The sequence below is a fragment of the Xiphophorus maculatus genome, chromosome 11 (assembly GCF_002775205.1).
Source record: "Xiphophorus maculatus strain JP 163 A chromosome 11, X_maculatus-5.0-male, whole genome shotgun sequence".
In the NCBI taxonomy this organism is placed as follows: domain Eukaryota; kingdom Metazoa; phylum Chordata; class Actinopteri; order Cyprinodontiformes; family Poeciliidae; genus Xiphophorus; species Xiphophorus maculatus.
In genome coordinates, this window is record NC_036453.1 from 6,826,533 (window position 1) to 7,114,890 (window position 288,358).

Below are 288,358 nucleotides of genomic sequence, written 5' to 3' on the forward strand. Positions count from 1 at the left end.
ATGTAGGAATCTTTATCGGTAGCATCACTGGTTCTACTGCTGATTCTGGAGATGTCGCTCTGCAGGACAGCTGGGAAAATGATCACTTGGTGTGCAGATCGAGACAAACCAGGAAATAAAAAACATAGAAATAAAACTATTAAACATAAAACCAAGCAGACTTTAAAATACAACATATGAAAAAAGTTGAAAACCTTCATAGTTTGTAACCCTGTGATCATTTTGTAGTGCAAAATTAAAGACAGATAACATTAGTTATGAAAAACATCGGCAAAACCTGTACGAACCAAATGTATGAAGATAGTACCACTTCGTTTGGGACAGAGCAGCTTTTGTAAGAGGAAAACATCTATAAATACTCTGAGCACCTATTTGCATTTTGCATGTCAAGATAAAATATTGTCGCTGTGTTCTGACATTTAGCCCATTGTGTGTTGTTATTTATACATTTTAAGGAACATTATTCTGATTTGGTTACATTTGAGTTAATAATTAAATTGCTGAAAAGCCTTCAGTTTTAGTCCAAACTTTGATCCGACAGCTTCCAGGAAATGCCGTTTCCCCTCCTTTAGCCTCAATGAAAAGCTGCAATGAAGTCACATGACTTATAATAACTTGTGTTTATACAGAAAGCAATCCAAGAAAACCAACTTCCTGCTTTTCAGACATTTAGGGTTCAAAGCTGAGAAGACGAGTATGAAGACGCCGTCAAATGCAGCTGGCAGTCCTCCACAAACATCCAGACAAACTTGAAAAGTTCTTTAGCACAAATGAAAAGAATGTATCCTCTAGAAAAGGAAATATATCTGGCCCGGCATAATTGAGACATTTTTTTCAGCTGTCATTCATTCCCCTTAAATGTTGCATGTTTGTCACCTTATTATGCAACAGCAGTTTTTCTTCAACAGCCCCGGGTTTACAGGGGAACCCCAGAGGAGGAAGAGAAAACACATGGAGGAACTGTGTTTGTGCTGCATATTAGCTGATAAAGAGCAATTTCATTGTAACATACCAAGCTCTACTTGGTATTTAATTAGTAACAAATAGCAAAGCTGTCATTTTGAATGTGATTGAAGATTCCTCCACTGTTTTACAATACAGTCCGTCATCTGCATGCTGTGTATTTTTTACTTAAACAAATGCTACAATTATTATTTTGAGTGTTATTCTACATTATGTTCTTCATCAGTAAAACATACAAAGTAAACCAAAACACACTGTAAATCAGAGAAAATACAGTTAATTTTATGTTATATATAAAAACTCAATAGTCATTCATATTTTAAAACATTTTTTATTTTGTAAAAAAGAGACAAACACAAATATATACACTTTTTACAAATGGTTTAAGCAAACACGAAGAAGTGCTTTCACATGAAGTTATAGACTTGTCAAGAGCTGAGATGGAAAAATGTATTTACCCCATTAGCAACCGTTCACTTATAAGTCTAACGGAAAAAAATGTATGTGATCAAATAAAAAGGCACTTCTACCTAAATATTTAAATATTTATATCAGTGTGTAGTTTTCTTTTTGGAAGTATCTCCAAATTACTGACATTTTTGGTTTATGATGATATAATGCCCGGTCTTAAAATCTGTATAGTCAAAACTAAAAACACAAGTGCTTTGAACCAGCCAAAACCATATGCACACATCATCTGAGCTTCTGTAACACAGACGATTTCTTCATAACTTCACATCGGCGGATAGGAGAGATGCAGACAACTGTCCACACTGACAGAGTGGGTTGCATGATAGCTTAATGTGGCAGGGTTGTCTCTGATAGGGGTGGAGCTTGTGAACAGGAAGCACTTTAAAAACAGTCCAAAATTTTAAAGAGTCCTCCTGTCCAGTCATGGAGATCTCAAATCGAGGAAAAGCTGTTCCAGAATTCATACGAGTTGCTCTGGAAATCTGAGCCCAGTGTTGTGTACTGTGGTGTGTCTTCTAACTCTGCGAAACAAACACAACATTCCAGCATAAATGAGGGTGACAATAGGTATGCATTTTCAAATTTAGAGTCAATTTTTAATTATCTCTTCTCTTCTTCCAAGAGTTATCCACTGCTACATGCAAAATGTGTTGAATTTAAACTCCCAAATTGCAAATACACAATCTATTTCTACCTTTAAAGGTTTAAAACTGCTGCAGAGTAAATTTCCTCTTTGGTTGACAGTATTTACCTGAGGAAGACTCACTCCAATTACTCCCTGGACTGGTGCGTGCTTCATTGTGAAGGAATCCCCTGCTGTCTGTATTGACCATCCACTGTGATTCTTTCTCCAGTATCTTGCAAATCTGTAAGAGCAATACCAGACTGAGTACAAACTGGAGATTTCTCACATCGTTTTTTTAACAATTAGCTTTATTGTTGTATCATTAGTGATGCCAGACAGACAGAACAAGACAAGCAGGGGTATTCCTGCCAATGAAAAAATGCATGCAGTTAAGAGTGAGAGCTGAGAGTCATGCTTACCTCAATGACGTCTTGTTGATAGTCGTATTCTGGAAGAGCACAGCGAAGAAGCAGGGAGAGAAAAAGAAAATAGTATAAGTATGTTGATAGGATATATTTCTATCTAATTCTCCTGCAGTTTTTTTCCCCAGTTAGTAAAATTTGTCCTGCTGTCTTACCAAGGTTGTGTTCAGGAGAAACCTCAAATCTGTGGGAAAAGTGGTTCTGAAGAGGATCTGTCTCAATCTCAACTAAGAGGGACAACTCTGGAACTTCACCTGTACAGTCGAATCCTGCAACAAGGAAACCGCATTAACTCCCCTTGTTTAGAAAAACATTTATCACTTGCATACTGCATAGTTTGTTTGTTTGGGGGGTTTTTTGCAAAGTTTCTCACTCACCTCCATGTTCCATGTTTACTGTGCTGTCTACTGTGTTTTCCTGAGTGGAGATGGTTTCCTCAGGCGGACACATGTTTACAGGAGACTGAGTGTCGCTGTAGTCTGACTCCATCTCTTCCTTAACTGCTTGTCTCTGCAAAGATTTTTTAAAAAGTCAAAATCAGTTAATTTCTTTTCCAAAACAAAAGAAAATAAAAGCTTTGTGATTGCATTTACATAGCCTTATCTAAGTCTGTGTGAGTGGCATGATTTGAATAAAACTCTGACTAGATGGAAAAAAGTTCCACTATGCTGCAGCACATTGACAGTATTTACCTTCTTCCTTGACTTGGTGTCCCTCGATTTGCTCCTTTTCTCTGTGCAGAGAAAAGAAAACATTTAATCACTTTACAGCTCAATCTTTTAATATCATGCCAGCAACAAAAAACCTACTGTGAAAATCTTGAAATATGCCAAGAAATGTTTCTCACCTTTGTTTTTTGAGACAGCAGGCAGCATTCTGAAGACTCGCATGGCTTGGTGGCCTTTGTTGATGCTTTTGTCTTTCACCTCCTCAATGTCAGGCAGGGAGTTCATTGCACATCGGAAGTTGGCTTTCCAAGTTTTGGGATCGCTACTCTGTCCCTTCGTGTATTTACCTGTAAAAACCATTTAAACATGTAAGTTTTTCATAACAAAAGGTTACATTTTTATTACAAATACAGCTGAAATGCCTGTTCCTGCTTGCTCACCTGTATGGATGGCCCATTCTTTGAACAGACAGGCGTCTTTGTCGAGCTCCCAACCATGTCGAGCAGCGTGCTTCCATGGAATAGAGAACATTGTCTTGTCCTGCAACATGAATACAAAAGATGTTTTAGCTAAGCAGACATTTTATAGCATATGTACTTTAATTTCCATCTCAACAACTTACTGACCTTATCCACCCATTGCAGCCCGCTGATGGTGTTTGAATCGATCATCTTCTCCAGCCACGGCCTCATTCTCATTCTAGACACAGGCATGTTTGTGCCTAAAATACACAAAAAAAACAAGACAGTCGTTAGATAAAGGCGGAATCCGAGTTGATAGACAATAGAGAGAGCAACTGAAACCCCACATCCGCCTCGGCTTAAATTTATAGCTGCGGGTTGGCCGCGCTAAAAGGAGGTGAGGAGAAGTTCATCTGAAGGCTGCAGGGCGCGGAAGGAGGGGAGGCTTGGGGGCGTTTACATGCAGAAGTCAACCGAATTTGTTACATCCTTAAACCCAAAAAACACACACAGCTCTTCTGAAATTATTGTTTTCCAAATTGATTCGTTTAGAGGCCAAACAAAGTAAAAAATAAATCAAAATAAAACAAAAAAGTAGCACAACTCCTCCTGCAGGCGCACGGTGCGCAATATTCCCATCCATAAATTAGAGCCGATTTCAATTCAACGAGTTAAAAATGCACAAAGCTTGAAAAACGTGTTCTATACTGTAATCACAAAATATTTAAAATGTTGCTACTCAGGCGTAAATCCTTGACATAAATTCTTATTAAATATAAACCTCGAAGCCACTTACAGTGTTTGCTCCTTTTATAATCCGAGAGGGAAAAAATGGAGATGTGTGAAAATCCGTGGTGCGAAATTTCCGAGTTCGCTGTAGGTTAGTTTCTTCTCGTTCCTTAGTTATCCTTCTGGATAGCTTTCTTGGACTGAGGTGAACAGCGTGGTAAAGGTTCGCCTTTTATTGGTACCGGAGCTGGTATTCCCCCCCGTCAGCCCAGAGGGAGGAGCCAACTGTAAGAAACATCCACTATGAAAACACATGCAACTCTGGCTTTGACTCTGATGTCAGTTTTTATCAGATATTTGAGAAATGTTGCCGTTTCTTTATGTCGGACCTTTTTTCAGCTTTAACACAAAACATTTTTATCCAAGTCTTGTCAGTTTTCCCCTAAAATTCTTCATGCATAACTTTGTAATAGAGGAATGAAGGGATGTATGGTTGAGTCATTTTAAAATACATGTTTAATCAGCAAAGACATCTTTTATTAACATTTCATCACTAAGCATGTATTTATGCACATGTTGCAAACAAATGCATTAAGAAAATCAAAATACTACGTTTACTTGATCTGTTTGGAGATGTTTTTTACAGTGGCGCGCATGCGCTTTGAGAGCCTGTCGTCCAGCAGTGGAGTCGTTTCCGAGAAATCACGTTGTTGAGTGCAAGAGGGAAGTTAATAACAACAAGGGCTGATTACAGTAGCCCGCTGCACGTAGTCCGCTGCATAAAACTGCGACCTGACCTGGATGCAGTTTAGTAATCCAGCATGCAGAACAGCGCAGGGAACTTTGCAGAGTTTTCGGACGTTTAGCAACATATGAGCATGTATTTAAAACTGCAATAAAAATTACTAATACAGCAACTCCGTGTTGTATTAGTGTTCTTATGATTAAATAGAGTAAATTAACTTAACTTATGTTGTGCCTTTCTAGTCAGACCGACCACTCAAACTTATATTATTATCATTATCATTATCATTATCATTATTAAAAATAGCTTGCATTAAATGAGGTCAAACAATTCATTCCTTGCTCTGTTTTTCATCAGCCAGCCTGGAATACCGGCCCACACAGTGGCATGACAAACGTGCACATGATACCAGACCAGCCCTTTAGTATAAACAGCGGGCGCTGTGAGAAGTGGAGCATTTACAAGAAATGATGCAGTAATTTTTTTCTACCACTAGAGGCAGACTGGTACAAGCGTTCCTGCACTGAATCAGTTTAGAGAGAGAAGACATGAGGAAGCTGCTTTTTCACACACACACACACACACACACACACACACACACACACACACACACACACACACACACACACACACACACGCACTTTATCAAATATGTGAGAAAAGCACGCTTGGGAACAAAGAAAAAAGCGCTAAAAATTATAACAATAATAAATGAATAAAAGGGGATAAAAGAACGCTGATAACTCATATTAATCAAAATGTTTTGTTTTTAGTATGCTTTGATTATTACCAACGGTTAGGTGTGTGTGTGTGGGTGTGGGCGTGTGTGTGTGTGAGGGGGGGCGTGGGTATGTGTGTATCATTGAAAGGCTTGCTATTTAAAACCATGAGCGCACTGTTAAAACGCTTGGGAAGCCCCACAAATGCCTTATCACATCTCCCCCTCCTGCTGTCCTCACAGTGGGGCTTCCCGTGCGGCGCTGCTCGGAGCCGCGCGCATGCGCCGCAGCTGCGCATCTTCACTGCACACGCGACGCCCGCCGCCTGGCAGGGAACGGCAGGGAGTTTTCCTACGGAGTTTTTCACCGGCAATAAGTGTGTGGGATTTCCCAGTGAAGGCATAAAAACTGAATTCCATGCGGGGGGCGGGTCGGGGCGGGACGGGGCTGGATCCTCCAGAGTTTCCGCTCCTCTGGTCCTGGAAGGCTGTCAGCTGTCAGGCAGCGCGGTGGAGAGAAATAGGTGAATTATAGGAATTCACTCCAGCTGATATTCACTTTCAGTTTTTGTTTATTAGATTCTGTAGCTGTTCCACAAAAGCTACAAGAGTTTGTTGGAGAACATTAGTTAAGAAAAAGCATCAGAAATAATAAAAGTTATAAATATTTAATCTGTAGATGGAAATTGTCTGCAAAGCCCATGCATGGACAGTCATTTTCCAAGTTTTCCACGCAAATGGTGACATTTTATAGCACAATCAAGTTACTTTCAAATGATATCAAATATAACTTTTTACTTCCTGATTTAATGCCGTGAAATTGGGCTTCTGTCTTTTAAAAAAATTCCTGCTTGAGCTAAGTCACCACAACATCGTTCCTCTCTTGCTTTAACAATATTTTTACCAGCGTTGCACTGAGAAGTAGCTTATATGATGAGCTCAGCAGATGCAGTTCTACCAGCTGTTTGCTAATTGCTGTCAGCTAGTCTGAAGGAGCTGAATGGGGGAGTAGTCTGATCCAAGTAGAGGAAAACTGAACTTTCGGCCTGCATGCAGAAAGCTTTGTTAGCTGGAAAAGTAACACCCTGAGCATGGAGTTGGCAGCATGATGCTGTGTCAGGGAAGCTAAACATATTTGTGTTAAAACGGTCTAGTGAAAATCCAAATCCAAATGAGTGTGCAGCAAAAATTAGGCTTAAAGACAATATCCACTCAGTCTGACTAAACTTGAATAGGCCTCTTATAATAAGCAATAAATCAATAAATCACTTTATAAATTAAAATAAGTCAATCATTTCTATTTTCATGATTTATTGTTTTTCTTTTTCTTTCTTTCTACCAAAAACTGGATGATTGGATGATAAAAGTCTTCAGTCTGTTGCTTTGGTCTCAAAAGTCAATTTTGTTCACATAGACTTTATAATTCATTTTATTTGTTGTTTTTGTTGTTTTGTTTATTTATTTGGGATATTTAAAATGTCTTCCAGTTCCAGTGTTAAATATTCAATAGATTGTAAAGTTTACTGATCTTTGAGAATGTGTTTCTGTATTATTATTTTTGCTATTACCATTATATTACTGTGAAATGGTCTCAAAACAACATTATTGTTTATTGCAATAATGTCTTGGACAATTTATCATGCAGTAAAATTTTTAATCATGACAGACCTATTTTTAACTATTTTGCAACGTAGAATAAGTAAGATTCAGTCGTTTTTCTTACATTAACTACTAATCAGTCAGTTCTGAGTTTCCACCCATTATTTCTTAGCATGGTTCTGTCTTATTGGCAGTTTGCTGTGGTGCCACCTGAAGGGATAAAACAGTAATTTGAAGCTTTGGCATGAGACAAGCTGCTTGAGCATTTGGTCTCTATCCCCACTGGACCATCTGCTTTGACAGCTCAGTGACACTGGGTCAGGCCAAAGCCCTCATGCGTCAGACACACAATTACAGCACATTGTACAGGTGAGAGATTGCAAGCAGGGATTACAAAAAAAAACCACTTGAATTTTAGCATAGCTCTGCGCTATTTCGTGACAGCATTTGCGGAAAAGAATTCAAGTAATCTCGTTTGAAGACTGCATGCCAGTCCAGCGTGAATGCCATTCCTGTGCTGAGCTTCCTGATGCCAACATGTCAAATTCTGATCTTTTTAATTCACGCTGAGAGTTTAACTAGATGCTAATAGATAGAAGTAAATTCCAATCACTTATCAAAGTTCTCATTATCTCAATAATCAGAGTTTTTCTATTTGTATTAATGAAATCATGTCCATTATTCACCTTTTAAAGGAAATAGTAGTGGAAGATTTCATTTCCTTTAGCATCAGTAACTATTCCCAGGTCAAGAGGTCGCAGTATTAATGCAGGAAGATTCTTTATTATTTCTGAGATGTCAAACATGTCCAGTCCTGCATCAGGCTGGCTTACGAGGATTTTTATAGGCTTTGAAGTATCAGTCAAATATTTTACACCAAATGCTCGTTAATTAAGAACAGAAGCAAAAAGTATGAGACAATCTTGATGTTCTGTCACAACGAGACAGAGGGGCGGATCTCATGCAACCTGACTTTACAATAATCCAATAATGAATCATTTTAAATTGCATAAGTTGGTTTCTACTGTTTATTGAACACACTCAGGCAATTCCACACTTAATCCCTCCATCCAACTGTCTGTAATTCTCACTGTGCTTATTGTTATACAATCATCAAATAAATGCATTATTTTAGATATTAGGAGTTTGGAGTAAAAACTTCTTCTCCAAGTGCCTAATATTTTATTTTCTCATGCATTAAGAGTGTTTATTCTATGTTTTTAATATCTAAATCAAAACAACACCCACTTTATAACCATAGACAGTAAAGAGGACGAGAGGGAGCATCTGGATTAAAAACAGAATGAAATGTGTAAGGAAATGAAAAGGGAAACAGAATCAGTTTCCTTGGCTTCTTCCTATCAAAAGTCATGTGATGTTCTAGAAACTTCCTGAAAGTTTAGCACCCTCATCAGGTCACTCACTGTATTGTTTTAAAGAGCTGAAACATTACAAGTCTCACTGTTTTTGCAAGTTTAAACAGAAAAGTTTGATAACTTTCCTTATACTACAATGTTTTTGCTTCTAAAAATCTAAGATTCTTGTGTTTGTTAGTTTGTTTTTGTTTGATTTTCTAATAAGACTTGTAATTTTTGTGTGACCTGGAAATGGTTGCTTCTTGGTTGATTTGAGAAGAATACAGAATCATGACTAGAAAGTATGAAAAAATAAATAAAATAAATCATCCTGGCTGCTTCATTTGTCTTCCTTTGGCTGTTAAATTTTGTACTTTCACCGTTTGGCAGCAACATCTGCAGCTCAGGCTGTGGTTTGCTCTCTGCAAACTTCCTCCTCAATGTTAGATGTTAATGTAATGGACTGTAAATAATTCTTAAAAATGTCAATCTGAGGTGCAACACTTTTATGTCCTTTAATACATGTTAAATATAATTTTATTTCATTTGGACTTTAGGATGTGTTTAAGCTGGCATGTGGTTAATGGTTATAGAGAAGGTAATAACATAATAGTGCCACATGGAGGTCAAAGTAATTCTCTTTATAAGGTGATTTTATCTTCTGCATTGATTATACTAACAAGTGCCAACAAATTACATAAACAGAGACAGATCTGTCGTGTCATTCCTTCTGCACACATTATGATTTCATATTGTCTTGTATTTAATTGATAATTCCCTCTTGATAATTGATCATTTACTCTTCTGTAAAATATTTTTGACATCAAGAACATACAGGAAATATCAACTAAAATATTCTACAAGGGAAACTTTATTGCAAGGATTAACTTAGTTAGAAATAAGATTTTGAAGCATCAGTAATCATGTTTTACACACATCATGTATCAGTAATTTATATAAAATATGAGGATGTTATGATTTTCAGTTTAACAAGTTCTAAAACACCTGGAAGTAAATGAAATAATCCTTTAAATTGACCTCTGACCTCAGTTTTAGGGGCCTACAATGCCTGTCATAATTACAGTTATTAGGAAATATCACAATAAACTATAAAAATCAAATACTTGACACCTATTAGGGTGGGTTTGCCTTAATTAAAACCCATTAATTTCTGTTAAATTAATGGATTTGCAGGTAATTCAATGCAATGCTACTCACATTTAAAACAGAAGTACATTTTATAAATTGCGTTTAGGATATAAATGATGTGATCTGTAGTGAGAGTTTTCACACTTCATTTCAGAAGTCATGCAATAAAAATATATCTTTTTTTTAAGATTCTCACGCTGTATATAATAAGCTGTTGCTTTAAATATTTTTTAAAATGTTGTGTTTATGTTGGTCTGTTAGTTTGTGAGTTTAGAAGTGATCTCTTTTTCACCAGCTTGCAGGATTTTACCTGAAGCTTTTCTAAAATAATGGTTTTGCTTTCATTTTTGCACAGATTACAACATAGTAATTTTGGGGGGATTATTTTTCATTCTGATAGGGGAAACACAAAGCTTTTTTATTCCTTCTCATTGAATGTCACATTTCCTGAAGGGATTTTGTTCCAGAAAACTTTGATGAGGAAAAAAAAACCAGGAACTTACTTTACTTTTCTTCTGCCTTTTTTGTGTCGATCAGCTATTAAGTAAAATAAACTGGTTATAGAACAATGAGTGTGAGAATGTGCTGTACATATTTCTAGTCAGGAAATTCCCCGTTAGCTGGTCAGGGGTGGGAGTGTTGCATTAATTGATGGATTAATTAATGATTTATTAACTCAGGTCTTTTTCCAGGGTGGGATGTAAACACAGGGAACATGGTCAGTGTTTTTTTGTTTGTTTGTTGTTGTTGGTTTTTTTGTTTGTTTTTTTAAAGAGTTTGGTGCAAAAGTTTGATCTTATATCTAATTTTCTCTAAACAGATTCAGAATCATAGATTTAGTTTAGTTTAATACTTCAGGTTTTGTTCAGGTTGTAGTCTCTACTTCCTTTTTTTATTTGTAAACCTTAGTTCATGTCTTATTTCTGTCTTTTTCCTTTTATGTTTTATTTGCTTCCTGTTTTTCTTTTCTCTCATCTTTGCATCTCTTTGTCACATTTGGTTTTGCATTTCTGTTGTGTTTAATGTTGTTTTTAGTTTTCTGGGTTTTATGTTAGTTTCTCGTTTACCTCCAGGCCGCAGCTCATTGTCAGCTGCTCTGGTAATTAATCTCACCTGTTTCTGATCATTTTCCCCATAAGTTTCTTTCTGCTTCAGCAATAATTTCTTCCATCTTGTTCCATCTGAACTCAACTGGTTCAGTTTTTGCTGCCTTTGTTTTGGATTTTTATCTCTACATCTGACTGTTCAGGTGAGTTTTTGTTGCTACAATCCTTTAATATCTGCCTTTTCATGGCCTCAACATGCTAAAACTGGCATATACAGACTCAATGAATCACTATTCTCCATTAATATTTGTTTTAATGTCTCTGTGACATTTTCAGCTGGACACTATGTCTCTCTCTCTTCTTCTTCTTAAAACTGAGCTCATTTAAATTGTTTTAGATCATCAAATACATTTTAATATATGAAAAATTAGCATGAGTAAATATCAGTTTTGTTTTTAAAGGATAAAGGTGATCAAAAAAAAGAATTAATTTCCACCAGCCAGACCTATTTATTATTAGAAACTCCTATGGGATGGATGGATGGATGGATGGATGGATGGATGGATGGATGGATGGATGGATGGATGGATGGATGGATGGATGGATGGATGGATTGATTGATTGATTGATTGATTGATTGATTGATTGATTGATTGATTGATTGATTGATTGATTGATTGATTGATTGATTGATTGATTGATTGATTGATTGATTGATTGATTTTGGAAATGTTTGTCAGTTTGAACAAAATGCTGCTAATTGTCTGTTAAGGGGAACTAAAAAAAGGAACGTGTAACCAGAACGTTCCAGTTCCAGCTTCACTCCATCAACTTCCCGTTTGTTACAGGTTTGGTTTTAAATTGTTACTGGAATGCTACAGGTTTTTAGATTTTGACATCATATTTTAAAAAGGATCTTATAAAATGTCAAACATTCATAAAAACACTAAGGTTCCTGCTGTAGAATAATCTATTAATCCACATAAGAGAGCTCATAATCTGGAGGCTTAAGGAGTTATAAAGTCTCATCTCTCTTTAGCTTTTGAATTCAGTAACTATTTTTATTTTTGTATTATCTTTATTTTAGTGCGCTTTTTTTTAGTTGTTCTAATCAATTATTTTTGTTCTCACTGTGCTGCTCTTTGGTGCAACCTGTTTGTAAAATGATGTATAAATAAACTTGATCATAACTTTAAGTTTGACCTTCCTTCGGTTATCCAGGGCAAGAAACTGCAGTCACACATTCTCCTCTGAATGTCTAAAAAAATGTAAGTTTTGGAGTGGCTGACTTAAATCTGCTCAACATATCGTGACCTTAAACAGACGGTACTTTGTTAAAACAATATGGCTATTGTGGCTTAGTTAAGCAATTCTGTAAAGATGAATAATTTCAAAGATGGATTACATGATGCTACAAATTCTTAATGACTGTTGGCACAACCATCTCTGAAGCTGAGAGGGAAATTATCTTTAGACCAAGATGGTTTTAATTAACTTTTCCCTTTGAGTCAGAATTTGAAACCTGCTCTTTGTTTTTATATATTCTTTGGCCCATTGACTCTGGAGCTGAGGATCTGTGTGGCATTGCAGAAAAAAGTCTCACTGAACTTATTTTAGACAAGAAGTTGGAAAAAAGCTCTATTTTAAACAAAAAAAATGTAATCTTATACATGTTTGAGATAACAATGAGGAGAATTACATATTTTTTGCAACTTATAATGTTATTTCTTCATCCTGTTTCATTTTCACTCATGTAGAGTAAATGTTATAAGACAATGTGTTTATATATTAATAATGACATTTGTTAAATCAAGTGAATAAACCTATTTGATTTTTAATCAAAGGGAGTTAAAATGTCTCAGCTAAAATGCTCCTCTTTGTTGAAAAGTGTTTGTTTACTGAATAAAATCAGGTTTGCTGTTTTCCTGAATCAATTTATCAATAACAACTGAATATTCAACAGGATGTCCTGATTTTTCCTTTTTTTCTCCAGATGACAAGATGTTAGGAAACAATAATATGTCAGAATTCCTGTATGTTTTGTTCAAAATAGTGAGCAGGATTTTTTAAATGAAACTTTTAACCCAGAGATGTGTGTGTACTTTGATCCCAGTGCAAAATAAATAAACTCAGCCATTAAAATGTGACGTTACCTCGACCACTTTCATTCAGCTTTTCTCCTGACGTGAAATTGCAGGTAACCTGATAAACATTTAAAAACTTAATGAAGATAAAAAGAGGATTGCTTGTAACTTTATTGGCCACGCTGCTTGGGAATTTGCTTGACATTGTGCATGAATGAACAGCTTAACTCGCTCTCTCTTTTTTCATTGTGCTTTAAGTCTTTTTTCTGCCTGCAGATGTAAAATAACGGGTCTTTACCAGTGACCCATTTAATAAGGTGAGTCAGCAGAGGCAGAATAAGACAGAGGAAAATGTCTTCTACTGAGGGAAGACATCTCAGCAGATGTTTCATCTGGTTTATTTGACCAGGTGAAACTGGTCAAATAAACGCGCATCGTAACGCGTTGATACGCGTATTATGAGGTCGTGTAGTTATTTTATGTAATTCTTACTTCCTCCCCTCCATCTGTGTTTAACCCACCCTCTGTGTCTGTGTCAGCCTTTCTCAAGGTTACTTTAGTTCAATGGGCGTGTCTTTCTGAACCACGTGACCCGGATGCTAAGTTACTCCGTGTCACAGCGCGCTGAGCTGCGTGGATGGCGTGATGTGGCCGCGCATCCCCTTCAAACAAATCAATCAAATTAATTAAAATAAATCAACACTCAGATACAAAAAGTTGTATTCCTTAACATTTTCCTGATAAAAAATAAAATCATTTTCCAGGGTGAACCAGGGGTAACCAGTATCGGATGAGTTTTTAAATTTGTGGTTGATCATTAATTGACATGGAGAACAAACTTCATTAGAGGCTCAACCTGACCTACAAGCCGTTTAATGTCATCAGGAGTGTCAGCCATTGCGCAGCGTCCAACTAGGTGAAGGTGGACGGCGCTGGAGGAGGGATGCTGTCCTCTTCTTTCTCAGCTACACGTGTTGTCGTTTATTTTAAGGCAGATTCTGCACGCTGAGACCCCCTCCTGCCCGGAACGACCCCTTCCTTTCAATTGCCGGTCTCAGATACATCCCCCCCCCCCCTTCCAACCACGCAACCCCCTCCCCCTCTTCCCACCGTCCCTCCTTAATCTCCTAGATTGTCGGCGACTTGCTGCAGTCGATGCTGCAGTTGTGAGCCGCTCCCGACCCGCACCGGGACTCCAGACTCCATGAGAGAGACATGCTCGCATTCGTCCTGGTCTCTGGGTCACTCTGGATTATATTAGGTGAGTTTCATCTCTGCTGCTCTTTTTTTTAACATCTTGTTCTCCTTTAGCCGATAGCCGCTGCACCTGCTCCTTCCTGTGTCTCGCAGGGGCAGAGCCTCATTGTGTCCATTCATTGCCGGTGTTTCGGCTTTTGTGCTTCACAGATGTAGAGATCCGTCTGTTTTTAACCGGAGTTGATTTGATTTGTGTAAACCTTGACACGTTTTTGCTGCTGGCGCGTTGCCTGCGCTGTAATAACGCCATTATGCATTTTTTAAAATGATGCTCAGGAAACACGTGTAGCCTTCAAAAGCAGCATCGTTGCAAACCTTAAAGTAACAAAATCTAAAAACTTGCTTTATAATCCGAGAAATAAAGCTTCGGTCAGGTTGGCTACCTTTAATCAGGTATCGGTGCATGTTGGACATGATGCCTTGCGCCGTAAAACGAAACGCAGACATCCTTTCATTTAACCAGACAAAACAACGGAACCCTCCAGATATTAAATTATCGCTATTATTATGAGCGAAATGGGATAAACTCGTTCTTTTATGGCCTAACAGCTGCTATAAGGTCGAGTGACATTGTGCGTGGAAACCGGACACACGTCATTTTCAAACCTCCCCACCATCTCCAGCTCACGTCTCTTGTCTTTTGGGCTGATTTGCCGCAGTGAGCCTCATCCGAAATGAGGAAGCGTTCAGAGCCAGCCCCGCACCGTTTCCTCTATTTACACTCAGTGAGCCGTTTCACACATGTGCAGGCGGTGAAAGTCAGCATTTTGTCTGAGATGTCCTCCGCCATGCATGCTCCGATGATGGAGGGAGGGAGGATGAGGAGGATGAGGAAGAATGACGCGCTGCAGAAGAGCGCCGCTGATTGGCGGGAGCTGTCCAGGAGCGAGGTGGTGCTGAATCCTGCGGCCTACCGGCGAAAACATGGCGTGAGCGGCGTGCTCCTACCTATACCCCAACCCCCACCCCATCAGAGGCACACAGGCGTTTATTACAAGGTGCTATGAAGATAAGCTGCGGGAAATCTCTGATAACCCTGATGAGATTTGTTTTCTCCATCATTACACTTTAAGGTTGCTTTATGTCAGTGTAAAGAGTGGAAACAGAGGCTAGCTACTTTTAATGCTAATTCCTCCTAATCAGGAATGATTTTGGAGATTCTCCAATCAGGGAGGTCACCGGGGTTCAAAGGAGCATTATCCTCAAAGTCACATAATGCAGTGCACATAATGAGGAATATTGTATTTAATGTATTCCCAAACATGTTTTAGACATTTGTGCTCACCTGATTTAAATCATTAGCTCGTTTGCTGTAGTTAAACATTAAAGGAAGAACATTCAGTTTCCAGCTGAATGGAAACTTTATTCCTGTGGAATAAAGAGGACATGACCCAGATAGTTATAATAATTTTATACCATTTATTTAGATGAGCAGTCCTGCTTCTTCATCTAAACTGAAGGAAAAGATCTCCAGAATTCTTAGAATATGAATATTACTATAACTACATGTGGAGCTCAAATATTGTATTTTTAAGCTTTATGTTTAATGTAAATTGACTCAAATCATGATTTTTGGTATTTGATCTAACTGATATCTGTATTTAATTATTTGTCTGAAACAGAGCTCTACTACTTTAGTATCTAGTGCTTAGTTTGCCCAAACATTTGTCAAATTAATGGTGAATAATCCACATCCTTTCACTGCATTTATATTTGTAAGATTAGTAATTACACAGTAATTTTCTTGTTAGCTTTAGAGCAACAGAATCTGTTCCAGATCTGTGGATGTTTTGGTGCATGAAATTTTGGTAAAATGCTTCCTGCAAATGAGCTGGTAACAGTGAAATTTAACAAACTTTTCTACCTCTTGTGTTGTGGGAGAAAATCCTCCCAAAATAGCTAACTGAATTACAAGTGTATTATTTCACAGCAATTTTTTTATTAGCTGTTTTTAGTTGCCTTTTGTAAGTTATTATTGGTGGCACAATCCAGACTGTAAATATTTCTGCTTTGTGTCAAAGTCGTCCATGAAGCTGCCAACATTTTCAAACCTTACATGGCCGATAGATTTTAAAGGCTGCACTTGTTTCTCTTGCTGTTGAAGCTCCATGTTGTTCTTTGGTGAAACTCAAGAGTTTCTCTTTTGCTGTAACAGTTCAACAAAACTTCAGTTACTCTGAATGATAATACAAACCAGCCTACACCATTCATGCTGAACAGTCGCCCAATCAAAACAAACTTTCATTGCAGACTCCACTCATACATTTATTATTTTTAGCCCAAATTTTGATTTAAGTCTTTTTTTATTTTGTAGTGTTTTTGGATTAGAAGTAATATTATTTTGTAAGACATGCCTAGCATAAGTCCAGAAATGAGTCATATATAGAAACTGTGTGATTAGGGTGATGGCTTGGAGGCCTTCCAATGTCAAGGAATTGTGTCAGAGTGTGAGTGGAAACAGGCTAAAAGCTGGTCAGCAATAATTAAAAGGGTTGGATTGTTTTAATCACAATAAAAGTATTTCTACTGATTATTGTGATTGGTATAAATATATTTTGACATACCATTTTTAAAATATAAAATGTGATTTACAGTTTTGAACTGATTCCTTTCAGACTACCAAATTTAGAATGAGATGATTCCCTTTATGATTGCATTGGCTGGAGGCGTTCCTCAGGGAGAGGTTCTCATAGCATCTTTTACCTGCCTTCTCATCCAGACACCCTGCTGCTCCTCACTTTAAATAATTCAATGTAATCTTCATCCAGTGTAGCCCTGCGCAGCATGTAATCCAAGTCTTTTCCCTCCTCAATATTTCATTGAAGTAGTGAAGGTATCTTCACCACACCCATTAGACTGGAGGCAGCTAACACAACATCTTCTTGCTTTTAATTTGGCATCAGAAACTTTATGGCTCCTTTTGGGTGATTGCTTAAACAGCTTTCCTAGTGCAAAATATCTCGTTCGCTTCTGCAGTGGGTGAGAACTGCCAAGCAAATTTCTTTACATGTACATCTATAGAAAGGAATTGTAAAATCCCTTGTAATCAATCTTTTGCAATCAATCTTTTGCACCAGCTTAGTCAGGCAGGATGCTGGGATACGGCAGTGCTCCGTCTGAGAGCCTTACTGCTGTCTCAGCATTCAGGCTCGACTCTTTCCTGTGTGGGACGATGGGCACCAGCTCAGCCTAAAGTGTTAAAGCTGAAGACATAAAAATACTCGATTTAGATTTGATTGATTTATTTCTCGTAAAGTGGACAATGCATATTAATCAATATGAATATGTCATATAAAAATGGCAGGTTTAGCTAAAGAAGCTAATTTTCCACTAGCAAGTTGATGGAAGAGATTAAAAATAAAAACAAGTCACAAGCCTAAGAAAAAAATGTAAAAATTATTCATTTAAAAATTTATTTACCATTTAATATAACAAAACAAGTGTTTTGTTTCGCCACTGTGATTTAATTGTTCATCAGAACGACATAAAATTAGAGATACGTTCAGATTACATGGGAACTTTCAGATTTAAGATTTTAAAGATGTCGTTTGTTCTGATTTGGCAGTCAAATGAAAAAGAGAACCACCTCCCACTGATGTGAGTCTCTGCCCTTTGTTTGAATGTGCAGCTGTAGTTTGGACAGGAGGGTTTTATTTGCATGCTAGCTCTTTGTCACTATGTGCAACCTAGCATATGGCTGTGTATCATTTTCATGTAGTGAGGGAGAAGGTGAGCCTGTATTCAGTGTCAGAGATGGAGAGAGTGGTGAGAGGAGGGAGGCAGGAGGAGGGAGGGGTGTGGCAAGAGCATTCAGCGTCTGTCGAGCTCAGAGTGGTGTGATACGGAAGCCAGCGAGGGCCAAGCTGATCCGAAGCGCTCCTTCGCTGCCCTCTTGCTTGCCTCAGCTTAATCTAGCTGGTGCAGATTCGCAGGTAATCACCAGTCTGCAGAGCATGATGCGATGTCCGCCTGTTTCCCTTTGAGACATCACACACATTTATGCACTTACACACACACACACACACGCACCTACCAGGCACGCATTACACCTCAGTGGCTCCTGGACACTTCTGTAATTCCTGCTGCTTAGACCACAGCCTCTTTAAAACTTCTAGAAATCTTATTTCCTTGTCATCTTTTATACTTTCACTTGTTTTCCTTATTTAGAAATCCCTGCTGCTGCTTAATTTTCTGTTTGTTGTGTCATTGTTTTATTATTTCACTGCACATGGGATCATGGCAGTCACCAACTGTGTTGCATCGATGAAGCATGTGTGTGTGTGTGTGCGTGTGTGTGTGTGTGTATCTGGACGTTAGTGACTGACCTTCATAGAGATTGACAGGAACAAGTTGAGATCAGTATTACAGCAAAAGTAAATGGTGACAGAGCAGGCACTGAGTGTTAAAAAGGAAAAACACTGAGACAACACTACAGGTGAAGTAAAACCGTAAATCAAGGATGAATTGCATTTTAAAGGAGAAAGCTGAGACAGTTCTTTTAAGATGAATAATGTATAAATCGAGAACAGCAGTGAGGTTACTACTGGTCATCTGCCTTTGTGCTAATAGGCTGTAATCTCCCTACACTGGACTGTAATCATTGGTGATGGATCTCGGATGAGGCGATGGGGCGGGACTTAAGGACGAGAAGTCGACTTCCCTTCCCACTAAGCCTGATTCGCCGTAAGAAATGTGTCTGACCCTTTCACCAGCGCTGAACCATTGTGAAACTTCTGACATAGTTATGGTGCTAAAATTTTTTGCTAAGTCGAATCAACAAAAAGAGTGGATGTAAAAATAGCTGAACTTATTATTTTTAGCATCAGTTTCCGGTGCTCTAGCTTTAGACTGTGCTACAGCAACGCTTTATGTTATAAAAATGAGCAGCACAGCATGCGAGTCATTCTATGTGAAGATTTCTATCCTCTCTGAATGCAAACCCATTATATTCTACCATTTGTTTTATCCCAAATTAACGGTGGCTGAATTTGTTAATTTTTATAGTTTGATTCTGATTTTGGCAGCTGTATTTTCCATTGTTTAAATCCACTCCTGTATGTATGGAAAGGTCAAATATATATTTTTGTTTACTCAGCTGTTCATCCACAGCTTGTGTTCGAAACGTTTGTGCTTAAAGTCCACATCTGTTCGGTTTTTCAGCCAAACTTCCTCCTGACTGGAAATGTTGATGTCTACCTCCGGACATCTACTCAATATCAATCACAATTTATTAAATAAATCTGGCGTCTTGCTATATTGACAGTACATTTATCATTAAATTTTAAAGTTGGCCAACCACAACCATTTTCCACTCTTGTATTTCATTTAAATTGAACCCCATGTTTTTGCTAGCTGGCCGCATGTTTCAAGGACGTTTATGTCCTGATTCTGGTTTGTTTGGTGCTGAAGATGATAACTTCCTGAATCTATTTCTATATTAAACATTTGATATTGAGCAAGACAGAGTAATTCAAGAAGTTTCCTGTTACTTCACTTTGCTTACTTTTTCCCGATTTGAGAAATTTAAATCCCATCTGTAGCAAAAAGGTGTATTTCTCTGCTTATCTCCCCATTTGTCTATGCATCTGTGTGGGTGTAACATGTCCACACAACGTCTGAGTAGATGGGATGTAGAAGTTTGATTATGATGCAAAAATTGCATCATAAAAATTGCCTCATAAGCAAAGACATTATTCTTTGCAGTTCTGCTGCGTTTGCAGTCTAAGTTATTTCCGTCTTTCAGTCAACAATGACCAGCTTCCTCGTCTCTGTGGAAGAAACAAATTTACACAGCATGATACTGCCACCACCATTATTTTATAAGGAAGGTCTGTTCAGGGGGATGTGCAGTGTCTATTTCTGCCACATGAAGGCCAGAAACTTACATTGTGCTCCTTCCTACATCTTCCTCCTTATGTTTGCTGTGTGGAAAACTGCAGAATTTCTTTCTACTTCCTAATATTCTATAAAACCCAGATTTATGGGGAGTAAAGTTAATCATCTCAAAAGCCTGAGCGTAAGTTTGTTGCATCTCCTCTTGATTTTTTTTTAAAAACTGCAAACCATATACTAAATTTTTCATCTTCTTAATTTTTTGTGTCTTTTTAGAAGCAGAATATTTATTTTGACAAGCTTGCTAAATAGGTGTTCATAAGCCTGCATTTTAATTAAAGCCTCTGAATGTTTTGGTCCCTATTACTAATAAATGAAATTAAAAGTAAACTGGATGAATACTTTGTGTTGCACCTTATATTTTCCATTTTAAGTAAAACATCACCCCATCATCCATTTTAAATCTGCATCAACTGCATGAACTGTGATCAATGGCCGACCAGAATCATTCAGAGGGCCGTAAATGGCCCCTGGACCTCACTTTGGACACCCATCTGCATGTCCATCTGCATTAGAACAGGTGAACATACTTGCCCTCCTGTTAAATGTGATTGCGCACAACTTCTGTCAAACTTCTCTGTTTGCATATTTTCTTAAAGTCCTATTTTAATAAAAGCGTTGCTGTTATATTATATGAAGGATATTCCACCAGTTTTCAATTTTCTCAGGTTAATTTAACGTCAGTGTTTGTAAAGAGTGTGTACATTTGTTCTAAGCTAATTTCCGGTGAACAGCAGTGACAGCTTGTCAAGGCATGTCTCACTGACTCTCAATAGCCAAAGTCAACGGAAAAAGCAGCTTTTCAGCCACACAAGAATATGAGTGCAGGAAGAGAAGGGGCTATAAATAAATGGCACTATTCAGGTTATAGTTTGCTTAATTTATGAGTGGAGCGCCTCGCCACAGTTCCAGAGATGCAATGGCTCTCAGCAAACTTATGGTTTTTCATATGGGGTCACAATGAAAGCAAAGCCAGGTCTTAGGAATATAGTATTTAACTTTTTTTTTTTTTTTAAAGCAAGGTCTTAAAGTTCTCCTCCTTATGGAGGTCATTGATGTCAATGATGGGGATTCTGCAGGCCTGCTGTTACTTTGTCCCTCCAGCTGAAGCAACAGTCCTTGCAGAGGGCAGCAGGGACAGGTTTCAAACCCTGCGTGTGGATGTATTTATTTGGATGCGTGTGTGTCACTGGGGTGCCTTATTGAGGTTACTGCAGGACAAAAATGGCTTTCCGGTGTTTGAAGAAACTATTTTGTTTACTCAAATTAATTACATCTCCTGATTAAAGGCATTCTGTACATTTGCATGGTACATCAGTTTTATCTTGTCTCTTCATGTTTTTCTGTTTCAGAGATTGAGATGTTATAATTGTTTCCTTTTATGATTTGTATCTCTGCTGTAACTTCTGGTGGGTTTTAGCCTCTGATCCTTGCAGGATTCAGTTTCCTCATGAGATCTTCAGTTGTCCTTGGTCATTTCTGAGTCCTAGCTTCTTCCTGATCTGCGCTGAATGTGTTTAATTGTATTCCCTAAATTCCTGCATTTGTTGTATCATCACTTTGTTTATAGTCAAAGTTTTTTTTTTTTTTTTGTTCCTTCATCTGAGTTCTTTTTGAGTTTATGTTACCTGGATGTGGGTCGTCATTTCATTCAACACGTATGAATTATTATAAGAGACTTTGGCAAGCATTTTGGTTGTATCATAATAGATATAGTCTCAACCAATTAGCTATCATAGCGCCGCAGAAGCGACGTTTAATGTCTTCGGGGCGCCATCTCTATGGCAGATGTCGTAAAGCACTGGGTTGCTATGGTGATACAGTAATTCTATGGCGTCGACGGAAATGGAGGGACCGTTTAGACCGTGAATCCACAATGCAGAGGATTTTAAAGATATTCGGTAAGCTTCTGTTCCTCGGCGTGTTTTATTAATTTTCGTTTCCATATTTTTCTGTTCTTTTTTTATTGTTTTTCTGTTCAGCAGCTGCTATGATTTATTCTTTGCTGATAATTAGTCAAGAACGTCGCTCTGGTTAGCATAATGCTAATGCTACCCTTGGTAAATGTTAATATTTACTTTTTAAATTGTTTATTAATGAGTTTCTGCTGCTGTTAGGTTGATATCATAATGATTGCTGTGTCAGATGGCCATGTAGTGTTGGACAAGGAGGGACTGTAGTCCTGTTTGGTGACTCAGATCTACGAACATTTATATCTGGAAAATTTGTCATCAGTTTGTCAGATAAATCCAGGGATTATGCTTGTTGTAGTTTCAGTAGAAGCTGGAATATTTGGGGGTTAATGGATTGTAGTTGTGATTATTTCATTCGTGTGTTTTAGGTGTATCTTCAAAAGTTGTTATCGTTAGGCTGTGCAACACAGATTCTGCATCTTAGGAGACCAGAAACATTTTTGAAACCGGATCCAGAATGGATGATTCTCAGAATATCTATTCCACATGGCTTTACAAGCCGCACCTTTATTTTATTTTATTTTATTTTATTATTATTATTTTTTTAACGTTGATGTAAGCTCCATCTTTCTATCCACATTCTCCTAATGAGAACAAACATGGCGCCATTCTTAAATTTAAGAATGATTTAAATATTATTTTCTTCTTGCTTCAGTGCAGTTTGCATGTATGTCCAGTCAACAGTGGAGTTTATAAAAGAATGGAGGAAAGTAGAAATAATGAGGGCCAGTTAGAGGTCTGCATCGGCTGTGTCTCCTGCTGTTGTCAGGCTAATTCCAGGTAGGAATATGCGGAGCATTGGCATGTCTGTTGTGGATTATTTGTAGATTTATGTCCACACTGTGGGCTCTACATCAGATTTTGTGACTTGTTTAGACAGGTAAAATTTTTGGGTGTCCAAAAAATGATCAGCAGAGATTGGTGCCAATCAGTCAGATTTCCCATTTTAAAAAGTGGATGTCTGATGTCATGTGGATAAGTCCTCTTCACTGTGTCCAGTTTGAGATGAAGTATTTGTAAGCGTCTGTATTTGTGTGCAAGGATGCTTTTGTAACCAACCGCACTCTATTTTTTTCCGGCTATCTGCACAGTGGTGTCAGTGGGTTATAGAGTCTGTCTATATTTAGAGCAGGTCCATTTCTCTTCATCAGCTTCTCTCTTCAGCCACGCCACGCCACTCCACTGTCCAATCCTCGTTTAACTCAAATAAATAATCTGCATCTTGCAAGTTGCAAAATCAGCTAAATGCTGATTTAGCCAAGTTGTTTATTTGGTAAGGTAAGCTAAAACATTTTCACTCTCAAATTTAGGTGTTTGCCAATTAGGATGACTATTCTCATTAAAAAATGAAGAAATTAATAAATAATAAGGATGGGGAAAAAATAGGAAAAAAATGAAAATGTGATCGTAAATAAGAAAACACATTAATTAGAAACAAAAAATAATGTAATAAATAGGAAACTAAATAATGGTGCTGTTGAGGGATATTAATTTATTTTCCACTGGACAATTAAATAAGTTGGGAACATTCTTATTCATTTTTTATACACAATATTTGGCACATTACTTTATCAAGCCATTTATTTATATATTTGTTGTCAATTTTGACAAGATCTATCCTCAATATTGATTCTTCATTTTTCTGTGCTAATCCCGGTTAATTCTGAGAGTGCAGAAATGAATTTTCCAATAAATATAACTAAAATAACAATCAAACTAAAATAACAATAAAACAATAAATACGTACTTAAGAATGGAATAAGAGTTATTCCATTCGTTTTATTGTTATTTTAGAAGTATTCTGTTGATAAAGTGTATTTAGCTACATCTTTAAAAAAATTACATTTATCACCTAAAACTATAACTTTATAAATTTATTTGACTTTATAGTACATGATAATTAGTTTCAGAAGGGTATAAAAACAACATTTTAAAGGACTAACTCATGTTTTTTATGCATATTTTCACACTTTGTAGCTAACTTACTGGACTCAAGCTACTGGCTCAATTTTGGTTTGTAGCATAGTTGATATTTTATTCAAGGGATTGAACTTTAAACAATGTTTAGACATTTTAGATCTTCAGACTGCAATACAATGTACTCATCTCAAATGTTTTACTTCACTCAGTATTCCAAACTCTTGAAACTGTGCCAGTTTTTGGCTTCTTGTGATATTTCGTGGAACACACTCCAGCTGTAAACACCGGGACTCTTTGTATATTCATCAGAACAGTACATTATTTAACCAGAATAAACTCTGGCACATAGCTTTGTCTCTATCCTTACACATGTCAGCAAACTTTGTGAAGTTTACGTACTTCAGAAGGGAAAAGAAGTTGATAAAAAAAACATTCCTGCCTCTTAAGGAGCTCTTAATCCCTATTACTTTTACATTAATACATAGAAAAATTAACGACAAATATAGAAGGGATTTCTGCCCAGCTGTGCCGTTATGGTAAACATGCGTCTGGTGTTTATGGATCTGTTATCAGACATATTAGAGGGTTGTTGTGGTTTTCCAGGCACTTGTGTTTTCTGTCACAACACAGACTCAACTGAATTAAATGGACACATGCCATGTGTGTGTTAGGTCAATTAAATTTGAAGAATCTACAGCTGAACACTTGAAGGGAAAACATGATGAGTTATTGCTACAACATACAACATAATGTTAGTCCGGTAGCACGTTCTGTGTATTTGGTAACATAGAAGAAAGCTCGCTCTTTTCTTGTTTAAAAAATACGTTTTTCTCTGATTATCACTGGCATTTCTGTAAAAAAGAAATTTCAGATGGTGATAAATCATAGAAGTGATGTTTCTAAATATGTATAAGGAACATCATGCAATAGTCTGCAGAATTTTGTACAAATTTAACAAGCTATCAAAATATGTATTTAGGCTTTGCAGCTGTTTGGTTAAAAGGATCTCAAACTTTTAAAATGCCATCAAAATTATTATTAGGTGTGTTGCAATAAATCAATTAATTGCATGATAAATTAAAAGGTGCTCAGCAATTTCCATTTGCATGAGTTGTTTTTTTCTTTTCTCTCTTTCTACCAAAAACTGGATAAAAAAGTCTTCAGTCTGATGAGTGAAGACTTTGGTCTCAACTAAACTTTTTTTAAAGGATAATTTTGTTTACAGAGACATCATAATTAATTTTATTTGTTGTTTCTGTTGTTTTGTCTGTTTATTTGGATATTTAAAATGTCTTCCAATTCCAGTGTTAAATGTTCATTAGAATTTAAACTTATTGATATTTGATCATAATCATATTACCATTGTAATGCTTGAAAATGTTCTCAAACAACAATATTATCGTTTATCACAATAACCTTTTGGACTATTTATCATCCAGCAAAATGTGTTATGATTCAGCTTCCCTTATATGTAGTAGGTGTAAAAAATAAAAGTAACCTTTTGCCAAATATGTGACAGATTAAGCCAGCCAGCGCTTGCATAGCTTTGGATATTTTTATGTTATCTATCTGTAAAGTTTGAAAATAAGTGATTCTGTGTGGCTTTCTGTGTGTTGGAGTGAAAGAGGAAGTGACTCTGATTGCCTGTACTATTTCCTCAGCAATGCATGAGTGATCAGGTGATATTATCTCTGACTCATTTCAAGGGGATGGAAGGAAACCGTTTAGTCATTGTTGGAAACTGACTCCCCCTTGGCTAAATTATGCATGTTGCAGTGTGTGTGTTTCTCTGTACACGTGTATGTGGCAGAAACTGAACAATAAGAATGGTAGCTGTAGATATTACTGTAGTACTCTTGAGTTGTTTTATACAGTCAAAATAAAAATCTGTGGGAAGACCCCTTATTTGCTACCATTAGCTGTTGGCACAAAAGTCTGATTTTAGTGAATCAATTTAACACAATGTCTGAAAATGTGTTTGAAACCGTGTGTATGTACGGAATAAGGTTGGGTGATTGGACGAATTTATTGACCATCAGTCAATAGGCTGAGGACTTCACTGATTGTTTTTTAAAAACATTTTTTTATTTAAAAAAAAAAGGCTTTTTTACAAATACACATCTTACACAAATGACTTTTAGAAGTTGCTCACCTATCGTACTTCCTGTCTGAGTCGAAACGCTTTTATTTTGAAGGGATATTTTCCTGTTCAAATGTTAGTACAAACGCAGCTTAACGAAAAGATGTAACGTAGCTTATAAAATTAATTTTATTAGCCGCCTTGATAGAGGCACAAGTTATGTTTCTGATGTACTGATGTAATAAGTACACGTTTTAAACATTGTGCGACTTAAACTGTGCTTTTTATTATTAGTTATTTTAAGTTGCAAACACATTTTTAAGATAATTTTAAGTTGAGGATTTATTGTCATTAAACCTAAAAATTCCTCAGTAAATTGCCATCTTTCATTGAATAATACAATACATTCAATACAATAAGGCTTAAAACAACAGTAGTATTCAGAAACACAGTCAAGTAAGGCCTACATAGATGATTACGAAATTGATAATAGGCTACCATCGTAACGTTAAAATAATAATAAAACTGAAATGCCGAAATAATCTGCGGTTTGTTAATGCAGGCTGGTTCAAAAAGACCAAAAGAGAGATAAGAAAACGGAATGATTGGTAAAACAGGACTAGCTTAGCCTGGCTGTTAGCCTGCTCTGGAACAGGCTAGCTGTGCAGAATAAATCGCCATGGCAACTGCTTTTGTGAAATCGAGTCGATGCTTAATTCATCCAGAATATCTGAAAAATCCCTTCTTAATTCCGTTTTCTGGAGTTGGGTGAATAATTTTACCAGGCGGCTCCAAAAATGAGCTCCGAAGGTGTGCTTATGGCCGGTAGGTATATTTTTCTGTCATTTGTGACGTGAGTGGGAAACGGTTTCCCTGTATTTTTCTTCGAGTTTTATTTACGACCAACGTGCGCTGTCGCCATCTGGGTCTGTCCTTTTCGTGACCGTATTTCTGCTTGTGAAGAGCTTTGTCGGAGCTTGTTGGTGGAGTTACGTCTGGTGATTGGGTAGCGTAATCAACCAGAAGGTGAACATTTAAGTTTGTCATGATTGTCGTTTGCTGAAAATCAGTTGGGAGAAAGTTAAAAATCACCCAAACAGTAAGGAACTACCACTTCCTGGTCAATATTAAGTTTCAGTGCTTTCAAATTGATTTTTTTGTGTGTGCTTTTAATTATTATATATATATATATATACAAATAAGGAAGGTGAAGTGGGGGGGAAATTAGTACTTAATTGATTTGAGTTTTTGAAAAATAGCTGCAGCCGAAATTATATCTAGGTTTTTATTCATAGTAATGTTTTGTTTTTATTATTATTTTCTGCCAATTTTATAATTGATTTTATTTATTTATTTTTTATTAAATTTCTTTTTATTTTTAATTATGTTTGATCATCTACCCGTGATGTTTTGGTTGTTGTAAACATGCAATACAAATAAACCTGGACTTTCACTTAACTTGATTATAACTTATAAAATGACTTGTAATTTAACGTATTTATAAGATCTGAAGTAAAATATTGGTTATGAAGGAATTTCTTAAAGTTATGAGAATAACAAATTCTTATTTTGATTAGTACTGACAGCTCAAAACATCAGACTCAGTCAAAATTTATTGAACACTTTATTTTTTCTACTGTTGCCACATTTCTGTATATAAATTAGATTTTATGTGAAGTGCCTTAAGATGACATTTCCTGTCAATTGATGCAACATAACAAACTGTATTAATTTGAAAATTATTTTTAAACTTTTAGATTTGAAGCTAACATTAAAAAAAATTTAATTCTACAGATAGTTAAACAGAATCAACTTCTGCATATTTTTTGTAGTCTTTATGTCAAGATGGACATTGAAAGAAACATGTATTTGGCAAACAGGAGTAGGAACAATTTGTCACTTTTTTACATGATTTATTTTGTGCTTATGCCAGCTGCCCACTGTCAGTGTCAGTGGTTTTGTGTTTTAATCCCTTGTCTACTTCTACTTCTTCTTTTTCCATGGCTGCAAAGAAATAAACATTCATGTGTTGGAGCCTCATGTTTGGTTTTCCTGCTGCACAAGCAAGAAATTATCAAAATGATGCAATCTAAGCTCCAAAACCAGTTCAGTTTGTATTACAAACAATGTTTAAAATCTCTGATTCCTCTGCAGAGTTGAGTTCCACCCTAATGGAGAAGATGCAGGTCCAGGACATGATGAGTGGCCTGAGGATACCAGAGATGGACGAGCTGGGCCAGTTCTTTCGCTCCCTGCCGACCTCCACCTTGGTGGGCATTGGCGCCCTGACAGCTGTGTTGGCGTACTGGTTTGCCACCAGACCTCGACCCATCAAACCTCCCTGTAGTCTCCTTCACCAGTCCGAGGAAGTGCCGGTGAGAGATCCCACAAATGTGGAATATAAATTAAACAGATACAAGAGGTCCAGAACATTATTAAAGAAATGGGTTTGGAATGAAACATATAAGTAATTTTTAAACTAGAGGTGAACTCGTTAATGAATGAGATTAATCAGAAATTTTGAGGGCGTTAATATTACATAACACAGAGGGTTAGCTAGGTCACAGCAGCTCATTATGGACGACAAACAAAGTTTTATATCAGTTGCTTGTCTGGATAAGGACAAGCAACTGTTGCCTCATCGCACAAATTCCCTAAGAAATCAATGGAGAGAAACATTTTTAAATTAACATATAAAACAAAATGGCTTCCTTTAAAACTTCCTGGATATAAAAACCCATAATTTCTGGTATTTTAATTGTTTGAAGTGCTACAAAAGGCTAGCATAGAGAATCATTCCTGCAAGAACCAAAACTGCGTGCACATTTATATTTCAAGCTTACAAAGTTAGGCTTAGTGATTAATCTTAGCGCCAGAATGTGTTTAATATGATTCATATTTTTAATCGATTAATATCTCCTAGTTTTTCTACTCCTGCCTTTTATCACAAAAATGTTTCACTGTTATCACGTTGTAAACTAGTAGTGCTATTACCTTTCTCTGTAAAGCCACATACCTGGGCTGACTTGTTTTATGTCGATTGAAATAATTCCACCCACTCTTGGTTCACCAAGACCAACACCTCCACCCAACATCTGTTCTTACACCGACACACCACAGACCTCTCACTGGCTGAATTTCACCCTGATGGCAAAAACTGTCAACCTCACCTGTGGCTTCGAAGTGTTTTTCTAGTTCCTTTTGTTAAGGTGTTTGAAGCAGCAACACGGCACAGACTAGCAGGCCGACATGGGGCGGGGCAAAGCTACGTTTCAGATGTTGAGTTTAAGGGTGGTTGGAAGTTTCAGAACCTCCCATCCTCTGCAGTCTTATCAATCTGAATGAGTCATTTAAACATAAGATTTTTTTTCTATTTGTTCCTCATGAGAATGAAGTCTGAAAACGAATAAAGATGTGTCAGCAGTATGACTCTGGGTGTCACACACATCTCTGATAATATCAGGGACTTTTTAAAGATGAAGACATCAATAAACTTAAAGAGGATCTAAGTTTATTTTTATGTTTTTCTGCTTCTCCCTCTCTTTCTGTCAGCATGAAGATGGAGGTCGAAGATCCATGATGGGCGACCCGACCAGGTTGCTAACTCATTACCATGACGACGCCAGGACCATGTATGAGGTCTTTCAGAGAGGCCTGCATATATCCGGTGGGTGTTATGTAACTCAAAGGGTACAGAAAGCTGAAGTCTGGGTATTCTTCTTATCCACATGGAGACCCTTCATATTATTCAATGATGTAAACAGCAGAGCATTTATGTTTCTGCCTTTTTTAATGCCATAAAGTGAATTAAGCTGATGTCGTTTGGTGAAGGTCGAGGGAAAATAAAACAGATTAGCCATTAAACAAGTGATTTTTATCATTAATTTCCAATGTCACCAGATCATGGGAAGTGTGAGTCAGAAATTTTAATGGTGAAAATCAACTTTACCTCTCTGCAGGCGCAAAAAGAAAACACTAATTCACCAAAAATAGTGTTTTATCTTCTGAAAGAGATAGCTAAGATTTGATGGGGATGTTTTCTTTCTGGCCTACATAAAAATTACAAAAACAGGCAATGCAAAGAAAATCAAAATATTCGTTTGCTACATTTTATTTATTTACATTATTTATATATAGCTCAGCAATTCCAGCACCTGCAAATGTGCAGTTTGAACATCTAAAAGTGGATGTCAGGGACTGCACATACAAATTTAAAAAACATTTTAATTTATTTACAAAATGTTTAAATAATAAGTTGGTCCCAAAACAGAAGTGAACACAACAAACTTTAACTCATGTTATAACACAAGAAACTCAAGCACAAGCTGACCTGGCAAACAAGACATGAGGAAAACTTATGTCTGGTCAGGTTGATACAAACGGATTAATACCAACTAACAAAAACTTAACTGACAAACAAATACTGGTCAGAATTGTGGTAATAGTAAACTTATAAAAAACAGGTCAGAGCCATCTGCCTAAAGTAGAAATAAAACTAAACAATAATAAAAGGCAAATTCCCAATCAGAGTGGTATGAGCCAGGTGTGTGGTTATACTGTTTAAAGAGAACTGCTGCAGCTGAGACACATTAATCTATAGATTTTTATCAAATTTCAAAGTATAGCAGATTGATAAATAAAGTTAGCTAAATATGTGCACTCCAAATAGGCAACTAAAGAGTCAGGCTAATAAATAATGATAAAGGTTATGGTGAAAATGCAAACCTAAAATTTCCCGTGATCAGCTATCTGTTAAGGAATTAAAAATAAACAGTAAATAAAAACTAATAATTACTGTTCGGCCACTTGGCTGCTGTCATAGTGGAATTAAAAAATATTTAATTTTAATATTTGTGTTTATTCCTCAGGCGATGGACCCTGCCTGGGCTCTCGACTCCCAAACCAGCCCTACAAATGGATGTCCTACAAAGAGGTGAACAATTCTACAACTGCCTTCAGTAGATCATTTTTATTTACGGTATTAAATGATTTAAAATATGTTCAGACTGTCTGATGGGCTATAAACTGGGCTATCAAGTAGTTGTGAAAGTCATTTGTAGCTTAATCAGGGGGAATTACCTGGTGTGCCAGTCAGGATTCTTAAATTGAGGCCAAACATGTTTCAGGTGTGACTAAGCCAAGTCAGTTACTAATGACTTAGTAACCAGATTAGTACCTGGTTTTACTGATTTCACTCTGAATGTTGCTGCAAAGCCTCAGTGATGCTAGCGGTGAGAGGAGAGTTCAGTTCTTGGCTTTGGTTCAGCTGCTGCAGACTTCACCTACATAAAATATTTTAGTTCTGTTAAAAATATATATTACGTCTGCAGCCGCCTGGCTCCAGTCTGAGGAAGCAGAACCTGCCAACACTCATTTTTTCTTCCATTTTTGTGTTTAAATATGCAAAACAAAAGGTTTGAAAAGGTGCCACGAAGTTTCCTCCACATTTATTGACAACCCAATAAATTAGACGTTTAAAAGCCTTAAAATAGTCTCTGCATTTATTGTAGTAGCAGAAACTTTTTCACTTTGCTCCATTGGGTTTTCTTGTTGCCATTTTATGTCCAGATTAACACACATGTAGCTTACCTGACTGGGATGTTGTTCCTTCTTCCCGATTTTGAAGATTTGTGAAGAACAATGGGTCTCAATGTGGACCGTATTATTATTTCTACTTCAGTGTAAATCATATTTTATAGAAATTGTTAAACATGCTTCAAATACTGCAATTTGTTCTTCTTGAGACGGGACATTTTCTCAAATTAAAGGATAGAAGTTTATATATGTGTGTGTGTGTATGTGAAACTATTTTACTGAAATAAAACTAATTTATTTTAAAATCAGTTTCTGCACAAATATTGAGGTGCTATTTCTCATTTTATACGGATGTTTTGAGACAAAAAATCAAATCTAACTGCATAAAAGAAAATGAAGATATCTTTTGAATAACACCGAATAAAGAAAATTTTATTTCTATCTAGTTTGTTTGTGAGCTTACAGCTACTATTAAGCAGGATATTTGTCTGTTTTAAAGAAGGACTTTTTGTCTTTCTTTTTAACCAGAGTTTTATTTGAGTCAATCACTGCAGCTGGAAAAATGGAAAAGAAATATGATTTTTTTTATTCCCTATTTATTTGAAAGATTTAAATAGTCTGTAGATTCTTTTTCTTTTTTTATCAGCTGTTGATTTTTCCTGTATTGCCTTTGTGAAGTAAAGGACACATATTGCAGGGAATTTCACATGTGATCGCTAAACTTTCCTCAATTTCAAAAGTTGAAAATTGGTCTGGTTTTCATATTTTTCTATGACTGCTGTAAGTATCCCACATGATTTGTGTTTAGGTCATAGTACAGCTGAAAACTTTCAGCATCCTGTTAAATACCCTCAGGAGATTATCTCATGTTTTTTGAAAGTGGACATGATGATGACTTGAGGAAAATTTGATTTGGAGAAAGTAAGTAGAAATCTACAGTGAACATAAGAATTACGCCACCCCAACATTCATCTGTGACATCATGTTTCACAGGAGTATCGTGGGTGGAAATATATTTTCTTTCCCAGAAATTCCCAGAGCAGCAAAACAAATCCAGACTTGCCTGCGCACACATTTAGGAAGAAGCCACTCTGTAATGGAATCATTAAGTAATTAATTCAAGATGGAAAATAGCTTGTGGGGTTATGTCGAACAGTGATACGTCTGTTCTAATTTTGTAAGCCTTTCCCCCGCCCCCGAGTTTCAAAGTCATGGTTACTTTAGGACAGTCTATGTTTTTTACATAACAGACTAAATCTTGCTGAGTAGCACCATATTAAATAGCAGTTAATAAAGACGATATAATCCGTCACTTTTCAGGTTTCTGCCCGGGCCGAGCATCTGGGCTCAGGCCTTCTGCACCAGGGCTGCCAACCCAACCCCGACCAGTTCATTGGGGTGTTTGCACAGAACAGACCCGAGGTGAATACTCCTCTATATTTTTATTTTTTATATTTTCTGTGAAGAATCTCCTTTGGTTTGTTTGAGTTTAACTCTAAATGTTTGCTTTCAGTGGATCATCTCAGAGCTGGCTTGTTACACCTACTCCATGGTGGTGGTTCCCCTGTACGACACGCTTGGTGCAGACGCTATACGGTTCATCATTAACACTGGTAACAACACACACCTTTCAGTCATGGAAACACACTAGCATTGGTGCTGAACCTTCTGAGCTTTTAGTTATCAAATTCTGCTATTTCCCCATCAGATGGTGAATGAAATAACGTAATGGGAATCTCACAGATACAATATAGGTTCAGATTTTGAGACACCAACTGAAACCAAAGCAGGATTTACACTGAAGAGACATTTACACGCCATTGCAGCCGTTACACATAAAACATACAGGCGATAAGCTTCAAATCACAAAAGACTGAATAACTTGTTCATTTGATAAGATAAAATCTGATATGATCAAAGCATGTAGAAAAAAATCCCATATTTTTCCAACACAGAATTAACTTATGACTCTTGTAATATTTATTATAAGCCAGATTTAAATCAGTTTGGAAGCTGATAAAGATTTTTACTGTTAAAGTCATGCAACTTAAATCCGCTGATTTTCCTTTACACTCACTACATGCTCAATGAAAACAAACCACAACATGAACACAGTTACCACCACATTCCTGTCACTTTTTTCTGTTAAACAGTATCCTCACAACCCAGAGTTTTTACAACAACGTTGCTATAGATATATATCAGGTGAAGCCGTAATCTGCTGAAATATATTATTATTGACATTTGAAATATAATATCCTGCCAAATATTGTGTACAAGCAGTACTTTTCAATTTAGATACTGTACATACTGATATTGGAATGATTGCAATTTGATATATTATGCAACTCTATTCTAACAGATTAACAATGCAGAAGAAAAAAAACATAAATTTACTAGTGACTTCTAAGTTTATGTCCATTTAAGTCCATTGTTGTCTTGACTGGGACGCCACAACTGAAAGATTATCATAAACTGTAAACAAAGACGGAAGCAGTGAGATTGATGATTCATACTTTTAAAAAAAAGTTTTGTAGTGTCCCTCAAATTTAAAAGCATAAGCATTGAGCTCCTATGCTAAAACTTTCTAGCAACACACTTCTGATCAATTACCAACCAATTCTGCATGTATTTCTTGACCTTTTTTGTTTCTCATTTGGTTAAATTCACACAAGCCTTTGTTTGTACTTGTGTGCTTGTTTCGTTGTAGCTGACATCTCCACGGTAATCTGCGATAAAGTCAAAAAAGCTCAGGTTCTGTTGGCCAACGTGGAGCGAAAGGCAACACCAAAGCTGCAAAGAATCATTCTGATGGACGCCTTTGACTCTGAGCTCGAGACCCGTGGCAAAGCCTGTGGTGTCCATGTGCAGGGCCTGCAGGAAGTCGAGGTATGACAAACAGGAAGTAGCTCTAAACTGAGGCTCTGCAATGATAATTAGAGGCCTAGAACATTTTAGGTTCTTACAGGGAAATTCAACCAAGATAGAAAATTATCAGTGTTTGATTTACCCCTCTTCTAAAAACAGAAATCCTCTGGTGGCTTAGTGATACTTGATGTTTATCTATTTATCAACTTTAGTGAATATTTCACTGATTTGCCAAAAAGAAATCTATCCTCCAACAGCAGCTGATCCAGGAAGCTGCTGCTGGCGTTCTCACTGAAACCAGGAAGATAGAGCACATCACCCAGTTCTACAGTCCTTCCACTGAGAGAACAGACTTTAAACTACTGCTGGTAGTTTATAAATCACTGAATTAAAGACTCAGTTGTATCAACCTTCCAGACATCCCAGGTCTCATGGTTTAAGTCTACTTTGAATCCATCCCCAGTCAGAATCAAACACATTAGGAGGATTCAGGTTTTATGGTCCACTAATCTGGAACAAAGTTCCAGAAAATTGCGAAAATGCCGAAACCCTGAATTACGTCAACTTGAGGCTAAAAAACATTTCCTTAAAGTTGCTTTTGATTAATAACTGGAACATAGAATCAGTTTTAGTATTTATTACAGTGTTTCATGGTGATAAATGTTGATGGTGACATTTGAGAAAATGTAATATTTGTTTCTTGTTTGCTGGTTTATATTTTCATGTAAAGCACTTTGAATTCTCTGGTACTGAAATGTGCCTTGATTTACTGTACTACAGGTAATATATTAACTCTTCATAATGTCTCAGTACAAAGGTGAAAACATTTTTCTTTTTTTTTGACAAAGATCAAAACTCAGAAGCTCACGTTTTTTATGGCCAGACGCCTTAACCTTATTTACTTTTTACGCGTTTCATCTTGGCAAAAATAGCTGGTTTTCTTAAGTTTTTAATCACTCTTTTCAGAGAATGTCAGAATATTCTCTTGTTTATGTTCTGAATTGAAACGTCTCATTTAAATCTAAGTCACTTATTCAGTTGTTTCACATCACTGAGTCTGGTCTAATGTAGATGTGATGCTCTGGTGAGATAATGAGTTGTTCTTCCTGTTGAAAGAGTGCAGCTTTTTAAGGTCACAAAAAAACTTAAACTGCTAAATTTAACAGGGATAATGTTTGTAATCAGCTAAATTAACAGCAAAGTGTCTGAGCATATGTAGTTTTAAGAAGCCCTGATGTTTTCGGTCTGTCATTTAACATCGTGGGCCGAGTAAACATTTGGATGCCTTCCCACAATAATGCCTGCAGCTACAGTAGATCATACCTTTTATAGTCAAGTTACAGTCAAAAGTCTTTAGAAAACACAGAGACAAAGATACATGCCAAGAGAGGCAGACAAAACAATCAGATGTTAAGATTTTCTGCTGTTGGACATGAAAAAACAGGATAAGCTTCTGCTTTGAGGGGTTTATCAGCACCATTCCTTGCGCTACAGAATCTTATGAATGCAGGGCTCTTTCAGCACCGACCGAGTCAACAAATGCGTTGCCATGGTTGCTTGTTTATGGGACTTTGTCAGCTCTGTTCATTCCTAAGAGCTAAAACGATCCATTGGTTCAGATATAGCTGACTGGTCGGACTGGATGGAGTCAGAACATTTACATGTTTGACTCACATCGCATTCTCATGTTTTTGTAAGGAAAACCCTAGAAAACCAAATGTTCAGGTAACAATCAGCCTTCAACTTCATAAAAAATGCTTAGACAAAGGAGGCCTGCATGTTTGCTGACAATTTACCCACAAATGTTTGGCTCATACTTAGTAACAGAAGATAATAAAGTATATCCAAGTTATAGAATATTTTCTCTCACTTATAAAACTGATGTGTAGCCATCAGAGGAAACTACTCCAAAGCAATGTTTTTTTTTGTTTTGTTAGATAAATTTATGTTACTTTTTGCATTTTTTTTGTTTTGTGTAACTGTTTTTATTTATTTATTGTTTCCGACAGGCTCTGGGCAGGGAGTACTACAGAACACCTATAGTAAGTACAAATTGAAAGAGCTGCTAAACCCAACCCATCTTATCGGGGTTTGTATACATGTTGGCTTTCTTTTAGGTGAAGAAAAAAGAAAAATCTAACTTTGAGCGAGTTGTATAATATTTTATTTTACATTGTCCTGTATGATCTCCTTTAGGTAGTACTGATAGAAAGTTGTTGTACGTGTCTGTTTTGACAGCTGTTACACCTGCACAGGCAGGCTGTGTTGACAAGCGAACAATGAGCGGTTGGTACCGGCTGTGCCTCTACAGTTTTTGCTGCTGTTTTAAAATGAGACAAAAGAAAAAGCAATACATCCTGTATGTTCTTTCATAAATTTTTAACAATCTTGAACATGTAGCCTGAATGCTCTACTAACAGTATAATTTACAAAAAATGGAAAATAGACAACGTTTTATTGTTTTTTTTATCTCAACAGCCTCCGGCCCCTGATGATCTGTCCATTGTGTGTTTCACCAGTGGAACAACAGGTAATATTTGGTGCAGCATATGTTGTATGCCTTTTCTTTGCTATCCCAGGAGTATTTTTCTGTATATAATTGTTGCTATTTTAAAGTAACAGGTTAATTAGCAAAATAAGTAAGTACGTACAGCGCCACCAAATTGTCACCCCTACTGACTACATATAAAAATTTGTGTAAAATTCAACTTTTAGTCAAGTTTATCTATTCAGTAGGGGAGACAGAAAAGTCATATTTAATTTCATTTTATTAAAAGGTTTAAAAATCTACAGCGTTTTATTGCACTAAACCTCAAAAACCTTTTAAACTACTAGATATTCTATATTTGTGCTTCTGCATGTTGTAAAGTGTTCTGCCTCTGAACTTGTCTTGACAAACCAACAAGCTGTAAGATAAAACAAGCTGTAGAAACATGGAAGTGTCCAAAAAGTGTCTGCACATTTTTGTTCTTAAATAATTAGATTGGCTTATTGGCTCCAGTCGATTCCTGATCACTTATGTTTCTTTCTTCTGGGTGCCTTTGTGTTTATTTGCAATTTTTTGAAAAGTTTAACTAAGTAAACTATTTTGTTTTTCTTTTCACAAAACAGCTAAAGCTCAGAATAGAAAATGTCTCTGAAAATGAATTAGTTTGATTTAGATCTGGACTTTGACTGGGCCATTCTAGAATTAGATCTAATGAATTACAACTTTTAATTTTCCTTTGGGATCAATGAAGTATTTTTAAATTTTGAATTGAATTTGAACAATATATTTTGATGTAAGCATTTACCTTCTGCTTCACAATTTGACATACTGTGTGTGAGTGTATCATCTAAAATCCAAATAAAATACACAAAACCATTGTATTTTCTTGAATCAGAACAGAAATATTAAAGTTTGTAATAAAAAGTCCAGATAATATGTTAGTAAGCTTATGACTGGTGGTGCATGGGACAGAGAGGAGGAAGATGAACCAGCTGCCCTTTGTTTTCTATTTGTTGATCCTTTACTGAAAAGCGCATGTCCCCAGCCCTGCTGAACAACAGGCTGTGTGCATGAATAAATGACAGAAGAGAAAAGCGCTTATTTGCGTGATCACATGCAGTTTATGAAACATTTATGGTGCGTCTGTTAAATTAAGTTTTCATTGTTCATATCTGGTATCTTAGGTGGGGGTTTCCTGTGCCCTCAGGAGGTTTGAGAAACCGGAACACTGACTCAAATATTGCCATTTTTGGTGCATTTACTTAATGGCATTCCAGCAACAGAACTCTGAAATAATGACAAAATAATAAGATTTAAAGAGAAGAGAATCTCCTGCTTCATGTGGTAACTGTAACACTGGCATTTACTGTAAACCCGGCTTGTTCACAGCAGCAGAATGAGATAGTAATGACAGCACGATTTGCCCTCCCCTTTTAAACGAAACGTCGACTCTGGATCAACCGCCTACATGTTTCATCATGTCAGACGGCGGGAAAATCGTGTGAGAAAAAAAGCGCTGCTGCTTTTTAGGGAGGTCTTGGCCCGCAGCAGCACCTCCCACTCAAGCCAACAAAGAGGTCGTTTGAGGACTCACTGGTATCAGTTTACAACGGACCATCGCAAGCTTCCTCTGTTGTAAACGTCCCCATCTATTGGTAACGGCATAAAACTGCATCTGCCTCAGCCTTAAGTTTTGTTTTCCAGACATCATCCAGCGTTTCTCACAAATGCTTTCCTGCTGTGTTGCGACATCGCCTCTCTTCTTTGCAGGATATTTCGAGTGGTTACAGCTGCAGGGCACAGCTTTAGGAAAGGGCAACCATTTATTTAAAACTTTCTGCTTTCTTGAATGTGAGTCGGGATGAACTTTGGGATTACAGAATTAGGAGCAAATTTTTTTAAGGGTCTGTAAAAATGTCAGGAAGAAGTTTGTGGCATTTTCGAACTCCAATTTTAATGTGTCACTTAACTGTGAAGTGAAAAGAAGATAATACATGTTGGTTACATTTCTGTATAAAATCTTAAAAGTGTGGCATGCATTTATTTTCAAGCTCCTGAAATAAATTCCCCCAGAAACACGGAAACGGTGAAATGAATGTAATCAAATGAGCGATGGTCAGCTGCTCTAACCTTTAGGTGATATCAATGGAAGCATGGTTGCACTAAAGCATCCAGGTTGTTTCTGGAGACATGCTGCTGGTTGAATTCTGATCAATGATGATCTCTATCCAAAAGAAGCAACATTGATATTATATGAAAATTTGGCTGGTAGCTTTTAGATTTTATGTATTGTGGATGAAATCTTTCAATAATTTGCACCCTATTAAGCTCACCAATCATTTCTCCTGCTGCAGTAATTCTTCACAACATAGCTAAAGTGTCACATTTATTCAGTTTTATTACACTCTGCAGTTTGACATCATAAAAATTCAACACCTGAAACTGGTCCCAGAAAAACAAAGTCAGTATTAAGTTCCCACATCTTTGGAACGACTGTCATCCTCCTGAATGGCTCAGAAATGTTTTACCTCATATCATTTTTGCCTGGCGGCCACTACACATTGTGCTGCTATCAAATATTATAAGTTCAGATTACTGTAAAGTGTTTTCTGACATTAAATTTAGGTAAAACTCCAGTGAATTTCTTTGAATAGCTTATTGTTCTCTTATACACCATGTTCTTTTTTACTCAGGAAACCCCAAGGGAGTTATGCTCACCCATGGAAACGTGGTGGCAGATTTTGCAGGATTTCTTAAAGTCACAGATGTGAGTTATTCTCTTTCCTCTTTCTTTTGGTGTCAGTCCAGTCTAATGAGTCCAAAGTGTGTTTGTTAAATACAGGTGAATCATTTTCATTTAAAAAAAATCTTTTTTTTTTTACTTGAGATTTCTTGGGAGTATCATAGGAAAATCATCTAAGCGCTTCCTTTCTTCCTTGTGTGTCCTGCAGACAGTCATTTTTCCAAACCAAGACGATTGCCTCATCTCCTTCCTGCCGCTGGCTCACATGTTTGAGAGACTAATTGAGGTAAATGGGCCGACCCGAGGGCTGTGGGAGCAGGAATGTAATGGTTGTGTGTAGGAGTTTCAGGATGTTAGCGTGGGCGTAGGAAGAATGTTTTTATGGAAGGTGGGTGTCAGTAACTGCATGCTGGGGTGAGACTAAGAAGCTACACGCCCCTTTCCTTTCCTCCTTCTCAAGTTTCGCTTTCCAGCTTCCAAAATAAATCCCACAGGAATGACCTTTCCTGTAGTTTGAACCCACTGGAGGGCAGGTTACATTATTTTGATGTCTGCAGAAGAGCATACACACACCACCAGTTAGTTTTCAGTTTCAGATTTACTCACTGTTTTTGCCAAACTATTGTGACTTGAAAAAAGGAGAACATTTTCCAATGCTTTCTCTGTCTGGAGATTTGTCATACTCATGGCATCCAAGAAGTGAGCAATGGATGTCTTTTATTCTCTAGTACACTTCAAAGGACAACATGCCTGAAAAACGTGTCATAAACGTATCATATCACGTTTCATATCAGTCGATATTAGTTATTTGTTTCTGGTGACGTGACCTTTCCTGTTTTATCCAGCATCCTCTCAAGCTGTTGATCTTATGTTCTCTCTTCACTTCACCGTTGTTTATTTTTAAGCAGTTATGAGAAACATTAAACTGCTGCTGCGCAAGTTATGATGCGTTCACCTCCAACACGTTTTGCGCGCCAGGCTTGTCTGGTTCACCTTCATCGTCTGTATGGAGGCACGCCGAGGGCCCGTTGCGGCACGTCTAGCGTGGCGCGATTTGTTGGACGCATCAGGCGCATCCAACATGTCCGACAAATAGGCAGGCAACGAAAAACAACGGCTAGAGCGATTTTGACACGCCTCCACATAGACTTTAAATATAAACCAGATGCGCAAAATGCGTTTGGTGTGAACGCAGCGTCGGGTGTGTTTTTGACGTGTGTAGAATCTTACACCTCTTCACCCAGTCCTCCAGTTTTGCCATAAATAATGTGACCATGAACACAATGTTGCCATCCCAGTCTTAAGTTTTTTGCAGCTTCCTAACAGGTTTTTGTTGTTGTATTGCTTTGCATTTAACTCCATCCACACATAACCAGGTTTTACAAGTTTGATGAAAAGTTCCACTTTGTTTTCACTTGATATGAACTTATGAGTCAAAGTATCTTCTTCCATGTGTTTGGTAATTTTTCTACATGGTGTATGAGACTTATAGTTTTGGTCTTGCTAATTTTAAATAAAAGAAAGATGTTAGGAGTAGTTTTCTACAGATTTTCCCACCTGATCTGTGGATTTCTGCTGCTTCTCCAGAGTTTATTCGACTTGGTAAATTCAGTTGTGCCATCCTCTTTACATTTTTGTCTGGTGAATTAAAAGGATCTCTGTGGGATATCAAAAGCTTGAACAAGCTTGTTATGTAAACTAACTCTCCTTAACACTTCTCCACAACTTTACTCCTCACCAGTCTGCTGTGTTCCTCTGTCTTCATTATGTTATTTGTTTAAAATGTTTCCCAACAAACCTCTGAGGTTTTCACTGAACCGTTTTCATAGATTGCTGTGGTTTTAGCTGGGTTAAGAAGGCTGACATGCATTTTCTGAGGCATGAAATCAGTTTGAGATCTTGCTCTCTTACAATAAGACCTTAACAAATGACCCACATGTACAGCATGTACAGAGCACATGTTGCGGCTTTGTTCAGCTGCCATCACACTTAATGCATAGTTATTAGCTGTTAGAACAAAACTATCTGGTTTAGCAGAGTTGTTTTGAAAAGCTCTGCTGATTACAGTAAGCCGACCCGTTCTAGACAAAAAATGTCTTTTACTTATTGCTGTTTAGTTTTGACGTTTTTATCTCAGATGTTGACATGACTGCTGACGGCAAACAGACAGACCTCAAAAACAGACAAACAGGCTTTAAGAGACATCTGAGGCTGCTTGCCAGTCCACATTTCTGAATTTGCATATGGACCGTGTTTGTTGCTTCACATTTCAGAAACCGGTTGCACACCCAGACATGAACCATTTACATTGACAGCTTAAAACCGTGTTGCATTACCTTTCCTGTTATCAGTTTTTAATTTTGTCTGGAGATTAAGGGAATTTGTTTTTATCCTGTGTCAATCCAAGATGCCATTTTTGTTAGAAATATAAAGGTGTGAGTGTGTGTGTGTGTGTGTTTTTTTTTATGATTATGTCAATTTGTGTAGCATGTGGCTGAGGTTAGTATGCAGGCAGGCTGCACAGGAGTGTTGTCAGAGGCGTGAGACCCAGACACAGGAAACCACCTAACTTCCCCAGAGATCTGTATTTCGGGTCACACGATAAAGCGACTTCAGCAATGTCGCACAAACATGCAGCGTTACGCAGTTCTATGCCCTCAGACGTCCTGAGAAACCGAATGAAAGCCTTTTTATTATAATCATTTGACAGAAACCAAAGTTTAAATAGTTAATAAATAGAATTAGCATTTCAAATACACCTATATTCCTGTGTTAGAGGTTAGCTTTGTGTGCATGAAGTTGGAAATAAAAAGCATCAGCTGGAAATGTGCTCAGCTGATACTGACTGACTTCCTACGCTGCTAATTTGAGTTGCTGCCGGTCAGAGTTCGTTTCCCATATTATTTTAAAATGGCTTGAGAACTTATGCAACACAACAGTGTTGTTGAATTGTTGCAAAGAAAAGTGTATTATTTCATGTCCAGCAAAACAAAGGGAAAATCCCCTTTGTTTGGTTGCATGATGCCAGGTTGTCCCGGCAGGTCGGCAGTTCTTAAAGGTTACAATGACAATGACTAACACACCTGAATTAAAGGGGCGGGGCATAGTGCCATTCTGTAGCACAATCAAATAACTGTGCTGTAAAAATGCTATAGATATCCAACATCATAATTTGACACCTTGAAATTAAGCCTGTCTCTTTAAGAAGCTCATGCGCTTTCATAATTAGTGACTGCGTAATGTCTTTGTATTGTAAATCACTTTGAATTGCATTGTTGCTGAAATGTGCTGTAAATAAACTTAAAGTTGTAACTTATAACTTTTATTAAAAAAAATATTTATTACATATTTGTTGAAACGGTCACTATGTGGTGACAGAATGGCATGAGACAGATAAACTGAAAACAGATCTCCACTGCCTTCTCCCAGTGCTCCCAGTGCTAGCTAGAAGCAACTAATCAGAGCCAGGAGGCGGGTCTTAGCACTGTCAGTCACAATCTTATGTAGCACTGCTCATCCCCCACAGTAGCAGCTAATGTTCTGATGCTCAGGCTAGTTAGCTTAGCAACCAATGTCGGTGGATAAACGGTTCTCAGCACTTTTAGCAGTGAGTACATGAGAATGATTGACAGCTCTAAGACCCTCCTCCTGCCTTTCATTGGTGGTTTTTGGTGCATTTCTTCAGAAGGTAACACTAGCTCAGGGAGGAAGTGGAGTAAACAGATTTTTTTCACAGATTATCACGACATGTTAGCAGTTTCAACAAATATGTAAAAAGCATATTCTTTTTAAAAGTTACATACTGCAGCTTTAGCATCACAACAATTTTTGTCCATTAAGCAGTTTAAACCACATTGGACTGAGAAGTAGTTCTTACGATGAGACACGCTAACACCTGGTGTTTGCTAATTGCTGCTGCCGCTAGTCTTGAGGAGCTGAGTGGTGCCAGGCGCAGTGGATGGGTTCTCTGTGAGGCTGGAGGCGCTTTGTGGGAACAAGCATTTAGAAAACCCTGAATGGTTGCAATAAGAGATTCAGTGATTCCTCAAACATGCATGACGAAGTCACAGCGACTCTCCGGGTTTGGTTTTGAGGAGGGAATAACATAACAACATGATGTGAGCTAAAACAATCCTTGATTTTACATAATAAATAGTGGGCTCTGAGAACTAGGGCACTTGGTTTTCAGTAAAGAGTACTCATAAAAATTCCAAGTATACAAAAGTTCCTCACTGTGACTTAGATTTACAATAATAATTACATTAACGCAGCAGCGTCCTTTACCCACATAAAGTGATAACACAACTGAAACAGCATGTTTAGCTTCCTCTTTTGACAAAATGCCATGAAACTTGTGAGTGTGGTAATCAAAGCCATGACATTTACAATGAACGTGATGACATTAGCACCAACTGGCATCCGTGTGAATGTCCAAGTAGGTTTATCAGAAGTAGTGAGGTCCCTTTTGGGTTTTCTTAAAGTTACAGACACAAAATAAAAGCTTTTATTGTTATATTATGCGATATAACCAACACAAAGAAGCAAATTATTTTAAATTGGAAGGGAAAATACTTTTTTTTACTTTTTACTAAATTTATAGTTTTACATGGTTTTACTGCTAAATGAAATCCAATACAAATGAAAATCCAAACCTAAAATAAAAACTTTAAAGTAATTTAGTGTTATTTTATGTGATATAATAAACACAAAGAAGATAATTGTACTATACTGCTAAATGAAATCCATTGCAGCTAAGATTTTTCAGAAGTAACTTAACCAGTAAATATTGGGAATACTCTAAATGTATTTGATCTTCTTTTTCTGTGGTATTTGTTTTACACTTCTTGCACTATAGGATTTGAATAACAGACACCTGAACTTTAGGATAACTGTGTTTGTCTTGCCCACCGGTGCAGAACGTGGTCTACTGCCACGGAGGTCGGATCGGCTTCTACCAGGGAGACATCCGGCTTCTGCCCGACGACATGAAGGCCCTGCGGCCAACCATTTTCCCCGTGGTGCCTCGGCTGCTCAACCGCATGTACGACAAGGTGAGGTGAACAAACACGGAAAGGCTTTTTTTAAAGCTGCGGGCAAACAAATAAGTTCACACAGTTCTATGCAAATCTTTTTTTTTCAAACTGTTATATTTTAATTCAATTCTGTCGCCATGCTTTATCTGTTCAGTTTAGTAAGTTGGAAAATATTTAAGTAGTTAATTAACCCTCTGGGATCCACGGTCGTTTTTGACAAATGTTTATTTTATCTTTATATATTTCTCAGTAGAAACTATTAATATTGCCTTGTGTAATATAATGTTGTTTTTTTTTAGCACGATCTGAACTTTGTGAATTTCCACTTTATTTTTTCCTTTTAGCTATATTGTGATTGCATATCGCATGTCCTTGAGTTGCATAAAAACATAAAATACGAGTTGGAACATTTTTTTCATTTTTTTATTGTGAAACCTACAAACATTCACAACAAATGGTTTTTGTTATTTAGAATGACAATGTAAACTTCTTAAACTGACGTAAAATATTTCAAGGAAAACAATTTTATAATATTATTAGCATGAAAATTAAGGCAATTTGTTTGCTCCAATGCCATCACAAATCAGACATGTTAAAAAAAGTCCAGGGACTCCTAAGGGTTAAAAACCTAAACGTATACGTAGAGGGATGAAAAAAAGCCTAAAAGCTTGTATCTGTCATAATGTGTGGTTTTAAAGTAGAGGGTGGAAAAATTAAGCACAAAAAAATTACAACGGGAACACAGGAAACCAGAGCAGAGCAAAAAAACAGGAATCCAGAAGAGAAGATGGCAGGAAGTTACAGGAGGAACCAGTCAGAAGTGAGAGGAGTACTGGGACAGTGAATGCTGGAATAATGGACCTGGACTGTTTGGATTCCTGACTGCAGGTGTGAGGGGAGAGAGAGAAAGTGGTACATGGAGCTAGGAAATGAATCTGACGCTAATGAATGACTAGACATAAGGAACATAGAAAAACTAGAGGAATTTTAAATAACTAGACAATAGAAAGAAACATAATAAACTAGAATCACTGAGAAAGGACTGAACTAAAGTAGAGCAGAAATATGGCTGATCTAATCAAAGAAAGAGAACAAGGAACACAGAATAATAATGAAACTAGAATCAATAAATCAACGTTGGCCATAACAATGTCTGTCTTTAGTAACTCTATTTGTGCTGTTTGAACCAGTGGAAAAACAAAGTGCCAGGCTACTCCTTGCTGAAAATATGTGTTTTATTTTCAGATTTTTAGCCAGGCAAACACCCCGGTGAAGCGCTGGCTGCTCAACTTTGCTGCCAAGAAAAAAGGGGCCGAAGTCAGCAGAGGCGTCATTCGCAGTGACAGCATCTGGGACAAAATCTTCTTCAGTAAGATTCAGGTAAATAATCTTATTGGGACAAGATGAAATCAGACATTCCCAGTCATTCTCACCCCAGTTATAGTTTAATTCCCCTACGCACAATGCAGAAGCTCCGTCTCAATCCTAACATGTGGCTAATCTCGTCCAGAGAGTAAGAATGAAACTAGCATAAAGACACAGATTCCTTATGGCCTTACCCTGAAACAGTTCCCTGAAGTTGTTTCAGTTTTAGAGTGGCATCCAGAAAGGAAACATGTTTGATCTGTACCCTCCATATTTATTGTCTGGGAAAGTTGGTTTCATTAACATCATTTCAAAATGGAAAATGTTTGAAAAGCTCCTGCTTTGTCTATGAAGAAAGTGCCTCAATTAGTGACTTAATTTTACTTTCTAAAGTTAATCAGATTGTTAATGAACTTCTAATTAGTTATTGAGGACTTTCAGTTTTCCATCAGCACTGTAAAACATTCAAGTTCAAAGACACTTTATTCGTCCCAAAGGGAAATTAAATGTTGTTGTAACTTATATTAATTCAGATTAAGAGTTATTACAGATCGTGATGGCTGTTGTAGCAGTCTGTATTACAGTGAATTTGAAGACTCCTCTGACTGAAGACACTCTGGCAGTGGCAGCATCATGCTGTGGGATGTTTGGTCAGAATTGAAGCAAACAAAGGCAGATGGAGCTAAATACAGTTCAATCATTGAAGAAAACCTGTTAGAAAAGGCCTGTGACCTGATCTGAGGTTGACATACCGGCTCTATTAAAAATGGGAAAGATATGAGAACTTGCCATTCAAATTAGGCAGATCTTCTAGAAATGGCTAGCATGGAGGGTACTGATGTTTTTTTTTTAATAGTTTGGTTTTGAAAGTTGAATCTGTTTTGTTAAGAGATAAATTGGTGTTGTTTTGTAGCTAGTATCCAAGATTTTTGCCTAAACATTATATTACACACTGCAAAAACACAAAATCTCACCAAGTATTTTTGTCCAGTTTCTAGAGCAAATATCTTAATACACTTGAAATAAGACAAAACTAACTTACAAGTGACTTTTCAGCAAGTAATAAACTTTATTTGAAGTCAATAATTCCTTAATAGTGACAAAAACGTTCTAGTTCCAATGACAGATTATTTCACTTATAATCTGGGGAAAGTGTCTTATAAGTTAAATAATCTGTCAATATTAAGGAATTATTTATTTCAAACAAGCTCCTATATCTCACTGAAAAGTTAGTTTTGTCTTATTCCAAGTGCATTTGCGGTAAAAGCTAGATAAAAAATACTTGGTGGGACTTTGTGTTTTTGCAGTACAAACACGGCTAAAATTCCTGCGTCTCATTAATATTCTCCATTTTGGTTCAGGCCAGCCTGGGAGGAAGGCTCAGGATGATTATAACTGGAGCGGCTCCTACCTCACCCAACGTCCTGAGTTTCCTCAGAGCAGCTCTAGGTTGCCAGGTCAGACACACCCTCACAAACAACAATATCTACATTAACTGAACCAGTCCAGCACAGTTAAAGATTGTGGAGGACATAAAGGTGCAGAAAGTGGTCACATTTATCAAAAGGAAGAAGAAAGAAGAAGTCCTCAGTCTGGGTTCTGCAACACAAACTGACCCAAACTGTTTACCATGACGGCGTTGATCATCCACAAACACTTTATTCTAAACAACAGGAAGACAGTTCCCACTTCCCTTTTTTTCAGCATTTCCCATGTTTCTGTGTAGGTATATGAGGCATACGGACAAACGGAGTGCACAGCTGGCTGTACCTACACCACACCTGGAGACTGGACCTCAGGTGAGGCCTCATCTCTAATCTCAAACCAATTAACTGTTTCCTCCAACCAGAGGTCAAAAGGTGATGACAGTGACGAGTAATCAAAAGCTGGATGAAGGTCATGGTATGAACCCTGCTGTGGCTCTGTGAGCTGCTTTGATTTCCACTTTGACAGCCAGGATTGCGTGGGCGTCACTGTGGCACAACATCTCAGACTCTCTAGCTGTATTTCCTCTTCCGCAAGTAAATGATTTATGGCTGGAAAAAAAATGAGAGAGAGTGAGTGTGGGAGAGCGAGGAGGTCTATATCCATTTTTCTAAAGAGGGAAAAATGAGAGGCCTGATGAATCCGGTGGAGATGAAAGAGCTGCTCAGCCTGTTCGCCCAGGTGGTTTCCTGCACCTACAAAGGAGCAGAAGCTGTTATAATTGCCTCCATTATGCTCTATTGTTGTACACAAATTATTTTTGCCATATTAACACAAATAATGGTTTTGGAGTTGCATGTACATCTTAAACCAGCCAACGTTTCTGCCATTGATTTGAGATTGCATCCTACCTATATAATAAATACATTGGCCTTATTGACGCTGCATATAATAAGACATTTTAAATTTGAATATTTTTGAGCTGGAAAACAAATATTGAGTTTGTCATTAATTTTGAATTTCTCAATAAGGATTTTAAAACTCCTTTTAGAAGTTTTGCGTTGCTGAAATATATATAAACTGTGTGACAGGTGAGGCTTAGACAATGCTCAGTATCTCTATGTGACGTTCTGACAGTACATCCAGTTTATATATTTATCTAATAACTCCTCAGATGACTTCTTTTGGGGGGAAAACTATAAAAAATATATATATATTGTTGCTGCAACAGGTTGTCTGAACAATTAAACATTTTATACAAGAACATGTAGCTGCTTTAAAGTATAATTTAAGGTTTCTGCAGTCCTGCCATGAAAAGGATTATGTAACTGTTACAAACATCTGTGCTTCAACATGTTTTGAGCCTCAACCGCAGCACAAACCAAGTATAAAGGCAGTGTAACATCGCCCCCTGCTGTTCAGTATACAAATATATATATTTTTTTTGTTTTTAATGGTAGGCAGAAATAGTTTGCTAAAACTGTTAAACAATTCAGCTAACATAGTTTTCTTCACCTGATTTTTAGGTCATGTTGGCGCTCCGCTGCCGTGTAACCTCATTAAACTGGTGGATGTTCCTGAAAAGAACTACTTTGCATCCAAAGGAGAGGGAGAAGTAAGCAAAGTATATTTTTTCCTGCCAGAATAATAACATAACAAACTACTTATTTGAATCGTATATAAGGTTTTATTAAATTACTCAGTTCCATCTGAACTCTTTCAGGTCTGCGTGAAGGGACCAAACGTGTTCAAAGGCTACCTCAAAGACCCGGAGAGAACGGCCGAGACGCTGGACGCAGACGGTTGGCTCCACACCGGAGACATCGGCAAATGGTTACCTGTACGTTACATAAATCTAACACCAAGCTGTGCAGCTGCATCATACAGAGACGCTCCAAAAGGTGTTGAAGTTTTGTTCGCTTTGTCGTCTGGTGTAGAACGGCACGCTGAAGATCATCGACAGGAAAAAACACATCTTCAAGCTGGCGCAGGGCGAGTACATCTCCCCTGAGAAGATCGAGAACATCTACATCAGGAGTGAACCGGTGGCGCAGCTCTACGTTCACGGCGACAGTCTGCAGGTACGACGTCAAACCTTCCTATCAAATTCACAGAGTTTCATTTGCAGCTTCTCCTCTAGAAACCTTTGGCTGTTTTTTTTAAATCTCTTGGATTGATTTTGTGACTGCTTCTCCCAGTCCTGTTTGGTGGGAATCGTGGTTCCTGACCCTGAAGTGATGCCTGAGTGGGCCAAGAAGAAAGGCATTCTGGGAACTTACAAAGACCTTTGTAAAAACACGGTAGGTAAACTTCTGCAAACATTCATTCTAATTGATTCTACAATTAATCTAAATTTAACACTTATGCATTCTGTGTTAACAGGAATTGAAGAAGGCTATCCTTGAAGATTTGGTGCGTCTGGGCAAAGCTAATGGCCTCCTATCATTTGAGCAGGTAAAACATTTCCACAAGTTACCAATAACCAAATGAACACCAAAATTCTTTGAAACCTGCAAAGATTTTTCTCTGCAAAAAGCAAAAAGCCAGATTAAAGTTTGTAAATGCAATTACAGGACAAAAACTCGTTAATCTTTTCTCTGGGTGGTAGACTGGAAGCTGCACATTTAAGTTGAGCATGAAGATGTTGATATTGGAACTGTTTTTTTTTTTTTCTTGGTCTGCACTATCTCAGTCCGTGTTGATGTCAAACTGGGTCCAGTGACACTGGTATTCCACCAGTTCCCAGCAGGCTTGCTTCTTGGTTAACATCCTAAGAAATTCAATTTTTCTGAGGGAAAAAGTTTGAGTCAAGGGGTTATAAATCAATCTCAAACCGGTCGTTGTTTCCATTTTCCAAAGGTGAAGAACATCTACATCCACAATGAGATGTTCTCCATTGAGAACGGCCTCCTGACCCCGACGCTAAAGGCCAAGCGACCTGAGCTGAAGGAGTTCTTCAAGAACAAGATTGACGACCTCTACAGCAGCATCTCCATGTGAAAGCCACCATGACCGCGTTTTCTTTTGAGCATCCTGACACAAAGATCTGTTTCTACCTGCAGTGGGACAATACTGCATCTCATGAGCCAGAACATGCTTTGGGAAAGTAAACCAAAACTGTCCCAAAGGTGGAAGATTTGAAAAGGCTTTTCAGAACAACCTAAAAAAAGAAAAAAGGGAAGACGGTGCACATTGTCATATTTATTTCTCATATTTACTCTATAGATAAATTCAGCTATATGCTCAAGCAGTTGCTTAACGTTCATTCTGGGATAATTGGTCGTAGTTTCCCTTGTGGCATCAATTTGTCACGTTAAAAATCAATCAAAACTAAAGAAGCAAGTCAGTGTTTAACACTGCATCGTCCACTAGAGGGAAGCATAGAACAGCACATTTAATCTGAAACGGTAAATGCAAAAGAAATATTTATGACAATGTGTGTTTTTACATATGTTTCATGCTGTCTTTTGTTATATTGGCTTTAAATTAGGCACATTAAACTTACCAACACTGCTACCTGCTATTGATCCAAACAAATCACTGCTAGGATCCCAGAAGCAGAAAAAACACCTCAACTTTGACCTGATCATCACTTCCTGTCACTCTGCTCCCCTCCCTCCAGCTTCAATCAGCCAGACAGACAACAATGTGTGACCACAAGTTTGACGTAATTGTGTGTAGAGTAGCTGCAAGAGATTTCTAAAAGTGGGAAACAAGATTAATGTAAATCCACCTTTCTGCAAACCTCTGCTCTGCTTGGTGCGGAGCATTTACCCAAATGAAAATCTGTTTTTAACTCATTCATTGCAGGGAGAGTCATCACTACACGACGGTGGCCAGACATTCAGCATGCATGCACTTTGTTCGATGTAAGGATCTGGCCCAGATGAAGCTGTTGTCTCAGCTGGTGCAGTCGCTGCTTTATTTTCCATTTTTTTCTGCACAAAGAATAGATCTGGTAAAAACAAACAAAAAAATAAATGAATGAATGCAAAACCAGGGATTAGGGCAAAGCATGCAGTTTGCCATGCAATGCTGAGACCATTTGGCTTTCAACACAAACGGTTTTAACATGAGGCTGGGTTACGAAACTCCGCTCAGAGCAATGGAGGGTTAACAGAACAAACAACTTTTAAACATAGGGTACATTTGTTTTGTTTGAAGGGTTTACAAATAGTAGTAATGCATTCGCTTTTAAAGTTGATTACCGTCCCAAAGCATAAACAATGTGGATGTACATAAATGAGGACAGGTAGATGTAAGCATATTTATTAAAATCAACCGTTTTGAATGACTTTTTGTTTTTGTTCTCTCTTTTTTGCGTGTTGTAGGAAAATTGTACTTAATTTATTTATGTATTCTGATGTACAATGGAATCAGCACCATATCCTTGTAATGATTCATCGCTGCAAAAGGGATGAGGGAGGGCGGGGCAACAGGAGCAGGGCAGTGAAATTAAAGATATTCTGGAATGATTTTAAATGAGTCTGTTGTTTTTCTCTGCTATGAAAGGTTAGCATTTTGTCTGTCAGGGAAACATAATCCAATGATCATTTAATATAAAGTTATGTGGAAATTTTGGCAATTTGAAGATCAAAATGAAATTAATTCATATAAATAACATTGAGGCAAAAGAAACATTTTTCTAAATCAAATTCTTTCTATGTACAACTTATGAAACATAAAACCTGAACTTTTGGTTAAAACAAGCTTGTTCTTCATTCAGTGAAGTTACTCACATTGAGAAAAGTATCCTGAAATTTTACTCAAGTAAGAGAAGCAATACTTTGTAATACTCAAGTAAAAGTCAAAAAAGAAAACCTACATTTTCCCCCAAAAGTTACTTGAGTAAATGTAACTAGTTACTACCAAACTCTGATTTACTCGGATATACTTAATTTGATTACTTGTAACAAATTAAGTTGGGTTGTTTTTCACCTAACAACAAAAATAAACTACATTTTCGTTTATTCTATATTAATCCTGGTCCAAACTCATCAGACCTCTAGATACGTGTTTCATTTATGTTCTTGTTTACGTTTGTTTTGGTGGTAATAAATTACACTGGACAACAGCTGTCAGGCGTTGCAATCAGTCCATGTGACGTTTTAATAATTGAGTTACCAACACATTTAATTTCCCTCTGGGATTAATGGAGTATTTTTAATCGAATTGGATTTTATATTTCATACTTTTTTCTTCTTTTTTTTAATTAAACAACCTAAATCTATTCACAATTCGCACCGAACCAAACCTCGAACAGGAAAATACAAGTCAGTAGCTAATGACCCGGCAGGTGTGCATGGTCGCTAGGCAACGCCCGGACCTTGGAGAATGGCGGTTGACATAAACTATTTAACTGGTGATGATGACAAACGTTAAAATCTGAGAATAAGTTTAAAAGGAAATGGAGCAACTCAAGCGCCAAGTTAAAGTTCGTCGTGACAGCGGGATTCCTTACAAAGGAGAAACACCCGGAAGGTCCGCGACCCGGAGGCGAGAGAGTAAGAAACTGATACAAACCGAAAACACTATAAGTTAACTTTGACACTCCGCACTGTTCATGTACTTCAGTAAAACCTCTTTTGCTGCTTTTTAGGAAGAAAATCAGCTGTAGATAATGTTATTATCTAAACTTAATTAGTATGTCCGAACACTACGGAAGAGGATTAGGGACACGTGGAAAAGAACATTCTGACTTTAATCTCAGGATTCAGAATTTTCAGGTTCCAAAAATGATATAAATTCTAATTTTGGTTTCCCAAATTATTTTGTTTTCAAGATCTAGACTTGTGTAAATGCCACAAAAAAGCACAAAACACAGTTTTGGGTATTATCACAAATCCAAAAACAGGATTCAAGTGGTTTTTTTTATGTTTACAAATCTGAGAAGGCACTTATTGTTTTTTAACTCTATCAATGTTTCACTAGTCTTCATTTCAATTTTGAGCTACAGCTGATCAAAATGTAGAGTCCTTGAAAGCAGTCATGAAGCTCCCTTTAGAGTAGTCAGAGAATGATAAATTATACTTTGTTCTGAATTTTCAGGATATGGGAGACTTCTGACTGGCAAATGTTATGAGTCTTTACCAGAAAGGATAGAGGAAGAAGAAATAAATGAATCCAAAGTCAAACCAGTGAGTCCTGTACGAGTTATTCTTATTTTTTTAACTAAACCTTCAAATTAGTTTTAATGATCCACATTTAATATATATTTGACTGTTTTAAATCGGCCGCTGCTTCTCAAGCCTGATTCATTTGCTTTTAATTCCCAGGTTAGTGCTTCTGTGCCGTTTACTAAAAACAGACAAAGCCAACCTGCTTCATGTGTTCCATCGGTTATTAAAGCGTCCGGCCAACAGAACTCGTCAGGAAAAGCTTCCCCAACAGTTACGGTCCAACTCATCCCAGAGGTCTCACGATGTGGTGGGACTCCAGAGAGAGGGGCGTCTTGCGTCATGGAAACAGAGTCAACTTTAAACTCAGAGGAGGAGGAGGAGGATGATGATGACGATGATTATGATGATGACGACGACGATGACTATGATGATGCTGATGCCTCAACAACCATTAGCAACTCATCCTCCCCAGAGATCTTCAGAAAGGAAAGGAGTGGTATGTTTATCCATCCAATGTTTGTGGTTTGGTAAAGAACATCATGAATATTTTAACATTTTGGTCACCAAACCTCAAAAACCGATACAAAGAAGTGCAAGTGATGCGAAAGTAAAGTGATCTATTGTTTTCACTTTTTTGCTTTGCTTTCAAAAATAGTCTGAAAAGTGTGGAGTGGGTTTGTATTCACCCCAAATAAAATCCAGAACAACTAAGTTATCTCCAGAAGTTCCCCAATGAATAAACAGACTAAATAAAAATTAGATAAGAACACAAATGAACCAACAGACGCAGACAGATTTTGGATAAGCTTGTAGAGAACTTTAGACATGACTTTGGGTTTAAAACTGGGATTTTCCACTCACTTCAAATGTGAAAATAGGAGGTAGAACACAAAGTAGTTATTAAGTTGTTTTCTTTTGCTTTTAATTACATCTATTAATAATAGGGGCCCAAACCATTAGAGACTTTAGCTAAACTGCCATTTTGGGCACAAATGAACCAGTCAAAATAAAGCAAGAGTGAGCCATGCTCTATTTTTGTTGCTAAGACACACAAAAAATGCAAAAGAAGATGAAAAATTTAGCAAATGGTTTGCTGTTTTTTTTCTAATCAAGGACCGTTTTTGTTTTAAATCTATAATTTACACTATTTTTATTATTTCATTAAAATATTGTGTGTTTATCATTTATTTAGCAAGTTAAAAAACAGTTTTTGCTGTTAAAATCTTAATAGGGGCCTGAATAGAGAGGCCTACCAAACTTTTCAGATTTTTATTCTTTTATTCTTTTCATTTATCCTTTCATTTCACAGGTATGTGCTACTTAATAGGCTGAATTTTAAAATAAACACACGATCACAAGTATTCAGCATCATGATAAAACTTCTTCATTTTCTTTTCTTGTCAAAACAGTGGACATAATGACTTTTCCCAGTAAGGACAAGTTGCTGGGTTTTCATCTTCATGTGAAAAATTCCACCTTGCTGGAAGACAGCCATGCGGAGAATATTCACTCTCATCATCCACCCAACCTTTCTACCATCATCGGTGATTCTAGAAAGACGAGTGTTGACACGTTTCCAACAGTGCAGAAAGTTTAGTCACAGTTCTGAAAACAGACATGAAGCTGGTATTTGATTGTTCTCACTGAAACAAAAATAATTTCCAGATTTGTTTTTGCAGATGCTTCTATGAGTTTAGCTGAGGAAAAGTGTGAGATGAGGTAAATGTTTATGTTTATTTCTTAATTAGAAGGTTAATAATTTATCTTTACCAGGCCAATACTGATTAATGGTTTTCTTTAATAACTGAGATTATTTATTATCATGTGAGGTAGTAATTTTGAATCCAGCAGAAAATGGATGGAGTAAAATATTATTCCAGTTTATGCATTAAATCATAAAATTCTACCAAAATAAAATTCATCACAGTACAGTTTAAAACGATTTTATAGACAAACTATAGTAAAGATTCTTAGTTTCAATATATTTAGTAATTATTTTAAAACCTCAAATTATTATCATTTTTGTTTGGTGCGTCTATAAGACTGAAAAAATGTCCAGTAACAATATAATGTGATTTTCATCTCTTTAGAAAAGTCTCATGAACATTTAAAGTAAACTGTGATCATGTGGAGGATTAACAATTGTTTAATTTTTATTTTTATCAAGCCACCACAAAACTCCTGAAGATAAAGGAAAAATAAACATAAGTGCAAGTAACTCAGGTAATATACCAACTTTAACAAGACATACTTTTATCTAAGAGTACATTTTAATTTTCTTATTTTTAATTTGCAGATCAAGCCTTTAAGAAGGAAACCTCCCCAAAAGTAAGTTTCACTTCTTTTTTTCTACCCATTTAAAATGAATAATATTTATAGTCATGTTCAAATATAAATTCACTCTAGCTCTCAGAGAGGAAGCCAATTACCTTTAGGAAGAAGGTTAGGTTCAAAAGCCTTGATGCAACTGAGATTCAAAATGAGAAAGAAATCAAATCCCCTGCAACAAGTGGAAAAAACACCAGCAGTCCCTCAAGACCTCTGCAGAAAATAAAACCTCACCCCATGACATCCAGAAGAAATGTGACCAGCTTTAAAGATCAACCGTTACCGCTGGCTGTAAAAAGGCCTGGAAGAACATGCTCAGAAAAAGCAACGTTCTTTCAGTTTGTGAATGATGACGAAAGAAGAGCCTTTTTTCAAAAAATGAAAGAAAGATCTGTCAAACTTAGTAGTGCTGTTTTCTTTCCTTTCAAATCAGGTATGCAAACCAAGAGTTAAACTACAATTCAGAATGAGATGCTTAAATGGAAATGAGCAGTGAAGGATGAGGAGTTGAATAGATGTTGTGCAAAGCTAGATACGAGCTTCAGTGTGTAATATTTGAAGGAAACAGGTAACAGTTTCAAACTTATCTTTGTACTTGAACATGATCTAAGAGAGTTTAACTTTCTTTAAATATTTTTTCTCTGCATCACACCTTATTTTAATTTAACACTGTCTATACTCATCATTTTATGTTTTGTTTTTTTCTGGCAATAATTGTAAACGGTATCTCAAACTCTATATTTTCTTGTTGTCTTCTGATTTAAATGCTTTGCTGATACTAGTAATTTTTTTTTACATTTTTGCCAAAATACATTTAAAATGTACTTATCAAAAATGGCCACTAGATGGCAGATATGTATTTCATAACCCTTGATAAATATACATGTAAGAATAACTTTCTTGTGTTATAAGAAAAAAATATGTTTGCATTTGTTGTATTCGGTGTTTCTCTCTATGTATATGTATACTTTTGATGTTTTGCGTTTTTCATTAATTTTGTTTAACTTAAAAAAAATAAAAATGAAATGTGCAATGTATGCATGTTAGATTTTCATTATATATGTCTATAAGTGTCAGTTTGAATATTTTGCTGATTTAGGAGTTTGTATAAAGATTTTGCAATATAAGGTGAAATATTTTTTTCACACATTTATTTGCTTACTTATCATATTTCAATGTGCACGTATTTAATGGATGACTGCTCGTGTGGGACCCGTTGGTTAAAAGCCTAATTTAAATTATTTCTGCGAATACATTTCACGCCGACACGATTCCCGACAAAACATCAACAGAGTGAACACACTTACCACGTGGTTACTTCTCCAAAAATACCAGCCAATCACGTAAATCCGTCTCAATAGCCGCGTACGTGCCTGGCCAATCAAAATGAAGTAGCAGGTTACCAAGCAGCCCCTGTGACTAATGCCCGTCATATGACTGTGACACCCATGGAGATCGTTACAAGGAACGAGATTCGCTCCTGGATGTGAAAACAAAAGAGAGCGTGTACCGAATTTATTTTTGGTACAAAATGCCTCCGACCCTTTTCCAGAAACTTTTTAACAAGAGAAATGCGCTGTCGTCGCCGCCGCCGAGATGTAGCAAGGAGGACCCAGCTTTCAGGTACCTTTTTGTGTGTGTCAATGTTTGTATGTAACGTTGGCTACGCTAACGTTATTTCTGATATTGGCTTTGTTGTATTGCTGTCTAACACTTTTCAGGAGATACTTGTTTTAAATTAAGAGCAGAATGTACGCAAACAGCCTGTATAATTTTATTTCAACTTGACCGAGGCAAACTCCGCGGAGACGTGAGAGACGTGTTATGCTGCTGGCACTGTTAGCTAACACGCTAATGCTAGCGCGCAGCGAGGCTGCTGCTGCTGCTGCACGCGCTGTGATGGTTTCCTCATCCCTTAGCAACCGCTTTTCTCTCATTCACTGAACCATTCCTGCTCCACTGCTATTTATCAGAGTTTACGGATGAATACTTCACATTTAAAGTTTGGTCTGAGCAGTTTATTGTGTTAGGAGTTCCAGAAGCAGCATGCTCTTTGTTATCGTGTTTCCTTAATGAGTTTTCCCCACTCCTTTGTTTTTGGTTACAGCTTTTAGAGGTCCATTATTGTGGTGAGAAATTATGCATTTACGTCTCAACAGCTGCTTGATTTTTAGTTCTTATGGAGCAAAGTACCAGTGGTTTCTCTTGGTTTTGTTCGCCCCGATAGTGCGGTCAGTCAGCGGAGGACACTGTGTGCCGTGGTAGCGGTGGAGAGCATGTGATTGCTTCAGTTGGCCTCTATAGATCAATCCCAGATCATGCGTTTGTCTCCTCAGCGTTTCTATCGTTAATGTGTGATTACAAAAATATTTTCAAATAATCTCTCAGGGGTTATTTATATTTAATTTCTGAACTTGCAGCCATTTGTCTGCAAAGCACATGGTTTTAATCTCGGTTCTGTCAATAAGCTTCTTTTATCATACAGATTTCCAGTGTTAGTTTTTTGTCACACAAATATTTCAAATACTAATGTTGAAAAAGCTGTGCTAGCCAACTTGCATGTGTGAGAAAGTAATTACCCTCCTAAAATCAAAACATATTTTCTAAAGCTGAATTTTGCCACACCTGAAAAATAATGAAATAACTTGCATTTGTCTGACATGAAGTATCACATCCAAATCTTAAGAAATTCAGGAACAAACCGTAATAAAGCCAGTACTTAGAAATGTAGTAAACAAAATGATGATTTGATTTGTCATCATATCAAAATTACTTGGCATTCATACAAGATCTAATAGTGATAATTCAACTATAAGAATGCCAAAAATGCAGTCATGAGAGTTTTCAGGCATATTTTCCCCTAAAAATCACCTTTATTGTATTGTGGTGCTCTGTGGCTAATTTGCTGCTTCTGTACCTGGATGGTGTGTGTTGTAGACAAACTCCAGACTTGCATCTCATTGAGATGCATTGGCATGACTGTATTATTGTGATGGAAATTAATCTTTGGCTGTTGTCACAAATGCCTGTTTCCTCCAAAGGTGGAACAAACAGTTGTTAGATTTAGGACACAATTACATTTTTACACTAACCCTATTTTTGCATAACTATCAAAATGAAAAAAGACTCAATAATCTTTATATTAGCTGAAGTAGGAATATTTGTTCTTTAAATAAATGTACATTTTTGTTTTTACTTTCATGATAGCATGAAACATTATATTTAATCACAAATGTCACATCAGTAACAGTTTTCTTGTCAATTTCTTGATTATTTCAGAAATAATTTAATGTAGGTTTTTGTTCATAAAATCATTAAATTGAATTATTGTTGGGAAATTATTTTGAGTTAATATAAAAGGAGAATACTCTGTTAGAGTACGAACATATTGTACTTAAAGAAAAATATGTTATGTCTTAAGCAAAAGTAACAAGTAGTCATGCAAGAAATTATGTAAAAAATATTTTGTATAAATTCTACGCAAGTGCTGAGTAACTGATCAAATGATCAATTATTTAATATTTAAAAATTAAATCATCAAATGGATCAAGTGATAAAGTGCAAATGTTGGTATTTTAAGGACCAAAATGACAATAATTCAAATAAGTAACAAAAAATAACTAAATAAGGCAAAAATATGTTTTGAAATCAGTTTCTTTCGATATAAAACTTTAATAAAAACTGTTGTCTGGTGAATCTTTGGTTAAAACTATCCTCTTTTTCTTTCAGTTGGTAGAAAATCCAGAAAGTAAAACACACTCCTAAAAGTACATTTTATCAAAAAAGTTATTTAAAAAAGTGTGACTTCCAGCCAACTCTGGTTTCTAAGGAGTATCAGTGTGAGAACTTTATTAAGGTGATAGAGAAGTGCACTGAGTGACGCGTCACAGACCTGGTTAGCATGATACCCGATACTCCCGGGTTGATTTCTGGTTCCATGCCAGCATGGTGTGTTCTTGTGCACATTCCTGTTCACGGTCAGGCATGCCACTCAGGGGAAAGTGCTCTTTTTAGTTGTAAATACCTGGTGAGTGAAAGAAACCGTTCCCATCGTGTGTCTGCCGCTGGATAAAATTACCAGCAGACCTCAAAGCTCACCTCCGTGTGGTGCTGCTTGCACTTTGGCCCGAGTCTGTGCCTGAGCACGTATCGTGGCCGCCAAGGTGCCATGGTCTGCAGCAACAAAACAAATGCTGTGTGTGTGTGTGTGTGTGGGCTAAAGGGGGCTGGGTGCCTGGCATCAGTCCTAGAACAGACAGACAGTCAGCAGGCGTTTCTGTTAACTCCGTGGTCAGCTGTGCTCTCCATACCTCTGGCACAAGGTGTCCATTCATCAAGCGGCTCTGGAGGGGGGAATCTGTGAGACGAGATGTTTGGAGAGGACACTTTGATAGTCGGACCAAAATAGAGGTGGTGCTTAAAGTGATAAATTAGATCAATTGGAGTATAAATAAAAAAAAACAATTGACGGTGTAAGAAGAATTGTATCGAGTTGTTCCTTTAAGACGTGATAACAAATTTTTCCGGGCAGAAGATTGTCCCTGAAGTTATTGCAATAAATAATATTGTTGTTTTGAGTAATATAATGGTAATGGCATAATAATGCAAGAATATTCCCAAAGATCAATAAACTTTAAATTCTAATAAACATTTAACACCGGAACTGGAAGATATTTTAATATCCAGAATAAATAAAACAATAGAAACAACAAATAAAATGAACTATGACGTCTCTAAGGAAATTATGCTTAAAAAAGGGCTAGTTGAGACCAAAGCACCGGACTGAAGACTTTTATCATCCAGTTTTTGGTAGAGATGGAGAGAAATTATTGTGCTTGCTTTAATTTATTTGCGATTTTATTGTGACGGGTCTAATAGGGGTAATTCTTAAATTAGATTTGTTGGAGTAGAGATACAAAGAAGCAATTGATGGTATAATATTTAGAGTTTTGTAGCGTTTCTGATCTAAGACGTGACTTAATGTAAACCTAGGGTTGGATAAATGTGTCTGTGCACAGAAATGGACTTCAGAGACGAGGAGATGGATTTTAAATAAATATATCTTTCAGTTCTAACATAAAAATCCCCTCTGACTTAATATCTTAATCCAACTGGGTTTTTACAACCCATTGAACTCTGCATGTCATCTCACCCACCAGAAGCACTGTCACACCGCGTCGCTGTGGCTTCCAGAATACCACGGCGGGCAGCAGGTTGGATGACCCCACAGGAAAGCCTCTCCTCTTTCCCTGGCTGCAGCACATGACCAGAGATGGCATACTGTACATTACACCAAGAGCCTTTGGCTTATCCTTTCGCCAGTCACAGCTCTCACCAGCCTCCTCTCTCTCCTCTGCCCAGCGTCACGTTGGCTGATTCTGGTTGGCTTAGTGAAATACAGCCTCTTATAAATTAATTTTGCCGTCATGTTTAGTTCCATAAGGTGCAGTATATTAGTAACTTAGTCCCTACAAGTCTGAATCAGAAGTGACCAGTGCCATTTTGGTAGGCAAGCGAATCCCAAAGCATGGATGAACCTTGACTCCCAGACCAACAAAAAGAAACTATATAGACTCTTGACCAATCAAGAGGAATGTAAACAAAATGCCTGCTGTTAGGATGGAAACATGTGGACAAGCTGGCTCCGCTCTCGAGTGCGAACAACAAGGAGGAGCTAATTTTGCTAGTTAATTTCTGGATAAATGTTGGGATATTTACCCTATAGTAAATATCACTGATATTTATGTTAGTTGGTGGGTAGAGTACTCAATTAGTAATCAACTAATAGTTGTAATGTGCTTATATTGTTTATAAGTTAGGAATGAGGTGAGAGCTATTTCTAAGCTTGTGGCTTGTTTATTGTTGTCATAGCAACTGTCATAAGTTGCTTGGTATCTACCAAGATGGCCGTCAGCTCCAAAGTTCCCGGAAGTGTTTTAAAAAAAAGTGACTGTTTTAAATTCTTGTCAGTTGCAGTTGTTTAATTTTGTGGGATTCTCCTTAAAAAGTATTGTTCAATTATAATTAATGCAGAATATTTTAATTTCTATTTATGTTGATTTCATATTTAGAACAAGATGACAAACCTTCAGCTGGGTCTGACTTATTTATTTATAGAAGTCTTTTTGGTTTTCGATGGTTCAGGAGAAGTTCCGTCTCAGGTTGCTGATTGTCATGGTATCCTTCCTCCACTGCATAGTTTCATTACGGTGTGTGTCATGTGAGGCTTTCATTAATCTCTGGCTGTCATGGTTGCGGAATGATCACATGGCTGCATGTTCAGTCACTGGCACAAAGCTCAGTGGGATGGGATGAGTCATCTGGACCTGTTTTAAGAATGTGCATTTTAATATCAAAACTCTGCTGAAGGCGAGAAAATTATTTGTTGCAATCTGCTGTGCATTTGGTTGCCACTTCGACTCATCTACACTTTTTAGCAACAGGGGAACTACCGTCTGCATTTTCATGTGACTTGTTCAAAAGATGTGATTGTCTCTTTTTCTTGTCATGTGAAATGCTTGAAGTCCCAATACTTTAAGATCTTTGCTACGTAGAGAAAGATGTGCTCATCTTTCTCTACGTCTACTCCAGGTTCTTTAAGACTCAACTATATAAAATTGACTTGAACTGTCAAAAACTTGACTTGAAGCACCTGGAATACCTCTAGAGATGGACAACTGCAGGTAAACAGACTAAATGTTGGGAATAAGGAAGGAATAAAAGCAATATTTGTCTACTTCCAGACTTCAAACTTGAGATGAAATTGTGCAAAATGACTTTAATGTTCCCCACTTTGCTAATCAGGTAAACTCTCACTCTTGATGCAAGATTATAAGAAGTTAATTTCCTTTTCAAACGAAGTCATTAATAGGTTTCTATAACAACTTGCCATAAACTCACCAGTTGTTCAACCATGGTGGTGTAGTAGCTTTCTGACACCCTATGAACCAATAAGCAGACTTTATAACCAAGAGAGCAGCATGCAAGTCTTCTTTAGTTTCTCACATCTCGAAAATGAATGTAAGCTGTTCAGCTTTTTGCAGAAAAATACATGATTCAGACTCATGCATTTCTTACTAATTAGGGTTAATAATCCAGTTCCACAGCTGAGTTGTAGATCTGGTTACACTTGTCCTACTGTAGGTAACTTGACTCAAGTTTTCAAGTTATAGCCCACATTCACAACTTAAGAGGATGCCTTCAGTGTTTTTTTCAGGATTTATTGTTAATCTGTAAATTTACAGCCTATTAGGATGATGCATTCACATGCACGGTCTGGCTTCATGTGGCATGCCTGCTCAGGCTCTAGAAAGACGGCGGCTGTCATCGAGTTCCTATCGACACTATTTTGAGTGGCCATACTCATGCTTCTAAGAACTGCAGGGGACACGATAAAGATATACTTTTACGAAAATCAAAAGTCACAAATCACTCATGATTACCCACAGTTACAATCGAAACAGATTTAAATTAAATTGTGTTTAGAAAGGGCAGTAAGCGCAGCCGTTGCTATGCGAGAAGTTTTAAAGGTAGCAAACATGTCCACTTTCTCAATTCCCAAAATAAGAATTTTAACTGCAACTTCACAGTTTCCCCTTTTTTATTTTGTAGAAATGCTGCTGATATTTTATGGTAAAGGAAGAAGAGGACAATAAACTTTGTGCAGAATGGATAGTATACATGGATGTGTTCTCTGTCATAAATTAAGAATTTTATCAGAAATGTTATTTATTTATTTTTAGCATTTAGTTTTTCTATTAATGTTCTTTTCTCTCATACACAGTGATTTGTCTCAGAGGACAAACCCAGCAGTGTCAAAAGTCAAATGAAATACTCATTACCTAATTATCCTACTTTCAGTTGCCTGATGAGTTGGAGTAGTTTTTTCCCACCTCACTGCTATTTCAAAGCATTATACTTCCTACTAAGATACGTTTTTGTTACTAAAATCTTAATTTTCCAATATTTAACACTACATTTATTGGGAATTGCATTTTGACTCACCTTTCACCTCTTCTGTTTACGTCTCTTTCATGTGATTTTGTGGGAGAAACAGAAACTCATTATCGGTGCTGATTCAGCTAAATGCTTATTCAGTCATTAAGTAAGGAGTACGTTGAGTGTATAAGTGTTTGTGTTGCAGTTTTGTTTATATCAAAACCACAGATGATGTAAACTATCATATAGAAATTGGCAAATAAATGCAGAGCATAAAGCAACTTTAGTAACTTTTTAAGTTTTCAGCTGCTTGGCATCGTACAGCTGCTGGAAGGTACAGGTCATTTATTACTCAACATGCTGCTATTCATCCTCGTCTATTTTCAAGCCGGATAAGGAAGTCCCTGTGGCAGTTTTGGTGTGTTTGAAGCCGCATTTTCAAACTAAATGTTTGTTTTTTCAGTTGCTCTAGCAACCGTTTTGGTGATGAAATATCTAAAATTTAAACTCCTTCAAGACTTTCTTGAGAGATGTAAAAACATTAACACTTGAGAAACTGGATCTGTAAATATTTACACCTTTGCATAATGATCTAAACAGTAGCGTGCATGTATGCATTTTAAAGTACTGTACACTGCATTCTTCTCTGGGAGTTGCTTGTGCTGCTACATGTAGGTTAAACCCATGATGCATCTGGCAGGTTTCCAAAGCAAAGGGGCCCAGTTGGTAACTAATTGCAACATCGGTGTGAAGTTAGAGCAAAATAGTTGATGGATTTTCTAGAAAACCTGATACAATTTGCATTAAATATGCGTCAAATTTTAATGACTCCAGAATGTTGGATGGTTTGCGTTTTAAATCTTACAGTAATCCAAATATTTCTGCCTAGTCGTCTTTTGAGACTTTAGAAATTTCACTAATTAGACAATGCTGCTGGACCCAACAGTGTCCTCTGCAGCACACAACCAGAAGAACGTCACACAACTTGGGCTGTAGGGATGTTTATGTAACTGTCTCAGTGTGTGTGTGTGTGTGTGTGTGTGTGACACACACTCTGAGAAACACATGCACAGATGTTCCAGTGGCAATCGAGAGGGAGAGCTGGGGCTCTTTGAGGTCAGTATAGGCTGATGTCAGACTCAAAACAGTCTAGGAAACTAGACTGCTTTGTTATAACAAAGGGAGGGCATTGTTTGCATTATAACAGTACTGCCAGTCTTATTGATCCTGTTGATACACCTAAAACTACTCTCACATTTCTATCTTTACTAATGTATACTGAAATGCATTAAAGCATTGCAATACATGTTGCTTAGGTGCATTTATGTCATTTTATGTTAACTTGTGCTTCAGGTGAAGAGAAGAACCTGATTCCTGTCTGCACATTAGACTACATTCAATAAGCTATAGAGATTTGGTATGCAGCATACTTCCTTAGATATGGAATTTGAAAAAAGGATTTAATGTAAATAAACTTATTTTTATGCAAAACTGAAGATGGTCAGTTGAAAATTATTTATTATCAATTATACATTGTGTCAAAGGTGTAAACTGCGAATCCACTGCTTTTTAGTTACCGTAGTTTAAGCAAACTATTAAAACTAACATGTGGAACATGTCTTCTCAGGATAAGAGTCCTGATATTGACCTGTCTTAGCGTTGTCTTAAAATCCAGTAATTGCTTATTTACATTTATTGGATGGAGACGGAACGAAAGGGAAGAGGAAACATAAGCGAGTGAAGAACAAAAAGAGTCGGATTAGAAAACAATACACAAACAAATCCCCTCTGTCACTGTCTTATCACAGCGCTTTCTGGCTGTCAGCAGTCCAGGCTGGCTGCTTTGTTGCTGCCTCTGTACTGTCCAGCACACACAGTGTTGCTGGGATCACCTGATAGTCTCATGTTGTTGTGTGAATTCAGTCCACCGCTATTCTTAGACCCTTACTTTGGCTGGCAGAGGAGAAGCGGAGAGGAGAGTAATAAAGAGTGGGAGAGAGGGCTGGGGAAAGACTGGCAGACCCACGATGATGCTCAGGTAGGAGTGGGTAACATTTGACCTGGCTTGTGTTGATCCCACAGGACATGGTTGCATTGTTTAGGGTTTCAGAACTAGATATGCAAATATTGATTTTTTTTTTCTTGTTTGTTTTTGGTTTTTTGTAGCGATTGCAGCCTGACCCATCCAATCGATCAGCGTTGATAGCTTGAACGTTTTTATGGAGCAAACCTTATGATGTGGGTTACGAGGATTTTTAATTTTAGCAGTGCTGCTGTGTTTTTAACACTAATTTATTGTTTAACATATTGAGAGGGTTTTATCTTTTTTAGTTTGGCAGTATCTCCAGGAAGTGTCTACCTTTTTATACCTGTCTCCTTGAGAAACTTTGTGTCAGAACCGGTTTAAACAATCAGGCCAGAGACAAACAAGAATGTAGGAGTCATGAAGTCATGTGCTGCTTTTATGAATGACTTCTCTCTGCTCCATCAGTGCTGTGACTGTCACATGGTCACTGACGGATGCTTCTTCCTCTGCTCGTTTTCTAGCTTCGGCTCAAAGGTTTCTGCTTTTATCGGATGTTAAATTTGTTTACAAGTTTATTTTTCACTGGGAAGTTTGAACTGCTGAAGTTAATCTTAATGTTTGGTCACGAGTCCCTTTTGTGAAGTAGGAATATAGATAATATCATTTTGGATTTGAAAAATTATATATGTTTTTTCTTCTACAAATAAGTTGTTTTTGGCTTGGTGGTTGAAAGAACAGATAATAATCAGTCTGAGATTGGAATTTGCAATTTCAATCAGCAGATCAAATACAGAAAAATTTTATTTTTAGTTTTTTTGTCTATGATGAGCTATTTCATTGCATTTTTGTAAAGTAACAATAATAATCATGATATTAAAGTGTTTTTTTAGTTTTTATTTTTGCATTTGAAAACTAAAGTAAAAGAATAAACTTAAAATGCACTGTTCATTCTTTTTGTTCTGTTTCCTGGACGTGTCGGCCCATTTTACCTATACAGAGGCCAAATTCATGACTGAAACCTTCATCAGCAGTTGCCCAGCTGCAAACATGCATATTGTAGACTTGGACAACACCCCGAGTCATCTTACACTGAACTCTGTGGTCTATATTGACCCCCATAGAAAGCAATTTGAGCCCATTATGTAAGCGAGGCAGGGTTTACGTCACACAGTAAGCACTCAGACTGGGTGAGAGGTCAGGCCTTCCCTCGGATTCAAGCCAAAAAGGAAAAACTGAAAAAGATGGCTTTGGTTTTGGCAAAGTTGCCCAACATTAACGTGAAACAGCTACATGAGCAGAAAACACCAGCAGAACCAGCTGAGTGTGTCTGGTGATGCGATGGGTAGCGTCTTGATGTTTTTGGAGCCACGAGTTGAAGATTCTTGGTGAGTGTAGTAAATCCCTGCTCCCTGTAGCTTGGACAAACTGAATTGACAAGCTCAACTGTTTGTTTTTGGATCATAGTAATTAATATTCAAGATCAACAGAATTATTTGGGTTTGTTTGAGAGACTTTGTCAAATGCAGCATATGGCGCAATATAAACAGATGGAGGTTGAGATGTCAGCCTGCTGCATTCCTAATAAATCCTGAAAAAGTGTTATTTATGTTCAGCAGTTGTCAAAGTTGCCGTTTTTCTTCCTTTTGCTACACACTACCTGTCAGCTGGCTGAAAAAAGGCTCCTATATCTTATCGCTTAAAGGCTTTTTTCTTTTGATTTCAAGCAAACGTCAGTAAAATACATTTGCTTGGTTTTGTTCAGTATTTTGTATGGATGAGGCAACAAGTAATCAATGCAGCAGTGGAAGCAGATAAGTAAATACTGTTGTCTCTATTGGTCGCCTTCTTGATTAGATAAACAGAGCTGAGATGTATGGGAATGATGCACATAGACCTGCATCAGGTCTTCCTTGACCTTTCAAGGCTCCCCAACAAAAACTGAGCAGCTGCTTTAGGTGTGAAATTGTGTGTTGGTTTGGTAAAAACAATTGTTCCTCTACTACCTTTCCTAATCAATCAATGATTTCAGCACTTGTGTTTAGAGTCAATGCTTCCAGTTAATAACCTATATTTAGGCCCAGCTCTGTGTCTGCTGTCATTTTTATAGCTCATAGTAAATTATTCAACTCAAAGGGGTCTTTCAGAGTTCGCTGAAGGGTCACCAGTATCCACAAATATTGTTATAATTGGTAAGATGAACTAAAGGGTGTGGAAGTTCATGTTTATCTCCCATTTTTTATATATATTGTGAGGAAGTTGGGGTATTATGTCAGCAGCTTTTAAAATAAAGACTTTATTCACACGATATCTGCTTGCATTGGCAGATCTGAATGTATCACAAGGTTTTCTTTCACTCAGCTGGTCAGTGAATCCAATCCCATGACTGGAAGTCACTCTGTAGTTTCAGCTGTTAATGACTGCCTTCAGGCTTAATAATGACTCAGATAATCTGATAGATTTGTAGGCAAGTGATAATGACTCATGTTTTAATTGGTACAAAAATATAGATTTAGCTTTCTGTTTGAATAGATCTGTGGTGGTTTTGAAGGAGCAGGTTTTGGTGCCCTTTAACCCCTCCACCCCTGTTCCTGCAGGTTGAGGTATGAGATGGATTAGGCTGGATCTGCCATGGCCAATGCAAACGTTGGGAGCTTAAACTGTGTTTATTACCAGCTTGCCAGTAACTCATATTTACATTTACATGGATGATTCTCAGTCCAGAGGATTAAACTGTTTCCATCTCAAAGAAAGGAAGCTGGAATTGCATTTTCCTTCCTTTATGTTCATTTTTTTCCTTTAAACTCAGAGCAGGGCTGCTTAATATTAGAAAATCTTGCAATAGCAATAATTTTGGTAGATATGAGAAAATGAATTATTCCTACCCGCACTTCTTCCAAATCCAAACCTTTATGTGAAAAATGTTTTTAAAAATGTGATGCAACTTTCCTTTTACTGTACATAGTTTAATTTTTCTTAACTCACAAGGTTTTAGGTTAATAACTTCTAATTATTATTTTTTTTATCATTTTGTCCCTCTCCCCATCTTCCATCCTCTTGTTTCCAATCTTCATCTTCCTTTGCCATTGTTCTTTTTCCTTTTGGTCCCTCTTTCCTGTATCCATCAATCCCCCATTTAGCTGGCCTCTTCCCCAGCTGGAGCCCAGTCAGATCAGACTCATCGTGTACCAGGACTGTGAGAGGCGCGGCAGAAATGTCCTCTTTGACTCCAATGCCAAGAAAAAGGGCACAGAGGAAACCCCAATCACCGTGAGTCACGTTTACTTTGTTTCTGTCCAGCGTCTTTCTGAGGCCCAGCGTTGTTTTCTATAGCAACAATCAATTAAAATCACCACCTGTTCTTCTTTCACACTTTAAATTAAACTAAAAACACATAACTTGGGTTGGCTTGCTTTGACTCTACAGAACCTAGAGGACTGACACAGAACAGAGACGAGCAAAGAGAGAATTTGTCAGGAAATTTCACTTCTCTACTGTGAAAAATGTTTTTTAGATTTTAAGTCATCTGGTTGGACTGAGAGCAAAACAAATTAGTTAAGATGCTTTTTGTTTTAATCAAGCTTTTTTCTTCACCAGAACAGAGTGATAGCCGTCTTTTCAGTTTTGATTTATTATATCAATATCAAATGAAGATCGACTGATCACGCCTTTATAATTTTCCTACCTTATTGTAAAACTTGGTTGTGCAGATTAGATTTTTGGTTGATGTAGCTCTACTATAATTTAAAATGATGCAATTAAAGCATTAAAAATATGTTTTTGTTTGCTCTGTGGTGAACAAGCATCACTTATGTGAAGCAAAGATGATGTGAGAGGCCAGTCCTCTTGAAGCAAAGTTTAGTACTGAGACTTTACTTTTTAAACAGTCTTTGGCATTTATATTACAGATTAGTGATGTCAGGATCTAGCATTAAGCCTTCCTCACTCAGTAGCGGCATCAGTACTGAAGAGTGTTGTCAGGGTGTTGGTTTGTTGTGCTGCATTCATGGATCAGAAACAAAGTTTTGATGTCTTTTCTTACTTTTTGAACATTCAAGCTGGCAATCATCTGTTTCTGGTCACCAACCAGTTGCTCAGTGTTAGGGCTGTTGTAAACAAATATTTTAGTAATCGAGTAGTCTATCGATTATTCTTACCATAATTGAGTAATCGGATAAAAAAAATTGATAAAATAAAACATTGGTAAATCTGACATAACAGCAGTGTTACTATCGGATATCTATATCAGTCCAATTTTTCATGTTTTTTGTAGTTTAGAAGATTAACCTGTAACAATAATTAACCTGAAAATTAACCTGGTTAATAAAAGTACAAGGTTAAAAATAATATATATATTTATAAATCAATCATACACATTTAAACCCCATAGCATTATAGCTCGCATTGTGTACAGCACTCAATTATTAATCTGGTTAATGGAATAAACCAGGTTAATAATAATTAACCTGTTAACTTTCTAAGTTAACCTGAAGAAAAGTTACACAAAGATCTGAAATTCTATTCAATTTAATAATAAAGAGGCTGAAATACGCTTATAAAAATGTCTGTACTCCAGCAGCTTTTAGTTTATGTATTTAACTTCAGTGAGTTTAATAGATGGATTCTCACCTGGTCCCATACCTGTCAAGCTTTTGGTGTGAGAATACGGGAAATGACTCCTAGAGTGGGGGGCTTGAAGTGGTGGAGGAAATAGACCAGGGGACAGACGAACGTATGTCTGGGGGGTAAAGACAAACAAACAAACCTAATGTGAGGGGGCGGTTACGATCGGTAGACCAGGGGACGAAAGTAAGAACTGGGGGAGCAATACGGGATATTTACGGCACCTTCGTTCGTCACACTCAGAAATTCATCTACAGCCATGTACCGCAACGATGCTCTCCGCCAGCTGTTTGTTCAGACCAGGATATGAAATTTATTGTGCGCTTTGTCCGTAAAGTTACACTTACACTATAAGCATCAACTATTCAGCCGCCCGCCGTGTTCAGTCTATCTGCTCACCTGTATTAATACTGCAGCCTCTTCCCGCCGTTCACTTTGAACAAACCAGCAGCTCCCAGAGGAGAAAGGCTGCCGTACTCCAGGCATCGCGCCAGTCATTTTAAGGACACTTATTGGTCCCCCAAAAACGATAAAAACCCGGGCATTATGATCAATCATTAAAATCCCCATGGGCCGAACTTGAAGATTGGACGTTATGCCGCTAACACTTAGCTTTGGTCAACAACTCAGAGGTGGAAGTCAGAGCTCCGCGCAACGCAAATAATGTTCCAGCCAGAACACGGTGCGCTAAATAATAAAACATAAATTAACGAAGCTTCGAGGCAGGTAAATATTCCTCGAGGAAAGTACTTGAATCATTCGAGGAATCGTTTCAGCCCAACTCAGTCCAGTATCAGATAACAGAAACCAGTAGAGTTAGCTGCTGTTTTGCTGACTTGTTTAAAGCATTTTGAAGTCTTGTGATCAGTTGTTGAGGGCATGTCCTTCTAGGCAGATCTTATCATTTGTGTGCTGGTTCGCTAGTGTTGCAATATTTATCAACCCACATGCAATTTTTTGTGTGTCAATGTATAAATCTTCAAACAAAAACGCCTCTTTGGCCACTTTTTGTGGTGCAGTGGCTCTTTTTACTTTTAAATGAAATTCGCAGTGTTTTTGTAACCATATGGTGTTTTGCTGTCTGACACTGACTGGTTTGTTCTGGTGCTCTTATCTCCAATAATAATACAATCAGGTGACAGAGTGTGTGTAAGCAGCATTCTTTCGTTCTCACATGACGTGCGTGTCATTCACTGGTTTTGTTTGGTTTTATTGGTCTTACCTTTTGATTCCTAATAGCTATGTTTTGTTTTTCAGATTATTCTGTTATGTTTTTCTTTCTCCGGTTGCTCCACCTCTCATCCATGTTAAAATGGTGAAGAACTGGCGACTCTCATTTTCTAAGTCCTTTCAGTTCTTACTGAATGTCTTGTGATGTTCACTTCTCTGAAACGTCAAACATGTTCTGTTAGCTGCCACCACCTTATCATCTTCCATATCAACTCCGTATTGTTGCACCATATTTTGCAAGATTATATTCTTTATCATGTCTCTAGCCTTTCATGCTTGTTTTTCTGAAGCTTATGAAGTAACTGAAATCTGTTTTACTCAGATTGTTCCCTTGTATTTACTCAGGTAACTCATTTCAGCAACAAAAAAAGTCCTGCAAGATTTATACTAACATATTAATGCTTGAAGCTGTTAATTCCTTTGTTGCATTCTGCAGATCTAAAGCTTTGCAAGCTATTTGAGTTTTCTTTTTCTCTTCTTCTTCTTGTTGGAGATTTTATTTGGCCAAACCAGCAGCTCAAACATGCAACACTGTTATGGGTAATAGAGAAACAGTCGTAATAAAAGTAATAAAGGAATCTGCAGTAAAAAGAATGACATATTTAAAAATAAAAATATTATGCATGTACATTAAACAATTGTGCATGAAAAGGGAAATAAACTAACAGGAATTAAAGAATCCTTCTTCAATTCCTGTTAGTCCACTGGAATGGTGGACGGTGAGGAGGAAGAGAGTGATTGCAGCGCTGCTCAGTCACGAGTTCTCAGAGAGTCATATGACTGCCAGTCACATGCTGCTGGACTCTGAATACACCTCACACTGCACTGCAGCAGACACACACACACACACACCCATGTGCATACTCCAACACAAGCTCCCTCTGAGTCAATACAGCCTCACTATCATGTAGGTGTGCTTCAAAATCCCGTGGAATTTATTGCACAATTATTTTTGGCATCACTTTGATTACAGGAGATGAAGCAACTATTATCTTTCCCCAACCATCTGTTTATTTTCTCTCTCTGCACTCTTTCTTTTTTCTTCCTTTCTTTCTCTCTTTTACATGGGCTACAACTCTGGTTTCAGCTGGACTATTAGAGCTGACACACACACACACACACACACGCCCTCTCCCTCCCGAATGCATTCCTCCTGAATAGGCTGCCAAGTTAAGAAGGCACATGACTCGGGCTGATTGGGCTCACATTGCTGTTAGTTAGCTGTTTACCCAAGTGCCTGTAGGTTAGGTTTCTGTGGTTTTGACCAACAGTTTGACTTTATTTCCACAAAAAAGTCTCTTTTAGCTTCAGACGTTCAGTCATTTTAAAGCAAAATAATAGCTTTATTTCAACGTTGTGCTTTAACAGCTGCCTGAGAGAGAGTTTCTAAAGTTACAATAAAAGATGAGATGTTTGTGACTGAAATATAAAAGTTATAGGATGTACTTTTATTCTGCACTCAAGTTCTAAACCTCTTAAGCAACTTTAGGTCATATAAGGTTACTCTAGTGCAAGGCTGGTTGTTTAAAATGTATATTTTCTGTCGTTTGTAACTCTCAGAGCACCGACGCCCCGGTGAAGGTGTTTGGGAAATGCTGCCAGCTGCGTCCAACACGAGGCAGCAGCAGCTCCCTGGACAGCTCCTCTTCATGCACGTCTGAAAGGGAATCCAAGGAGCACGGCCCTCGCTTCCAGGTAATGCTTGGAGACATGAATAAAAATTAAATGCATCCTTCAGAAATTAGTTTTTTGTTACCTTTTGTCCTGTCTCTCCATCTCTCATTAAATAGGTATTTAGAAAAGTATATATTTGGTATTTTAATCAGTTTAAAGCATCTTATGTTGACAATTAACAGAGCTTCTAACACAAGCAGTGCAGTTAAATAAATATTTGTAACTTGGAAGTGGTTTTTAGTTTTGTCAGGAGAGCTGTATTAAATGATGGCCTTCCTTTTCAGGGTTCGAGGTGTTCATCTGATGTCGTAATGTTGGGAGAGATGATGTTTGGCTCTGTGGCCATGAGCTACAAAGGATCAACTCTCAAAATCCATCAGATCAGGTCAGAAAACTACAATTTCTGCATTTGAGTTTTGATCCTATTTAAAAGTTGATATAAAAGTTTTTATTTTATCTCACTTAGTAAAGATAAATATATTTTTACATTCAGTTTGTTGCATTTATTTAAAACTAGCCCGTCCCTTAGAGCAGCTGTGTCCATAAGTTTTTGCCACGTGGGTCAAAATTATCTACTCAAAAGTTGTCGCAGGCCAAACATCAAGCAAATAAAATATCCCGACATTCATTGTAGGTCCAAAACTTGAAAGGAATAATAAAAAAAGTAAGTACATTTCTGGCAAAAACTCAGAAACTTTGAATTTATCTCAGAAATTTTCTAGAAAAATCTTCGAAATAAAATTTGACATTTGAAATTCTGAAATTTCTTTTTCTGTGGAAAATTTCTGATATTAATTAAACAAATTCCGATTTTTTTTTCAAACTCTGAAATTTTAAATTTTTTTATTTATTTATTACTTTTTATTGTATTTGATTCTTTGCAACAAAATTTTTTTTGGCAATTCAAAATTAAAAAAAAAAATTCTCAAAAATCTTCAACTTTTGAAACTAGAATTTGCCTTTTTTCTTGAAAATTTCTGACATCAGTCAATTTTCTTTTCTTTTTCTTTTTTTTTTTTAGCAAAAGTTAACTTTTTCTACAATGGCCCTAATGCAACGTCGTAGATTGTTCATATTTGCTGCATTAAATTAAAGGGTTTGATTGAATAAATTTATTTTCAAAATTAAGATTGGGTTTCTTTCTTTCTAAACGCTTGCTACATCTAGCCAAGTTTGATGAGGAATAAAAGTTGATTTGTGTGCAGAATTTTTTTTTTTTTGTAAAAGTCTCTGGATAAATTAGTTTTTACCTTTTTGTTAAAAATTGGTAATAAAAAGACAAGTACTTTTTGTACTTTACATTTTTCTTTTTAAGAAAATTATGCTGGTAATAATTTTTTACCCTGATTACAAATTAAAAATCTCCATCTGCATCTGCAGGCCAAATTTGTATCATTTTTGAATTACAGTTGGGAGACGCACAAAATCAGCCGCAAACGGCCCACTGCCGCATTTTGGACACCCCTTGCTTAGACATTAAAGAGAGAATAAATGCAGTCGAGGTAATAAAGAGATAAGAAGGATAACTGCTGCACAGACGTGGATATTTCTAAGTGGACATGTTGATGACCTTTGCCCTGTGCTATCGTCATATCAGATCGCCACCTCAGCTGATGCTGAGTAAGGTCTTCACCGCCCGGACTGGAGGCAGCGTGTACGGCAGTCTCAACACGTAAGCGCACACCTGTCTCACTTTGATTACCATGGCAGTCACTTTAGTAAACAAAAAACAGTCAGACGTCTTCCTCTTTGTGTCAAATAACCGTCAGTTTCATATTGAAGTTTGGTAATATATAAACCATTTTTACAGATTGCAGGACAGCCTGGAGTTCATTGGACCAGAAAGCAACACCTTGAGGCCAGATCAACACATGGGGCCCAACAGTCTTTTAGGGAGCATAGGTAACCACAGTGACATTTTATTCAGGCCACATATTCTTCTATTGGATTTGCATTCACATTTCTGACTGCACAGATAATTTCAGTTGTTTAAAACATAAAACCCTTGACGCTTTCTGCCACAGTGACGTTTCCTTTGGTTAGTTCACCACCTGACTTATTTGGTGTTCTCACTTTAAGACTACTTAGTGTTCCAAGTTTACATGAAATCCTGCCAGAAAGCTCTACCAGCATTTCCTTATTGCGTTTCAACTCACCTTACGAACAGTTAAAAACTATATCACATGATTTTTGAGTGAGTCATCTCCTCATCAGACACCATAAATGCTTTTAGTGCCTTCCTGAATCTTTGATCTCTGTACTTGCCACTGATTGTGAAACTATCAGCTTTCTGCAGAAAGAGTCAGTTCAGGTTGTAGATGCTCCTGTTGGTATCAAAGTATTTCTTAAATAAGTTGGCAGCTTCTATGCTTTTGTATACTTCCTTTTTCCTTATCCTCACAGAAAACACTAAATGTGCAGTTTTACACCTTCACTGATTGATTTGATGATAAATTATGACTTATAAAGTTGTGTTTCCTGTGAATGATACCAGCTGTCTTGTTTGTCCAGTTATCTGTTTATTTCCAGACTAAAAATCTTAACTAACGAGACGGTTCATCAGCGGAAGACCGCCGGCTTTCCTCCTTATCCATCCACTAATCATGGTTCATGTGTTTGTCTGTTCTTCCTGTTTCTTTTTTATATTTCTCCTCCATGTCTTGTTTGCTGCCCAGGATTTTCTCAGCTCTGCAGCCCTCGACGGGCCTTCTCTGAACAGGGCCCGCTGCGCCTCATCAAGAGCGCGTCTTTCTTTTCAGGTTGGCGCTCAAAAACTGGCCACGAATGCCGTGTGCCAGTTGCATGTGTGCATAGCAGCTGTAGTTGACGTAGTGGCGGTTGCTGAGGACGTGACTGTCGGTGTAGCATGCATGTGTGCTTAATCCTGCAAGTAGAGATGATAAAAGTTGTTATAGCATGCCGTAATAAAGCACGTCTGCAAAGAACCTGGGTTGTATAATTCAGGCTGAAATTAATCACACGGTTTTCTGCTTCTTTCTGAAACAATGGTGTCCAGACTTTTCAGCAAGGGGGCCAAAAATGTCCATTTGAAAGAACAAATATAATTTTTGTAATATAATTGCAAACACTATTTTATTATTGGATGTTTACCAGCTAAATAAATAATCAAATAAGTCAGGTTTCTGTAGACAAGCGATTTGTGAGACGTTGTAGATTTGAAGCAAAAAAGGTTTTGCAAATTTGCCAGATTAAGAAAAAAAAATACAGGTTGATCATCTTTTTTTAGATTTTTTTTGTTTCTTGGAACAGGAGCAGAATTTTACTCACTCTTGATTTATTTTATTTTTATTTATTTCAAACAAGCTTTAAAAAGCAGGAAAGCAAGCAATCAGTATGACAGAGAAAAACATTTTGTAGAGTTTATGAAATGGTTGTGGCCAACTGAATTATTTAATTTATTGCTAATATAAGTTAAACCTGGAGGAGTGCTTTGTGTTGCACCGTACATTTTCCACTTTTAGATTTAATTTCTTTTGAAAAGCCTGGCATCAGTAAAAAACCCCAACATGATTTTTAAATGTGGATCAAACCAAATTTTGGCTATTCTTGAATTGGGCCGCCCAAAATAGTTGCGAGGGCTCAAAAAGAACCCCGCGCCGCACTTTGGACACCCCTGTTCTAAAGGGGTTCAACAAAACTCCTGATTATGTGTTAAATCAGTAAATTTAACTAGAAATGTTGCTATTTCTAGTTAAATCCAGATATCTTCTGCAGCTTTTCTTCTGATGGTCATGAAGTTTTACTCAGACTTTGTAAAATCATCAGCCTGTAGTTTCTGACCAGGTGCATTGCAGACTTTTTAATGCATGGTGGGCTCATGGGTGTTGGTTACTGTAGTATTAGTCATCACTTTAGTTTCTTTTCCTCCTCTTCTATTCCATTATTCACCCACTTGCTTTTACTGTATCTATAAAGCTTTTTAGACTTTATTTGAACTGGGCAGTTGCATTTTCTCCTGATTTTCCTTAATAAACTTTTAAACAAGCTTGTGAGAACTACTGAAGCATGCTTACTCCAGGGATATTCCTGCTGGTGTCCATGTTGTTAAATACAAGGCAGTTTTTCAAGTCCTTTTTTATGAATCCTTTACAAGGAGAAATCTACATCAAACATTAGCTCGAGTATTCCTGAATATTTTAAACCTCTGATTATAGATTTTGTATCAATATATGTCTTTATTAATGCATTATTTAATTTTCTGAATGATTTAGACTTTTTTCACCTAAGGTTGAGAAAAACTCAAGATATTGTCAGAATGGATGGTTTGGGATTTGTTTAAAGTTAGATCCTGTCTTATCTGCAGTAGATTAGAGGAATAGTAAAACAACCCCAATCTCAAGGACATTATAGTGACTTATGAAAAGGTTTTCTATAAATATTTACACTGCCATTTATTTTCTATTGGATGTTTATTTCATGGTGCAGCACCGATGACCTGTGTGAAACATGTAAAGCCAAAGTGGTGTAAAAACCAAAAGCGATGAGCTAACCTGGATTTTTAAACTCCCAAAAGTTTTAACTTTCCCCAAATAAATGTAATTTCAGTGACTTAAACCACTGACTAACTTCTACAGTTTGATATAAATGTAAAGCTCCGAGTTGGGATTTGTGTTGTTGTTTTGAGTCCAACTGTTGCAGAAAATTTCAGATGTTTGCTCCGTTTTATTAGTAGTCTCTTTTGATTTTTAAATCTATGAAATCATTAATATGTCTTGTGTTGAGAAGTTTGTTTTGATGCCCATCGGGTGGATTAAATTACACACACAGCATACGTTTATTTCATTTTTAGAAATCTCATTTACCTTCAGTAAATCCTCCTTCCTTCAAAAACAACTTTTGTTCTTGCTGTAAAGTGGGAAGGCTAAACATCCACCAACATCTTTACCCACATTGCATGATCTGTAGCTCTTTCATTCACGTTGTGTTTGTGGTTTCACACCTCAGTCTTGTGAGAGGAATCACTTGTTTCCCCTCCCCCCCTCAACGTATTTCAAAACACTGAGTCTTTGAGCGATATCAGCTTCTGTTGAGAAAGCTGATCATCAGCATATTACAGCAGTGGTGGTTTCTTGCTTTATTTACTCTTTGTTACACTTCCTCATTGACTTGCAAAACCTCCGAGTGCAGCAACAGTTCAAAGGTCGGCTGTAACCGTCCCTTTGTTGTAGCTTGAACTTGAGGTGTTTTTTAAATTGTTCTCCAGTCTATTAATCACAGATGAGTGTTTTTTTTTAAATCTAAGCCAGGGGAGTCCAACTCATTTTCATTTTGGGCCAAATCAAGATCATAAATGATAAAGAGCCGGTTGTGCCAGGTTATATTGATAAAACCCGTTCATAAACTGCTAAAAAAAAAAAAAGTAAAATTGAAATAGTTTTATTGGAAATCTCTTCAGTCCCTCCAGAATTTTTTGATTCTTTGAGTGTTTGTGGTACTAATTTGGAAATATGTGCAACATTTGCACTTATTTATGATGGTAAATGTAACTTTTCATTACTCGCTGTATAGATCTGACATCAATTAAGGCTCAGGCAGCTGTTTAGTACAAGTGAGAACATTTCTGACAATTTTTGAGAAAAAATAATTTCCCAGTTGTATATTGGTGCAAAAAAGTTCAGGGTTTTGTTGATTTTGTGTTAATTTCCACGAAAATTCTCAAGAAACTGGAGGGACTAAATAATATAATTTGGCAGTCAATCGATCTGGCCAGATTTGGCCCAAAGGTTTCGAGTTTGACACACATGATCTAAGCCAACCCGTCGCTTTCTCTGCTTCTTTCGTTCAGGCCACAGTCACCCGATGGACATGCCGGGCCGAGGTCCACATGACGAGCGGGACAGCGGTATCGCCAGATCAGGTAGGTTAATGAGACTATCAGGAAAAGCCCGGATTGACCTACAATCTGAACAGCCTCACCAACCAGGCTCTGAATGGTGCTTAAAGTTTGTTCTGACTGGAAGAACCAAGATGTTTACATCACCTTTTCTTGTCAGATCAATTATAGAGTTAAAAATGTATTTTTAGTCTGTTTGTGTTGGTGTGAACGTGCTGTGTGTTGCACAGCAAGTGTTTTGTTTTTGTTTCTCTCCCCAAGCACTTCCTGTGTCGATGCGGTCGACTCGCTCTAACATCTCATCAGGGTCACAAGACTAAGAATTTGAGAACAAGCTGTTATTTATTATCAGGTGGCTTTTAAGTTGCAGTTTCACTTGTCGTGCACAAAAACCCGCATATACCACGCCAAGTGAGAAACAAATGACTAAAATAAGGATTTCTTTGTGAAAAATATTTAAATCCAAGAGGAAAAGGAGGGGAAATGATCCCATGAGGGAGTTGGAAACTTTGTCCAGTGGAAACTGACCTCTGCCCCCTCATCACCGCCTCCCTCTGCACAAACATAACATAACATAACATCCAATTGGCATGGCTGGTATTGGGCCTGGTGCTCAAACAGAAGTCACATGCTGCCGATTAAATATAGCTGCTCTCAAAACCAGCTTCTAGTAAATGATCTTCTAAATCGAGCCGCATTCTGTCATCTTCGTTTTGTCGCTGCCCTCCGCCTCCCACTGCCGCTGGGATGGAGGGTTTCTGTCCAACTCTGACGCACACGCATGCAAACATGCTTATTCATTAAATGAGGACGCTTCTCCGTTAGTTTTTTTGTGGCTCATATGATTGATTGTTCATAACTAATCACTCTATGATTATTAAGCTTAGCTGTTAAAATCTGAAAATTTTAACGTGCGATTAATCAGACTACAATGTTGATCTAAACGCCTCTCTCTCTTATTTAGCTCACACCAGCAATATGGAAGACTAATGATGGAAAAATTATGCCACAAAAGATGCGACTGTTCCACAGGAAGTGAAGGGAGAAAAACATTTCTAAATTAATGTTTAAAACAAAATGGCTTCCTTAAAACCTTCCTGAATATAAAAGCCTTGAAAAACCGAGAATTTTGAGACGACAAAACAGTTTTTTAAGAACGTGCTAGCAGTGCATGTTTTTTACATGGGCAGGGTATCAGAAAGGGGTTGGGCACCAAGAACTAGAAAATGAAATGCATGTTATCTGTCAGTTGTCCCCTGAAAACGTTTGTACGCCTGTGAATTGGAGTAAGTTAGTTGCTGTTGATACTGGGAGGCAGCATTACCTGCTTTCTGCTGCAAAAAGATCTGACAATTTCTTGCTTTTTAATTGATTGTAGTTGATTGCAGCAGAAGGAGCTTTCACAGCTGGGTGCATATTTATATTTCAAACTTACAAGTTAGGCACAGTGATTTAATCTGATTAAAGTTTTTAATCGATTGCACATTAAGCGTGACACAGTCACATCGGATTTCCATTTTTGAATGTATGAAGGTTTTTTTTTAATTATTTCTATTTCCTATAAATATTAAAATGAGTAAAAATAAAAAAAACAGTGAATAAAGATTTTAATAATAAATGATGGTGATAATGAAAATGTTTGAGTGATTGATTGCATGTTGAGTTATTTTTTTCTTTACCGTTTTAGTTTTTTGTGTGTGTCAAAAGAAACATTTATTATACTTCAGTTTCTGCAGAACTGTGTAGGAACCATGTGTCATTGTGAATCAGTAACCCTTCATGCCTGCTGTCTGACTCGCACTCGTCCTTTTTGCTTTTGTCTCCCACCATCCTCTGTCTCTATTCTCTGTTCTCCGTCGATCTCCTACTCCATTCCTGCCGTCTTGATTTATCTCCATTAATCTATTTTTTTCCCCGTCTCTCCTCGTGTCCCCTCAGCGTCTCTCAGCAGCCTGTTGATCACTCCCTTCCCGTCCCCCGGCTCCTCGTTGACCAGCAGCTGCGCCTCCAGCTACCAGCGCAGATGGCTGCGCAGTCAGACCACCAGCCTGGAGAACGGCGTTTTCCCTCGATGGTGAGACGCCAACAAGCAGCTGCATCGGCTCTAAAACAGCCTTAATGCACACAGAAGATCTTAAACCAAATAAATGGATTAGAGTTATCCTAAAATGAACAGTAGTCATGTTAGTTTTGCAACATAAACTTTATAAAACATGTTTTAATTTGTTCCAGTTTGAGTAAGACAAAGAAACTGTTTTATCACCTCCAACTTTATTATAATATTATATTTAGATTGTTTTCAAGTAATATAATAATGGGATAATAACACAAGAACACATTCTTAAAGATCAGTAAACTTTAAAGTCTGATAAATACTTAACACTGGAACTGGAAGACATTTTAAATATCCAAAGTAAAGAAACAAAACAAATAAAATGAATTAAGATACAAAATTATCCTTAAAAAACTTTTAGTTGAGAACAAAACACCAGAATGAAGAGTTTTGTCATCCAGTTTTTGGTAGAGAAGAAATGGAAAAATCATGCAAATAGAAATTATTGAGCTGCTTTTAATTCATCATGCAATTAATAATTAATGTATTGTTTATTGTAATAGGGCTACGCTGCAGTGGTAAACAGTCTGACAAGCATAAAAAACTTAAACTGTAAATTAACTAATTAAAAAAATGTATAAATACAAACATGATCTAAAAAACAAGATTATAGATTATGATGAACTAAAGAAATGCAGTGAAAAGAATTATATAAAACTCAAAATCAGCCAAATCAAGACATGAACATTTGTTCATCAAAATGTCCAAACACTTGTAATACTTAGTAGTAACCCATATAACATAAATGAGAATATAGAAGTTCTTTAATATAACTCTTTTAAAATGAAGAAATAAATGGCTAATAAACATTAAAGTGAAACTAAAAGTCTGACTGAATAGAAATGCATTCAAGTTGTTTCTACAAAATATGAACTCAGGTTTGCAATAACTCGCCTGAAAACCTGAGCTTCTCTCAGGTTTTCAGGAGAGTTATTGCAAATAATGAGGCATTTGTTAAAAATATTACTCCTAGCAGGTTAGTTTTAGCATTTAGTTTTTTAATTTGCCACCACATAAAGTTGTATTTACTGAATCGTTCTCTGCCTGCCTTTCCTTTCTGCTCAGTCTGGCTTTTGTAAAGTTTATCGTTGGAGGATTTCCTCTGAGCCAGGAGACAGCTGGGAAAATGACAAACGACGCTGCTATGTGCTAATGATCGCTCACAATCACACAGTCCTGTGACTAGACAGGATGTTAATGTAAACCCAGCTGTTGGCCTGCTAATCTCCCAGCACTCCCAGTCTGCCAGCACCAGTTTTAACACTCAAGCATGTCAGAATCGGAAAAGTAGCAGATTTAAGATTAGCATTTTTATTTCCGTCTCGTTTTGTTGTCTGAAGTCGACTTCCTGTGAACTCTGCTCTTGTTTAGGTCAGTGGAGGAGAGCTTCAACATGTCGGATGAAAGCGGCAGTCAAAGCCTCGGGGTGATGAGGAAGAAGAAGATTGCCATCGGAGTCATCTTCACGCTGTCGCCAAGCCCTGAAGAGAGCAGCCGCTTCCAGGATTTCTTCTTCTCCCACTTCCCGCTCTTTGAAAGCCACATGAACAAATTAAAGAGTGCCATTGAGCAGGTATGTGTACGCATGTCTATTTTAAAACAAACTGCTTACTGTTCTTAACCTTCATGTGAACAATTTTATTAATAAGATTCTCAGCTTAATTGACTTTTGCACTTTTGCTTTCTAGAATTTGTTCAGCTTATTTTCTGTCCCACTTTCTGTCATTTATTTCCCCACAAATTTCTCTGTTTAACAACTTCAGTGCCAATATTAAAAGTGTGTGTGTGTGTGTGTATTATCACTGTCAAGGCCATGAAGATAAGTCGGCGGTCAGCAGATGCCAGTCAGAGAGCTCTGGCTTACAGCCGAATGGTCGATGGGCTCAACGAGTTCAGGTTAGGCTGCAATCCACATTCTCCCATCTTCACACTCCAATTATTTTATTTTATTCTTTTTCTACAGCCTAATTTTTTTATTTTAACAAATACTTAGCATGCAGCGTTGGAAACAATCTAATTTTCAATGCTTGAATCGATCAGTTTCATGTCAGTATTGTATGTTGCCAGGATTAAATGCAGATAAATGGGTGTGATTTTAAGTTGGCAATAAAATCTGTCAATATTGACCAAGTGGCTGCAGCACTGGAGACCATGAGTGGAAAAACAACCATGAAACTAATGTCATAGTGCAGCATAAAAGACTCCAGACATCATATCTTCCACATTATTTATTTTTTCCATTTAACACAGAGTATATTTTAGATTCAGAAAACCAAACATCTTAAACTTCAAGTACAATTTGTCTCCACTCAGATTTTTTTAAACAAATTAGTAATTATAAACCACACAGTCTTTGAACTCACACATCATTTAGATCATTTAGATGTGGGTGAAGTTACTGGCTGTGAAATGGAGTAAGGAATATATTTCTGGTTCTGTTTTTCAAAGTAACTGTTACATCCATCAGACATTATTTATGTAATGTTTTTGACTTAAGGATTCATTTGCAACAGGGATGAATTGCAGGGAGACAAGATTTCCCATGGAGTACTTTTCAATCTCTGGGTAGAATTCAATTTTCTTGACTTTACCTTTTAAATGGCAATATAAATCTTAGACTTATGTGACTCTTCTGCAACTTTTGGCATTATTCTCTGCTGCCAAATGTTGCTTGTTGCAACACTTACGCCTGTTGCAATAATAATTTTTCTTTTTACCAAAACCTGGATGATAAAAGTCTTTTGTCTGTTGATTCGGTCTCAACTGTCCTTTTTTCTTTTTTTTTTTTTTAAAAGGACAATTTTGTTTAGTGATAACATGATTTATGTTATTATTTCTGTTGTTCTTGTTTATTTATTTGGGCATTTATAATTAAATGTTCATTAGAGTTTAAAGTTTATTCCTCTTTGAGAAAGTGTCCTTGCATTATTGTTCCATCATATCACTTGAAAATGGTCACAAAGCAACAATATTATCTTTTATCGGGATAACCTCTGGGACAATTTACTGTCCAGAAAAATTAGTTGTTATTGTGGAAGGCCTATTCACAATTATCACTAAATGTCACTTTAAAGACGTCTCTTTTTTTCAGTCCACCCTTCATGAAATGTTACCACATTTTGTAGTAAAAAAATAAACATTCTTCCCCAGGTTTCCCTACATTATAGCCATGATATAGGATAGATGACGGCATCGGATAGCAGTTGTTTTTATTTCGAGCTGTGTGAAACGCCAGTTCCAGGAAGGCTTTAGGCTGTATTTATGTTGACATTAATTACATACTTGTACACATTAGGCTGCATCAGCGCGTACGTGGACCTCTGCCTTTGTGGGACATGCTGCCACTGTTCCATGACTGTTTGTTTGCTTGTCATAAAACACACAATTCACTGTTTGTTCTCGCACATCCTTTTCTTTCTCAAGCCCTGCACAACTTTCACTTGCTGCATGCGTGCTGGCAGTTCCTCGTGTGAGGTCTCCGCATTGCTGCGGTCATGTGGCTGTTGACACCTGGCAACAGCAACCCAAGCTGCCCGAGCGGCAATCCTACCTTCCCCAGAACCTGGTCACAAGCAAGCACCAGAATAGTAAATACCGAGTGCCAGCAGGAGAAACACTTGCGGCCTGTACTGGAGAAGTATCTGCAAAATTTCACCTCTAGACTTGGGGGGCCACCTTTGCCATTAAGGGGCTTTGACTTCATGGAAGATTAAAGAAAGAAACTGGAAGATATTCCCGCCCGCAGCGCTGATGTGGCTTTGACGTCGTAGGAGGGTGGACACACGCATGCCGGCAAAGATAAGCTGCGCACTTAGCAGAGGCATGAGTACATAAAAGTTGCAGAAGCAGAAATGTCGCGGCACAACAGTAACATCTGTTGCAATTCTTTTATTTTCCTCTACCTCGATAACAAATAGTCCCAGAAGTTATTGTGATAAAGAATAATGTTGTTCTATTGAGACCATTAGGCATAAAAATGCTAGAGCACATTCTTAAAGATCAATACATTTTAAATTCTAATGAATACTTCACTGCAAAGTGAAATAATCTGCCAATGGAACTAGAACTGGGTTGCTAGGTAACGGGCAGGGCTTGGCTGAGGTTGCTAGGTAACGGGCTGGGGTTGCTAGGTAACGGCACAGTTCTCTGTAAAAAATCTGCCAATGGAACTAGAACATTTTCATCAATATTAAGGAATTACTTGCTTAAAACAAGTAATTGTTTTAAGCAATTAAAACAATTACTTTTTTACATACTTGTACACATTAGGCTGCATCAGCGCGTACGTGGACCTCTGCCTTTGTAGGACATGTAATGCTTAAAACAAGTAATTGTTTTAAGCATTTACTTTTTCAGCTTGCTTAAAAAGCTGAAAAGCAAGAAAAGCTTTTCAGCTTTTCTTGCTGAAAAGCTGTTTAAGTTATTTTTTTCAAGTGTGTGAATATATTTGCAGAAATAAGAGCTTGTTTTAAGTCAATAATTCCTTAATATTGATTATTTCACTACAAATATGGGGAAATATCTCATAAGAAATAATCTGCCAATGGCACAAGTACTTTTTTATCAATATTATTGATGAAAAAAATTCCCATATCTTGTTCATGGTAGTTTTGTCTTATTTCAAGCAAACCAAAATACTTGGTAATATTTTTGTTTTTGCAGCGTTAACACTGGAACTAGAAGACATTTTAAATATCTATAATAAATAAAATGGAAACAAAAAATACAATTTTTATATGAAGTCCTTCAAAAAAAAAGGACAAGCTGAAACCAAAACACCAGACTGAAGATTTTATCAGTACCAGTATTTTGTAGAAAGAGAGAAAAGAGAAAAAAAGATAAATCACGCAAATGGAAATTGAGGTTGTTTTTAATTTACCATGTGATTAATTGATTGTGGCCACTGTTTTATTACTGTAGTGCGCATCATTTTTATTTATTTTTTTAGTCATAAAGAAATGGTAGGAAACTACTTTGTGCAAGAAGACATCCTTCTTGCACAAAGGCTCCATCCAAATGAAAACGAACCGTTAGAATAATTAGTTTCTGGCCTCTAGAAATGGCATATTGGCACCAATCGGTATCTCCTGGGCAGTGTTTACCTCCATAGGGAAGTAATAAAAATCTGGCCTCCCACCGACATGTCGGTTTCATTCCCCGATCTGAGGCCAGCTCTTTTTAAGTTAACCTGAACAGCTGCAGCAGGGATACTGAAACTAGATTTCCCTGCTCGTGTAGCGCTGGCTGGCTCGCTCTCAGACCTCCACACAATCACAAACACTCGATGAACAAACACACAACAGTCGGTGCGGGGTCAGCAGGGGCTGAGGGAACATGAAGCTGTTCATAACACAGGAATGTCTGACACATTATGGGGTCATTTGATGGCGATGATGACGCGTTGCCTCTGGTGACGTACAGAAAGTCTGGAGATGTTTTTTAAATGTGAGGAGTTGCTTCTTAGTTTCCTACGAGTTTCTGCTTCTCCTCTGTTGTCTAATACTTATTTTCATTTTTATTATTTTATAAAAGAAACTTGCCGGACTCTCAAATGTCACTTGTAGAAATTTGTCTTGGAGGGCAGGTTGAAGTTGCTTCGCTAAACCTCTTTTAATCACAAAAAACAACAAATTAATTAATCATATAATAAATTAAAATTAGCTCAGTATTTTCCAATTGCATGATTTATTGTTTTTCTCCTTCTACAAAAAGCTTCAGTTTGGTGTTTTGGTCTCAACTAGCCCTCGTTTTTGATGGACAATTTTGTTTACAGGGACTTTAGAATTCATTTTATTAGTTGTTTCTGTTTTGTTTGTTTATTTTGCATATTTAACATGTCTTCCAGTTCTGTTTATTGATCTTTAGCAATGTGTTCTTGCATTATTATGACAATGGTCTCAAAACAACAATGTTATTAATCACAATAATTTCTGGGACAATTTATCGTCCAGCCAACTCTGTTGTTGTGACAGACCTTAATTCTTTGAATAAAGTATATGTGTAAATGCTGCTTTGGAAATAATTTTTCTTTGTAAATATGTTGAACTTTTTGCCGTTTGACACCTGGTCGGTTCACTGAACTCTCTACAGGTCAGAGGTCAGGAGTTAAATCTGTTTCCAGATGTCGATCTCCGGAAGCTTCCAGCAAGATGAGATCAATTGCTCGAATCGTTTTCACCCCTTATCAGGAGCTCTTTGACGGCATGTGACCGAGTTGATTGCTGCTGATAACCTTGGTTACACCAAGCCAAACAATTTCCAGCTCATCAGACGGCGGATGAATTTGCATCTTTAAGATTTTTCCAGAGCGTGAAAGCTTGGCCCGAGGCCGAGACGCACTCGCCAACGCCCCACGTTCCACGAAGAACGCTGGTTGTTCTCAATGGACAAATGCCCAAAGAGCTGTGCAACATACATGCAACACACACACCGTTTAGTTCAATACACAGTTGCGATAAACGCGCGCACGCACACACACACACACACACACACACACAGCGAGGGTCTCCCAGAGCCTCAGTGCAGACAGTGAAGCTCTGTGAACTAAGATCTCCTTTGTTTCCCATGAGACAATAATGTGTCTGTTTTCTCCTCCCTCGTTCCCTTTTTTCCCCTCGCCATACCTCGTCTCCAGGATGACCATCTGTGACCTCTACACGATGCCCCGCGTGGCCGAGCCCGTCTGGCTCACCATGATGTCCGGCGCGTCGGAGAAGAACCAGCTCTGCAGCCACTTCATGAGGGAGCTGGCCTTACTGATGGAGCAGGCCTCCAAAAACCAGTTGAGTGTCGTCTTTCGTCAAACACTGGAAAATCTAAACTATTATTTAAACAACAAAAAAACCAACTAAATCCTTCCTCAAATCGCAACAAAAAAGGATGCCTGTTGTCTAAAATGTTTCACATTTCTGTATCTGCGCTGGCTTGTTACTTCAGTGTGCAGAGAAATGCTTGCAGATCGAAACACACACCGTTCATTCTCCTCCCAAGAAAACTTACACACTCACTGTGACAGCTTCAGCTTTATTCTGCTTCTGTCTTGGAAACAAAAAACTAAATGAAAGGATCCCTGCCAGACTCAAACTCCTTATTGTCACAGTGGCAAAGTCCAGTCAAGCTGCAGATCATTTTGCATGCATGAATCAGTGATTTGTTGAACATGTTCAAGACTCTTTAAATGCTTTCTCCTGTCTGATCTAAATGTACTTTAGTAAACTTCATAATTAGAGGCAGCATTTCCTTGATTTTTACCCTTATAATGCCAGAGAAAATTCAGAACATTATTTATTCATCAAGATTGTGAGCAAAAATCAAGGAATTTTACAAGTATATGCAGCCAATTTATTTTTTGTGTTATAAGAAAGAAAAATCCAGTTTTTCATTAATTTCTTTCCTTATAAAAAGGATTTTTAAACTATAAAGGAACATTGTAGTTTAGAATTTCAGTGCTTTAGAAAATTTAAAGTCCATGCATATTTATTTATAGTCATTTACCTTTTCTTTCCAAAACAAATAACAATGTCATACATAAAAACTTGAGCCTAAGCTGATTAAAATCAAGTCAAAAAGAGTATTTGTTAATTTTTTCATCTGGTTCCAGCTAACATTGTGAAAGATAAAACATAACAGGAAAGAGAACAGAGAGGATTAATTGTTAATTTTTAAAATTAGTGTTTTGATACTACATTTAGATTTTTTTTGTACTCCATTTATACATCAAAGTATACACATTTAATAAACTGAAAAGTTTTAGAATTGCACCCTGTTGGGGGAAGCATCTCTAGACTGAAGATGGTGAGAGATCTTAGTTTTGACTCCATGAATCAATAGAAAAAACATCAGATTTATCAGCTGATCACCAGTCTGAAGATCTGATTCAAAGTGAATTTATTTGACTGCATTGTCAGGCGTTGGTGCAAACTGAGACTCCAAACCCCCGCAGACTCATTAACTAAAATTATAAAATGGAAACATTGTCTGCTCGGTAGCAGCTTATTTCCTAACGAGCATGACTTCATAGCCAGAGTTTCCATTTCTGCTGGTTACCATGACATTCTCTGGGCTACATCTTCATGCTGTTGACTACAGGTTGCCATAGGAACTTGTGGTTGTACTAATCATGAGTGATTTCATCACTAAGCCCTGTGACTGATGTGAGAGATGACCACCGCTTTTGTTCTGGCACATGATGAACCGGGCTTTCATTATTGTTATTATTGTTGCAGCTTTGAGTCATGAGACAGGAAGGGAAGTAGGCGCTCGCTGTGAGGACGAAATGAGAAGTGAATCGTGAGAATCGAGTGTATTCATGTGTGTGTTTCTGCTCTGATAAAGTGGTTTGCTCGGAAAGGGAAAAGTGTGGTCAAAGCGCTACATGTAGCAACAGGAAATTTGGTTTTACCCAAATAAGGTCAGGAGGAAACATCCTTTCTGAACACTCTTTTGTGCCGTTTTCCAGGTTCCTTCCTGCGTTACTAACAGCCATCCTGACCAATCATCTGGCCTGGGTGCCCACCGTTATGCCCAATGGGCAGCCGCCAATTAAGATCTTCCTGGAGAAGCACTCCTCACAGAGCGTAGACATGCTGGCAAAGACGCATCCCTACAACCCCCTCTGGGCACAGCTTGGTGAGACTGTCACACACACACACTCCTGCACAGACATCTAAAGAGAGAGATAATAACTTTATTTTGTCAAAGCTCTTCTATGTGATCTTCCATAAAGACAACTAGAATTAAGATTATCTTCCCCACATAAAGACATTTTTAAATTGTGTAGCTGTATTTAATGTTTTATAAAAGCATACAAAACAGAATAAGTCAGCAATTTTAAATTAAGGCCACAATCATCCAGTTGTTTAACAATAATAATAATAATATGTGGATCTTTAGATGTGTTTTAATTATTCATGTGGAAGTTTCTTATTTTGTTTTGAAGCCGTTTTTGTTAAAGTTAAAGCAGCAGCAAATTGATTTGGGTTTTCAAAACTTGGCAATGCTGACACCTACTGCCGAACTATAGAAACTGCAGCTTAGTCAATTTAATTTCTATCTTTAAGAGCCCATGTCAAGGCAAATACTTTTTTTGTACATGGTAACATCTGGAGTTATCCAGAATAAGGTTAGACAATAAAGTAAGTAAAAAAAGTCAATCAAGTTTATTTTTGTAGCACATTTCAGCAGCAAGGCAGTGCAATGATAAAAAAAAAAACCCACAGAGATTAAAAACCTATTTTTCAAGGAAATCCTGTGCAACAAAGGCAACACAGAAAAATAAGTAGTTTAAAAAAGGTGCTTTATAACATAAAAACAAAAAATAAAAAGTTACGAAAACAACATGCAGACACCAATTGCAAAACCAGAAACAAACATTACATTTTGACAAGTGACTTAATCAAAACACATCAAATATGTTGATCAGTGTTTCATTTACTATGTTTCAAAACCAGCTATAACCAGTCTAGATTTAGAGGAACTCAGTGTTTTGGCTGCTTTTCAGTTTTCTGGAAGTTTATTCCAGATTTGTGGTGCATAGAAGCTGAAAGCTGCTTCTCCATGTTTGGACCTGAGAGATCTGGAAAGTTGATCCAACAGCAGCAGATCTTTAATCTTTAATTCAGTGAGTCACCGGGTGACGTAGAACTGGGTGTTTTAGTCAGAACTCCAGCAGCAGCGTTCTGGACCGTTGGGTTGTCAATCAGACCTGTGAAGACGCTGCTGCAGGAATCAAAACCACTAAAGAGAAACTAAAGCCTGGATGAGTTTTTCTGATCTTAGACTTTAGTCCTCTGGTCCTGGAAATGTTCTGCAGCTGGTGGAAGGCTCACTCTGTAGCCATCTTTATGTGGCTCTGAAGGTTCAGCCTGATCTGTAGTTTCCAGCTGTAACAACTGAAGCTGTGTTGAGTCTAGATCTCTCTTCTTCACTTCAGTTTGTTCAGTTAATCAACGTGGCTAAAGATAAACTGGATGAGTTTCTCTGGATCTTATTGGGATGTCAGTCGTTTAATCCTGCATGACTTGGTTGATTGAATCTGTAAGCAAAGCATTCTTGATGCTATTTTGAAATAATCCCCCTCTTGTTTTGTAGGTGACCTATACGGGGCCATCGGGTCTCCGGTGCGGCTGTCGAGGACAGTGGTAGTCGGGCGCAGACAGGATCTGGTCCAGAGGCTCCTCTACGTTCTCACATACTTCATCCGCTGCTCGGAGCTGCTGGAGACCCACATGCTGGACAGCGCTGAGGACGAGGCCATCGTCATGCCCGGCTCGCTTATCACCACTTCCCTTAGAAAAGGGGAAGTGGAGGAGTCGGAATACGTTCTGGTTACCGTCCACAAGCCCAGCGGGGACTACCTGTCCCAAGGAGCCCACAGCCAGCAGACGGAGGCTGAGGACAGCAGCTACCGCTCAGACAACAGCCTGCAGAGCAGCACGTACACAGACATGGAGGTGGAGCACAGCGACCCACCCAAAGAGGAAGATGAGGAGGAAGAGGACGAGGAGGACAGCAATGTGAGCCAAGAGTCCAGGAGTAGTGTGCTTCAGTCGAGAACCATCGAGGACACGATTTCCCAAATTAGAGCCGCGGAGGTCGCAGAGGCCGGAGAGCTGCAGAGGGAATTGTGCGACGTCCCGGTGGAAACGGTGCTGCGACTCGGCGCCGCCTCCCCCAGGAAGCAGGCCTCTGCCCTGGAAGCTCGCACCAAGGGAGACCTTAAACTTCCTGATTCAGCCTCACCCACAGAACTTGCATCAAGTTCGTCTCTCTCTTCTGTCACTGCAGACTGTAGAAACGCTGAAGCTGAGACGGAAGGACTTCAGGCCAGCAAAATGCAGGTTCTCTGGCCTTCAGGGGTCACTTATGAGAAGAAGCCCCCTGATAAGACCTCTGCTGTTCCAGTACCTGTATTACCTGGAAGTACTGTGACATTACCAATGGTCCTGGCTGAGGAAGAGGGGCCAGCAAACAAAGTGACTTTCCTTATCGGAGACTCCATGTCTCCTGAGTCGGACACAGAGAGTCAGAGGCGGAAGATGAAGGCGGGAATCAAAAAACACAAGCAATACCTGCATTCGAAGACCATCAGCACCGGTGCAGCTGAGGACCAAACCAATCAGACCAAGGCAACTCCAGCTCTGCCGCGGGTGTCCAGCACGATCCAACAGTGGAGCAGCAAATGCTCAGACTATTGCAGTGAGTATTTTGGTTCGGAGAACGAGGAGACGAGGACGTTGCGCAACCAGGAGGCAACCATGGACATTATGCACAGACATTTACTGAATCCGTCTGGGATTCCTCAACTTCAAGAACACAGTTTTCAAAATGCACTAAGTAGTGGGAGTTTGGACACAACTTTGGGCTCCAGCAGGAAGCGGGACACTTCTTCTTCTGCCTCTGCTCAGAGGTGCAGGTGTAGTTCCACAGACTCGTCCGACGCCTGCTGCTGCAGATGCTGTCCTGCAGAACACGACAAAGATCCACGGCCATGTGCCGCTCTCCATCAGGAGGGAAACGACGGCAACAGGGACCAAAAGTACCAGGCGGCCTCCGTCAACGACTGGGAGATTCCGCGCAACGAGAGCTCAGATAGCGCGCTTGGAGACAGCGAGAGCGAAGAGACGGAGGACTGGCAGGAGGAAGTGCTGGTTCCCTTCCCAGGGTGAGTCCAATGAACACCTTCTGTTTTCACTCCCATCAGCTCAAACAGAAGCATAGATTTAAATTTTTACTGTATATTTTGGTTTCTTCAGGGCAAAATTAGTGGAGAACTACTCCAAGCCGACCATTGCCAATTTCGGTCGGTCTCTGTTCGGAGGGTACTGCCCCACCTACGTTCCAGACTTTGTTCTGCATGGCGTCCCGAGCGACGAGAAGCTACGGCAAAGCCTCATGTCAGAGTTAAACCATGCTGTTCAGGTAAATATCAAAAAATATATATTGTTTCCATAAATCTGTGCAGATGTTTTTCCTGAAAAACCGCGACAATAAATTGTCCCAGAAGTTATTGTGATAAACAATAATATTGTTGTTCTGAGGCCATTTTCAAGTAATATAATGGTAATGAACATTTAAAACTGGAAGACATTTTTTATGTCAAAAGTAAATAAAACAATAGAAACAACAAATAAAATGAATTAGAAAGTCTAGTTGGGACCAAAGCAACAAACTGCAGACTTTTATCATCCAGTTTTTGGTAGAAAGAGAAAATAAATGATAATATCATTCAAATTTAAATTATTGATATCATTTTAATTTATCTTGCAGTCAATTGATTTAAGTGTACTTATTTCAGTCAAAAATAAAGAAAAAAAACACAAAACAAAACTAGTGCAGAAATTGGTAAAACAATATTTAAATTCTTGTCAGTGGCAAGAAAATTATTTTACCTTTACTTTGTTATACATAGAACATCTTCAAAACGTTGTATATTTTTAAAAAAGCTTTCATGTTCTAAAAAATAGACAAACTCATAAAACAAACCTTATTGTATTTGTTTAGCAAATTATTTTTATACATGTATTGCTTATTGTGACAGGCCTACATGACTGCATGGATGCAGATGTTTAAAGAAATGCTGCAAATTAAGAATTCATTTTTCTTTCTTTAGTTAACTATTGGAGGATCTTGTTGTAGCCTTTTGATAAAATCCTGTTTGTCCTGTGCAGCATCCTGTATTGGATGAGCCTATTGCCGAGGCCGTCTGCATTATCGCAGACACAGACAAGTGGACGGTCCAGGTGTCCAGCAGCCAGAGGAGAGTCACCGACGTAACCAAGCTGGGAAAAGAAGTTCTGGTGTCCAGCCTGGTTTCCAACATCCTGCAGTCCACCTACCAGCTCTACAAGCTCAACCTTTCGCCTAACTTTGTACGTCAGAACATTCAGGTTTCCTTTTATTAAATATTGTTCTTGTTTTCTAATTGCTGCGTTCATCCTCCAGTGTATAATGCACCTTGAAGATCGCCTGCAGGAGATTTATTTCAAGAGTAAAATGCTTGCGGAGTATTTGAAGGGCCAGACGAGAGTCCATGTGAAAGAGCTGGGCATGGTGTTGGGGTAAGCACTGGTTTCCCGCTTCCTTCCACTGGAGAGTTCCCAAAAATTATACTCAAGTTACAACTACTTCAACATATTTTCATAATACATAGCAAAACATAGCAAGAAATGACGCAAGTAAGAGTAAAATAGTATTTGTACTTATTGAGTAACTGATCAAATTGTCAATCATTTAATATTTAAAAATTGCATCCAAAATATAAAGTTTAAAATGTTGTATTTTAAGGATGAAATTGACAATAATTCATTCCAATAACAAAAGAAAATGTTTCCCAATCAGTTTCTTTCAATAAAAAACTTGAATTAAAAGCTGCAGGTGTGTCTGTGTCTGGAAAACGTTTGGTTAAAACATGTTTGATTTTCATTCAGTGGGTAGAAAATCCAGATATTTACTCAAGTAAGAGTAGAGATACTTCATAACAAAACTACTCGAGTAAAAGTAGAAGTATCTGTCCAAGAAATTACTCAAGAGTAAAAAAGTATTTGGTAAAAGACTGCTCAAGTACTTATCAAATTATCATTAAAGTTTAAAAATGACATAATCAGACTGACCAATATATAAAGTTATGTGAAAATTTTGAACTGCACATAAGTAGTAAAAAAACAACAAAATCAGGCAAAAGAAAATTTGGTGCAACTGTCATAAACATAAGAGCTGTCATGACTGTTAATATTTTTAATGCAACTTTGCATTTAAAGTGTCATTATTTACCGACTGACTTCATTAGTCTCATGTTTTTTCTCCCTTTTGCAGGATTGAGTCCAGCGACCTGCCCCTGCTGGCGGCGGTGGCCAGCACTCACTCCCCTTACGTCGCCCAGATCTTACTATGAGACTTCTTCTGGGTTTGGGTGAACAGAACAGTCAGCTGGAGAAACTTCGGCCCTCACAAACAGCCGTCCACGCCTGCTAACCCGATCCGCTCTGCTGCACGTCCTCACAAACGACGATACAGTGTGGATGTTTGACCACTTGGTGGCGGCAGAGAGTTAAAATGGAGCAGGTGACTGAATGTTCATTTTAAAACTCTTAACTGTTTTGGAAGCAAAAGCCAAAGACTACAAATTTATCCAAGTGAGATCTAAATTTGAAGACACCTTCACCGTGGTTTGAAATCATTTTTAATTACACAACTGCTTTCATTTCCTGTACAATCTTAAACGTGGCACTATGAAGTTGAACTTAGAGCTAATTTTCCCTGGTTGCCATGTTTATCTCATTTTCATGTTTTTGTTTACAAGTTCTTCATTTGAATGATTTTAATGGTTTTGAAACAAGAGATGCCCCCTCTGCCTTAAAATAACCCCACTTTTTTTCTTTTAGTCATATTGAAGTAATCAGTTTTTATTATTATTACAAAGAAGTAAAATGTACATTTCAATTTGCTAAAAGTGCTTTGATGCTATTATCCAAGGTACATCACTACCTCAGATCTTATGGGCAGTGGCTGATTTACAGTTGCCCCACAGAAAACTGTGAGGTAAACTTTATTATAAATTTTAATCAAAAGAATGTTGACTGTGTAGACTATATGCTGTGTTCTTTAAAATAAAAAGGGAAGGCTGAATAAATGTATTTTTTCATCTCAGAGTGATTGAGAAGGGGCCCTTTATACTGTGGAAAAGCGAAAACCTCCATCGTCTGTTTTCCAACCAAAATGCTGAAGTATTTTCTAACTTTTCTATACATGTCACCTTTTATTTTTTATGTTTACTACTTTAGGGCAGAAAGACTAGTGTATAATGAGTGTATATGGACTGGTTAACACTATTTTCAGTTTTCTTTTCATAACAGTTTTACACAGAATAACAAAAACTACAGCAGGATTTAGTGGCAGATATGTACTAATGTCAGTTGCACCTCTGCTTGCACATAAAGTAAAACCTGCTGCAGGAAAAACATAGAAGTTTCCTAATTTGCAACATTTTCTGTTCCTTTTTGACTCTGAAAATGCAGAAATGGAAGGTTTTGCCATCATCCTGCGCTGCTTTTAAAACGGCTTCTTCTGCATCATGTCATAAATAAATTTAATACAGTACTTGTTATGACCTTTTTTAGAGATAAAGCAGCTGTAATCCTGAAAAGTGGACAGTGGTTCTCAGTTTGCTCATCCAAGTTGCACCCTGAATATAATCCAAGTCTTAATGGAGAAAAGGCACGAATGTTTCTTTTTGCTGTTGGTTAATAAATGCTTCTGTGTATTAAAGATGCTTCACTATATCAGCCTACCTTAAACAAGATGGTTATAGTAGATTTATATCTCTGCTTTTCCTTCTTTGTACATGAGTAAGTTATTTAGTTGCTCCTATGTGTAATGGGTTGTGTAAACTGTACATTTTTCTTTTTGTTTTGTTTTCATGTATTTGTACAGAATGTCTTTTATGAATTCTCACCTTCAGTAATTTTTTTTCCCAATTTTCTGGGAATGTTGTGCAATAAAAATGCAGAGAATTTCAGATTCTGAAAGTTTTCTTTCACCAAGAAAGTTAATTTAATTCCTGGAACAAAAAAGGAGCGAACAGATAACTAAATCTTTCAAACAGATTTTATTATATATGTTTATGTTTTGTTATTGTTTCTGCACGTTTACAATCATCGAGAAAAGAACTTTTAGAACTTCACACAATCTGAATAAATATGAGAACATGTTTGGTTTCCAAACTTTACTATTTCTCTGGCTTCTATTTTTATTATTTTTTTATTTCCATTTTTATCCTTCTGTCCCACCACTTTGGTAATTCTTTGACTTTTTATCCATCCATCAAGATGGATCTATCGTCTTGTTTTTCCCCCATTATTTACATTTTTGTCTTCTTCCATCAGTTTATCCATAACTCTGGTTAGTCATGTATTCACTTCCTCCAATCATTTGTCATTTCATCCATTTTTTTTCTTTCAGTCCAGTTTCTATACTGCCTTCTCCTTTCTGCTTCTGTATGTGCTTTTATATTTTAAAAATTAACTAAAACTGGAATGCCAACTTAAAAAAATTCAACCTGGAAATTTAAAAACATGAAACGTGTGAGGGAGCCTAAAAGAAAAAACCTTTTGTTCTCCTGATAGGCGGAAGCTAAACCACATCTGGACCACACATTTTTACTCTTCCCCACCTTTAAATTCATCACTGTCCTCAGCTCCACCGACAGAAGGTAAAAGAAGAAGGAAAGGAAGGAAAGTACAAGAAGGCTCAGAGTAACATATGAGCAGCTGTGGGTCAACTCCCTTCAGGCTTTGAGATAAAAAGCAAGCTGTTATTCTACTAAACTTTTCAAAAATGTTTAGAATTTCTTGTTTTTTAAATTTTAGTTAACTCTAATTTTGTAAGGCGTATGACAAGGTGCCTGTTTATAAAATAAACAGTTTAATTAGTTTAATTTGATGTATTATGCTGCTGAAAAGTAATTATGCTCAATTTATTAACGGTGGACATACTTTTATATAAAAATATTCATCAATATAACTGTGTTATACTTAATCTGTAATTTTGAAACCATTGTTATAGTAGCAATCTGATTTTAAAACTTTTAATTTGTCTTTCCACAAACATGAAACACTTAACAGCAAGACAGAGTTGCTTACAAGAAACATTTTTTAGATTTACGTTTATTTATATTTATTTCAAACTGGTTTTCAAAAACAAGAAAACAAGTAATAAGTAGGACAAGAGAAAACATGTGCTTACATAACCAAGTACAAAATAATTAACTTACCACTACTTTGATGTTTCAAAAGGAGTCGGAAGTGATTATTTAATCTTACCCCTTAATTTAATTAAAAATATCACGTAGCGGCTCAGTATTTAACAATAAAATATTAAATTATGTATTTTTCCTAGAAGTAGTGAGCTGAGAATTGAAATTACAATAATAGGTGGAAGTTATATTAACCGTAGACTGAATGTAATTCAGCCAAACTAACCAGGAATACATTGAGAGTGCTGCTGCATTTAATGACATCATAAAACGGTGTATTTTCCTGTTTTTGTGCTGACATCTGTGTTAGAAATGTAAGCTAGTTAGGGACAAGTTTTAAACACATTGTCGAGTGCTGTATTTATTTCCACTAACAAATACATAATGGCAATAAAATCAGCTATGAAGTGTGGCATTTAACTGTAGGATTTTATAAGATCCAACATTTTATAAGACGAAAGTTAAATCGGGCTCTGAATGTTCTACCAACACCGGGGTGTTTATTTTCCAACTGCCGTGAACGCAGCACCACTAACAGATGTCGTCAACTCTCTGCTGGAGGAGGGATCAAAAAAAAAAAAAAAAAAAAAAATCCGAACTCCTGATTTTATGACTGACGCTGGCCGCCGAAGTGGAGTTTACTTTTTCACCCAAAATGTGCCGAAGACAAGCGAACAGGTCACACACACGTTAGTTCCTGTCACACTTTAATGGCGTTTACTAGTTTTCGTACGCGTGGGGACAGCGAGTTAGCTGAAAGTGAAGTTTTTTCCCTTCTCTCCAGGAGAAGAAGGAGTTCCCGGTCGGTTCGTTTGGATTAAACTCCATCCACGCTCGGCTGGACGACCACGATATCCATGAGGATGTGATTTATTTTTGTTCGGTTCGGCTAAGGAGCAGCCAGGAGGCAAGAAGTGATATCATAAAGGAGTAAAGAAATAAGACAAAACCTGAGGAGGGTTTGAACCGAAGTTATGAAAATGACCGGAGCCATGGAAACTTCTTTTAAGCTGGCTTTAAAGAAGCCGCCCCTCTTCCGGACGGCAGAGGTAAATAAAACCATCCTATCTTCTTTTTTGGGAAAAATTAGCAGTTCCTTGCTAAAGTTAGTTAAAATAATATATATTAGCCCCACTTTAGAGGGGGAACCCTTCCTAATTTCTGCTTTCATTGGAGTTTCACTGAACTGAGTCAATAACGAGTTTCTTGTGGCTTAAATTACCCGTTAAATTAGAAGTTATCAGCAGAATCACATGCTAATAGGTGAGGGGACTGCACACGGTGCACTCTGCAGAACCACGAGTCTGTAAAACAGAAAGGCATGGAAACTGTGTGTGTAAACTGTTTTCTGACACATTTTCAGTTGTATACAGTTTAGATTCAGTGCAGGAATACCAAAAAGAAAAAGGCATGTGACCAGAGAATAAGAAGGGCCGATCTAAATTAATTTTCTGTAAAACAATTATCTTTGAAATTGTATCTTTTAAAAAAAGTTCATGTTAATTAATAAAGTTAATGTTATTTATGTTGCCAGAAAATTATTGGCACTTATTTCAGTAACTCAGTATGATAAGCAAAATACATAATTTAACTTTTTCAGGTCTTTTTTTTTTAGTTAATCATGATTATTTTCCACTTGTATCGAATAAAAACTTGGTATTTAATTTTAGGATATTTCATCGTAACACTAAAAACTTTTTAAACACAGATATGTGGGCTCAATTAAAATATGTTTAGTCCCTTCTATAGATTATTTTCAAAAATGAAATGATAAATTGTCTCAGAAGTTATTGTAATAAATGATAATTTTGTTGTTTTGATACCATTTCAGGTAATATAATGGCAATGGCACAATGATGCAAGAACACATTCTCAAAGATCAATAATGTTTAAATTCTACTTGACATTTAACACTGGGACTGGAAGACATTTTAAATATGTAAAATAAACAAAACAACAACAAAAAAGAATTATAGTTTTGTAAACAACATTTTTTCTTCAAAAACATGGTCTAGTTGAGACCAATAAATCAATTAATTGCATGATAAATTAAAAAAACTCAATAATTTACATTTGCATGATTTATCGTTTTTGTCTTTTCTCTTTTTCTACCAAAAACTGGATGATTAAACAAATCTTTGAAAACAAAAGGACAGTTTTGTTTACAGAGACTTCATAATTCATTTTATTTGGTGTTTCTGTTTATTTGCTTTGGATATTTAAAATGTCTTCCAATTCTAATGTTAAATGTTTGTTAGAATGTATGCCATTACCATTAAACGACTTAAAAATGGTTGTAAAACAACAACATTATCGTTTATCAAAATTATAACCTTTGGGGCATTTTATAGTCCAGAGAAAAATATTGCTTATTGTGGTATTTATACAGATGAAGGACATATTCCACGTTTAAATTAGCAGAACTGACTTTTGTTCAGGAACTATTTTAGAGGATTTGGTTCTGTTTGGGAAAATCCGTCTTTATTACACGTCTGCCTTGTTGAAACCCAACCTAACGTCACAGCTTCTCCTCTCAGGCTGTTGCATTACCCTCAGGATGTAGTTTGTGTAAACCCTAAGCAAGGGTGACGCCAGTAAAAATGTGCTCATTTCTTCGTTCCCATCCGCTTCTTCGTCCTCCTCCTCCTCCCTTTCATGAACCTGGGGAAACACAGCTGGCCTGTCAGTTCTTTGGTTACGCTCCCTGCCCCAGAAATAGCTCCCGCTGTACTCCCATCCATGTTCAACTGCTGGCAGCCGTTTTGGGCGCGCACTTTTTCATTTGACTATCAGAAAAAAAACGTTCAAAGGGAAAACCGTTTCTGAAAAGCTGTCCTTGTCTGATGTTTGATTGTGGGTTTACGGGTCAGAGAAAGGCTCCTTTAGCACCAAACGTCAAACTCAAGGCCCGGGGGCCAAATCTGGTCCGCCGTAGCTTTTTATGTGGCCCTCTAGACTCTAAATTACATCAATAAGTTCCTCCAGTTTTTCACAAATCCTCAAAATTCACACAGAATCAACAAATCCCCACATTTGTTCTGATTTTACTGCAATTGTTTTCTCAAAATTGGTCAAAAACATTGTGTTCAATGTGCTGCTGACTCAGCCTCAGTTATAGTCTGTGGTCGATACGGCGAATGATAAAAAGCCACTATTGGTGACATTTAGCCAAAATATCCAGATCTTTTGTAACAAAATCATTTATTCCTAAAACAGCCATTTTTGAACTTCACTCAGTAACAGCTTCCACACCGAGGAGTGTTGTTATCGGAACGGCCAGATTTCACTCAGTTTGGTGGATTTATTGATCAGATAAAGATTGACTGATCACCACTTTGCACCAGTAAAACTGGAAATCCTCTACTAGTGGATTTCTTGGTGTTTGTTTGGTTCAAGCTCTCGCAAAAAAAAAGAAAATTAATCATTAGCTTAGGTCTGCATAATGTCTGTGTAACACATTACTATTACTGTATCTCTGTGTGCATTACTGATTGGGCAGATGACCACAGGGAAAGCAATGTGTGTGGCCGCTTTAAAAAAATGTTGGATGAAGTCTTACTGTATCCAAGAAAGTATTGATCACAGAGGGAAGTGAAGGCATCATAGTACAAAATGCACTCTAAGTTTATTTTATAATACAATATTAATGATTTGCTTGACCTGTTTTCCTGGAAAAGTCTAGAATTTTCTCCTGTGTTTTTGTTTGTGAGCTGACGTACCAAACCGCTGTGCAGTTGCACCAAAAGAGGACATTTGTAAAGAGCTTGAAGTAGAAGCTAAAAAAAATACTTTTTTTAGTTTCTACATGTATTATATTGACTTGACAAACCTCAGAGTTAGAAATGTTGTTTTAAATTTTACTCAGATTTATAAAAAATTCTCTTCAGTAGTTTTGTTATAATTGGCAGCTGATGAGTAACTGTAATCTGGAAACAATCTGCGTACATTTACTTTAAAATGTATTTTTCCTCTAATAGAAAGACTAAGGTGTGTTACCATTAACTATATTCTCTCGAAGCAAACTCTAAAAATGTTTATGCACTCATAAATATTCTTACTTTGGTTCTGCTGGAGGTCAATCTGAACTGGTGGAAAACAACACAGGAAGCCAAACTGGACTGGACCAACATTCATGCTGACAAGCCTTACATTTTATTTGGCAGAAGATACTTGAGATTGATGGGATAAACGTAGAGCTACATCAGCTTTAGGTTGGCAGGAAGAAAGTTGAAGCTGACAGAAAATATGAAACATGAAAGAGGGTCGGGTTTATTTTTGGGTTTCTTTGCTGCATTTGAATCTGTGTTTCCCAGTGTTTCCTGCAGTGACACATAAAGTTGATTGTTGGAAAACTCAACCAGATGGTCGTCGTCTTTCCTCCATCAGGAAAATGATTCAGTTCAGATCCAGACTCTAGAATGGCTGGGAGGAAAATGATTGACTTCTTTATGAAATGTTTAAACAATGCACAATTTAATAGTTCAAACACCAAATATACCTTAATATTCATTGATAGCTAATATTTACTTCCTGGGATATTCAGCCAATCGGTGCCAATGAAAACAAATGGTGCTCCTGGATTGGCTGTTTTGCAAATGGCATGTCTAACATTTCATTCTTGAATATTTTAGATGTACATCAGTACACTGAGCAGAGATAGAAATAGGTAAAAAAAATTCTAGAATATAAACCTACTTTTTGTTAAGATTCATTGAATGCACTGGAAATGGGTATCCCCATAAATTTCAGTTGATAAACTTACTAACTGCATGAATTTTGATGCATGCATTAGTTAGATCAAAATCAGAAAAAAGTTAGAGATATTCTAATTTTTATATGTTGTATTTAGGCCTTTTGCAATAAGCAATAAATCAATTAATAGCATGACAAACTAAAATGATATCAATCATTTCCATTTGCATGATTTATTGTTTTTCTACCAAAAATTGGATGATAAAAGCCTCCAGTCTGCTGTTTTCATTTCAACCAGCCATTTCTTCTTAAGGACAATTTTCTTTGCAGAGATTCCATAATTTATTTTATTTTTTGTTTTGTTTATTTATTTGGAATATTTTGAATGTCTTCCAGTTTTCCAGAGTTAAAATTTTATTGATCTTTGATTATGTGCTCTTTCATTATTGTGCAGTTGCCATTATATTACCTGAAAATGGTCTGAAATCATCAATATAATCATTTGTAGCAATAACCTCGTCCAGCAGAATTTATCGTGAGATTACTAGTTGTATTTCTTTGGGAAAAAATTGTAAAGAAAACTGGTATAATAGGTATAACTTAATGAAAATGAAGAGCAATTAAAATAATATTAGTCACGTCTTTGCTTCCAATTGGACCCAACTCAAAGCGGTTGGTTCTGTGTCATGTGGCTCTTTTGGAAACTTTGTGCTGCAGGAAGGTGAGTCTGTCTCCCTCGCAGATGTTGAGCTGGGCGGGAAACCTTGTTCTGCCCACATTTAGTGCTTCGTCAACTTTTCCCCGTCTCGTCCGGCCCTTCGCTCCCTGCCCACCTTCCCCGTTGCCGTTCAGACGGCGTGGTGGTAACGGACGACAAATCTTGCCGGGGTGATTTACGGCGGTTTTGGCTGCGCCCAGCTGAGATTGGACTTTATGGGAATTCCAGCCCTCTTGAAGCCGCAGGCTCTCCAGGGAAAGTGCGAGTGAAGGAGAGAGAGAGACTCTGAAGTGGCGACTTGCTGCTTTCGGAGCCACCAGGACGAGAGCAGAAGAAGAAGCGGACCAGTGTAATTATCTGCAAAACCGCTGGCTTATCAGCAAATAACGTGATGCTCAATGCTAGAGGGCGAAGTTTGTTTGTCTACACCTCTATGCAGAGAGGCAAAGAAAATACTAACAGGCCATTAAAAAACTCAATGGAGCGACTCTAATTTACAGTAAAAACCAACAACTCTTAATAAGTGTTTTAAAATTTTGCTGGATGATAAATTATTCCAAAAGTTATTGTGATAAACTAATATTGTTGCTTTGAAACCATTTTCAAGTACTGTAATGATAATAACAAAGAAAGAACACGTTCTCAAATATCAGTAAGATTTAAATTCTAATGAACATTTAACACTGGAACTGGGAGACATTTTAATATCCTAAATAAATAAACAAAACAACAGAAAATAAACAGAATTATGAGTCTCTGTAAACAAAATGTAGAGCTAGTTGAGGCAGAAACACCAAACTGATGAGCAGTTTTTGGTAGAAAGAGAAAACATAAATAAATAAATGATTCAAATGGACATTATTGAGCTCGTTTTAATTTATCACGTGATTAATTTATATATTACTTTATTGTGACAGGCCTATTTGAGTATCACTGTGATTTTAAAGGAATAACCTGTACAGCTAGCCAAAATATTTCAATTTATACGTAGATTATAGTTTATAGCTATATCAGTTTATATCACACAAACCTAATAATGTGATAAAAGTGGCTTCTATTATTGCTGCTGTAACCCACTAGTTCAAATGATTTAATTTCTCTAAGCTGCTTCGGCTAATATTAAACAACTTAACTTTTAGTTGGTCACATTAATTGTCTGGTTTGTCTGTTTTTCTTGTTACCAACTTGTAAAAATGATTAACCGTAACAACACTGTAGTTTACATAATTTAAAACTATTTATATTATAACAGATAAACTCAGACAGAACTTCTTTTTAAATATTCATAAGTCTCAACTTCAATTGCTATTTTTTTAAAATTCATGTCTCAAATTTAGATCTTCCAAAATATAGACACAAAAAGTCTCCAGAGTTTTTATTATCATATTTTTAAGTGACTTTAATTTAAATACTTCAGAAACATATACTGTACATTTTCAGTTGAAATATTAAACTGCAGTAACATGATTAGATAATTAAACATATGTTTGTTAAATGGCAAAACCAGAGCATTATTAGTGAAGAAACACTTTATTTTAATACCTGGTTATTCTTCCAGCATCGTTTTTATCTTTATTTAATCCATAAATAGGAAGTTATTAAATAAAAATGAAGTTGAAGTTCATTTCACTGTTTAAATTAAATCTGAAGGGAATTTTTTCCTCCAGTTAGGTACATACAAAAAACATTATAGCATTTTCAATTTTGCATATTTGGAAAACAATATTTGTTCATGTTGTTGACGCAATTTCTCACCAACACTTTGTAAAAACCTGAAAACTTAGCAGAGCAGTGATTAGTTTTTTCAAGTTTAATATAATTTTTGTAACACTAACCCAAGTGTGCCAATTTTGTTCCTGTGTTAAAACAGCAGTAAGACACTTTTCCTTTGGTTGAGCTGAATTTCTGGTCTGAGACATTTCTTCCAGTTGTTGACTGGAAGCTTCCTGAGTCAGAGGAAGCGGCTCTAAAAGGCACTAAAATCCTGTTTCATTTGCGTTTCCAACTGAATTATGCAGACATAGAGGATTGCATTTTATGTACAGCTCATTATGTTGTCTGCTTTCTTTACATTTTACTTTGATTTATGCCTAACTGGATTTAATGTGGCTCAAGGCATTTTTTGTTCAGCGTAGCTGCTGTACCTCTGCTGTGATTTACGAGAGCAACTGTAGGTATTTGAATAAAAAAAGCCAGTGGGAGAAAAGTGCCTCCCACTAGCAATTATGGAACTGGTAACTTCGTTTGTAGTTGTATTAGTCACGCACGCTTTCCAGCTAATTTCCTTAAAACTGTGGTGGCTGCAGTGGCTTGTTTTTGTTGACTTTGTGGTAAACGTCACTGCTGCTCGTTTAGCAGAAGAGCTAAACCTGTCAGTGTTTGTAATGGTAAACCTGGATGTATGCGGAAAGCTGTTACTACTAACTAATACGAGAATCTCTCTACCAGGAAGTTGTTTGTCCATTAGAAGTGGTGCATTTCCAGTACTTACCTAAAGCTGCCAATAAGTAGGCTTTAATAGAAATGTATCCTTGATTTTAAAAAAGGAAAGTCTTCTTTTTAAAATGTAACCAAACATGCATGTTCAAGCACAGTCAAGACAAAACCAGTTAATAGACCAGAAACACCAGACACAGCCCCCCAGGCTGCTCTCCTAAACTTGTTTTAGGTTACAGTTCAACTCGGAGGTGGAAGTGAGAGCGTTGTGCAACATAATCAATCACCCGGCTGGAACACTGTGCGCTAAATAATACAAAATAATTTAATTTAACTTTGAGGCAGATAACGGATCTGTAAATGTGAAATGTCCATATCTCTAAATTTCTTGAGGACAGAAAGAGACGAAAACCCACTACTAAATGTTTTATCACCGCAAATAAAAGCAAAAATTCCAACCCAGATCAAAAAGGATCGATTGAATACAAAAATAATCATTCTATAAATCAGCTCCCACGGTTTTTAAATATCAACACAAACCCAAGAGCCCCCTGTACTGAACAGTCTCTGACAAGAAGAGGACAAGAACAAGACAGTTTGAAACTTCAGCCGTCACATCGTTGACCTTTGTCCTGTTTTCTGACATTCATGAAATTAAGTTTGTGATTGTTGCTGCATGATTGCTGCTCACTCGCAGCATGTGAGGGCGTTGTGGTTGACGGTTTGAGAGATGTAAGCTAGTTTCCCATGTGACGGCGTTATTATTGGCAATGTGAAGGTAACCCATTGTGGTATCCCCAACAGCTGTTGGTTCAAGTGACGATACAGACGAATTACGGCAAGTCAAGTACCTAAAAGTGGCTTTTCATAAAAATAAAGACAATCTTAAGGTTTTGAGGAGCAACAAATGGAGGATGTTTTATATGAAAGTAAAAGGTTTGTTTTTAGTTTGTCACCTGGTTGGAGCCCCAGTGGTTTCAACATATGTTGATGTGAAACTGAACTGGTGACACATCCTGTCACTGTGGCACACTGTTAACCTCATGATACTGCTGGGAACAGACAAAACGTCTAACATGGTTCATGTTGTGGGGGAAGTAATCAGCTTCATCTCTGCAAAGGTGTTGAAAAAGTCCAAAGACACAAAATAGAAATGATTCATCATACAAAACCTGCAAGAGAGACGTGTAACTATTGGTGCACAAAACCCGATCAGAAGCTGAAAAAAGCTTGTGAGGTAAAAGATAAATGGTTTCATAATGAAGCAGGCTGTCGTAAAAATCTTTCCACCCCTGAAACCAATGGTTGCAGCACGGAAAATTGAGTCGGCAAAAAGTTGCCACTTTTCCAGAGCTGATTCAGAGCAACACAGATGACGTGCTTGAAAACTTGAAGGTTGAAAACACGACGGTGTGTTTTTACAGATGCTTGTGGTAATATGTAACCTGACCCTGGAAGTGTAGTTATAGTACGACGTCATATTTCCTGATGAATTTGTGTTGCAGTAAAATCACAATATTATGCATACGCCCACTTACCCACACAAATAATCCAATTAGTTGAAGGTCATAAAAACACAGGTTAATACTCAGTTTTTCTGTCAATGTTTTTTTATCCATAAGGTTGATGGAAACTGCAAAATTTGAAAGAATTTCCTCAATTTTGCAAAAAAAAAAAAAAAAAAAAAAGGTTTAAGAGTTTCTTGTGGTGGTTTTTGACTTTTTAGAAAAACATTTTATGTGCAAAATGTCAGAAGGAAACGCATAATAAGTTCTGATGTAGCAAACTTTCCCATCCACCGGTGAACTCTCCGTTTTTCTGTGTGGCCCATGCTAGTTTGAAAAGTAATTATGCTTTGATGATTTAACGTCACATATTTGGCTTCTTTGTGGACTGGTTTATGGTTCAAGGTGATAGTCAGTTATTTATGAGGTAGGATCTGAACTTGGTATCATAAAATCAAAACCTTGACTTGAGCAGCATGCGTGACAGCAGTTGTTAAAAAATTAGCAAATAATTAACCAGACAAGGCATAATGTCCTTCCTTCACCTTCTGTGGGTTAGGGTCAACAAAAGTCGGATTAGTCTGGACAGAAACTGATTTCCAGTTTTCTTCAAAGTCTGTTGGTTAAAGAAAAATCAGTTGTTCAAAACTATAAACGGTTTTAAACACTTCCTAACTCATTTGTCAACTTGGGTGTAATTCAGATCCATCAAACATTGATCATAAAAGAAAGCATTCATGAATACATCAAAAAGTGAAATGATTACTAGTTTATTTACGCATTAAAGCATATTTTCTAACCCTCAACCTGTTGGCCATCAATCAGAGGAAATTGTTCGACAGATTAGTTCATCGTTGCTCAATATACTTTACAGTGGAGTCAGAAAAATGAGTCATTTTAAGGGGAGCAGCAGCCAGACAAGCATCTGGTTCTGCGTTTGATTATTTTCATACACACAGTATGCGTGTTTTTAATTTCAGTTCTTGTGTACAGTTGCTGCCAACATGCGCTGCAGATGTGAATAAGAAGCACATCTGCACCTTGTGCCAGCACATTTCTCTGTCTCCGAGCCAAAGCAGCAGATAGCTACAAACATCATCAGGTTGAGGCTTATTCTCTAAAGCATGATGTAAATGTAGCGCGACTGAACGCACCCACGCTGAAAGCATTCACAGATACACCAGAAAAAACGTCAACAAAGAAAAACGTGCAGAAAACTGGGAGCAAAAAACATCAGAGTCTGAAATTAATGGGAACAATAAAGTCTGTGTGTAAGAGGGAAAGCCTGTGGAAGGTAGTGTGTTTGTGTTTGACTCAGGGAGTAAACGTAGCCTTCTCCTGACCCGGCACTCTGAAAGCTTCACTGTGTGATCCAATAAAGATCCTTCCTGACTCGAGGAACGGGGCTGGAGAGGCTGAAGGACTGGGGAGGCTTGGGGAGTTTGTTCTTGGTCATTTCTGCAAAATGAGAGTTGAGCGTTTCATAGATCTGTACGCCATTTTCTCCCTATTATTGCAGTCAATTTTATGTGTAGTAATGTGTAGAAATCTGCACCAGTGAATAGAAATAACATCCTAAGCACCTCAAAGGGATTATATTACTGAAATGGTCAATTCAGATTTTTTTTCTTAAACAGGTTTAATTTTCCTTCTCTCATCACAAATATCTACTTTATAATGGTCCATCACGTAAAATCCCACTGAAACAGACGGTTGTAATGTGAAAAAGATCAATGTCTGCTTTTGCAAGATGTTCAGATTCATATTTCTGCAACGTCATGAATATAATTACAAGGTGACGTTCAGACCGCCTATTGAAACCTGTTTAGTCCCTCATTAACAGCAGCTGAGCTTTGTTTCCGCTGGGCATTGTTGAAGGTAAACACATGAACTTTTCCTGTGGGTACAGCGACCGGCCAGGCTTCCCAGTCTGCACGCATGTTTGCCTTGTGCATGAATCTGCAGCTGGTGTAGTATCCTGCTGTGTGTGTGTGTGTGTGTGTGTGTTTTATTATGAGGTGGGAACTGCATTCCTGCCATGGCAGCAGGTGAGAACAGGCAGATGACATTAGCTCTGACCTGTTTGCTTCAACAGGAATGAGGATGAAGGCTGCAGAGAAATGATTGGATTATTTTTATTGCAAACTAACTGGTGTCAATAAGTTTGTGCCAAACAATCCCTTTGTTTCTGCAAAGGCTCTAATCCACCTTGTTTGCTCTGTTGAAAGAAAGGCATCTAGTTTTCAGTTGTTTTTTGGCTTGACTGAAGAAATTTATTTTCAGAAATAAGAACAGGATTTGGGTAAATTTTTTTCAAAATGCTTGCAGTTTTTAGCCAAATTTCAATAAGAATAAAAGATGCTTTGGGTACAACAAAGTAAAAGTCTCTGTGTAAAATTGGCTTTACCTTTTGTTAAAACTCGGTAATAAAAACACAAACACTTTGTGTTGTACTTTACATTTTCCTTTGTTGGAAAATTATGCTGGTAATAATTTTACCCTGATTACAAATTAAAAGTCTCCATTTGCATCTGCAAGCCAAATTTGTAGTTCAGTCCAAGGGCCACAAATGGCTCTGGAGCCTCATTAGCCAGCTGCACCTGGCTAAAGCGTTTCTTACAAGGGATGAACATTTTCAAGCAGTTAGTGTGAAAATGCAGACAAATCAACAAAAGCAGATAAAATTGAAGTTGCTGTATCAACTCCCAGAGATTCAGCATTTAAAATGTTTTCATATTTTGGACACAGATAGTTTTCACTGAGCAAAAAAAAACCAGGAAGTTGTTTGAGGAGTTAAACTTATGAATGACTTCACTATCAAATCTTTTGATCCACTTTCTCTTAGCTCCTGGTTCTGCTTTGAGGGAGTGGTTTGGTTAGATTTGGTGCTTTTTTTATTTTTTTGAAAGAGCAGTGTAGGAAGTTGTGTGTATGAACCTGTCGCTGCCGTGTTCCTATCCTGACAGTTTTATGAGCTTGTTTGCATAACGTGTCTGGAATGTGTGTCAGGAAAGGGAAACAGCAGATCCTTCCAGCTAAGTGTTTGTGTTTGAATATGTTGCAGAGATTTTGTTTGGATAGTGTCTAGATCTTGTTTTTCTGTCTTTATGACAGAGTTTGAAAACAAATCTGATATCTCTAAACTGTTAGCAGCTCATATATTGAATATTTTGGATATATTTTCCTGATAAGAAAACCACATGACCTACATTTTTAAAGACCTAATAAAGTGATCTTTATTGCTCCAGTCCCCTTGCTTTTCAAAAAGACTTTCAACACAATCGGGCTCAGAAATCTCAGATATTGTTTATTTACAGAACATGCTGCTTTTGTCTGCTGGTCCATGATACACTTTCTGTAACTTGGTATTCAGCAGTAATTGTAGTATTTTTGTTTTAACGTGACAAAAGAAATCAGGTATTTAAACCAATGTATTCACTAAGATTTTCTCGCTCTTATTTGGAAGCTTCATCATATCCAAAGCAAATGGAAGAGGCGGTTTACATGAGGCAGTGCTTCCTTTTCACTTACAGATTTGGTTTTTTTGTTATTGTTTTTCGCCTTTTGATTTTCTTGCCAATGAAATAAATCTGGCTCTCTGTGTGTGGTGCTTTCAGTGGAGCACGGGCCACATATTGGTTTGAGCTTTTCTTTCCAGTAAATCCCTCTGAAACTAGACCGTAGTCAACAACAAGAACATTCCTTTCGGTAGGCAGGCAGCACCGATTCACAGAGGATCAGAACCGGTAAAAATGAGCTCCCTGGAAGTCAGCTTGTTTACTTCTGGAAGACTGAAATATCAGAAAAATCTGAATATCTGCCAGTCGTGTCAGTGGCCTGACGCTGACTTGCTCTGTCTTTTGTGTTTGTTAAAGAAGAAATGGATCGAGTAAATGTTAACTTAAACTGAAGGTGATTCAGTCTGGATTCAAAGTTCTTCTTTTTTCCTGCTGCCTTTAATCTTCTTCATGGACTTTTTGGAAACAGTCTTGTAGTTGTTGGCGAACATTTTTGGTAGAAGGCTTTTAAAAAGAAAAGCCTTCTACCTCCGGCACACACCTGCTGCACACCTGCTGCACACCTGCTGCACATCTGCTGCACACCTGCTGCACATCTGCTGCACATCTGCTGCACATCTCTTCAGCTTTATGGGCCTGGAAAGGCCACAGTGTGGTTTCCTTCAGCTCACTTACTATTATTACGGATGTTTGTAACTTTGAATTGTTTTTACTCTCGTCCACAGTGTAAGAACTCTGATCCGAATTTGTCTTCAATTAAAAAAAAAAAAAAACACAAATAATTGATCAAACATGAATAATTTGGAGAGCTACCCGTTTTCTGAGGACAGGAAGATTATTTCCCGCCCATCTGCCTCAGAGAGCATCGACTCTCTCGTTACGTCCGTTTGACTCTGACTGGATGCCAGCTGTTCCCATTCAGCACGGTTCGGTCTGAAGCGCTGACAGAAGCGGTGTTGTGGGAGGCCTCTTGTTCAGCAGATCCCGTTGTGGAAACACTGAGTCACTGTCCACAACAGAACCCAAACCGCACGCCGCTGACCACCTCTGCTCTCATCTAACAGCTCTGATCTCACAACGACTCTTCATTTATGGGCAATTAACTTTCTATGACAGGGCTTTGATTTTTGGGATTACAACAACTACAGGTCTGTAGCGATGAACTGTCAAAGAAATTATTGTAATAAATATAATATTGTAATTTTGAGACCATTTTCAATAATATTAATGGGTTATTAATGCAGTCATACCCACTCAGTTTCTAAAAAAACATTTAAAATAGGAGCTTTAAAGCCTTTGAAATATCCAAAATAAACAACTCAAACAACAATAATTAAAATGGATTATGAAATCTCAGTAACTGAAATTGCATTTAAAAAAATCCTTCAGCTTAGAAAAGAAAACAGACAAAAGTGGAAGGTAGTGCAAACTAACTTATCAGTCAATCAAGTTTATTTGATTGATTATTATTATATTTGTAGATTTTTAAATGAAGACAAATTCAGATTGAATGCAGGAAAACAGTTCATCACTACAGTTTTAAGCTTTGACTAGACCTGTCACTAGGGATGCACGATATATCGACATCGTTATCGGCCGATATTGGTCACTTCTAAAGTATCGATAAATGAAACTGGGTCGATATGAACAACAGATATTTATTTTTATCTGTTTCTGGTTGTTTTGTTTTTTTTCAAAAGTGTCAAAATATAATTAACATTGGTAAATATCTGTTGTTGGCCATCACAGCGATATTAATATCGGATATCAATATCGACCCAAATTATTGTATCGGTGCATCCCTATACCTGTCATGATAATAATTTTCACATTGTAGTTTTGAGACCATTTTCATAAATCAATAAATCAAAGTTTAGCAATTTCAGCAAAAAGGCCTTTCAAAGTGATTTACATCATAAAAACATAAAAATACAAAGTCACACAACAGTCAACAACTGAAGTGTCATTTTGTCAAATGTCACCGTTACACATCAGATTGTTGATTAATGTTTCATTGATGATCCTTCAAAAGAAACTGAACAGGTGGGTTTTTGGTCTGGATTTAAAGGGAGTCAGTGTTTCAGCTGTTTTGCAGTTTTCTAGAAGTTTTTTCCAGATTTGTGGTGCTTAGACTCAGACTTATTTTATTGAGACTTAGACCTAAAACTACTTTGTATTGGGTGTCTAATGTTTGCAGTGTTTCTCAAAATGTCGACTTTTCAATAATATTAAAGAGGAGCAACAGTCCTGATGCTCATTTTAATCGATTTAATGCCAACATATTTTCAAGTTCTTACCCCATTTTAGTGTATTTTTTAGTCTTTTAGTTTTTTCTCTTGCCTGTCACATGAACTCCTCTCAGAGATTTGCTGATGTTTTTGAAGGTGGAATTGACTTTCAGTTTGATTGTAGAGAATGTGCATCGAGTGAAAACAAGCAGCATGTCGCATCGACTTGGACGGACAACATTCCTGTCTTAGAGACAAATACCAAAACCATTTCTCTTTCTGGGAATGAAGTCAGACCGGATGTCACCGTTTTGTTTTCGTGTAAAAAATCACCTTTAGAAAGTTGTTTTTGTTTCGTCTCTAAAAATAACTGATAAGAAAGAAGTCAAAACAATCAGAACTGTGTTTGTTCGCAGTTTTTCTTGCACATTCCACAACACTTTTGTGATTTCTTTAGGCTTGCAGTGCGTCTACTTTGTGCAACTTATTAATAACAGCGAGAGAAACTTAAATTACATTAATAACATAATGTTCAGACGTCCTGAAGGGAGCAGATATTTCAGTATGTTAAGGAAACAGGCACAAAAAATACTGAGAGCGATGAGATTGAGGTTGTGTATTTGTATTTACCATTAGACCATAATTTTTCCTTTTCATGTAAACGGCCTTGAGTCGACTTTTATTATGAATTGGTGCTATATAAATAAACTGAATTGAGTTTAGAAATATCATTTTATTTACATAAAAATCTAACTCAAAACTTATATTAAGATCTTTTTTTTTTTTAATTCCCAATAAAACTAGTTTTTTAAAAAATAATATTTTTTGCCCCATATTACAAAAGGTTTGGACACCCTTGTAAGATCTATAATTAATAAAGTCTCTGCATAGAAACATATTTTAGTATTCTGTTTCATTCATTTTAATTGGTTGTTTTAAAACCAAATACTTCCTTTAAAAAGATCATTATGAAATAAAATCAGTTTTTATTTCATTGTCTGTTTCTTAGGGGAGGGAGTCTGATTTTCAAAGTGTGGGAAAATTTTAAGTTGAAAGTCAGAGAAAGTGTTTCCCCTCTGTGGGCGAATCACTTAGTGACTGACCGAGTTACAGACGTTCTCTGTGGGCTTGTGTGTACACATCAGAAGCCACTCACCGGCAGGATTGTGTGTTTGGTGTGTCATGACATGGCAGCGTAAAGTTTGAATAAATTTGAATGGAAAATCTAGCACACTGTCAAGCTAAATCCCACTTGAAACCCTTCAAAGTACATTTGAATTCTGGCCACATGTTCTTGTGCTGGGCTGTTTTGTAATTATCCTGCTCAGACCAGAATGTTTTTAGTGAGATTAAAGTAAGTTTTTGTAGTGCAAAAATCAACAAAAACACAACATCATTTCTTTTTTGTCTAAATAGCTTGATGATAGATCAGAAGCGGAGCTGCTTGTCAGCGTAAGCTAAATGCTTTAATTAGCCTACAGTGGAGATCCGGAGCTGCAGCAGTTAGCTTACATTCGTCTTCATGTTTTCTGTTTGTGTTCTTGTCTGAACTTCCCAGTCCTCCCCATGTGGGCTGCAGAGCAGATCAGTGTTGTGTGTTTTGTGTCCAACCTGCTGCTTTGAACAGACCTCAAATATCTCTGGCTGCTGCCCCGGCCGTCACAAAATCCAGCAGAAACGGAGAAGACGTTTATTTTTTTATTTTTTGTACTTATTGGCAAAAGGGGCAGCATTGTGTGTTTTCCAGATGCATAGTGCTGCTTTATAGCATAATCAAATAACTGTGATAACTGCAGTTAATATAAATGTGTTTTATATATCAGATATATCTGAAAATATATTTTACTTTGTAATTAACGCCTTGAAATTGAGCTTCTGTCTCTTTAAAAACTCCTGCTCTTTCTGAAACTTCACAACTTGGTTCCTTTATTAACCCTTTAGCAACGTTTTCACCAGTGTTGCTCTTAGAAGTGGCCCCTGTAATGAGCTCATTAGCTCCACCAGGTGATTGCTAATTGCTGCTGGCTAGTCTGAAGGAGCTGAGTGGGGGAGAGCTGATCTGAGTGCTAGAAACTTCAAAACTGCAGGTCTGAGGAGGAGCTGTGGCCCGAAGGCGGAGCTAAGTCCAACCAGCCGTTTTGCACAGGTGAATGGTTGCCATGTTTGCGATGAGGGAATAATATTATAGAATGATGGGGAGCTAAAAAAAAGTAGAGTTTACATGATGCCCCTTTTAAGCAACATTCCCTGCTGCCATATTTCATGCAAAGCGAAAACAACCTGAGGCGGGAAAAAAATCAGATAAAACCAGCAGACTTAAAGGAACCCCCCTTTGTGCCGGATTCATTTCTGCAGAAAGAGCTGGAGCTTGGGTTTCATATAGCGTCAGAGTTTCCATTTCTGTGTGTGGTGGCGTTTTTGTGCGCATGTGTGTGGATATTTGGTTTGGCTGGTGAAAACATGGCAGCTGGTGTTGTGCTTTCTGAGCAAGGCTCGCTCCTCACCCTCTTTGTGTGCAAGTTCAGCAGTCATGAGCTGTTCTAATGAGACCTACAAACGCCAGTGCAGCTGTCCAAATGCAAACCTTTTTGATGCAAACCTCTTTTCTACTATTATGTAAGAAATTCCTTGAGCTCTACCTGCTTGGCTGGTGGCTCGACAGTCACGTACATGAAGTTTTTTTCTCCTTTCTGTCCTGACTTGCTCTCCTTCCTCCTCACCACCGCCAGCGCCACAACTGTCGTCACTGGGTCTTTTATGAACCCAGCTCCAAAGTTTTTATAGTGTGGGAAATCTCCAGGACTTTCTCTTTACACAATCTGTTTTTGGTGTTTCTGTTTGGGAAACTACTACTGCCGGCTCATGCTTGACGTGATTTGCACCAGATCCGTGTTTGTTTAATTCTGAACGAACCTTTGAGGATTTCTGCGCATGCTTACTGAATTGGATTTGCTGCTTGGAACAAAAAGGCTGTTTTTCCAGTAGAAAAGAGGAGAAGCCTAATTGCTCCAAGTCCTCTTGAAACTTCACAGTGATGCTGACAGCGATGAGGTTTTACAGCGCAGGAAAGCAACGAAGCAAGAAATTCTCAGTGGGTTTGTTTGTACAACGATCATGTCAAGAGTTAGACTGTAATTGGATGAAAGCTAATCTATTTGTTGTTAAACTTTGAGCTTTGGGAATACTAATGTAACATTTGGCCTCATGATTGTTATTGTGAGAGCTTGCTGTGCTTTGAAGTTTTAGTAAAACTTAGTTGGAAGTTCAATTATTGAACCAGCAATAGTGAAGAAAGAAAAACTAACAAACATCCTAAAACTTTGAACACCAAGAAAAATTATCCTTACAAAAGAAATGTCCTCCAACATATAACAGATGCTCTCCTTTTTTGACCTAAAGTTATTGCATTAAGTTCAATCATTCATATAAGTAATAAAATCAGGCAGAATAATTTTTCCAAATCTTTCAATAAAAAATTTCTGAAACTTTTAACAGAAACTGCAGGTGTGTGTCTGAGTCTGGTGAAGTTTGTATAAAACATGTTTATTTTTCATTCAGCGGGTAAAAAATACAGAAATTTACTGAAGTGAGAGAAGAAATACTGCGTAATAAAATGACTCAAGTACAAGCAAAAAGAACAGTGTAGTAAAAATACTCCTAAAAGTACATTTTTTCCAAAATAGTTACTCAAGTAAATGCAACTGGTTAGTATCCAACTCTGACCACAGGTTCTGGTTCGAGTACCAATAAACTGGTTCCCTCTCTGAGTGCTTTAGGATTACGTAGGTGTCGGATTAGCATCTGAAATGCCAAATACTTGTTTGAGTTCGCTGTCAGTCCGATGTTACGACGTTTCTGCAGAATGTGTTACTCATGCCTAAAGAAGCTGTGGTACCCAGAGCTGTGATTAGTCATAGTTTATCTCAAAGCGTTTTGTGCCTTTTCCCATCAGAATCCAGCACAGACAGACTTTAAAGCAAATAAAGGAACATTTAAGAGGAACACTGCAAACACATTACCAAGTAATATTGGTTTTATTTTTATCTATCTATTTTATTTTATTTTATCTATTGTCTAGTGTAAATATTCATGCACACTTGAAATAAAGCAAAACTACCTTACAAGGAACCTTTCAGCAAGAAACTGGAGTTTGATTTAAGTCAATATTTCCCTAATAATGGTGAAAAAGTTCCATTGTTTCACAAAGAGACCTGCTCAGTTACCTAGCAACCCCAGGTAAGCCCAGCCCGTTACCTAGCAACCCAGTTCTAGTTCCAGATCATTTCACTTATAATAAGACAATGGTACTTTTTCTTTAATATTAAGGAATTATTTACTGAAAACAGGCTCCTGATGGTTACTTTTCTTATTTCAAGAGTACTATGATATTTGAGCTACAAACTAGACCAAGATACTTGGTACGATTTTGTGTTTTTTGCAGTGAACATTGAAAAACTAAATTATTTACGTTAAAGAAATCATATTTTTTAATTACTCTGTGTTCATGTAACACCAGATCCTGTTCCCAAGCCAACAGTTCAGTAATAATATCAGTCATTCTAGTCTTTGTTCTGGTCTGTCATGTTTAGTTTTTGTTGGTTTTCTTTAGCTAATCTTCCTGTCTATATGCCTTTAACTTGCTTACTTCAGCTGCGGCTCTAAGTGCTGCTTCCACCCACCAGTTCGCTCAGATTTATGGCTCATTAGTGAGCACTCAGGCCTCTTTTGTTACCCACCTGCAGACGAGCTTTCATTTCTGTTTACTGTCTCTGTATGCTGCAGAAATCGAAATGAGATACTTTCAGTTCTCACATTCCAGGTAGAAACGAAAATAGCAGCTCTTCTGTTGTCTTATGTAGAAACCTTTATGTTGTCCTTCAGTTTAGCCTTTTTTCTAACGTGGAAGTCACTTTGATTGTTCATTAATGACCCTACATTAGTACTACGTTGATAAAATCAGCTGCTTTAGTACACTAAAGCAGCTTAGTTGCTGCCTTTTAAGGCTTTTACGCCGTATCCCAACTTGGTGTTGACTCAGACTCTTGGGAACCTGGCGGTCAATTTGATCTGAATGTTATGAAGACGGGATGTCAGCCAAGCTGTTTGTTCTTGCAGGTTGAAAGTCTCTGTTGTTGACGGACACGGCGGGCATACTGTGGGTGTGAGCGGCTGGCTCATTGTACGGTCCGTGAACAGGACCCGGGTCATTCCTCAAAGGAGAACATTTGTTTTCCCAACACAGCAAAAGGAATGCCTATTGTGTTACAAACATGGAGCAATTCCTTTAACTGAGAAGTTTAGATCAAGTTTTTAGTGACATGGGTCAAAATCGGCACCAAAAAAGTTTGAGTGTGAATTTTTGTCCCGCTCAACAATAAACAAAGCATGAAATATTTCATTTAGACAAATAAAATAGATTTCTTTTATAGGAAATGAGTGTGCAGTGGTGTCCAAACTTTTTGGCATGGTGGCTAAAAATGTCAAGTTGAAAGAACAAATATTCATTCAACTTGACATCGTTAAAAACAGTTACATTTTTTTCTATTTACCTGCTAAATTAACAAACTAAATAGACAATATTTTAATGAAATAAGCGAAACAGCAGGACGTATATAGACAGGATGTGTAAAGGTTAGATTTAAAACAAAAATGGTCATGCAGGTTTGCCAGAAAAAAAACCGCAGCAATTTCAAAACAATTTTTCCATCTTTTGAATTTTTTTTGTGTTTTTTTTTTGTTTGTTTTGTTTTTAGCAACAAGAACAGAATATGGCTTACTTTTGCTTTATTTTAAGTTTATTAAATAGGTGTGTCCAAAACTGCATTTTTGTCAAAGGATCTGAATGTTTTAGGCCCCTATTACTAATAAATTAATTTAAAAGCAAAAAACAACCACTTAAAAATCTAAATTGATTGAAGAAAACTGAAAAAATGTAGTTTGTTCTCAGCAAATAAAACATGATTTAGGTCACTCTTTATTTATATATTCTATCAACTAGATCCTAATTTTCTGATCCTAATTGAAATAAAAGTTTACATCTGCATTGACCACAAATGGCCCTCGGACCGCACTTTGGACCTCCCTGGTTTAGATTTACTCTTCTTTCTTCTTAAATTTATTTTCTTTTTTTTAAAAAGCAGCATATTGGAGCAAAAGCTTCACAGTGAATCTCTGCTGCGTGCTGCATGTCACAACATCAATATCCTGTCAGATTTAGAGGAACCTCTGGTGGGATAAAGCAGCATCACAAAATAAAGATTCAAACTTCTTCTGTGTGTCAGGGCTGCTGCACATGTGACATCTGTGGGTTGAATTGTTGCCGTCCTCCAGCAGGTGGCAGCAGCACTATGTGTGACTTACTCATCAGGAATGTAATGATCATTTCTCTGCATTGATATTATTTCTGATTACTATGGGTTTATTTACCCGTTCTGTTATTTAGATATTTGCTCAGTTGCCTTCAATCCTTCTGGTTCGGTGGACTCCAGTTGTTCATCTAGAGACTTTTATTTTTTGGCTTCTGAATTTTTATTTTACCTCATTGTTAGTGTTTATATTATCCATTTAGTTTAAAAGTCTTTACTTTTCTTATAGTATTACTCCTATTATTCTTGCTGTCATAAAAAACAATATAAATAAAGTTTACTTTGATATATTTCCACTGTAACAATGTGTGTGTCTGTCTGCAGTTATGATTGCATGTACAGAAAATGTTCTGGTTTTAATGGACTTTTATAAATAATGTTGAGCTTCATAAAAGCCCGGTAAACTCAGCCAAGTTTTCATCCTTTTTGCTATATATATTGATAATTAGATTGTTTATATTGATTTACTTTGTATTTTCACATCATTATTTATAAATTGTGTTTGCAGGCAGGCCTAATATATTTGTAGAAACAAATACATTTGAGCTGGAATAATTGTCTCGTTTCTCAACCTGGCATCTGTGTAAATGTTTATTTGTGAACATTGAATCATAACCACTGGCTTACTGCAAGTTTTGATGGCTGTTCTCATGTTACCCTCCCATCCTGGGGCAAACACTCGGAACAGATACCCCATCCTCTGACGTCCTGCGGCCCGATCATGACCTGCTTTAGGCGGATCAATGCATGCAATGGGGACAGTTGGTGTCCCTGGTGTCTCCGGTTGTAATCATTCTAGTAGAGGTTGTAATGCCCATCCTGTCCAGAGCTGGATAATCCTCTTGCCTCTGGGTAACATTTTGGGTGTTATCACTGACCTGGCTGCAGTAAACATCATGCACAGAGCTTTATTCTATTTTATTTAACCTTTATTTCGCCACAAAAATCCAATTGAGATTAAAACTAAAATCTACTTTGCAAGAGAATCCTTGCCAAGGCTGAAGTTACAGAAAGCGGCAAAAACAGAAAAAGTTAATTACCGTATTTCTGGAGTAGAAGACGCGCTTAAAATCCTCTAGTTTTATCAAAAGGCGACGGTGCGCCTTATATATTGTTCTGGAGTAAAACAGCGCCCTCTAGTGAATTAATTTGATTAATTCTGATTATGTTGGCTGACCTTGATGTGATTTTGTGTGGTAAACAACGCTCACGGTGCTCAGTCAAAATGTTTTAGTTACACTACATTACGGCTACCGTAGTCAGGAGCGTCACAGAGTAATACGGTCTGTGCTTGGACTGATGACTTATCTGACTGGTTTCTTTTGCTTAATGCACATTATAGTTCGGTGCGCTTATGAAAAAAGATTGAAAATAGACCATTCATTAACAGTGCACCTTGTAATCCAGTATTAGTGAGGAAAATATGGTAGATCGTTCCTCAGGTAAAACATTTACAGACAGTAAGAAGAACCTTAAAAGACAACAACCCCACCGGGTTCATGCATTTCTGCAACAGAAAACTGAAAAGGTTTCTTCAAAAGTTCAGTTCGGACACAACGAAGAGAGAATCCACTGGTGGACTTTCTCTATAAAAACCAACAAATATGAAGGATGAAGTCCTAGATTGGCCTTAGAAATAAAAATATACCAATGATGGAGTCTACGAGTGACCAAGGCCGTCCATCAAACCTTATAAATCTTAAAGCTCCATCTAATAATGACGTCTCAGAGAAGTATGCTTGCTTCAACCAGTCACTTTGTATCCTCCAAACATGAACAGGATCTGAAATAAAATCCCAATCAGAACTTTTGGTAAAACATGATGGTTGTTTTTTAATCAGGCGATGTATTAGAATACCTAACAGGCGGGGACTAGCTGGGGTGTGTGTGCCCGGCCCCCACACGCCCACCGCCTCAGGGCTGTGTGTCGTAGCATGAGCGCTCTGCAGCGCCGCAGGACTGCTTACTGCAGCAGATTGTTGAGCTCACTAACCCAGTTTATACAGATTTAAAGTCAATATGCTTTCGCTTTCTCACTGCTCTGATCTCTGCTCACCGCCTCTCTGCCGTTCTGTCAGTAACAGGAAGGAGGTTTTAAAAAATCAAAGTGGACCTGTCACTATAAACATTTCATGGTAAAATGAGACAAACTCATTAATTTTCATTTGTTTGAAAACTGAACTAAAACTGGTCTTCAGTTTGGTGCTTTGGTTTCAACCAGCCCTTGTTTGAAGAACAATTTTGCCTACAGAGACTTTATAATTCATTTTATTTGTTTCTGTTGCTTTGTTTGTTTATTTTTGGATATTTGAAATGTTTTCCAGTTCCAGTGTTTAAATGTTCACTAGAATTTAAATTTAATTGATCTTTGAGAATCTGTTTCTGCATTATTTTGCCATTATTACCACTATATTACTTGAATGATGTATCATCTTCAAACAAACTTATTCATTAGATTGTCTTTTCATTTTGTCTTTTCAAAAGTAATGATCTTTTAAATCTTACTTTATACTTCATCTAAATTGCTTTCTGGTGTTTCCATTGTATTTCATGCAATAAGAACATTAAATATTTGGACATGCAGTTAAGTATTTTCTTAAAAACAATCTAAAGTATCTAAATCTCCATCTTGTTGCTTTAAATGTCTTCATGTGAATTTAATCACTTAATTTTTACACTTGGTTCACATTTTGACTTGTATGTTGGGAGGTTACAGGTCCAGTATCGGTGCTGGGAGTTCAGTGAAGGAAAAAGGAGATTATGAAGAAGCCAGTTCAGTTTTATCATCTAACCAGTTAAACTTCAAACAGCTTGTAATGACTCAAGCAGCTGCTAGTTTCTGTATTTTTACACTGAATTGTTGTTGCATCAGACGGTTTCATGGGCCGTGTTGCAGCATGGTGTTAAAAACCTTTTGATGTCTAAAGTGTTGTAGCGTCAGATCGCACCGTCTGGATCTGATGGCAAATGAGAAATTCTTCCTTTTTTTTTTTTGCCGTGCTTTGAGCATCTTCAAGCTTGGATAACTGTCACAAAATCTTTCATGTCTCTCAAGTTTTCATTGCTGCTTCAACTGTTTTCTTTCTTTAAGATTTTCTACAGGGAAAAGAGTCAGATATTTTCTTTTTAAACCAATCTCTTCTCATTTTTGCGTTGTCTGTTCAGTCCACCTGTTTAAAATGAACGTCTTGCAGCCACAGTCTGATCTCACATATGAAGCTGTTCCTGCCACCCTCTGTTGTCCTCTAAATGTTTTGACAGCTGTCCCTGATAGGGCTCTATTTTAAGTCCATCAGTGGGTATATCACTGTGTGTGTGTGTGTGTGTGTGTGTGTGTGTGTGTGTGTGTGTGTGTGTGTGTGTGTGTGTGTGTGTGTGTGTGTGTGTGTGTGTGTGTGTGTGTGCCTGTCATGTGGTGCATAAGTGGTTTGGCTGTCTGTCTGCTTTGACGATGTCAACTTGATAGTCGGTGTTTGACTCAGGCCAAGTGGCGACTGTCAACTTAAAGCACTTGATGTGATTTATACAGTGCGGAGAAATTCCTCTCTCTGAAAAATGAGACTATATTTGAAAAGCTTTAGGTTATAATTAACAGGAAACAAGCAGACTGGCATTTAAAGAAGCACTAATTGGTGTATTTTATGTTAATTTTATTTGAGTTTGCGTGCGTTGCTTAGAAATGTGGATGGTATGTTCAAAGTGTGGCTCGGGGGCCATTTACGGCCCTCTGAAGGATTCTGTGTGGCCCCCTGACCTCAATTCTAGAATGGAGCAAAGTGTAGGCATTTTTCATCTTTTAGGGAAAGATGTTTTACAGATAAATGATTCTCAATAATTAACAATGTTTCTGCTTTTGTCTCAGCTTTAGAGAAACTAGAACCACGAACATCGACCCACTTTTACTCAAACGCAAATCATCTGCAGCTCAAATAAAAAAACAATCGGTTCCAAAAAGTTTGAAACTGTCTGACAGCAACACAGTTGTACAAAGCCTTTTTATGTTTTGCATCTACAATGATTCATAGATCCATTTTGTTGATTTACCAAAAATTGTAAAGAAAATGTTTTGTTTATTACTAAGCAGATAAAATTGAACAGGCAGAAAAAGTTTGTTTTAAAGGGGCAGTATTTCTCTTGTGACGACGTCCTGAAGGCAGAGTGTCAGAGTAGGAGCTTCTTAAAGAGACAGAGACCCTTTAAGTCAGGGGTCCCCAAACCTTCTCCTGTGAGGGCCACATAACTTGTCCCTTCTCTGATGGGGGGCCGGGGTCAGTTTGTAACAGAAAAAGTGTGACGATTGTAAGAGTGCTAAACATAAAAATGTATTGTTTTTCAGAAAGTACAATCAAATAACCTTTTCTGGATTCTTCAGAGAACAAAAGTCAGGAAATAACACTATTTATGAAATAAATAATAACCAAATAACACTGGGTTCTCCACATAAAAAAAAGGGTTAGGGTCAATTATATGCATGTATAAAATAGTTACTAACTAGTAGTTAATAATAAATAAAGTTCATTACTAACATTTATTTTATTGCAAAAGTCCAACTCATCAAATAAAAATGCACATATATGAAAATACTCTGGTATTGTTCAGGGGGCCGGACCAAATGTGGAGGCGGGCCGCATCTGGCCCGCGGGCCGTAGTTTGGGGACCACTGCTTTAAGTCATGTTTGATGTAGCATTTTTATAACAACTGAAGGTAAAATAATTACTGGATTGTGCTATAAAATGTGCCTTTGAAATATTTTTTGTGGTTCTGCAGTGATTTTAATTTAACTCATCCTTCATGGCAAAAAGTTTTGACACCCTCGCTCTTTTCCTAAAAATAGTTTTCTTCTCTTTGTGTTTCCAGGATCTACACATCATCTATTGCCACCTCTACCAAATGGACGTCCTCTCGCACCTCAGGGAACATCAGCTAAGGTACTGTTTTATTACTTTAACTTCATTTTTTTTCGTGTAATGTTGATTCAAATTATTGTTTTGCCTGATAAGAAGCAATATGTTATGGAAACATATACAGAAAATATTATTTTGCTTTGATTTTGATAATTCTGTATGTATAAAAAGTTAAGGCATAATAAGCAAATAATGCTTCCACCTACCCTTTTTGTGGAAGCCATTGACAGGAATGTTAATATTATTTCTCCACTTCTGTTTTAGTTTTTCTACTTTTTTCCGTTTAATTTTGTTTTGTCTTTTTCAGCCTTGAGTTTGTTTTTGACGCGTGCATGGAAAGGTTAAAATGGTGTTTTAGTCAAAAGTGACTTTGTTAAATCCACAAACACTAATATAATCCATTTATATGTGTAATTAAACCCATGTCTACAAAATGCAGCTGTGGATCAGAGTGGTTAAGGCCTTTCACTGATGCATTTGTCTGATGAGTTGCATGGACTTTGTGTCATACCGCTAAAGTTATGCATCATTCCAATCCTACTGTCTTCTATAGAAATTTAGCTTCGTTTCTGTACGTTTTGTTGGATAAATGTAAAAAAGCACTGCAGTTGAGACGGTAGTGCTGTGCACACAGAAGGTAAAAGCCATTCGTCTTCCTACACAAGCTGCCATGCAGTTAAGGCGTTCTCTTAGCTCGGTGCCTCCGGGGAAAACATGATGGATCTGTGATGGTTTTCATGAGCGAGAAATGTACTGATGGCTTCTGGGAGGAAAAGCTAACATGTTTGCGTGTGTCTCTCAGGTCGATGTGCACCTCCGCCAGGTATGAGAGACATGAGGCTAACCACTACCTGTTTCAGTAAGTACAAGCTCTCACAATAAATGAAACTGTTCCTGCTGCATTTGCTGCTTTTTATATTCCTTCGTCTTCTGCTCTGATTATTTATAACTTCCTTAAGAAGTACAGTCCCTCCTTTTAAATGACTTCACTGTTTCTCTAGTCCAGTGTTGTCCAGGTGAACACTGAGGTTTTTCTACTCTTCCTCCTCCTCCACTACTTCTTCTATGATGGAAATAGTTTGATATAATCCAGTTTTTATTGAAATCTCCAATCCTGCATAAGCTTGTCATGATAACACGTTTTGTCCCAGAAGTTATTACGATAAACAATAATGTCGTTTTGAGATAATTTTCTGGTAATATAATGGTAATGGCGTAATAATGCAAGAACACATTCTAAAAGTTAAATAAACTTTAAATTCTAACAAACATTTAAAACTAGAAGACATTTTAGATATCCAAACTTGAAACAACAAATAAAACTAGAACTGCAAGCAGTTAAAATGGGTTCCTCACCCGACCCAGCAGGTCCGGCTCGTTCCCACAGCAACACTTTCCAACGAGATCATTTTAAGTATTACCTTAATAATGTGTTTGGTGCGTTTGGCATGTTTACAACAACGCTCAGTGCTGTGATTTATTGGGTTTGTTTGAATGATCACTTTTCTTAAATCGATCAGGTGTGGAAACAAACATCTCCCACACAGCTGGGTCTTTTTACAACAATAATAAAAAAATAAAATAATACACACATTATTTTAAAAAGACCCAGCTATGTGTGGACTAGGCCTTCATTTTAGTATCATCTGACAAAAGCATATTCTTTCACAGCTTTCCTGTGCCTCCTTCTTGACTTGGATAATAGTGAACTAATATTAAATGATTAATACTTCCCCTATTGACAGATTCTGAGTCTTTTCTATGCTTTTTGAATAATCCTCTTCCTGCAATGTCCTGGCTTTTTGTGGGGGTGTCATTAAAAGCTTTGCATCATCAGAAGCAAATTTTGCATCATAAGCTTTTCAAAGTCAGACAGAACCGTGATTAATGACCAGCAGGATGGAGCGAGATAAGAAGCATGGCAGCAAGAGTTGGCAAAATGTGATAGGAGCCGGTATGAAATAAGAAGCTGCGAAGGAGTTTTATTCAAAATATGAGGAGAGGATGCAGAGGAGGAAAGAAAACAAGATGTGAATATGCTAAACAGGTAGAGGGAGGAAAGAATAGCTGTCAAGATGGAGGGAAGATGACAAATGAGCTGAGCGGAGGAATGAAGGCGTCTGAGATGTGGAGGGAATGAGAGCGACGTGGGGCGGACAGCAACAGATGAAAGGATGAGACCGAAGCTCCTCCTGCTGTTGATGCATTATCATCCTCACTAGAATCACATTAGACACTCCGTAGTTTAATTTACCATCAAATAAACACACACGCCCGCTCTCTCCTTTCCTGTGATATATACGCTCCCACGTCTCCACCGGCGGCAAGTCTTAAGTACCTTAACCCCGGCCAGAGCGCCTGCCATGTTCAATTACTCTTGAGCTGCACACACAAAAACAGCAATGAAGGCAATGAAAGTCTGTTCAATAAAGCTGCACTGATAGTTAATCGAGTTTCCCTCACTTAAATCCAACAAGTCGAGAAAACACAAATCTTTTATACCTTTTAGATGGGATTGCATAGGGAGCTTTGCTATCTTACAGAGCATGTGATGAAAGTAGAATTAAGAAATTAACTAATTAAATGGGTGCTTCTTGACATATACTGTACGTTTCTAATTGTAGAGCAATTAAAAATGAGTTTTCTAATATTTGATTTACACTAAATGAATTTGCTTTATGTAAAATATAATTGCCCTCTTTCACTAGATACCCCACAACTACTGGCAGACCTGTAGAATTAAGAAACCACCTAAAAGATCAGAAAAAGTAATTTATCATGTTTCAAACTAAAGAAATGTAAAAACCACCGGGAAACAAAGTCACAACAGCAAGACAGATGCTGTGAACGCCGGTAACTGGTGAACACCGTTCTGTCTTACACTGCAAAAACACAAATCTTACCCAGCTGTTTTGGTCTAGTTTAGTGCAAATATCTTAGTAAACTTGAAATAAGACAAAACTAACTTGGAAGTAGCTTTTCAGCAAGAAATATGAGCTTGTTTTAAGTAAATAATTACTTAATATTGCAGAAAAATAGTTACTTATAAGTTAGCTTTGTGTTATTTCAAGTGTAGTAAGATATTTGCACTAGAAATTAGACCCAAAATACTTACGATTTTGTGTTTTTACAGTGAATATAACTACACAAACATCAAGATGAGACATTTTTCCAGAACAAATTCAGTCAATTGGTGCGAAAAAAGCTGAACTTTCTGAAACGAAGAGCTGGACGATATGGCCATATGAAAATAAATATTTATTCAGATAAATTATTGTTTAGGGTTTTTTAAATATTTTAAATACTGCCAAACAGGTGGTGTTACATTTCCTGTTTTAGCCACACCATTGTTTTTTATTCTTATTAGTGAAATCTTGATAGATAGATAGATAGATAGATAGATAGATAGATAGATAGATAGATAGATAGCATTTATTGTCATTGAACAGAATTCAACGAAATTTCCATTCTTAAAATATTGCTGCTCAAGTCACCCAGCAGGTTGTTGCTAGGTAACCAAAGAGTGAGTCAGTTAGTTGATTCCTCCAGTCTTTCTCCCAGAATGCTTTGCGGTTCTGGATTTTAGTTCAGTGAATATTCTACATTATGAATATTGAATATTTGATCAGTTATTGATTTATTCTCCAGCCCTCCTGAAACGTCACATTTGGCATAAAACTACCACAGAATTGCAGAAGGAAATTCGTCTTTGCTGCTTTTGGACTTGGATTGATGGCTCTAAATGATGGAATCATGAAGTGGCCTAATCAAAGGCTGGAACTCAGTGTGATTGACACACAGTGCTAAATTATGATATTTAATTTCTTCTCTACTTTCAAATGCAAAAGCTGTTGCATATTTATTTTATGCTGCAGTTTGAGTCAATAATGTGTAGTGTTTTTAAATCTTGTCTCTTGTTTACATTTTTACAGATCTTCAGGAATATGGAAACATTTTGTATTTCCTGTTGTTGTGTAAAAGTGTCTGTCTGTCTGTCCCACATTCAAAGCCTGCTGACTTTAGAAATACCTGCAATGAATTCAGAGTGAACTTTTGTATTAATATTTCAACATTTTTAATATACACACAAAAAGCAGAATCTCAGCAGAACGCGGCTGAGGCCGAGCTGACACGCTGACGTTCAGAACGTTTCATCTTTTCTTTTTCCTTTTTTACAATAAATAGAAGCGTTTGTGTTTTAACAGTTAGCAAACTCCAGCAAATAACCGCAGTAAGCATGATGTGCAGTACATGATGAAAAATGTGCAGGAACCTCATGCATCTTTCTGTCTTTTCCAGTCCAGACACCCTCGCTACCTGTTGGTACATCCTGCTCTCTGGATCCGTCTTCGTCAAGGAGGACATGTACCTGGCTAGGTGCTGGTATGTGCACACACACACACACACACACACACACACACACACACACACACACACACACACACACACACACACACACACACACACACACACACACACACACACACACACACACACACACACACAAGGGTGAAAAACAGGAAAATAGCAGTATGATATTGTGGCACTGAGGTGTCATATAGTGAGAGAAGCAGGTTTTATCTGACATGACACATGAAGCTGCACTATCTTGACAGCTTGTCATGAGGCAGATGTTGGCGTGTGTGTGTGTGTGTGTTTGTGTGTGTGTGTGTGTGTGTTGCTGTGTGTGTGTGTGTGTGCTCATCTGTTGGATGATAAGAGAGTTGGCATGTCACAGAGCTATAAAGCATGAAAATGGTGCTTTTGCTGCTGCGTGAGGAAACATCTACACACGTTTGTCGTCTCATGTTGATGTTGGGCTGCAAAGAACAAATTTATTCTAACGTCCATCAAATGTCCAATCCAGAATCTGAAAGGGGTATTTTTAATTTCAGTCAGCTAAACTGGAAAATTCTAACAACTACATGGAGTTTTTGAAGCTTAGACCCGGAGCCATTTGTGGCTCATGATTTTGTGCAGCCCCCCAACTGCAGATGGATATTTTAAATTTGTAATCAGGTTAAAATTATTACCAAAATAATGTTATTACAAAGGAAAATGTGAGTATTTGTCTACACTAAGTATTTGTCTTTTGAACAAAAGGTCAAACCAAGACACTTTCTTTTTGTTTTCTGAGGTAAGTCAATACATTTCTGAGTTTTTTTTAGCCAAAATTTACTCTGCCTTTTTTATTGTTGTTCATATCTACAATGAAAACAAAGAGTAGTAAATTTCTGCCAAATTTAGAGAGTAATCTCTTTCTATAAAAAACAAGGAAATGTCTGATTCCAAAAGCCAAAATTTGTGAGACAAAATCATAGAAATGTCAAGATTAATGTTAGAATTTTTCAGGGTTTTTTGTAGAAAATCTCTGAGTTTGAAAAGTTGAAAATTTGCTAACAAAATCTAATTTCTGGATTAATCAGACATTTTCTACTAAAACTTGGAAATTTATTAATTTCAAATGGCAAAAAAATTCCTTTGAAACTCAGAAATTTCCACGTTTTTTTCTAGTAAAATTCTGAGATTTTAAGTACTTTATTTGCTTGATTTGCTTTATTTGCCAGGATTTTTTTTTTTTTTTTTTTACCCCTGACTACTTTTGAGTCAACAATTTTGGCCTCTGAGACAAAAAGTTTTTTACAGTTTGGCTTAAACCAAATTGTTAAACAGCAGTAAAGTAAATTTGTTAGCATGAAAGTCCAGTTGGGGTTAATTGTCGTGGAAAACTGCAAAACAATACTTATGAATTCGGAGAAACAAGCTGAGTGTTTCTGTAACAATAACAGAAGTAAAAGTTGATGTGTTATGCCTGCTTGAGCAGGTCAAGGTCGTTGTTGGTAGAGTATTAGGAGAGTTGACACTGCAGGCCTCAACATGTTTTGCCAAACTACACACTCCTTCCTTTCTTCCTTCCTTTCTTTTCTTTCTAATTTTGGGTTTGCTTCATCACACTGCCTGACTCAGACACTAACTGAGGAGTTCATGTCTATTTTGCCCTCCAAGTTTAATTTCACTGAAATTTTAAGTAGTGAAACAATCATCTAGCTAGAGATCCTCCATCTGTTTGGTGATTGATGGAATAATTACTAAACAATCAGATTTTTTTAACCTGTCTATTAAATAAATCAACTCAGAACTCAATGGGAAACTATTTTGGTCTGTTTCCTTTTGTTCTGTTCTTATAGCTGGACTGAAAAAGAAGCAATCAGTACCATAAACTAAGGAGACGGATACTCTGACAGTAAAAAACAGGCTGTGGTTTTTGGCCTGCTGTGTTGCTCCCATCAGAAAAGGAAAATATACTTTAGATAATCGTTTCTGGATGTCAGCAGAAGGTTCATCGCTTCTGCTGAAGTTTCTTGTTCTGTGATTATGATTCAGCTCATTTTATTCACACAATAAAAGAAGCTAGCTTTTTATTCAGAAGATGAATAAAGCCTATTTATGACTAACTGCATTGGTTTCACTGCAGTGTGAAGGGCGCTGAAACGGACCCGCCTGTTGCTTTTGTTTTCAGTAACAGTGCAGTGTTTCATCAGTCCTGGGTCAAATGATCGTTTGGTAGTTATGGCTAATTTATCGGCTAGCCACCAATCAGAAGCAGTTTAAAATCACTGAAACAATGCAGGCTTTGACGCCATCAGTTCCTCCATTTTGGTGGCACCAACCAACTTTGTCATTAATTAATTAAAAGATCGCAACATGGTTTCCATTTTGACTCAGTTTGCAGAACTAAGAAAAAAACTTTCTGGGTAAAGAATGAAACCTGATTGTTTTACCTTCTTTCACTCTTTACAGCAGGGGTGTCCAAAGTGCGGCACGGGGGCCATTTGTGGCCCTTGGACTGATTTTGTACCGAACTGCAGTTCAACAGATGCAGATGGAGATTTTTAATTTGTACAATAGAAAGTATTCGTCTTTTTATAGCCAAGTCTTAACAAAAGGTAACACCAAGTTTATCCAAAGACTTTCACTGAAAAGCCAACTTTGCTGAGCCCAGTTCAGCTTTTATTCTTTCTTAAATGTGGCTAAATATAGCAAGCATTTTAAAAGAAAGTGAACAAAAAATTTATATATATACATAAATATATATATATACAGAATATATACTGTATATATATATATGATACTGCTAAAAAAAATGCACTTTCTGACTTGGAAGTGAAGCGACTTCAGCACTTTTGCAGCCTGTTGAGACGAGTTGTTTTCGGTTCTGTAGCGGTTCTGTAGCCGGCCCGTTAACAATCCCCCCAGGCTGCTTAGGACCGCCTGTCAGTCCAGCACGGGTCAGTTGATAAACGAGTCAGGGGTGGGAATGTTGGTGCCATGCAGAGGACCAGAGGCACAGCGTGTGTGTGTGTGTGTGTGTGTGTGGGCTGGAGTTTTAGTTGCAGCAAAGGGTCACAGAGGGAGGTAATGGGAGGAGTGGTGTGCGTGTGTGTGGTGCGTGTGGGGGCGTGTGTGTACGTGTGTGCGGGTGTGTGTGTGTGTAAAAAAGAGAGGAATGCGGAACCCCTGGCAGAGCAGAGGATGGCCATGTGTTCCTGAGCAGCCTGCCCAGAAGCACATCCAGGCAGGAAATGAGACTACACACACACACACACACACACACACACACACACACACACACACACACACACACACACACACACACACACACACACACACACACACACCCCTTCTCTCTCTCTGTCTCTCTCTCTCTCTTCCTCACACACAGAGAGAAACACACACACACCTTGTTGAAGCAAGCAGACAGAAGTGAACAGAAAGAGAACACACTCCTTCCTCTGTTAAAGACAAACCAGTAGGCTAATAGCTTCTTACTTCTGCTTTCTGGGAAATCTTTTCTGTTGGAGCTCGACATGACCGCACTCGGATATGATTTTGGATTATTTGGTGTATGAACTTTCACCCCTCCTTGTTGTGGATAATATGCTTCATATCAGAGGGAACACAGAGAGCTGGACCCATAGTGTTTCTGTTGCTGGTTGGTAACTTTGAAATATTTGCGTTTCTTTCTTTATCTGCTGTTTTTCTTTCTTTATACGTTCTTTAGCCCAGCATGTTTCATTTCCTGCCTGCCATCATTCAAACTGCTGGGAAGCCAGGAAACTCCCTGCAGTACACTTGCAGGAAAACTTAAAACCGCCGGGCCGCTTAAAAACTCACCACCAACTCTTGTGTTTTGTCTTTCTTTATCTGCACTGAATCAGAACCAGAACCAACCGTCTCAGAGACAGTTTTTACCCGATAGCAATAACAAAACTAGATGCAATCAAAAACAACCATTAATCATCATGAATGATGTATGTGAGAATGTGGCTGTTCTTATTTATTAGTTTTTGGGGTTTTTTTTTACCAGTTATTTGTTATTTCTTACATTGTGTGTGAATTGTGAGACAGTTATTTTTTGTTTTTAAGCATATTCACTAACTGATGGCACTTTTTAAATTTCGTTGTTCTTGTGACAATGACAATAAAGATTTATCTTATCTTATCTTATCAGCAGGAGAAGTAGTTCTCCTTTTTCTGTGCCACCTTACAACCAGCAGTAAACACATTTGCGTTTGTGCCGTTGGCCTTTAGTTGGCAGCTACTGTTAGTGAAGTGTTGATGAAAAATGGGAACTAGGCCAGTTTCTATCAGGAACGTATCTGGTTAACCGTTTTTTTATAGACAGCTGCAGTAAATTAAAAACAAGAGCAAAAGTATAGAATGGTTACTCATACCCCTTGGATTTTTTCCATGTTTTATGTTACAACCAAAAACCTAAAGCACCAGGTATCAAAAAGCAAACTGCTGTAGAAAGAACCAATGTGAATCAATCAATCATTCAATCAATCAATCAGGTTTTAAACAACAAGGCAGTTTAAAGTGCTTTGCATCATAAAAACAAAAATTCAACCATTGAAACATCACCTCTTACTCAAAATGTTGGTTAGCGTTTCAGTTATTATGGCATTTAGATGGCAAACATGTAGAAGAAATTTCTCTGGTCAATGAGACAAACACTAATTCTGCTGACCATCATGACGATGTCCAAAGTAAAACACGGTGGTGACGGCATCATACTGTGAGAATGCAGTAGCAAGCTTTAAAAACTGATTTCCACAGACAGTTTCCACTGAGCTTGAACATTTATTTTGCAATAATTTCACTCTCTAGTTGTATAAACCTGATATTTTTGCTTCCTTTGTTTTACTTTTGTCTCCTTAGACAGACTAAAGTTTTTGTTTGTGACAAAAGAGAGTGTGAAAAAGTATATGGTACTTTTGCAACTGTGCATTTCACTGTTTCACTTCCTAAAAAAACTTTTAGGCATGCGGGTCAAAATTGTTGACTCAAAAGTAGCCGCCAGCCACAAAAGCAACTCAAAATCAAGCAAATGAAGTTATCTGATATTTAATACATTTCTGCCAAAATCTTTTTTTTTACAAAAGTTGGAAATTTTCTAGAAAATTTGACATTTGAAAATCAGAAATATCTATGTTTTTTGTGGAAGTGATCTATTATTAATCTAAAAATTTCGGGTTTTTGTAGCAAATTTTTGACTTTTCAAACTTATTTTGTAGAAAATTTCTGAAAATCTCAAGATTTTTTGTTTTTTGAGGGGTTTTTTGGTAGAAATGTGCTACTTTTTAAAATGTATAACTTTTTTTCCTTGAAATAGCCCTAATTTCCTTTTTTCATGTTTGCTATATTGAAATACAGACAGTCTTCAGTGTTTTTTGGGGATCAAATACATTTATTTTCAGTAATAAGAACATGATTTGGGGCACTTTCTTTCAAAATGCTTGCTGTATTTAGTCAAGTTTAAGAAAGAATGAAAGCCGATTTGGTGCAGAAAAGTTGGGTTTTCAGTGAAAGTCTTTGGATAAACTTGGTGTTACTTTTTGTTCAAACTTGGTCATAAAAATGACGAATACTTTGTGTTGTACAAATTAAAAGTCTGTGTGTCCTGCACTTTGGTTGCTACATTAAATTAGGACAAACTCACATAGCACTTTAGCACTGCTGTGTTGACAAAGTAACAGTAGTTTCGGTCACTTCGGGACATTTTAAATGCTCAGAATTTGAAGAATGTGGATCGTTCACTGATAACAGTTTAGCATGAAGAAAATGTTGTTCTCATTCATTTCAGTGAACAGGTTTAACCAGACGGCTGAACAGACATGCAGACCTTTTCGTAAAACAACAAAGAGTTTAAACTTCGTTCTACTTTACTGAGTAAAGTTTGAGGCAAAGGTGGATATTAACGTTTATAATTCACATATTGTGGTTTTAATAAGAAAAATACGACTTATTAGACTAATTTCTCTTCTTTTGAGTGACAAAGGTAGGTTGCACTGCATAGTTTCAGCAGAGTTGGGAACCAATGTGAAATTCCTAACACCATTAGCCACAATGGAGCTCCAGTGCAATTGATTTATAATCAACAAGTGAATTTATTTTAGAGATTTAAATACTCACTGACTGATGTTTCAAGCACTTATCTCTGTTCATGTTGATGGTTTTGACTTTCAGCTGATGAAAACTCAAAATGTCGTCTTAAACCTGGAAGATTTCATAACATTAATAAAAAGCCAAGATGTCAGATGCTCCGACACGCTCTACCAGGAGAGTAAACCACTTACTGCACTTATGTTAAAAATATTTAACTGGCAGGAAAAATGTGTACAAATAAAGTTGCACTTTTTTCCCCCAAAAAAGAAGATTTATTGTGGATGCAAAACTTCAAAGGGATTTTAACAACAGTAAATTATGGCCATTGTAGATGTAAAAAAGGCAGAGTAAAAATTTTGTGCTTCATCTCGGAAAATGTCTAGAAAAATACAAAAAGTAAAAAAATATATTAACTTTTGGAATTTGAAACTCAAATTTCCATGTTTTTTTAGTTTTAGAAAATGTATGAGATTAACCTTAAAATTTCTGAGTTTTTTGCTGGAAAATAATTTTTCTCTACAATGGCCCTCAGACGCCATAATGGATTTTGCACATTTGATGTCTTAACAAAGAGACATCTAGTTTTCAGTTTCTTTTGGGCTAAATTAAATAAATGTATTCTTATCCAATAATAATAACAGGATTTGGGTCACTGTGTTTCAAACGCTTGCTACGTTTAGCCAAGTTTAGTGGAGTATTAAAGCTTCTTCGGCTGTAGAAATCGTGGCTTTTCAGTAAAAGACTTTGGATAAACTTGGCTTTAAATTTTGTTTTAAAAAATACTTTACAAGAAAAGTATGTTAATGTTTTTTTATTATTCATCTTATGGGATCTACATTTGAGATTTTTGTTAGTTGTAAGCCATCATCATCCAAATAAACAGACATATTTATTGTAGATCCAAAACCTGGAAGGAAGTTTTACAACGGCCTCATGCGGCCGCTGTAGATGGAAAACGGGAGTAAATTTCTGCCAAAAACTCAGAAAATTTGTGATTAATATCAGAAATGGTCTAGAAAACATTGAAATTTTTATTAGAAAATCAGGAATCTCAAGTGTTTTTGTAAAAATCTTCTGTTATTAATCTAAACATTTCAGATCTTTTTAGCATATTTTTGACTTTTCAAACTCAAACATTTCCAAGTATTGTGTAAATAAATTCTGACAATCTCAAGATTTCAAATCTTCAATTTTTAGAGCTCAGAAAATTCTTCTTTTTTGGCAGAAATTCACTACGTTTTAATTAATTACTTATTTTCAGTTTTTTTCATTGATATAATAAAAGAAAGACAGTTTTCAGTTTCTTCTGGTCTTAACTGAATAAATTTTTCAGTAATAAGAACATATTTTGGGTAACTTTCTCTCAAAACGCTAGCTATATTTAGCTAAGCTTAAGAAAGAATAAAAGCTGATTTGGTGCAGAAAATGTGCACCGTTTGGCGCATTTAGTGGCGTTCATAATATGCACAATTTAGAAAGAGAATAAAGGTTTCAGCTCGGGCGGATGATGCTACATAAAAGACAGAAAAACAGAGAAAATGTGTAAATAAACCAACAAAACATATTTTCATTTTCATCTGTTTGGAAAAGTTGTTGTTTAATAATAATGTCTAAGATTTGGTAGACAAATTGGTGGTGGCCCCAGGCTTTAGTGTGTGTGTGTGTGTGTGTGTGTGTGTGTGTGTGTGTGTGTGTGTGGGTGGCCGCAGTGACTCGCTGGCTGTCATGGTTTGTTGCCCAAAGCCCGGCAGCTGCCACTGGACCAAATCTGAACCTGTTCCTCCGTCTGCCAGCAGCTTGTTTCTTCAGGGAGGGAAGGGAGGCAAATCCTCACCTGCTGAAAAGCGACACAGACAAATTCTCACCGATGGGGCAGATTTTCATCTCCCAGATGATGATTGATAAAATGGTAATCGCAGTGATGTTGATTGATTTTGAAATTGGCTTGAAGAACAAAATATTCCTTGCAAAGTGTCAGGTCAGGCTCTTTGACAGTCGGTCAAAATTTGTAACGTGGCTTGAATATTTTCAAGGTAGAGTGTAAGAAATATTTGTTTTTTATATTTGATGAAAATAGCTAAAACGCAGTACTAGCTGCCAAATGTCCATAAATGATGGTGCAAAATTAAAATTAAAAAACATAAAATTAAAATTATGGACAAACTCAACCCTTTTCTTCATGAGAATAATATAGAAAAACTTGCCTTTAGTCAGAGGCATCTTCCAATTCGCTGTAATACAGACTGCTACAGAAGAGCCATTTATAATAATAAGAAAAAAGTTACTTATTTGAAGTAGTTTAAGTTACTTTTTTAAGTTAACTTTTGCTTTAATATACATTTTACTAAACAAAGACCTGAACAAGCCACATAAATCTTTTTTTAATCTCAATAATGTCAGGTTGTGTTAGCATCCAAAAACATTATGCTGTTTAAACTTCAACTTACTAAGTTGAGCAAACAAAAACTGTTTGTGCTTTAATGTTTTGTCATCAAAATAACCTAAAAGAGAAACTTTGTGTCCTTTTCCTGTGTGTCATTCAGTGGATGAAGTTTTAAATTGTGTTTTTTTTCATGTTGTTTAAGGCTAAAGTTTGGCGATTTTCTGGCTTTAGACCTTCATCCACAAACAGATTTAGACAAGCTGACGGGAGACGAGTGTCACGTTTCAGTTCAGGCATCGCAGTAGCTTTGGTTTGGGGGCAAACTCATGCACACACACACACACACACACACACACACACACACACACACACACACACACAAACACACACCCCATCTGTTTGTCACTAATATTTGGCTTTAAGGTGTTTATTCTTCTACCGCCATGGGCATGCAGTAACTCGAGGAAAAATGAGAAATGATTGAGCAAACAGCGGTTACACACCAAGTAAAGAAGCCTGGAAATTGCAGCTCTGCAGGGTTTCCCTTTATTGTAGCTGGCTGTATTTCTCCTGTGCTTCTGTCTCATCCACACACAGAGACACAGAAACTGAAGAGACTGCCTTGGCAGGCTTTGTTTAGGCCAGACAGGATCCAGGCGACTCGCCTCACTGGAGGGTAGAGATCAGTCAGAGTTGGGCCGACCTTCTGCCTGAGAGCTTTGAATTCCTCCCGGCGACTGAATTTGGATGGTTTTACACCTTTCCCATAATTTAAAAAAAAAAATAGGCTTTATAAGTCTTTTTCAATATATATAATGACAATTAATTCCAATGTCGCAAAACCCAAATCAGCATAGAGACAGACTAGTCTCCTGTGTTTTTTTCTTGATCAACTCTGATCTATTATTAACAGATCAAACCGAATTTTATTATTATTATTAGCCAGACAAAATTGGCTTTTAGGAGGCCTAAACTTATTCAAAATGTCACCAAACTGCATAAGATTTTCGTAAAAGTCGCACATTAGCATTAACCTAAATTCGGTAAAGCTGTAGAACTCCATTGGACCTACAGAAAACTCTCCTGCATAAATGCTCCGTACCAAACAGGAAGTCGGCCATCTTGGGAGGCGAGAAGCAGCTGATTGCTCTTCAAGCATCCCCAAGATGAAAGGGCTAACGACTGGCAGCAAAGGAAAAAACGCTCATTTTAAAGCTGCAGGATGTAACTTAGAAAAACAAAATGATTTTTACATATTAATGTAAAGATTTACAAATATTTAACTTAATTAAAAAATGTATTTATTTAACAAAGTAATATTAAATTATTTTTAATTAAATATTAATTTAATATTCTTGATCAAACAAAATTTTAATGTAATTAAAAACTATTTAAAAAATTTTTTTGTTTCATTAAAATTAAAAATGTTATTTATTAAAAGGATAAAAACAAGATAATAATTAGTTGGTGTGTCAGAGGCAGCAGAGCATCAATATGGGCCTCACTTAGGTCAAAGGTCGACTTCCTAAAGTTTTACATTCAGCTGTAGCGACGCGTAGTGGAGACTGATTTCTTTATTCCTCCTTTATTGTGACGCTTTAGTTATTGTGTTTAAGTAAAACGCCTCTCTTAGTTCAGGATTTTTCTGTCATTATCCGTTTTAATGAGGACAGATTTGTCTTTGAATCAAGATCGTGACTTTGAGCAAAGTCTCTGCTGTTCAGAAGCTGCAGGATGAGAGAAAATGTTGTTTTTCAACTCAGAATGAAAGAGAATAAAAAATGAAATGCGGCAAAAGGGAACAAAAGCCAGAAATATAATGGGAGAAGGGAGACGTCTAGTGGATTCAGTGTTTCCAAAGAAGAGTAATTTAAAGAGATTTTAGTCAGTTGGACTGGAAACGATGATCACCAGTAGGAAGGTCAAAGAGAAAAGCAGAAGTATGAAATGCAGAGATTCGTTGACTTATCTTTAACAGTTTAGTTAAGCATTAAGAGATCTGACATGAGTTTCTACGATGAGATCCAAACCATAAGCGATGCTGAATCAGTGCTTTTCCAATCCCAGAGGAGCGAAATACACACAGAAGAGACATGATCAGCTTTCAATCTGCACGTTTTTATATGAAGCAGATTAAAAATGTCTGCATTCACTGTTTTTCTCTGTTAGCATAAATGAATAGCAGACATTCACTTCCTTTTTCTGAGAAAAGACTAAAACTGTGTCTTGCTGTAAAACTAGAGTTCTGGTGGATCTATAAGCATTTGCGTGTTCTTAAAAAGGTCAAACTTTGTTTTGATTTGGAAAGACTGGTTGGTGGGATGTGTTTTCTGGTGTACAATGCAAAGGAATTCATGCACTCTTAATTTGTACAAAACAGTTCGATGCTGGATTGTTTTTTATATTTTGTTTTGGCAGTAGATCTCTGAATGAGTCTTATATTTATGCATGTCCTTATCTGGCTTATTCTGCCTGTTTGGTCTTTTTCCAGACTTCTTGTCTGCAGTTGGTCACACGCAATACTAAATGTTCTCCATAAATGTCCTTAATTCACATTCCTTTTGCAGCAAGCATGCATAACATAAAACCATAAGAATGGCAACAAGGCGACAATACAATAAATTCATTTCATCTTTTTCAGTACGACTTGGTCTCAAAAATGACAACAGAATCTAAAACCTGGTCTAATTTGCCCCTCAGCTGTTGGAGTTGTTGTTAAATCTGAGCGCAGATAAACCAGGAATGTCAAACGCAGTTTTGTTTTGATCTGTATTAAAAATCTGAATGACCTTAAAAGGCCGGTTGTGCCAGAATATATTCATAAAATCAATTAAACTGTTAAAATGTCAATAAATAGCTGTTCCTCCAGAATTTTGTAATTTTTTTTTTTCCGACACGTGTGCACTTTGAAGTGAGATGCTCGACATTTTTCTCTAGAAACGTCGGACCGTTTTTACAGATTTGTGAAAAACTTGAGGGACTTATTGATGTAATTTGGGCCACATAAATACCTACGGCGGACTAGATTTGGCCCCTGGGCCTTGAGTTTGACACAACACATGTATTTACTCCCAGCAGATGCACCATCTTTAGTAAAAGATATTCAGCAGATATATATCAGGATAATTTTTCGCTTAAAGCCGCCTCAGCGTAATGATTTGGTAATTACGGTAATTTAAGGGCCCTAATGTCGGTGCAGGTCTGTGGGTGGGCGCCCGGGACTGAACGCATCTGGCCTCTGGTCAGTGTGAGCAGATTGTCTGAGGTCTGGTTTTATTTTATACTTATGTATTTCTGTGTGTCTCTGTTCTCTGCAGTTTTGGCAAGCAGCTGGGGGGCAGGCGAGGCTGTGAATGCATCACTTTGGAGCCATCAGAAATGATTGTGGTGAGTATCGATGCCGCTCGCTCTCTTTCATCCCTCCTGTCCTGCTCTTTGATATCCGTCCGGTTTTTCATCTTTATTTGATGTTTGCATTTTTTGTCTCTCCAATCCTTCTGTTTTATCTCTCTCTTTTTTCCCTCCATCTGCCTCCCCCATCTTGCTAAAATATATAAGGATGGTGGTTCACGTTTTTAGACTGTTGTTGTTGAAATATGCTTGTATAGATTCGCAGTTTGGAGGCTTTCCTGTCAGATCTACTGCATTTAGTTGTGTCTACTGTCTTCTGCTGTTTAAGTCAAATAAATTTAGCAAGTTTTAACCCAAATGTGTGAGTTTATGAAAGATAAACTTACAGCAGTAAGTTATTTTAACTTTTTATTAATTTTGTCAAATATCCAAGAGTTAGATAAGCTACAGTTTTTAGATTAGTGCTTAAAAAACTGCAAGAAGAAAACGACAGGAGTGGGAATTATTTCCCAGAATGCTTAGCTTCCATTAAAAACTCATTTGAAATTGTCCTTTAACAGTCAGAACAAAGAACTCTGTGATGTTTGAAAGTAAATGGACTTTTAGGAAGTCTTTGTTTATGTTATGTCTGAGGATTAAGTCATGGGAAACATGATGAAACTGTTCTAATTATGAGGTGGGCCATCATTCTGTTTACTTAAATCTGAGGTAATCATTTGCAACATTTTCATTGTCCCTCTTACTTCCCTGCTGCTTTATTACATAAAACTCAGTTTGTGTCTACTGGGAAAACTCCCCTCGCTTACTGGAAAACACACTTTCACTGAAAATGAAACAAATAGAACTAGAATATCTGACACAGACTTGGACAATTTTAGCCAAATGTTTCAAAAACATTGTGAGTTTAATATTTAGTACCAAAGACACAGCTTGAGATGTTCAGAAATATGCTTAACCAGCACTCTGTAAAAGATTTTTAGCATAAAAACAAAACATCACCTGACTAATTACACTTAAATACAGAAAGTAATAAAGAATCTGGTTGAAATAAACCAAATAATTAACCCATTGTACGTTAAAGTTGAATAAATCTACTCATCTAAAATGTTTAAAGCTGCAATAATGAACTTTTATAAAGATTTTTTTTTTATATTCATTAAAACCATCACCATTTTGTGACAGTTTACAAGGCAGATAATCTGTGAAAAGCTGCTATAGCATCTGAAAAAATGCACCAAAGACAACAAATTAGAGCCAGGAGGCGGGTCTTAGCACTGTCAATCATCCTCGTGTATGCGCTGTTAAAAGTGCTAATCACGGAGAAACATACAGGAAAACCGTTTATCCAGCAGCAAAACGTAGAATTTTGTTTTAAATGCATTTATTTTCCATTTATATTTTATTTCCCTCCAATATTTTCCCAGATTTTTTTTGCTAATATAAAAGCAAATCATCTTTTTAAAAACGCTCAACACCAAAATGTGTCATGGACTCAGTGTTTTGACTTTCAGCTTTCAGGTTCAATTAAATTAGATTGTCAAATAAAATCCCATTATTAAAAAAATCTGGCAGTGTTACCGTAAACGAGGCCATATGTTACACCGTTATCGAGAAATAGAAAGAGAAACATTTTTCACCTGCTCACATAAAAAACAGAAACACTTCATGTAAAGACCTGGGAGAGAAAAACTCAAGTTGAAAGCAGAGTTTTGTTTTTACCTTCGGTTGACCTTTCACTGCATTTACCCCACGACCCGTTGCCATCCATCCATCCATCCATCCATCCATCCATCCATCCATCCATCCATCCATCCATCCATCCATCCATCCATCCATCCATCCATCCATCCATCCATCCACCGTCGCAGGTCACCGCTGCTGTCTAATGACAACAAATCATAGAGGCTGATTAGTTGCTGAATAAAAGTTGCTGCTTTGTCGAAGAGCCTTGAGGCTTTTTCAAACCAAAACCAGCCTTGAAGGCTCACCTTGATCCACAGATGCCAGGAACCCGACATTCCTTGGAATGTCTCATTATTGAGAGCGTTTTATAGGAGAGAGGTTGCTCTTTCAGCAACATATTTAATCTGAAACGACCCCCCAGGGTGCATTCAGAGACTGTTGGAGCTGTAAAAACAGCAGCAGTGGTGCTGACTGCATCACTGAGGGGATTTATGGGCAGAACACAAAAATGAGCTCAATTAAAAAAGAAATATTATTTGGGAATAAAATTACTCTGTTCTTCCTTTTCTTGTATTACAAGGAAAATTTATCCAAATCCTCGTCTTGTTCATCGTTTTTTAATGTTTTCATGAACAAATAACTACAATCAAACAGAAGTTACGACTCCTGTAGCAAACTGTAAAAAACTAGATTTTATTTAATAAAAATGCTTCATTTCAAGTTTTCATGCATCACTTTAACATTATTTTAAGAAATGTACTACTGTTTGTTGTTTTGAAAGAGTTTCTTTTGGGCTCAACTGAATAAATTAATTTATTAATTAATAAAAGGATTTGCGTCTCTTTCTTTCAAACTGTTTAAGTTTAAGAAAGAATAAAAGCTGATTTGGATGCAGCTTTTCAGTGACAGTCTCTGGACTTAGAACCATTATTTTAGGCGGGTCTGAAGTAACTGGTTAAAACCCAGTGATAAATGGGACCAGTAATAAGATTAGTGTATTGTCTTTCTCTGTAATGATGAAAGGTTAGAAATGTGTCGCCGATCACAGGGGATCGTCTCAAACGCTGCCTGAATGTCTGACTGGTGAAGGCCTCGTTGTGCCCACCCACCTCCACTGGTCCCATGGTCTTGAAAAATTACCACATTTCCTGCTTCCTCTGAAAACTCACAAAAATAAAACGTTATGTGACGAGCTTCACGTCGACTCATCTTCTGGTTTACATTCCTGCTCTATCTGATCTGTGCATCACCTCGTGTTTTTTCCTCTTCAGTTGTACTTTCGTCCATTTCCCGGCTCACAAACCCAGACGTAGTGAGCGCCTGTGAATGTAACTCCTGTCTATCATGTGACCAGAGTCATGACAAGAGCCACAGATCACATTCCCTCGTCTATTCCCATGGCCCCAATTAACTGATTGGCCGCAGTGCGGTGTGACTCTGCTGCAGCCCCCTGCTTTTCTCTTGTGCATGGAAAGAAGAATGCTCATGCATGCCTCTTTTTGTGAGCTTCCTTTATTTCCTCTTTCTCAGGAAGCAGAAATGATAATATTCAATCCCTGGTGCTTTTGTTTCGTGCAAGTCTAAACTCAGAGGGTTATCTGAGCCACTGCAGAGGTTCGTCTTTATTTTATCTAAATAAAAACACGACATAACTCGTTCAGAGAAAAGTTATCCCAAGTTCGCTTTTGGAACCAGAAGTGCTTGTGATTGAAATCTGACGGAAACTTTAACTTCTACTATTTATTATTGTTATTTCTACTTTTAGTAACAAGGTTGATGAAAGCTGATTTCACCTCAAATTTAACTCAGTTATGCCTTTAAAGATTTTTAAAATTCATTTGTTTTTCATGAAAACAGAAGGAATATTGATATTTTAGCCCTCCTGTTTGCCTGTTGTGGGCCGTCATGAGTTTTTATGTACAAGATGTCTGTCAATTCACATGATTAACCCGAGTATAGCACACTGAAGTTGCTAACAAAGGCACTGCTTCATCCAGTGTTGGCTCTGGTTTTAAATCTCCTCAACACAGTTTGACCTTAATGGAGAAAATCAGAGTCCTGAAGTCACATTTATGCTTCTTATCAGGTGTTTTATGCATTTCTTTAAGCAAAACAAAGCATATCATTTACCAGTAATGATAATTAATGGTTCTTGGACACAAAAAAGCAAATTACAAAGCAACAAATAAGTAAAATAATTAATTTGTGGACAGCAGCAGCTGTAAAAAGCTGAGAGAAAGTAGTAATTCACCCAGTTTTTCTCCATATATTGCAAAATTAATGTTCAAGCTATTTTAAAACAATAAACTATCAGAGTAAACAAAACAGAATGTAAGAAAGGAAAAAGTAAGTGAAAAATAACATTAAAAAATCAAAGCAGTATTGTTCAATAGGTTCTGTAACATGATTTCCTGATAAACAATGTGGTTTTAACTGACATAATAAGGCTATTGAGTTACCATTATGCAACGGAGAACGAAAACAAATTCTTCCTTCAACAAACTGACCAGCACAAAACGCCTGTGGGACTGAATTGTATGGCCGGATTCTGTGTACTGCGCTGTTTTTTCTGCCTGCTGAGGATATTTGTGTATTTACGGCTTCCTGGAGGAAACTGTGGGCTGACTTTATGCTCTGCGCGTGTCGAAGCGCGACAGAGTGAGCAAGAAGACGCGTGAGTAAGTTTGTCACTATGCATCTGGTTGAGCTGCTAAACTCCTCGCTGAAACCTTTGGAGTGATTTATTTGGTTTTTCAACCTTTCCTGGATGATTTCTCGGCGAAGGATTTTGGATTTAAACTTTTTGACACCTTGGCGCAACCGTTTTGGTTTTTCCCCCTCCCCTGTGGTGTTTCCTGCTTTTATGTGTTTTTCTGATCCTGTCCTTGAATCCGGATGAGTGTGCTGCGCTGGCACCGGCTCTCTGCGCTCTGGAGGAACTGGATGTTCAACCAGGAGCCAGCAGAAGAGCAGGGCCAGATTCCTGAAGCTCCAGGAGACGAAGAGGAACCGCAGCAGAAAGAACTCAGCAAGTTCCCAGATTCCAGCCCGGATTGTTTGAATCTAATGGGAGCTGACACCCAAGACTCGGAATACGAGGAACAGAATCTGGATTTTATAAATCAGAATGTTGTCCAAAAGGTCCGGAGGTCTGAACTGCTGAAGCGGAGCTGCTCCGAGCCGTGCCCTCAGGCGTCGAACCACGTGGATCGGTCAAACAGCTGTGGCTCCGTGGCTGAGAGTTGTGACCTTACGTTACAGGTGGATAACGGCACCGAGGGGGACGACAGCTTCCTGCAGAGAGACGGGTCCCAGCGGCGCTCCAGGCGGCGCTTCAGGAGGGTCAACCCGAAAGGAGAGCGGGAACTTATCACCGATGGCCAAGAACCAGCCAGCTACAACAACACGGTAAGACGACGCTACTGCTGATTGGTTTGTTCAGCAACCTTTAAAGATTTAAAGATCTTTAAAGGTCCGGTTTAGTCGCATTACGTCTATTGGAAACTTATACTTGGTTGTTTTGGACCATCAGTGTATTTGTATGAAAATATATTAAACACTTGTCACCAACTAAAGAGCAACCAGACTGTTGCAATAAGCAACAAATCAATTAATCGCATGAGAAACTAAAGCAAGCTCAATCATTTCCGTTTCCGTGTCTTATCCTCTTTTCCTTTTCTCTCACCAAGACTTTTTGTTTTTGTAGTTTTCAGACGTTCCTTTTGTATATTTACTGTCATGTTTTGCTACATTTCTTCTGCATCAGCTTCATGTTTTTCCATTTGCATGATTTGTTGTTTTTCTGTTTTCTCTCTTTCTACCAAAAACAGAATGATAAAAGGTTTTGGTGCTTTGGCCTCAACTTTCCCCTCTGTTGAAGGATAATTCTGTTTACAAAGACCTTATTTGTTGTTTCAGTTGTTTTGTGTAAATATTTTGGATGTTTAAATCTTAAATGAATTTCACTGCAAAAGCACAAAATGTTACCAGTAATTTTTTTCTATTTTCCAATGAAAACACCTTAGTACACTTGAAATAAGATTACATGCAAATAACTTTTCAGCAAGAAATTGGAGCTTGTTTTAAGTCAATAATTCCTTAAAATTGCAGAAAAAGTTTTACTTCCACTGGCAGATTATTTTCACTTATAACAAAACATTTTCCCATATCATCTGCCAATCGAACAAGCAGTTTTTTAAATCAATATTAAGAAATTATTGCTTGAAAACAAGCTGAAAAGTCAGTTAAAAGTTATTTTTGTCCAATCTTAAGAAACTGGACCAGAAATACTTGGTAACGACAATATGTTATCGCGGTAACTTCTGGTACAAAATGTGTTATTGTGACAGGCCTAGCTGCAGTGCTAATACGCCTTATTGTTATTTTCTGACTGACGTTTGAGTCACTTCTACACGCTGAAGATTTAAACGTTTCTCTGCAGAGTGGTTAACTCTGGTGGCTCTGTTTGCTCTTTGACCGTTTCGGCATTGAGACTGCGTACAGTCATGTGCGCCCCAGCGACGTTCCCTCCCTCTGATAGGATCACCGGGTTCAGCGTTGTGTCAGTTACAGTTGCAGCTAATCATATGGAGACACACAAGCAGCTGCAGGCTGCTGCACTGCGTTGGCGCGCACACCTTGGGCTCCCCGGGGGCCTGCAAAGGGCCGTAATGGAGAGTTTAAACGAGTCCTCTGTTGACCCTAGAGTCTCCTGGTGATTGTTCTACTTTTTAAAATTATGTATAAAGTTCTCAGATACCAGAATACCATCACACCCATCTTTAAAAAGCACCCCCCTTCAACCATTTTATATTTCTTCACTTTGAGGTCACAAACTCATTGTATTTTATTGGGATTTTCTTTGACAAACACAACCATCTAAACCAGATTCAGTTTCATTGTATCAAGAAACTGAATGTTCTTAATGGGCTGGTTGTGCCAGAATATATTGATTAAACCCATTAAACTGTTAAAATATTAATAAATAGCAGTTCCTCCAGGAGTTTGGGATTGTTTTGTGGTCTTTGTGATCAAAATCACATATTTTGTGATGCTAATTTGGAAATATTTGTAAGGATTTTTTACGATATTTGCGCTATGATGTTAAATGTGACTTTGTTGGATCTTTGTCATGTAAACAGGGCCTAAGGTCTAACTTGTTCTTTATTAATGCTTAAAAATAAAAAACAACGGCGTGGAGTGGAAACTGTGGATTAAAAAGGAACCAGTTTGGTAGTATTTCAGATATTTAAAACAAAAAACTAATCAATTATCATTTATATCGACTAATACGTTTTTCAGCCACCAGCTAGTAAAAACGTTATAAAGCAGCCCTTTAAAGCCGTTTATCCTTTTCCATCTTTGCAATTGGTCTTTCACATAAAATCCCCATAAAATGAATTGATTTGATGAGATGTTAAAGTCAAACATCTCAACTTTGGACACAAAAAAAAATCAAATCCTTTCCACTCCAATAAGCTGGCAGAGCAGAAAATCAGGACAAAATCAATGTCCTGCAAATACTTAGAATTAGAGAAGAACTTTGGGATTAAATTCAAGCTGACAGAAGAGCAGGAGGAGCTAGTAGCACATATAAAAAACTGTATCACAAGAGATTACTGAGCTGCGACATGTGTAGGGCTCTTGGCATACTTTTTAAATCTCATTTCTTTCCTTTTTCCACATATTTTCTGCTGTGTTCAACCTCAGGATTATGTCAACAACAAGGTAGGAAGTAATTCAACAATATTTCACGCGTTCATCTTGACATGTTGGGTTATTTTTCTGTTGGTTTGTGTGTGTGCAGATGATTGCGTAGATAGTGCCCACCTGAATCAGACACCTGTTGTTTGGAAGCAGGTCGTGTTGAGAAAAGCAGCTAGTTTTGATGTCGCCACACACATGTGCACGCCGCTGTCTGCTTGCGCTGTGGGTGGCTGATAGGAATGTGGCGAACAGATGGATCACAAGATGCATGTTGGGAACCACAACATGCTGATTTACACAAGGGTTAAGGAAAACTTTGCAGGACAGAGACAGGTTTACAAGACTTTTTATTTTTCATTCTGGTTTAGGCAACAGTACAGTCACATATGCCTTAAAGTGACAGCATTAGTGAACAGTAAACACATTTTTACGATAAATTGTCCCAAAAGTTTCTGCGATAAACGATAACGTTGTTGTTTTGAGACCATTTTCAAGAACTATGAAGGCATAATAATGCCAGAACACATTCTCAAAGATCAATAAACTTTCAATTCTAATGAATTTGTTTATCTATCATTTACAATAAAATTACTATGTAGTAATATATAATGCTATGCTAGCTACAAGCTAGCATAGCTGCAAGCTAGCATAGCCTGTCATGAATGCTAAGGCTAGTTAGAACGGAGAACAATGATGGTAGATAAATTCATTTTCCTGTAACGGTGGTTGTTTCTCTTCTATTAGCACATTTTGCAGCGAGTACTTGATGGTGATTGACAGTGCTAAGCCCCTCCTCTTGACTCTGATTGGTTGTTTTTGGTTCATTTCTTCAAATGACAATAGTAGCTCATGTGAAGGTGAAGATCCATCTTTTCACAGATTATTTGTCTTATTTTAAAATATCATAACATGGTGACGGTTACATATTTTTTTAATAAAAGCTACGTACTGCAGCTTTAACTGTCTTATTTTTCATAGCATAACAGATGCTTTAAAAGTACATATCACGCATAAATGCATCCACTATGCAGAAGTGAAGTGTAGTTCTGGCATTAGATCAGAAGATGTTTGCAGCTCTTACTGAACCATAATAACATCAGTAATCCATTATCACTGTTCTGTTCTGCACTGCGTCTGGTGTCTCTCCGTCTCTTAATGCTTCGACTTGGAGTCAATGGAGTCTCTGAATGTATGAATTAAGAAGAACACGCACACACACACACACGCACACACACACACACACCCATCCCCCCCCCACACACACACCCACACACTACCACCAGTAAATCATCATCATAATCAGGAAGTCTGTGAATGATAGAAAATGTGTAAACATGTTTACAACTTGCACATTTAGCTTTTTTGTTGTTTAATTTAAGATAAAATACAGATTTTTGGACCAGTGAGGCAGAAGATCAGCAGCAGACTGCTGGGATTCAATAACGACTCGCTACACACACATACACACCCCTACATGTTGTAATAAGCAGAGAAAGGTCCTTCATTTAGATACCAGAACCCTCAGAGTGACTGTCTGTCCTGTGCTGGAGAGGATGGATAAGCAGCCATCACCTCATTTGCCTTGCGGGGGAAACCCACGCTGAGGGTTTTTACAGCCAGGCTGCTCCCCGTCACCTCTGGATCATTAATCCAGAACAGGCTCAGCCCTCTGCACACAATGCTTCAACCCAACACTGAATGAAGCCTGCGAAGAATGAGTTTGCCATACAGATTTATTGGTATTTGTATCAGGTTGTCATCTGAATAGCCTGTTGTGAGACTTGAGTTTCTGATTTTTAGCTTTTGTTTACGGGTTGCTAAGTGTTTGTCTTGAACGAGCTTGTGGACAGTGAGGCAGTTTTCTCGGTTCTCTGAAGGAAGTGACTTTCTTTAACGTTCAGCGGAAGACACAGACGTCGGATGCAGAATTTGTGGTTTGCTACCTTCCTGTGTCAGAGGCTGAGATGTCTGACATGTTGTGTTGTTTTTCCTCCCAGAACATAATCAAGCATTTAGTTTATAGTAACGGGTAACCTGACATATCTTAGTTGGATTACCAGCGAAACCAGCTCCACTACGAGTATGAAATAACTTTGAGGTGACAGATCCTGAGATTCTTGATATTCATATTCATATTATGTTGGTATCTGATAGAATAAAACAAACAAAAGCAAATAAAAATCATCATCACACTGAACTGATGTACTCACTCCTTTTTGATATACTTCCAGTTAAAATCCAGTGCAATCAGTTTTCGAAGGTCACATAATTACTAGCTACAGTTTATCTGTGTCTAATTTAATTTCACCAAACATCAGGAATACTGCAACCGTTTAAACTTAAACGACAACCTTTTGTCTTTTGATTATATGCTAACAGCGATTTGGTTTGGTTTGACGACGGACTCCAGAGGGAAACGTTTTAGAAACCCGTTCAAAACGGGTTTAAAAGTGAACCGAAAACATTTAGAAGTCAGTCCAGTTTTTACCTGTTTATTGCTGCACCTCTTCATTTGCCATTTTAAAGCAAAGAGTTGCAAAAATAGTCCACTGGATCAGAAAGTTCGCAAATTTTCACCGCCCCCTACTGGCCTGGCATGCTCACTACATCGTTTACAGTTCTATTTGTTTTTTATCTGCACAGCAGCATGTTAATATGTTGTGTCAATGCAATTATTTCTCAGGTGTTCTTAGAAATGCTGTTTAAACAGGATAGAAAAACACACCAGGCAAGAGTGTTTTGGAGGAGGGATAAGCAAAGTCGACATATAAAACAATATCCTAAAGAAACAACAAAGCCTTGTTCAAATCATCATCTAAAACTGAAACAAATGTGGCAAATCTGCACACCTACCAAGTCATTTTAATCAATCAATATGCAAATCTGGCCTCTTTTCCAGTCAAAGTCCAGATCTTAATCCAGTCTCTGGATGGGAAAATTGGTTGACTGATATCTCAAAAGCATAAACCACAAAACATTTCAGATTTGTATTTATAAAAAAACAACTTTTTTTTACAATCCTATAAAACAAAATTAATTTTGTTGCTGTAAAACATAGAATGTGAAAAAGTTTAAGATTTAAATAATTGATTAGTTCTAAAGCCTTACCTAATTTTTATGAAGTCATACAATGATGCTTCAACTTTTCACACTTTCACTTTAGTCAAAACAAAATGGACTCTCATGCACCAATCCTGGAGCTGTTTCTGTTTGGGATTACATGACCATGATGCTGTGTTTTGTAGCATCATTTTCTTGTTTTGATGAGCTTTGGCTCGTCATGATCGTCCCTTAGAGACTGAAGTCACCGTTTACAGTCAGGTGAAATCTAAAGTTGCACTCTTCATGTGGCTGACAAGTCACTGGTGTGACTCAGCAGGGTGCTTTGTCATAACGGAGTCAACCTGATGGAAACATAAATATCTGAACATTTAGAAATCAAGGAAAGGGTAAAGAAGACTGAGTCTAATATGGTATTTTTGATAACTTTTCATTGACTGGTTAAAAGCACCTGCAGTTGTAGAAGCAGCTTTTAAATAATGTACTTGTTTGAGACATTTCAACAGTTTTAGTGTCTGTGTTGTTTAAAAAGTGAATTTTCAGCACTGATTGCGTTTGTATGATTGGGAAATAACTTTTGTTTTGCTTGTCATCAAAACGAAACATAAAGGCTGTCAGGATTTTGTTAATATATTCCCCATCAATGCTATTGTCATTAGTGTCATTAAAGCATTATGCATATTATTTATGAGTGTTTCCTTCTTGACGTGGTTCTCATGCTGAGCTGACATGTCCTGGAAGGCTTGTGTCTGAAATCTGCATCCAGTTCTCATCTTGTCTCTTCCCATCTGGACTCACATGGGACCAGTTTAGCCCTGGGGGATTTTTCTACCCCTGCTCAGCTCGGTAAAACCCCAGAGAAGATGGAGAGTCAGAAACTAAGAGAACAGGAAAACCTAATCAGAGCCAGAAGATCAAAATGATGTCTCAGAAAAGAGTATGAAGTGAAGGTCACTTTAACATTGTTTACATTAGTACTTGATCAATTTTAGTATTCATAGTTGAAAATTATGCCAATACCTGGTACTGGTTCTCTAAAGCAGCTGACGTGAATGACAGCTGCTCTTCTTTTTTTACAGAAACGCTGCATGTTATTGGCAGATCCACGCATGCGCACAACACTGGAGGGCAATAAGATGATTCTTTAACTTGTCATCCATATCGTGTCGCGGTAGAACAACTTAGTGAACAAAATTAAATCTCAAGATGTAGGGATTATTAATTTAGTGCAGCGCGCCACAGCAAAGTGAAAATAAGGCAGAAAAACTGTTGAAAAATAACTCAGAACCATTCCTATTCTGCCTATTCTTCTTTTTTTCTTGCTCTCTGTGCTGCACACACAGACCCATTGCCAGCACATCTACGTTAAGGTTGTTACAGTCAAGCTAGCATGAGTGACCTACTTCTCTCTCCCTCTCTATATATATATTTTAATGAAACTTTTTTCCTGCCGTTATCTAGTTGTCATCATGTTGACAATTAATTTCATTTGTACATTACGCATATATCTAAGATTTAGCTCGTTATGTTGACAATTTAACAGATTAAACCAATGCTAGTCATTGCCTTGCACACGTGATTTTGCCTCTCAACGTCTCTATAACAAACTAAAAGGTAAATATTAAAGTTTTTCAGTTATTTTCTCAATGGTGGCATCAAGTTTTCTGTGCAGGAAAATCTGTATCAGGTTAGAAAGCCAACAAATGAGCTGAAAAGGTTATGCTTTAAAATGTGGTTCTTTTTACTCCTTTAGTTGGGACATTTTGTTCGCTTTTTGGTGGTAAGTAGCTCTTAAAATAGAGAGTACTGGGTATCAAGCAAATGGAGAAATTTACTGTAGAAACCACTATTAAACTAAAGTTCTTTGCTTTTGTTCTGAGTTAATTCTCTGTGCAACCACAAATCATTGCCAGCAAGTGAAACATATGCATAAGCCATTACCCATGGAACTGGCAACCAGACCCAAACCTCATGTTCTAATCTGTGGGTTGTTTACTTCCTCAAATTGTTACCAAGGCTCAAAAATACTCAAACTGTTCTTGAACTGGTACATTCAAACAGCCTCACACACCCAAACTCACTGAAGTATTCACACTCCTTGAACTTTTACACATTTTTTAATGTAATAGAGGAATTAAAAGTAGTGCAAAGTGGAAAAAATGACACATTTTTACAAACTCTTGCAGTCATTTGTACTTTGGAAGTGTGTTGTTACCATCTGCTGCAGGGCTGGATTTGACTGCTCCATTCTAACACACAAACATGGCTTCGTCTGAACCTTGACTGTCAAACTCATTTTTGTTTTGGGCCAAATCAAGATCATGAATGCCCTTAAAGGGCCAGTTGTGCCAGAATGTATTGATAAAACTTGTTCATAAAATTATCAATCAATTCATAAAAAGTGATGGCGGGCTGAATTTGGCCCATGGGCCTCGAGTTTGACACATGTGGCCTAAACCATTTTATTGTGGCTTTTTCTTTGCATTACTTCAAAAATAATTGAGAAGTAATTTATTCGCGATCACTTTACTAATTTGGAAGATTCCTATTAACTAATTTCTTGCTTATCTGAACTAATAAGTGGTTTAAAGGCTTGATTGTTTAACCTCTGACCTACATTAGCCTCATATTTTGACTCTATTAATCGTGTGGACAGCATGCATGATTGCATGTGCAGTAGAGTACAGCACAAGCTGGGCAGCACAGTGCACCACTGTCTGTGGCTGTTGTTGCTGCTAATTTTAGGGATTACATCACCAGCACTAACATGACAACCTTGTTGATCTCCCACTCTATATTCCCTCCTCTGTCTCCTCCCTCTCAGCTGCTTAACCTTTATCCTCCCCGTTTCTTTTTGGGCATCTGCTTGATAATATTTCAGGCTGCGATTAGATTAACTTGAAAACCAGGGAGCAGTTGAAGCTTCAGAACAGAAGCAGATTTAATAGTTGTCAGGAAAAGCTGAGGTGAGCCTCTGTCAAACATAACATGTGTCCTGCAGAAAAACAAAGCCTTTAATCCTCCTGTCTTACCTCCTTTTCACCTTGTGAAATCCCACTGGCAGTTTTTACCCCAGCCCTCTTTTTCTCCTCGTCTGAATTTTTTTATCTTCTCATCACTTGCTTGTCTTCTCATTTGTCTGTCTTTGGATAGAAATGGGGATTTTTATCTGTTATGTTCATCACATCAACTTTTATTTTTTACAGTTTTCTTTTAGGGAAATTGTAATAAAACGACCTATTGCATGCACAGCAGGCTAATGGTGTTGGGTCATTCGAGTTGTTTTTGTTTCTTTTCGTTTTTCTCTGCAGAGACCAGTCGGAAAGGGAAGGGTTGATTTTAAGTAGCAGGAAGTCCTGAACTCAATCCCACTGAAACACACCGAAGGAATAAACACAGGGTTATATCATAGTTTCTCCGCCGTAAACCCAATCACTGTTAAAGTGGTGAGAAATTATGAATACAGGCGTACCCCAAGGCTCAGTGCCTGGGCCACTTATTTTTAATTTATTTATTAATGATTTTAGGACATTGCACCAGTTCCCTTTCAGTCGATTCACTCGGTACAACACATAGAGTATGGGATATCACGCCCTGCGTGGCCTAACTGAAGACACCTTTAATCACGCCGTAAGGCAAATGACGTGTGATGATGGGTGGCAGGCCCCGCCTGCATATAAATACACCCCCATCACAGTCATTATTCAGTTCTTACGCTCTTCACCTCGCTGAGAACACCTAACTTCAAATCCGTGCTTTCTAGCTGCTGCTAGATAGCATCGCTCTTGTTTTCTTTTCCAAAACTAGCTTAACTGCTCCTGTTGGTGTTAGCTACTGCTGCCTTCTGGTTAGCGTGTCTACCCGCTGAGCGCTAGTTGTTTCTTCGGTTTGTCTATTTTTTACTTTTTTTGGTTTCGTGGTTCGGGATGAGCACGAAGCAAAAAATGGCGAAGCAGAAGTCTTCCGTTCGCCCCTGTCCTCAGGAGTGCGGCTTCACGCTTCACGAAAAGGACCAGCACGAGGCATGCCCCGTCTGCCTTGGAATTGTCCACGCCAGAAGAGCGTTGTCGGAGCCGACCGCTTGTGCTTTTTGTAGCCAGCTTCGGCGCTCCACGCTTGAACGGCGGGTCAAGTTTGTGCAGAAAGTGCTGGGACGGGCTACCGTGTCACAACAAGACCCCTTGCTGTCCGAGTCTAGGAATCCGGTTTCGTCCGAGTCTGACGAGGATGAAGGGGCCAAAGCTTCCACTTCCAGCTGGGCAGACCATTTGGAGTATGTGGACGGGTTAGCCGAAACGGTACAGGACGCAGCGCCATCTCATTATCACCTCGAGGCTCAGGGTGATGATGACGTGCTAGACATCGGCCTGGAAAGTCACAGTCTTTCGGAAGATGACGACTTTTCCGCGGGTCAGTGTCCATCTGCGGTGGGTCAGGACGACACATCGTTCCTTTCCCTTTGCCGTCGTGCAGCTGATAAGTTAGACGTCGAGTGGCCCACCCCTCCTCCTGCTCAGAAGGTGTCCCGTTTCACTGGATTCTACCTTCCGACGGAGCCAGCTGCGGTTAAAAACCGCCTGCCCATGTTCCCAGATTTTGTCTCGGAGCTAACGTCGTCCTGGAAAAACCGTTGTCCACGCGTGTTACAGTGCCTGGCTACGGGCAGTATGTGGACCTGGAGGGTGCTGACAAAGCGGGTCTGGTTAATTTACCACCGATGGAGGCGTCCTTGGCAGCTTACCTGGCGCCATCATACAACCATGGTGTGGGCGGCTCTGCCACCTTGCCCTCAAAACAATGCAGGTTTTCCGCATCTCAGTTGGAGAAGACCTATCGCGCTCAAGCAACCACTGCTCGCTCCCTGAGCTCGGCCACCATGCTTCAAACTTATCAAGCTATGTGCTTGTCCGAGCTAGGGGCTCAGATGCCTCCTGATAGCCATCTGATCCCCCTCTTAAATGAGATCAGAATCACTGCTGATTATATTCTTCGCACATCCCGCTGTGCTGCGCTCTCACTGGGGAGGGGGATGGCTTCCACAGTGGTTGCTCAGAGACACTTATGGCTAACGCTTTCTGACGTTCCCGATAGGGACAGGGCCATATACCTGGATGAGCCGGTGTCAACAGATGGGCTTTTTGGGCTTTTTGATGCAATCCAAGCGAAGTTCGAGCTTAAGAAAAAGCAAACTGAAGCTCTTCGTTGCATCATTCCCAGACGTGACGCTAGGTCCAGGTCCAACATGAGCGCACGCAAGCCGGTGACGACACCGGCACCACCTAAGAGAGCAGCACCCCCCGCAGCTCTGAACACTACAATTTCACAGCCGTTGAAAAAGCATACTCCCCGCCAGTCGGCTTGGAGCAAAGGCCCCCCTCCGGGTTTTCAACGAGATTTGACGTCTCGGAAGAAAAAGCCTCAGTCATCCTAACGACGTGAGACGGCGTGACAACAGAGAGGCATCAGAAGCAGGGAGACCTGATTGCCGCCACTCATTCGTTTATGCGCAAAAGGCATCTTGTTTGTTCTGTTCAGGGTTCCAGCCCCAAGAGGCGCTGCGTTTTCCTAACACAGTCTCCCAAGCACAACACCCCAACGCACATACAATTTGCACTCTCAGCCCCAGGTTTAAGTGGGCTAAATGTTTCTCAAGAAACGAGAGAAAATGTTCTGAATGTTTGTGTAACTGTTCCACATGTTTCAATAAAGAGTGCAATTCCTTTGCCAAAAAGTCAAAATCAAAGCACTGTGTGCAGCGCTGCGCCCCACACTGACCAACTGCATCTGAACACCTAAAATAAAATTATTTACTTTGGACTCTCTACCAAAGCAACTCAAGTGTATTTTTGTTTTATTATGTTTGTAAGTTATAAATAGCTGTAAAACGTTATTAGTGCACACAACACTTGTAGTGAAGAACTTTTTTGATTTTCAACATTGGAAAGCTTCGAATCTATAAATTCAGAATCACAATAACTCGGACCAAATCGACGTGTTCATGGTTTTATTGTGGAGTCACAGAAGAATAAAGACAAAGAGTTAAGAGACTAATATTTTAATTTCAGGTTGTGTATTTTAAGAAGTTATTAGTGCAGAGGGCAATTTAAGGTTAGGTGGTCCGTGAGTGTTTGTTAAATGGGATAAGTTTGAGAAACGCTGCTTTAGCTGGATGTATGGTTGCATCAGTGTGTTGCAGAGCTGACAGAACTGATTAGATGTGAGCTGCATTTAAAAACTGCCTTTGACCGCACACTGTAGGCATGGGACAGTAGACTGATTAACCTGGCCTACTGATTCCCAGTAGACTTTTGGTCTCAGCAACCTCAGGGTGAAAGACATCCCCAAATATTCACACAACACACCCGACTGTACACACAGGATGCCTTGTGTCTGGCTACGGCACACTGCGCAGCATGTGTGGTTGTCTGCCGGCTGTTTCCTGTTGTTTGTTGCCTGTTTAAATTAGTAATATTTTCTAAAAAATCTTTAAATCACAATTCAACCTCCCAGTATGTTCTGTTTATTTTCATATTTGCATGATTGCCTTGCTGCTTTTATTCTCTTATTCTGCCTTTCTCTGCGTTTAAGACATTCACCTGACTTTACCCGACTCGTGTTCACAAACACACGGCTGCAGAGAGAATGTTCCAGGAAGCGTTTCCTGTGTGACGTCTATCCTGCTCGGTGTTTTGCTCACACAGTCCACATCTTTATGTTCAGTTATGCCTAAACGTCCTGAAAGTTCGTGTGAGTTGTGCCGTTTTCAGACGAACCGTCAGAGGCGACTGTCTCTTTAAAAACCGAAACATGTTTGGTTTGTGCTGATTCCTGCACTGCATTTCAAATCTGCAGACCTACAGACTCAGTTTACTTCAGTAACGTTTTTGGAAAAATTTACTTTGAGGTGCATTTTATTTTTTACTTTTACTTGAGTAATTTTATTATGAAGTATTTGTATTCTTACTCGAGTAAAATTTCTGGATTTTCTACCCACTGAATGAGAAACAAATCAAAATTTAATCAAAAATTTACCAGACACAGACACAGACCAGCAGTTTTTGTTAAAGTTTCATAAGTTTTTTTTTATTGTAAGAAACTGATTTGGAAACATTTTCTTGTTGTTTTTTGTTACTTATATAAATTATTGTCAATTTTGTCCTTAAAAATATAAAATATTTCCACTTAACTTCATATTTTGGTCCATCTGATGTTATAAATTTAAAAAAATTAAATGATTGATAATTTGATCAGTTAGACTTTTTACCAAATAATTTTTTTCTGTTCTGTATTTGTCCAAACATGTTAAATTGATTCAATAACCAATATTTCAGGTTTCATTTGATTCACTCTGACCTGCTACCTATACATAGTCCTCATGTGATGTCACACTTCCAGGAACTTTGTAGCCGACGGCCATTTTGGTAGGTACAGGAGGTACGGAGTGGCTATGACAACAATAAACAAAGATCCATGAAGCTCCTCCATGTTTTGCGAACTCTTTATGTTCACTAAGTAGTGAATTATATTGTAGTATGAGATCGGATCCCAACAGCAGCCATTTTGTTTATGTATCTTTGTCTTGCACGTCGGTCCAGAGTGTCCGTATCCTTTCTTTTTGTTGGTCTTGGCACTGCGTTTGCCTACCAAGATGGCGCTGATCACTTCCAGTTCAGACTTTTGAAAACTATATATAAACTAAACGTTGAAAATTTATTTCTTAAATGCATCTAAACTGAAAACATGTATTTTCTTATTGAATCACACTAATTTGTTTGTGTGGGTGAAAAGTAAGTAAGTATAATAAAAGTATCAGTGCAATAGGAAGGCCAGATTGGCTTTAAAAGTGTGCTTCTGTGCAGTGTGTTTATTTGTTTCATCTTTTAGTTACCCATTGACTTTATCTCTGGGCTCATTTATTAAGACTGAGGCTTTGAAGCCCAGCAGAGCAGACATGTATGCAAAAAGGAAGAAAGCTGCAGCTAGTGCACACTTACACTTACACACTTCTTCTTTTTAATGCAAGCACAGATATACTGCATGCACTCACTTGACAGACCCCATCCATTAAGCCGAGAGTCTTTAATCCATTCAGTGATCTGTAATTTCATTCATATGAACTGGTGGGGTTTAATGGCTGAGTCTCTGCAGGTCTGTGTGTGTTTGATTCATCCTTTCATCCCAGTAACTATCTGCTCTGTCCACCAGCCTCCCATTTTGGTTTTCTGCCTCTTTCCCTGCGTTCCTCTCCGTCTCTCTTGTGTACATAGCGCTCTCTGAAGGCTCTTCTCCATGTGCTCGCCTCCGATTGGTTGCTGAGGGGAGAGATGATGTCATTCCTACTCGGGAGGTGTATTTCTCCTCGTTGGCACAGAACGCAGAGGAAAGAGATCCTGATTCAGAGCAGCTAGCTAAACTGTAAAAATAGTAGCATGGAGCCAGAATGAGATGGTTAAAATAAAATATCAAACAATTTGAGGAAATTATTTCAGTCCTGTTTCTGGCGTCTCTTCCTGTTCGGCTAATAATTAGCGTTTCTAATTGACAGACAGCTTCTATTGTCTGTGGTTGGAGATCCTCCCCCCACTCTCTCATCTTTATTGTCCTGGTGTCAGGAGCACAGTGCACTCTGGGTAATGCATGAAGAGCGAGAGAAAAAGGAAAATGGAAACACTTAATGATGCATTTTGTAAAAATAATTATCATTGGAATCAAAGCCTCTTGCCAGGGGATAACAGCCAAGTTTCAAGGAATTATAAGTTACTTGGATCACAGTTTGAGTTTATTAAAATCACTTCAGCATACTTAACGAAGGGCAGTGATAAAAATATTGTGATATTTTAACAATTTAATGGAAAAAGAACATTTTGCCGTTTGTTTTGATGATACTTTTTAATTTTCTTAGTTTTTTGTAGGAAGTTTTTTGTAGTGTTGCTTTTCTACTAAGAAAATGTAAATAAAAGGTGAAAAACGCTGGTGCAGACGCAAAGCAGCCGGCTGGTGAGTTTTCTAAACCTTCATGGTATGAAAAGGTAATTTTTACCACTTTCACATGTTCTGTTATATAAAAATCACAAATCAAGAAGAACGGCCAAGAAGCTGCTCTTACAAAAATCAGCTCATGTTTTAGAAAGAAAACTCTTGACTCCATGGCAAAATGTCATTAAATTCGAAGTGGATTAAAGATTTTAAGATGCTTCTGATTGTTTATTTTCAGATGAATGTGGTCAAAATGAGCAACAACACCTTTATTAGGGTTTTGTGATTATATTTCTTCTTGATTATGAACTTGAGGATTTCAAAGGGCCGTTAAGCTTGTGTAGAGTTGGATCTATTAACTTATCTAATTTATTATCATAAAGTAAGTTACTTAAATTTCTTCCTCATTTTTATCTATTAAAATGTGGGAGCAGATGCAAATTTGTCCTGAAACATAAAAATAAGTCTCAGGTTGCTTTTTCTTCTTGTTGGATAGACGTCACTGTGATTTTTTTAAAGTTATTTTGTCTTTGTTAGCTTGAGATTTGTCAAGGTTTTTTCTGCGTCTGTGTTTGCGTGAGTCTTAGATTCTGTTGCAAATCTTCCTGAGCCGTTTGTTCGGCTGCAGAGTCTGTCCTTGTATCTCTGTGGGATTTATCCCCCTCCTCTCCTCCTCCGCCCCTTTCCCTTTCTCGTTTTTTGTAATTTATGCTCACAGAGGGGAGGGGATTGCCTCCATATACTCGGCTTTATGTTACCGGCAGATCAATAAACATGTTCCCTCGCTGTCCTCTCGATCTCCACCTCTTTCTATCTCTCCTTCTCCCATCCACATCTGCTCAGTGGTCAATCCATTTAATGCAGTCCCCGCTTCTGCGCGGCTCTCGCTCGCCTCGTATCAGCCGCCTCCCCTACCCCGTCTCTCTCTTCCCGCCCTCTCCCGCTGCACAGGTGATGTCATTCTTTTTCAGCTGGATTCCCCTCCCTTCCCCTGCCTCTCCTAGCTCCCACTCTCTCCTCCGCTTCCCATTAGCGGCTGACTCTTCTCCGTGCAGCATCCGTCCACGGCGGCTTCTCTCTCCAAGGCTGGGGAGGGGGAGGAGGAACACCGGCGTGAAGTGCGAGCGTTAGCCACTGGATGGTTGGAGCCGGGGGTTTACCTGAGCGGGATCGCTGGGATCTGGCATGGAGCTTCACGCCGCCGCTCACGTTTCCATCGCTGGAGCTTTATAGAGTTGCAAAGAGAGAAAGAAAGGAGTTTGTCATGTGCAGATGATTCACGCCTTGTGGACTTGAACCCTGAGATGAAGTTTTTTCCAGCTTCTTGCCGGATCTTTAGCAGGGCAAAACTGACTTAATAGCCTTTTGATAAAAGTTTGCCAGGCTTAACAAATCTTTGTCTTCTTACTACAACTTTCTTGCTTAAGTAGAAGCTTGCAAACTTTGGTTCTGCCTTGACTTGAACTATCTAATTAATACAGACATCTTTTTTTAAACGCATCTGGACAGTTCTGTTGCAGCAGAAAGCGAGAGAGAGAAAGAGTGGCGTCAGCCGTCCCCCTCTTCTCTTACTTATTTATTTCTTTCCTCATCCTTTCGGCGAATAAGAGGGGAAACTTCCCCCTCTCCGGCTCCCTCCCGCTCGTGGAAATGGCTTTCCTGGTCCGTTGCTATGCCAACTGCTTGCAGCCATGGTCCTCCAAAGTAAGCGATGTCGTAATCCCTTTTCTGGCCCGTTCCTCCGGCGTGTGCGCCGCTGATAGGGGGGATCGGAGATGAAGATCTCAATTAATTAGCATGTTACACGGATAAATGTTGTCTGTTTAGAAATGCATGACTGCTCCTCTTTGCATTTGATTTTGAAACATGTTGAGGGGGGCTTGGTGGGATGAGAGATGCACCAATCAAACCGAAACGTTGGAATTGACCAATTTTTCTGATTGATGATTGACAAATTGGCTCCAAAAAGCAACAGAAATGTTTTTTCTGTGCATTAAATGCAGCAAAAGTAACTATTTTCAGATAAGAATTACTTAGAAATTGGCTGCTACCTTGATTTTATAGCCTGTTGCATATGACTTTTTCCTCTTTTGTAATGTTGGAATCAGTCAAAGTGGCTCATCTGGAAAACCCTGATTGGTGGATCTCTAAAATAAATCATTTTTAGGAGGGAATGTGCATTAAAAAGCATTTTTCTCAGTATTTGTTTATAAATCTAGTCATTGAGTAGCTGGGATGTTTTGGAAATTTTTTGTCTTTGCCACCAACGTGTCATTATTCTAAGCAGCTGCAGCTGCAACTCTGATTTAAGGGTTTCCAAAAATAATATTCGGAAAGCTCACCGCTCCGTTCCTCCGGCTTTAAATTTGTCTTTTTCCCTCTTATTAACAGTATAGGGATTTAGCTGTGCAGATGGAGTCGCAGGCCACAGTGGAGCTGTTTGTACGTTTACTCAATCTGAACGCAGATAGCTGCATTGTAGCTGAGTTTATAATTAACAATTCCTTGGCCTAGTTTCAGTTTCTGAAAATAATCTGCCGGCGTTATCCTCTGCTGAACTTCTGATGATGTAAGGAAAGCGGCGGCAGTGATCGAAGCTTTCGTCCTTTTTATCATTTGCTCTGTTTCGTCATTAAAGCAGCTGATTTATGGGAACGTGAACGCTCCGGTTGTCCTAATAGAATGAGTTTTGCATGGATCTCTGTTTGTCGGTCGCTGAGGGAGCGTCTATCTGGGCGCTGAAAGCCTCAGAGATGTTTGTCTTCAGCGTCTGTGATTCTTCTTCTGGGATCGGGACTAATTAGGTCCCTGGAGATTAAAAAAGGAAGATGTTCAGTCTGAGGTGAAGCATCATTGTTTGGTGGCTTGTTACCTTTCATTCTTGCAACCCAAATAATGCCTAAGTTGGAGATGTAGTGGGACCCAAACATTGTGCTTTTGAACTGATTATCTATTGGATTTGATCAATTTTGCTAGAAGTTACTGCGATAAACGATAATATTGTTGTAATTCAAGTTATATAATTAATGCAAGAACGGATTCTCAAACATCAATAAACTTTAAATTCCTGTAAATATTGAACAGTGGAACTGGAAGTGTTAGTTTAAATAACACAATTGTCCTTCAAAAAAAAGTTTAGTTGAGACCAAAACACCAACTGATTAGTTTAGCTGTTCAGTTTTTGGTAGAAAGAGAGAAAAAAACAATAAATCATGAGTTTAATTTATCCTGCAATTAATTGATTTATTGCTTATTGCATCATTGATGTCTGAGTTTCTAAATACTGATGAAAACTTACTGATTACTTTTGACATATTAAGAGTAGAAATGCGTATTTTTACCCAAGTAAAAGTAAAAAGTAGCAAGAAATTTCAGAAGTAAGAGTAAAGAAGTATTTGGTAAGAAGTCTACTCTAGTACTGAGTAACTGATTTCAAAATTACGTCATCAGACAGACCAAAATATAAAGTCAGGTGGAAATGTTGGTATTTTAAGGACTAAAATGACAACAATTCATATCAGTAGCACAAAATAATAAAATCAGGTAAAATAAATTGTTTCCAAATCAGTTTCTTTTAGTACAAAACTTATGAAACTTCAACAGAAACTGCAGGTTTCTAAGTCTGGTGAATTTTTCGTTAGTTTTTCATTCAGTGGGTAGAAAATTCAGAAATTTTACTCCAGTAATAGTAGAGATACTTCATAATAAAATGACCCAAGTAAAAGTAAAAAGTACAGTGTAGTAAAGTAAATTTTATCCAAAAAGTTACTGAAGTAAATGTAACTAGTTACTACCCAACTCTGTCATAAAGGTGTTAAATTAAAAAATGTAAACTTTTCCACCTTCAGATGGTTTTCATTCATTCTTCTTCATGTGCTTAAACTGTGCAGGCGGCCATATTTACTTCTTAAAGTTAAAGTTTCAGTTATTTAGAGATTCCAGAGGCTTGGTGCGCCTCTGCCCCGCCAGCCCTGTCCTGCACTGGCGTTAAATCCATCAGCCAAGTGAAGCTCCCCCTACCAACATGCACATGGCCCATTTGACATGCAACACAGACAAACTGATAATGCCAATGTTGTGCATGGATTATTGATTAAAAGGCAAAACCCTGAGAAGTGCTAAAGATGGAGTCATGCCATACTTCTAAACATTGAGCCAAAAACCTAAAAAGAAGGTGTTAAAAAGCTTCTACAAACAAACCCAAAGCAAAACTGGTTTCAGAAGGAGTTTGTTTGGTTCAGGAGACAGGAAGGAGCAGATCAGTGAGGATACAGCTGTGTAAAATAACAACAACTGCAGCCGCAGCAGTAACGGCAGGCTGGCGACATCAGCAACAGGCCCCATTATTGATGCTTAAATAATAGATGGAGATGGAGAGATGGAAAGGTAAAGGAAGGAGTGAACAAGTAGAAAATGGCAGAGTGTCGGCCTGAATACAAATTGGAAAAGAAGGGAAGGACGTAAAAGGAAGAAAAGATGGAAAAGTTTAGAAAAATAAATAAAAATTCAACAGTAAATGCAAGTTTGCATTTTTCTACCACCGCAGTTCCAAGTATGAGTCCAAATTTAATGGTTTAATACCAAAAACCAAGGTGTCATTATGAAATGGGACCTAAATTTAAACATTGCAATGGAGTGGCATCTTAAAAACAGAGTTTCTCCAGTAAATAAACTGGTGAGTCAATGGTGTCTTTATTGGTCTGTATAGAAAAATAAATCAGACGGTGACGACTAGAAACATCCTCACACCATTTCTAATATCTGTTAAACATAATATTTTAATATTTCATTATTCTATAAAGCACTGGCAGAACTAAACCAGGGGAGGAAGAACCTGACCAACTTCAAATCAGGACTGAACACATTTTTATCATGTCTCTCCAATTTATTTGTTTTAATGCAACTAAAAATAACTGAGGAATGAGGCTTCGTGTCAGAAAACAAACCCAGCTCCACTGGCCTGCATTTTAATTTCTGTCATCTGATGCCAAGTTAATTCTTCAAAAACTTTCCTCAGACATTAGAAATCAGAGCAGCAGAAAATTTATTCTGCTACCAAATACAAACTTACAGACAAAACGTCCAGACGTATTAAAGGTTGCAGATCCCAACAGAAATGCAAAATTACAACATTGAATCAAAATCCACTAGGCTTGTTGATGTAACTGTACATTAGGCTGTTAGGCTGCATGGATTCATTGGGGATTCCTTTAATTACAGCAACATTTTGAAAACAAATTGATTCATCTGAGAAATCTGAGAAAAAAAAACCAAATATCCAGTGAAATACTTTATTTCCCCAACATGCGTGGAATCGCTCTGCACCAGAATTAAATAGTAACTAGTTACATTTACTCGATTACATTTACTTGAGTAAACCTTTTGAAAAAAGTGTGCTTGTAGGAGTATTTTATTTTCACTTTTATTTTAGCAATTTAATCATAAAGTATCGCTGCTCTTACTTGCTTGATTGTGCTTCTGATTTAAATGATCAGCAGATGCAGATCCGATACTTTTCTATCTGAGTGGAAACAGAAGATGAATTATTCTGCAGTCCCTTGTATTGACTGGTTCCTCAGAGCTACAGTTTCAGACCCAAACAGTTTATTCTGATTGAGACCTGAACGCCTCACAGATCATTTTCTATTCACATGATGCTCAGACCAGCAAACACACAACATCAAATAACCTCCTAGTGTTTATCATTTTGTACAAGTAATTAAAGGTTTATTTTTATAGCATCTTCCATTTGGAGCAACTACTAAATACTTACAGTACCTGCTTTTATGCACTTCTCTTTTTTTAGTTTGTTTTCAGGTCATAAATGAGCCGCTTTAGAAATACAGTAACAGATTAAAACAAGCCATGGATGCATTGATAACCAACAAATAGTTTTCTTTATAGAGTTAAGAAAATAAGTTAATAATTACTAACCTCAGGCCAATATATGGCTGAGAATAATATCATAAGGATTTTATATTAGTCAAACATTTTTTGTTTTAAATATCAGATCAATCCAAAACGCTCAAAACACTTCAACCGCACATTATTAAATGCACCGCAACGCGCCATCGACGCGCCGTCAACGCACCATCGACGCGCCGTCAACGCGCCATCGGCGCGCCATCAATGCGCCGTCAACGCGTGTCCATATAGACTTTGAATGTAAACCAGACTCTCCTGACACTCAAATCGTGTTCGGTTTGCAAACACGATTTGAGTGTGTACACACTGATGCTGCGGTGTGAACGCAGCATCAGTTGATGCCACTAGTCTAGCTTAGCTAGCTGTGAGAGGCTGAGCAGCTAAAGTCTTTCTCTGCCTACATCCCCCAGAATGCCATGCGTTTCTGGATCAGAGTTCAGTGAATATTCTACATATTGAATTTTCAATAATAATAATAATATTATTATTGATAATATTATTATTATCAATAATACTAATATTATTGATAATAATGTTATTATTATCAATAATAATATTGATATTATTTATGTGATATATATACTGTTATTGATTTATTGTCCAGCCCTACGTCACCTTATAATATATTTATATTAAAATAGCCAAATTTAACAAGACTGTCAGTCATGTAAAGTATATTTATATAATAGTTTTCTTTGCTTCATGGTTCCCTGATAGCATGAATGAGTTGACTGAATCATTTTCTGTGCTGTGCGGGTTCGACCTTTGTCAGGTGAGGTTTCTGCCCCTCCCTCTTCACGTCGGACTCGGCTCCTTTCCTTCGACCTCTGCCCCACGTACTGGGAGGCAGTGGGACTGACGGGATCCACACCGAGACCGAGCCCAGTGTGGCCTCTGAGCTTAAAAAGACAGCGAGCGCCTGAGCCGCTCAGACAACAACACAAGCAGAGAGATGTGGGATTTTGAACATGAACCACGCAGAGAGCTTTCAGCATGCCGAGGGAGCGCTGGGATATCATATGCACAGGAAGTGGGGGTGATAAGGATCAATATGGATTGCATTTAGCCAGGCCATGCTCCACTCGCCTCCCATAAGTCATAAATTACCATTCAGTCCTAACAATAACAGACACCATTACTAATTTTCTCCTTAAAACATGTGACTCTCTCTCCTTTTGTTTGCTGTCCTCTATTCCTTTAGCTGAGGGTTTATAATCATATATTCAAGGGTTTTGCAGCTCTGTTGAAAGTTGTAAGCTGAAAAATTGTGGCAGGATTTAAATGGCCTCTTAGTTAAACTTTTTTTGAGAGACATTTGCAAAAGCTGTTCAATAAAACAGGATTGCGCTGCTGCAGCTCTATCTGACTCCTTTGTTGTGAGCGTGAAGCTGTCATGCTGTTTAGACTGAATAAACTGAACGCACTACACCAATTTTTACATTCTGAAAGCAGTATTTATTCATTTTTCTACTGTAGAGAAGTGCGCTCTTTGTCCAATATGCAAACATTTTATGTTTTTAACGCTGCACTCGTGTAATAAAACTAACAAAAATGACTTGTTTTTACACACTTTACCTAAACTTATGGAGGTTTTGGGAAAAGATGAATTATCTCACTTCTTTTTCCAATATAAATCTGCAAAATGTTGCTCTGGTACGACTAAATAAAATCCACTAATCAAGTAAAATTGTAAAGTAGCATCCAAGACTTTACTCAAGTAAGAATCAGTAACTGATCAAATTATCATTTAATATTTATAAATGACATACAAAATGTAAAGTTAAGTGGAAATTTGGTATTTTAAGGACCAAAATGACAATAATTCATATAAGGAACAAAAAGTAGCAAGATTTTTTTTCTAAATAAGTTTCCTTCATTAAAAAACTTTTGAAATTTTAACAGAAGCTACAGAGCCCGGTGAGTTTTAGTTAAAACATGTCCATAATTTATAAGCTGATCTCTGGATCTTATGTTTATTCTGGATTAGAGAGGTATAAAACTAAATGTTGCTTCCAGTTATTCTGGGTTTAGTTCTACATTTGTAAAGTATAAAGCTAAATGTAGCCTTACTTAGCCTCACTCGCTACGTAACATATGATTCTCCAGCTGCGATAGGCTTGAATAGTAAAAAGGTTTTTACATATTACAATCGTTGTCATAAACCCATTTGTTCTGCTTATGATACTTGAACAGTTTAACTGCTGTAAATCCTCACAGTGGTTAAAATCATGCAAATTGACCAGCACTTAGTGATGCTAGCATATGTTACGCAAACTCCAGCTACTACCCCCATCCATCCTTCAAAACACACACGCATACACTCATCCATGTGCTAATAGTCCCACCACTTAGTGCCCCCAGCCCACATTATCTCACTGCTATTGATCCACATCCTCTCGTCAACCAGAGAGCCTTTACTGGATAATTTTCAAGGGCATTTATAAATACAAGATTGGGTGGCTGGGTTGATTTCTCTGCGGCTCTTGGTGAATTGCTGAGTTAAACAAAGAGCAGGGTAGTGAACGTGTTTTGGGCCTTAAGCATTTATAGCAAAGGCTGTTATTATTTTTTGTCAAATTGGAGGCTTTTCCAAAAAAACTTTTTATTTTAATTTTTTGCCTAATCCAGAAGAAGACGAAGCTCTGAGCGTCTGGTTGAAAAAGTTAATTTCCCCTCCTGACTCTTGTTGTTGTGCCAGAATCACAGTCAGCCTCGTCTGCGCCAAACTATGTTGGCCGACAGAGCAGAAACGCCGTCCAACGCTAACAAAAACTCCCCAGGAGAACCGCAGGGTGGAGCTGGCCCTCCAGCCGCGCCGCGGGTCAGCCTGCGCCGGTGCCAGGGACGCACTGCGTGAGTGCGGCTTGGTTGCGTGGAGAAGCATTGTTGATTGGGCCGCCGGGCAGGAAGCATCTGCTATCGGAGGGAAGCCTCGAGGTGCTAAGTTTTATGTAACTCTGGGTATTTTTTGTGTAATATTTTATATGTTTGTGTTGGTGTGAAGTGTTTTCCTGTATCTGGGAGACCCGACCGTGGCCCACCTTCCTCTGGGTCCCAGACAGACAATCCAACAGCTTCCTGTAGCACACAGGGGACAAAAAGACAAACCAAAGCCTCGTCAATAAATCAATCAATCAAATTTTATTTGTATAGCAACAAAGTCCAGAGTACTTTACATCATAAAAACACAAAAATCTACAATTTCCAAGTGCCATCATCAAAATCCTCAAAATAATTTCTAACTAGGTGGGTTTTTAGTCTGGATTTCAAGGAACTCAGTGTTTCGGCTGCTTTTCAGTTATTTGGAACTTTGTCCCAGATTTGTGGTGCATAGAAGCTGAAAGCTGCTTCTTCATGTTTGGACCCGAGAGATCTGGAAGGTTGATCCAACAACAGCAGATGTTTAATAATCTTTAACTGAAGTACTTTAAAGTCTCTTCTCTGATCTCCAGGGAGCCAGTGGAAGGACTTTTGTCCACAAATAACCAAATATCTGATGAACTGAATCGATTTTTATGTGATTTGACCTTTCATCCACACGTAACCTCCGTTTAATATCACTAAAAACGACTGATAATAAAACCTCCGGCCAAAGAGAAGATTTATAACGCGGTACTGTTTGTCCTGCAGTGGAGGGAAGATGGCTGATGATTTTACGTTGGTTCAGACTATATCCACTTGTTTTTTTTAATAACTGCTCTAATATGTTGAGTTGCAATGGATAAAGAGTGATTGGAGGTCAACCTCCACCTCCTGGGTTTAACAGTCGTTTTGTGTTTTATTAACTTTATATTCCAACAAGGTATTTAAAAATAGTTCAACCTTTCTGTCTGAATCTCCTGGCGCCATGTTTGATTCTAAACAGGAAGTAGTGGTTGTTTCGAAGGATTGTGATTGGCCAACATAAGTTTAGCTTTGCCCTACGCTGCCCCCTATAGGTGTGGCATTTTTACTACAACGGTTTGTGTGGATGAACACTTTTCTTAAAATAAGTTGTGGAAACAAAAGTTTCTGCTACGTTGTTTCAAAAAGACTTGGCTTTTTAAAATACTTCTTGTGTTTTTTTAAAATCTAAAAATATTGTACATTAATAAAAACTGATTAATTAAAATGACATGTACTCAATTCAGTCAGCAGGTTAGTTTGTGTGTTTGATGTAAACTTGCATTTAGTGTGTAAATATAATATCAACCCGGTAGTGAAATTATCACAGGTGAGATAGGTCAAGGAAACTAGAAAGGAGCAAAAATGCTTCTTTTTACTCCAAAATGAGTAAAAATGTTGGTTTTGTAATCAAAATGTTGAACCAAAAACCATGGTGTCATTAGATAGAGAAAACATGTCCAGGTCACAAAAAACACGATGAACACAAATTGGTTAAAACTTTAACAGATGCTGCAGATTCATATATTTTCTCTCTTTTTTTTGGCTATTTAATGTTTAGCTCAAACAAATTACATTTAACTGGACTTTTGTACCCTTGTTAGTTTATTATAACCTTCTTTTTAAATGCAATTTGGCATCTTTTCTCCTGTTTAGATACAACATAATGTCCTTTTTTATGTTTTCTGTTAAATCTTGAGATAAATCTTGCACAGGAATGCCATAAATGCACAAAATAAATCCATCCTGCTAGTTTCTCTTTCTATCTTCTAGTCCAACACTGGTGCAAAAGTCACAGGCCCTTGGCAGCGCTGATCCAATTCAGCGTCCCGTCTGTCACAATACTGGCGCTGCTTAGTGTTGAAGCTGCCAGCTAATGGCTGCTGATCCGCTCCAGAAACTCGCCAGCCCAATCTCTGCCCAGGCCAGGAACTTAACAGCCAATGATTGTCGAACCTTGCAGCTCACTCACCAACTCGCGCCAAATCACAGGATGAGTGTCCTCCTCTCAACTGAGAGAAAACTGGATTTCAGGGAGTTTCTGAGCTAATTTGTTGCTATGCAAAATTCCCTCCATGCTGCTGAAAACACGTTGTTCAACTACAACAGATGAAAACAGGATTTCAGCTGCAAATATTTTTGTTGTTTCCTGAAAATGCAACATCTAGTATTAAGGGAAGTTTTGGACTCAAAGTTTTGTGCATTTGATGTTCCACATTTAAACAAAACAGGCCACCTACAATGGAGAGAAATTTGAATTAATTAAAATCAGCTGCCAAGAAAAGCAACATAAATCTACTTTCTTAAAGGGAAAATGATTTTTAATCAGCTATTATGGGTTTTAGTAAAGAGAAAACGTGAAGATTTAAAATGGTCTTTAAAACATCATAATGTTGTTGACATTATTTGTGATAGAAGATGCCACTAATGGTTAATATAACTTAACTAAATTTACAGTTAATTAGTTACATTTTCTCAGCTCTTTGTTAAAGCTGATGCTTGTGTTTAAAAAGTATCACACCAAACGAGTTTTGCATGTCAAGCGCTGCGTGATTTGAAGTGATTTAAAATAGCTTCAAATGGCATGAAGAAAACAAGGTTATGGAGGATTCATAGGGTTAGAGTTAGGGTAACCCTACTCTACACTAATTATGTGATATAATTATATAATCTACGACCAATCAAGTTGTGACTACAGAGATGGGAATAGAAACGGCTCTGCTTGGAAGAGGATCAGCAAGGAAGTTGGAATGTTGACTAAATTATAACTTTTAATGTTTGAAAATATTTTTCCACATTTGAGCTATCCAAATCCGTTCAGCAAAAATGTTGAGTCACGTTAAATAAACCTTAGATAAAATGTTGATTATTTAGATGAAATATGCAGGAGATAGTGTAAGAGATTGAGGGACACGTAAGCCAAGGAGTCTCCTCAAAACGATTTTGACGCGAGCAAAATGTCGAGCGTCCGTCTGCAAAGTGCGTCGAACTGAAGCATCGGGCGCGGTGCGACACGCGAAACGTGTTTGATGTGAACGAACCAGATAGTAACCAAGTTAAAACTAGAAAACCGTATTATGTAATATTATACCTAATATAATTTATTTTCTATAATAACAAGAAAGTCTGTGTTGACTAAAAATGCGTAAATATACTTAATTGTTAGTTTGCCCTGGTGTTACTAAATTCATCACCAATCTACTAAAGAAAAAGTTCACTTTAATGTTAGCCAGAGAGTTTTTGTTTTGTCAAACCTTCGTTTAGAACGATGGAGGATTTAATTGCTGCAACTTGTGGCAAATAACTTAAACACTAATTCTATCAGACATTTGTGACATCTGAAGAAATTAGAGGTTCATTTCTTTGCTAATTCAGAATCAGTTTTCTGTGTCTGAATAAACAAACATCGCATTGATTTCAGGAACTACAAGAAGTCTCCTTAGTGTCACTTCACATTCAGTGTGTTTCTGAAGTTTGTTGCTAATTTGTGGCGCAGCAGAAACGATTAGCGATAAACTGAAGCGACACTGATGCGTTTCAGTTTGTTAAAGATTTTCCACTGAAGCAGATTTTTAGACGGTAGGGCTTGGTGGAGATGAAGTGGTGAAAATTTGTGCTTCTTTGTGTGTTAGAGATATTATTTGCATCTTTTGTGTTTGAGTCCCTCGTCTCCGAACTCCAACCTCACTCCAACCTCACTCCAACCTCACTCCTCCTCCCCTTCCCTCCTGTTCCATGTCTGTCTTTGCAGTTGTCACCTCCAATTTCAGCTTCAATTTATTACATCTCCCCTTGCTGCAGCTGGTGCACACAATCACACACAATCACACACATTCACACACATTCACAGTCACCCCGCCTGGAGATATGGTCGTCTGGACTAAGGCAAAATGGGAATCTTAAGAGAATATTGTAGACCTTTTATCTTCATCTGCTGCCTCACTTTCACTTCATCCTCATTCCACCTCACACTGTCAGTCCTATTTCTTATTATTTTTCCTCTTCCTCCATGCTTTCTCAGTTTTGTCCTCTTTCCTTTCTTTGTCTTTGTCTCTCACATTTATTCCAGGTGACTTTATTTTCTCTCCACCTCCATCTGTCTCTCTGCTCTGTATCTAAGCTGAGTCTGTTTATTTCTCCTGGTTGGAGTTCAAAACTGAAGTTATTATCTTTAGACCTAAAGAGGGACGATCTAAAGTCAGCTTCAGTTATTACAGATAGAACCTAGAAATCAGGATGAACCTTTAGAGCCACATAAAGACGATTACAACGTCGGCCTTCTATCACCTGAATAACATTTTCATGATTACAGAAGATCTAGAGAAACTCATCTTTAGTTGCATTAATTACTGCCTAAAAAAATCAGGAGATTTAAAGAACTTTGTGGAATTAAAATAAGCAAAATATACAGGCGGAGATTTGAAACTTAGAACTCAGAGGGTTAAAATGCTGCTAGTAGTTTATAAATCAATGAATTAAAGATCTTCTGTTATATTAACCTTCCAGATCTCTCAGGTCTTCTGGTTCTGGTTCTGCTCTGCATCCACAAAACTAGAACCAAATGTGGAGAAGCAGGATTCGGCTTCTAAGCATCCCAAATCTGGAATAAACTTCCATAAAACTGCAAAACAGCTGAAACACCGAGTTCATTTAAATCTAGACTAAAAACCTGCCTGGTAAGAGCTGATTTTAAAACATTATAAATGAAACATTAATCATCTGATGTGTAACTTCACCAAATTATTGACTGTGTGATCTAAGACTTTGTATTTTTGTGTTTTTATGGTATAAAGCACTTTAAAATGCCTTGTTGCTGAAAGCTGCTAGACAAATAAACCTGACTGACTGATTGAAGTTGCGTACGTTTAGAGACAACGCTGGCCTGGATTCATCAAAGTTTTCTTACTGCTAAATCTGGTCCCATTTTCAGACATCAGAGACCAAAAGCAGTCATTTTACTCACACAATTTTAAAAAAAGAAAGAGTGAACATCTCAGAAACGGAGGGAAGTAGTGACGGCAGCAGGAGACAGAGTTAATTACCAAAAAGACGAGACGGGCTTGGAAGAGATAAATGCAAAGAAATGGAGCAGATACCTCAGAGAAAGCAGCGGAAATCAGATTCAGGGACGGAGTTAAGCGGCGTATCGGAGAAAGGCCGAGACGTCTGTGCAGAGAGGCAGTAGCTGCATTGTTCCTTTCCTGCAGAGGTGCATTAGCTGTGATGTGGTTTCTGGGTACGCAGGCTGCTGTGAGAACTAAATCAACACAGAGATTTGAAGCGTGTTTAAGCTCTCAGAGATCCCAGTGTGGACTTTGCAGAAACTTCACTGATTATTTGAAAAGAAAACAAACTCTGGCTCCAAGATCTACACATCTGTTTATACATAATGTGCTCTGCATTGTTATTAGCGGCTTCCAGATTCCTCACCCTGAAAACGGCGTCCTCACCGGGAAGCACGGTGGTGGCAGCATTATGATGTGTGCATGCAGGAACACAGAATCTGCTGGGAGGTTTTAGTTGTTTCCAGTTGAAAATCTGTTGCAAGACTTGATCTTAAGCTGCTGCTCTTCATCCAATCTGACTGAGTTGCTGCTTTGCAAAGAAGAAAAAACAAAAATCAATGTCTTTGTGTACAAACTGGTAGAGAAATACCCCCAAAAAACACGGATATAAAACTCACTTCTCCTGTTTTCCTGTAAAATATCTTTCATTTGCTCCACTAGCATTTATCTTGACTCTACTTGACAGGTCATGTCAGGATTGTTTGTCACTGCTGACACCTGCAGGCCAATTTTGTTGGTGTCATTTGACCCGGCTGTGACCTCAGGAGGGTGGAGAACAAAAATTATACTCAAGTAAGAGCAAAGATACTTCAATGTGTTTTTACTCAAGTAAAAAGTCCAAGAAACTGCTCAAGAAATTATCAACAGATCAAAATATAAAGTTATAAAGTGGAAGATTTGGTATTTTTAGAACCAAACTGACAATAAGTTAAATAAGTAACAAAAAATAACAAAATTAGGCCAAAGAAAACGTTTCCAAATCAGTTTCTTTCAATAAAAAACTTCTGAAACTTGAATGTGAATCTTTGATTAAAACATGTTTGTTCTTCATTCAGTGGGTAGAAAATCCAGAAGTTTTACTCAAGTAAGAGTAGAGATACTTCATAATAAAATTACTCAAGTAAAAGAAAAATAAAATACTCCAAAAAGTAATTTTTTTCATAGAAGTTACTTGAATAAATGTAATTGGTCAGCATTTAGAATATTTTTTATGACTAAATTTATTATTTCGGTATTAATGACCAGAAACCTCGTCAGTTTGAATTATGTTAACGTAATAAATTAGACGGGGGTTTGATATGTTGCATCTCATGCTGCCTCTGTGCGTTTTTGTACTACTTTGTGGTTTTTATGACAGTTTCACAGTTTTGTTGCCTTTTGCATCGTCTTTAAATATTCATTGAGGTTTGTTTGTCAGGGTTTTTTTTAAATTTTGCTCGTACTTTAATTATAATTCTCATCAAGATTCATCAGCCACATTATGGTTTAATTACTCCATCAAGCTATTCATTCTGCTCATCATCATGGAAATATATTTGGAAGTGTATTCTTCGCTGTATGTCTTTTTGAATATTTTATCTTTGCTCCAAGGAGCCGCCCATTGTTTGTTTTCTCCTCTATCGTTACCAATGTCTCCCCAGAATGCAGGAGAGATTATTCTGTGCAAAATGCATTTAGGGAGAATGCTACGTGGTTAAAAAGCCAATCTGGGCTTTATTGTCCATTTAACCACTGAGGGAATGGGCAGAACGAACCACTCAGGTTTCAACCCTTAAAATGCCATTTGTATATGTTTTATTATTGTGTTTTAACGGATTTGTTTAGGTCAGAATGACTGGAGTTGGTTTAATGGTACTCTAATATAAAGACTTAGATAAAGAGCTAAGTCTTCATTCCTGATGGAGGGTAAACCCCTAATTTGCATGGCAAACAGCATGCTATTTCCTAAAAGCCGGTTTTCACTCAGATTCCTATCATTTGTGTTTGGCTCCAACCACAATGTATTTAATCATATCTTAGCGGGTGGCTTAAGAAAATCACCAGCTGCATTTGCACGCCACATTTAACATGAAGGCGGGATAAACCGTTGATGTTGCAAGTTAAACTCGTAGCATAAACTACATTCATAACCATTCCTAGTTGCCGTGTGTTATCATAACACAAGACGTTCATTTTTCTGCAGTTAACCTGGTTTTCTAATAATTGCTGCGGTGAAAGCTCAATCCTCCCATGATTGGAGCCGCCGCCTTGACATGATGAAATTGTACAGCTGAAGGAGCCACACACATTTATATTTAATCTCCTAACGCTCATCCTTAATGCATGAGGAGAGTGGAAGACCCCCTTTCCCCTCTGGGAGAGGGAAAGAGAGGGATTAGAGTGGGATTAATTCTGTGGCGTGAATAGGAGCCGCGAGACCTCCACTCCACTCCTCCCTTCTCTAAACGACTCAAACACAAACTCTTCTTCTCTGTCTTCCTTTCAGTTCAGAAACTCGCATTAAACCCAAGGAGTCGTTAACATAGCAACAAATGTTACTGGACGATAAATTGTCCCAGAAGTTATTGCGATAACCGATAATATTGTCATTTTGGTGATGGCATAATGATGCATGAACATATTCTCAAAAATTTATAAACTTAAAATTTTAACACTGGAACATTAAATATCCAAAATAAATAAACTAAACAAAATGAACTATAAGGTGTAAGAAGTTATTGAGTTATAAATTGTCCATGAAGTTATTGCGATAAACGGTAATATTTTTGTTTTGTAATGGCATAATGATGCATGAACACATTCTCAGAAATCAATAAACTTTAAATATCAACACTGGTACTTTAAATATTCTAAATAAATAAAACAACAAATAAAATGAATTATAAAGTCTCAGTAAATAAAATTATCCTTCAAATAAAAACTGGCTTGTTGAGACCAGAACACCAGCCTGATTATCAATCTGACTTCATTTTTGTACATGGAAACTATGCACAAAAGTTTATTGTTAAAAAGTTTATTTTTAAAAGTACGTACCTAGGTGCATCTGATTTCAACTTATCTTTAAACAAACTGTTAGTAACAAAGATAAAATATTCACCTTTTATAAAGAATAGGTTGATTAATTACCTTTAGTAAAATGTTTAGAAATAACTTCATTATTTAAAAGTTTCGTCTCCTTTTTATTAACATGAATTATAATTTTGACTGTTGCAGTGCAGATTTATTGGAAACTTGAGGCTAAAATAACCTCTGTTGTTGAAAGGTGGTCCAGTATTGATCAACTATTGAAATTCGATACTTTTACTTCCTCAAGTTTTCAGACTAAGACTTAAAAAGCAAATGTTAAACTTTATTCCTTTTGCCATTCACCTCATGAATGAGGCTCAATGCACCAGTTTTCCATTTTAGGCTCCGTCTCCCTGTGCTGGCAAATATATTGGAAGAAGGGCTCATAACTTCTCCATCATACAGGAATCAATATGCATTCACTTTGGTGAAATTAGCAATTATTCACTGTCGTCCTGATTCACACAGAAACACGGTAAACATGCAGTTAGTCAGCAATAAGTATTAGGACTAATAGCAGAGTGATGTGTAAATGTGATTGGATGTAATTTAATCAATAACACCAAGACTGCATGTTGTCTTTGGATCAATAAGTGAATCACACAATGCATTATTCTGCTGTGCTTAATAGGAAATGGATTTCACTTAAAGGCTTCTTCAGTCGGGACCTTCACCTCCTTCCACAGCCAATATTGGAGCGTAAATGTTAAAATAGCGGCCTTTAAAATTACAATACTGATCCTTAATTGCTTTTAAAGAAACAGCTGTGCTATTAATGTGGTAACATCAGAGTCTGAATCGAAGAAAACCACAAATATTTCATATTTAAATAGATGCTGAAGCACAACGTTGTATACTGAAGACTGATTGATATTGCCTTAATCAATAACAATCAATCAATCAATCAAGTTTATTTCTAGAACACATTTCAGCAACAAGACAGCTCAAAGTGCTTTACATTATGAAAATAACATATTTTAGGGCTGCAATTGATCAATTATTGTATCGATTAATCCATTAATCAGCAGAATTTTCATTTTACCACTCAAAACTTTTTGCATAATATTAGAAACACATTAAAATATGTAAATAAATGAATAATTCAATTCTTTTTTTTTTAATAATTTGAGTTTATATACTCAGTTAATGATTAATTAGTTACTGAATTAGTTGACAATTATTTAAGTAGTAGATTAATCGTGATTAATCGTTTCAGCTTTGACATTTAAAAAAAATGTAAACTATATTACTTGATTTGACCATTTTCCACTTTGGTTTTGAAAGGTCGTATTTATTTCAGCTGTATTTTGGGGGTGGAATAATCCAGTCCAGCTTTGAAATGGAGCTGATTTAGAATTTTTGTAAAAATATCTGGGAAATCTGCCGATAAGCCAACTTTAGCTATTAGTCTGATAAAATGTGGAGCCAGCTAGCTAAATATGTGGTACTGAAATGTTCACAATGTGTTTCACTCTGGAAACATATGGAACTGGAATTTTCTATGAAGCCTAGCAGCTACATTTAATTTGTAGTTAAATTTAGTACATTTTTCTTCGTAATGTGCTGTATTAGACGTTAATGACATGAACTTCATGGGGTCTGTTGGTGTTTCCCTCCAGGTTTGAAGATAGTGAAGCTTAAAGGTTCATCAGGTTGTGCCGAACATCAGACCTGTTAGGGGGAAAGCGCCAAGAGGGGGTAACCCCCAGACGTAACGTCTTTAATATTGCATGAAGCCGCTGTGGTTCCTCTGCTGCTGAGCTCCAGTTCGGCTCAATGTGGCTTCACATGCGCAGCAGTCAGTGCGAGCGTTTACGGTTGAGCGGTCGCCACGGTGTGATGTGGCGATGGAGGAGACGAGCTGCAGGTTATCTTGGTGCCGCCGGAGAACGTCGTCCCTCACCCTGACCCCACCGTCCCTCACCCTGACCCCTGACCCGGCCGTCCCTCACCCTGACCCTTACTCACCGTATTGATTACAGATTATAACTTAGCATCAACTAAGGCTGAGGCAGCAGTCACTTAAACTTAATGTTTTTGACCAATTTTGAGGAAAATATTCAGTAAAATCTGAAAAAATGTGGAAATCTGTGTGAGATTTTGAGGGTTTTTGAAAATCTGGAGGAACTTGTTAATGTAATTTGGGCCACATAAAAAGCTACGGCGGGCCAGATTTGGCCTCCGGGCCTTGAGTTTGACACATGTTTTTGGACCATAACTAGAACCGTGGATCAGCTAAACGCCTTTAAAGTGAATGAGTGCGTCAGACTCCGTGTTGCTCTGGAGGAACTGCAGCAGTGCAGTTCTCAGGTTTTTAAAAGTCAGTTGACTTCAGACTCCGAGTCCGAACTGTTGTCTGGAAACGAGATCTACGCAGTGGAAGTTTTCTCTAATGTAAGAGAGTAGAAAGCTTTAGACTGGATCTGCTTTTTCCTTCATTTCCCCCAGAAATGTTTGATTTCATGTGACGCTTAATTGCAAACAGTTTCTGTTTGACTTGTTTCTGTCTGTGTGAGAAGAAAGTCAGGATTTACACCAGAAGATCACATCAGTCGAAACTGCTGGGTCCTGATTTACGGCCGTCGGAAGTTATTTTCTGCAGCTCTGGCTATCAGCCTGATGAAAACCGCTCCGCGCGTGCGTGTGTGTGTGTGTGTGTGCGCACGCGTGTGCGTGTGTGTGCGTGTGTGTGTGCGTGCGTGTGTGTGTGTGTGTGTGTGTGCACATTTGTGTTTTCCCTCTGCAATACTGGGAATATTGGAAAACTCATCCTCTTTTCTTTGTGTGCGTTTCTTCCTGTGTGAACAGCTTCCTGCCGATCTCAATAAGATGCACCTGACGGACCACGCCCACCAGCAGGTGATACACATGGCGCCCAGCCAATCAGGGTGCAGCATAACCAGCGACTCGGGCAGCAGCAGCTTGTCAGACATCTACCAGGTGGGTTCCTCAAGAAAAAGACATTTCTTTGGGTCACAGAATCAGCTAGGAAGATATTTCTATGTTCTATTAAAAAAGCTACAGATGAATAAACGATCAGCGCTTCTCTCCCATGTTGCCATTAATAAATAAAAAGGAATAAATTAAGAACCCTGCTAAAATTAGTGACTTGTTTGCTCACCTGTTGCTCATCAGTCAGCCTTTAATCCTTCTAATTATTGCTCATCAGTTCTGATCTTCCAGCTGTGGACTGAAGGTCATGTGTAGGAAATAAACCTAACCTTTTACAGCGCCATCTTTCCTCTGGTTAAAGTACTGTAACCTAATCGTTGCTTGGGTTACAGTTATTGGTGGCCATTTTGCAGAAACTCTGATCTGATATTGTAAACTGTAAGTTAAAATTATTCATGCTCCTGCAAATTAAGGTTACAGAATAAATCAATTAATCGCATGATAAATTAAAGCAAACTCAATCATTTCCATTTGCATGATTTATCTTTCTACCAAAAATTGCAGGATAAACTCTTTAATCTGGTGTTTTGGTCTCGACTAGCATTTTTTTGTTTACATTCATTTTATTTGTTGTCTGTTAATTTTAGATATTTAAAGTTTTCCAGTTCCAGTGCTAAATGTTCATAACAATTTAAAGTTTGATATTTGAGAATATTTTCTTGCATTATTATTATGCCATTATCATTATGTTACTCGAAAATGGATTCAAAACAACAAAACTATCATTTATCACAAAAACATCTGGAACAATTTATCATCCAACAAAGTTTGTTACTGTGACAGGCTAAGCAATCTTTTAATTTAACCAAATTTATTATATTTTACTGTTTCATCAGTAATAATAAAAGTAATAATATCAGCCGTATGGAAGTTAAGAAGACTTTTTGAAATCTTAAAGCAAAGCTAAGGGTTTTCAGTTTGTAGGGAATACACAAACCGACGTCTGTTTAGGGCTGGCAGTGCTAGCAATGCTAGCAATGCTAATCTTGCTAATATATCGTTCCAAATGAAATTAAAATTCAGTCTCAGTCATTTACAGTTTTGCTTTGCAGCAAGTACTGCTGGTTTAAATATGAATAAATAACAACCATTTATGCCAGGAAGGCAAAAAAATATATATTTTAAATACTGTTGGTTATGAAAATTGTATCGACAGCTTTAAGCTTCACAAAACAAGAAACCAACAACTTTCTGGTGAGTGTGTCTCTGTTTACAACTAATTCTCCAATCAGTTGTGTCAAATAAAATAAGAGCCTTTAGTAGACTCAGAAAACTTTGGTAGTATTTCTTCACTCTTGTCTCCTTTAATTTTGAAATAGTTTGTTTCCTCCCCTAATTACTCCATTGCAGCAGATAGAGAGGTCACCTTGCACGCCTCTTTCTCTTCCTTTGTGACATTTCTCCAGTATTTACCAGCTCAGTGTGCTTCCACAAGCCTCTCTTGAGTGCTTGAAGGACTGAGAGTCAATAACAGAGAAAAGAGAGCATAATAAACCTGTCATCTAATCGTTTTAATCCACTAACTTTTCTAATCTCCGTTGTTTGAGGAGAAAGCCGTTATAAATCCAAGAATGTTTCTTTTAGCCTCCACAAGCTGAGGCTTACCGTAATTATTTGGCCGTCCCACCCTCCATGCTGTGATTATAAATGGATTTTAGAGTTTCTTACTGACACAAGGTTGTTTATTTTAGGTAGCTTTAATCATGGCAACCAGGAAGGTTAGTTTGTTATTGAGCTGATTTATGATGGGTTGACAAAGCTATTAAAGTTGGTTACATTTAAGGAAGAAAAAAATATTTCATACATTTTTCTTAAAAATAACCCGTTAAAGGTGCAGGATGCAACTTTTATAAAAATATGTTTTTAACATATTTGTTAAAACTAACAGTTTATGAGAAAAATAATCTGTGAAAAGATCAACCTCGTCTACCTCTTACCTGAGCTACAATTACAGTCTAAAGAAATGTACCAAAAACAACCAATCAGAGCCAGGAGGCGGGGTTTAGCGCTGTCAATCAACCTCATTTACTGCTAAATGTGATAAATATTGACAGGAAAAGCAAAACAAACAAAAAAATGAGATACAAAAACAGACCAAAAAATAAGCTAATTTATCCCCCTTTTTTCGACCTACTGCAGGATTTTTGTCTGCCTGGTTGTTTATGAGCAGCGCAGGTTATCCAGGGTCTGACATTTAACACAGAGCGCAGATCATTTCACCCTCAGATTAGGTATTTATCACACGGATTTGATCCCATCGGCTTGTTGCTGACCCGGCTCCGTGTTTGTTTACAGCTGTCTTAAAGGGCTGACCCTTCCAGTCAGCTGCGCGCCTCAGCTGTCACTGTTTTACTGAGTTTCTCCCATGCATTTATATTCTTTTTAACCTCAGAAGTTTGTTTTTCCCCAACTTCTGGACTTTTGGCCTTTCCTCCCTCAGCTAGTTTAAATTCTGAAGCAACTTTTGCCACATCTCCCTTCTTCTTTTTAACATGAGGTGTTTTCTTTGGATTTGATGTCGTTCCTGTCGAGGAAATATCCTTTGAGCTCAAACTTGTTTTGACGTTGGTGAACTGCTGCGCAGTAACCGATCAGGTGTGAGTGGCAGTGAGGGGATGTTCACCACAGGAAGTGAGAGGGAAGAAAATGAGAATTTATTGAGCTGTTGCTCACTAAATTCTCATTTTTAACACTGTTTTAAAAAAGTAATTTTAAATGATTCAGAGTCAAAGTCTTTATTTCTTCCTGTAAGGATGACAAAAACTAATCACTCTAAATTTTACTAGGCAATTTTAAATCAGTAAATAATAGAAATATATAGTAATTTCGTTGTAAATGATGGATTAAAGAGCTCCAGAAGCTCAAATTTATTAAATCATTTACATTTTCTGTAAATTTGGGATTTTGTCTTTTGGCCTTCACATTTATTTATTTGAAACAGAAAACATTGAGCAGGTGGAAACTTCTTTACTTCTCCAAACTAATTTAGAAAAACAAAAAGTTTTCTTGCACCAGTTGCCATATACTGCAGATTTTTCTCATCTATACTCTTACTACTGCTGAAATTGTGGGACATGTGAGAACTTCATCATACAATAACTTTCAAAAATATTTACATTTTCGTAGAAATCTGAAAAGTGTGGCATTGGTGGCCCTGCCACTAGAGGGCTCCACTTTTAACCTCCGGGTTGCTGGTTTAATTCCCCCCTTCTCCTTCTGAGCCTCATCCTGCCAACCTGGACCTTGAGCAGCCAGAACATTTGAATATTCAGAGGTTTTGGACGCCAGAATGTGGTTTTACTTGGAAACTCCAGGTCACAGGTCACAACATCGTAGTGGAAAATATTCATACAAGTCGAGGAGATGCTACTTCTGACCTAGTTTAGTTTTGAACTTGTGCTATAAAGATTGTTCCAGATATAAACATAGTTCTCTGTAAATATTCTGGGTATTTTATAATGAAGTATGGATTTTTTTAATGATTTTTTTTAATGTGTTACATTACCACCCACAGGCAAAATGCATTGACCTTCAAATTCCCAACTAATTCAACATGGAAAGAATTTTAACTGCTAGTTTAGTTTTTTACTTTTATTATAAAGACCGCTTTTATTTTTATTTACCATTTTTATGTTTCAAACACAAACTTTAATGTACTTTGTTTTGATTTTATGTGACAGAACAACAGAAATGGCTGACTGGAAGAAAAAGTAACATTATCAGCTGCTTTTACAAATAAAATCTGAAAAGTTGATTTAATAAATCATCGTTAACTGCAGCTATAGGTTGCAGTTAACGTTGTCCAACTTTCTATATCTTTAAGCTGAAATCGCAAAAAAATCTCCCCTTGATGAACATTGTTGTGTAGAGGTACAGTTAATGTTTATTTGTAAATTTTGGTGCTTTTTTCCCACCGTGATCATTGTGTTTAGAGTTTGGCAGCAGGTTTTCTCCCAAAATTAAGACCAAAATTTAAAAATGTATCTCATCCGACCATATTCTGGCTTTTGGTGGTTGTGTTTTATCTCTGCAGAAAACGCTAAAACAGTTCCCACCTTATTGTGATTATTTGTGTTTTCTTCAGGCCACAGAGAGCGACCTGGGAGACGTGGATCTGTCTGGACTTCCAGAGGCTCCAGTGGACAGCGAGGAAGAGGAGGAGGAGGATGAAGACCTGGAGAGAGCGTCAGACGGACTTCTGGGCCGGGACCTGGTCCGAGAGTGTCTGGAAAAAGACCCGGCCGACCGCAACGATGACGACATCGGTCAGTTTCATTTGCTTTTTTTAAATTTCAGTTTTTAAGTTTTATAAGTTTTTCGATAAAAAAACTTCTGAAACTTCATCAAAAACTGCAGGTGTGTGTCGGAGTCTGTTTGAATGAAAACATGTTTATTTTTCATTCAGTGGGTAGAAAATACAGACATTTTACTTAAGTAAAAGTAAAAACAAAATACTCCTAAAAGTAATTTTTTTCAAAAACGTTACTCAGGTAAATGTAACTAGTTACTCACCAACTCTTATATCAGTCAATGTTTACTCAGATTTAAGTTGTTTTTATGACAGAATTTATGATTTCAGCCTCTAGTTCAGTACAAATTACCAAAACCTTAATCAATTTGAATTTTATTAGTAAAAAAGTAAAACGTACAGTGTTGTAAAAATACACCACATATTTTTCCAAAAAGTTAGTTGAGTAAATGTAACTAGTTACTACCCAGCTCTGGAATCGGCCAGAAAACTGCATTTGGTGCGCCCCTACTGATCAAATATTCCTATAAAATTGTTAAAAATGATTTTGGTGTGTTTTTTGTTGCTCTCTGTTGCTATTTTGGGACCATCAGTCGCTCAGCTTGAACACACAGGGAGCCCCCCCCTCATAAAGCCCCCTGCAGAGGTATCTAAACAGCAGTGCCCTTCTAATGTGTATTTTTAAGCAGGCAATCACTTAAACGGCCTCATTAGTGCCTGGAGCAGAAGGTGACCACATCAGAGAGCGAGGCGCGGCGGTAAAGGCCTGGCCTGCTGCGTGCCCACCGGGTCGGCCGGGTCTGGCCTTTTCACCGCCTTCTCTTCAGCTCATGAATATTATGTTTAAAAGAAGAAAATAAATCTAAAATAGCATTATTAGGGATGCATTTGATTTAAGTATGAAGAAACACTTTATTTGAAGGGGTGAGCCTCACATGCCACAAACATGAAGGAATCTTCATCAGCTATTGTCATTAAGTGTCATTGGTAAATAATGACACTTTTAATGCAAACTTCCATAACAAATTACATTAAAAGTGTAATTATTTACCAAATAATGCTTCATGACAACAGCGACAAACATTCATGAAAACTCCTTCATGTTCATGACAGGTGATATGTCATGCTTAACAGTGTTAGTTTAGTTAGTTAGTTTGACTTTATTGAACTTAGTGTAATAAAAGAATAAATGGTTACACAACCAAATGCATTTCAGAGAAAAGCAAACAAAAGAACAACAGTACTAAAGTATATTTACACGTTCAAAGTGCATGTCTGAAAAATATTCTAAATATTAGCTTTTTTTAACAACAATTTATCTGTAAACTGGTCAACATAGATCACCTTCATGGAGTAGAACATCATTTGATTTATGTTTTTCATTACATTGAGATTCTATTTTTATAAGACTTTTTTTGCATGTGTTATATTTGCATAGTTTAACTTCATGGTTGCAGCACCATTCTGCAGATAAAACCAAGAAAGAGCAAACTCAAGAGGTGTCTTAAAAGAAGAGTAATAAAAATATAAAACTACGGCAGTGAGGGTGTGAAGATAAAATGTCTTAAAGCCGGTGAGCAGTTTGGATCAAGGTCACTCTGTTCTCCGCTGCAGCACAGATGAGGCAGATTCTACGTCTCTTATGGGATTCCACCTTTATGATTTATATACACTTCTACCAGAGTAATTTCTGCTCTGGTTGTCATGTTTTAAAAGAGGAACAACTTCCTACACTGCAAAAACACAAAATCTTACCAAGTATTTTTGGTCCAGTTTCTAGTGCAGATGTTTTAGTACACTTGAAATAAGACAAACTTACTTACAAGTAACTTATCGGAAACTTTGCAAACAAAAAGTCTTGTAATAAGTGAAATGATCTGAACTAGATCTGGGGTTGCTAGGTAACGGGCTGGGCTTGGCTGGAGTTGCTAGGTAACGGGCTGGGCTTGGCTGGAGTTGCTAGGTAATGGAACAGTTTTCTTTGTGAAACAATCTGCCAATGGAAGTAAAACTTTCTCATCAATATTAAGGAATTATTGACTTAAAATAAGGGCCTATTTATTTTTCTTTTAAGGTAGTTTGTCTTGTTTTAAGTTTATTAAGATATTTGCAGAAATATGAGCTTGTTTTAAGTCCATAATTCCTCAATATGAATGAAAAAGTTCCAATTATAAATAAGGGGGAATGTCTTGTTACAGGTGAAATAACCTTCCAATGGAACAAGTATGTTTGACATAAAACAAGCTCATATTTCTTTCTGAAAACTTGTAAGTTAATTTTGCCTTATTTCAAAAGTACTAATATATTTCACTAGAAACTAGACCAAAACTACTTGGTAAGATTTTGTTCTTACCTAAATGATGTTTTTATTATATCTCTATTTCTGTTGTTTTACTGTCAAATTTAGCAGAAAGAGAAGCTTTAAGAGATGGTCCAATTCTCTTCTAACAAAGTTATCGTCTCTTTGACAAACAGAACAACTGCTGGAGTTTTTGCACCAGCTGCCTGCGTTCGCCAACATGACCATGTCTGTACGGCGAGACTTGTGCAGCGTCATGGTGTTTGAGGTGGTGGAGCAATCTGGCACGGTCATCCTGCACAACAAACAAGAGGTAGGAATGATTTTACATCCTCATTTCACAGAATATTTATCTCAAAAGTCAAGCAAGACACAAAAGACTGAGTGTTTTTGAAACTCCCAAACAATCCTTTGGGATTATGGATTTCTGCTTTTAAGAAACAAGCCCCCACAAACAGATTCACCCACAAAAAGTCAGGAACATTTTCCTCCACAGCTGTCCTTTCCCAGCATTCCCTCTGGGAAACTAGCATATGGATTGGACATGTTAATATTGATATTAATATTGCATTTGATATTTTGCATGAAAAATGCTGGATACTAAACACCTTTTGTGCAATTTGTGTTGAAAAACTTTTGTTTTCTATCAATAACTCTCTCTTAATATAAACCGCAATATAACTGCTAGCATATTTTAGGCGAAAGCAGTAAATGAAGGTTTGAAGGAGGCTGTTCTTCCTTCTCGATGTGTGCAGAGCCACTGCAGCGTGTTAGCGCTGCCAGTCACTTGAGCTGCTACAAAGCAAATTAATTAAGTTACATGTCTGAGAGACAAGAGATCCATTCTGACTGTTTTCTTCCACACAGCAGCAGTAAAACTGAACGAAAATTGATATCAAATCGACCATTTCTGAGATCAGGAAGACAGGGATTGATCTGACCATTGGTAAAACTTAGAGACTCTCTCAAAAAATGTGTATTTGAACAGCTGTATGTTTGTCTGTGTGCCTCCCTGCTGTCTCTGTCAGGTCGATTGATGGGCAGCGCTCCTCCACTGTGTCTCTGGATTCACATGGTGAATGTCAAAGAGAGGCACTTGGCTCCACTCAGAAGTCAAAATGACTTGGCTGAGTGAGAGCGAAAGGACAATAAAGAGGCTAAAGTGGTTTAGTAGAGGAGAAAAGAGCAGGGATGTGCTTGAGAGGAACAAAAAAAGCAAAAATAGCTTCATTTTTCGCTTGCGATATCATGGTTGCTAATTATTTTTGCACATATTCATTAAGTAAATTAAAAATAGCACAGCAGAATTGCTAGTTAGCAACTTTTGTGTGCTATAAATTTCTACGTGTGGTTGATTGCCTCAACTATTTCCGTTTCTTCACCTCCGAGAAACAAGAGGGGCAGCAAGTAAAGCAGCAGAAATAGAAACGATGGGGCCGAGAAAGAGAAGAAAGAGAGAAGCACTCACAAATATCAGTGATGGCTGCAGAGGGAGCCCAGGGTTCGTTTGCCCTTTTTCCTGAGCGAAGTAAAGCAGTTTCTATTTAAAAAGCAACCGCTGGAGACATAACTCAGGAACACAATGCACTAGTGCCAAAATATACTACAAGTTCATTTCAAATTTGGTAACAAATAGATGTTTTGACTACAGACCAACAACCAACCCTGAATGCTCAAGCGTTCATAGACACGTTGCACTTTTTGCTGCAGAGCAAAAAGCTGCTAGCTAACATTGACTAGCATTGGTTTTAGGTGTTCAGTTGTCAACATAATGCGCTAAATGTTAAATGTGTGCGTAATATTAAAAAAAAAACGACACAGTGCTTTGCTAGTAATTGTCAACACTTTGACAACTAGATTTCAAGGTTAGGGAAAAGTTTTCATTAAAAACATAGGAAGGGAGAGGGAAGTAGGTTAGTTATGCTAGCTTGACTATGACAACCTCAACATGTAGATGTGCTGCAGGTTTTGGCATGTTTTGTTATAAACAGCAACATGTCTGTATTGTTAAACACCTGAGAAAACAGTGCTAAGAAGCAATTAAGACCCATTTTATGGGATTAGCTGCTGGAGTCACAGAATAATTTGCTGCTGCTGTTCGTCTGTCTGCAGCTCGACCACTGGTATGTGATCTTGAATGGAGCCGTGGAGATCAGCCACGCAGAAAGCCGAACAGAGACTCTTTGTATGGGGAACAGCTTTGGCATCTCGCCCTCACTGAATAAGCAGTACATGAACGGAGAAGTTCGCACCAAAGGAGATGACTGCCAGGTAATACAGATTACTACATATTATTTATAAGCATTGATATGGTAAAGATTAACACAGCATTGCCCCTCCCTTATATATTTCTGTGCACTGCCTGTCAGCTGGCTGAAAGAAAACACTTTTACCTTGCTTACAAGAAAGATCATTTTGACTGTTAAATATTTCCTGCTGCAAAAAAAACGCAATTATTTATGGTAATACTGCTACAAAAGTAACACATTTGTAAAAATACAGAAGGATAACTACAAAAACTAACAGGCTAGAGGTTAGCACATAGCCTAATTCGTTAAAAGTTTATTTTTAAAGTGCAGAATGACTGGTGTTTTTTATTCTTTGCTGTAATAGCTCCATAAAGTGTACAACAGTAGTTAAATAATTATAACTGTGACTGATCGGCAAGCTTTAGCATTTTAAGGATTTTTAGCTCCTTCCGTTCACTAAAAGTTTTATCATGAGTTTGAATGATCTTTATTATTCTTTTCTTATAATTTATAATTTTTTTGACATTAGTAAAAGTCTGACCTGGCTCTATGATTTCTCCTTCCTATAGTAAAAAAAGACTGATTATCTGATTGACACTTCCCATTTTGTACACAAAAATGAGTCATTTCTGTACAGTATTTATTTTTACTGCTACTGAAGCTTTTAATTTTAGTCCTGCTTTTCTTTAGCCTGTAAAGTAAAATGTGTGTCATGGAGCAGAAATGCCAAAGTTGAGTTGATTTCATTTCTGCTTTTCTTCTTAGAGTTCATGTCTGCCTCTGCAGCTCAGTCATTTCTCCTCCTGCTTGTTGTTTATATAAACTTTTCTTTCTCAACAGAATCCCAGTAACAACAGTTTATTTGTTAGAGTGACATTCTCTAAAAGAAAAAACACATTCTTAATATAATGGCGATGTGAAAAGTCACAGAAGTTCCCTTTGTCCACACCGACTAGTTCCTCTGCGGCACATATCGTTTCCTTACCACACGTAAACAGGAAGTTGCAGAGGTAGACGTTAGTGAGACAAATGCAGAAACTGATGAGATAGACAAGAGGAGCAGGTCATGTTTTAGCGAATTCTTGTTCAACTAGCTGAGATGATTTTGGACCTCCACTTCTCTCAGTTCAGTTTTATTTCAGCGAGAGCTTTCCGCTGTCGGACATTTCCTTCCTCTGTCTGTGCGATCCTCCCATGCCTCACTTTGCCAGCTCTCATGCGTCCACTTTGCTGTTTTTTGAGTATCCGAATGTGGTGCAGAGCAATCTTCTGCTCTACTACAAGTTCACCCGCTGTCCGCATGTCGTCCTCGACCAGTTCGTCTGCATCGCCCAGGAGGATTACTGGCGCATCCTCAACCACGTGGAGAAAAACACGCACAAGGTGGAGGAGGAGGGGGAGATCGTGATGGTGAAGGAGCACCGCGAGCTGGACCGCAGCGGCACCAGAAAGGGACACATCGTCATCAAGGTTTGTGGCACAGTTACATGGACCTGAGCAACCTTTTGAAAAAATTTACTTTTAGGAGTGTTTTATTTTTTAGATTTACTTGATAAATTTTATTACGAAGGATTTCCACTCTTACTTGAGTAAAATTTCTGGATTTTTTACCCACTGAATGAAAAGCAAACATGTTTTAACATAAATTCACCAGACTCAGACACACAGCTGCAGTTTCTGTTAGTTTTTTATTGAAAGAAATCGATTTGGAAACGTTTTTGTTTGCCTGATTTTGTTATTTTTACTTACTTATATGAATTATTGTCATTTTGGTCCTTAAACTACCAAAATCTCCACTAAAGTTTATATTTCAGTCTGTCTGATTATGTAGTTTTTAAATATGAAATAATTTGGTCAGTTACTCAGTATTTGAGTAGACGTTTTACCAAATACTTTTTACTCTTATTTGAGAATTTCTAGGACAGCTACTTTTACTTTTCCTAGACCAAAATATTTGTTAGGATCTTGTGTTTTTTTTTTTTTTGTGGTGCTCAAATGTCTCCTGAAAGAATGGTTACATTTTTTGCTGTCAAAAACTCTGCAGACTCATTTTTAAATGCCAAAAAGTTGGACTTGAATCTTTTTCCAGCTATATTGCAACATTATGTACAATTCTACTGAAAGACGACTAAAAGGAAAACTAAAAAAGCTGCAATAACCTGATTGGGTAAATGTGCAAACTAACAACTAATGTTTTCCTGTAACTCCTTGTGATTTAATCTCAACATCCCACATCTTGATGTGTGAATTTCTGATCATTTCAACAGACTCATTCCCGTACACGGTTTTGGGAGATTTTTGGATCTGGATATTTTTTGAGAAGAAAACTAATTTGTTTTAATTTAGTCCAGAAATATGCTGAAGACAGAAGATTGTTGCCATAATTTTTTAGCAATCCTTCAGTGTTGCTGTCGGCGTCTTGGCAGACTCTCTGGCACACTTTCAGTGATTATTCTCATCACTTTTGGAGAAATATTCTGTTTTTCCATGTGGATACAGTATGGAAGACAGTCAAAAAGTGTTTTTTTAATATAAACATACCAAAGTCAAAACCAAGTTCTATTTAACCTCAGTTTTGACTCAAACTCTTTAATAAGAACGTGAACTCTCGTATAATTTGAATTTATTGACTTCACTCACTCAAGGCTCGTAAAAAAACATACAATACATCTGCTCTGTGTTCGTTGTTGATCATTATGGTTGCTAGCAGTTTATTGTTTGCCGGAGTATTTTCTTGTCAGCTTCCTGAAGCCCTTTGATCCCATCGCCACAGCTCCAGAGGTTGCCAGGTATCGATCAGCTAATGGGCCTGAACGATTCTCTCCGCTGCCTTACCCGAGGAAAGCTGCTGGCTCTAAATCACATCCACTGGGGATGAGTCAATTCACAAGTGTTAGCATTTCCGCTTCTCTTTCCTAACTTTGTTCTTTTTTTGTGACCGACACAAAGCAGTTGCGTCTTCTAGTTTCTGTTCCCCAGTCGGACAAATCGTTTCCTGCAGAGTCCGCCGCTGGGGGGAGGTTAACAAACTTGGTGAAGCAGGAAGAGTAGACGTGTCTTGAATGTTATACATCGCCGCTTGACATTGGAGTTTTACACCAACCAGGAGCAATAATGCTCAGGTGTTATGTGGATTTACCCTTAGATTGGTTTAGACTTCATCTGCCTGGTTCTTTAGATTATGGGTGGCTGACAGCTCTGCCCGCAGTTGGTCTTGTCATTTTCATGATTAATGTTAACATCATATATTCACTGCAAAAATACAAAATATTACCAAGAAATTTTGGTCTAGTTTGTTGAACAGATAAATATCTTTTCAACAATAAATTTGAGGTGTTAGAAGTCAATAGTCCCTTGATATAGGTGAAAAGGTTTTAGTTCCATTTGCAGATTCTTTCAGAAAGAGAACTGTGCTGTTACCTAGCAACCCCAGCCAAGCCCAGACCGTTACCTAGCAACCCAGTTCTAATTCCTTTGACAGATTATTTCACTTATTACAAGACATTTTTCCCATTTTACAAGTGAAATAATCTGCCAATGGAACTGGAACTTTTTCATTTATCTAAAACAAGCTCCTAAATCTTGGTTAAAAGCTGTTTGTAAGTAATTTTTTTATTTGGAGTGTAGTAAGACATTTGAACTAGAAACTAGACCAAAATGTTTGGTTTGTTCTTCTGTTTTTTTGCAGTGTTAAATGTGTGTAACTACATGTTTTTAGTGTGTAAATCTTTTGTCCTTTTGTAACTGTTGCAATCTTTCCTTAAGATTTTCATAAAGTCATCATCTTATGCCTTTATTCTCATATTATTTTGACTTTATTCTTGTTTTATTTCAATTTCTTTCTCATATGACCTTATTCTTGAAATTTTTCTCATTTTTCAAATTATTGCAACTATATTCTCTTAATTTTTATTTTTCCTATTATGACCCTATAGTACTCCATGGTACAAAGTAATGCATAATTTCTTAAAGATTTTACAAATAAATGTCTGGAAAGTTTGGTTTAAATTTTATTCAATCCATGAGAGTCAATAATTTCAGGTTGTGTTCAGTTCAGTCAGGGTTTCGGATTTCGGTTTGATTTAAGTGGCAAAACGTCCTTTTGCGCCGCCTGAATGTATGTCCTCTGTGTTGGACTTTAATGAAGCGTTCTGTGTGTTTTTAGGGAACTCCAGAGCGTCTGATCATGCACCTGGTGGAAGAGCCGTCGGTGGTGGACCCCACCTACATCGAGGACTTCCTGCTGACCTACAGGACCTTCCTGTCCAGTCCCATGGACGTTGGCAGGAAACTGCTGGACTGGTTCCAGGTGGACTGCTTCCGGGACACGGTCAGTTGGGACTATTTCAGGGCGATGGCTAACTAAAACTCTGTTTGGTTGAAGGTTAAAGAAAAGCAAAAGCTTCCTTTAAAGCAGTGGTCCCCAAACTACGGCCCGCGGGCCAGATGCGGCCCGCCTCCACATTTGGTCCGGCCCCCTGAACAATACCAGAGTATTTTCATATATGTGCATTTTTATTTGATTTTTATGTTTAGCACTCTTACAATCGTCACACTTTTTCTGTTACAAACTGACCCCGGCCCCCCATCAGAGAAGGGACAAGTTATGTGGCCCTCACAGGAGAAAGTTTGGGGACCCCTGCTTTAAAGGGAGTCTGCATACAAATAACGGCTCAACTTAACCTCCATTATACCAACGCAGAGTTCAACCACCAGAGTTGGGAAGTAACTAGTTACCTTTATGCAATTACAATTACTTGAGTAACTTTTTTGAATTAATGTACTCCTAGGATCATTTTTACCTTTTACATTTACTTGAATAATTTTCTGTTAAAGTTTCATAAGTTTTTTATTGAAAAAATCTAATTTGGAAAAACATATTTTGCCTGATGTTATTTTTGTTACTTATATGAATTATTGTGATTTTCATCATTAAAATATCAAAATTTTCACTTAACTGTATATTTTAGTCTGTCTGATTATGTAAGTTTTAAATATTAAATGACAGATAATTTGATCATTCAGTACTTTACTCTTACTTGAGTAATTTATTTAATGACTAACTAATCTTCTGTTTAACGAGGATCATGTTGAAACTGTAAAAGAAAAACAATTTCAAAATTTTTTGGGGTCATCAATTGTCTTCTACTATGTAGCCCAATTTTTAGCATTCTTGACCTTTGGTCAGGGGCCGAACAAAGTCATTTGAAGGGCCACAACTGGCTCCCGGGGCCGCACTGTGGGCATCCCTGGCCTAAAATCATATCATATAATCATATATTGTCATGATTGTCGATTGCAGCTTCATGTGTTGAGCCGTTTACCTGCAGATGGATGCAGGTACAGCCAGCTCAGCTGTCTGCGAGCCAGTTACTGATTGGTTCATGCCTGATGCTTTAACCTGAGGTTGGTGTTGTTCTGTCAATAGTCGTTACTTTGACATCCAGCCTGGAAATCAACAAACTGGATCCAGGAGAAAGACGGTAGCAGAATGTGAAAACGGCAGGAAAAGACGGAAATGTTTGTTTTTTTTAACTAAAAGACAGTTAGGATTAATTTAAAGGGGCGTTTTATGTGATGGTCATCCAATAACTCAGCTGTTGTTTTTCTTTTGTTGCTGTATGAATTGATTTTTTTCAGAGAATAAATCTGTGATGGATTTGTATCTGTTTATCTTTGCTGCTAGTTGCTTCTGGTCCTTCAAAGTCTGTTTTCCAAATGTGAAGTATGGAAAACGAAAAATACATTTGGGGGAAAACTTTTGTAACTCCTGACTTTACTCCCTATTTATTCTTCCATCCTTCCTTCTTTGTGTCCTTCTTTTCTTTCCTTTTCTTTATTCATTCCATCTTCTCATCTTCCTTCCTTGCATCCTCCCTTGTTTCTTTTATAATATATTTATTTTCTTCTTCTGGTCTTCTTTGCTTTCTTGTTATTTTCTTTGCCTTTCTGTAACTTTCCATTTTTCCGTCTTTCCTTATCGTATCTTTTTTTCTTTCCTCCTTTGTCTCCTGCCACCTCGCATCTGTCCTTCCTTCTCTTACTTCATTTCCTAGTTTAGCATTTCCTTCCTGCTTTCTTTCTCTTCTTTCCTTTATGGTCTATCTTATTTCCATTCAGTTTTGTTTACTCTGCGCTGGTGTCATATGTATAAATTCAGAGTGAATATTATATTTTATATATTAAATTGAAGTAAATTACTGTTAAGTCTGAAAAAGTTTGGTCATTTTACTTCAGTGCAGAAACTCTGCTGATATCCTGATCTTCTTGTAGAGCTTTGAAATCATCCAGTGTTTATCTGATGCGACCAACGCGATGCTCTAGAGACGTAAAGACCTTTCACTCTGCTCTATAAATACTCTGGTGGAGCTCTTAACACGTTTCTTGTCAAACTATACAAATAGCTTGAGGTTTTTAAATAAACCAACAGGGACACAGAGCATTAGAGAAACTCTTAAGGTTAAATGAAGCGTCTGTTTTCTCACTCAGGTGACGAGAATAGTGCTGCTTTGGGTCAACAACCACTTCAACGACTTTGAGGGCGACTTGGCCATGACTCGCTTCCTGGAGGAATTTGAGAAACATCTAGAAATATCAGTAAGAGCAAATACGAATAATGACCTAAAGTTCTGCTCCTCTTTTGCTTTTCAGATTATAATTCTGTTTTCTCTCTTTCTCTGTGGCAGAAAATGAAGGGTCATCTGAGGTTGCTGAACATTGCATGCGCAGCCAAGGCGAAGTGGAGACAGATCACGCTGCAGAAGGCGACCAGGGATTCGCAGCTGCATTTCAGCGTGCAAGGAGGCAGCGAGAGAGGATTCGGCGTCTTTGTGGAGTCGGTGGAAGAAGGAAGCAAAGCAGCAGAGACCGGACTCAAGCGGGGGGATCAGGTGAGGTGGCGCAATGAAATAAACATTTAAATATGCAGTTTTTATTATTAGAGGATCAAATTCCTACAAGTTTTACATTTAACCAGAAGAGGATGTAGATGTACTTTCTTTATCAGGATGACTTCTTTGTCATGACTTCTTTAGTCATGACAAAGGAGCAGAGTCATAACTTTCTGAGTGAGTTGCTTACTTTTGACTGACCTTTGACCTTGGAAACGCTGGTGACAACATATCAGGAGCAAAGAGCAGATAGGGTCAGAGTGACTTCTGGTTTTCATAGCTGACCTATGACCCATCATGGAAGCAGATTACACAGCAGATGAGCCAAATCATTTCCACCAAGAAAATATAATGAAAAGTTATAAAATGTGACGATGTTACATTTACATTATAAAATCTATTTTTAATCTGTTTTGTTGCAGATCATGGAGGTTAATGGTCAGAACTTTGAGAACATCGCCTTGTCCAAAGCAGTGGACATCCTGAGAAATAACACACACCTTTCCCTCACCGTTAAAACCAACATCTTTGGTGAGTAAAGCTGCATTCTTACTTTACCACAAGCTAAAAATTGTACGAAATGTTTTTTTTTTTAAATATTACTTAAATGGTTTGGCTTGGTGGTTACCAACTCCTGTTTTAGTTCACATCTCAGTTGTCTTCAATCTTTTTCGTAAAGTTTTATGTTCTGAGAAAAAAAAGTCAAAATTCTGGAAAAATAAGAAATCTGGGGGGGAATTCTGAATTCTGAGAAAAAAGTCAGAATTTGAGAAAAACAGTGAAAATTATGACCTGAAGATTAAAGCCACAACTCTTTTCTTTTTCAGTGGCAGTAATCTTCTCCTGTAGTTTTCTGTATTTGTATTCTTAAATTAAATCAATGTAAAATTATGTTCAGTATTAAGAAGTACTGTTTATTCAAATTTTAATGGTTTATTAGTGGGTTTTATAAGTACATTTTATCACAACCGGCCCTTTAAGGACATTTCATAATCTCAATATGGCCCAAAATATAAATAAGATTGACATCCCTGCTCTAGATGTATAAAGCTGATAGTTTTCTGGTTGTGATGAAACAAAGTAAAAAGATTAAAAAGTTCAAAAGCACTGTAACCAATATCTACTCTTCGTTTTGCGCCGACTCTCCAGTGTTCAAAGAGTTGCTGAGCAGGATCATGCACGAAAAGAAAAACGGTGGCCCTCACATTCCTAAGATCCAGGAAAAGAAAGGCAACCGTTTCTCCATCGCCGACTTTTCCGGAGACATCGAGTTCCCCACGGACAGCAAAAGCACCCGGAAGATGAAAGCGAACACCGTGTCGGGGGGACGCAACAAGATCAGGAGGATGCTGGAGAAAACGCGCTTCAGTATACTACCGCCCAAACCGTTCAGGTAACGCTGGGTAGGAGTCAGTGGGAAATAGAAATAATGTTTTCTCTAATCCAGATTAGAAACATAAAGAAGCTACAATTTAGTGCTAAAAACCAACTTTCTCAAAAACATGACTTAACGTGGTAAGATTTGTGCTAAATTTTAAACTTTATCCTCTGACAAAATGATCAAAAATCAAAGTTTTTACTTTTTTATGTTTTTCCCGCTGGTATAAGTTTAAAAAAAAAAAACAATTGAAAGATTTCACATCATTACACATCAAAATGTTGGTTAATGTTTCATTTATTATGTTTTTAAATCATTTCTAACCAGATGAGTTTTTAGTCTGGATTTAAAGGAACTCAGTGTTTCAGCTGTTTTACAATTTTCCAGAAGTTTGTTCCAGATTTGTGGTGCATAGAAGCTGAATTCTGCTTCTATTCTATTCAGAATGTTTTTTAAAAGCAGTTGGTGTTTTACAGACAGTTTTAAGTGAAACAACAGCAAAGTGTCGTCAGTATATAATCATCCTGTAATCGTTAGCATCAGCCATAACGAGCCGCCGTGCCGCTGGAGCAATTGTGCAGATGGAGCCCGTATTCGATTTTCCATCCGTAACGTGGCGATCCAGATTTGATTTCATCATTTCATTTTCTCTCCATGCCTCGTTTAACTGCAGGCTGCGGCAGCGCTGCAGAGACAGCAGATCCTGTTCTCACCCTGTTAATTACGTAGCTAACTCACTCAACACAACACACACACAGCCGCACACACTCCTGTCTCCTTCTCACTGCTGACTGAATGCTCTGAGGTAAATCATTTGCATCAAACCTCGACGTTCTCTGTCTCACACCAAACATCGGATGACTCTTTGATCTAAGCTCAGCTTTCAAAGGTTCTCCACTGCCATCTATTTATCAGCTGAGCTGGGATTTTCATCTCCTTTGTTCCAGCTGAAGCCACATCAGGGGACTAGATGTCTGATTAAAGGGACCGGATAAGATAATAGGAGTAAAGCAGGTTATTGGGGCCAGTCAGGATTCACCAGTTCCTTTCATGAGGAGGAAACTTGATAGCGTTTGTGTCTGGGTGTATATCCAAACAATACATTAAGTAAAAAACATTTATATGGAGAGCAATTAAAAATAACATGTCTGCTTTCAGAAAAATGCTTGAAGTTTAAATTAAAAGCAAAAATATTCCACTTTTTAAGGCATTATGAGTTGTTAAAGTTTTATTTTTGTGGTGGAAGTTGACTCTGTTAAGTACTTATTTTTTGTTCTTTAATTTCAGATTTATGTGAAAATGTTACCGCAAAGTTATTTCTGTTTGTGGAAAGATTTACATTGCAGAGTTTAATTTTTTAATAATTTCTCAAACAAAATTCAACAAACCCCTTTAAAATTCTCAATAAAATGGAAAAAACATTAAACCCTCTGTTATAATTAATAACCTTCCAACTCACAGCTTTATTTGTTTACTGCAATATTTTTAATTTCTTTGAAATAAAAATAAAGAAAAAATAAAATTTATAATAAAATAATCAAATTAATAACATTAATAAATAAATAGTAAAATAAAAAATCTGATTTTCAGTGTGAAAAAAATCTCATTTATGTGAAAAGTTGTTATTTTTCCATTACTGTCAGATTTACAGCTGAGTTAATTCTGGGTTCAAATCTTCGCAGACTTCAGTGATTTAAGTTTGACTGTTAAGATTTGAAGCCAGCATCAGTTTATGAACTAATGTGACCATTAAGATAATAATTCAACATGTCTCTTAATTAACCTATTCTGATTGTGAAGCAATTTATTTAATGCTGTAATCATTTCAGAGAACAATAATGATTTGCTCTTCTGTTGATGTGTTATTGAGTCGACGCTCAGTAATAAAAACCAGCCAAAGAAAACTGTAATCTTAATAGGTTTGTGACTTTATGACATTTTTCTGCATTTATTACAGCAAACATGTCGTTACTTTCCTTTCATAGTTTGGTAAAAGTAATTTGTTGTTTCTGCTGTTCGATGTGAGCATAAAGGAAGATGCTTTGACCCGTTGCTGCATCTCCTCCGCAGATCTCCGTGTCTTGTTCTCTTAGAAATAATTTCCTGCCTTTCATGCGTTTTAAATGTTGTCTCTCTCCTATCTGTCTGTCTCTGCTGCTTCAGGGGCCTGTTTGGGTAAGAAGAGCTCTTGTTGTGTAATTCCCCATCCTCCAAATGTGTGTGTGTGCTCAACAAGCTGCCAAACTAAGACACAAACTCATCAACACACCTTCATCTGCACTGCAAACATGTCTAGACTTTATTTGTATGTTGTTTTCTAGAAACTGGAGGCATTTATTTGAATATGAAAGTTAAATCATTTCCAGATCTGGATCAATATTAAAAATAGAATATATTTGCATTTCCAGACATTATTTGCCATCCTATACTTTAAATAATCTGCTAAACTCTAAAATTTATCTCATTTAGCCATTTTCTATAAACATGTTTAGTAATTTTGGGTTTTCTTTGTAATCTTCTCCGTTTTAGCGCGCTCATCTTTTAGCCTAAAAGTGTAACTCTAGCCCTGCGTTTGGGAGAGACATCTAAAGTTTTCAACAAAAAAAAGTGATGCATCTATTCAAAACTTAAGAAATGTTTGACCTCTGTCATGCTTTCTTAGTCCAGCTATTCAGACATACTGAGTGTTTAGGAATATTAATGATAAAAAAATAAATCCAGGACTTTATTTAAACCTTCATTTGTGCCAATCTAAGCCTAAAAATAGTCTTAAAAAAACAAAAAACATGGGAGTACTAATAATCAGTAAGATTTTCTCCTCTTTTATTGTCCAATAAATAATATGGTCACTGATACGATGCATTCACTGTAACAGTGTTTTGATGTTGTTTTTTCAACCCCTTCCTTAAAGGACAATGAGTAAATTTATGAAGCTGCAGTAAAATCATATCTCACCAGATTTATGATTTAAAACCTAATCTGTGTGTGGACTGCCATTAACTTCTCACTAAATTATTATACTGGTTTATCCATGATGTATTTAGAGTGAATATACACAGATAAATAAAAATAAAATTAGTTTTTTGTTGTTGTCTTGTGAGTCTGTGTTTTCTACCCATGAATGCTTCTGCTCAGTTGCCATTTCTCTATATAATAATCTCAGAAAGATGATCTCTGTAAATGTTCTTGACATTGTGCCCCGGTGGACATTGTGATTGAATCATATGTTAATATTCTCTCAGGGTGAAGCTGCTACTCTTTCCCCTTTCCTCTAAATTCATAACAAAGAGTAATTTTATCACCTCTGCTGTTATTTCATCCCTCTAATCCCACCGCGCCTTCTCTGATTTCTCTGCGCAGTGATGGCGGCCTGGGTCAGAGTCAGGATGACAGCATCGTGGGCACCAAACAGTGTCGTCACAGCGTCGCCATCATGCCCATTCCTGGAAACCTGTCGTCAAGCAGCCCTGACCTGCTGCAGCCGGCGACCAGCGTACTGGACTTCTCCAACCCCGCCGGTGAGGAACGGCCAGTAAAACCGCTTCACATCACAGAAACACAAAAATACAAAGTCAGAAAAAGACACCAGTGACAAACATTACAATCTGATGCACTGCAAAAACACAAAATCTTACCAAGTAACGGTCTAATTTTTAAAGCAAACGTCTTAGCACACTTGAAAGAAGACAAACTAACTTAAAAGTAACTTTTCAGCAAGAAATAGGAACCTATTTTAAGTAAATAATTCCTTAACATTGACGAAAAAGTTCTAGTTCTGAGAACTGTGCCGTTGCCTAGCAACCCCAGCCAAGCCCAGCCCGTTACCTAGCAACCCAGTTCTAGTTCCATTGGCAGATTATTTCACTTTAACAAGACATTTTTCCCATCTTACAATAAATTGAAACTTTTATTTACTGATTTGGCTAATTTACTAACACTGTGCATCTTTTACAAAACAAAAAATGAACATTTACCAGGAAATATTCAAAAACTTGTTTCCCAAAGAAGGAGTTTATAATCAAAGGAAAATGTAAATTTAAAGGTTTAAATGTAAATATCAGAACCTCAAGGAGTTTTTGTGGTGAGAAAATATGGAATATTTTGTGAAATTAAAACAACTCAAACTACTGGGTAAGAAAATGGTTTACACTAAATATGAGAAATAATCTTGATATATTATGTTGTCGTTATTGTAGCATTGTTGGTATCAATATTATAATTAATATGTAGTAGAGTTACTATTAGTAATACTCTGACCAATGAGAATATTGTAATTGAACATATTTATGTTGTTAAATTACTAAAAAATAGCAAGAAATCATAAATATGTGTTGCTGGAGAAGTGTTGGGCTTTAATAAGTCCATACTTCTACTCAATCCTTTCAACATTTATTACTTATTGTATTACTGTAATTTTAATTGTAAATTTTTACGTTCAATAAGCTCAAATTAAGTGAGTAATTGTTATGGACATAATGGCTGAACTTTGTTTTTCTTCTGGTTTATTAATCAACTTTTTTCTCTTGAAAGTAGTTAGTGGATTTTAAGGCAGACAGGATGAATGGATTTGATGTCCTCTTGGATTAAACAGGTTTTTAGTTTGAATCTTTCTGTGGATGTTCTATAGGATGGAGATCTTTGCCCATTATTGATGGTGTTCTTTCAGCCGTGTGTTTTGGGTTGTGATCCTGTTGCTAAGCAGACAGTTTTGTCTCACCAGTCAAAAGATATTATCCCTGAAACCTTTGCACTCGTCTCCATCCTTTCTGTCTTTTTTCTGTTTTTCTATCCTGAGTTTTCTTCAATAGAGGTCAGTTGGGTTCAAACTGCGAAGGCGTGTTGGTCATGTTATCACAAATTACATACATTTGCCTTGGAGTTCAGCATGGACACTTATTTTCACTTTTCTTCTTCGACAAGTCTGGTGTAGCTTTGTTTAAAAAAGCAAAAATATATGCATTTTTAATACATACTAAAAACATTAGATGCATTAGATTGTTGTCACTTTACTTCTTTCAGGAGAAATAAAACAATATTTCACTGAATCAACAAGTTTGTTTACATCCAGTTTGAGGGAAACCATTAACTGGTTTCCCTCAAAGATTGTAATGCTGTTTGCAGCATGATCACTTTTTACTTTATAAGCTGCAGAAACATTTTAGTTTCTCTGCTTTCACTAAATGAACATCAGGAGAAAGTCCAGATAATTTCTGTGAAATGTAAAAGAGAAGCGACTGAGACCTAAATCCTGCTTCAGAGAGCTGACTGCTACTCTCAGAACTTCTCCTCTGGAATCTTATTAATAATAAAACTAAAAGAAACTTTGAAAGTAACATAAAAAGGAGCAAATTTGGCAGATTTGTGTTATATTTAGTGACGTGCTTTTGAAGATGTGTTGATATGAAAAGAGAAATATAAATAAAAAAGTGTCTGAGCAGGAAGGAAACGCTCATTAAGCTGCTTTTTGCTGCGGCTCATGTTACTAAGCAGTTTGTTGCTAGGTAACCGAAGTCGGGCAGAACCTTAAACTGGCAGGTTGTTGCTAGGTAACCAAAGAGTGGGCGAGTTAGTTGATTCCAGTAGCCTAGCTTAGCTTGGGTTGACTTTAGGTTGAGCAGCTAAAGTCTTTCCTCTGCCTACATTCCCCAGAATGCTGTGCGGTTCTGGATCAAAGTTCAATGAATGTTCTATTGGACGTATTGCCTATTTATATTGATCATGTGTATCATGATATATGTTATTATTAATTTATTCCCTACAGTGCTTCAAAAAGTTAACTTTCTTGTACAGAAATAGCACAAAACATCTGATGAGATATTTATCCAACACAACTCAGTGGCTTCACACATTTGTTCTTTGTTTCCTTTCTGCGAATACAGGAACTGACGAGTTTCATGTTTCCCATCAAAATAACCAGAACAGAGAGGCTAATGGAGGAAAGAATCACTGGGGGTTTTCCAAACCGTTTCTGTTTCTCATAGACGAGGATTAACCTCCAGGGTCATTAGAGGCCGACTTTAATCTGCTCCTGTCACAAAGGTTCCCGACTCTATAATTATATAAACTAACAGGACTCATTGTTCTGTTATTTATGTGGATGCAGACAGAATGTCAGAGAGCAGACTGAGAAAGAGAAAGGCGACATAAATTGTTAGTGACCATGATCTTAATTTATTCCACAAGTCATATATCTGCTCTGACAGATGTGTAGATGTTGTATATCTCTGTTTTTATCGCCTCCTTTCCTGTTGCTCTCCTTCCTTTTACTAAGGTTTAATTGTAAACTGAAGAACTTCTTTTTTCCCCAATATCTACTGCAGATTTGAGCATCCCTGCATTAATCACATCAGCATAAAAACATAAAGGTTTTGCCTATTTCTTTCGTTTATTTTGCCTTATTGTCAAACTTTTATTGTAAAATCCTCCTTTTGTTTCACTTGGATTGTTTTTACTCAACTTTGTTTTTACTGCAGTTTATACTTACTTTATGCACCTGCAGCATTTTTTAAAACCAAATGAGGAAATCCTTTGCATTTGCCCCAAATAAATAAATATAAACCAAAAATGGGACTAAAAAAAACCTGGTCAGTTGAATTGAATATTAAAAAGGTTATATCTGAAATAGTGCAATTTAATGGTCTTAAAATGTCCAGATTTTCCACAGTTAAGCAGGCACATTTTCAATGTGCATGCTCATTCATTCACTGCTTATTATTTTTAACTATCAATTTAAATGTCAGTTATTAAGTAACCGAGGTTCTGTTTTTTACATTTATATCAATAAAGACATAGACAGATCCTAAACATCTTTAATATGGCCTACTGAAGCTCCTTTAATACTCTTTTGACACATGATGAGAGTTAATGGGTCTGATTAAAAACAATTAATATTCATAACTGAAAGCTCTGAGTTGCAGTCATACGTTCTCCAACTTGTGACTCCTCATCTGGCTCATAAATCTTTGCTTCAGACATCACAGTCTGTCAGTATTTGCGAAGTAGAGCATGAATCTCTTTTGCTTTGCAGGGCGACTAAATCCGTTTTCTTGCCATCAGGCGTTGATGTCTCGCCTGGTTTTTTGTGTCGTCTCAAACGTGTAACTCTGTGTGGAGCTATTTTCTCAGATCCCCATTTCTCTGTGTTTCTTTCTCTGTTTCTTTCTTCTTGTGTTGTTTTGTGATTTTAAACAGATGCTCTAGTGTCGACATGTTGAGTCATCTCTGGTTTCTTATCAGATTAACACCAGAGCAGCAGCTCTGTGGGTCTTTCCCTCATTTTGTTGCTTTCATTTGTTCTTACTGTGGTTTCTCTTTTGTCCCTACTGCTTGCCAAGCTCTTGGACTGTACTGTAAGTATTTAAATACCTTTACAGCTGCTATTCGCCCAAATCTCCCTCATAGCTTGACACTTCTGACTTTCTATAATCTCTGCGTCTTTCAGGTTGTAAAGAATATTGACTTGTGTTTTTATGTTTTGTGCAGTTACAATAAAAGTGCATCAATAAGTCAGTTATTGAAAATATTGTACACCCTCAACTCTAACAGAGATAGCACCATGACAACATGGTTTCTAAAATTTTATTGGTTAGTTTGATGGTTTGACCATTTTTCTCAACAGAACTGGCTTGTAGAGCTTTTTTAAAGGTTTGATGTGGATCATTATCTTGTTGAATCAACTAATGTTGTACAAGATTAGGGAATTGTTTTTATTATTTTAACAAATAACCCAGAAACTATTGAGCCTGAAATTAACTGGATGCTGCTGTAATATCTGTGTCTTTGTCCACAAAGAAACAAGTTTTACGTTACAGTAGACTGACAAGGTGGTGACTAAGAAAGAAGCACCAGCTACCAATCAATTCAGATCTAAATAAAATTTGGAACTATCAACGTTGAAATGCAAAAACAGTTCTGGAGAAAAGTTATTTTTTTATGGTCAGAGGATATAAATATTCACCTACTTGGCTACAATGACAAGAAGTTAAGTTTAAATGTGACAAGATCACAGGACCAGCAGTAAAACATGGCGGTGGTAGCATAATGCTGTGGGGTGAATCCGAGACAGAATCCCTGAATTAACCTGTAGAAAGTGGATGCTCCAACAAATAATCATCCTAAACACAACTATTGAAGAAAATCACAAACAAAATAGTTCAGATAAATGATTAAAACTAATATTTAAAGCTAATTAAATAAATCGAGATACTTACAATATTTAACTTCTTTAACATGAAATAACTGTAAAATGCTTGAATGAGAACGCCATAAGAACATAATATCCATTGTCCACCATTGATGAAAAAAGAATTCTGTTTAAAAAGAGAGAAACAATAAAAACAATAAATTATGCAAATAGAAATTATTTGTTGCTCTAAAAAACAGTGGGGAAAAAATGGAAAAAATGGCAACGAACGAAGATGCCAGGTGATCCTGTAAGAACCACCATAACAAATCCATTTCCAAAAGTCTCTGTTGCTGAACTGAACTGATTCTCCAGTAGATTTGTTGATTAACTGGATGTGAGAGCAACAACTGTCTTCCTGCATTCAGGTCAAGTGTGCAGCAGTGGATTAAATGTAATTATCCCTCCTCCTTTTCACAAGATATAATAGGTGGATTTTTATCTGAGAGCTTTTCACACTTTAATCACAAGTCATCAGCTAATGAGACGACGCATTTAGCTTCCACACAACCTGCACTCTGCTGGCTGTGAGCACATGCAGCTCACATGCAGTTATTTCCAACTGCTGCAAAATACTCAGTGCCATTCGTCTGTCACAAACAGTAAATATTATGTTATTGATATTAATGAGGTTATGGTCTGCAAAGTGGCCATTTATTTGCAAGAAAAAGGGCCAATGTCAAAATATCAATTTGTCCTATTTCCCCTGAACAATCCATGAAAGTGAACTGGAGGTTAAAGAATTAATTATTGTGTAGCTGAATTATTCAGCTACACAAAGAAAACATAAATGAGCCATCCCTTGAAATAAATTACAATTATGAACATTTGAAGTCAGAGAAAAGATAATTCAAGCTGCTTTCACACGCGCTAACCTGTGGCCTATGTTGATGTATCAAAAAACATATTTTATATATTGAAATATTACGTCCTGACTCGTTTATGCAGTTTGTTTTATGATGCGCCCTCTGTTTTAGTGTTCAGTGTTAGCTGTGCAGCTTCATCAGAGCATCAACATGACGTCTCCACCTTGTTTAAGGTTGTTTTTATACACAACCAATAAAATATCCAGCTGCTCAAATAATTATTGGATGAATCAGTCAGAAAGTGAGCTCAACTCTCTGCTGAGATTGAGTGAATTTTTATCAGTGTAGACAGAGCATCTGCTTAGCTTAGCATAGAATTAAGTACATTTTTATATTGGTTGATTGCTACAACATTTCAGTGTTATAACATTTGTGTAGCTGGACATTACCTCAAAACAAACTCAATAATTTCTCTTTGCATGATTTATTGCTTTTCGTTTTTCTCTCTTTATACCAAAAACTGGATGATAAAAATCTTCAGTTTGGTGTTTTGGTCTCAACTAGCCTTTTTTTTTGAAGGGCAGTTTTGTTTACATTCATTTTATTTGTTTTTTCTGTTTTTCAATTAAAATGTCTTCCAGTTCATTAGAGTTTAAAGGTTATGGATCTCTGAGAATGTGCTCTTTCTTTATTGTTACCATTTTATTACTTGAAAATGGTATCAAAACAACAATATTATCATTTATCACAATAAGTTCTGGGACAAGTTGTTATCATGACACTATATTCTGATTCCAGTGTTAAAATAATCTTCAATGCTGCATAAACAATTAAATAAAAGGAAGCCTAAAATAAAAGAGAAACATTATCTTTATCTGTTCTTGGAAAATAAACAGGAGAAACTAAAAGATCAATTTTACAGCCCCCCAAACAAGCAGGATTATTGATTATCTGCTTTTACTCCAACTGTATTGTTATTGGTTTTGCCTTTGGCAGCTTGTTTGTACTCATGTGCTGCTGCTGTAATGATGGTAATAAAGGTTTTGTCATCTAAACACTAAGCCTCTGCAGCCATGTCTTTATCTAGCTCTAAGTAATGGACCTTAGCATTCTCAATAATACAAAACATTTCTATTATTTAAAACACACACTGGTCTGTAAGTATTTGGTAGCTATGCTAACAGTTAAGCCTTATAGGTTTTGATTGACAGTATTACTGTTTTATTCCCTTTTTTACCAAAAGGTAAAGTCTGTTTATTTCAAATTAAGAGCTCTTGAATCTGACTTTTATGTTTTGCTGCCGTTTTAACTAGGACTGTCACAATAACAAATTTTACTGGGCAATAAATTGTCCCAGAAGTTATTGCAATAAATGATAATATTGTTGTTTGAGACAATTTTCAAGTAATATAATAGTAGTGGCATAACAGTGCATCCTCAAAGATCAATAAACATTTAACACTGGACCTGGAAGACATTTTAAATATCCAACATAAATAAACAAGACAACAAATAACATGAATTATGAAGTTTTCATTTTCAGAGGATAAAAAGATTCACCTTTTTAGCTGCTGATGACAAGAAGTAAGTTTGGAGGAAACAAGGTCAAAGTACCAGCAGCAAGGCATGGTGGTGGTAGCATAATGCTGTGGGTCGAATCCACTGCCAGTGAAAAGAAACAAGAACAACAAATAATCATCCCAAACACAACTATTATTTAAAAAATCACAAAAAGAAAAGTTCAAATAAATCAATAAAATCAATGTTTAAAGCTAATTAAATAAATCAAATTACTTAACATGATAGATAACTTATTTAACATGGAATAAAGGAAAAAAGACTTTAAATGGTTAGGAATGAGAATGCTCACCAAAATGATGTAGATAAAATTATCCTTAAAAAAAGACCAGTTGAGACCAAAACACCTGAAGACTTTTTATCCAGTTTTGACAGAAGGAGAGGAAAGAGACAGACTTGGGTTTAAGTTAAATCTACATTTATAACACAACTTCGAGGGTTTGCAAATAATTGTTGGAGCTTCACTCAATAATTTTCATCCTTTCTTCCGTCTCTGCAGACATCCCAGACCAGGTTATCCGCGTGTTCAAGGCCGACCAGCAGAGCTGCTACATCATCATCAGCAAGGACACAACAGCCAAGGACGTCGTCACCCACACTGTCAACGAGTTCGGCCTCCTGGCGGCGCCGGAAACCTACTCCCTGTGCGAGGTGTCCGTCAGCCCAGAGGGAGTCATCAAGCAGCGCCGGCTTCCCGACCAGCTCTCCAAACTGGCCGATCGGATTCAGCTGAACGGCAGGTGAGCAAACAGTCGTTTCAAGCTGCTGTTGGGGTTTGTTTCCCAAAGCTAACATGCTTCTGCTGGACTTTGGAGCATTTGTGCTTCTTCATAAGCCAGAAATAGGCTAATAAGTGAAGTTGCAGGATAAGATCTTTATAAAAATACTTTTTTTTTTTACATAGGAATGATTTAAGCATGGAAATCAAGCAATGTCCAAACAGTTGAAAACGTTATTTCAGAAGACGGTCATCACTGCATATCAATATGAGAAATAAATGCTGTTGTTACTCATATTATCAATGTTGCTATTTTAAAAAGTTATCAAATATTACTGCTTTATGGCATATTAATTTAGAAGGAACTGAGGAGAATGATCCGTTCTCCATGCTGAGTTCTTGGTGTACGAGGTTACAGAAGTCAGTGAGTTGAATTCATGAATTTCATTAATTAATACCAAAACACAGCAGGTCCATTCTGACATGCTGCCTCTAAGAGCCAACAGTCAAAATGCCGTCCCACAAGAGTTTCCCATTCCCTTTGTTACCCTCTCTGAGCTACGCCCCAAAGAGGGCGGGACCTAGCTCCTTTTCCTAGCATGTCCTTTCCTCTAGCTTTAGCTTAGCAACTAACTGAAAGAGATAAAAGAATTATTTATTCTCAACAGAACTTAATGTTAATAGTAAATTATTGAATGATTCTGTTCTTTTGTTTGCTTCAGATTTAAATTTATTTTCTTTGTAAATAACTTTGTTTATTCTGTTCAAACTAGCTTGAGCTTTCGCAACGGGCTATACTAGATGTAGCGTAGCACAGATCAAGTAAGGAGGAGGAAGAGCATCACAAGACTGACAAGACCCGCCTCCTGGCTCTGATTGGTTGTTTCTAGTTAGAACTGGGAGCACTGGGAGAAAGTAGAGGAGTAAATTTTTTGTCACAGATTGTCTCTTAACATACTGTGACAGTTTCAACAAATATGTGAAAAAATATTTTTCATTAAAGTTACATTCTGCAGCTTTAAGGGACGTGGAGAGAAATCGGTCTGAGAAAATGACTTAAATCTTAATCCACAAATGAAGTGGATTTTTTTCACTTTCCACAAGTGAAAAAAAGGAAGGAGCTGGAAGCAAACCACAGACTTTCAGATTACAGACTGCAGTCTTTAGAAAGCTTTCATCAACAACCAGAAACAGATGTATGACATAAAACATTAACAGTCAACAGCTTTTTCTTCCTTTTTCTTGACAGATTATTTCTAGGTTGGCTGAAATAGCAGACGTTTAAACAGCCCTGTGTAATCTTACATTTAGAGGTCTTGTCTTGGCCAAAGTGTCATCCGTATCTTTCACACTGTGGCTCCAGACTTCACACAGTCTGCATGAGATTAGCTGTGTTAGGAAGCAGATCATGTCCCTCTATGTGGACAGATTAAATCCTTCCTGAGGAGGGGCTCTCAGTCCTCGTCCTGAGGACACCGGGTGATTTATTTCATTCACTTAACATTTTCCTGGCTGCACAACATGAATACAAACTACTCAGGACTTCATCTGTTGAACTGAAATACAATCTGTAAGAAATAAAACAAATGTAACTCTTTGTTCGTCTCAGGTTGACTACACAACACACACTTATGTTCACTGTATTTATTCTAACAAAAGACGAAATAAAATTCAATAAATAACCCTAAACAAACTACAAAACATTATCTCCCAATGAGCAGTTAGCAACAGTTAAAAAATTAAACATAATTAAAATTAATAAAACATTAATAATAAGTTAACAAAATATACAAGACATGGAAACATTACTCATGAAACACCATGTATGTTTATGTAATACTTGTAAAGAAAACAGAGCTGATCCTGATGCACAGTTACAGACGCAACAGAAAAAGGGGGAGGAGCTAGTTACTGGTTGCTATGGTAACCACCAACTGTCAAGAGCCCCGTAACAGAAGTTAATGTACCAATAAACAACTTCTGCACTGAACAACATGAAAATGAAGAATAAAAAACACATTTTAACAAACTTTACATCCATAATATTAAAATAAAACCTTTTCTATTGTCATAATCACAAATTTCTCAGTTTGTTTCAGTAAGTCAGACCTTTTTCAGCTCACTGAAAGTCAGATTTCTTCTTCTTCTTGCATCCTTTCCGTCTGAAACCCAGCAGAAAAATTGAAGTGGAGCAGCAGATGCTGCCTCCTCCATTACTTTTTCACAGTTTTCCCGTCTCTCCTCCCCCCTCCTGTCGTGAGGGTCCCTCGTCGGTCCCCTCCCAACAAGGTTAGCATGAATTTTTCATCCTCTGTCAGGGCGGAGGCCTCTGCAGGCAGCATGGCATGTATGGAATTATTCATACAGCCTCATATAAACATTCCTGATACAATTAAGACACTTCTTTTGCACAACTGAGCATATCTAAAGCTGTGCAAATTAAAAAATACACATTACGTGTTTTTGAGAGAGCTTCAGTTTTGCATATGAAGAATGGGGAGCATTTATGGTTAGTACAGAGGCTTTGGTGGTGTTTGTTGATGCGTTTTGTAGCTTCAGCAGTGTGTGCATTCACAGCCACCAGCAGAAGAAGTTCCCGTTTAGCAGAAACGTTTGGGAGCGCTGTGTCTCTACGTCTTTGTATCCGTCGTCCTTCAGACTGCAGCGCTCTGCTGCTGGTGATTGACAGCAGCTCAGGGAGTGGCAGGCTGAGCCAATAGCAGGCCTTCTTCACCCTGTCAACCTACATAGAAATGAAGTGAGAGGATGCTATGCTCACACACACACACACACACACCCACACACTGAATGTTTCCACTGGGTATTTCTCAAAGATTATCCTGATTCTGTTTATCTTTAATTTAGTCTCGTCTGCTGTCCTCATCCTTTCTTATCAAACTCTTCTTTGTTTTTTCTTCATTGATCAAGTCTTTCTTTTTCTGTACTTGGCCGTATATCTCCTCTACTTATCAGTTACAGCGCATTAAATCAGCAAATCACATCAATACCATAATCTTACATGGAAATATGTGAAATAATCCAACCTATAATTTAACTACTTTTTCTTACTGTTAAAAATATTTCTTCTTTTTTTTTCTTTTCAGTTTATCAAGATTTTTAGGATTTTTTTATTAATACAAGTTACCCAGTTGGTGAGAAGCCATATTTGGCTAATTACCACTAAGGGAAGTGAAAAACTGATAGAAAACGGCATCAAGGAGCGGCATGCTGGGTTTATAAATCTCCAAGGCAACCATCACATGCCATCTAAAGGTCAAATAATGGAAATATATTAATCGCTACTGAGATTCAGCAAGTTACAACTAAGACGGAGCATTTTGCCAACATACTTTTCAAGATGAATGCGTAAAGAAACACCTTATGCTCTCTGAAAAGTACAGTAGAGTATCTGTGATGCTGTGGGCTAACTTCCCTGTTTGTAAGAAAATGCTGCTGCAGTAAAATCTGATGTTTTAAGGCTTTTCAAACACTGTAGCTTGTGGCCACCAAGCTAAATGTTGCTCTGCTCTTCTTCTGCTGACCTTGTTTCACATCTTGTGTTTTATGAGCAAATTTTGCTCAGTCACAACACAACCTGTTGCTCTGCTTTCCAGCTTCTCTGTCAGCATTATCGTGCAATTTGGTCTCAAGTCTGTGCCAACACTTTACTGCTGGAGAGAGCCCACTCCAGGCCTTGAATCCTCAGAGGGTCTGCGTTCCAGGATGCCTGCATTACGGCTCCATTAGAGGGAAAGTACGAAGGTTTAGATTTATAAACACAGCAGCATATAGATGGAAGAGATGTCCTCCTGGTGAAGGCTGTAGATCAGGAGAGTCAAACTTGATCAAATGTCTGAATGTTCTTAAAGGGCCAGTTGTATTGATAAAACCCATTTAACTGTTAAAATATTAATACACGGCAGTTCCTCCTGGATTTTATGATTGTGTTTGTAGTTTTTTGCAATCAAAACCGCATATTTTGGGATGCTAATTTAGAAATATTTTTAAGGAATTTTGTGATATTTCCGCTAATGCAGTGGTTCCCAAGTTGCAGGGGGTCGCGGGAAGCAGTATGGATGAATGGGGAAAAAAAACAGTTGCACAAAAGTGTTTCACTGTAAAGATGGTTTGTTGTGTGTCTGGTTGCAACCTGAAGTGTGAAATAAACTTCGGTGGAGTTTGAAAACAAAATATGTGTATAGGTTTATGTCTGGTTGAACAATGTGTGCCCAGTTGATTTCTTTTTTCTTTTTGGGGGGAATTTTATTGTGATCCATAGGGGGCCCAGAAGTAATCTTTGGGAACCACTGCGCTAATGTATGATAAGATCCATAGAGAAAATATTCTTCTATGTACTTTAAGTCCCTGAAAAGACTCAAACGATGAAACATTATGCAGCTTGAAAAAGGGTGAAGAAAGAGTATTTTAAGGTAAATAATCCTACCTCACTGTCTCATTGGTGTTTCCCTACAGATACTACCTGAAGAACAACATGGAGACGGAGACGTTGTGTTCAGATGACGACGCTCAGGATCTCCTCAGGGAGAGTCAGATCTCCCTGCTGCAGCTCAGCACCATGGAGGTCGCCGCCCAGCTGTCAATGAGAGACTTTGAACTCTTCAGAAACATCGAGTCCACAGAGTAGGCAGTTTGTGATTTATATACCTGTAATACTTTATGTGACTGCCAAAAAATAAAGAAGTTTAAAGTACCAAATATATGGCAAAATGTAGAAATTATTGGATCACACACATTGTTTTGTCTCTGTTGCTAGGTATGTGGAGGACTTGTTCAAGTTGGACTCGTCTTCTGGGTGTACAAACCTGAAACAGTTTGAGGAGGTGATAAACCAGGAGACCTTCTGGGTGGCGACCGAGATCCTGAAAGAGCCAAACACCCTGAAGAGGATGAAGACCATCAAGCACTTCATCAAGATCGCTCTGCACTGCAGAGAGTGCAAGAACTTCAACTCTATGTTCGCCATCATCAGGTGAGTTCAGCCTGTCCACTCACCAGCCACAACAGTTAGGCCTAATGAGACCTGGGAAACATCTGGTCCACGTACTAGGGAAAGACCACAACACTCTTCAGTGTGGAAGTTGTTAGAGTGGGAAGAAGACTCAAAGTTAGATATTTTCAGTGTTTAAAAAGCAAGATGGAGGAAGCAAAACAGTGAAAGAAGCTGATCAACCGTAAACTTGGCTGTTTTGGTTGTTTCATCCCAAACTTTTCTGGGTATGAAAACAAGCCGTCGCACATAGGGCATAATCTTTTCCTATGGTGGGAACTAATTGACCCAAAGCTAACTTCAGTCAATAACAGGAAGGCTGGAATCATTATTAAAAAAATGTTAGCCAGGTAAACTTGATCATTTCTAATGGAAGATACAATAATCTCCACCCTCACACACACAGTGTGACGTCACCTATTCTTCTACAATAAAGTCACAAAGTCCAGGCTAGAAATAAATACTGACACTGACTTAGAAATCTGAATCAGATCAAAGCTTCACAAATACTGGAAATAAGCCACGAAATCGCTATAAAAGTCCAGAATAGCTTACAATGTTCTGGAGTCAAAACATCTAATTTACTTAACTTTCTGATTACTGAATGTTTCAATGATGTGTCAGGAGAATCAGGATTATGTCTCAGATATATATTTTAGGTGTTAAATGGTTTTAGTAACAGTCTGAGCTTGCAGCAGCTGAGCGTAATGATCCTTTGTTCACGGTGGTGAGAAACCCGGGAGCAGAAGAGTCTGACCTCCATGTCCCCTTACGCTGCTGCTCACAGCAGGACCTCTGGGTGCATATGGCTCTCTGATGCTTAACCTGCCCGGCGACAGGGGCACATCTGCCGCTGCGAACAGGAAACACAACGTTCTCCTACCGACTCTGTTGCAGTCTGAAATATAAACCACACTGGATTTTACCTAAAGTTTCACCCTCACTTTCCAATATTACAGAATAAAATGCATTTGGATTGTAGGAATGTTTATCACATGAAATTAGATATCAAGCAAACATTTTCAGAATCTATATTCCTTCTTATAAACACAGTGTTCAGATTTATCTTCCATAAAAACAAAGTATGGATCCGAACACCTTAAGCCCCACATAGAACATACTGAAGTATTTTTGTGAATTAATTTCTTACAGGAAGGATACCACAATTCAGATTTAAACCAAAAATGCTTAACTGGACCAATATCTAATAATTTAGCAGTATTTAAAATTTAGAAAGGACAATAAAAACATCCATATTAAAAGAAGAGTACACCAGAAGATAGTTTTGCATTATTGCAGCAGAATTATATTTTCTGCTTTGGATTCTTAGCGAACTGCTTTTTTAAAATCTTTTTAGTGAGATAATTACAATTCACAGTAATTCAGTTTCCTTGTGTGTTTCTTTTGTGATTGTGAACTAACTGCCTGGTAGAAGTGACTCACTTTACTAACCAACTTAAGAAAAATACACAACAACCCAAGATGAAATAAGCGTTGAAAAGTTTTTATGGCTTCATATTTATTGTCATACAAAACACAAGTTTTCATACAAAGCAGAGAGAAAAGTAAGAGAAAGAAGAACACATATTACCTTTGTCAGCACCTCAGCGTTCCCTCATTTTCCTCCTCCTCCTTCCTGCCTCCATCCCTCTCTCCTGCACAGCGGGCTGAACTTGGCACCGGTGGCTCGGCTGCGAAGCTCATGGGAGAAATTGCCCAGTAAGTATGAGAAGCTCTTTGAGGACCTGCAGGACGTCTTCGACCCGTCCAGGAACATGGCCAAGTACCGCAACGTGCTGAGCAGCCAAAGCATGCAGCCGCCCATCATCCCGCTGTTTCCTGTGGTCAAGAAGGACCTCACCTTCCTGCATGAAGGTAGGAAAACTTGCTGAAGTTTCTGTCTGATTTAGCTGAAAACAGAGGTCTGTTGAAGGTTCACATTAAAAACACAAACTTTATTTTGTTTAAACCAGATTTTAGGCGATAGGCCAGCATAAAGTGATCTATAATTATGATTGGGAAAAAACCTGAAAAGTTTGTATCAACATTACCGTAAAATTTGCCAATGCACAGATTGGCTGGAGTTTGCAAAGCAGCTAATTCAGGATCAGCATTCGTTTTCCTCGGTGCTGATTGGCTGTAGGTATTAGCCGGAGTTTGGTAATAAATAGTTACATTTACTCAGTTACATTTACTTGAGAAACCTATTTGAAAAAATTGACTTTTCGGAGTATTTTACTTTTATTTGATTAATTTCATTATGAAGTGTCTGTACTCTCACTTGAGTAAAATTTCTGGATTTTCCGCCCACTGTGCAGAAGAGCCAGGACAGTTTCCATTGTGCACATTGGTGCAAATATAAGGTTTATTTTGTGTTTATACCATTAAAATAGGAAGTTGTACAGAGTTAGTTCTAAATACACAAAACTAGGTTTAGTAGTCATTTTGCTCCATTACCTGTTCAGCATAAAGTCAAACTTAGGCTACATTGAACCTGCTTCTGCTTCCCCATCAGATATTAGTAAGCTACCAGGTCAAAGTCAGGTTAGAAAAACTTTCACTGTCTGGCATTTTCTGCTAAAACAGAAAGTTTCCTTAATTGTGAAAGTTTCAAAAGTAAATACTGCCTTCCAAAAACACGTGTTAAAAACAGAAACCTCCTGGAACAATGACTAGAGATTCTCTTTTCTTTTATGTTTCAAGAATCCCAGAATATGAATGTTTCATAAAACGCTGACAGCTCACTGCGAGTTAAATTGGTTTGTTTGTCGGGGTGTGTGTGTGTGTGTGTGTGTGTGTGGGGTTTGTGTGTGTGTGTGTGTGTGTGTGTGTGTGTGTGTGTGTGTGTGTGTGTGTGTGTGTGTGTGTGTGCGTGTGTGTGTGTACGTTCACCTGTTTCCTCCCAGGCAACGACTCCAACGTTGACGGCCTTGTGAACTTCGAGAAGCTGAGGATGATCGCGAAGGAGATCAGACATGTGGTGCGGATGACCTCGGCCAACATGGACCCCGCCCTCATGTTCAGACAGAGGTTAGTTACCATTTATTCATCATCCTGCTGTTACTTCTTTCTATTTAGCTTCAATGTTGTTGGGGCCAGTTTTCAGATCTTAAGAGCGATTTAGGTGAGTCAGATTTTATTCAATCTGTTGTTAACTTACAAAAATAATCAGCCAAATTGTGGGTTTTATTGAAAATCTAGAGATTCCTTCAAAGCTGCTTTATGTAACTTTTATAAATAAGATGTTTTATATAATCTGTGAAAAGATCCTTTTCCTCCCTGAGCTACTATTGCTGTCTGAAGAAATGCACCAAAAACAACCAATCACAGCAAGGGGGCGGGTCTTAGCGCTGTCAATCAACCTCATACATGGATTGCCAAATATGCTAATAATTGAGAAACAACTCATCGTTATGGAAAACTGTTTGTCTGCCGTCACATGGGCCAAAATTGCAGGCCAAAAGAAAAAAAACAAACCAAAATCAAGCAATTAAAGTCGCTCAATATTTTTTTTTTTTTACCCCTCCAGGGGTATTTTGTGGGCTCTAGTGTCCCTTATATGACAGTAGGCTGACAGGAAACTGGGAAGGAGAGGGGGGAAGACATGCGGCAAATGTCGTCGGGTCCGGGAGTCGAACCCGCGACGGCCGCGTCGAGGACTCAAGGCCTCCAAATACGGGTCGCGCTAACCGCTACGCTACCACGGCACGCCCCTCGATATTTTTTGTCGAGCCAAAAGTTGAAACAGATTTTTGTGACTGTGTATTGGGGCTATTGCAGATTAAAAAAAGGAGAAAATTTCCACCAAAAATTCAGAAATTTTGTAGAAAATGTGAAAATTTCCTAGAAAATTTTTCAAACATTGTTTTTTCAAACTTTTCAAAAATAATTTGACTTTCTTTTCATTTTCAACATTTTTTTGAAAATTTTTGACCTTTCAATAAAAAAAAAATCTAATTCAGAATCTTTGAGGTATTTTGTAGAAAAAATATTTGTAGAAAATTTCTGTGATTACTCAAAGTTTTTTGGCATAAATGTACTACGTTTTTCTTTTCTCAACAATGGCCATAATATTAAAAAGACATCTAGTTTTGAGTTTCTCTTGAATAAATTTATTTTCAGTAATAAGATCAGGATTTGGGTCATTTTTTTTTAAAAAGCTTGCTATATTTAGCCCAATTTATGAAAAAATAATATCTTTGTGTTACCTGCAGTGTAGCATAGAGCCAGAGGAGGAGGGAGAGGATTGATTGACGGCGCTAAGACCCGCCTCCTGGCTCTGATTGGTTGTTTCTAGTTAGCACATAGAGAAATAATAGCATTTCTGTTTTTCCAGACTCATATACTGTCACAACATAGTGAAAAAGTTACATCCTGCAGGTTTCAGCTTGTTTATCTTTTAAACCGGCTCTTCCTCCTGTTTACTATCAGACTGGAGGAAAAATCCTCAGAGTGTTGAAGTGTGAAGGAAGATGTTAGGTTTACTTCTGAATCCTAAAAACAGAAAAAATGTTGGCAAAAAGGGAAGCACGACTACCATACATCCTCCAGCCAACCTGGATCCCTCAGCTGTGGGATCAGGCGCACGCTCAGCGTCTCGTCCAATCAATTCCCTTCGCTTCCTGTCCTGGTCATGTTTGGGTTGCAGTTGTTAACTGGAATGTCATGCAGATTGGAAGTGGAGGTGGAATTGATGACAGCTGCTGCGTGTAGCTGGTATCACTCAGTTTGTTGTGCGTCTGTCACTGGTGCGGTGCATGACTGCCCCCTGCAGACACTCCCCTCTTACTACATGTTCAGAAAGTCCTGTCAATAAATTCTATAAATTAAAACATTAAAACACACTTTTTGGGTTGATGAGGGGAGAATGTCCCACATGTGGTGTCCTCCCATCTCCGGTCATTTCCTGTTTGTTGTGCTGGCATGAAGTCTACATAAGTCTCGTCTCCTCTTCCACTCCTCCCCAAATCGTTAAACTTGTCTTTAAGTCACGCTTCAATCTTCATGCCTCTTGCTTGCAGGAAGAAGAGGTGGAAGAGTTTAGGGTAAGTTGTGGCCCGGTTTCCACTTTTTAATCCAGTTCCAGTCTGGACCGGCTGAAATGTTGTCCACCCTGCATAAAACTCTGCATGTGTCCCTTTTTCTGTGTGTCTGTGTGATTAACCTCCCCATTTGCATTTTCAGTGCTCATCCACTGAATCCATTGATCACCCATTAATTATCTGCCATGTTCATAAGACTCTGAAGTCAGATAGTAGCTTGTAATGGTGCTTTTTAAATGTGTTATGATGCATAACTGGTTGCATATTTTAATGCAGTCATATCCACCAAAGTCTTCCTCGCATCATTGCAAACCCTGAAATGTGTCATTTGTTTAAGATGTCAGACGTTAGGTTAGTATTTTATTCTGAAAATCTTGTCCTGAAGTTCGACCTTACAGGCTGATTCAAAGTTCTTGTTCATATTAGAGCCATAAAATTCATTGCATTTTATTTGAATTTAATTTGATAGACAAAAAACTAAAATCTCCAAATATGGTTTATAAATTTCTTTTTATGAATTTCTCTTATCTTCCATACTTCTTGTTTTAAAATGAACTAAAAATTGATGTTCACTGATGTTTTCCATTCAATCTGACTGAGCTTTAGCAATTTCTACAAAATAAAGTGGACAAAATTTTTAGTCTCTAGACTAAAAACTTCTGGAGAGGTTCCTTAACTAGAAGATGTGCTGCTGGAATTAAACTCATATCAATAATTATTGGTTAGTTTTTTGTTTTGAATATCTGAAATGATGCCAGTCTGGTTGTATGACCTTTCCTCTGTTGTTCAGACTTTTCTCATTTTTTATTTTTAAGGAGTTATAAGGAACCTTATAAACCTGAAACTACTGCTGCACAAGTTACTCAACAGACTGTTGCTAGGTAACTGTTGCTTGGTTACCTTGTTGCTAGGTAACCAAAGAGTGAGTGAGTTGCTAGTTGCTTATTGAGTATTTGATCAAGCGTATTATCTACTGATATTGATTGATATTGTTACTGATGTATTGTCCAGTATTAGGTTTAATACAAATATGTGGCACACCTTTTAGACTTTATTTGTGAATAAGTAATTTTCTATCATATTCACAATTTGAAGTTTTTTGATTTTGCCCAAAATGAAGCTCATTGGATAGAAACTCCTAGTCCTTAAGTCCAAAAGAAAAAGTGGAAAATACTCCAAGAATCTTGATGTTTCTCATCTCCACATCAGCAAATTAGTCACCAAACCTGTTTCTCTGCCAGCTGTTGGTAAAAATGGAAAGTAAAATAAATTGTTTCAAGCATTTGCAAATACTATTTGACTCTGGTTTGTGTTTGCATCTCCACATCTGCATCTTGTGTTTCCTAACCCTTTTTGCCTCCATCGGACAGAATGTCCCGCTGTTCTGCACTGTTAGCATGGCGCATAAGGGGGCGCTGTCCCTCCCCAGTTGCATGGTCCCGTTTTAAACTGCTGTGCTACAAAACAGATTTTCAGATTTTACTGAAGTGTTTTTCTGTTTAAACTCAGAGTGATTTTATTATTTTGCCTCTTTCTTTTCTGTCTCTCTCTTTCTTCTCTTTCTTTATCCTCTGAATCCTCTCCAATTGAAATCTTTTTCCATTCATTTTCTTTCCCTCCATCTCCTCTATCAGGTCTTTGAGTCAAGGCAGCACCAACTCCAACATCCTGGACGTTCAGGGTGGAGCCCATAAGAAGCGCGTGCGCCGCAGCTCCCTCCTGAACGCCAAAAAGCTTTACGAAGACGCTCAGATGGCCCGGAAGGTGAAGCAGTACCTGTCGAACCTGACGGTGGAGACGGATGAGGACAAACACCAAATCATGTCCCTGCAGTGTGAACCGTCTTACAACACATGTAAGAGTTAAACAGGAGTCAGACTGAATTAGATTTAAACTAAACGTTTCTACATTATTAGTATAAACTGTGGAGGATCAAAACTGACATAATTAATAATAATTCATTTTTAATTCACTAAAAATTAATGAGCTAAAAAGTGTAAATTTATTATTAATTGCTAATTAATGAAAAAACATTTTTTTAAATAATTGTAAAAAAATATTTTAATTAATTAAAATAATAAATTAATTATTTTTAATTGATTTTAAATAATGTATTTAATATGCATTGTGGTAAAAAATATATTTTTTGATTTTTACTTTTTCTTATACATTTTTGTCAGAATATACACATATATATTTTTTCTTAAACATGGTTTGTCCACTCTCTCTATTTTAGAGATGCGTGTAAAAGGAAAAGACAAAAAATATATATTTCTGCTTTTATTTTTGTTTCTAATTCTGGTCTGAAGTTTTGTGTTTTGTCTCATTAAACTGAAAGTTAAAGAAGAAAAGTTGTTTGTATCTCAACATGAATTAGTGTGAACTTAAAGCTCGACTGTTTCCCAGAAAATTGAATATATTTTCATTGACCGTTGCTTAGTTTTGTAATATTCGCTCACGCTGCCACCTAGCGTGTTTCCTCATATCCTGCAACAATAACATGACAAACACAATCTGCATCTAATGATGCACCTGGTAAAAATGTCTAAAAATTCATCTCTAAACCAGATAAACATAAATATGTTTTTGTTTACCGCAGTTCAAGTCGCTGAATTATTTCTGTGGATAAAGAAATGTTGGTTTGTGTCGCATCATATAAATACCCCAGAGAAACAGAAAGTTATGGATTAAAAATACAGTTTCTAGACAGTCACATGAAAATAATAACATACTTGGGGAAAATATCTTATCATTAGTGAAATAATCTGCCAATGGAACTAGAAGCTTTTCACCAATATTAAGGAATCATTCATTGAAAATTAGCTTCTATATCTTTCTGAAATGTTAATTGTAAGTTTTGTCTTGTTTTAAGATCTTTGCTCCAGAAACTGGTTGCAGTGTGTGACAGAGTTTGTAAATGTACATTTACTCATTAACTGTCTTTGTTTTCAGTGGGCAAAAACCTGAGCGAGAGGCGAGCAAACAAGTCGGACATGTCTCCGGTGTCCCTCAGGGCGACGTTACCTTCAGGGAAAACTCAGAACAGGGTGTCACAAGTCCTGCAGGTCCAGGTGCCTCTGAACCCTCTGAGGAAGAAGAGCGCCACCAAGGACATCGGCACCCCCAGTGAGTTCTCCTCCGCCAAACTTCACCGATTCTTCTTGCTTCATACATTTTTGTCTCCATGATCTTATTTTTTCTTTCCGTTAGATTCAAATTCTCCGCAGGTGGTGAAGAAACCTTCAGTGAACTCGTCAGATGAGTGGAGCGCCAAGAGACCGTCTGATGACACCGTTTCCATGGTGTCGTCGCTCCACTCCAGCCCCACAGTGTCGCCTCAGGGCTCGCCACGCAAAGGTACGCAACATTTCTCCAATGACTCTGGAAAACTTTGGTTACACTTCATTTAAACACTGACATGACAAACATGACATAATACTTGTCATGAACACGAAGGAGTCTTCATAAATATATACGTCTTTTGTCATTAAGTATTTGATAAGTAATGACACTTTTATTGCGAAGTAGATACTTTTAATGGACTTTTACTGCAACTTTGCATTAAAAGTGCTATTATTTGTCATGTCATGACAACAGTTGTATATATTTATGAAGACTCCTTCATGTTCATAACAGGTGTTATTTACAGGATCAAACTGCAAAAACACAAAATCTTACCAAGTACTTTTAGTTCAGGGTTCAGGATTTTTTTCACGTTCTCCTTTCCGTCGCTTTGATTTCTTCTGCCACTAGGCGGCGCCGCAAAATCGCAGAACTCCAGCCAGATGAACTTATCGGGATCCTCGTCGTCGCTGACCAGCGACGCCAGCACAAAGACGGGCACCATCAGTCTGCGCAGCTACGGCATAGGTGGGGCCCTTCTCCACAAGAGGATCCTGCAGATGACCAGTCAGCATAGCCGAGAGAGCAGCAGGAACAGAGAGGGACAGAGTGAGGACGAGGCAGAGGCAGGTCAGGAAGAACCGAGGAGAGGAAGATCCAGGCAGCAGAGGAAACCGGAGGCAGAGGCAGGGCAGGTGTTACCCAGGAGATCAGAAACCCCAGAGATGCAGAGGGAGGACCCCACGGTTCACCGCGGGTCTCCTCCTCTTCCCCACGCTGGTGTCAGGACACCCATCAGGGCGAGACTGTTGTCTCCTTTCAGGGTGCTGAGAGAGAGGAGTCAGTCCAGAGAGAGGCCGCTGCCAAAGAGCGAGGAAGCTTCTGGAGAGACTTTGTCCTCCGCAGCTCAGCAGGAGGCTGAAGGACAGACAGAGCAGAGAGTCAGGAGATCGGTCAGCCCCAACCCGTTCCTCTGGCTGTGCCGAGACCGACACAGCAGGAGGAAAACCATCTGATCCACAGACAGACAGACAGACAGACAGACAGACAGCGCCAGGAGATTAGTGTCACAGGATGCCTCCAAATGTTTCATAAAAATGATGTATGAGTGATTCAGTAACGAGAGATGGAAAACGATTCCACACTGCAAAAAATCTTTCCAAGTATTTTTGTTTAGTTTTTAGTGCAGATATCTTGGTTCTCCAGAAATAAGACGTTTCAGTGAGTTTCAGGAAGTTACGTTGGCAGATTATTTAACTTTTAACATTGATGTCTTGTTTTAAGTTCAATAATCTGCCAAAGTAACTAGAATTTTTTCATCAATATTTAGGAATTACTGACTTAAAACAAGCTTCTATTTCTTGTTGAAAACTTACTTGTGAGTTTTTTTTTATTTTGAGTGTACTTACATATTTGCGCTACAAACTAGACAAAAACAAAAGATTTAGTGTTTTTGCCGTCGGTGGTTCATTCACTGACCAGAAAAGATTGTCTATTTGAGTTTTTCAGTGTTTCTGATCTCCAGCCCGTTTGTCGTTTCTTCTTCGGTTAAAGTTGAAACATTAATTCTGCCATGAACCGAAAAACATTCACCACTAAACAGACTGTTCTTTTAGAAACAAACTTGAACAAAACGAGATTCGTCTCAGGTTTGTATGTGACCAGCAATCTGTTCATTTACGTGTCACTGAGTTCTGCAGGTTCTTGTGATAAAATGTTGAAACTATGAGTTCAAACTTGTTTCACAATCATTTTAAATGACAGTTAGTTAGTTTTAAGTGGATGAATGGAGGTTTGGTCGAACTGCAGGTAGTGTACAGAACAAACATCATCCACGGTTTTTGATTCGCTTCCAGTCGTTTCATCCAGACTGTCCTCCGTCTTCAGGTTGCCCCCTCCTCCCTTCTGCCAGATCGGACAACCTGTCGGACTCCAGTCACAGCGAGATCTCGTCCCGCTCCAGTATCTGCTCTGTGGACTCGGCGCAGGCCTCCGGACCGGACGACCGCTGTAACCGGGCCGGTTCCGGTACCGCCGCCACCGTCGCTGCTAATGCTACGGCCGCCACGGCTGCTGTGGTCGCTGAGGGCACAGCGGCGTTAAATGCACACTTAACTGCTGATTACAGCCAGCCCAGCACAAGGTAATTGGCTCTAGTTCAGTTGATTTGATCTAATCTGTCTGCTTAATTATCTGAGGTTGAAAGGAGCGCCTGGAGAGCGGACGCCATAATGAGATGAATGGGATTTAGATTTTAGAGGAATCCCGTCTCATCCAGAAAACAGGACATTTAATAGAAAAATGGATTTTTATATTGTTATAAACCTTTTAAGAATCAAATGCTGCGTTTTATGTCCTTTGAACCTTTTGACACTTTTCCATGTTACAGCAGAAGGTTTGGTGATGATTTTACATAAAACAGCTTGTATATTTATTTATGTTAGTTTGTAACTTTGCTCTTTTTTGTTTTTACAAAATAGATTAAAGTGTCTGAGCAACAATAATCATATTTTTTCCCCTATATTTTTTTATTATGTTTTTTTTTACATCTGGGCTTTGACTGGACCATTCTAGCATTGGTATTTTTTATTGAGACCACAGCATTGGAGCTCTTTCTGTATATTTAAGGTTGTTATCCTGGTTGCCAGGTTTTCTTCCATAATTGTCTTGTATTTACCACCATCCATTTAAACTTTGTTCTTATTCAAGAAAACATTCCCATAGCATGATCCCCCCCCACCGTACTGTAGCTTAGGGTTAGCTAGTAGCTTTGGTTAGCCACAGATGTATGCAGTTTTCTCTCCAGCCCAATAAGGGGCTCAGAAAAGAGGAAGACATTTGTTGCTTATCTCTTATTAGGGATATCGTAGAAAGCAAGGCTGGATTTTCCTGGTTATTCAAATAAAATTGCAATAAAAAGCGTTGACGTTAGCAGATATAACTTTTAAAAAATGTAGAAAAGATCAAGGGATGTGAATACTGTCTGCTGTTTTAAATTACTTTTAACTAAACTCAACTTTTTGACTCTTCTTCTTTATTCACCTCAAACTTTTGCACAAAACATCCACCTGTTGACCATCTGCTGCCATTCGCCACTCCCTGATTTCTTCCCCCAGCTGCTTCCATTTACACCCATCCTTTAAAAACTCCAAGAACTGGAAGTGATAAAAAAATAACACCTGTTTATTAGCATCCCTTGTTTTACTACTCTTCTCTCTCCTGCTTCTATCCAGGACAAAGTGTCGGCTTTTTAATCTGGCTGAGTAAACAACGCCGCTTCTTTATTGTCTGTCCATAATCAGGCCATTCTGTCTCATAAAGAGAAAAGTGAAATATCTACTTCTCTGATATTATATTACCCTGGCAGCCTTGCTTTGGAGCATCGTTTTATGAAATCCGGCTCGGTTTCATTGACTGTCTGGTTTGTCCTGTAAAATACAGTCAGTGAATCAAACAGCTGGTCTGGAAAAGGATCATTGAAAGGAATCTTTTCCTGCATTATTTATCAGATTAACAGATTTCTGTTTGGTCAACTTTCTCTTTAGTAAATTATATTTTATCCTTCAGCCTTTATTCCTTCGTCAACAGAGGGCGATGTGCGTCTTTTATCAACTGGTAACCAGAACTCCCAGTTTGATCAAATTCATTTAAATGAGTCACTTAAATGTAATTTTTGAGATTAGCAGAAAAACAATGAGCTTTTTTCAATCTTAACAATTTGTAAATGTGGAATATTAATACCTTGATATTATTATCAAGGTATAAAAAATGTATTGTGACATGAAGAGGAAACAGAAAGTGAAACATTTCATCTCTTCTTCTCCTTCTGTCTATCAGCTCTTCAGTCGTGGCTCGAGGAGGACATGCAGCGCGACCTTTCACCTCCTCCCTCTCCACGGAGGAGCTGACTCCGGACCACGCCTCCCTGTCTCTGGACTCGGTGGTGGACAGCGGCCGCGGCAGCTGGACTTCCTGTTCCTCCAACTCTCACGAATCCTTCCAAATCCTCCCCGCCTCGTCCTGCCGGCCCTGGGACCACGGCATCCACGGCCACCCGCTCTCCCTCCCCCACACGCACCTGAGCGGCTTCAAACTCCCGGCGCTGGGCCGGACGACGGCTGAGGCGGACGCCGCCGGGCCCTCGTGGGCTGGCGACGCCGCCGCCGGGCGCCACATCAGAGACTCCAGCTCAGATCTGAGCGTCGCGGTGCGGGAGAGCCGGACGTCGTCGGGCTCCCTGTCAGACAACTACGAGGGGAATTACGGAACGATAAAGCGGCGAAACGCCTCGGAGTTTCCTTCCTCGCCGGCCAACGAGGAAGGAGGGCAAAGCGCAGACGCCTCGTACAAAACGGTGACGTCGAGCACAGAGAAGGGCCTGATAGGTGAGGGAGCCGAGCGGCGCTCACGCTCACCTCCTCTCCTGCATGCGTGTCCGTCTGTCCAGGAGGAAAATCAAAACACAACAAGCAGAAAAGATTTATTTATATAAGAAAATGAAATATATGTATATATATTAGCCAGTAGGCTGATTTGATTTTTTTCTAATTAAATCTACAAACACACCATCACCCGTTTCAGTTTAGGGATTTGTTTTTGCAATGTCGTCATCCATCTTATTAGTTTTATGTTTTTCTGTTAAAGGGCAGTATTATTTTTTTCATCATGTTAAAATGTTTTTACTTCATCAAAAACAAACCTGGAGTGTTGCTTTGATTCTACCATGAATGTCTGAGAAATCCTTTAGTCTCCATGACAACCAATCAGCTGTTCAGAATGCCTGGGTGGACTTAGCCCCGCCTTCGAGGCGAAGCTCCTCCTCAGAGCTGCAATTTCCAAACTTCTGGGCACTCAGCTCCTTCAGACTAGCCAGCAGCAATTAGCAAACGCCTGGTGGAGCTGCTGGTTCACAGAGGAGCCGTGTTGTGTCGACTTCCTGAAGGCGGAGTCTCACAAAGACCAGGAGTTTTTAAAGAGACAGAGGCCCTATTTTAATTTCATAAATATCATATTTGATTCATGTAGCATTTTTATAACTAAAGTTAACGTAGTTACTCGATCGAGCTGGGAAACATAATACTGCCCCTTTAATTTTCCATGTTTTGCATGTTGTGTTCATGAAGTTTATTTAATTTTTCCATTTTTTTCCCCCTTTTGTTTTCTGTACATCACATCCTTCTTTTCCTCCATCCTCCTTTTATTTCCACCTTCACATCCATCCAGTGTACTGTGTCACGTCCCCCACTAAGGACGAGCGTTACCGAGCTCCCCCTCCCACCCCTCCAGGCTACCAGGGTCTGGCTCTGGGCGACCTCGGGGTCGCAGACGGAGTAGCCGGCGGGCCGGGGTCTCCCGCCCCCCGACCTCCTCACCTCAGGCCTCCAGACTACAGCGTGGCCCTGCAGAGGAGCAAGCTCCTGCAGAGCCCCGGGCTGGTCGAGGCGCGGAGGCTTCACCTCCGAACGGCCAGCCCCATTCAGGGCCAGTCCAGACCGCCCAGCGCCGTCCCCCCAGCGCAGGACCTGGCTGACAGCGAGGACGGTACGTCTCAGTCCTGCTTCGCTTTCCTCCGACAACCAGAAACCATCATCTCTTATTCTTCCATTTTTATTCATTTAAATTTGAGTGGAACCAACAACTGAGGACCGATTCACTTCTCCAAATGTAAAAGTAAAGTATAATGAATCGTCAAACATTATTGCATTATTGTTTAATGCAATAAATGGTAATTTTGTTGATTTGAAACCATTTCCAAGTAATATTGGCATAATAATTAATGCAATTTTGTAAAGAACACTTCACACAGTCACCAAAATAATAAATAAAAAGGAAATTTAAACCATATACAACTGAAACTATGAGTAAAAGTGACCAAAATCCTGTTATTATGACTGGAAATAAATTCAATTGAGAAACTGAAAATCAGCTAAATTTACTACTGCGAATTAGAACCACTGTAGAGGAAAAAAACTTTTACATTTCTGCCAAAAACCTCAGAACTTTTGAGAGCGATCTCAGAAAATTACAAGGAAATTTGTTAGAAAAAAAATTTAATTTTAGATTAATATCAAACATTTTCTACAGAAAAAAATTCTGATTTTCAAATGAAAATTTTTCTAGAATATTTCCGAGAGAAAATTTCTGTTTTTAATGAGAACATTTCTGAGGAGGAAGGAAATTTTCTCCTTTTTTCAATCTACAGTGGCCTTTTGACGTACTGTAGTCGTAAAAATCCCTTTCAACAATAAAAATAAAAACAACACTTCAAAAAATAAATAATGCAGTAAACACAAACATCAGATCGTTGTAAATATCGGTCCACTTTGTTTTTAGGTCGGGTTCTTTTGGCCCAAATGCTGAAACATTCATGTTTATCCAAACTCATTTAAAGTATTCCTGTATTTTTCATAATTAGTTGATGATTTTGTCTGTTTGCTTCTTTGTTTTAGAGTTGCACTAAAAAAAGTGAAATGTTGTCCCATCTTCTCTGTTCCAGATGAACAGGTGTCGGCGGTGTGAACTCATCAGCCTGGGGTCATCATCTGACCTCTACACCTCTGGACTTTCATGGACCCGTTTCATAAATCAGAGATTTTAGAGACTTTTTTTAAAATGAGAACTTCTGAACAAAGCTGGAAGAGGCGATGGCATCGCAGGAGACAGACTTTTAGCAACAGAAGGACAGAGAGACGACATTTATGCCTCGCTGGAAAACCGGACCGCCGTACCTCCATTCGCTCTCCAGGCTCACTCCGCTGCACGTTTTGTCGTCTTTGCTTTAACTTGACGTTTTGCTTTAATCTGCTGGATTTCTGAGCTTGCAAATGTGAACTCCTTGGTTTCATTCTTTTTAACTTGAATGTAAATTATGAAGATCCACAGCTCTCAAAACAAATGATTCAGAGAGTTTTAAGTGTTTTAAGATTTTTTTTTTTTTTTGAGTTCCCTCGCAATAAGTTAGCAAAAACAGTCTGCTCTGTTTTACACACAGCCCCTATTTAAAATTGCACAGATGCACATTTAAAGAAAACGTGTTTATACATTCTGAACTATTTGGTGCATAAATCTGATTGAAAATCGATTTATTAACTGCATGTTTACATTTGTTTGTATCTTAGATGTTCCTGCACATGGAAATGACTCGTAACATTTCGGACTACAAACACAAAAAAATCTATCAAAACTGTCAGGTGTCTTTGAAATAATAGATATAGACAGAAATAGTTTCCAGAAATGGAAAGAGATCTTTTGTATTTTACTCGGATGTTGGTGATGGATTTTTATCCTAAATAAAAAGATATAAGACTCCAGATATCTCAAAAACGAGATATTAATGAACAGAAACCTTATAATAGCAGAAAAATGTTCAGTATTCAATTATGCTGACTAGTGAATTATTGTGAGGGAACGCAAAAGAAAAAGAATCCATAGTTTTCTAATCGTTAAAACCTAAAAGGCACTGATGAATATTTTTCAAAAGGTGGAAAAAGAGAAAATCTCTGATGTCTGCATAGCACTTACCGTCCGTCCCGTTCTGAAACGTTGCGTCACTTTCGCCTCCTCGTTGTGTGTCGCTGCTTCCTGCTGGTTCTATAAAACCTGGATTATAACTCGGTTTAATGAGCTGAAGAACAAATGCCTCGCTGCCTCCCGCAGAGTAAAAAACCCTCAATTTATTGCAGCCGCTGTAATAAAACAATAAATTAACACACACACACACACCAGGCCAAAAGGACAGTGTTTACGTGGAGGCGTGTGTGTTTTGTTTGCAGTGTTTACTGGTTGTCTGGAGTTACGAGCTTCTCTGTTGCACCTCGTCTGGGTGAGAAGAGCTACAAAATAATGCTGCGTCAGCAAAAAATAATGCTGCATTATAAACAAATTTACAACTGAACCCTCTGCAGTCTGCCTGGCTTACATCTTCCACAATATGTGTATTTTGTAAAATATTTAAAGAAAACGCTGGAAGATTTGTTTTGAAAGCAGGAGCAGATTTGTACAGAAATCATTTTTTTGAGTTTTTAACTGGAATCTCTTTTTCTCGTTCCCTCCCTCCGTCTCTGTTCTGTTTGCTTCCTGTAATTTGCTTTTGCCACACGAAGACTTGAAATGATCACTGCTAATATATATAAGTATATATGGATACTCACAGCAGATATATAAATTTGTACATATATATTTTTGCTGTTCCTTTACCATAATTTAATGTAAACTGAGTCTGTATAAATGTGCAGAGAGGATATTTTTGAATATTTTTGTTGAAAGTTTTGGAGTTTAAAGGAATTAGTTTTGGTTCTTGTCATTTTTTTGACCCGTTCTCCCCGTTTTGATGCTGTTTGCTGAAACTTTGGATCTTTGAGTGTAATTGCTGCTGAGTTTCGGGAGGATGTAGCAGAGTGTGTGTGTGCGTGTGTGCGTGTGTGTGTGCGTGTGTGTGTGCGTGTGTGTGTGCGTGTGTGTGTTTGGGATCAGAACAGGTTTTCTTTTTTATTTGAGTTGCTCGGTGCTCCGCTGCTCTCACATTATTTCCAACACAAAACTTCTGTAGTTGCAGTTGTGCTTTGAAGGCTCCTGCCTTGGTGACACGAGGCGAGTTGATGCAAACTGCCGACGCTGAAAGGAGCTTTTTGTTGCCAATATGTCTGAACTGAAGCGAAGAATCCTCGCTCTAATTCCACATTCAGCTAAACATAAAACTTTCTACCTGCCTGCTCTCTCTGCTTGCCTGAAAGCTTTTATTTTGGCCCTCACCTCTTGGTATTTTGTCTTTGATGTCACTTTGACGTTTTGCACAACTGCTTTACTTGTATTCTTAAACTGAAATCGGTGTTAAAGAAATTACAGAATTTTGTGCAAAGTTTTTCAGATTTCTTTTGAAATAAATAAATAATGAAAACAGTCTTTGTTAAACAAAGTATTGATAATATTCTAAAATAAAACAATAAATAAGTGAACTAGCTTTGCAAAAACATGTGAATCTTTACGTCTCGATTTCCAAATCCAGCTTGTTCCACTACAGGGAGGATTAAAGTTCAAACGAATAAAGAAAGCAACTTCTTGTGATCTTCTTGTACCTGCACTGCAAAAACACAAACTCTTTCTAAGTATTTTAGTCTAGTTTCTAGTGGAAATATCTCAGAGGATTTGAAATCCTCTGAATAGAAGCAAAATAGAAGATCTTGTCTTAAGTCAAAAAATACTTAATATTGATGAAAATGTTCTAGTTCCATTAGGAGATAAATTCACTGATTACAGACATTTTTCCCATATCATAAGTGAAATAATATGGAGGAATTATTGACTCAAAATAATAGTATAACTTGCTGAAAGGTTACTTATGGGTTAGTTTTTTCTTAAGCTATTTGCACTAAAAAAAGACTAAAATTACTTGGTAAGATTTAGTGTTTTTGCAATGTGCTTTCTTATTGAAGTCCTGCTCTCTCTCGCTCTCCTGCAGTGAGTTCCTTTTAAAAAGCTCCATGCTGATGCTGCCTTTAAGCTTCATTCATTCAGGAATGGCCTACATTTTGAACAGTTTAAGCTTGTTCAAGTTTAAATCGATCAAACAACCATTTTCTCTTTGCGTCTCTAGAATATTATTGAATCTTTGAGCTGAAAAGTTAATTTCTTGATTTTTACTTCAGTAAAAATTGTAAAAAACAGTTTTTTTTCTGTTTTTTTCTCATTTGTTCATTTTAATCCACACATTCTTAGAACTCAAAAATGCTCATTTGTTTTGTCATCAAAAGCCCCAGCTTTATTGTTTCCTCTCTAAAAAAGCAATCTGAACACATGATTGTGTTTCTTTGAAAATAGAACGAGAAAAACAACAATTCCCTAACCTCAGAATATAATTTCGCCCTTTGTCTGTTTCTTTGTTTCCTGGAACGCAATAAGAGAGATGTGGATGTGTGTTTTGTGTGTGTTTGTGAAAACGTCTTCTGGCATTACAGCAGAAATGCACAATAAGCTTAAATGTGGAGAGTGAGCTGCACAATCCTGTACAGGTATTAACTCGGTCTGTGGCTAAACGTTGGCTTCTCTGCTCACACCTATAGATGTTGTAACTTATGTCTTTTAGAAAGACAAACATGAATTTAGCTTGTTCGCTTTTTATGTATTTTTTACAAGTGATTGTAAATAGTTGTTATATTTTTGTTTAAAAGAATGTTTAAAAAAGGAACAATTAACTTTTATTTCTCGGAGTCTACTGATATTAATTTGGACTATGAATAAAATGTTAAACTGACAGTTGGTGTTTTTATTATTATTATTTATGTTTTGAAATCCTTGAATGTTAAGTTTAAAATAATCTTTAAAATAGTTTCTGCAGCTGAATTTGACCTCAGAAAGCAGAACTTTGGACATGATGGAGCTGAAAACTAAATCTAATCAGAGAAAGAAATATTTACAAAATAATTTACAGTTCCTATAAATTTAATATTGCAATCATTTAATGTTGCACATTATTTTTGAAAAAATCAGTTTTCACTTTTACACATTTCTGATCCAAGCAATAAAAAGAAGGCAATATTTTGAATCATTGATTTCTGTTTATTCAAACTGAATTTGTTGTTTATTTGTTGATGCTTTTATCTCAACACTTGTAATAAACACGTGTCAAACTCGAGGCCCGGGGGCCAAATCTGGCCCTTTGCAGCTTTTTATGTGGCCCTCTAGACTCTAAAAGGACACATGAACAGAAGCATCAATATAACTGGAACTGTGTGCCTAAATGTTATTTTATCAATCTAATCAGTTTTTATATATTTACTGCCAAATTACATCAATCAGTCCCTCCTGTTTCTTGCGGATTATTCACACAAAAATGAACAAATCCCTGAACTTTTTTATGATTTTATTGCACATTTTTGGCAAAAAGGTTGAAAAACATTGGATCTAAACGACTGCAGGTGGCAGTGTTTCTTCTACAGCTGCATCAGCCTTGATGTGAAGTTATAATCCATATGGTAATTAATATGCATAAATATTCCTAAATTAGTACCGCAAACACTTTGATTTTCATTGAAAAAAAATCACAAAAACAATCGTAAAATCCTGGAGGGACTGAAAAGATTTTCAATATTATTTTAACAATTTATTTATATTTTAACAGTTTTGTTAGCAGGTTTTGACAATTCATACCGGCCCTTTAAGAGCATCCGCCATGTTGATTTGGCCCAAATTGAAAATGAGTTTGACACCTCTGCTTTATAAGGTGGAAAATATCTTCTAATGCCACTTTTATTTCTTTTTGCCCGTCTACTGCTTTGTTCAGCACTTTATCAGGTCTGATCCAAACTGGAGCGCTCAAGGTCGGCCCGTTTTTTATTGTTCATTAAACTTTTACTGTCAGAGTCGGGTTGATCGACCTTCCCGTGTGAGAGGAAGTCTCTGTGTTTGGATGCACACATAAGGGCTGACCAACCACAAGAAGGTCTAATTTTATTTCCAAACTAACTGATTATAGTTTCCTTTCTGTCCCAGATTTTTGGAGTGAATCTCTGAACCGATTCACCCGAGTTGAGGATCTCTGTAGCTCCCCCAGAGTTACCTTGGGCAGCTTAATGGTCTGGTATAGACAGAAGTAACTGGTTGCACTTTATTTTATTGATGGGTATTAACCAGAAGGATACATACAAATGCAAACACTTGTAGATTTTTGAAAAAATAAAATAAAATGAATGTTTATGTGCTATTTTGTTTTTAACTAATATCACAAAAGTCACATTAAAGTTGATGTTTGTACAGTGAAAAATGTAGAAAGGTAAAAGATATGAGTACATTTCAGAGACCAAAACTAATTTCTGGAAAAAAGAAAAGTATTTATGGCTTAAAGTTGGTGGAATAAACATAAAATGATTTCCAGTTTAAAAGCCACCAAAGCTCAAGATTTGCCTAAAATTGTGTTTCTGTTGGTTTTGCACTCAGATTTAATCCCTGTTGGGTCTGAAATTTATTTAAAATACAGTATTATTCAAGATATAGATCAGGACAAAAAATCTGGATTGTGTCTCATATTGGGATGTAAAACATGGGATAAGTCAGCAAATCATTCTTATTAAGAAAGAATACTTAACTAAATCAAAATGAGGTTTTAAATATTTTTCCTTTATGGTTTGAATTGACTGTTGAGTGAAAGTGGGGAGGAAAGGTTTCACTAATTATCTTGTTAGTGGCGATGGGCTGATGACAAAAGAAGTTAAAGCTCAGATCCAGGTGGGATTTCTCTAAAACAAAATGAAATAACTCACAGCTGAAAGTATGTCTCAAAGGGTGAAGGAGCCCCTGCATGGCAGGAGAGGAAACTCAGGGAAAAAAGGAAATGGGACTCTGAGGTGTTGTAATGTGTGCGACCTGCATTCACATCGGTGTGCGCGCGCATCTCACCTTTCTGCTGTTTTGACTTTGAAGTTGTGACTTTGTCGGGAGCAGAAGCCGAGAGCAGGAGGTGGGAAAACGGAAACTGGCTCCTGAGGTGCGTCCTCACACATGGGGGCTGGCTTTCAGCATATTCCTGTCTAAATTAAAATTTGTGAAGCAAAACAGCTTGGAAAGATATTCTGTCACATGTAAAGTCTCAGCATATCTGCCCTTGGGTTTATGTGCATTTGCTGCCATGTATGCAAGAATCTAAAAGCAAAATGGTTCATTAAACTGCCATGTCTGGTTTTAAGTTTAGTATTTCTCTCTCATGTGAATACTAATTAATATGCTATTAATTTATATGAATTAATATGCTACGGCCCTTCAGCAAGCTAAGACATTACTCTGACTGCGTTTCCATTAACCATAGAATTGCTCAAATTGAAATTACGAAAATAAATTTGCTTATGGAAACATTAATTTTAAAAAAACAAAACATGTTTTTCCATAAAATGTTTTTGCGCTGGGATGAGGTGGTTTTCAGCTGTATTTAAATAGATATAGTCCATAAAACTGTAACAGAAACACTTTGGCTGCGTTCACACTGCAGCCTTAAGTGACCCAAACCCGATTTTTGTAAAATCCTTCACATTTCCAAATATATACGACTTGTATGTGATCTCCCGTGTGAACTGCAAACGAGCTGAAAGTGTCCCGCATGGCCAGTAGAGGGCGCAAAAGCTCAGTGTTTTGCCAACCTCCATTAAAAACAAGAAGAAGAAGAAGAAGAAGAAGAAGAAGAAGAAGAAGAAGAAGAAGAAGAAGATTTTTTTTTTTTTTGATTTTTAACAAAACATTTATTGCACAATATTTTAACAATAAAAACAATTACATGATCAGGTCAAAGGACACTAAAAAACACAATAAATATTTACAATAGCAGCTTATTATATTTTAGGTCTCCCTGATCGGAAATGGTGCACAATACATTATGAAAACCCCACAGTTCTAAAAAACCCCTCAGATTCCTGGTGGCTCTGTAGAAACAAAACTCTAATCTCAACCTGGCCTTAATATTGACCTTCCACAGAGCCACCGCATCGAGTTGAGGTCCAGCCTGCATTTTGTCTCGTCGAGTTATATAAATAGCCATTTTGGCTTCGGCTATTAAAAAATTTAAAAGACGAGATTTAAAACTTGTAGATCGACTGTGATGTACACCGTTAATAAAAAGGGAATTGGTAAAAACCATGCCAAAAAGGCTAAAAATACTCCTTAAAAAATTTAAAAAACTAGTTAACCGTACACACTCCGTAAAAACATGAAACACACTCTCAGACAAACTGCAAAATGGACACTCGTTTAAAACCCCAGGACTGATGACCGACAAAAACGAGTTTGTGGCGATAGCGCCGTGCAAAATCCGCCACTGCAGATCACCAGTCCGTTTTTTGATTGGAGGCTTGTATAAAGTCCTCCATTGAGGTTTTTGTCCTCCGAGTCTGTCGCTCCACACGCTGACGGATCTTTTTCAGAGAGTTCTCTTGTGTAGGATCTTGACACAGTATCTGTACAGCACTTTTGCGCTGCTGTTATTTAAGTCCGCCCCTGAGTCCGTAAAGTGCAGCAAGGGACCGCTGTCTTCCTCAACATCTGGGACCAGGGACACATCCGGGAACATGTCGTTCGAGTCAGGCAGGCACTCCTTCGTGGCATACAGCTGCAACAGCCTCCTCTCCTCGGCCGTCATCCGCCCCTTTATCAGCTCCAGGAAGCGCTGTGTCAGTCTGGCGGACCGGACCCCAAGCAGCTGGCCGACTTCCTGGATGTTAGTGAAGTCCGGTCCAGCCACCTCCACCAGCCGCCGCACGGTCACCGTCCCGGACCTGGACAGTACCTCAGCAAGGCCCGGCACGGTGCTATCCCGGACATCCATTTTTGCTCCACAGACCAACGGTTCCTCTAAAAGCCAATGCAGAGAATTATGCGTTTTTGATCTGTGCAGTTTAAAAAAAGCACACGATTTAAAAACACTCTGATAAAACTGAGGCAACCCTTTTAACTTTAAAAGACTAAAATCAGTTAAAAACAGAGCAGCATCCAACCCCAGAGAATTCACACGTCTGAGGATGCAGCTGGCCACATCTTTCCATACAGGAGATCTTGTAAGAAACTTTTGCAGGAACTGTAAACGCACGGTAGCTGTTCTGCTAGCCAGGTGGACAAGGCCCTGGCCCCCCTCCTCTCTCGGTAAAAATAAAACGGACTGTGGCACCCAGTGTCGACCGTTCCAAAAAAAATCAACCATCTCTGACTGAATTTTTACCAGTAAGCCAGACGGTGGGTCTAAAACAGCGAGCTTGTGCCACAGCTGCGAAGCGACAAGGTTGTTTAACACCAACACTCTGCCCCGGTAGGACATTTGTGGGTGAAGCCACTTCCATTTTGACAGTTTATTTTTTATTTTTTGCTCAATGTCGTCCCAGTTCTTGTTCACAATATGTGTACTGCCTAAAAACACTCCAAGATATTTAAAACCGTCCTTCTTCCATAAAAGACCCTGAGGGAGAACTGGGAGCCCTGCAGACCACTCGCCGACGGCCAGGGCTGCACTCTTTCCCCAGTTCACCCTCGCAGCGGACAGAGTAAAAAACTTTTCAGTGATCTTGGTTAAAACAGTGACATCTTGCTGATCTTTTACAAAAACAACAACATCGTCAGCGTAGGCAGATAAAACCATATTTTCCTTAAAACCAGGTAAAACCAGACCATAAACACTCGAGCGTATTTTCCGGAGGAGGGGTTCCAGGGAGAGTGCGTAGAGCATCCCCGAGAGCGCGCAGCCCTGTCGAACGCCTCTACACACCCTAAAAGGAGCACACAGGCTACCGTTGATCTTCAGCACACTCTCAATGCCACTGTACAGAACCTGGATCTTGGCGATAAGACCCTCGCCGAACCCGAACCTCCTCATGGTGTCCCAGAGAAAGCCGTGTTCGACGCGGTCGAATGCCTTTTCTTGATCTAGTGAAATCAAGCCAATTTGCAAACCTAATGAACCGGAGACCTCCAAAACATCCCGAATTAGGTAGATGTTATCTACCATGGACCTGCTGGGGACGCAATAGGTCTGATCCCGGTGGATGACCTGCTCCATAGCTCTTCCCAGCCTCGTGGCCAGGGCCTTGGAGAGGATCTTATAGTCGGTGCAGAGGAGGGACACAGGGCGCCAGTTCTTTATCTCCTGCAAGTTCCCCTTCTTGGGCAGCAGGGTGATAACCGCCCTTCGGCAGGACAAGGGGAGTGAACCAGTGTGCAGACACTCATTGTAGACGTCGAGCAAATCTTGGGCCAGAAGATCCCAGTAGGCTTTGTAAAACTCAACCGTGAGCCCGTCAATGCCCGGGGACTTCTGGCCCTGCATGCTGAGGAGGGCTGTGTGGAGCTCCTGGAGCCCCAGAGGGCGCTCCAGCTCAGTGTTGGTCTCCTCGGAGACCTGAGGCAGTTCACTGCAGAACTCCTCGAACAGTTCCTCGTTTTCCTCATGTTCACTCTGGAACAGAGAACTGTAAAACTCCACAGCCCTCCTCCTGATCTGCCCTGGTTCACTCAGTTGCTGCCCTGTGTCCGACAGCAAAGAGTGGATCTGCTTCCTCTGCCCGTGTTTCCTCTCCAAGCTGAAGAAAAAGCTAGAGGGAGCATCCATCTCTGTGATGTTCTGGAACCGGGACCTGACCAATGCGCCTTGGACTTTATTCTCCAGCAGGTTTGCTAAAACTAGCCTTTTAGATTTGAGAGCTTCAATGTGCTCTCGATTTCCTGTGGATTCACTAAGTTGTTCTAATTCCACGATGTTCATCTCCAGATCTCTAATAGATCCGGTGATGTCACGGGTGACATTAAGGGTGTGCTGCTGACTCAGCAGTTTTATCTGAACTTTCCCATGGTCCCACCACTGTCTCAGACAAGTAAAATCAGCCTTTCTCTGTCTAAAACCAGTCCAAAAATAACCTAAAATCTCCTTAAAACCCTGATCATAAGTTAAAGCTGAGTTAAAATGCCAGTAAGCGCTCCTAGGTAAAATGTTTCTGATAAAAACACTACCTAAAAGCAACGAATGATCGGTAAAAGCCACCGGTAAAATCTGGCATGTTTTAAACACATTAAAATGGTGTTTAAAACAATAAAAACGATCAAGTCGAGCTAAAGAGATTCGGTGTTCTTTAATGTGGGACCATGTGTACTGCCTGGAGCCTGCATGCATCCTCCTCCATACGTCCACCAGGCCGTGAGACGAGACCAGCCGCCGCAGAGCATGCTGGGCTGCTGGATGCGGCTCTGCATGATTACGATCTAAAAACTCGTTTTCTGTACAATTAAAATCCCCACCTATAAAAACATAATCCTCAGACCCACAATCACCCAACCTTTCCCCAATTTGTTCAAAAAAACGCTTTTTCTCTGCATTCGTGGTCGGAGCATAAATATTAATAAAAACCAGACTAAAAATATCAAACTTTGCTTTAACTAAAAGACACCTCCCTTGAACGACATGCTCTACTTCTGTGGAGTTCGGGGTGAAAGCCGTAGAGAACAGGAAGCCCACCCCTGCACTCTGGGAGGTGCCGTGGCTTAAAATGACCTCCCCCCTCCACTCTCTGCCCCAGTCCGTCTCAATTAAATGATCGCTATGAGTTTCCTGTAAATAAATAACATCTATTTTCTTTTGGTTCAGTGTTTGGTAAATCAAAGCCCGTTTCTCAGCCTCCCTCGCCCCGTTAAGATTCAAAGTTGCGATTTTAAAAGAATCCATATTGGGTAAGAAGCTAAAACCAACACACAAAAAGACTATAAAAAATAATAATAATAAAAATACTAAAAAATCACTGTGCATCATTTTTACTCAAAAAAGTTTTCTCGCTTTTGACATTGCTTTCTTTAATCTAAATATTTCTGTCTTTTCAAAACCCGATACCTCGTTGTTCCTAATGTGATGTCTCGCAGAGGAGTAAAAGATTCTCAGATCTGGAAAATAACTTTCTATCTTTACTCCTTTCAGCCCTTTAGTTTGTTTTAAAAACGTTCTGTAAGACTCGACAGGGTATCTTGGTTCTTTACTATTTGTTTGAGTCACTGACGCCTCGCTGGCGTCAGAGAACCAGCTCTCAGCATCGCTGCTGTCCGACACCTCTCTCCTCTCTCCAGCCAGCTTGCTGACCTGCCTGCTGGCCTGTACAGCAGCCACCACATTCCTCCTTTTGCTTCGCCTCTTTACCGGGGCAGAAGCCTCCACTTCCATCACCTCCTCTGTCTCTCCCTCCAATCCAGTTCCCCAAACCGACTCTACACTGTTCCTCCTTTCATTCTGTCCTCCTACCTCCACCTCACCTATCCCTCCCTGATCCCCACACACTAAATGCTCCTCACTGCCCTTCACCTCCTCCTGTCCTCCCTGCACACCGACATTCTCTCCCTCCACACTTTCACCCTCACCACCATTCACCCCATCACTACACACCACCGTGCACCCCTCCGTTCCCACACACACACTCATCCCACTGTCCACCACTGACACCTCAACAATACCCTCTGCTGGTTCTTCTGCCGCGGGTTCCTCTGCCGCCACCGCAGGTTCCCCCGCAGCAGCAGCGGGTTCCCCCGCAGCAGCCGCGGGCTCTTCCGCATTCGCCACCGCGGGATCCTCCGCCACTCCAGCCTCACTAGGTGGGTCCCCCACCTGCTCAGCAGCAGCGGGTTGCTGCTTCGCCGAGGCCGGCGGGGCCGGCCCGGCCCTGTCGGGACACATTTTTACAATATGGCCCTCTTTACCGCAACCAAAGCACTTCATGTTAGACGATGTGGCAAACAACATATAATCAAACTCATCTACCTTAACATGAAATCTTAGATTTAGTTCCTCGTCTTTACGATTTAAAATCATAAATAATTGTCTTCTATGAGAGACGACATGTTTTAAAAGAGGTGACTTGCACCCCGTAGGAACTTTTCTTAATGGTGACACCACCTTACCGTGCCTCGACAGCTCTTTAACCAAGAAATCGTCGCTGATGAACGGTGGCACATTTGACAACGTCACTTTAGTCGCTGGCAGTGTTAATGGCGACACTTGCAGAAACAACCCATTCACAGCAACGCCCTCCTCCACCAAACGCTGAGCCTGCTCAACCTTCTCAACAAACAACACCACCGCTCCATTCATTCGTGCTGCCGACCTAATTGCCCCGTGCCCAATCACCTCACCCACTGCCAAACAAACTTCCTCCACGCTGCACGGAGAACCAGCACCCACCTTGATACCGTTCTTCCGTGTCAGCGTGGAGAAAGACCCACCACCAATACCCACCATGGCGTCCTAAGACGCTGGCCTGACGGCCACACCCGAACCCCCAAAAACCCCTTAAAACGTGACGAAACTAAACGGAAATTACAAATAAACAAGTAACACAAACACCCAGTGAAAAACAATAAGAAAAAACAAAGATAGAAAAGATACAAGCACTCGCTCAATCGCTCTTCTTCCGCACTTCCTCAAACACCCTCCTCTCACACGAAGAAGAAGAAGAAGAAGAAGAAGAAGAAGAAGAAGAAGATTTTGATTTTTCACAAAACATTTATTATACAATAAACCTATTTTTGTCACATTATTCCCTTAAATCAAGGCACTAATCAATACATAAAAAATAAATATACATATTCACAATAACAATTTGTTATAAAATAAATCCTTCTGGTCTGAAATGGTGCACAATACATTTTGAAAACCCCACAAGCTTAAAAACCCCGACAAATTCCCAGTGGCTCTGTGGAAACAAAACTCTAACCTCAACCTGGCTTTGACGTTGACCTTCCACAGAGTCACAGCATCAAATTGAGGTCCAGCCTGCATTCTGTCCCGTCGAGTAATATAAATAGCCATTTTGGCTTCGGAAATTAAATAATTTAAAATCTGGGATTTAAAACTAGTGGTTTTACTATGATGTACTCCATTGATAAAGACAGCATTAGAAAAAACCATATGAAAAAAACTAAAAAAAGTCGATAAAAGATTAAAAAAACTAGTTAGCCGTGCACAATCTATAAAAACATGAAAAACACTCTCGGACATCTTGCAAAAAGGACACTCGTTTAAAACCCCAGGACTGATGACAGATAAAAAAGAATTGGTGGCAATGGCTCCGTGAAGGATCCTCCACTGAAGGTCACCAGTCCTTTTCTTGATTGGAGGCTTATACAAGGTTCTCCAGTGAGTTTTCTGTCCTCCGAACTTGCTGTCCCACACACTCACTTCTCTTTTTTGGAGGGTCCTTTTGTTTAAGAGTTTTGTACAGTATCTATACAGTATTTTTGGACCTGTTTTACACAGGTCCATCTTCGAGTCTGTGCTCTGCAGTAGGGGACCACTGTCCTCCTCAAAATCCGGGTCCAGAAACATTTCTGGGAACGGGTCAGTGGAATCCGGCAGGCACTCCTCCTTCTCGTACCATTGTAGGAGCCTCCTCTCCTCGGCGGTCAACCGATTTTTCACCCTCTCCAAGAAGCGCCTCGTCAATCTGACGGACCGTATTCCAATGACCGAGGCAACCTCCTGGGCATTATCAAAGTCCGGTCCGGACGCCTGGATCAGTTGCCGTAGAGTTACCGTTCTGGACTCAGACAACACTTCAGAAAAACCCGGAACGGCATTATCGCTGACATCCAATCTTGCTCCACAGATCAAAGGTTCTTCTAAAAGCCAATACAGAGAGTTATTCTTATCTGGTCTGTGCAATTTAAAAAATGCACACGATCTAAAAACGCTTTGATAAAATTGAGGAATTCCCTTTAACTTTAAAAGGCTAAAATTTGTTAAAAACAGAGCAGCATCCAGCCCTAGAACATTTACACGTCTCAGAATGCAGCTGGCCACATCCCTCCACACAGGGGATCCTGTTAGATACTTTTGCAGAAACTGCAACCGGAAAACAGCGGCTCTACTGGCCAGGTGGACAAGGCCCTGGCCCCCCTCCTCTCTGGATAAAAACAAAACGGACTGCGGCACCCAGTGATGGTTGTTCCAGAAGAAATTGACCATCTCTGACTGTATTTTTACTAGTAGTCCTGATGGAGGATCTAAAACAGCAAGCTTGTGCCACAATTGTGACGCCACCAAATTATTCAGAACCAACACTCTTCCTCGATATGACATTTGTTTATGCAACCATTTCCATTTTGCCAGTTTATTCTGTATTTTTTGTTCCAAGTCTTCCCAGTTTTTTTTTTACAGTATCCTTTCCACCTAAAAAAACACCAAGATATTTAAAACCGTCTCTCTTCCACTGGAGTCTTTGAGGGAGAACTGGTAGCCCACCGGGCCACTCGCCCACGGCCAAAGCTACGGTCTTTCCCCAGTTCACCTTCGCAGCAGACAAGACGGAGAATTTTTCTATTATCTCGATTAAAATGTTGACATCATGTTGATCTTTAATAAAAACAACAACATCGTCAGCATAGGCGGATAAAATCAACTTGTTGTTAAAACCAGGTAAAACCAGACCATGAATTTCTGAGCGTATTTTCAAGAGAAGGGGTTCCAGGGAGAGTGCGTAGAGCATCCCCGAGAGCGCACAGCCCTGTCGGACGCCTCTACACACTCTAAAAGGGGCACACAGGCTACCGTTGATCTTCAGCACATTCTCAATGTCACTGTACATCACCTGGATCTTGGCGATAAAACCCTCGCCGAACCCAAACCTCCTCATTACTTTCCAGAGGAAGTCGTGTTCGACGCGGTCAAACGCCTTTTCTTGATCTAATGAAATCAAGCCTGTCTGTAAACCCAATGAACTGGAGACTTCCAAAATGTCCCGAATTAGATAGACATTGTCCACCATGGACCTGCCGGGGACGCAGTAGGTCTGGTCCCGGTGGATGACTTGCTCCATGGCTTTCCCTAGTCTCGTGGCCAGAGCCTTCGAAAGGATTTTGTAATCCGTGCAGAGGAGGGACACGGGGCGCCAGTTTTTTATTTCCTGCAGGTCGCCCTTCTTTGGCAGCAGGGTGATGACCGCCCTGCGACAGGATGTGGGGAGCGAACCGGTGGCTAGACTCTCGTTGTACATTTCGAGCATGTCTTGGGCCAGAAGGTCCCAGTAGGCCTTGAAAAACTCGACTGTTAGCCCATCAACGCCCGGGGACTTCTGGCCCTGCATGCTCTGGAGGGCTGTGTGGAGCTCTTGTATGCCCAGCGGGCGCTCCAGATCGGTACTGATCTCCTTATAGATCTGAGGTAGTTCTTCGCAGAACTCCTCCATCATTCTCTCACTCTCATCATATTCGCTCCGGAACAGAGAATGATAAAACTCCACAGCCCTCCTCCTTATCTGCCCCGGTTCGCTCAGGTGCTGCCCCGTGTCCGACAGCAATGAGTGGATCATCTTCCTCTGACCTTGTTTCCTCTCTAGACCAAAGAAAAAGCCAGAGGGAGCATCCATCTCTGTGATGTTCTGCATCCGGGACCTGACCAACGCGCCTTGTACCTTACTCTCCAGCAGGTTGGCTAAAGTTAGCCTTTTTGATTTGAGAGCTTCAAAATACTCTCGATTTCCTGTGGTGTCACTAAGTCGCTCCAAATCCACTATACTCATCTCCAGATCTCTGATAGATTCAGTGATGTCACGAGTGACATTGACAGTGTGCTGCTGACTCAGCAGTCTAATCTGGACCTTCCCATAGTCCCACCACTGTTTGATTGAACTAAAATCAGCCTTTGTTTCTCTAAAACCGGTCCAAAAATAAGTTAAAACCTCTTTAAAACTCTGATCGTATATCAATGCAGAATTAAAATGCCAATACGCACTTCTCGGTAAAATGTTTCTAATAAAAACACTTCCTAAAAGTAACGAATGGTCTGTGAAGGGCACAGGTACGATCTGGCATGTTTTAAACACATTAAAATGATGCTTAAAACAATAAAAACGATCTAAACGAGCTAAAGAGATTTTACCTTCCTTGATGTGGGACCATGTATACTGCCTGAAACCTGCATGCATCCTCCTCCATACATCCACCAGGCTATGAGACGAGACCAGCTGCTTTAAGACATGTTGGGCTGCCGGGTGCGGCTCTGCGTGATTACGATCTAAAAACTCGTTTTCTGTGCAATTAAAATCCCCACCTATAAAAACATAATCTTCAGTCTCACAATTTTCCAATCTTTCCCCAATTTTCTCATAAAAACGTTTCTTCTCTGCATTGACGATTGGAGCATAGATGTTAATAAAAACCATGTTAAAAAAATCAAACTTCATCTTTACTAAGAGACACCTCCCTTGTATAACGTGCTCAGTTTCAATAGAAAGTGGGATAAAAGCTTTAGAAAAAACAAAGCCCACTCCTGCATTCTTGGAGGTGCCGTGACTCAGAATCACCTCCCCCCTCCACTCTCTTCTCCAGTCTGTTTCGATCAAAAGATCGCTGTGCGTTTCTTGCAAGAAAATGACATCTATTCTTTTTTGATTCAACATTTGATACACTAATGCCCTTTTTTTTGCCTCCCGCGCCCCGTTAAGATTCAAAGATGCTATCTTAAAAGAATCCATGATGGGTAAAAGGCTAAAGACAACATGCCAAAAACAATTTAAAAAAATTAAAAATATTAAAAAGTTACTGTGCATCATTAAAACTGTTTTCTGGCTTTGGTCATTATTTTCTTTAACCTAAAAACCTCTGTATTTGTAAAACCTGACACCTCTTTGTGTTTTACATAATGCCTCGCAGAGAAATAAAATATTTTTAGATCAGGGAAATAGCTTTCAAGTTTTATTCCTTTTAATCCTTTTGTTTGATTTAAAAAGGTCTTGAATAATTCTACCGGGTACCTTGGTTCTTTGCTTGCTTGTGACATTGAAACCTCACTGGTGTCGGAAAACCAGCTCTCTTCATCACTGCTCTCCGACACCTCTTTCCTTTCTACAGCTAACTTACTAGCTTGCTTACTAGCCTGTTCAGCAGTAACCACATTTCTCCTTTTGCTTCGCCTCTTTGCTGAATAACAAACCTCTAAATCCATCTCTTTCTCCGCCCCACCCATATCCCTCTCTTCTCCACCTCCTTTAACCGACTTTTCACTATATTTTCCTTCAACCTGTTCATGCGCCTGCACTTCCCCTCTCTCCCCCTTGTCTCCACACACTAGATGTTCCACATCATCCTGCACTCCCTCCTGCTCTTCCTGTACATCACCTCCTCCCCCCTCTACACTCTCACCTGCATCACCAATTGTCCCACCTCCACACACCACCGTGCTCTCATCTTTTTCCGCATACACACTCCTACTACTATCCTCTATTGACCCCTCAACAGTGGCTTCCACCACCACCTCCTCCGCTGCCCCCAAATCCCCCACCGCGGCGTCGGGTTCCCCCGCCGCTTCAGCAGCAGCTGGCTTCTCCGCTGCTGCAGCAGCAGCAAGTTCTCCCTCCACAACAACCTCGCTGCCTGTTCCCCCACTCTGCTCAGCAGCAGCGGGTTGCTGCTTTTCTGAATCCGGCCTGGCCGACTCTGCCTTATCCGGGCACATTTGTATTACGTGGCCCTCCTGTCCACATCCAAAGCATTTCATCTGACCTGATGTTGCAAACAGCACATAATCAAAATCATCCACTCTAACGTGAAACCGCAAATTCATTTCCTCATCTTTTTTATTCAAAATCATGAATAATTGTCTCCGATGAGAAACAACATGTTTCAGTAGCGGTGATTTACACCCGGAAGGGATTTTTTTGATCGGTGACACCACTTTGCCGTGCCTCGACAATTCTTTTATCAAGAACTCATCGCTGATAAAAGGGGGTATATTTGACAACATTATCTTAGTGGCTGGTAGCGTGAGCGGTGTAACTTGTAAAAATAACCCATTCACCGACACACCTTTTTCCACCACCTGTTGTGCATGTTCCACTTTTGCAACAAACAATACCACCGCTCCATTCATTCGTGCCGCCGACCTTATATTCCCGTGTCCAATCATTTCCCCTACAGCCAAACAAACTTCCTCCACGCTGCACGGAGAACCAGCACCCACCTTGATACCGTTCTTCCGTGTCAGCGTGGAGAAAAAACCACCACCGACAACACCCACCATTGTTGCCGTCAGACGCCGGCAAGCCAGGCACGCCCGACGGCCACACCTAAACTAACCGAAAAACCCCCCTAAAACGTGACCAACTAACACAAAAACACAATTAAACAAATGAAAAACAAAACACCTAGTGAAAAACAGTAAGACAAACAAAAATAGAAAAGTACACACTCGCTCTCTCTCTCACTCTTCTTCCGCTCTCCACTCACCCTCCTCTCACACGAAGAAGAAGAAGAAGAAGAAGAAGAAGAAGAAGAAGAAGACGTGCTCAGCCTTTGCGGAAGTAAACATAGATGCTACTGGTGGAGCGCATCTTACGATTGTGATGTTTTCCGACCGGAGCGACACATTAACAACTTAATCCTGATTCCATTCCGCCATAGTTGTTATTTTTCCCGCTTGCGTGTATCAGGGCACAGAAAAGTGACGATTGTCGAGTATCGATGACGTTCCGGCCGGATGAACGAGGTGAACGAGATGAACGAGGTGAACGAGATGAACGAGTTGAACGAGGTGAACGAGATGAACGAGTTGAACGAGGTGAACGAGATGAACGAGGTGAACGAGATGAATGCCGCCTGGCTGTGCAGTCAAGATCCGATATGTATCGAATATCCAAGTGGACCGAGTCGCACTCCTCACGAAAAGATAAGATACGTGTCCCATGAAGGCAAAAATAAATAAATCGGAGTTTGGTCACTTCAGGCTGCCGTATGTGAACGGAGCCGTAGTTTCTTCGCCATGAAGAAGAAGACAGGAAGTGGTCTTGTTGGTGGTTTGTAGTTTGTTTTTGTTTTTTTCGGTTGCTCCACCTGAGCAGTTGTTCAGTTATGCTCTTTAAAATACCAGATGGTTAACTTTCTTTATGAACCCAACCACTAACTACAAGTTCTGTTCACTTCTGCCTCTTTTTAAGAACCAGAATGGAGCCGAGATGAAGCCAATGATTCCTTCTGCTCAAATCAATTACCTTCTTCTTTTTATTCCCGTTCCATTAAAAATAAATGTGAGATTCGGGTTCATTAGCAGCTACAGTTGACTGTGAGATGTCAACAAGGTCTCACAACAGAAGGCTGTTTATTTGCTTTGCTTGTCAATTTATCAGCAGGAGAAAAAGCAGAAGTCTGAGAAAGATTTTCAAAAGAAGCGTTTTTAGATCACAATATTTACCGATCAGAGTCATAGTTGTAGCCTCACATTAGATGTTTAATGTTAGCGCATCATCTTCAATTTCAAGAAAAATGTGAATGTCATTAGAAACATGCACATCTGCTGCACACACTGCTTCCTGCTGCACCATTTCACTGGTCGTCAAACGTCACAGTGACGCGTTTCAGTCGCTCCAGCCATTTGTCACAGTCCTCAAGGTTCCCTCTGCTTAGAAAAGGTGGAGATCAGGTCCTTGAATCTCACATTCCTCTGTGACGTCTGCAGATAAATAACAGGCAACCCGAGGCTCCAAGGACTCCAGGTCATCCTGCAAGTCTTGTTCACAAATACTTTACCTTTTTGTGACATTCAGTTGTCAGATCGACCCTTCATGATCTGTCATGAGGCGACATAATTGTTACATTTTTCATCCACATTAATCAGTTCAGAGAACAATAAGTCAGATGAAAGCATAAAGTCTTTATGGTCAGAAAAGAATGAATGAATCTAGTGTGAAATTAACTTTGCTGTGTTTTGGACACTTTTATGAGCTTCTTGCAGCCCCAGTCTCTACCAAAACTGAATTACCTTCAACACAAATCACCCAACTTATAAATGTTTAACACATCAGGAAGTTCCTCTCAGTATTTTATTACAATACTCAGATTTCATCAAGAATTACAACACTATGTGAGATCTTTTTACTTTCTCTTATGGTATAATTTTATAATTTGTATAATTTTAATCTTGATATTTTATGAGATAAAGATTCAAAAATAATCATTTTAATTACAAAGGTCCTCTCCTGCTCTTCCACAGATGGCCATAAGGGGGCAGTGCTGCTTTTTCACAAACGCTGCATGTGGAGCAGCTCAAGCTCTCCGTGTTCACCCCCTCAGGCTTTAGGCAAGATTTGTGAAAGAGGACTATTTGAAGAGCATGTTTCGCCCCAGAGGTTGGCCATCCTATTAAGGTGCAAATTACCAACACGTTGTCTGCTGGAACAATGCAAACCCGGCTTTGCGGAGGAGGTGATTTCATCTTCCTCCTTTCTCTTTGCCCTCCTAAAGCCTCCCCTCGTTCTGCTTGCTGATGGATCTCGGTTCTCCTGCTGCTACATGCTGGGATTTGATTGTCAGTTTTAATGGTGGTCACATATGTGCGGTGATTCCCTCTAATGGTTGTGTGCAAACATTTGTGGGTGCAAATTAGTGTCATATATTGTCATTGTGTGTGTGGGATAGAAGTGGTTGCTAAGTGTATTATGTCTCTCTTAACTGCAGAAGACGCTGAAGTGTTCATCGTTAACCTGAACCTCAGAATGACGCGTCCAAATTAACCCGGTTTATGTCTCTATGTAGAAACATACTTGATTTTATTGATTGGACTTTCTTTAGCCATGTTGCTCAGTTACATTTTCTTGAACCCAGTTTCAACTTTAGCCCCAACACCAAGTCTGAAAACTCTTGCAAGGCTTTGACAGATAGAGAAAAAGTGAGAAATGGCCTGAAGTTCTTTGTTTTTCCACAAACACTGCTGCTGCAGAGCGAGAGGTAAAGTGCAGTTCACATCGTCTTTTGTCCCTTTTTAAGTAAAGCTGGCAAACGATCACTCCAGAAGTGACTGTGTGTTGGCAGCAGGTTGAGTCTGATTCTGAGCTGTGGAAAAGAAAAGTACTGTTGAAAGCTTAAGAATCGGTTTCAATCCTGCTGAAATGTAACAGAGAACATCCTCAGGTTTTAGCATATCCTCCAAAAGTGGAGGAAGAAATTAGGAAACTCTTTCCTGATTTCTTGTATTACATTTTCCATAGAAAGTAATTCTGACCCAGAAGCTGAATCCTCTTTGCCCTCATCTTTGCTGGATGAAGCGCTTTTGCTAACATTTACTTTGTCCCTCTTTTTATTTATTCCATGTGTCAAACTCAAGGCCCGGGGGCCTAATCTGGCCCTCTGTAGCTTTTTATGTGGCCCTCTAGACTCAAAATTACATCAATAAGTTCCTCCAAGTTTTTCACAAATCTGCAAAATTTACACAAAATCACACAGATTCCCACAGTTTTCTGATTTTACTGCAGATTTTCTCAAAATTGGTCCAAAACTTTGAGTTTGATGAACTGCTGCCTCAGTTATAGGTTGTGATCGATAATATCGATCACGGCCTATAACTGATAAAATATTATCAGTTATAGGTTGTGATCGAGTAATAAAATTGCTGTACATATATTTACATATACATACTGTATCTGCATTTTTTGAATCTTTGCAAGGACTGCTCTAAGCTGCTTTTTATATTAACAGCATGTTATATTTTATTTTATTTTTTATTTTACCTACAACTACTACTCAGTGGTGGTTGTTATTGTGTCTTGTCTCTATACTGTAACTGCGAAGTAATTTCCCTGCTGGGATGAATAAAGTTATTCTATTCTATTCTAAAAAGTCACATTTAACATCAGACATTAACGCAAATATGAAAATTTCGGCAATACTTTATTTGACGGGTTGTGAATAAGAAAATATTACTGATTAAACTTTAAAAATTATGTAGCTTTATGTTATTAAAGCTAAAGTTTAATCAGTAATACTTTTATAACTTTATAATTTTTATAATTTGTACACTCTCGTCCAAAAAGTGTTAATTGACACAACTTCAATAATGCATTTACCTCCTGCTCAGTGTTTCCACCTTAGATGCTGCAGCCAGCTGGTCGCACAGATTGCCTGTCATCTCTACATCTCATCTTTCAGCCCATTTTCTGTACATAAAATGAACATTTTGTTGCTGCCTCACTCAGTGGTTGACTTGGACCCTTTCAGAAATCCCACAGAGACGGATTAACGGAACCCTTCTCAACTCAACAGTATTGGAACTAATGTAAATGTGCGTTGGGCCCTTTTGTCTTCATGACTGTCCATGGAAGATGAAATGGCTGATATTCAAAACAAACATGCCAAACAAATGCTTTTGTGCGACTTTACAGAATCACAGATCTGAGATTGAGGATGAGAAGAGAGGGAATATTAGAACGAGTGAAGTGATAAAAACAGAGAAAGAGAGACGGAGATCTACGCAGATCTATGAAACATCCCTACTGAGCGAACTGGGGAGAAGCTGCAAAGAAATGGATGAGAGCGGCGATGGGGTGCTTAGTGGGAGGCCGCTCTTTTGAACTGGAGCGGAGGGAAGGATGCAGCGCGTACCAGACTGCAAACCAGCAGATTAAAGACGGAGAGATCACAACTGATGAGACGGAGGAAAAGTAGAAAGTAAAACCTCAGCAAGTCTAGGAAAAGAGGAAAGGAGACAAGAGAAGGAGACAAGGCGACGAAAGGTCCCATCTCCCCCGGTGTCTCTGAGCTGCAGCCGGGACTTTGATCCTGCACTTCATTTAAAATCCACCGTAGGAAACCTTCCCACTAGTACAGATTAAACCCTCATTCCACTTTATTTGGAATATGAAATATTACTCGCATACATCCAGGATGAGCTCAAATTAAAAAGTTTTTTTTGCAACTTAGATTCAGAAACCTGGTGCAGAAAGAGGCGATCCAGGCTGCTCATCATTCCTGTCTTTGTTCTCTCTCTCTCATCGCCCTTATAAAGGTGAAACCTGAAGAGAAATTTTAAAGTCTTACTGCAATTTTCCCCCCATTCTAATGTGGCTCATTATGTGTTTTGAATTAAACCACCATTAGTGCACAGGGAGACACATTAGTGTTAGAGAGGGAGCAAAGAGGGGGAAATGTTTTTACCAGACATTTCTCATCAGTTAGAGAAACAAAACCCAGGAACATTTGATCTACACACAGGGACACTGACAAATATGGTTTTCTTTTTTAATATAATATATTCAAGTGTTTGTAACTTGATAAGGACGATCAGATACTGGATCAGTATTCCTTGCCACATGACAAAGCTGATAAGCAGTAAAAACTCGTGATCTGGAGCCAAAATCAGCTGTAAACAGAGGCGATGCTTTCAGGCACCAGGGAGTGACGGCTCCTTGGTAATACAGCATTTATTATTAATATTTACCAATATTTGTGGTTTAAAGAAAAAAAGTTTAAGGTGTATCAATGTTTTTCCCATGTTAGTCAGGTTACATTCACACTGCAGCCTGAAGTGATCCAAATCCGATTTATAATGAAATCGTTCACATTCCAAACATGCGACTTATTTGGGATCTCCAGTGTAAACTACCTGAAAGTGTCCCGCATGCGCAGTAGAGGGCGCAATAACATCACACGTTCAAAGTGTTTTGCCAACCGCCATTAAAAAGAAGAAGAAGAAGAAGAAGAAGAAGCTCTCAGTGTTTGCGGAAGTAAACATAGATGCTAACGGTGGAGCTTGTCATACCATCTTTAAGTTGTCCGACCGGAACCAGCACATTCACAAACTAATCCTCATTATGATCCGCCATAGTTTTTCTTCCCGCTTCCTCATATCAAGGCGCAGAATAGTGACGTTTGTCGAGTATGGATGACGTTCAGGTCGTAAGAATGCGACCTGGACGTACAGGCACATGTGAACAGATCAGATAAATGTACTGGACGTCCAATTAGCTTGGATCGCATTAAAAAATAAAAATCTGATCTGTGTTGTTTATACTGTCATGAAAAGGTCAGGTACAGGTCGCATTAAACCCAAAACTATAAACCAGAGACAAAAATATTATATATGTATAAAATGATGTTGAAAATATATGCCGAGCTAATAAAATATAACAAAACCACAGTCTGTTTATTAATTTATTAAATGATGCCCTTTACTATTACATCACAACCTGAGGGAAAATACGGATTTATTCTTTATAACCAAAACTAAAAGCACGATTTCACTACAACATTAGACATATTTAAACCACAATGAATGACAAAAACCTTAAAAATCTCATTTTTAAACAGTTTCCTGCGCTGCAGCTGCACAGGTGTTGTGAATAATGTCTAATTAAACATCTCCAGCTTTGGACGGGTTCGGAAAGGACCGAAGACCTGATGAAACCTTGTTTAATTAACTTTGCTAACAAAGTTTTTCTGTATGTGTTTGATTAAACCTGGTAATCTGGCATCAAGTGGACGCTGTTTTCAGTAAACCTGATTACCGCTCAGATATTACTCCGCCATTTCGGGGCTTTTTGATTGGCTGTCCTGTAAGTATAACGTGTTTAATTGCTGTCTGTTTTTGGTGTCATGCAGTTGTTAAAGTTTTATTAGCATAAGGTTTTGTTTGAATAGTTTTCAAGCTGTTAGAAGTGACATAAAGTCTGTTTTAACTCCATTGAGTGTTTGGTTGGTTCTCCTTCAGGCTTAAATGCTGGTTTTATTTTTTATCTACTTGCATCGTTTTTACGTCCAAAATGCCATTTTTATGGCTCTTTCTGCTGCGCTGCCATCAGGGTCCAGATAGACATCTGCTGCTTATGCTTTTTATCTGTTTTTAATTATTTTGATGGAGCTTTAAGTTATGAAATTGACTCAATACTTTGATCATATATTGATGAAGCCATGTTCATTTAGCCATTGCCCAGATTTAAGATATATAAACTTCTAGTAGTCACAAGTCAAAACTAAAGATTTTGTCCAAAATGACAATTGAAAAGCTAGTTTAACAAATAAAATGGAGGAAGATTTTTTAAAAGGATTATTTGGGTCCCTCAATATTAAAAGTTAAGACCAAGAATCCAAATTTGCAGAATTTCAAATATCAATTTTAACACAAACTGAAATTTTTGGGGGGATTTTTAAAAATGTATTTACTTATTTTTGCACAGCCACACCGCCACTCTCAGGCAAGACCAACAGAGACTTGAGTTTCAGATTTAACTATAGACTCATATAAAACGCGCAAGAATGAACAGTCAGTAGGATGAAATTCACCTGCTCTCGACTTTATAACATTTCAGCTTTACATCATAAAAACACAAAAGTAAAAAGTCATAAAAACACCATACAGTCACCAGTTACTAACATTACATGTTTTTATAAAGATGAAACAACATTTTAGGTTCATTTTAGCAAATTATCATTGAAAGATTGTTTTTGTTGTGTCCAAACTTCAGCAAAAATATTCAGCTTTGATATTAAGTGTGGACAGAAATAGATGTAAACTTAACATCAGCATTTAAAAGTCTCAACCTTCACAGCAAAAAGAATAAAATAAGATAAAAAAATTGATGCAGCAGGAGCAAAAATGGCAAATTTACACCGAATGACAAAAAGATCATGTTGTGCTCATTGTTTTACTTTTTTCATTAAACTTGCTGTTTAGGTACTTTGAGATATTTGGACAATTGACACATCAGTTTAGTTTAAAATGGGCTAAAATCATAACTCGACCTTTATGACTATGAGCGTCATAAGATTGGTGCTGATTCAGGCCTTTAGGTTTTCTAGTGCTGATGATTTAGGAAGGAAATGATTCAGAAATATGTTTGCATTCAAACATATTTAGTTATGTGAAAACTTTAGTTCCTGCAGCCCAAATTTGCTTCATTAAATTCCTTGTGTTGCATGAAAAACATTGTTCTGACTTCACTGGACCTCTTGTTAAAAATGAAAGCTTCTTTGTCAATTTCTATTTAAATCTCCACGGTTCTTTTGTTATGAAAGAAATGAGTTAAAATGAGTTTTAAATTTTTTTTTAAAAAGTTAAAGCAATTCTCCTTCCAGGTTTTCTGCACAGGCCCGTCGGCCACTTCTTCTGAAACTTCAGCAGAAACACTGATGTTCTCTCTGCTCTGAAGGCTTCCACACCTTTTCTGCTGAGCAGAGTTTTCTCTCTTCACAGAGAATAAAAATTTGGGCATGTGAAACAAATTAATGTTAAAAGTTCAGTTATTTGATTAAATTTTAAACAGGATATATGAGATCTCACCATTAGCAACCACAAAAGATTCCTATATTAAGACTTACTGGAAAGTGTGGGATTTAACTTCTACTTTTTCTGTCTTTCTCGCTTTCACTCTAAGGGGAAAATTACATGCATGTGGCTTTGGATTGATGGATGAATGCGGAGCCCGGAGGCAACAATTTCAACTTACAAGTGAGTCAGTGTGTGATTTCAGCCCAGCCTTTATGTCAGTTAAAAGACGACATCCCCTCATGCACAAAGTTCTGATGGGAGGTTGTCAGTCTCTGGTTTTATCGCTGCATTTCCCCGCCGCGCTGCTTTGACTAGGCCTCTGCTACATGGTGACTCTAAAATGTGAATTTATATTCTTTATTTCGCTGCCATATGAGTCTGTGCTGCTAACATGTAGTACGCCTTTTGCTGTGAAACATTGTTTTCTATTGGCAGAGAAAGATGACATTTTCAGACTTGTGTTTTTATCTCCATCAGCTGTGTGAAGGTGACTCTGTTTATAAGCTTTTCCATGCACTATATGAATTGTTTGAACATCCGTCAGTTTATTTAGTCAGTTTTGAACAAATATGCATAACTAAAATATGTTTCGCATCAATCCACTTTCATAAGAGTAAACTGGATTGCTTTTTCAAAGATTGCAGCTAAACAAGAGATTTTAGGAAAGCTTTGTGAATATATTATATTCTGTATGATAAAATATTTGAGTTTATGCAGAAACAACAAACACTATCTGAAGTTAGCAGGCATCTGTATGGAACTTTGCTACATTTGGGCATATTTAATGTTCTCAGAACAGTGATATTAAAATGCTGCAAGATAAAAATTATACAATATCTAAATGAATGTAACTGTCTGAATTTAGTTTTTACTTTAAAACTCAACATTTATTTTATTTCAGACAAAAAGTAAAAACAAGAAAAACTAAAAATTAAAGCAATTATCTTACCCAGTTGACATGTAATTTTACATTATCTGTTCGAAATTTTCAATCAGTTTGAACTTGAATCAGTTGAACTTTCACTTTGCCAAGACATTTATTGCTTTTGCACGACATTTGGCAGCTTCACAGAAAACATCCACCAGCTATGTACAGCTCTGCCGCCCGTTTGTTGGAACCGGGATGGGAGGAAATTTATTTTACGGTTTGTCCGTAAAGCTGCACCTACGCTAAGCGCCAGCTGCAGCAGATCGCTGCAGCAGATCGCTGCAGCAGATCGCTGCAGCAGATCGCTGCAGCAGATCGCTGCAGCAGATCGCTGCGTTCAGTCTGCATGTCTCCTGAATGAACAGCCACCAGGCAGCAGCTCCAGTAGGAGAAAGGCTGCCGTCTTCCATGCATCGCTTCACTTATTTCCCCCGAAAACGATAAAAACCGGATATGATCATGAATCAATAAAATCCCCCGGACCCAACTGGACAGGTTATGCTGCTAACTCTTAGCCTTAGTCAACAACTCAGAGGCGGTGGTGAGAGTGTTGCGCAACACAAATAATCACCAGCTGGACCACCGTGTGCTAAGCCAAGCAGGTAGTTTTCCTTTATTCATTTGAATAATTGCGGAACTCGAATCGTTACAGAAATCGTTATAATCGTTATAATCGTTATAATCCTACCTCAGTTCTACTGTTTTATGTTAACGGCCCGTTTTTAACCCTCCAAATGAAAGTTGATGGGTGTTATTCTCTGCATCTTCTCTCACTCCAGCTTGATGTGTATGTGTGTGTGTGTGTGTGTGTGTGTACACACTGTTGTGATGCTTTTGAGGGACAAATGAAGGTGAGCAATCACCTTGCTGTGTTCTGTTTAATCGGACCGAGACCGGCTGCCTGCCTGGGGCTAAAGCTGCTCTGTTATACACACACTCACATCTCTAGTCCAACATTACCCAAGCAAACATTATTCAGCTAGTTGGAGTCCTTTTTCAAAGATAAAAAAAAAAGCTGTCTCTTTTGCAGAAGTTCAGAAAGTCGTCTGCAGTCCAACTGCAAATAGGTGATCCAGTTTCTTTGTTGACCCGACGTATTTGTGTAAAAAGCAAATGATGGTGAATCATTTATGAGCATTGTTTAAGAAAATTCTTCAGATCTGGGAAAAATGTGCTCAGCCAATGATTCTTTTACTTTAAAGCAGCAGTGAGTTAATTGTAGGTTTTGTGGTTAATTATACTTTGTGCAATATGGCATAAAATTCATATCACCATATATATAGTGATGGGTGGTGGTGATATATATCACAATATGATTTGTGTAAAACGTGCAATAGAAACGGGGGGGAAAATCACATAGTAATTGCATGGAATGTATCTAAATGTGTTAAACTTGTTTGATACTCGTTTGGATTTTATTATGTAATGTCTGTAACTTTTGTTTTATGCTGCTAGATCTCCCTTAAAAAGTCTCATTTTCAGGGAGATCTGGAAGTCACAGGCAGCAGCCTAATCTCACTGGTGGCTACCTGATTAAATCAGAGCTAAATAAATACATTAAAAATATATCTCTATATAGAAAAACAATAACTTTAATGTAATGGACGTCTGTGTTGAATCCTGGTGTTGCGACTGGAACTTGTAGTTAGTCTGACCGTGACATCTGCCGCGCTCCTCCTGAGCGTCGGGCTGAAATGGGTTAAACCCAGACCAGGTCCAGATAATTAACGTTTTTGCATCTGCCTTTTTAACGAGGTCTTCGGTTGCGCTCCGCTCTACGTTGCTTCCCGTTTGCTCTGTATTAATGTCGGACGGTTACGTCAACATGCATCACCACGGTTAGCCGGTAGACTACAGATCAATTATATCGCACTTTCCTTTCTAACAGTATTCAGTACTTGTTGCAATCCTGAAAAGTCCTCATCTTTCGTCTCACATTAATACATTTCAAACTGACTCAGTGGAAAAATATTAACCAGATTTATCAGCAGTGAAATAATGTTTTTCATTCTGAGGTGAAATTCGTGACATGTCATGGAAAGAAAAGCCCAGGTGTGAATAATGAAGTCACTGGTTGGTATTCTTCCTCCTGCGGGTCACAGTCACACTGTCGGTGCTCACAGCAACACTTGAACAGCAAAGAGCCAACACTAATGCTATTAGTGACACCTGTGCTCTCTCCAGGTGAGTCACTGTGGCCTCTTACTGACCCAGAAAACACTGAAACAGCCTTTAACTACTCAACAACCCAGCAGATTATGTGACCTTCTAAATGCTTAGGTGTCTTGAGGGACGATGAACATGTTTTTTAATCCATTAAATAGAAAACTGCCGTTGTGGAGTAGAGGCCACATTGAAATTCCTTACTTTAGAACAGTTTATTTTCTCTACGTGTAGCAACGGGTGGATGTTGCCACAACTTCCTCCAGCTGAACAGAAACTGACGTTAGTGAAGAGGAACGGTCCAGAGTCAACACACAGCTTCAGTTATTCCAGCTGGAAACTAGAGATCAGGCTGACCTTTGACCTGAACCTTCAGAGCCACATTTATAGCATTTGATATAAAATGCTTCATCTACCAATCATGTTACCTTTTATAGGAAGGTAACACAGTTGATTGTTTTATAAAATGATACTTTTAGCCTGGAAATCACATAATATCGCCCCTTTAAAATGGCTGTAAACAAGTTAGCAGTGCAGAAACTAAGCCAATAAAGCTGGTTTGAATTTACCTTGTAAGGTCTTGTTGACATAGCTTTGTTGCATTTTTATTTTTTGCTTTGTGCCTAAATCTGACAGAGGGGAACTGTAAAACCAAAGGCATTGTTCCCATAACACATTTGTGATTATTAAGAAAATAACCTTAAAAAAAGATCTTAACCTGTTTTATGAAGGATTAACTTTCCTCTGCAGCAGCATTATGAGCTTACAGTGAATTATTTCCTTTTATGTTTAGGTGCATCTCGGGTATATTTCCTGAGCAAAAGCCTAACGCTGCAACAAACATTTCCTGGGAATGTTTCTGTTGGGGAAAGAAAAGCAGAAATCCACCATTATTTAGTGAGAAACCCAGTGCAGGTGAAAACACTCTGTTCTCTCCGTTGGTCTTATGTGACATTTCCAAAAAAATCAATACTTTGTTTGTGTGTGACATTTATAAGAAGTTCATAATTTGGTGTAGCTGCAGATTTAATAGTTGAGAGCATACGAGAGAAGGTTGAACCAGTGATCCGGACTCTCCACATGACAAGTGCTGATTACACCCATGTTTGCTTCCAAGAAATCATTGCAGGCTTTGAAGGCAGAGGCACCGAGCAAATGGCAGAGAGCTCATGTGGGGCAGTGGAAAAGGAAATTATCCCCCTGACCTTGAGCTGGAGAGGTTGTTGTTTTGTCAGGCTTGTGATCTGGATGGGGAGTGCTTACTTTAAATGAATCCGGGGTATTTATCGGATGTAAACATTCACAGAGGCCTAAGAAACCTAAATTTCTGGTGAAGGGAGCATGATGATGGGTTGCTTATTTGGAATATTTTTGCAAGAAATGTGTTGCTGTAATGAGGCACAGTAGTAAGAACAGATTTATGGAGCAATGAATGACTTTCTGAATCCTCTCCAGTTTCTCAATTCGCCTCTCAGCCTCATCCAGCTTCACCTCTAGCATTTCTTCCTTCATTGGACACAGTTCTACATTATTTCCTGTAACTTCAATTTTTTTGCCACTTCAGTTTTGGTGTTTTTCGCTCACTTCCTTTCTTATTCACCTCTACAGAAAAGCTTGAATCATTTTAATGGGGTTAGCTTTTCTACTTCTTAGGCTTGACTTTCAAACTGGAAGTCCCGATTTGTTACTTTTTCACATTTGTTTGAATATATTGAGTCATTACCCCCTTTGTACTATTTTTGCATGACTGATGGATATCTGAGTGCCAGAACCAATGGGACTCTTAGACTGACAGTTTATGCATCCCCTCTCATGAACGCCTGAATCAAAGTTCTTGTTGCCGGGTCTCTGCAGAGCTAAATGGCTGCTTTGTTTCAGGTGTGTTGGAGCACAAATGCATCTGAAAGTTACAGGATGGTTTCTGTTGCCAGTTCACCTCAGTTTGTTCTTTAGAAAACCAAAGGGGCAGACTGGAAACGCCTCTGCAGAGCTGCACACACCCAGTCATCACAATGTTGATCTTTTTAGCCTCTCTTTGCACCTTCCCATTTTTGCTTCTGCTACAGCGATGTTTCTCAAACTTCTTCAGGCTGAGGATCACTTTCCCCACTTGGCACTCAAGAACCACCTGATCTTAAAATACCCCTGCAGTAACACAACATTAACTCACTACCTTTATTCCTCCTAATGTGAAAGGTGGCGCTGTTTTGTAAATGTGACTGTCAACAATAAACCCACGAAAAGTCGACTGGGGGCGTTTTGAGTTATTGCGATTCTGAATTTATGGATTCTAAGCTTTCCAATGTTTGAAAAGGCCTCTGAAATCAAAAACTCTTTACTACAAGTGTTGAGTGCTCTAATAATGTTGTTGTGCTATTTCTAATTTGGAAACATAATAAAAGACAGAGAGGCTTGAGTTGCTTTGGCAAAAACAATCTTCTTCCAGCCAGTAGATAGCCCAACATAACTGATTTTAGTTTAGGTGTTAAGATGCAGTTAGTCAGCAGGGGGCGCAGCGCTGATCTGTCGCCTTCAGCACAGCTGCAAACCCACATCTACATTCCTGTGGCATAATATGTATCGTAATAAAATACAATAATAAAATCATTCACCTTTTCTTTCTTGGCATCACATATTTCACCAATTCCAGTTTTCCTAACTTCAGTAGAGTGGTACATGGTCCAAATCATGCAGAGCTCTGCAGGGTTTTAACTTTCCTCACATTTAATAACCGCCAGTTTAAAAACTGACAGACAGAATTGACATTATTTGGTGGGGAGCCAGCAGAGGTGTTTCTGTAAACAGATACTAATATGTATGGAGAAAAGCTGGATTGTGATGCACCTTGACCTCCGCTGGACAAAATCCCCATCAGAAATTGGATTGTTAGAGGAGCAGTCGGTCTGATTTAGTGCTGCTTTGATTAATGACTTCACGGTGCGTTCAGGTGATTAGGTCAGACTGTGGAGCTCAGAGCTGCAGCACCTCACTTCTACCAATTAGAGAGTGTGTGAGGGATTTTTAAAAAAGCATCATTTGAGGGAAAGTTGAAGTTTTAGTGGGGATTTATTTCTGCACTATTAGGCAGAAGGTGAATAAATGGAGATTTATTCATTTGGCTGGGATTTTTGTTAAAGACAACCTTTTTCTTTCATTTCTTTTTTATATTTATTTTTAAAAGTCAGCCAAAAACAAAATGTAAACAAGTTTCCCATCCCCTGTAGAGCCAAGCTGTCTTATTGAACCAGTTTTACTGGAATATTACTCCCGTTGCCAACGAGGCAGACTGAGATCAAACAGCAGTCGGTTTGATAATCACAGAGAAATCCTGCTGAAAACACGGCGCTGAATCACAGCGGGGGGCGAAAATCATTTCAGAACACCTGAAAACCAGACAACCTTAAACTTTCAGCTATTTTTGACTCATCTTACAACAAATATAATTAAATTAGTGACAGAATCCACAGTTTAATGTAAACGTAGCCAAAGAGTAGAAATACTGCATAATAAAATTACTCAAGTAAAAGTACAAATAAAATACTCCTAAAAGTTACTCATGTAACTGTAACTAGTTACTACCCGACTCATTAACCTCTTGAACCTCAAAGTAAGTTTGAGCCTCACATTTTAGCTCCGGCTGATGAGGTAGTCACCATATTTCAACTTTGCACCGTTCACCTCTTTTCCTCTAGCGCGCGCACACACACACACATACACCCACACCCACACCCGCACACACCCCAACTGAAGTGTGCCTTTAAGCCCTGCAGACATGAGGTTTGGTCGTGACAATAGACTCTCTTTTGGTCTGTTGGTGAAAAACGTCAGCAGGACGAACGGCAGTGGGAGGAAACCAGTGGGTGAGATGATGGGACGGTGATGACAGCGACCCATAAAACTAAATCATTCAATAAAAAAAAAAATGAATAAAAACCGCATTAGAGGAGTGAGAAGACTCGGCAGGTGGCTGACAAAACCAAAGTCAAATTAAAGAAAACTTCGTCACGTCGGCGTCTCTTAATGTCCCTGAAAACTGTTTTCTCTTTTTCTGAGAGAGAGAGAGAGAGAGAGAGGGATGGATGGATGGATGGATGGATGGATGGATGGATGATCTGGGTTTATTTATGATGATAAAGTTGTAAATCTGAAGTTTTCTTTCTGTAGTTATCCCAGTGACCTCTATTTTTGTTTTACTTTAACAGATTGACTTGTTTGCCTGCTACATCCCGTTTTACTTTACTAACACTTTGTCTCACCTGTGTGGTGCCTGCAGGTGTGCAAGGTGAGCAGCTGTGTTCTCCCCTCAGGGTGAGAACAAAACCACGTTTGGCTTCATGAAAACAACAGAACAAGAAACTGAGGTTGTTTTCATCGACACAACTTTCTACACAACCTAGAAAATTTCTGAGATTAATCATAAATGTTTTTGGCAGAAATATTCTCCTGCGTTAAAATCACTTTGAGTTTCTAACATTTTTTACTCTCTTCTGTTGGCATTCAAAGCCATTAACCTGCTTCCTGCTCATTCTGTGACGTCCTTAAGGACCAGGAGGCCAAATATTTGGCTGAGCAACAGATTAATCAGAAAATCAAACTCAGACCAGGCCATCTAAATCAAAAATGATTATTTAGACTTATTTTGTGCTGATTCTGTGGGATTCTGCTGACCTTCATGTAGAAAAGGAGGAAAGCCTGAGGCAGAAAAACTGGCAGCGAGTTTTGACCCCCGACCGGGAGAACAACAGAACGCTCATCGGTAAAAAAACACAGTTGACTTTGAATAAATTAGACCCTGGAAATAATTTACACCCATTAAAATTTAATTTATTTAGTTAAAACCACAACATGTATTGTATTTTATCAGGATTTTATGTGACTCACCTGAACAACTAGTGCATAATTGCAAAAAAGGCAGAAAAAAGTTTTATTTTCAACACATTTTACAAATTAAATCTATAAAGTGTGGCAGGCATTTCTTTTCAAAGGCACTTTTCATACATGTAGCAGTTTTGTAAAGGCATCAGGTGTTTATTGAAGATTAATGAACAAAAACCAAATAAAAAGCAAACATTAAACATTTTTAAAAAAACTATTTGAAAAAAGTTTTTGTTTGCTTTTTAGAAACCAGAAGTGAAATTAAAGTTGAAAGGTTACAAAGTCCTGAAGCTGCTACTGATTTATTCAACTTTAGTTCCCAGACCTGGTGAGGCACAACAAGCATTAAAAATAAATAAAAACCAAAATGTGTGACCAAAGCAGCTGGATAAATACTGTGGTGCTGTGAAGTGTTAAAATCTGGCTCCACCAACTGATGGTCCAGTTGTGTTTTGCTCAGGCAGGTGAATAAGGAGTTACAGATAATTCAAGCTCAAATTACAAAACACCAACATTTATCAGGAGTGATCATGAGGCAACAGTTAGCAGTAATCTGCGAATGATTAAAAACATGAGCGAATCAGAGAAGAAACTCTCCTTTGAGCTTGTTTTGAAAATGAACATTTTTACAAAAAGCAAAAATGTTCCCTGAAGCTCTAATAACATCTCAAGGTTTGGTCGATTCAATTAGGCTTGCAGTCGATGCTCCATCAGACGTGGTTATTGACTAAGAAAGGATTGGGAGTTAGTCGGCTCTTTTCCATTAGCCGTGCATCTGAAGCACTTGGAGAGCTTTCCAGAGCTAATAAGAGACCAACTGCGCCTCGGAGACGGCCGTGCTGCTGCCGGGTCAGGGCAGCCTGCAGGCGCGCTCTGCAGGAAAACACGGTTCTGGTGACGCAGGCTCAAAACATGGAGGAGCGTTTCTCCCTTCACCTTCCTGATAATAATTAGGACTAGGTGAGCGAGCGCGGAAGAAGCAAACGGTGTGAGCGCCTTATTAGGTTTGCTCTTTATTCTTTCTAAAACTGTTGCAGGGAAATGCAACATCCTTATCCAGGAAATGAAAGCTAAGTTCAGCTTATCTTATTTTAACCTTTATTTAAAACTAGTTAAAAATATGCACCGCGACGCCCGAAACGCGTTTGGTGTGAACATGATAAATGTGACGGTTCACAATAAAACCATTTTGAGTTATTTAGCTGACAGAAAACACATGGACATCAAACAAGTTCTTCACTACAAGTGTTGCTTGCACTAACAATATTTTAGGGCCATTTGTAATTTAGAAGCATAAAAGAAAAATAGAGTAGCTTTGGTAAAAACAAACATTTTCTATCAGCCAGTAGATAGCCCAACACAAATAATTTAATTTTAGGTGTTAAGATGCAGCTAGTCAGCGTGGGGCGCAGCGCTGCTCACCGCCTCATCGTATCGCATTCAGAACCGCCACAGACCTAGATCTGCAGGCAGGCGGACGTAGATCTGCAGGCAGGCGGACGTAGATCCGCAGGCAGGCGGAGGTAGATCCGCAGGCAGGCCTACATAGATCCACAGGCAGGCGGAGGTAGATCCGCAGGCAGGCCTACATAGATCCGCAGGCAGGCGGACGTAGATCCGCAGGCAGGCGGAGGTAGATCCGCAGGCAGACCTACGTAGATCTGCAGGCAGGCCTACATAGATCCGCAGGCAGGCGGAGGTAGATCCGCAGGCAGGCCTACATAGATCTGCAGGCAGGCGGACGTAGATCCGCAGGCAGGCGGAGGTAGATCCGCAGGCAGGCGGACCTACGTAGATCCGCAGGCAGGCCTACATAGATCCGCAGGCAGGCAGCTCTAGGTAGCAATAATATGAATCATAAAAATGTTGAAAAACAAAAGCTCTGTAACTCACCGTGAGAAACTTTCCACCTTCTTTATTGACCTGGTTTTAAGCGATTTATCCATAATTATTTTTAAACACAATCCTTTGGTAAGCTAGCTGTAGCTAATAGACGGACGGATCTAGTGCAGTTGGACCATTGGATATCATTTACCCAGAATGCATTGCAGCATCAACAACTTGGCGATGCTCATGTGACAATATTTTACTAAAATTTATAAAACCTAAACATAGTGTTCTTACTGTATTATTTTTACAACCATTTCTTAAAATCTGCTGTTGCCACCAAACATGGATCCTGTTAAAGTTTTCCAATAATCCTGTATGAGTCAGTAAAATGAGTCTAAAACAATTTCTCTCTCAAAAATACAGATTTCCCAAAAAGCTTGTTGAGCCTTGAAATGGATAATTGATTAAATAAACGTTATAAAACAAACGAAGCCATTCTCAGCTCACACTGGGCTGAACGTTTTGGACTTTATTTTCTTCACAGCAAAGGAAGTCTCTTATCAAGCCTTATGAATTTTAATAGAAACGCACAGATACATAAATATAGATCTGTTTGTCCAAGGCTCCAGTTGTTTGAAAAACACTTATTGTTTTGGGGTTTTTTTCATGAATTTATCAGTCGGTCATGGGATGAAGGAAAAATAGTTTTTTTTAAAAACAAAGGAATGAAAATGTTTTTTTTCCTTATTTTTATGTTTTAATCATATTCACACTTTACTAGACTTTATTTCACAATAAATACCTCAAAGCTAAAGCTTTTATTTCCCAATTAAGGAATTTTACTTTTAGGCATTTATATGTATTTAAAAGTTGACACATTTCAATGAGGCTGCATTGCAGTAATATTTATTACTTTACTATTATATTATTATTAGTGAAATTTAGATTCATATTTTACATTCAGCTTTACAAACCTGTTTATTTGTAATAAAAACATTACAATAACTAGAAGACTAATTTAAGATTTGTCCATGAAATTGTTGAAACTTTATATTTTTACCACATGATTTTACTTTGTAAAATGTGAAAATGTAAAAAGTGAAGAAATGAGTGAGTGAATTTAGTAAATATTTGTTTTTTTTTAATAGTTTTAGTGAACACATTGGAAGGCAGAATGTTTCTAAATGACAGTTTCTATAACTATATTGACACAAACTGAATATTTATTTCATCTGCATGTGGAGAGTATTTTTAAAATATGGCGTTTTTATTTTATTCCTCTTTATATTCATATGTTCAATCCAACAGTGATAAACAATCAATTCCAGCAGTTTTTAGGAGACTTGCTTGTTGAAATTTAAGTCCAGTTTTTTATTGTTTTGTGGAAAGAAATCCACTTTGCTTGAAGGATTGGAAGTTATGTTGACATTTTGAATCCTCATTGTGCTTTACTGTCAAAATTTAGCAAAACTTTAGAAGGAATGTATTTCCACAGGTGAAAAATGGAGAGAAATGTTATTTCACAAAAGGTGAAACCTAATATCAATTTGAGAGGAAAATCTGTGAAGCGTTTTGTGTTTCTGACCTTCAATATTCAACCAAGTCGTGAAATCAGATATTTCTTCAAAACTCAATCTCAAAGTAAACACTGTTATAATAGAAAAAGCTGCATTTAGAAGAGTAAAAATGGGAAAAATTAAACAGATTTCTTAGAGATTACAATGTCCTGGACAGCTTTTCTCATACTAATGATTAAAATTCTTGATTGCTGCAGGACAAACGATGAAGCTGATGTGTTAATTTACAACACAATAAAATGTTTGCTTTCTGTTCTTGCAGTTCAGTCGCTTCTGTTTGCTCTTAATTGTGTTTGATGTGGACGGGAAGAAGGTCACCTTGTCCTTGAGAAACGAATCAAGCTGCGTTTTACCCCCAAGATGCTTTTAGTGTCAGGAGATGCTTTGCTCCACTTTTGGAAACCAGCTCAGGGACAAGAGAGCATCTTTACCAACAAGACTCTAAATGATGGAAACATTTACCAATATGCATACACACACACACACACACACACGCACACACAGGAAGAGAAAACCTCCTGAACCTTTCCTCCGTTCCCTTTTGGCTTCCTCCCCAGTTTCAGGACATAAAGCTGTTTTTCTGACTTTATTTTAACTTGTGGCAATTTGTTCAATTCCCATCGCTCCGTCGCTGACCCTGGTGAGAGAAACGGAAGATTGCAGAGAGAGCAAGTTACCCCGCCCGCATCTCAGTGGAGCTGCAGCTCATTTTCAACACTTTCACCCTCTTTCTGGAGAAACGGCGCTCTCTGGAAAGGCCCATATGCCACAATGGGTTTGTGTGATGATATGATTTGCCATGAGAGTGTGCGCTACCATCACTGCTCAGCACACCATTTAGATTACTTTCACCTCATCAGCCCACATGCTCTTGGCTGAGACCTTTGGGACGTACTCCCATGCGGATAGATGTTTTCACTGCGCCACAAATATATGTGCCTCAGTGTGTGGGTTTTGTCTGCATGAGGCGAGATAAGGAAATGGGAAGATGGGGAAGAAAGGACACGGGGGAGAGAAAGAAAGACATTTGTGACTTACAGAGAAATGTAGGGGAGCTGTGTAAATAGGAAAGTGTCTGTAGTCTTGCAGTGGAGCCGTTTTTCAGTGGAAGTTTGTGTTTATCCAGATGTACTGATCTGACTTCAGAACCAGAAACCAAATGACTGTAATGTTTACATCCTGTAAATAAGCTGCAGCTTCAAAACGTACAAAATCCAGGATGTTGGGAACCAAAAGTTCAGCTACGTGAGATGTTTGGTTTTTTTTGCTTCTTTTGCTATGACCCTTTTTTTTGTTGTTGTTGTTATTTTAACCATAGTCTTTTTTTGTTATTTTAGCTATAATTTATTTGTATTTTTTTTCTTTATTTTAACTATAATCTCTTTTTTTAATTTGTTTGTCTTGGGCTAGCTGTAATTCTTTTTCTGTTTCTTTTTTTTTTTTTACACAAGATGTTGCCTGTACCTCAGGAAGTCGGATAAAACATGCAGACATCCTGCGAGTAAAGACCAACTCCTAATCATGGCACCTCTTAGTGGCTTGGATGTATTTGGCAGCAAGGCAACAACTTAAATCTTCAAAGTTGTTGATAAAGGCAGAAAAATGAGCAGGAACAAGGATTTACGTGGCAATTTGGTCCGACCATCTCCAGAGCTTTGCAGCATTTCTGGTTCAGGGAGGAAACAGGCGACATGGTGACGGTGGGCGTGAAGGCCGGCCGCTGTGGTCCAGTGCAGTCTGGTGGTTTTAGGAAAAATCTGCTGGGAACGTTGGATCCTGTCTTTCTGCAGACGTTGCTTCGACACAATCGGCTTCCTGAGTGTTGCTGCTGGTTTGTGGATCTCCTGTCTGCAGGTTGATGTGCTGATTTAACCTCCCAATTCCTCAAATCTCAAATCCAGTTGTGTATCCAGGGTAGGGGTGTCCAAAGTGCGGCTTGGGGACCATTTGTGGCCCTTGGATTGAGTTTTGTGGCCCCCAAAATGATGCAAAATTGGCTCAAAAAAACAGGTTAAGCATGAGAAAGTATTCCTTGTAAAGCTTTTATTATAATCAGTTTCTGTTTTATTTATTACATTTGGCTAAACATGGAAAGTGTTTTGAAAAAAAGTGACTCAAAATCCTTGTCTTTCTTTAATAGAGCAAATAATCAAGTTTCTGTATTGGACATTTCAGCAAAAAGGCAGATTAGAAATACAAAGTTATCATACAGTCAACAATTGAGAAAACCAGAAACCAACATTATATTTTGATTAGTTATTCCCTCTACAGCTGTGAACTTTAATATACTTTAACTTATCAAGTCACTTTAAGATATTATGCGACCGTAGATCTAATGAAAACGACTTTTCAGAACCTTATTAGTCTCTGACTGAGGCGTCAGATGCATTTTTGTTAGCACACTCCATTTGAGCCAAGTTTTTCCTTTTCCTCCATGGGAATGATGTTCCAGAAGTAACTTATTTCCCTTCAGTATTTTCATTTCATTTCTAAACTAAAATCATAATTAAACCAAAGCTGGGAACCAGCAGAAATCCAAAAACCCTGAGACTGATGAAACCGAAGCTCCTGGTGAGAATTTGACTTTAATATTTTTGAGTCTTAAAAATTTGCACTAGGACTAATTTGTAGATTAATTCGTAATGTTTGTCATAGTCATTTGACATTTTGATGTATATAACATTTGAATCCATTGATGCTTTTATTTATAAATATTTTCTAATCCTATAAATGTAGGGATCTCATTTTGTTCTCTGAAATAAAAGATTAAACTTTAGATCTTTTTTTAAGTGTTTCTGATGGATGAACTTTTCTTTGCTCAATGTCGCTCCTCTCTTTATATTGTAGGTCAGACCTAAAAGACATGATTGAAACTGAAAGTGTATTCAAAGTACATTTGTGTTTTTACCTTTAATGAAAGTGGAGCCAAGCCAAAACTCTACTTTTATTTTATAATCCATGCTTCAGTCAAATGGTACAAAAATGTGCTGGATTTTTAAATTGCCCATTTTCCCTCCAATCAATCAGTCTGCAGAGTTTCAGGACAGAAGTGTTTCACCTGCTCTGAAAATGAACGGCTTCACTTTCAAGGTCGAAAGTGGAGCACTGTAAAACTCTCAGCTAAATTCACTTTATTTGAATGGGATAATGGGTATTAATGAATGTACTATATTGTTTTAAATATGCTGCTTTTAGCAAGATGATCATTTCCATCTGTCGTCCCTGGAAACAAACACAGGATACAAAACAGCATTAATGCATAAATAAAAAAATAACCAAAAACTGTTTGAGTTGGACATGAATAGCAAAGTTACCCACAACCCCTATTGGTCACATAACTACTGAATGAAGTCATATTTTTCCTGCTCAGATGATTTTGTGCCAATATATATATATACATATATTTTAACCTTTTTCCATCATGTCAGTCAGTTTGAGAATGATTTATAGGCTGGACGCCTCATTTAGTCATGAATACTTTCTATTTAAAGTTTGTCGTTCCAGTGTTATAGTGTAAGTTTTAGTTTTGTTTTTGTTGCCGTTCCTAAATTTATGCCTCGAGTTTGTTGACTTCTAGTTAAGCTGCTTTGATTTTTTTTTTTTTAGGATAAATGTTGCTTTTTGTTTGTATTTTGTAAAAAAAAAAACAAAATTCTGCTTTCGTCATATCCAAATGCTGTCCATTACTGCATAATAGATGCAGTGATGGATGAATTTAAAACTGCAAGTTTTCTGTATTATGTCAACTAAATTCACATTTCTTCTTTATAAAATACCTGAACTCCAGTCTGGATGGAAACATTAAATTTATTGTCACAAATTCTCCTTCAGATTGCTCTGAATGTTTGGTTGTTTTAAACCTTGATCAGTTTCTCTAAACATTCCCACAGCATGATGCAGCCACCATTATAATTCTCCATGTTGACATGCTGTCAGTTTTCTGCCACTGTTGGAAAAGTAAAAGTTAGAGATTTCGGTAGTTGGGTGGTAACTAGTTACAGTTACTTGAGTAATTTTATTCTGAAGTATCTCTACTCTTAAATGAGGAAAATTTCTGGATTTTCTTCCCACTGAATGAAAATCAAACATGTTTTAACCAGAAACTCACCAGACTCAGACACACAGCTGCAGTTTTTGTGAAAGTTTTTTATTGAAAGAAACTGATCTGGAAACATTAAACTTTTTAATGACCATTTTAGTCATTAAAACACCAAAACTTCCACATAACTGTATATTTTGGTTCGTCTGATGTAATTTTTAAATATTAAATGATCATTTGATCAGTTTCTCAGTACTTGATTAGACTTTTTATCAAATACGTTTTTACTCGAGTAATTTCTTTGACGGTTACTTTTAGTAAAAATGTCAGTATTTCTACTCTTCAGTAATGTACTCCAGTACATATCAAACATTTTCTGCTTCATTCTCACAGCTGTAGTGGCAGAAATCAGTAGATGTATCGTAGAGAAATGATTGTAGAAAAGGTTTTTATAGATCAGAGTTCAGGAACGCTGTTGGACCGGCTTCATGTGGGAATTGTTTTGTTTCTGGTTCGAACTCTCCCAGCCCCTTTTATCCATCCTTTCATCAACTGAAGGGAATCCATAGACACGGCCAACCTCATTAAACTTTCTGCCATCAAAATGGGGCTCAATTACCGTGAGTGTGTGGAGCGGCGCTGCAGATCAATACTGCAGGAATCTGACAGCGCGGCGCAAACGCAACAAAAACACGAGAGGGAATGAGGAGGACGCCTCATTACACAGTCTGGATTTTATTTCAGTTGGCTTTCATTTTATTTCAGCTTTCTTCTTGTGTGAAGATGTGGACGGATTTATTTGGAACAGACCTAACATCTTATAATGTAGACATGATTTATGCTTATTACCTTCTGAATAAAACAATCTGCTGTGTACAGTACATAACCTCTACAGTAAAATGTAATATCTGCTTGCCTCATTATTGTGCCATGAAGCATTTAAAGAGCGAAGAACTGAACTGGTTTCCAGTTCACAAACAGGAAACCTTTTTTTTACATGTTAAAAAAACGATGCCAAATTGAAGATAACTTTTAAAAGAATACATAAGCATGTTGGGATTACCAAAGCTCTACATAAAACAGGTTTGTTTAATTAACTCCCTAGAATAGAGAAAAAAAATGTTTTCTCCATTTTTTTACCAAAACTAAAAATACCTAGAAACTAAAACAGACACTGAGGGAAGAAATGCTGCCGTCAAACCTGAATGCAGCAGTTTCAGTTATCCAGGTGTTAGGATAACTTGAACAAGGGTTTGAACGTGTGAACAAATTGAATGTTTTGTCCAAAAGAAAAATGTTTTTAGGATAAAACACGTTTTAGTGATCATCTTTCTTTTGGAGAACAGAAAAACACATTTAGTAATTTTCAGAGGAACTTTCCTTTTTACAGACTTTCAAAGTGATGCACAAACTTTGGCTTCAACATGTAACACAGAACAGAAGTCAATCAATCTTTAGGTACTTATTTTGTCTCACTTTTGCTTTAAAGCTTGCAATGGAAATGTAAACAAACTCATTTGCGTGCTTTCACTTTGAAAATTACACAACCAAACACTCACCTTGGTTTATGGGCCTCTGATTGGAAATGAATGTTTTTATTCTAAATGTCCTCGTCTGGCTGTTGAGACGTAAAACTCTTTATTTTCCTGAATGCAACAACTGAACTTTTATTTTTAAAAAAGATTTTGACACTAAATCTATTTACGGTAATACAAGCTCTAGAGAAATACTGTAAGCTGGAAATGTGAAAGTACACAAAGTCACAAATCATCTCAAGTCGGGTGTTTTGTTTTTTCTGGTCATTTGAATTATTTTAATAATAGTAATAATAATAATAATAAAGTCATTTGAATTATTTCAGCTGCAGACATTAAGGATGGGAAGTCTGTATTTATTCAGAGAATGAGCTGGCTCTTTGTTTCTTCATTTTGTGCAATTTAGCCTTTTATAAATGGTTGAGTTGTAAAAGTTTTCATGAAATTATTCTATTTTGTTCCAATAGCAAAAAAAGCACAACATTTAACTGGGAATAAACTGTATTAATTTTTCTTTTACATATTTATTGAAACTGAGATACATAATCTGTGAAAAACCCAAGCTCCCGCTTCTAACTAGAAACAACCAATCAGAGCCAGGAGGCGGGTCTTGGCGCTGTCAATCACCCTTCTGTTTACCGCAGTCTGCTAAGTTCAGTTACTAATGATGACAGATAAACAGTTTTCCAGTAACGATAAATAGTTTCTTTCCTGTTAGAACATTTAGCAGCAAGTATATGAGGATGATTGACAGCGCTAAGGCCATCCTCCTGGCTGTGAATGGTTGTTTTTGCTGCATTTCTTCAGACAGTTCAGGGAAGAGGTGGAGGAAATCAATATTTTCACAGATTATTAGTCTCGTAACAAACTGTCACAACATGGTGGCAGTTTTAATAAATATGTAAAATAAAATTTAATTTTATAAAAGTTGTGTACTGCAGCTTTTGGAGGTTCTTTGCAAGAACAGACAGTTGCATTGTTGTTGAATATTACAATAACTATTTTGGTTGGCTAATCCATATTTTATAAATGATTTTGTTAGGGATTTTTTGGTATTATCATTTTATTCTTACTTTAGTTCACATTAAGTCTATAGATCTTTGTGATTTTCTGTTTAAAGTGTTCTCTTCTTTAAATGACCTGGAGGTCACTACTGTCTGTTCAACTTTACGAGAAATAGATAACACTGAGTTTCTCAGCCCTTTTGCAAGAACACCCCCTAATTTAGTAAATACCTGTGAACAGTCGTATTTTGTTTTCTTGACAGTATTGACCGAGATTTGAACCGGGCTCAGACCTTTGATCAGATATCACATCTGGACCTGGGTTGTTAGATGTTTGGGTTAGAAGTTTTACGACCTCTGTTGTTTTTACGGACTGCCCCTTTGCCTGTCCTTCTCTGACAATAAAACAGGAGCCGTTGTAAGGGAAGCCCAGAACGCTTTGTGAAACTGATCGGAGGAGAAGTTTGACAAAGCCTTCCCTTTTGCAAAAGCTCCACTTAAAATTCATATACGTTGTCTGTGGTTCTTTCTTTTAATTAGGTTCGAAAGGAAAATACCTATCAGATTTGTTGAAGGTTGGAAAGTTTTTCTGCCATCTCCCTAGGCTCTTTCCCCAAATGATCAGATTCAAGTCAGGACTTTAACTGGGTCACTCCAAAAAAATACTACTAATCAGAAGAAACATACAAATTACAAATGATACTAAATAATGAAGGCAGGAAAGCAAAGCCTACCTGTGTGAGCCAGAGGAGGACAGAGATTCCCACGTTCGGGTATCTGAGACTTCCACAGGAGGCGGATGAGGCGAAGCAACAATGTTTTCTTAATTTCTACTCTTTTTGGCAAAGTCTCGACTCGATTCATCTGTTTAACCTGCAATCTTAGCGCGATGCTCAGGTAGAGCGCGGCAGATGTTACGGTCGGCCAACTGGAGGATCCGTCTGCTTTTCCATTCACAAAACCATAAAAAACAAAAACAGTTCATAAACTGCCAAACCCATCAGAACCGCGCACACAGTAAAAAACTCAGGTGGGGTTTAAAAGTCTCTATTCATTTTTAGCTTACAGAAAGCGCGCCAAGCCGCCAAATAAATCTAAACCAATAACATGTGGCTACGTACAGAATGTTTCGACACAAAATAAAAAATGTTCTCCCCAATTTTATAAGTAAATAGGGTTAAATGATTAAAAAAATCCAATAACTAAAATATATATTTTTTATATAAAGAAAAACCTCAAAGGCACCACTGGTGTGAATAAATTTGAACCTTCTGATTTGTTTTCTCCAGACACATTTTAACTTTTTAAAGTCTTATTTTTTGTTGTTGTGAAAATGCTGTACAGAAAACATAAATAACACCCAACATATGAAAAATATCTGCACCTGGCCATGCTTTGATGAGCATGAAAGATGGGAACTCCAGTCACCATCTTTCCTTTTCGCTCCATTAGCTTTTGCTGCATTGAACTCGAGCTGCTTTGATGTCAACATCAGCAGATTGGTACAATCGAACAGCAGCTGCATTACATGAAATGATACTTTAAACCTGAAATTTGGTCCAAAATATTTACTGTTTGTGTTTTTCTTTATAAAGTTTCTCTGCTGCTTGAGAGAAACTGGTGCTTGTGTTCGAAAGCAACTACCTCATTGCTAATATCCGTCTTAGCAGGAAAAAAAATCTTATTAATTTTGATTTTGCTGCTAGAGACAAACAACAAGGTTCCATGTTTAAACTCCCAAAGCTATATTTGTTTAATTCTGCCTCAAAAAAAAAAAGAGGAGAATATAAAGTGGAATAACTGTTGACTCCATCATACATGTGAATCATAGTTAATAGTTTCCACTGAATCTAAAAACTATTTCTGTCTGTTTTTGTTAATAAATCCTGCTTCAAAATGTTTTGTGTAACTCCCATTTTCCAGCGCAGTGAATACAAATTGTATGAGAGGTCGTTTTGGTAGAAATGTGAGACATACACCAGCAGTAAATTAGTGTTTATTAGAGCATCAGTTTGCAGGGATACTGAGATAAATGACTTGATTTGTGTAATCAAACATTTACTGAATAAGGCATTTATAGCAGTGGAATGATGCGACAAAACAAAAGCTGTGGAAACAGTTAAATCTTAATCAGTTAACGCGATTTAACCAAAACTGTGACCAAAATATGTTAAATAATGAAGAAATGGCTTCTGATAAAAATCTGTCCAGAACAAAACTGCCAACTTCTTTCACCCAAATACTCTAACTGAAAAATAAAACAGCTGCTCGTGGCTTTAGCTATGAATGTGTACATTGGCCTTCACTGTGTGCTACAGCGCCCCTAGAGGGGAGGCACAGCACTGCACTGCCTCTCTGCCGTCTTCTTTCATGTATTTCAACACGAGTAAATTCAGCGATTTAAATTTTTTTTAGGGTTATATAAAACTTCCAGTTTTACTGCAGTCATGGAAATTTGTGCAAAATTGAGTCATTTGTTTTTATGTATAATTGTGAGATTATTGAAAGTTTTAAGGAGGTTTGAAGAGATGCCAACTTCCATCTGTAGGTGGCAGTATAATTTGCTTCTACACTTCTAGTTTGTAATTAAGTCACATTTACATTCATAAGTGCAAATTTAGCAAAATTCCTTGCAAATATTTCTAAATTAACAATTTGCTGAAACAAATTACCCCAAAAAAGCAAAATTCTGGAGGGATTGATGAGGAAAAACTGTTGGATATGATTTAATTTTAAGAAGAACTTATCCAATGCAGAGACGGTTCTAGATGTTATCTGGTTTATCGATACGTTCTGACACATTGGAGATCTGGAGGTAACGGGTTTGACGCCCCTCCAGTCTTGCTGGCTTTAACGAGCGCCGACTCCATCATGAGGTCTCCCAAGTGCACAGAAACGGCAATTACATGGACCTTATGGGAGCGCAAGGTGAGAGCAAACAACTCCCCTCGCTCATCAGGAAATGGGAGGACAGGATCCATGAAACGGGACGCTGTGATTATTCAGTCCACAAGCTGTTAGTGCGATGGCTTTTTAATCGCTGCTAATGGTGTTCCTACAAACACAAGCGCCCCATGGGAGTTTGGAGAGTGACTTTGGTCCACTCCTTCACCGCATCCTCTCAGTGCATCTATCACTTAATGATATCTTGCCTCACACACTTTGTTTTTATTCTTTACTCCTTTTTCTCTTTGCTTTTCCTCCCCTTGGACAGCAATTATGCACTAGAAAAAGAGTGGCTGTTATTTTTAATGTTGTGCCAGCGCTCTCGCCTTTTAAAAGCAAACACAGTATTGTGCTCAGCAGCAAACAGTCACCCCAGGGCAATGTATTAGCTGCTGAAGTAGCTATTCAGACTGAAAGTAAGTGAGTCGAGGGATGACAGGTGAGCTAAATGCTTTGGGTTTGCCAAGGACACTCGCTCCCTCCAACATCCTTCATGCTCATGTTGTAGAAAGTCATTCAGGAGGATCTTTTTCTCCATAGCTACTATTTTCTAACTTTTTCCTCTTCATCCATAATAAGAGCATCCTGCTGTGGCAGTTGCTTGGCTACTCCTCCTCCACTTTTCCCCGTGCTGGTTGCTGCTCACGGAGAGCAAAAGCACCAGAGATTGAAAGGACTCTGAAATTGTACTCCATTTTGTGCTGCCTCCCCCAGAATCCTCCCGCTGTGCTGCGACTTCAGCAGACAATATAGAAATGAACCCAGGTTAGGAGCCGCAAAGACACATTGTCAAGAAAAGTCACAAACCGTCGTCCCAGTTCTGGTAGAGACGTGACAGAAGTGGAAAGTTTGAAGTGTGAATGGAAATACAGTTTCTGCTCTGAAGAAGTTTCAGATTTTTTATCTGTAATCAAGCAGAACAGTGATGCACAGTTTCTGTCAAAAATGCTCTGGACTTATTTTTAGTATTCAAAATACATTTAAAGGGGCAGTATCATGTAAAATCAACTCTTTTAGCTCTACATGCTGTTAAACCTCTTCAAAAACAAACCTGGAGTTGCCTTGATTCTTTCATTCATGATTGAGAAATCCTTTCATCTCCATGGCAACCATTAAGCTGGTTGCCTGGGTGGACGTAGCCCCGCCTCCAAGACGCAGCTCCGCCTCTGAATTTCATCTTTTTAATTAAACATGATTTATTTTTTTAATTTTGTTTCTGCCAAAGTAACTCTATTACTATTTTTTTTTATTATGCTTCTAAATTACAAATGGCTCTAAAATGGTATTAATGCACACAACACAACGTTTTGATTTTTATTTGTTCGATGTCATTGGAAAGCTTAAAATCCACACTGTGACAGTCTGTAAATAACTCAAAGTGCTAAAGTAAACTCATGGTTTTATCGTGGCTAGTCACATTTACCAAACAGCATGGATGAAAAGAGAAAACAGCAATAAATGAGTTAAGAGGCTGATATTTATATCAAAATGTGTTATTTTGGGGCAATTTAATTATGTAAATGCTCATTTTTAATATTACAGCTATGCTTCTGTATGCCTAATATTTACATTTTCATATTGCAAATATTATTTCACTGAGTTGATCCAGACCACGCTATGAAAACAAACACCGATGAGAATTTATTTACATGTTTTCTGTCATAAAACCAACATAAACTAGGTGGAGTTGTGTCTACTGAAGCGCAGAGGGCATCATCCTGCATTTATCAACACATTTTGTGCATGGACTCTAGAAGGTGACTTTATGAAACGGCGCCGCTCCCTCCTGACCGGGTTCAACGCCCGACGTGCCTCGCTGAGTCTTTCTCCCTCTGCTTGGAAAAAACGGCTACATGTTTAGGCTTTTTGTTGGCCATAAACAAAAAACATTACACTTGGGGTTAATTGCCCTTAGCTCACCATTACAACTGTTATTCACTTCACCCAGAATATTCTGCTGCTCTGTGCACCTTTGGGAAGTTGGAAAAATTTCTCTCAGGTACTTTTGGGAAGTTGGAAAAATTCTGGATAAAGTTGTGATAAAAACTAAAATATATGGATATTCAGTCCTTTTTCGTTTTATTGTTGGCATGTTATAAAATTACATTTAAGTGGTTAATTTCCTCTTGAACAAATGTTTGATATTTTCTTGGACAAGTTTTGTTTTTCCAAATACCAAGAAGTTGAAAGTAACTCATTTACATCTCAGAGATTAAAGTCATGATTATTTTTTACAGTGGCCCTAATCCTCTTCCTTACTCATTAATTGGTTTTACTATTTTAAAACTAACAGGTGCATTTTTACTTATGTTGCAAGAGGTTTTGTTTGGTTTTTGTAGATGTTTAGTAGAGGAAGACATTAAAAGTTGAGAAAAACCTTTTAAGTTTATGATCAAAATCACTTTGTGATGTTTACAGAGTAAAACTTGGAAACAAAAAGTTGATTAGTTAAATTTAGTCAGATTGGTTTGGGTTTGATTCTTTTGTTAGAAAAGTAACACCTCACCTGAATAACCCAACTGGTAATTTTTTAAAAGTTCACCAATTTTAAAGTATAAGGAGGCTATCTATTTTAATAATCTGCTCAAACGTCTTGTGGCAGCCATATTGAATATCCTTGAAGAATCCAGTTGATTTGTGCTCAGAGTCCATATCTGGTACATCATCTTGACTGCTGTACCGAGATATTAGAAATCCATACACCCAAAATATGATGTATGGTTCTGTTGCTGTGGAAGTGACTGGAGCCTCGGCTTTTTTCTATAAGAACAGAAAAAGTATTAAGCTTCAAGATTAAGAATAATCTACAGATTCCAGCCAGTGGAAAAGGTCACACGTGTAGCTAAAGAAACAGACGATTCGTTTTGATGACGGCTCTTGGCTTGTTGTGTGAAATAAATGGCTCACATATTGAAGGCAGTTTGGCCAAATTTTCACCCTGTTTTATTTCACCCTCTCATCTCAGAAATATGCATAGAAACGGATCCAAGCAAGATGGATTTGTTTATGGCAATATTTCGCAGATTAGCTCAATTTTCTTTTTCAAATGTATAAATAATGATGGGAAATTACGACTATCCTGTTTTACTGACAAAATGCAGTAAAATTGACAGATTTTCACCCCAAACCATCAGGTCCAACGCATGGCAGCAGCTCATGCTCAGAAACCCTCAAATTACATTAAATTAAGTTCAAATTAATTACAACAATGCTGCAGAAATGATCAGGTTCAGGCTTTTTCACACACCGCCTTATTAAAAACAACATTTTGCCTTTGAGTTTTATTTAAATTGGTTAGATTTCAAATGCTGAAGTGTGACAAACATGAACAAAAGATAAAATTGGGAAGAGGGCAAACACTTTTTCACAAATAAAATATGGACAAAATGCTTATTTTCCTGATAATTATGATAAATGATTTTGGTCTCACTAGCAATTATTTTTATAATGGAAATCTTACTGCCTGTCATTTGATCAGCTGCTTTGGTCTAGATGGATAATGATGAGATGCATACAGAACAAATGCAGATCTGAATGCGCAGCCAGCTCCGCCTTATGCTGCTCGAGCTGCAGAGATGGATCCTGTCAGTCAATCATCCCAGAAGATTTGCACTTGACTCATCCTGCGTTACAATAAAAGCCAAAATGGAGCTGAAGATGTTAAACAAAAGCAGTAAAATCTTAGTTAGAATAAAGTCATGTTTACTTCAGACTCGGCTCTCTGAAGGAAATCAGGTCTGACGGAGCTCAGACTCAACGTCTTTGGACTCGCTCCATCTAAGTTTTTAGATTTCTCCTCCAGATGCGAACCAGGAGGACGAGGAGAGGCTTTAATTTAAATTGATTTATTTCATTGTTTTGTCAATGGCAGAAAGAAGTTAGATATGTTCATCATAAACAGAATAGCCCTATTTTTACTGGCAGATAAACATGATGGAATATTTTTCAGTCAAACTAAAAAGTGTAGTGCGACCTGCTCATCTGATTTTCTTCCCAATAGAAATATGAAACTTGGATACAAATTTCAAATTGGCTCTAAGTCACATAATTTCAGACATTGGCCCTCTTAGAGTCACTGAAGGGAAGCTAATAGTCTGAGAGGAAATTAGAGCTGGCATTCGATTCCTCTCTTTACACCTGGAAGGTGAGGTGATGGGTCAAGAGGAGGGACACCCATTATCATGACTCATGTGAAGGCCACATTCCTGTCTTTATCTTTCACATCTTTGACCTTTGGGTTGGCGAGAAATTACTGCTCAAAGAGGTTAAAAAGTGTAAAAGAGAAGAAATCAAGACTAATGACATGCAATGATGGGAAAATGAGGTTGTGGCGAAGGAAGAATCGGAGGCAGTGGAAAGAAAAGAGGTGCTTAAGGATGAGCTGGAACAAGGCAAGACATTAGTCTGTCCTTGCAATTAGTCACTGGTCACAGATCTGTGGCTTTATGGCAACGTTCCTGTCATGGTGCTGCCTTTTAATTGACAGTAAAGTTCATTGACCAGCATGAAGACTCCACCTTTTCTCTTCACATTCTCAGTTCTCCCTCCGTTCTCTCACTTCAACTCCTCATGGATCTGGGAACATCTTTAGCATCACAACACGCTTCATTCTGTTTAGGCTGACGGATCTGGTTCTGTAGATCTATATTCACCAGGTTACAGTAGCTGCAAATTAAAATTATGAAAATAAATTTGCCTCATAGCTTATGTAGATATAAATATGACAGCTTATAGATAATTTTGGAAAAACTCACGATTTTTGATTAAAACTTGTCGTTTTGATGTTTTGAGTTGGATAGTAAATAGTTACATTTAGTCAATTATAACTTGAGCAAGTTTGTTTTTTTTTTGAAGAAATTTACTTTTTGGAGTATTTTTACTACACTGTACTTTCTACTTTTAAGTAATTTTATTATGAAGTATTTCTACTTTTACTTGAGTAAAATTTCTGCGTTTTCTGCCGACTGACTGAAACAAAAATGCTTTAACCAAAAACCTGCAGTTTTTTGTTGGTTTCATAATTTTTTTTATTGAAAGAAGCTGATTTGGAAAAACTTTGTTTGCTTGATTTTATTTTTTGTTATATAAATTATAATAATAAAAAATTCCACTTAACTTTATATTTTGGTCCATCTGATGATGTAATTTTTAAATATTAAATGATAATTTGATCAGTTGCAAATACTTTCTTACTCTTCAGCAATTACTTGGATGGTTACTTTTTACTTAAATAAATATGTATTAAAAATGCTGGATATGTTTCACCAAACTGATGGAAACTGATCAGCAGTCAAACCTGCAGCTGGCTCCATCACACAGCATCACAGTTCATAAAACGTTTAAACTCGCTGAATCCATAACCTTTCTGTAAAATCGCCGACTACCATTCCCCCAAAACGCTGCTTACATAGATTATGTCGCTTTTAATTTTGTTGAATTTCTGCCATATTTGAGTAATTCTGGATGTAATTTGCTTTAGTAATTTAGCTTTGCAAAGATGAAATCACGATTTAACAAGAATCAATCCTAAGTGTTAAAATCGAGTAAACTGATCTTTTTTTCCTAAATTGTTTCTTCATTTCTTCATGTGGGTGTAAAACATCAGGTTGTGAAGTTGAAGCTGGAACAAAATGAATTTCTGGTCTGACGGTCGTTTTGGATCAGCTTTTGTATTGTTGTCCTTTTCTGATTGAATCTCGTTGTGCTAACAGCCTCATCTCCCTATCAAGGTTTGATGCTTATTTTAAATTTCACTCCTTTCTTAAAACTACCTTTAAGGTATTGATGAACTGTTGAGTCTTTTCTGTGTTGTGAAATTCTTTTTTTTGTTTCTCCAATGAAAACGTCTGTTGAAATTATTTTAAAACTATTTTACGTTTACTGGTATTTTGTTTAAGTTTTTTGACCTGAAGCCTGTAAGTGCTACGAAAAGCCAGTCCCTCTGTAGGAGGTCAGGTACATTTTTACGGCCTGCTGATGTATTTGTTCTCAGAGGAATCCATGATTATCAAAGTTTCTGAAGGTCAGTTTGTGTAGAAATTTCATAGCTTGTTAATAGAAACAGACGGAGCAAAGAGAAGAGAGAGATGGATAGAGGGAAGGACAGAAAGGGACAGATATCCCATTAGAGACGATAGAGGAGGATAGATGGATAAATATAAGGTAATGGACAGAAAGATGAGTAGCCAGCAAGCCAGAATGTTTCATCAGAGTGTTTTATTTTTTATTTTTCCAAGGTCGAGCCGCTTCCCGGTGGCAGGGGTGACTGCAGAGTTCATGGGTTCATGTCCTTCAAGGCGTGCTGCTCTGTTTGACCTACTTATGATTTGTAATGTTTTATATGAACTGCAGATCTTTTCCAATCTATCAAAAAAGGGAAAGCTTTACAAAAGTGTCACCACAAATATGGAAAGATTTACCTGTTCGCCTGATGAACATGGAGCCAAATCATCTTCGCTTCTCCCAGTTGTGATGATGATGATAGCTGAATATTATTTAAAAAATAAATCACTCAGCAGCCGTCTTAAAATACAAATGAGTGAGGAGGATGATGGATGCCTCAAAAATCTGAGTCCTCTTAAAGGGCCGGTTGTGCCAGAATGTATTGATAAAACCCATTAAACTGTTAAAATATCAATAAACAGCTGTTCCTCCAGGATTTTGTGATTGTTTTAAAATCACATATTTTGTGATGCTAATTTAAAAATATTTGTAAGGAATTTTTACTAATATATTATGTTAAATGTGACTTTTTATTACTTGCTGTATCTGGTGAATTTGTGGTTAAAATGTTTGGTTTTCATTCAGTGGGTAGAAAATCCATAAATTTTACTCAAATAAGAGTAAAAAGTCATGTGTAGAAAAAAAAGTGCATTTCTTCAACAACGTTGCCTTGGCGATGTGTTTTTGTGACAACAGTCACATTGCAAATCTTTCTTGGACTTTCCTGGACGAAGATTTGGGACGAATGAACCAGATCTGGATCTTTTCTGAGTGAATTTAAAAGTAGCCAAGTCGTATTATATTACCTGTGAGTTTGATGTCCATTTCTAAAATATTTATGCTCATAACTCTGCAGTTCTGGCACCTTTACATCCAGTCACACTTTCTGCTCTGACTGTTTGTTTTTCTTTGGGGGCTGGATATACGGCACTGCCGAAACTACTTTGTTGATGTCAGCATATAATTGGCTTTGTGCAGCAATCTGTGTCACTTGTTGGCATGCCTACACACACTCACATTTATACTTTGACAGATTTATTGTTCCAATGTTTGAGCAACCAACCCTGCAAACTCATTTTCAGATAATTTCCTTTCTTTTTGTTTGCTGCTCTCCCTCACCTATGCTTGGAAATTGGTCAAAGACTTACAATTTCACATTTTTTATCACCTGTTTTTACATGACAAGCCTTTTATTTATCCATTGTTTCCAGTTGAAGCCACAAGTTTACATGCACTGTAAAAAATGACCTTTTTTCTTACTAACATAAAAAAACTAAATGTTTTGAGGTCAGTTATTTTTCAGTCATTTCAAACAGAAAATTCTTTAGAGAATTTCTTATTTAAACTCAAAAGCATAGGAAAGAAAACCTTTTAAACCAGTCTTTCTCTAACTGTGGTCCGCAGGCGCCCCCTGGCGGCCCGCCAGGTACTGCATTCAACGTTTGACGCTAGAGCTAGCTTACCGGCTATTACTGGATAAATGGCTTAAAACCAGGTTATTAAAAAGAAAAAACTGAAGATTACAGAAGACTACTCCAGGATTATTTATATGATCAGAAGAAGCTCAGTTATTCCTATTCAGAGTTTTGATGTGGTTCATGAACGTTTTGATTCTTTTGAACGACTCAAAGCTGTGAACGAGACTAAGTTGGCGAGAACTGCTCTTTGTTTTTTTTACAACTTTACTAGTTTATGATGGTGCAGAAGATGATTTTTGTTTCTGCCAAAGCTACTCAAGTCTGTTTTCATTGTATTGTCTTTCTAAATTACAAATATTACTAAAAATGTTAATAATGCACAGAACACCTGGTAGTAAAGAACAATTCTTGTTTTTATTTTATATAAAGCTTTTAAATCCGCACTTTCAGCACAGGTTTCAAACTCAGTTTCATTTGATCAAAAATCTGAATGTTCTTAAAGGGCCGGTTGTGCCAGAATGGATTGATAAAACTCCCTTAACTGTTAAAATGTTAGTAAATAATAAAGGATTTAACGATTTTCTTTTCTTTTGTGATGCTCATTTAGAAATATCTGTAAGGAATTTTGTATGAGGTTAAATATGAGGTAAATCCAAGCATGTTTCGACACTCCATAAACCAATTAGCTGAAGTTGAATCTAAATATGCAAAACTGGTGGAGAAATGCAGAAAAATTCTTGAGCAAATTATTTGAAAAGGTCGGTTTAGTAAAGGTTAACAGAGGGCTTCTTTGGTTATGAATAGGAAGGAAAATGATTTTATTTTGTAATCTCAATGAGAAAACCAAAAGCTGCACTGTAAATAGTTTATAAATCAAAAATTTTGGCATCAAAAAACCAAAAAATGACTTGTTAATAGAAACAGGAGAAAATAGCCCTAGAAAATCAATCTTTTCATGCCGTTTAAACTTTTTTTCTTCGCATCTTTGTTGTCTGTTCAACCTCATTTTAACAAGCCTCCGTTTTTTCTTTCTCCTCTCCACCTTTCACTGCGGATCATCGTCAACACCTCGGAGATCCGGCGTTTTAGGTGCTGCACGATAATGAATCTCTCTTGCCCCTTCCTGCCATCTTTGCCCCATGTTACCCATCGTGATTTTCACCTTCACGGATACTTCCTGTCGTTTCAAACTTCCTGCTCGTTGGTTGCCATGGTGTTAATTCTAAGGATCGTTTTTTGTAAAAGGTTTATAAAAATCCAAGTGAGAGTAGACGAGGCATGTTTGTAAATATGAAACCTTCGACTTATTATCAACAAATGTCCATAATTTCTGAGCATAAAATATGACGGGGTGACCTTTTCTGGTAAGTGATTAATCTTTCTCACGTTGAGAAAAGATTTTCACCTGCTAATTGGCCTCTGTGGAAATCCCAATTAACAGTTCAGCCTGCCTTCTCCCCCTGTGGAAAGGTGGGAATGAATTCAACAGGAAGTCCACTCCGAAGGTCGCTCCTGCTGACCTTTCACCTTTATTGATCCACATCAATTATGGTGGCACTGCTGATGGAAGGAACGACCAAGAGTTTTATGTTGTTTTTATTTTTTATTTCTGAAGGTTTCATAATGCAGCATCATATTTGGCATTGTGAAAATTCATGACTAACTGGAGCAGGATGAATATTTTTTTATGTGGCCCTTCAGACCCTAAATTACAGGATTTGTTTTTTGCAAATCCTCAAAATCAACAGATCCACATTTTTCTAATTTTACTGCAAATGTTTCTCAAAATTGGTGAAAAACGTTGGGTTTAATTGACTCCTGCCTCAGCCGTACTTGATGTCATGTTATAATCTGTGATCGATATGGAAAGTAATAAAAGTCATATTTAACATCATACATTAGCACAAATATAAAAAATCCCTTCAAGGCCTAAATCAAAGATGTCAAACTGATTTTCATTTTGGGCCAAATCAACATCATGAATGTTCTTAAAGGGCCGGTGGCACCAAAATGTATTGATAAAACCCACTAGCAGAACTGTTAATATATAATAATATATAATATAAATTAATTCTTAAAATTAAATAATATTGAAAGTGCAGAGATTTGTGCATTTTGTGTGAATTTCCACAATAATTTGCAAGGAACAGGAGTGACAGATGGAATTTGGCAGTAAATAGATTGAAAACTGGTTTGATTTGATTGATAAATTGATATTTAAGCACATTGTTATCTTGTTGATTCTAAAAGTTATAGCGGGCCGTATTTGGCCCCTGGACCTCGAGTTTGACACATGAGGTCTACAACATAATATCCCACCAAAATAGTGATGTTTGTAGCTGGAATGTGGCAAACTGTGAAACTCTTCATGGGGTGAGAAGTTTCCCTGAAATGTTAGAAGGTATTTCTTGGCTAAAAACATTTTGTGCAATATTGGAAACTTAAGAAACAACAAGCGGTTTTGAAATATTGCTTTTTAGAAAATGTTTCCCTGAAGACGAATGGTTTCTCTCCCACTGTTCCTGTATAATATTTGCATTTCAAGATCATATTTAAGTTTTAAATAACCTCATGAGTCAAATCAACATGAAACTAAAATTCTAACAGGTTTTTTTATGCTGTAGAGGAATATATTCATTAATCTTACAGTCATGTAAACAAAGCCTTCAACCCAAAGCCTAACACCTAAGGTGGGAGGACAGATGAATGTTCTCTAGAGTTGTAAATTGGTTTCAAAGAGCACAGCTAGTTTGCAAAACAAAGTTGCATATACCACCCACAAGCTTCCCTTCAATCAGCATCGTTTCTTAATCATCTGTGATGGAAAATACAGAAACTTTTTCCGTCTGAGCTCGGCAGTTTTAGTGTATGCTTAGGAAATTTACCATTCCTACCTGGTTAGAAATATACAGGTTTCCCTTAAAGGATCCCTGATTAATTAATTAACAATCAAATTTATTTGAAAAATATTGATTTTGGATGGTAAAGCAATACAGTTATAATACTGTAGGTTGTTTAGCTTTTATACATTTTAATGAAATATTGTCACACGAAAGTCACCATGTTCACGCTGCAATGCATTCTGGGTAAATGACGACAAATGGTCCAACGGTGGTTTTGCCAGCAGCATAGCTCCGTTAGCATTTCAAGTGGCAATGTCTCTGTTTGCACTACTTGTCTTTGTGTCTCCCGCCGTCTGCAGCTCTGTGTCCTGTTCTGTAGCAGCTGTTCAGAGTTCTGTCTTGGGTCGGATCGGTTTCATATTCAGTACCATTAGCATTAGCTCCATTAGCATTTCAAAGAGCTTCCAGCTCTGCGTTTCTCAGCAAGGCATTTATTTTTAGCTTGTTAATTTAACAATCTCCTGTTAGAGCTTTTGTTAGTTTTGCTCATACAAATGACTCAATGTGTCCTGGAGAGAAATGTTGAGGGCACAGGTAAGGTCCTTCAGAAATTGTTTTCCGCTCCGGCTCTTGCACTGCGCTGTTTTCTTTTTTCATGTGGGGAATTATCCAGATTCACCTCCCTGTTTTTTTGTTTGTTTTTAATTACAGCTAACAGTGACACAGTGTGGCTAAAATGACACCAAACTCAATATGATAAACACCTAGTTTTGGCTGTATTTATTCAATAACTTTGCATACAGCCGTTTGTCAAACCATGCAGATGAAAATAAATAACTTTTGACTTCTTTCTGTTTTCAAGCAACATCTTCTTTCTCTGTACTTATTAAAATGTTTAAATATTTTAAGAGCTTACCATATAAACTGTTTCTGCCTTACAAAGCCTTTCACAGGGTTTTAATTTGAATCTGGTGGGAAATTTTTGCATAGATAATGAAATTTTTTCCATTTTAACTTGGGATTGGATTTGCTTTATGACATGCCTTTGGATGATTCTGACATTGTTCTGCTACAAAATCCTCATTAGTTCTACTTGGCAGTCAAATCAATTTGCTCTCAGGATTCTCTTTTGCTGTTTAACAAAAGCAGCTGCAGGAGGAATTTCTCTTGTATAATCCTTTGACACACTTCAGTATCGCTCTGTGAAAGTCTAGCCTGGAGGTTCACACACACACACAGATCCACACACACACTTTGTAATTTTTACCAAGAGAATCCTGCAGGTAGTCCCTATCTATTGATAAGGGGGAGGAATTGTGTGCTGAGCAAGCAGACCTTAACCATCAGAGAAAATGTTTAGTCCAGTCCACACATCTGTCACAGAGCGGCCAGAGTGTGTGTCAGATCTCTGTGAACCAGGAGAGTCAAACTCAGTTTCAGTTCATCAAAAATCTGAATGTTCTTAAAGGGCTGGTTGTGCCACGATGTACTGATGTATTAAACTAGTAATACATTCTTAAAATTAGATAATGTTGAAAATCTTTTCAGTCCCTCCAGGATTTTGCGATTGTTTTGATTTTTTTTCCAATAAAAATCAGTGTTTGTGGTACTAATTTAGGATTATTTGCACTTGTATATGACTTTTTATTACCTGCCGTATCATTATGGATTACAGCTTCACATCAAGTAAGGCTGAAGCAGCAGCTGTAATCTGGCAGTAAATGGATAAAAGCTGTTTTGATTTAATTAATATTTAAGCACACAGTTATGTAGAGGGCCACCTAAAAAGCTACAGCGGGCCAGATTTTGCCCCCAGACCTCGAGTTTGACATGTGTCAACAGGACTAGTTTCCAAGACTAAGGTTTTTAGTTTCAGTGTTTGTACATAGAAAGTTCTCTTTATCAGCTTTGTTTCTTTTTGTGTATTCTGGTCTGTCAGTTGTAGCAGATTGGTGCTGGTACTGAACCAGGTTCTGGTTCTGCTACAAGTGTTTCCTCTCCATCTGTCTCAGGTCCTGTATGTTGACTTCGCCACAGACAGACTAATGTTCACCATATTTATTCCAGCAAAAGAGGAAATCAAGTTGGTGATTAACGAGTTGCTTTGTGTTTTTGGTTTTCCAGGTTCTTATTTATAATGTTTTTTATTTTGTGTTTTTGTGTTTTATTCCTTCATATCCTTATTTCACACCTGGTCATGAGGATATGAATCAATTTGTGTTTTATTCCTTCATATCCTTATTTCACACCTGGTCATGATAAATCTCACATTGTTTAATTTCACACCTTGCTACATATTCTGTTCTGCTTGTTGTGGTTTTTAAATGAGACTGCATGTTTTCTCCTAATTCTGTATTTTACTTTACATAAGATCTGGTAACGTCTAAACTTGCATAAAGGTTTCTGAGTCTGTCGTCCCATGATTAACTAATTACTAATTAGGTTTAGATGTATATAAGATTAGATGGTGGCTTTATTAAATGACCTGAGTCTTTATCATCTGTCATTTCTGATTACGGTTTTATTGGTTTTTAATTCTCCCTGGCGCTGATGAAATCAGCATAAAGTCATATGTAGGTGTTGCAA

General features: G+C 37.9%; 5 protein-coding genes across 21 annotated transcripts; 4 read left to right on the plus strand and 1 right to left on the minus strand.

Moving 5' to 3' along the window:
* Window positions 1-1,278: 1,278 nt before the first annotated feature.
* LOC102228257 (interferon regulatory factor 1-like) lies at window positions 1,279-4,555 on the minus strand. Its single transcript, XM_005816687.3, has 10 exons — window positions 4,407-4,555; window positions 3,776-3,870; window positions 3,590-3,689; window positions 3,329-3,496; window positions 3,174-3,214; window positions 2,859-2,991; window positions 2,637-2,750; window positions 2,479-2,507; window positions 2,186-2,300; window positions 1,279-1,955 (listed from the first exon to the last, which is right to left on the minus strand). Exons 2-10 carry the CDS (start codon window positions 3,860-3,862, stop codon window positions 1,867-1,869), a joined length of 876 nt encoding a protein of 291 aa, XP_005816744.1. The 5' UTR covers window positions 3,863-3,870; window positions 4,407-4,555; the 3' UTR covers window positions 1,279-1,866.
* Window positions 4,556-13,846: 9,291 nt separating this feature from the next.
* On the plus strand, window positions 13,847-52,091 carry LOC102219420 (long-chain-fatty-acid--CoA ligase 6-like). The gene is made up of 21 exons (XM_005808761.2): window positions 13,847-14,296; window positions 28,312-28,532; window positions 29,710-29,824; window positions 31,026-31,090; window positions 33,013-33,114; window positions 33,206-33,305; window positions 34,403-34,581; window positions 36,570-36,602; window positions 37,039-37,090; window positions 39,742-39,815; window positions 40,000-40,077; window positions 44,708-44,842; window positions 46,070-46,204; window positions 47,551-47,646; window positions 47,916-47,988; window positions 49,141-49,229; window positions 49,338-49,454; window positions 49,552-49,695; window positions 49,813-49,914; window positions 49,997-50,068; window positions 50,474-52,091. The coding sequence occupies exons 1-21, from the start codon at window positions 14,251-14,253 to the stop codon at window positions 50,612-50,614; spliced, it is 2,169 nt and encodes a 722-aa protein (XP_005808818.1). The 5' UTR covers window positions 13,847-14,250; the 3' UTR covers window positions 50,615-52,091.
* An 887-nt stretch (window positions 52,092-52,978) lies between these two features.
* LOC102222643 (protein IFH1-like) lies at window positions 52,979-56,678 on the plus strand. 2 transcript variants are annotated; one of them, XM_023342812.1, is made up of 8 exons: window positions 52,979-53,118; window positions 53,663-53,751; window positions 53,890-54,229; window positions 55,143-55,277; window positions 55,413-55,452; window positions 55,901-55,956; window positions 56,030-56,061; window positions 56,140-56,678. In XM_023342812.1, exons 1-8 carry the CDS (start codon window positions 53,022-53,024, stop codon window positions 56,512-56,514), a joined length of 1,164 nt encoding a protein of 387 aa, XP_023198580.1. In that variant the 5' UTR covers window positions 52,979-53,021; the 3' UTR covers window positions 56,515-56,678. The 2 variants fall into 2 exon arrangements, with proteins under 2 accessions (XP_023198580.1, XP_023198581.1); XM_023342813.1 differs by lacking the exon at window positions 55,143-55,277.
* An 816-nt stretch (window positions 56,679-57,494) lies between these two features.
* Window positions 57,495-97,030, plus strand: fnip1 (folliculin interacting protein 1). Of its 3 annotated transcripts, none has more exons than XM_014472417.2 (18): window positions 57,495-57,684; window positions 69,163-69,292; window positions 73,436-73,570; window positions 73,834-73,934; window positions 75,147-75,221; window positions 75,360-75,451; window positions 76,225-76,308; window positions 79,356-79,427; window positions 81,342-81,477; window positions 82,888-83,089; window positions 83,327-83,412; window positions 88,151-88,297; window positions 89,975-90,144; window positions 91,606-93,178; window positions 93,270-93,435; window positions 94,185-94,385; window positions 94,459-94,574; window positions 95,329-97,030. In XM_014472417.2, exons 1-18 carry the CDS (start codon window positions 57,593-57,595, stop codon window positions 95,405-95,407), a joined length of 3,657 nt encoding a protein of 1,218 aa, XP_014327903.1. In that variant the 5' UTR covers window positions 57,495-57,592; the 3' UTR covers window positions 95,408-97,030. The 3 variants fall into 3 exon arrangements, with proteins under 3 accessions (XP_014327903.1, XP_023198052.1, XP_023198051.1); XM_023342283.1 differs by lacking the exon at window positions 57,495-57,684 and adding an exon at window positions 65,957-66,037; XM_023342284.1 differs by lacking the exon at window positions 76,225-76,308.
* A 1,833-nt stretch (window positions 97,031-98,863) lies between these two features.
* On the plus strand, window positions 98,864-230,397 carry rapgef6 (Rap guanine nucleotide exchange factor 6). 14 transcript variants are annotated; one of them, XM_023342270.1, is made up of 35 exons: window positions 98,864-98,944; window positions 99,051-99,315; window positions 124,587-124,657; window positions 125,436-125,492; window positions 128,933-129,016; window positions 140,783-140,852; window positions 145,761-145,907; window positions 148,209-148,226; window positions 179,990-180,121; window positions 184,218-184,398; window positions 186,858-186,994; window positions 188,794-188,952; window positions 190,248-190,400; window positions 193,096-193,260; window positions 195,420-195,527; window positions 195,617-195,820; window positions 196,243-196,351; window positions 196,970-197,213; window positions 199,362-199,373; window positions 200,559-200,716; window positions 204,533-204,547; window positions 208,264-208,504; window positions 212,956-213,123; window positions 213,257-213,472; window positions 215,154-215,365; window positions 216,397-216,520; window positions 218,512-218,535; window positions 220,167-220,387; window positions 221,485-221,658; window positions 221,743-221,889; window positions 222,286-222,402; window positions 223,762-224,017; window positions 225,712-226,259; window positions 227,098-227,415; window positions 228,371-230,397. In XM_023342270.1, exons 2-35 carry the CDS (start codon window positions 99,241-99,243, stop codon window positions 228,391-228,393), a joined length of 5,088 nt encoding a protein of 1,695 aa, XP_023198038.1. In that variant the 5' UTR covers window positions 98,864-98,944; window positions 99,051-99,240; the 3' UTR covers window positions 228,394-230,397. The 14 variants fall into 14 exon arrangements, with proteins under 14 accessions (XP_023198038.1, XP_023198044.1, XP_023198046.1 ...); XM_023342276.1 differs by lacking the exons at window positions 148,209-148,226; window positions 199,362-199,373 and having other exon boundaries at window positions 98,864-99,315; XM_023342278.1 differs by lacking the exons at window positions 148,209-148,226; window positions 199,362-199,373; window positions 218,512-218,535 and having other exon boundaries at window positions 98,864-99,315.
* The last annotated feature ends 57,961 nt before the right edge of the window (window positions 230,398-288,358 follow it).

Coding starts and splice junctions, on each gene's coding strand:
- LOC102228257 (XM_005816687.3), bottom strand. CDS start 3,862: ATGCCTGTGTCTAGAATGAGAATGAGGCCGTGGCTGGAGAAGATGATC. Junction 3,215..3,328: donor TGCTGTCTCAAAAAACAAAG/GTGAGAAACATT, acceptor TTCTCTGCACAG/AGAAAAGGAGCAAATCGAGG. Junction 2,751..2,858: donor AGTAAACATGGAACATGGAG/GTGAGTGAGAAA, acceptor TCCTTGTTGCAG/GATTCGACTGTACAGGTGAA.
- LOC102219420 (XM_005808761.2), top strand. CDS start 14,251: ATGCTCGCATTCGTCCTGGTCTCTGGGTCACTCTGGATTATATTAG. Junction 49,230..49,337: donor CATCCAAAGGAGAGGGAGAA/GTAAGCAAAGTA, acceptor GAACTCTTTCAG/GTCTGCGTGAAGGGACCAAA. Junction 49,915..49,996: donor AAGACCTTTGTAAAAACACG/GTAGGTAAACTT, acceptor CTGTGTTAACAG/GAATTGAAGAAGGCTATCCT.
- LOC102222643 (XM_023342812.1), top strand. CDS start 53,022: ATGGAGCAACTCAAGCGCCAAGTTAAAGTTCGTCGTGACAGCGGGATT. Junction 53,119..53,662: donor CGCGACCCGGAGGCGAGAGA/GTAAGAAACTGA, acceptor CTGAATTTTCAG/GATATGGGAGACTTCTGACT. Junction 54,230..55,142: donor CTTCAGAAAGGAAAGGAGTG/GTATGTTTATCC, acceptor TTGTCAAAACAG/TGGACATAATGACTTTTCCC.
- fnip1 (XM_014472417.2), top strand. CDS start 57,593: ATGCCTCCGACCCTTTTCCAGAAACTTTTTAACAAGAGAAATGCGCTG. Junction 93,179..93,269: donor GTGCTGGTTCCCTTCCCAGG/GTGAGTCCAATG, acceptor TGGTTTCTTCAG/GGCAAAATTAGTGGAGAACT. Junction 94,386..94,458: donor TCAACCTTTCGCCTAACTTT/GTACGTCAGAAC, acceptor TTCATCCTCCAG/TGTATAATGCACCTTGAAGA.
- rapgef6 (XM_023342269.1), top strand. CDS start 145,395: ATGAGTGTGCTGCGCTGGCACCGGCTCTCTGCGCTCTGGAGGAACTGG. Junction 213,124..213,256: donor AGAAACATCGAGTCCACAGA/GTAGGCAGTTTG, acceptor CTCTGTTGCTAG/GTATGTGGAGGACTTGTTCA. Junction 221,659..221,742: donor CAAGGACATCGGCACCCCCA/GTGAGTTCTCCT, acceptor TCTTTCCGTTAG/ATTCAAATTCTCCGCAGGTG.